This window comes from Mytilus californianus, unplaced genomic scaffold, assembly GCF_021869535.1.
Source record: "Mytilus californianus isolate M0D057914Y unplaced genomic scaffold, xbMytCali1.0.p SCAF_4, whole genome shotgun sequence".
In the NCBI taxonomy this organism is placed as follows: Eukaryota; Metazoa; Mollusca; class Bivalvia; order Mytilida; family Mytilidae; genus Mytilus; species Mytilus californianus.
Genome location: NW_026262690.1, coordinates 58,558,986 through 58,847,343, shown reverse-complemented (window position 1 = coordinate 58,847,343; position 288,358 = coordinate 58,558,986). Strand labels below are relative to the sequence as shown.

Below are 288,358 nucleotides of genomic sequence, written 5' to 3'. Positions count from 1 at the left end.
TTGTTTTGTGAAAAGAGCCGCTGACCTTTAATTCATGTTAAAAAAAGTATCAAGACTCACCTGAAGCAGTCTTTAGAAGCTGACACTACACACACAAAATGAACAGTAAGAGATATGTAAAACTTCATCATAAAATCAACTTTCATAAAATTCCAATGAGGAAATCTTTTCAATATTTTTCTACTTTTCATTAAATTGAACAGGAAATACATCATTGATATATACCGTGATCGAAATATCTATTAGGCAATCCATGTCAATATAAATGGGAATAAATATTCAACTATGTAAAGAAATGTTTATCGGTCCCAATTAGCAGAACATTCTCATGATCGTTAATTTCTTTATTTTATAAGGTATTTTAAGGTAATAAAAACGCACCTGTTCCGTATTATTTTTTAATAGAATAGAGTTGAATACAGAAATATATGGTTACACAAATTTCTTAGTTTTCTGTATTGTAAAATGGTATGTTTCATCCCTCACATTTCATGTTTGGTTCATTTGAAATGCAAGTACCATACAATCCATTTTGAGATTCCCCCACTAAATTAACAAATTATGCTCATTTCAACCCTTTGTTTTCGAATGCTATAGAGTGCAGAGAACTTGTGTTGTGTTTTCTAACTGAACAACTTTTCAATAACGAGGTTAAGTGTCTATATTACACACAAACAAGAAAATAATACAAACCAAACCAAAAACGAAGCACAACAAAAGATGCTTGCTTTGTTTAAACTTTATTCGAAATCAAACACGGCCCTTGATCTAAAATAATTACAGAAATGATATGAATTTTTTAAGTATTATAGAAATACAAGACATGTCATTCATAAGTAGAAAAAGTAAAGAATTACTTTCTCAAGAATGCAGAAGTTGTAATGTTAATCTTTGTGAGTCCAAACAACAACACAGAAAATCTTCGATCAATCGGAAAGATCGCATCGTTCCCAAATTGACTTTGATACTTGTTAGAGAATTCTTGATATCTGATGTAAGTAATGAGTATAGAGAGCATTTCATTTTCCTGGCATTATGTTTACCTTTAGTGTACCCAAGGCAGGTGAAGGAAGTCAACGTTGGAGGGCTGTGATTAAATGTATGGGTATTGTATTTTTTTTTATTTATCTAGCAATAACTGCAGTGTGTATATTAATACAAATATTTAAAAACATGGACATATTTTCTTTAGAATTATTCGAAAGGGCTTCCTAATTTTTATAAATTTGATGTAAATTGATGTTTACCATGCATACTATAAACAAGATCCTTTCGAAGATGGTGTGAATAAGTTGAGCAGACAATACTTTGTCATTGCATGATATGGTTTTAAAAGTAAAATCACAAAAATACTGAACTCCGAGGAAAATTCAAAAAGGATAGTCCTCAATCAAATGGCAAAATGAAAAGTTCAAACACATCAATCGAATGGATAACAACTGTCATAATCCTGACTTGGTACAGGCATTTTCTTAAGTAGAAAATGGTGGATTGAACCTGGTTTTATAGCTAGCTAAACTTCTCACTTGTATGACAGTCGCATCAAACTCCATTATATTGACAACGATGCGTGAACAAAACAAACAGACACAATAGGTAAAAATGTCAAAAATAGGGGCACAGCAGTCAGCATTGTGTTATCATCTTAATCACTATAAAAACAAACAAATGTAACGAAGAAGCACAAAAAGGCATACATCAAATTTAACATCCTCATTTTGCTTATATTATACGATTTTATTTATCTATGTCAAAATCCACTCATAAAGAATGGAAGGTTTTAAGTACTGGCGTAAAATCGCGCGTTTGAAATTCGCACAGGTAGACATAAAATAATTTTGTCGTTCAAAGTATGACGGGATACATAAATACAGAGTCACGTAAAATGGATATCACAAAAAGCAGACTTAACAGTAAAAGTAATATTAATAAATAAAAATAATTGTGTGGTTCAAAGTATGACGGGATACATAAGTACAGAGTCACGTCAAATTTATATCACAAAAAACAGACTCTACAGTTAAAGTAATATTAATAAATAAAATAATTTTGTTGTTCAAAGTATTACGGGATACATAAGCACAGAGTCACGCCATTACTTAATAATGTTTAGATATTACTCAGTATAGTATCGTCTTTACTTAATAATGTTTTGATATTGAATAGTATCATTGCGCAATGACTAGATATGGTTTTGATATTAACTTAATATGATTTTAAAATTATGTAATGTGGTTATGTCATTCAACAATGTGGTTTTACATTACTTGATGTGTTTTGGGTTACATTAAGTGTTGTTTCATTACATGATGTGGTTTTGTTATTTCGTAATGATGATTGGTCAATTCGTAAAATGGCTAGATATAACATTATTTGATCAAACTTTATCACTTTTAAATGTTGTATTGACGTTACTAGATGTGGTTTTAACATTAATATATATGGGTTTCACATTTTTGATAACGCTTTAACATTACATAATGCTGTTCCATAATTTGACTATTTTCACTACACAATGTGTTCGTTCCAGTGTTTGATGTGGTTTTGTCATTCTTTGAAGTATTAATCCTACTACTTGATGATGTTAAACAATCTGATCATTTTAGAACAGATTTCCATGCAGTTTGTGTTATTATGTGCAATTTTTTGTTATTATAAAACACCAATGTAACCACGCATCCCATATTGCCTGATAAGACCCTATTTGTTATTATAAAACAGCTATGCAACCATGCATCCCATATTGCCTGATAGGACCCCTGACATTTGGACCCCTGATGATGGCAGACCTGTCATAATATCTAGAGCTATTGACAATGAATTAAAATATTCATATATCAATATATACATGAATAATTTTCATATTTGATTGTATTAAAATAATGCATCTTAAGATGACCATCCCAAGCTTAAACTGCCGATAAACTAAAATCGTGTCGGGTCCTATCAGGCAATATGGGATGCGTGGTTGCATGGGTGTTTTATAATTACAAAGAGGGTCCTATCAGGCAATATGGGATGGTGGTTGGTTGCATGGGTGTTTTATAACAACAAAAAGGGTCCTATCAGGCAAAATGGGATGCGTGGTTGCATGGATGTTTTATAATAACAAAAAGGTTTCTATCAGGCAATATGAGATGCGTGGTTGCATGGGTGTTTTATAATAACAAAGAGGGTCCTATCAGGCAATATGGGATGCGTGGTTGCATGGGTGTTTTATAATAAGAAAAAGGGTCCTATCAGGCAATATGGAATGCGTGGTTGCATGGGTGTTTTATAATAACAAACAAAGACTGTGGCTATCTGTCTAGTTAGAGTTCAAGTTAAAGTTCAAGTTAAAGTTACATTTCGAGTAATGCTTCGAGTTTGCGTTCAAGTTTAAGCAAAAGTCAAGATTTGAAGGTACAGTTAGAGTTGCGTTTTGAGTTACAATTCAAGTTAATCTTTGATGTCGAGTCAAAGTTCGAATTAACTTCGATTTAGAATACGTATTCAATTGTTTAATCGCAGACCCTAGAAGAGAACAAAGGAGCCTGCGTAAAGTAAACAGATTAGCTTCATTAGGCGCGTGCAGCAATCCAGGTAAAATAGGATGCTGTTATGAAATGTTTGCATCTAGCTACGTACTCTTGAATCTGATGAACTGAATGAGATAATTGAAAAACAGTTATATCAAAAACTAAAGGAACAATCTTGAACTTCATACTACCTAACTAACACAATTATTTTGATCTGTTAATCGCAATGTACAATAAGCTGCAAAAATATATTAAAAGGACATGTACGATAAGCTGCAAACATTTCTTAACAGCATCCGATTTTACCTGGATGACTGCACGCGCCTCATGAAGCTAATTTGTTAAGCGAAATATTGCGTGAATATATAAAATATAACAACTATTTTTATAACACTCATTACCGTGATAAAGTTACATTCTGAGGCATTTTATATATAAATGTAAATTACAAAGTACTTATGCACAAATATATATAATTAAAATGTAAATAGTAGAATGGCGGCTTCATAGTTATAACATATTAAATATTGTCTATTTCTTCTTATCTAACGTTTTGAACGACACAAAGCCTCAGCCATTACCTAGATATAATTTTGAAACCATTATGTCAGTTTGTACCAAGTTTTATCAGATATGACCTTAAATTATTAAACCACCTTTTTGACCAAGTTGCAGAAAATTCTACTTTAGTTAGTTTTGAAGGTTACAAACTTATACACAAGTATTCCCCATAATCTAGGATTTGAAGCTACACGCTTTTGGTTAGATAAACATGCTTAAATTATTGATCCATTTTTTAAATGAATTATAAATCCAAAGATTAAAGCATTACTTGAACAAATTCGTTCTACTTCAAAGGCTAATATTTTCTACAGATATAACTGCGATGGTATTAAGGTTGCACCAACCTACGCAACTTTAGTAATTGGATTTCTTGAAAACCAAATGTATCAACTGGTAAAAATAAAATTTGATACATCATTTTCTATCTACCTTAAAGAAAACTGGAAGCGATTATTAGATGATTGCTCCATCATTTGGGACAAAAACTTAGAAGACCTGAATATATTTCATATTATTCTCAACAGCATTCATCCATCAATCTAATTTACTGTAGAACACAACGTATCTCTACTACCATTCTTTGACATACTTTTGAAAAAAAACAGACACAGAAAATGTTTTCAATACCTGGATTTTCGCTCCTGCCATCCAAACATACGAAACGCAATATTCTATTCTGTGTTACAAGACGCATCTGCACAATAGTATCAGATGAAGATTTTAAGAATTTGTAATTAGGAGAACTAAATATCCAGGACAACTACATTTAGTTTTTTTTTTTATAATTGATATTGGAATTAAAAGGGCAAAATATATACCCTTGACGGAACTCAGGGCCATCAAAAATCGAGAACAAGAAGATGGGATTGTACAATACGTAAACACTCATAAACGTTGTAATCCGGATATATTTAATGCTTTTATAGCAAATTTACCGGTACTATACAAAGATAAAACTTTAATGAATTATTTCCCCAGACCTCCCTTAAACGAGGAATAAATATATAAATGCATATGCCTGTACCAAGTCAGTAATATGGTAGTTGTTTTTCACCTATTCCGTTGATTGATTGCGTTTGATTTTGTCAGTTTTTATGGGCTTTCCCTTTTTGAATTTGCCTCGGAAAGTCAGTATTTTTGCTACACTTTTTAATAAAGAGTACAAGAAAATTTGACATAATATATTGTTAGTATACTATTCCCAGGAATCGGTAATTTAGATCCGTATATTATCGTCAATAACAGTAAGTTCGTATACGTAATTTGGCAAATCTCCGTTTCCGCACCATATTGGTAATTAGATGACACGATAATGTAATCATACGATTGTCGAATGACAAGTCCCGTCAATATATTATGTCCCAGATCTGTCTTAAATAACCAACACCCATCAAATTTTAATGAAAGTGCCTTCCGAACCCTGCCTAGGTACTTAAGATCGGGGTGAATTTAACCTGGGTACCTTTAAGAGCATTTTATGCAACATGGGTACCTTTCCTTCCATAAAACGTACCAAGCGTACCCAGGGAACGTTCTTATAGTACTCAGGACGACAGTGACCCGTTCAGCTTCATTAGACCATAGTTCGGTGACACTAAATATAAACATACATAGATTGTGTTATATTACTTATCAGTATACTTTACTTACGGAAAACATTTTGAAGGGTGAGACGGTTCAGTTTATCAGGTTACATAAAACCCCATGCTTTCAAGAGAGGTAATTATTGACACACATATTTTGTTATGATATCTTCTCGATCGTTAACCAACATGCAATAACATGTAGCCTAGATATAGATATATTTGTTGTAACCCACTTCAGAATTGAAAGAAAAAAATGCCTGTAACAGTACCTGTAATATGACAGTTGTTTTCCATTCGTTTGATGTGTTTGAGCTTTTGATTTTGACATTTGTTAAGGAACTTTCCGTGTTGAATTTTCCTTGGAGTTCGGTATTTTTGTTATTTTACTTCTCACCAATACATTAGTGTTCAAGTTGGTTAGAATTACTTGTTACTATACTATAAGATGTTTCTGTCAGTTGAGGTTATTCCGATGCGTTCCACAAAGTAAAATCATGTCCAATCATCGGGCTTTTAATTTTACAATAATGTATTAAAAGATCAAGATTTTCCCATTTTAAATGGAAATATACAAAAAGAAAGGGAAAACCAATTGAAAATGTCACAGTCATTTAAGCAAATAATGGATTGGATTTGGCTTCTGTGTATCACTTTATTTGTATATCTCTCCATATTCTTGAAAAATGTGTAGGTATTTTTTCGTATGTTTTTTCTATATATAGTTTAGTAAAAAGGCAACCATTAAATTTTAAGAGAATTTTAACTTGTGTCAAATGTGACGGAGATAATCCTCTGTGTTATTAGTTAAATATGTACAATGGCACAAGATGTGGCCTATGAAGAAATATATTTGTTGGTTCTAGTGTTACTTTGAAGAACAGAATAGTTGCACCAAATCGGAAATTCTAAATAGAATAAAAGAACAGAGTTCTAATGTACCCGCGTTGTACATATTTGATCTATCCAAGGTACAAGGGCAGTAGATTAAAAAAAAAGGTTTTGTTTTGGTTCTTTAAAACTTTTTATTAATATCTTAGAGAAATGAAGGCTTCAGAGCAAATGCAATGCAATTTTCCATACAATTAATGTTTCTAAGGGAATAACTCTTTCAAAAATAATTCATCGGCACTGATTTTTGAACTCGTCAAAGACATTGATGATATAAACCTATCATATAAATTTCATAAAAATCTGGCAAGAATTGTACACATTAGACGCTCACAAGGCAATTTTCCATATAATTAATATTTCCAAGGGGCATTACTCTTTTAAAATACGTTATCGGCAATGATTTTTCGAACTCGTCTAAGACATGGCTAATTTAAACCTATGATATAAGTTTCATAAAAATCTGGCAGGTATTGTACAAATGAGAGCGCTAACGATGCAATTTTCCATATAATTAATATTTCCAAGGGCATAATTCTTTCAAAAATAATTGATCGGCATTGATTTTCGAACTCAATTTGAGTTGCGCGGGGGACAATAAAACCACATCTAGTAATTTTATACAACAGTGAATATTGATGAAGTCTTATCAATTATAAATTAATATCTAGCCATACGAATTGACGAATCATCATTACAAAATATGAAAACCATATCAAGTCATTACGCAATCATGTCATGTAATATCAAAATATCGTTAGATTTAAAAATGACGATATCATGTTTGGGAATATCAAAACATCATATCGAGTAATGTCAAAACCATATTATGTAATGACAAAAAATCATCAATTAATAATAAAACCAAATCACGTGATGTCAGAACGCCACATGAGACAGCTGTGGCGTTCCATAATTTTCCTTTCTATTTTTCATAGAATATTGCTTTCCATGCATTATAAAATGTTCTACATGAACGCATTTTCATTGCAGATTAATTATTATAGAGAATTCTTAATAACTGCACTTTAGAATTGTACAAGTACCAGATGCAATTTGTATGGGAAAATAGCCAAAATTAAAGAAAGCAGGTGTACTGTTTTTTTGTCAATTGTGATAAAATAAGTGAATAAAATTATGAAAAAAAAAAAGATTTAGATCCAAACTTGAGTTTTTATTATTCCAAAGTGTTTATTACGGTCTTCTGTTCATAAATTGTATGTTCTATTAAGGGAAACAGATGATTATTGGTAGATAATTATATAAACATATATACATATTTAAATTATTATACAAGACCTTAGACCTTACAGTCAATCTTATGATGAAGTATGTATATAGGAGTAAAATTTACGAAGGGATGATTTCAACTTCACCATTTGGAACTCTTGGCTTAATAGCTTCCTTTTGAGCAGCAATCCTCTATGAAGGAAATCATGATAGGAAACACAAGCCCGGGAATATCGTATCAATTGGGAGATATATACTCCGTATGCAGGCGCTGCTGGAATGTTGCTACATAGAAATGGAAAGTTCACACTAGAGATAAGGGATACTACAGATACAGTTAAGTCTGCCTCATATCTTGACTTACATCTAGAAATTGACAATGAGGGTCGGTTGAAAACAAAACTTTACGACAAAAGAGATGATTTCAGCTTCCCAATTGTGAACTTTCCATTTCTATGTAGCAATGAGTATATATATCTCCCAATTGTTACAATATTCCCGGGATTGTATTTTCTATCATGATTTCCTTGATAGAGGATTGCTGCTCACAAGGAAGCTATTAAACCAAGAGTTCCAAATGATGAAGTTGAAATCATCCCTTCGTAACTTTTACGGACGCCATCACGAGTTGGTTGACCGTTATGGAATAACCGTTTCACAGATGATACCGGATATGTTCCTTATGTCGTAACTACAATAACCTTCCCTTTTCACGAATGTGACCTACCGAATTAGACTATTTACCGGATTTGTAATAAAATAAGCAACACGACGGGTGCCACATGTGGAGCAGGATCTGCCTACCCTTCATTAGCACCTGAAATCACCCCCAGTTTTTGGTGGGGTTCGTGTTGCTTAGTCTTTAGTTTTCTATGTTGTGTCATCTGTACTATTATTTGTTTGTTTGTCTTTTTATTTTTGGCCATGGCGTTGTCAGTTTGTTTTCGATCTATGAGTTTGACTGTCCCTCTGGTATCTTTCGTCCATCTTTTATAAAAATGTATAATCTTTAATCGCTAAATCAGTGACATGGCATGAGAACACGTTTTTTTTTTCGGTTTCAACTTTATATAACTAAATATTTGATAAATTTTCTTTGATTGGTACTAGCGACCTGAAGTAACGTCATGTTTTACTGAAAACAAACCTGCATGGAACATAACCATGTATCTTCTTTGCGTTTTCTGTAGATTTTGCTGATACACTGATTTTATAGAGTCTGTTTATACGCAGCCTATTGCCGTCTCGTTGGCTTTGTCATTGAATATGTCACTTCGTCATTCTTGATTGTCAAGTTTGGAGAGTTTATCATTTGCTGAGTTCCTATCTACTTTAGTGAATAGCGTAGTGTCTTACACGTATAAATGAATATCAATCTTGTCAATCAACAAGTTTATGAAGGCGATTTATTGATTGAGTGAATTGTTGACGATTGCTTAACCCGCGGGTGATTTATAGCTTGACGTACTGTAAAGACACATGTTTATTTTTGAAGACTGTGTGTTGATATGTATTTTGGTTGTTTTTGTCGTTCAGATGTGTGTCATTGACGTTTACTCCCTCAATCACTTTTATTCATATCGAATGGAATAAAAAAAGAGGTTTTATTAGACATGATGTTTTCATATGAAGGTGGTCAATCGTCTGGTAAATTTTTCTTATAGCACAGTAAAAGTGATATATGGGGCTTAATAATATGCTGAAATGTTGTTGCCTCCCACAAAAACTGAGCGTTTTATTTTTCATAATTTGGCCATTTCAGTTGACAGTCGTTGTTCTTATACAAATAAAATTCGGCGACTCATTTCACTAAACATTTTACGAGAAAATATACTCGTGAGTCCTGGACATTTCAGCATAAGGTACGATTAATCTTAGTCGTAAGTTAATTTGTGAAAAGAGCCGCTGACCTTTAATTTATATTAAAAAGTATCAAGACTTACCTGAAGCAGTCTTTAGAAGCTGACACTACACACACAAAATGAACAGTAAGAGATATGTAAAACTTCATCATAAAATCATCCTTCATAAAATTCCAATAAGGAAATCTTTTCAATATTTTTCTACTTTTCATTATATTGTTCAGGAAATACATCATTGATTTATACCGTGATCGAAATTTCTATATTAGGCAATCCATGTTAATATAAATGGGAATAAATATTCAACTATGTAAAGAAATGTTTATCGGTCCAAATTAGCAGAACAGTGTCATGGTCGTAAATTTCTTTATTTTATAAGTTATTTTAAGGTAATAAAAACGCACCTAATCCATATCATTTTTTTAATAGGATAGAGTTGAATACAAAAGTATTTTCTGTATTGTGAAATTGTATGTGTCATCCCTCACATTTCATGTTTGGTTCATTTGAAATGCAAATACCATACAACCCATTTTGAGATTCCCCCACTAAATTAACAAATTATGCTCATTTCAACCCTTTGTTGTCGTATGCTATAGAATGCAGAGAACTTGTGTTGTGTTTTCAAAGTGAACAACTTTTCAATAACGAGGTTTAGTTTCTCTATTACACACAAACAAGAAAAATAAAACAAACCAAACCAAACCAAAAACGAAGCACAACAAATGATGCTTGCTTTGTTTAAATTTTATTCGAAAGCAAACAAGGCCCTTGATTTAAATAATTACAGAAATGATATGAAATTTTAAATATTTTAGAAATACAAGACTTGTCATTCATAAATTGAAAGAGTAAAGAATTACTTTCTCAAGAATGCATGAGTTGTAATGTAAATCTTTGTGAGTCCAAACAATAACACAGAAAATCTTCGATTAATTGCAAAGATCGCATCGTTCCGAAATTGACTTTGATACTTATAAGGGAATTCTTGATATCTGATGTAAATAATGAGTATAGAGAGTATTTCATTTTCCTGGCATTATGTTGGCATTTTGTGTACCCAAGGCAGGTGAAGGAAGTCAACGTTGGAGCGCTGTGATTGGATGTATGGGTATAATATATTTCTTTATTTATTTAGGAATAACTGCAGTGTGAATATTAATATAAATTTTGAAAAACATGGAAATATTTTCTTTAGAATTATTCAAAAGGGCTTCCTTATGTTTATAAATTTGATGAAAATGACGGTTATCATCATGCATACTATAATTAAGCTCTTTTCGAAGATGGTCATGCCACCACTTGACTTCAATTTCTAAAACGGAATGAAACATAACTGTTTTGTGCTGGTTTTCATTATAAAAGTGGCAAATTTTGAAAATTTAAGTATTGTCGCTTATGGAGGAAAACATACTATCGCTTTCCCTATACATTATAAATCAAATTCGGCTGTATAACTAGATTTTTCTGTAAGAAGAAAGACAACTTTCATTTTCTTTCGTATCTATAATGCTAAATGAGGAGACTTGTTTTTGAGTATTGCTTCTCCGTCTTCCAGATAAAATCAATCAATATTGCTCTCTACCCTAAAGGTAGCATGCAAACTGAAGTTTGTTATCCTTCCTAATGATTATTCATTTTGAGTTAGTTGGGGAAAACAAAATCATTTCCGGATGTCCTTTCCATCATACATTCGGCTTCGGAGATTTTATTCGGAAGGTGCAATGAAATGAACAGGGAATGTTTTAATTATTGACATACATATATACAGTCAAACATGTATTAAGCAGTCACTCATGGGAAATAACAAAAGTGCCCGCTCCAGAGAGGTGACCTATAAAACGAGGTTTCAAATAATCATATCCCGATATCGACAGTGACCGGGATCGCGAAAAAGTGTTTTAGTGTTGTCAATCTGTAGAGTTATCGTCCTTGCGAGCAGTGAAATACTAAATGGCGGATCAGGTGTCGTCAGTTTGAAGGAAACATTCGAAATATCTTAATATTCGTGGAGAAATAAGTCAGTGATACGGTTTGCAGTGGAAACTGAAAGGAGTGAAACACAAGGAATTCCAGAATTCACCTCATATTTCGCGATATCGGTTGCAAACGGGTTTCAATTCTCATTTCGACTTCAATACTAAAGCACACATATTTTTCTTCATGATTATATTGGTAGTAAAAAACATTAAAACGATCGTTGTTAAAAGTTGAAATAGCGATTTCGTGCAAAAATGATTGACTTCTGACCTCCTTAGACATGAGTAGAAATGAGTTTAATTATATAGAGAAAACGTTTTGTAGGTTCTAATGTGACCGTTAGAGGCAGGTGGCCGCTGAAACGAGGTGACCTTAAAGGCAGGTTTGACTTAATATTTTCGCACGTCCTTTAGAAAAATAGGAGATAACAAGAAGCAAATAGCAACCCAATAGAACTATAAACAAAATTAGGTTCTACAGAAGGATAAGCCATTTCAGCTTCATTCTGAAACCAGTCCAGCTGAACATGTTAATAGTCCGATTCTAAGAGACCAAGTAGGAAAACAAGGATGGGTCCGGACAGAAAGCTATTGCAAGTAGAGAAAACTATCCACCAAATTCACTGCATGACTTCAGCAGATGATAATACGAATACGTAAAATTCCCGGATGAAAAAAGGCGTAATAATTCAATTCAGCCACGGACCCGTGTTCTAGAACATTATATTCCTATTCACTTCTTACGAATGATTTAGATTATAATGTCGCTTGTGTGTTTATCTCTATTAAAAAGTCATCGACATGAAAGTTTCTTAATTGTGAAAAAGCCAGAATATAAGCAACTCTAAGAAACACATAGGAGAATAACCAGCATTTAATTCATATAGGAAATAATTACCAACTTTTTCATTTTAATTTATTACAATGTTGATATTTCGATAGTTTCTTTATCTAGAATTCTGTCCTACAATTTTCTAAACTTTTTGTGATATATTATGTCATTATATAAAAGGAGGTGTAGTATTATGTCCAATGAGACAATTTTCTGCCTAACACCGATAAAGGACGATGATGTAAACAACTGGAAGGCCTTCAACAATTAGCAAATATAAAATAGGAAGATGTGATATAATTGACAATGAGACATCTTTCCACCAGAGTCCAAATGACATACAAGTTAACAACTATAGGTCACCGTACGGCCTTCAACAATGTGCAAAACCCATACCGCATAGTCAGCTATAAAAGGCCCCGAAATGAAAAATATAAAACAATTCAAACGAGAAAACTAACGGCCTGATTTATGTAAAAAAAAACAATGAACGAAATACAAATATGATATACAGCAACAAACGACAACCACTGAATTACAGGTCCCTGACTTGGGACAGGCGCATACAGAATGTGGCAGGGTTAAACATGTTAGCAGGCGCCCAACCCTCCCGCTAACCTGGGATAGCGATGATCAGTTGATAAGGGCTTAACTCATCAGATCACAAAAACACAGACAGGACCCATACTGTATAGAAAGCTTTGTTTGTTTATTCCACATTGGCTAGAGGTATAGGGGAGGGTTGAGATATCAATATAACATGTTTAACCCCGCCGCATTTTTGCGCCTATCCCAAGTCAGAAACTTCTAGCCTTTGTTAGTCTTAAATTTTGGTTCATTTGTATGTTTCGGAGTTAAGTGTGGCTTCCATTTTGCTGAACTAGTATATATTTTTGTTAAGGGGCCAGCTGAAGCCCGCCTCCCGGTGCGGGTTTTTATTTCGCTGCGTTGAAGACCCATTGGTGGTCTTATGATGTTTTCTCCTCTTTGGTCAGTTTGTTGTCTCTTTGACTCTTCCCCGTTTCCATTCTCTATTCTATAAAGGGCCCTGGCACGACAAAATGTGAAACAATTCTGAAGATGAAACCAACGGCATGACTTATGCTACAATAAGCAAAAAACAAATATGGCAGACAGCAATCAACGACAACTACTGAATCACAGGCACCTGACTTGATGACAGACACGTTAAGAATGTGGCAGGGTTAAACACGTTTATGATCGCTCAACCTTTATCCAAACATTGGACTGTGGTGTAACAGCACGACATAAGAATAAACTCTGAAAATCAGTTGGAAAGGGCTTGACTCGGTACCAAGCACAAAAAAAACCAACAAAAATAACAAGCAAACAGAAGGCTGGTATACTATGAAACGTTTAAGTTACTATCAAATAGTGGAGGTATAGTATAAAAATTTTACATGTTAAGACATATGTTTTAGTATACTGTACTCGTTCTAGTAGTTGGTTAAGGCACGTCTTTCGTTTTAGAAATAAAGTTCACCATTGATGTCCATACCTGAATTTTCAGTGCTGGACGTAATTTTAATTCGCTTAATGAGTATGAAATATAATTTTGTCGAAAGGTTTTTCATATTTGTTGTGGAGTTTACTCCTATCACTAGCATGTCTTGCATTTCGACATTAACTGGTAGAGTTATCTTCCTTTAATTGATTGAGGTTTTCGCAAATAGAATGGCAATACCTCAGGTTAATATGAAGTAATAATTCGCATTGCCGACAATGTTACCATCTCCCCCTCTCACTCACCTGCCCAAGCTTTTAGAAGAAATTTGTCTTTAAAATCAAAGAGGAACATACCTTTGGGTGTTGATCAGTACCAACAAAACTATATGGTGCCGCAGCTTTTTTTACTTTAAAATTTGGTTCTTAACAACTACCGTCTGTCTAACATCTAATTTTGGTATAAAAAATGGGAACTTTCACCTCTACAACAGATATGTCACGAATATTATTACTGATTCAATATAATTATTTCATGTAAACATAATGTTGCATAGATACATTATATACCTTTATTCCATCAAAGTCATTTCTTTAAATTATATTTACTTCTTAGCATTATGTTGGATATAAAAACTAGGTGGCGCACATAACTGTTTTATTTCCTGTTAACTTATACCGATTCAAATTCTGTTCGAATGATATAAGGTGTTTTTCTTTAGTGCGGATATATGAATGTAACAAAATAAAGTCAATCTTGATTAAGTGTATGTTATACTTTCTTAGAAATTACTAGAAAAGGGGAGTAACTTTTGTCTGAATAAGCAAAATTTACTTAGGTTTTTCCATTCATAAACTTTAAAACCATTTTGACAAGTTTATTCCGACTTTCAATCTATATTTCAATATATCATTAGATACATGCATGTCAGTTCTTACATTAAATACATATCAAAAATTTATTTCATATAGCACACTGCAAAAATTAAAAAAAATAAAACATATTGCTTAAAATAGCATTATTTCATCTTTTTTGAGCAGTTTTTATGTAAGAAAAGGTGTATTAAAGTTAAAAAAGACAACTTCATAATAATAAGAATCAAATGTGTACTGAGATAACCTTCATTCCACGACAGTGTTTGTTTACATCAGTCCTGACATTACATTACACGTACTGTACTTAAAGGTGATGCAGGTGTCGGAAGAAAAGTTAAGGCTAATAATAGATTGGATGGCTTATCTCTGAGTCAGTCTCTCAGTGATGACCATGTTTATATTTATATATCTTTTGTGTTTGACAATAAAACCACTATTCTAATTCATTTAGAAAGTCGAGATATATTATTCTTGAAACTGCATGTGTATATTGTTTTTGCTCTGCCGGTGACAAAATTTAAAAAAGGAAATAAATATTCCATCATTAAAGGACACAATCCATATAATAAAGACCAGAAGAGACCCGAGGAAACATTGACTGCAGAAGTTTGAGAAATAGAACCACGTCTCACTATAAACATACAAACTCAAAAAAATTTTGAACTGGCGGATAGAAAACTGTCCGCACAGATGATAGGTCTTCCTCGGACTATTCTCTTCGCAGATGGGAACACAAGAAAATCAGGAAAAATCCGTCCGGATTCCTTTTAAAACAACAAAGTAAAAATAAATTATTTCTTAAAATGTCTATTGATTTATAAATTAGCAAAATATGAATAAATGTCAATAACATATCCTTTCTTCATGTAAGTTAAGAGGTATGAATTTATGACTGTCTATTTAAACATTAAATTCTTTTTGAATACAAGTATTCACTTGAAATGACATGTATATATCAGGAGAAAAATACATTTGAAATATAAAATCAACATTAAATTTACACAAAATTAGGCAGAATTCAATTTTCAAGATAGTACAAGTAATAAAAGAGCACAATTTTATATATGATATAAGGGAGGTAATTCAAATTGAAATTGAAAATATTCTCACCTTGCATTTTGGCAATGCTGTTAAAGTACAACAGTGACCTTATCTCGTTTTCAGGGACACAAGAGAAAAGAGAACAAGTGCAACCTCGAAAAGAGAAAGCACGTCAAAGGTGTCAAACCGGTATGTCCATATCAACCAAAATGCAGTGATGTGGAATATAGCATTCAAGGAACATGCAAGTATATCCCCAGTGTGTATTGGATTTCTCCACTGGGACATGAAAAAGAAGAAATAAGAGGACTAGGCTGTAGAGAACAGATGAAATGTATACATTGTACGTATCATTCTAAATGTTTTTTTTTTTTCATTGTACGAAGAAATTGCTATCAACAAACCAGGCAGGAAACCAGTTAAAGTTAATGTTGGTCTTGCTGTTGGACTGAGCAAAACACTAATGGCATCAGCAGGTTACATCCGTCTCTACTTTAAGTACCGAGCTGCCATCACCATCAGCTCGATGTATCCAGGGTACGTGCAATAAAATACTCCCAGAAATAGAAGAAATAGATAAGAACGCTATGTAAATGAGGCGAGAAAGACTTATAGAAATGCAACAACAGAATGGGAAGTCAAGTCCAAACATTATTAATGCACAATCAGATGTAATGTACAACAACAATTTGTATTCTGGAGTGGAAAAACACCTTTTTAACCTGCCACTCAAATTATATAGAGCTTGGCAGAAAATGGTACTCAGCAGCATGACATAATTGGATTAGTTGTGCACAATAAACTTTGCTCAAAGTCTAAACACCTTAGACCACCAGATGAGCACCAATGTCAGGGTAAGGAATGTTTTGCCACGATTCCGTTTGAATTAAGTATCGGAGAGGAAAAAAATTAGCAAAAGAATTGCTACAAGAGCTGAATTCATCGAACGACATGGAAGTCGAGTACCTTACAGCTGATCCAAACAATGGTGCATAACAGGCAGCAAATGAATAACATGAAGAAGGCATTGCAAAAACTAAACCAACTTACCAACTTGATACCCGACTCATTTAAAAGAAACACCGTCTTTTCATAAAAAGAAATAGCAGGTTATCTGAGATTTTGAAAGGGCATATTGCTAAATTAAAGATTCAAAACAAACTTGCGATTGATCTCTCCGAAACGTGTCACGGTGAAATATGTAAAGCGTTTGTAAAATTTGGGAATGATATACATGTAGACTAGATAAGAAATAATTTAACATTTGCTGCAGATGCGATTGTTGATTGCTATCAGGACTCACACCTTAAATGTTCAAAGCACTCATTATTATGCAAAGGTTTAAGAAGAGACAACTGGATAAGAAATTTGGAATAAAACACACAAAAAAAATCATCGGAGATTCTGTGTAAATGTGTGAATTACAGAATGTGCCCGGCAAAGATAATGGAGAAAACTCAATTCCAACACGCAGAAAGTTGACGCCTTTAGTCGTGCTTTTAGAACATATATACCTAAAATTGTCACTTGTTCAAGGAACACCTCTGGCATGGCCCATTCTGCAGCACACTCTGTCAATGTAGGAAGCGCAATCTCCATATTTGCCCTATGTGACAAACTAGGCTGTACATTTGCTACAAACAGTAAAGTTCACCAAGCTGTAAAACAACTGCAAAAAAAAAACAAATATGTTTAAAAATTATAAGAAAATAATCGATTCCTGTGTTTCACGATCAGAAAGGCCGTCAATATTACTTGATTTGTACGAAAGACACCAAGGGAAAATCTCGTACCAAAAATGTATGCTTTTGCCGCCCGAAAAAGAGAAGGCGATATATGAAGACCACCCTTATTGTAAGCCAGCAAAAAGGAAGAAAACCAAATAAAACAGTAATAACCTTTCAAAAAATACTAAAGGTTTGATGTGATTTACAACAAATTTTACTGATTCTGACAGTGTATGCGTTCTTGATTGACATCATGTTTTTCAAATACGAGATGATGTACATTAATACACCATTTATTTCCGGATAAATGACTGCATTCCAATTGCTCAGGGCCCCTGTTTTTTTTAATTTCATCTTTTGTTTTCTTAAATTGAATCATGTGTGCAAATCTATGTATTCTCTCAACTTCTTTCAACAGATTTAACATAGTATATAAATAACCAGATGGCTTTTGTCAAAATTCTTCCATAGGGTTTGTATTTCAGATTCATCAACAACAAGGTTATTATAAAAAAGGATATTTAGAAAAAAGGAATTTTACTTCCAAATTTGGAAATTCACCTTAAGGTTAAAATGAAGTAATTATTCGCATTGCCGTCAATGTTATCATTTCCCCTGTAACTTATTTGCCAAACTTTTTAGGTGAAATTTATCTTTAATATATCAAATTCAAAGAGTATCATATCTTTGGTGCTGTTCAGTACCAAAAAACCATATGGTGTTGCAGCTTTTCTTACTTCAAATTTTGATTCTTAACAACTACCACTGTCTTACACCTTATTTTCATATCAATAATGGGGACTTGCACCTCTTAAACAGATATACCAAGAGAACTATTACTGATTCAATATAAAAGAGAGGCGAAGGATACAAAACAGACATTCAAACTCATAAGTCGAAAATAAACTGACAACGACATGGCTAAAAAAAAAAAGACAAACAGACAAACAACAGTACACAAAACACAACATAGAAATATAATTATTTGAATGTAATATAATTATTTAACTGCATACATAATGTTGCATAAATATATACCTTTCTTCCATCAAAGTTATTTCTTGAAATATCATACGTATTCATAAAAATTATATTCATTTCTTAGCTTTATGTTGGATGAAAAAACTAGGTGGCGCACATGATTGTATTTACCCCCCTTTTAACCATCAGTGTATAAAATTCCTTTTCAGTTTTTGAATTGTATTTTTGTTTTAATTATAGTTCTTCTTTTTAAGATGGATTATCAAGACCATGACGAGTACATGCAAAGAGACATTTGATGATGAATATACCCATACTGTATGAGCTTAATGAATAGTTTTGTTTGACGTCAGTATATAATAAATTTTGGAAGCTGGTTGTCCAGAATGGAGGAAAATTATTTCCTCCCTAGTTCCTAGCAGTAGATACATCATTTCTTGTACAAATAGTTTTAATAAACGATCATGCTTATTATTCATACTTTCATAACGAGTCCAATCCATATCTCCGCACACGATAATATGATGATTTGATTGGTATTTTCACATTATAACATGGATTATGTCAAGACATGTCTCCATAGTCATTTGGAGAGTCAGTTTCCATAGTTGGAAAATATGCTTTTATCAAACAAATATTCCAATTTGATGTAATCTGGAGGTTCTTTTATTTGATTTTCCATAGTTACGACCAAATAATGCATACACCTGCTTGACTTCTTGAAAGTTAGACCCATCTAATGGCTAATTGGAATCATGATATCTGGTGTAATTTTCAGTCAGGTAGTATATAAATAAACATATTTAAAAAAAAAAATCCTCTTTTTTTTTTCTTGTAACGGATATTAGAAGCTCCACAAAATGAATGTACTTCTCGATTCTTTACATTTCGATTTTTTTCTGTTAGGCTGCTGTCGCGAAAATGAGAAACTGCATTATATCTTCTGGCCAGGTTTCAGGTTGGATTGTGTCTATTTTTTTACTCTGGTGGTCTTTTCTTGATTTGAGATCACTTATGTTTGTATTATATTATCAGGCGTAGTGTGTTTCTTATTAGAGAATTTTAGGTTTCAAACGAAACTTACGTACGTTAACGCAAGTAACTAAGGCTAACAATAAAAAAAAAACATAATATAAATTGTAGTTGTCTCCCTTCGCCGGTTTCAGCATTTCAGTTGGATAGTTATAATAGTATTTTAATTCTAAAATTAGAGGGGGAGGGGGGTTTAAGATGAAAATATTTCTGGCCCTGATTTTGTCTTAAATGAAATTAATTTCCCCCCCAAAAAAATAATAACTTTCCAAACAAAATTTTCTTATATTAACATAATCTGGCCCCCGAAGCTTGCCAAAAAAAATGTCCGTTCCGCATCAAGATCTGAGTCCCCACCCCAGAAAAATTAAATAATCGGTGCCTAAATAACAAGCTTATGAGTTAAACATAACAATCATATCTATAGATTTGAATGAACCTTAGGCAGCAACCATTTAATTGTTTTTGGAGGGGGCTTAGATCAAATTTGAAATAAACAAGCAGGACCCCGAATTTATGGTGAAACAAATTTTGGATGAGCATTTTCATATTCAAAAGGCAGAATAAAAAAAAATGGCTGCAAAATGAGATGATTCGGAATAAAAAAAATCGTGTTGGCAAGCGAGGAAAAAAATAGGCTTAATCGAAATTTCACATAAAAAAAGTTAGAAATTAAACGAATTTATCCAATCAAAGGGTTGCTCCCTTATCAAAAACATGATCATTCTTTCAACTGAACGAAAGTAAATTGTGAACATGAATTAGAAAATAACACATTTATATAAAAAATAATTTACTACAAACGTCACTATTGATCTGACCTGTATTGAGATCAATCTATCGATACAAATGTCAACAATGCGGGGGTGGCAGTTTAAATTATTAAAAACATTTAAAGTGAACACAAAATTCACAGTAAAACTTATAATAAAAATTGATTAATTAAATGCACATATATTATACACTCTAGATTAAACATTTCATTTTAAATAATAAAATAGGGGGGAAAATCTACCACAAAACAACAACCCTCTTTCTGACAAGTCTAAAATACTTATTTCGTCTGCTAAAACAAAACAAAACAAAACAAACATATGAAATGGCTACTGACAAAGATAATGCTTTTGAAGACCAATCAAACAGACATTTTTTACTTCAATTCGGGGGAAATTCAGCAAATGAGAGTCAAAGTCAAACTGAATGCATGTACATACATGTATCACTAATGTCAAATTATTTGAGCCTGAATTACATATACCAAGTTTTCTCAAATTGCTTGTAAAACAAAGAAAAATAATTGTTTCATAAAAAAAAGGACACATACAACAATTTATTATCATGTTCACTGCATATTAAAATGGTATCCTGAAAAATTCCACAAAAAGTCACAATTTAATGTTTATGTTGTGAAAAATGGTGTAAATCATATATATTGGCTATATCTGTATATGTACATTGTTAATTCACATGATATAGACTGAAGAGGGCAAAATATCAAATGATTAATACATGTAAAACATGTTAAGATTCCATTTATAGTATTTACTGTTTCAGTGTAACTAAGTTAGGATTTGAACCTAAGACCTTCTCATAAAGAGATGCTCTGACCCCTGAGCTACCTAGTTGAATACACTGAAAGCATAATTTTTTTCAAGAATCATAAACATGATGTACCTTGTCATTTTAACTCCAAGTCATCAAAAGAATGATATATCAATGTACATGGACAAACAGAATGCAGCGAAGCAATTTTGTATAATATTTCAAAAATCCTGGTGATCTGGTTCTGTTATTTGAGTAGTCCATATAATTATGACGTCTTGGAAGGCTATTTTAAATTTTTGCTTTGAAGCCTTCCTGCGACGATGTAAGGCGTCAAAGAAAAAAAATATAATAGCCTTTCAAGACGTCAAACGTATTTACACTTTTGGTATTTAGCTATATTTTGCCTCCGAATGACCTTAGATCTACTCCGAATCACCTTTTGACGTCAGGCAACAATCACTTTTTAATTGTGACGTCAAATGTTTTGAATTATGATGTCAAAGTTTACGGGAACCTGTGTGATTTTACGTAATGGCGGACAAATTTGCACACAAGTGTAAATATTTGAGAAGAAAATATCTGACGGAAAATTTTGACATGTTTGAACCAAATATGTTTTCCTCAATGATAACATTTGGCAAAGCACTTATAGGAAATGGTACCCCATAACCTGAACCAGAATACCGTTCCAATGCAATTTGGTGGGGTAGTCGTTACAAAAATAACACCTACCTTCCTTGTCTTCTCACGTACAAATGAATGGCGGGTACAAGGTGCGAGATGTCGAGGTATTTACATACAAGAAGGACAATTTACCAACATCTGTCTTTCTCAAGTTAACTTCTCCTTTACGAATTACGACTACTTAAATATATATGTGTACTTTTAGTCTTGAAAACAAACAGCATTTTGATGCGTTTCTGGAATTTTTTTATGAACCGTATGCTGTTCAGCAGTCAGCGAGTAGAAATTTTCTTCTTCTGGTGATATGAAATACTACGATCTTTAAATATAATCTTTAATATTTCTTTTTTTTTTTTGTATCATCTTCAAATATTATACTCTCATATATGCATTATCATGTACACGAAACATTTTTCTTCCTCTAGTTAATGGGAATATTTTACCCTGCGTATTTTGGCCACAAGGTGTATCCGCGGTTTAATATTTTGATGACGTGTGTTGCCTAGTAATAACAGATACATGTTATTGAAAAATATCAGCCCCTCGACAGAATATGAAGCTAAATGGCTCGTTCGCTACGCTCACTCGACATTTAGCTTCATATTCTGGCTCGCGGGCTGATATTTTTCTATATCTACATATCCACATCCAGATAACATGTACTTAACATACATCAAGAAAAAAAATGTTTATTTGTAAAAATGAATTTTTAAGAATTATTTTTTGAAGATTTATAGAAGTCAAACGGACTATAGTAACCAGTGCACATGGAAACGGCCAAATTGGTCTTAAAAAGTCTTACAAATACTGAAAGTAAAATTGTCAAGATTTTAAAACCTTTTCAATCCATTTTTCAGATTGCAGTCCTCGCGGTCAAATAAGTCCTTTTCATTTTTTAAACCAGGCCGTGCAGGTGGGTGATATGAAAAGACTTAAACAGACTTAACTGATCTAAGATCTAAATTACTGCAAGGACTGTGATCTGAAAATTGGACTGAAAAGACTGAAAAATCTTAACAATTTTATTTTCAGTCATTTAAGACTCTTTCAGTTCAATTTGGCCGTTTCAGTCTGATAATTGGTTACTAGTGGGAAAATTTACGTCGTCAATACGAAAACATTTTGGTGTTCCAAGTTTAATTAAGAATAAATGAGTATAATAACTTAAACGTTTGGCTCATCATTATGTGACTTGAAACCCAATGATTATTAGATACATCGAGGAAACAGGATATACTGAACAATAATGATATATCATCTATAAAAAATAAAAAATCTAATGACACAGAAAAGAAAACGAACTAAAAAACCAACTAAAAATGTTACAGGTGAAGGTCTCGGTCATCACTTGTGGAATTCTGCACATCAACTTCAGTTGATCATATGGAAGTCAAATACCGTCGGTAACACTCAGAATTTTGCCTGCAGACCATGCAAGCTTACCATGTACTACAGATAAAAAGTAACAAATAACTTACTCAGTGGCTGTACGGGGGTTAGAACCCCCCTTTTTTTCGGAAAATTTGTAAAATTTACCGAAAAGTAGACAAAAAATGTTTTGATATGTCTGGATCCGCCCCTGTTATTAATCTACCACTTTAGTTTTAGAAATTTACCTGTGATAATATAAACGTCACAAAAATACGTCACTTTTTGTGGCGTTGATGCATTCGTGTGACGCGCAGTTTATACTTCGTTTGTGGTGTTCTGGTGTACTGTCGTAAATACATGGGAGGTGTCCGTTGTTATTCTGTGGTTTACATCTTGTAATGTACTATTATATTATTAATTTATGTATCTCTCTGTCCTGAGTGTACTTGCGTTTTATTTGTACTGTATTCCTGTCACGTAATGTTGTCATTTTAGCAGTATTTTTAACATTACCATATGAGCGGGAGGTTTGACTAGCCATAAAACCAGGTTCAATCCACCATTTTTTCTTAAAATGTCCTGTACCAAGTCAGGGAGATGGCAGTTGTTATCAAATAGTCCGTGTCTATGTATGTTGGCGTTTGTTTTTGTTGCACTTCAGTGTTTCTGTTGTTCCGTTGTTTTCCTCTTAGAGTTGATGTGTTTCCCTCGGTTTTAGTTTGTAACCCGGATTTGTTTTCGCTTAATCGATTTATGACTATTGAACAGCTGTATACTACTGTTGCCTTTATTTAGTCGTCCGGTTTTGCTATTTATTTAAGATTGTTGTAGTCTGGGCATTCCAGTCTGATAGCTTCTCGAATTTATACAATAGAAATTGAATTCTCCTTTAGAAAACGATAGAAAAGTATGTCGTATATATTCACAATTGGGTGCAAGTCTAAAAGTTATTTCAAATACTTTGAATTATGATTACTTGCTATTGATGTACTACTCTTGTTATGAAAACACTGTCAAATGTTTTATTTTGATTGAAAGAAATATGCTTTTGTCAGAAACTGCGATTAAAGGTACTTTCAGAGGTAATCTTTACTTTTGGAACTCCTTTGAGCATATACACGGATTTTCACCAAATTAAATATACTGCTTCTTTCAGCCTTGATTGTTGCATATGTCAAATTTGGCTCCAATTTTTATGGCAATGCAACCTGAAAAAAAATAAAGATGACCATTTTTTCGAAAACCCTACTCGACCTCGTTCACCTGTTATGGTAATGTATTGGTTTGATTGACACCTAAACTAGTACAACGACATTGCCATGTGACAATCAATTTCTATAGTTAATACGCGGAATGTGGTAAAAGGTGCAGGTCCAAAAATTTTAGAATCGAATCACGCTTCGTTGACATAAATGGTTAAAATATTATTATTCGGGTTACCCATTCCGCGTCATTTGATACCGAATGTCGCCTTGGAAAATGTTTTTGTCGACACGTCGACCTTTTCTCTTCCCGCGACAGCTTTCTTTTTTTTCAGAGTAATTATCTTTCCCCAGCGATGATTCGAATGGTAATAATAACACACTGCTACCTTCAATCCTTCTGCCTGTCCGTCGGTCCGTCCGTTCTTAACACCCTTGTTGACACTCTTGAATCCTTTAAGGGATTTTAAACATTGCAAATATATCACACCGCGAGATGTTCTGTTTTCACATGCCACAATGAGCTTTCCTAGGTAAAACTTTTCAAACTGTTTTTCTTGATAGATTATTTTTAATGCCACACACATGACACAGATCATTCATTTTAACAAAGAATAATTGAGTTCTCAATGAGACAAAAAAAATATTCATGTTTGATAATATGACAAATATTAACAAAATCCCTTAAGGGCAATCAAATTATCATCCAAAAACGATCTGATAATCAAATAATCGGGGTATTTTAATATGCCTAAATATTAGAAAAATATTACAATCTACAGGTATACATTTACCTAAATTACTGAACTTGTGTCATTAAACTTTTATCAACTTTATCCTTTTTAGAAGAAATACGTTAAAAAAACTCATATTCCCGTATACTCTTTGAACGCGGCACGCCATATTGACAAATTAGTTGAAAAGAAACTCTTTTTCTACGAAGATAGAAAAATTGTTAACTGTATATCATTTGAAATATACCTGTGTCCCCTGCGAACAAAGTTTGCCTTTTCGCCATGATGTTCAAAAATAAGTGAAAAACTCTCTCTATCATGGAATACGCTATTTTGAAAAAGATTTGAACTAAATGGAAAAAGGGAGACATACCCAATTATATAATAACCAAGTTTAGGCGTATTATGACCTCAAACTATACGATTTTTGTTTAATTTACAAGTTAATGGCCAATGAGAGATAACAATAAATTATTATTTGAAATGTTAAGGTAAATTACGTTATTTAAAAAGTACGTAAAAAACCTAAAATTCTCTATTGTGACAAAAACGGGATTGAGGATTAAGGTCGAGGCTATCTTTTTGTGGGGTTTCTGGTGTTATATAATACGTGTGTTTTTACGTGTGTAAGTATGGAGCTGAAAGAGGAAATAGAGTAAATTGCATCTGTGATACATACGATGAGAGAGGGTTGCAATATCTGGAGGATCTGTTTTGTAATGCCAGTTGAGTTAATCAAGCGACATTAATGCACATATTTTGTTCAGTTTGCTTTTCTAATATCAATTTCTAGTTTTGAATTACTTGGTTAACATTGGATGATGTTCTACTAGCATTTCCTGTATAAGCATACCATATGACCACTTCCGTTATCATTTGGTTTTACAGAATTTACATCGAAACTTTCGCCTTGGCTTCATATGTTTTCTTAAAAGTTTGAGGAACGTTTTCGTTGGTTAACATTATTTCCGAGCGCAAGAATTCTTGTTCTTTGAGCAGTCTTCATTTTATCCTGATCAAATTCAATGTTTTTATATGATTTCCTTTGATTTTTTTATGACTTAAAACTGGTAGTGATGTTCTATGCATTTTCAACTTTCACTGTACACATGTGTTGGCTGTATATGTATATAGGTTGACTGTTTTTCGGTGTTAGTAGATTTCATGCACTTTTAATTACAATGGACTATTCTAAATGGTTATCCGTAATTGTAATTAAGTTTGGAATCTTCTCATTTGGACAAGTTCCGATTTGAATATGGTCTGGTTGAACTCGTAGTATCTGTATTTGGAATAGGGTGTACGCCAGACGCGCGTTTCGTCAACAAAAGACTCATGCTCAAATCAAACAAGTTATAGACCAAATAAAGTACAAAGTTGAAGAGCATTGAGGTCCCAAAATTCAGAAAGGCTTTGTCAAATACAGCTTAGGTAATCTATTCCTGGGGTAATAATTTCCTTAGTTTTTCGAAAATTCAAAGTTTTATAATCAGTTAATTTATAATGATAACCATATCAATGATAATTTATGTAAACACAGAAGTGCTGACTATTTGGATTAGTGATTCCCTCGGGAGAAACCTCCACCAACAGTGGCATCGACCCAGTCGTTGTAAAAAAAAATCATCATTGATACCAGGATTAAAATTTGTACACCAGACGCGAAAATATTATAACTGTCTGAATCTTTATTATGAAACTAAGGAATTGTATTAAAGCTACAGAACACAAATCTTTAGCAATTAATCTAATAAAACTTCTTATAGTTATATTGGGAGTAAATCACAATAACAACAATACTACGTTAGAAATATCTGACAATGAATACCACAATGTACCAACAGACACACATTATCATAAATCTATAACTCATGCTCGTTTACACAAAACGTAGCCATTATCAGATTTTTTTTAACTTCAGTCAATGTATTGGCATACACAGTTTTGTAATTCCGTAACTGGGTGGAATTTACTTGATTTTTTGTTGTTTTATTGTTATCAGATTAAAAAATAGCTTACAAAACATTTGGACCACCACACCAGTTGTTCTAAATGGAAGACAACTGAAATATACTCCCAATTAGTTTTGAAATAGTCAAATCCATGGTGTACTGGAGCCAACTCTTGATATTCATCTCATTTTAGACAAAGGAAAAACATTAATTTTAAAAAATAAAACTGTCGCACGGACACGCAAAAAGAGAAAAATTTAATGAATTTCCCATCTGTTCACAATATTTTCCATTAACATTTAAGGTATGTTTGAGAAAGTAACCGTGTGTGTAAAATATTCAAGAATTTTTTTTAATATTCCTTGTAAATGCATGCCAACTTGAAAGATGAGGCAAAGCTTAACTTGGTGACATGTATTAATTCATTTTCATTGACTTTAAATATTACTTTTTCCATTTTATAATCAGTCCTTGTCACAACTGTATGTCCATACTCAAAGACATTGATAAAACAACTAGTGCTGAGAAAGCATTATAATCCTGAATTTGTCTGTCACTGGTAAAACGTAAAAAAATATATATATAATCCCTTTTTGTACCCTAGCGATAACTGTAAAGGAAAGGCTACAAATGTGGGTAAAACTGGGGAAAAAGTAATAAGCAGGAATATGTACCTTATAACTGTAAATCTGTCACCAAAATATAACTACCATATCGTCAGATACAAATGATTGCAATATGTCTACACTATTTGAAGACCAAGAACCCACTGGCAAAATATAAATTGAGGCGGACAACGTATTCCCAACCAGTAAACAAAGGAGTCTATGAATATCCAATCAATAGAAAGAGTCATACAACACACACCTTAAATTACTCACACATCATTTGAGCATAACACTTCATTCAAACTGTAGGGGATAGTTGTTTCATTGGCAATCATACCACATCTCCTTATTTTTTTTTATACATTAACATGACAGTTGTTTTCCATTCGTTTAATGTGTTTCAGCTTTTGATTTTGCCAATTGTTAAGGGACTTTCCGTTTTGAATTTCCCTTGGAGTTCGGTATTTTTGTTCTTTTACCTTATTTCACATATAAATAATATCGTCGTAGCATTGGTTTCCATATGGTCTTATGGGGCTTTTTTTCCAGCAAATATAACGGTACCTTTTGTTGCATGTATAACAATCAATATATTCAGTCTGTAAGACTTTCTCACAGTGTTTGATGTTATCCATGTTATGAGCCTGTGATTTATATGGAAAAAACACATACAGGAGTTATTGCATTTGTAATGTTTCTTATCTCCAAGTTTTTATTACTAAGTGTTGACTCACATGGCGGATGATGCATGCAAAGCAGCATGATTAAGTGAGAATCACATGGCAAATGATGCATGCATATATATATCAGGAGACACTTGCATTGTCGACGCACCCGGTTTTGCGTGGTATTTCCTCTGTTTTTGTTTTTACCTTAATTTGAATATTCTGAATGGATTTATGAGATTTGAACATTGGTAATCTTCTGCCTTTATTTTTCCATCTATATTTGTCTATGCTTCAATTTGGTTTTTGTTCAGTGTATGGTGTCCGAGAAAGATTCTCTTGGACTACTCAACTGTGACCGGACCAATTTCCGTACTGAAGTTTCAGCTTTCACAAAAAGTTGCTGGTCAACATTCTTTTTATCCACTGAATATAAATGTTTGAATTAATATTTTGCATTTGTTCTCAGAGTTGTCCAGGCTAGAAATAAATTCATCCCGTAGCTTTTTCAAATGTAAGCATTATTAACAGGATGATTCACCTCTTGGAATTTAATACTTCGGACATGTTGTAATTTATCCAGAACATATTTTTCTTACTATCATCGCCAGATATAGAAATATTGTAAAAAGGAGGTCTTTTAGATTCTTTTTCCATCATTTAGGTATTGACAACTTGCAAAAAATGGATATAAGTATAACTGGGCAACTCGATATCTACATCGTGTACGAGCCTGTATCTACAGGGTATCAACAGGAATTCTGGAATCATATAGAAAAGATCCAACTTGCTTATTGACATATTTTTTTCGGAATTGGTCTCCTCTTTTCTTTGAATAAAAAGGTGAAAGAAGAAATCAATGGTATGAATTATTTTAAGAGGATAATGGAAATATTTAATTTATCCTGTACTGACCCCTAAGTAAAATGGTGCATAAAACTAAACAGCGATTAATACTCACAGTATGACAAAACGTATTAATTGTCTTTCAATTTACTTGATTAACTGCTTCTAATAAAAGTTATAGATGCAACTCTTATTTTTATTATTTCTGTGGAATATGATCTGTAATACACACACAAAAATAATATAGATAGAATGACCTCGAAATTCCGCCATGCCATGTGATAGATCTTAGATAACAATTTTGAGGGAAATTGTCCATTCACTTGTCTTATAGTAGTTGTCATCCCTGCAAATATGTCAAATAGGAGTACAAAATTATCACTCTGTGTAATGAAGAACAGAAAGAAACATTTATAACTTTGGATATAAAAGTATTACAAAAATACCGAAATTCAAGGTAAATTCAAAAAGGGGAAGTCAATAAAAACTGACAAAATCAAACGTTATCAATTAACAGAACGAGTGAAAAACAACTGTCATATTCCGGAAATATTCCGCAGAAAACTGGTGGGTTAAACCTGGTTTTATAGCGAGCTAAACCTCCTACTTGTATGACAGTTGTTTATAGTTGAGTTATATTGACAAAATTGGGTGTGCAACCCACACAGACATTGTAGGTAAATGTGACAATAATTGGGATCCAGCAGCCAAAATTGAGTAAATTTACATCAAACCTGACTTAAACCTACAAACAAACATACAAATAAACCTAATAGAGACGCCAACAAAAAAGGTGTTACAGTTGATAAATTTGACAAAGACGCCAACATAACGTTTTTGTAGTTGATAGTATATTGACAGAAATACTATAACTGGGAGGTTAAAGAAACAAATGATACACAAGCACCACGAGTCAATGAAACAACCCAAACTGGTAAAATCTAACAAAGACGCCAACAAAAAAGGTGTTGCAGTTGAAAGTAAATTTGACAAGACGCCAACAAAAAAATGTTTGTAGTTGATAGTATATTGAAAAAAATATTATAACAGTGAGGTAAAAAAAAATGATGCACAAGCAGCATTTGTCAATGAAACAACCCAAACTGATGAAATTCTTGAAAATGATGACAACAATGTATATGAGGAAACAGATGAAAACATATATTTTATTCAGCAAAATGCATAAAGTGAAGAATGTCCTTTCTGTTTGTGTAATTAAACCATGCAATACTGACAGATGAAAGCAACAGACAATTGTGGTGGGAGACGGAGTGTCAGCAAAGACACATAATGAATCGCATTTTGAGAAAAGAAAATATAATTACTTTTGGACAATGATGTACCATCAAAATGTTTGGCGACATAATAGATACTAGAATAGAAAATTATAAGCCTTGGAGCGTCATCCAAAATTCAGAAAATTTATTTGGCATAAACGAGATATCATGCAAAACTTTGTATTGAAACTTGTGTGAAACTGGCACCTAAATCCTGATTAAATCCCAAATTCTGATTACATCCCATACATGGAATACCACCTATTGGAATAATAAGCAATATATCTTACAATTAATAATCCTTAAAGTTATAAAGAACGCCCATTAATATTATTTCCTAGGAATTGTTTGGACTTTTGCTAACTTAAAATATACCTTAAATATTGAAAATGAATCTGCATAGTCAAAATTTTGAATAGTTTTCTTTTAATTTTGTAATGGTTTTCCTTTAATTTTTCCCGTGTTGTATCCAATAATCCACAGGCAGATTTTTAAAATCAAGCTGACCATCTGCCAAAGACTAACAAGTGACGCTCGAATCAAAAAGTTAAAAAGCCCAAATAAAGTAAGAAAGCACCATATTGTTGGTTAATTCAAATAATGTTTTTTCTAATAGATAACATGTCATAGAAAGACATTTTTCTTTGGTGCATAGAACACCTATAATGTTTCATGAGGAAATAAATGCCAAATGCATATATTTAAGATCAGTCTTAAATATCTAGGCATTCCGTGCAAACTGAAAGTATATGAAACAATAATGTTTAAAGCAAAAATCCACATGATTACAAACATTTCTTTATTACGTCTTGTATTACTTTAAATTCAGTAAAAAAATATTTCTTAAGTTCATAAAAACATTTCAGGATTCAAGATTAACTTTGTCATGTGCATTGCCGATATAACTGTAATATTTGCCAGTGGATATATAAGAAAAACAGTCAATGCAATAGGTTAAACGGTTAAAAAAAATGTTTATGTAATCAATCGTACAACAAAATAATCCAACTGAGTTAACACAGTTAATATTTTGTAGATAAACAGAAGAGAAACGGCATGCAATGGATAGTATTCTTTTTCACCCGCTTGAAAATTATCTTTGACAGAAGTTCAGCCTGGATATGCAGCGGAAAATAAAAGTTTGGTTATAGAGTTGACAATGGAAACGGGGAATGTGTCAAAGAGACAACAACCCGACCAAAGAGCAGAAAACAGAGAACTGTTTTGATTATAATTCAAATAGAATCTTAGGTGTACTGTGAATCGTTGACTGTGGATATTATTGTTGAATTTTAGTGAATACAATACTTTAATTAAAGATTAAAATAATTCAAGAAATAATGTGTGGAATAAAACCGGCCGCATATGGTAAATGGTTTGCTCATTGTTGAAGGTTGTACGGTTACCTTTAGATGCTAATACCAACGTTGTTTGTACAATCGAGTTGTCTCATAGGCGATCATTCCGCAACTCCTTAAAACTAAATAATTCAAGAAATCTTAAGTGGAATAAAATCGGCCGCAGGGAAAAAACAGTAAACGAGGTCTGGCAAGACGATACAAACCGCCGGCATTTTTAATATTGGCAAGTAGGTGTTCTTCAGGTAACAGAAGTAACAAAAGTTCCTCTAACGATAAATTAGAGTGAACGAGGAGGACGACCCCACACTGACGCTAGGCCATAACTTGAATAACGCTTCCTCGGTACTCGGAGGATAAAATTCAAAACTGGTAACAGTGATTAACCGGCCGCTCTGGTAAACAAGAGAAAGCTGTTTATAAAAAACACAACTTCCCTGTGGTACCACAGGAGAATATTTTAACAAATGGTCTAACGTAGAATTATAGGGTCATGACCCCCCTGTCATCTTGCCAGATCCCGCCAAATGAGAAGGTCTATACACTCTCATCCCCAACGAAACGAGTTTACTACCCGTACTAAAATACAATTAACTCATCAATTAGGAAATACTCGACAGTCAGAACTTGCAAACAACTCCAAAGCTCCCTGAACATTATTTAAGAAAACATCATTACCTACATCTGACAAGTGCACTCCGTCATGCCTGAACAAATCTCTTTATTGAGCTTTTATATTTGGATGGCAAATTACAAGACCATGATTTAATTCTTCTTTGAATATATTACGAACAGCTGCATTATCTCGTTTACGAGTCGAATTGATAGCCACCTGATTTTCTGCCAAGTGCCAGTATCTACGAGGCAAAATTTCACCCCATACCAAGTAGAGATTTGGCAATAACACATGTAATGTCCAACCTTATCTGCTCAATAAGCTCTTTTCCTTTGATTAAACCCAAATCGTTAGAACCCAAATGTATGATCAAAATAGTGGAGGTGGATAACATCTAAGATTTTCTTCAACTGAAGGTAACAATTTTTTCCATTTCATCCCTCGCTGGCCATACCAATGAAAATTATAACCTTTTGACTGTAATCCGAGGTTTTGACCCCCTGGTCTTCTCTTAATGCTTCTATTTTACTAAGAGTAACCAATAGAAAGCTCATTTCATATAAAACCTCATTGTGGTGGTTACTTCAATCTATTTTACTAGGTACAACCAATACAAAGCTCATATCATATGAAACCTCATCGTGGTGATTACCGCAATCTATTTTACTAATTTTACCAATAGAAAGCTTTCATATCAAACGTCATTGTGGTGGTTACTTCAATCTATTTTACTTAGTATAACCAAAAAAATGCTCGTAATATATTAAACCTCATCCTGGTGGTTACCGCAATCTATTTTACTAAGAGTAACAATAGAAAGCTCATTTCATATAAAACCTCATTGTGGTGGTTACTTCAATCTATTTTACTAGGAAAAAACCCATAGAAAGCTCATATCATATAAAACCTCATCGTGGTGGTTACGGCAATCTATTTTACTAGGTACAACCAATACAAAGCTCATATCATATAAAACCTCATCGTGATGGTTACCGCAATCTATTTTACGAAGTGAAACCAATAGAAAGAAACCTCCTTTCATATCAAACCTCACTGTGGTGGTTACTTCAATCTATTTTACTAGGTACAACCAATGCAAAGATCATATCATATAAAACCTCACTCTTATGGTTACCGCAATCTATTTTACTAAGAGTAACCAATAGAAAGCTCATTTCATATAAAACCTCATTGTGGTGGTTACTTCAATCTATTTTACTAGGTACAACCAATACAAAGCTCATATCATATAAAACCTAATCGATCGTGGTGGTTACCGAAATCTATATTACTAAGTGTAACCAATAGAAAGCTCCTTTCATATAAAACCTCATTGTGGTGGTTACTTCTATATATTTTACTTAGTATAACCAAACGAAATGCTCGTATTATATTAAACCTCATCCTGGTGGTTGCCGCAATCTATTTTACTAAGTGTAACCAATAGAAAGCTCCTTTCATATAGATTCTCATTGTGGTGGTTACTTCAATCTATTTTACTTAGTATGATAAAAAAAAAGCTCGTATTATATTAAACCTCATCGTGGTGGTTACCGCAATCTATTTTACTAAGAGTAACTAATAGAAAGCTCATTTCATATAAAACCTCATTGTGGTGGTTACTTCAATCTATTTTACTAGGTACAACCAATACAAAGCTCATATCATATAAAACCTCATCGTGGTGGTTACCGCAATATACTTTACTTATTTTACCAATAGAAAGCTTTCATATAAAACCTCACTGTGGTGGTTACTTCAATCTATTTTACTTAGTATAACCAAAAATAATGCTCGTTTTATATTAAACCTCATCCTGGTGGTTACCGCAGTCTATTTTACTAAGAGTAACCAATAGAAAGCTCATTTCATTTAAAACTTCATTGTGGTAGTTACTTCAATCTATTTTACTAGGTACAAACAATACAAAGCTCATATCATATAAAACCTCATCGTGGTGGTTACCGCAATCTATTTTACTAAATGTAACCAATAGAAAGAAAGCTCCTTTAATATAAAACCTCATTGTGGTGGTTACCTCAATCTATTTTACTAGGTACAACCAATACAAAGCTCATATCATATGAAACCTCATTGTGGTGGTTACCGCAATCTATTTTACTAAGTGTAACCAATAAAAAATTCCTTTCATATAACATCTCATTGTGGTGGTTACTTCAATCTATTTTACTTAGTATAACCAAAAATAATGCTCGTTTTATATTAAACCTCATCCTAGTGGTTACCGCAGTCTATTTTACTAAGAGTAACATATAGAAAGCTCATTTCATTTAAAACCTCATTGTGGTGGTTACTTCAATCTATTTTACTAGGTACAACCAATACAAAGCTCATATCATATGAAACCTCATCGTGGTGATTACCGCAATCTATTTTACTAAGTGTAACCAATAAAAAGATTTCATATAAAACCTCATTGTGGTGGTTACTTCAATCTATTTTACTTAGTATAACCAAAAAAAATGCTCGTGTTATATTTAACCTCATCCTGGTGGTTACCGCAATCTATTTTACTAAGAGTAGCCAATAGAAAGCTCATTTCATATAAAACCTAATTGTGGTGGTTACTTCAATCTATTTTACTAGGTACAACCAATACAAATCTCATATCATATGAAACCTCATCGTGGTGATTACTGCAATCTATTTTACTAATTTTACCAATAAAAAGATTTCATATAAAACCTCATTGTGGTGGTTACTTCAATCTATTTTACTTAGTATAACCAAAAAAAATGCTCGTATTATATCAAACCTCATCCTCGTGGTTACCGCAATCTATTTTACTAAGAGTAACCAATAGAAAGCTCATTTCATATAAAACCTAATTGTGGTGGTTACTTCAATCTATTTTACTAGGTACAACCAATACGAAGCTCATATCATATGAAACCTCATCGTGGGGATTACTGCAATCTATTTTACTAATTTTACCAATAGAAAGCTTTCATATAAAACCTCATTGTGGTGGTTACTTCAATCTATTTTACTTAGTATAACCAAAAAAAATGCTCGTATTATATTAAACCTGATGATGGTGGTTACCGCAATCTATTTTACTAAGAGTAACAATAGAAAGCTCATTTCATATAAAACGTCATTATGGTGGTTACTTCAATCTATTTTACTTAGTATAACCAAAAAAATGCTCGTAATATATTAAACGTCATCCTGGTGGTTACCGCAATCTATTTTACTAAGAGTAACAATAGAAAGCTCATTTCATATAAAACCTCATTGTGGTGGTTACTTCAATCTATTTTACTAGGAAAAACACATAGAAAGCTCATATCATATAAAACCTCATCGATCGTGGTTACGGCAATCTATTTTACAAAGTGAAACCAATAGAAAGAAAGCTCCTTTCATATAAAACCTCACTGTAGTGGTTACTTCAATCTATTTTACTAGGTACAACCAAAGCAAAGATCATATCATATAAAACCTCATTCTGGTGGTTACCGCAATCTATTTTACTAAGAGTAACCAATAGAAAGCTCATTTCATATAAAACCTCATTGTGGTGGTTACTTCAATCTATTTTACTAGGTACAACCAATACAAAGCTCATATCATATGAAACCTCATCGTGGTGATTACCGCAATCTATTTTACTAAGTGTAACCAATAAAAAGATTTCATATAAAACCTCATTGTGGTGGTTACTTCAATCTATTTTACTTAGTATAACCAAAAAAAATGCTCGTATTATATTAAACCTCATCCTGGTGGTTACCGCAATCTATTTTACTAAGAGTAGCCAATAGAAAGCTCATTTCATATAAAACCTAATTGTGGTGGTTACTTCAATCTATTTTACTAGGTACAACCAATACGAAGCTCATATCATATGAAACCTCATCGTGGGGATTACTGCAATCTATTTTACTAATTTTACTAATAGAAAGTTTTCATATAAAACCTCATTGTGGTGGTTACTTCAATCTATTTTACTTAGTATAACCAAAAAAAATGCTCGTATTATATTAAACCTCATCCTGGTGGTTACCGCAATCTATTTTACTAAGAGTAACCAATAGAAAGCTCATTTCATAAAAAACCTCATTGTGGTGGTTACTTTAATCTATTTTACTTAGTATAACCAAAAAAAAATGTTCGTATTATATTAAACCTCATCGTGGTGGTTACCGCAATCTATTTTATTAAGAGTAACCAATAGAAAGCTCATTTCATATTAAACCTCATTGGGTGGTTACTTCAATCTATTTTACTAGGTACAACGAATACAAAGCTCATATCATATGAAACCTCATCGTGGTGGTTACCGCAATCTATTTTACTAATTTTACCAATAGAAAGCTTTCATTAAATCCTCATTGTGGTGGTTACTTCAATCTATTTTACTAAGAGTAACCAATAGAAAGCTAATTTCATATAAAACCTCATTGTGGTGGTTACTTGAATCTATTTTACTAGGTACAACCAATACAAAGCTCGTATCATATAAAACCTCATCCTGGTGGTTACCGCAATCTATTTTACTAAGTGTAACCAATAGAAAGAAAGCTCCTTTCATATAAAACCCCATTGTGGTGGTTACTTCAATCTATTTTACTTGGTATAACAAAAACAAAATGCTCGTATTATATTAAACCTCATCCTGGTTGTTACCGCAATCTATTTTACAAAGAGTAACCAATAGAAAGCTCATTTCATATATAACCTTAATGTGGTGGTTACTTCAATCTATTTTACTTAGTATAACTAAAAAAATAACTCGTATTATATTAAACCTCATCCTGGTGGTTACCGCAATCTATTTTACTAAGTGTAAATAATAGAAAGCTCCTTTCATATAGAACCTCATTGTGGTGGTTACTTCAATATATTTTACTTAGTATAACCAAAAAAAATGCTTGTATTATATTAAACCTCATCCTGGTGGTTACCGCAATCTATTTTACTAAGAGTAACCAATAGAAAGCTCATTTCATATAAAACCTCATTGTGGTGGTTACTTCAATCTATTTTACTTAGTATAGCCAAAAAAAAATGTTCGTATTATATTAAACCTCATCGTGGTGTTTACCGCAATCTATTTTATTAAGAGTAACCAATAGAAAGCTCATTTCATATAAAACCTCATTGGGTGGTTACTTCAATCTATTTTACTAGGTACAACGAATACAAAAGCTCATATCATATGAAACCTCATCGTGGTGGTTTCTGCAATCCATTTTACTAATTTTACCAAAAGAAAGCTTTCATTAAAACCTCATTGTGGTGGTTACTTCAATCTATTTTACTAAGAGTAACCAATAGAAAGCTCATCTCATATAAAACCTCATTGTGGTGGTTACTTGAATCTATTTTACTAGGTACAACCAATACAAAGCTTGTATCATATTAAACCTCATTGTGGTGGTTACTTCAATCTATTTTACTTAGTATAACAAAAACAAAATGCTCGTATTATATTAATCCTTATCCTGGTGGTCACCGCAATCTATTTTACTAAGAGTAACCAATAGAAAGCTCATTTCATATAAAACCTCATTGTGGTGGTTACTTCAATCTATTTTACTTAGTATAACCAAAAAAAATGCTCGTATTATATTAAACCTCATCCTGGTGGTTACCGCAATCTATTTTACTAAGAGTAAGCAATGGAAAGCTCATTTCATATAAAACCTCATTGTGATGGTTACTTCAATCTATTTTACTAGGTACAAAGAATACAAAGCTCATATCATATGAAACCTCATCGTGGTGGTTAACGCAATCTATTTTACTAATTTTACCAATAGAAAGCTTTCATATAAAACCTCATTGTTGTGGTTACTTCAATCTATTTTACTTAGTATGACCAAAAAAAAATGCTCGTATTATATTAAACCTCATCCTGGTGGTTACTGCAATCTATTTTACTAAGAGTAACCAATAGAAAGCTCATTTCATATAAAACCTCATTGTGGTGGATACTTCAATCTATTTTACTAGGTAAAACCCATACAAAGCTGATATCATATAAAACCTCATCGTGGTGGTTACCGCAATCTATTTTTGCTAGGTACAACCAATACAAAGCTCATATCATATAAAACCTCATCGTGGTGGTTACCGCAATCTATTCTACTAAGTGTAACCAATAGAAAGGTCCTTTCATATAAAACCTCATCGTGGTTTTTACCGCAATCTATTTTACTAAGTGTAACCAATAGAAAGAAAATGTATTTATAAAGGTTACTCGGGAACACGTGTATTTGTTTACTTTTAACACGTGTGTTTAAATCAAAACATGTTTATGTTTAATTTGATTGGACCATCAGTAAGTTATTACCGGTTTAAGTTATATCAATCATGATAACTTCATGCTAGAATTTTAGCGCTAAAATTATAATAAGATATCTAGAATTGTCATTCGAGGTTCGCCTATCCGACAGAAAGGTTCGTTTTTTCTTAAATCGCCACTTGGTAAAATGTCCGAATCTTCTCCACGTCTGGAATTGAATGAAGACATACTACTCGAAGGAGATAATAGTTTACCGCCACCTAATATTCATAAAGCAGCTGATAAGTCGTCTGATTTGGTAGATACTGTAGAGCTTTTTAAGACAATTTTAGACAGCAAGTTAGGTGAGTTGAAATCTGAACTCATACAAGAACAAGATTGCCTTAAGAGAAAAATTAAGGAGGACGTCACTCTAAAATTTAAGGGGGAAGGAAACAGAATTCAGTACACCTTTAACGAGGAATTATTAGACACTGTTAATAAACTTTCAAAATTCATCCCTAACTCCAATACTCAAGCCTATAGATTAGTTCTTGACATAACTGATAAGATCAAAAGCCGTAATAAGAAAATACGCATAGCTGATGCTTCCCCTGCTGGTTGGGGAACCGTTAGGGAATACGAATCCAATGCCGTGGCTTCAGATTCTGAAGATGAGAGAAAGATACGACAAGCTGAGACCAGAGCTATCCGTACCTCCAAGGAGAAGTCAAAATCTCGCCAGCAACCTTACCCAAAAAATCCGCCTCGTCAACAACCTGCGGAATCTTATGGTAACCCTGCTTACGCTCAGCATTATCAACGTAATCAGCAACAGCCCTTTCGTGGGAGCTTCGCAAGGCGTGAGCCTTGCTCAATCGACACGTGCCACTACTGCAAGCAACAAGGCCACTGGAGAAAAAACTGTCCTCTTCTCGCCAGTCTCAGGTCATCTAACAGCAACTCCACAACCTACCAGAAGTAGTAAAGTAGGGCCTGAACGTCACTCTCCAGTCATTGTGAATGATAAGTATTTAGACACTATTAATGACCAATTTTCTACATGTTTTGTTGATAACGATTATATAGAATCTTTTTTAGATCAAGTTCAATATTTGAAAATTGTCAGTCATATGATAAATTTAAAGGGGTGAAAGGTAGATTAGCTTGTCATGTAAAGTATTGGGAAAATATAGGTGCTTGTCCTTTTGTGCTTGATACAATAAAAAATGGTTATGTTATTCCATTTATAGACACACCTTTTAAAATGTACCACAGAAATAATAGATCAGCACGGCAGAATACTGAATTTGTCACAAAGTCAATTGAAGATTTAGTTCAAATAGGTTGCGTAATTAAAGTGCCTTTTCAACCATATGTGGTAAATCCATTGAGTGTTGCTACTCAAAAGTCCGGTAAGAAACGACTTATTTTAGATATGAGTCAATTGAATAAACACATAAAGCGCGAAAAAATAAAATTTGAGGATTGGAAGTTAGCTATACAATATTTTGACAAAGATATGTATCTGTTTAAGTTTGATTTAAAATCTGGTTATTTTCACTTAGACATATGCTCACAGCAACAGACTTTCTTAGGTTTTCAGTGGGAAGGTCAATTTTATTGCTATACTGTTTTAGCTTTCGGAATTACTACCGGTCCGTACATTTTTACTAAATGTTTGAGGCCACTAGTAAAATTTTGGCGTGGAAACGGTATAAAAGTTGTTTTGTATTTAGATGATGGATTTGGCATGAGTCCAGATGAAAATACATGTAATGAGCAATCGTCCTTCGTAAAAAGGTCTTTGATTGATGCTGGTTTCCTTATTAACGAGGAGAAGTCTGTTTTTAAACCTGTTACCGAGTTAGAATGGTTGGGAATAGTTTGGAACTCGAAAGAATACAAATTATCTATTACTCAACGTCGAGTTGACGATTTGATTTTCTCATTGAATGTAATTTTGGCTAAATTTCCCTATGTTACAGCTAGATCTTTAGCTCAGGTTGTAGGTAGAATTATTTCTATGACTCCCGTAATCGGAAATGTGGCTAGAATTATGTCAAAGTTCTGTTACATGGAAATTGAAAGTAGAATTGGGTGGGATATTCCCATTACAGGGTACAAACCCGTCGAGGTTTTATCAGAGTTAAAGTTCTGGTTAGAAAATGTCACCATGATTAACTATCGTAATTTATGTCATTACAGTAAATCTTCTGTTGTCATATACTCAGATGCTAGTAATATTGCCGCTGGTGCATACACCGTTGAATTAGAAAATAAGATTTTCCATAAGATGTGGACATGTAGTGAAACGGTACAAAGCTCCACATGGAGAGAGCTGAAAGCTATAGAGTTGGCCCTTTTTTCTTTTAAGAATAGTTTCACAGGAAAAACTATAAAGTGGTTTACTGACAATCAAAATTGTGTCAAAATTGTTAATTCGGGAAGTATGAAAGAAAATCTTCATGTTATAGCAAAATCTATTTTTTCATTTTGCATTCAAAAAGGAATATCAATTGACATTCAATGGATTCCCAGAAAAGAAAATGAAAAGGCTGATTATATCAGCAAAATGGTTGATTTCGAGGACTGGGGAGTCACACATATATTTTTCAATTTTTTAAATGATATGTGGGGTCCTTATTCGATTGACAGGTTTGCAAGTGTCGAAAATAGAAAAGTTATGAGATTTAACTCCTTATTTTGGCAACCTGATTCTGAAGCAGTTGATGCATTTTCTCAAGTTTGGACCAATGAAAATAATTGGCTAGTTCCACCAATTAATCTTGTGATACGATCGATTAAACACATTATAGCTTGTAAAGCTCGAGGCACGTTAGTTGTGCCTAAGTGGATTTCTGCTGCATTCTGGCCTTTGATATTCGATAAACATCTGATTTATCAAGATTACGTAAAAGATGTTATTGTGTTTAAAAATACTGATGGTATTTATAAGCAAGGTTCGAATAAGAATACGATATTCGGAATTGAACCGTTTGGTTCGCCAGTTTTGGCTGTTTTGCTAGATGCATCTTAGACATGGCCCTAATATATATAGATATATTTTAGCAGGCATGGTCTGTTTGTGACATGGCCCTAATATATATATAGATATATTGTAGCAGTCATGGTCTGTTTGTGACATGGCCCTAGTATATGTATATTGTAGCAGGCATGGGTGTTTATGTTGACATGGCCCTAGTATCGGTAATGATATTGTAGCAGGCTTGGTTTTTTATTTGACATGGCCCTAGTATCTATAATGATATTTTAGCAGGCATGGTAATTTGTTTTACAGTTTATGGCCCTAGTATCTATAAAGATATTGTAGCTGGCGTTGAAATATTTGAATATATATTATATTTTACTGTGTATAGAAATCTGAAATATGCTAATAATTCGTCCTCTGTATATGTATATAAAATGTTATTGCAATTTTACGTTTTTCAGATATTTTTTCAGTAGGACATTGGTCAGACTTTAATTCACAAGTTGCCTCTAATAATGATCTCAGCAGTTTGTTTCAACAGTTACCAGAATTCCTTCTTTCGTCCAAGGCTGCGAGTACTCAGAAGAAATATAGATATGCCTTCAATTCATGGTGTAAGTGGACTAGTCAATATTCTTTTTCACCATTGCCAGCATCTCATTTACATATTTCTTTATATTTAATTCATTTGTCTGAAACTGCAAAATCGGTTTCAAAATTAAATGATGCTTTTTACGCCATAAAATGGGCACATAAATTAGCTGGCGTTGCTGATCCCAGTGAAAATAATCTAGTTGCATCTGTTCTTGAAGGGGCTCATAGAAAAATAGGTCATTCAGTTGTCAAAAAAGAACCTATCACACCGCATATTTTGAAAAATATTGTATGTAAATATGCTAATAATACTTGTAATTTAAAAGATGTAAGAATAGCATGTATGTGTTTATTAGCCTATGCTGGCTTTTTAAGATTCTCCGAGTTAGCTAACTTGAGAAGGTCTGATATACAGTTTTCCCCTACTTACCTTACACTTCATTTAGTCAAGAGTAAAACTGATGTATATAGGGAAGGGAAAGATGTTGTCATTTCAAAAACAGGGAATATTACATGCCCGGTAGATGTACTTCAGCGTTATCTAAAGTTAGCTAACATTCCTGAAGAATCGAATGATTTTATTTTTAGATCTATTTGTTATTGTAAATCTTTGAATATATACAAACTTAGAAAGAGTAGTCATATTTCTTACACCAGAGCCAGAGAGTTATTGTTATCTGCACTTGACAGTTTAGGTCTTGATAAAAAACAGTTTGGCTTACATAGTTTGAGGTCAGGAGGAGCTACTGCCGCGGCAGAAGCTGGAATAGATGACCGGTTGTTTAAGAAACACGGGAGATGGAAAAGTGATAAAGCCAAAGATGGTTATGTTAAAGAGAGTATACTCAACAGATTGTCAGTATCTAAGAATTTAGGATTGTAAATTATATTGTTTGTCCCCCCTTTTTCTTTATGTCCCTTTCTTTATCAATCGAAGCTTTCTGTGCTGTCGGGGCGAGCTGATAACCAAAAACTGTGTTGAGTTTTTACTTTGTAAATGCTTTATGTTCGTTTGAAGTATTGAATAAGAACATAAATGTATTTATAAAGGTTACTCGGGAACACGTGTATTTGTTTACTTTTAACACGTGTGTTTAAATCAAAACATGTTTATGTTTAATTTGATTGGACCATCAGTAAGTTATTACCGGTTTAAGTTATATCAATCATGATAACTTCATGCTAGAATTTTAGCGCTAAAATTATAATAAGATATCTAGAATTGTCATTCGAGGTTCGCCTATCCGACAGAAAGGTTCGTTTTCCCACCCACCCACCCCTTTTATTAAGACTTCATAGGAATGTGAATCAGTATGTTATGTAGAAAATAGTTGATAAAATACATGTATGTAAATCGAAATGATTTTTTCTTCAACTTATAGAACATTTTTCTATTGTAGATTGTGTTTATATGTGATGGCAGCGGTCGATGACAGCAAATTGGACATTTGTTTATTGTTTATAATAAAAATAAGCTTTCTGTGCTGTCGGGGCGAGCTGATAACCAAAAACTGTGTTGAGTTTTTACTTTGTAAATGCTTTATGTTCGTTTGAAGTATTGAATAAGAACATAAGCTCCTTTCATATAAAACCTCATTGTGGTGGTTACTTCAATCTATTTTACTAGGTACAACAAATACGAAGCTCATATCATATAAAACTTCATCGTATTGGTTACCGTAATCTATTTTACTAAGTGTAACCAATAGAAAGATTCTTTCATATAAAACCTCATTGTGGTGGTTATATCAATCTATTTCACTTAGTATAACCAAAAATAATGCTCGTTTTATATTAAACCTCATCCTGGTGGTTACCGCAATCTATTTTACTAAGAGTAACCAATACAAAGCGTCTTTTATATAAAACCTCATGGTGGTGGTTACTTTAATCTATTTCACTGAGTATAACCAAAAATAAAATGCTCGTATTATATTAAACCCCATCCTGGTGGTTATCGCAATCTATTTTACTAAGAGTAACCAATAGAAAGCTCATTTCATATAAAACCTCATTGTGGTGGTTACTTCAATCTATTTTAATTAGAATAACCAAAAAAAAATGCTCGTATTATATTAAACCTCATTCTGATGGTTACCGCAATCAATTTTAATAAGAGTAACCAAAATAAAGCTCATTTCATATAAAACCTCATTGTGGTGGTTACTTCAATCTATTTTACTAGGTACAAACAATACAAAGCTCAAATCGTATAAAACCTCATCGTGGTTGTTACTGCAATCTATTTTACTAAGTGTAACCAATAGAAAGAAAGCTCCTTTCATATAAAACCTCATTGTGGTGGTTACTTCAATCTATTTTACTTAGTATTACAAAAACAAAATGCTCGTATTATATTAAACCTGATCCTGGTGGTCACCGCAATCTTTTTTACTAAGAGTAACCAATAGAAAGCTCATTTCATATAAAACCTCATTGTGGTGGTTACTTCAATCTATTTTACTTAGTATAACAAAAAAAAAATGCTCGTATTATATTAAACCTCATCCTGGTGGTCCCGCAATCTATATTACTAAGTGTAACCAATAGAAAGCTCCTTTCATATAGAATCTCATTGTGGTGGTTACTTCTATCTATTTTACCTAGTATAACTAAAAAAAAAATGCTCGTATTATATTAAACCTCATCCTGGTGGTTACCGCAATCTATTTTACTAAGAGTAAGCAATGGAAAGCTCATTTCATATAAAACCTCATTGTGATGGTTACTTCAATCTGTTTTACTAGGTACAACGAATACAAAGCTCATATCATATGAAACCTCATCGTGGTGGTTACCGCAATCTATTTTACTAATTTTACCAATAGAAAGCTTTCATATAAAACCTCATTGTGGTGGTTACTTCAATCTATTTTACTTAGTATAACCAAAAAAAATGCTAGTATCATATCAAACCTCATCCTGGTGGTTACCGCAATCTATTTTTCTAAGAGTAACCAATAGAAAGCTCATTTCATATAAAACCTCATTGTGGTGGTTACTTCAATCTATTTTACTAAGTAAAACCCATACAAAGCTGATATTATATAAAACCTCATCGTGGTGGTTACCACAATCTATTTTTGCTAGGTACAACCAATACAAAGCTCATATCATATAAAACCTCATCATGGTGGTTACCGCAATCTATTTTACTAAGTGTAACCAATAGAAAGGTCCTTTCATATCAAACCTCATTGTGGTGGTTACTTCAATCTATTTTACTAGGTACAACCAATACAAAGCTCATATCATATGAAACCTCATCGTGGTGATTACCGCAATCTATTTTACTAAGTGTAACCAATAAAAAGATTTCATATAAAACCTCATTGTGGTGGTTACTTCAATCTATTTTAATTAGTATAACCAAAAATAATGCTCGTTTTATATTAAACCTCATCCTAGTGGTTACCGCAGTCTATTTTACTAAGAGTAACATGTAGAAAGCTCATTTCATTTAAAACCTCATTGTGGTGGTTACTTCAATCTATTTTACTAGGTACAAACAACACAAAGCTCATATCATATAAAACCTCATCGATCGTGGTTGTTACCGCAATCTATTTTACTAAGTGTAACCAATAGTAAGTTCCTTTCATATAAAACCTCATTGTGGTGGTTACTTCAATCTATTTTACTTAGTATTACCAAAAATAATGCTCGTTTTATATTAAACCTCATCCTGGTGGTTACCGCAATCTATTTTACTAAGAGTAACCAATAGAAAGCTCATTTCATATAAAACCTCATTGTGGTGGTTACTTCAATCTATTTTACTAGGTACAACCAATACAAAGCTCATATCATATGAAACCTCATCGTGGTGATTACCGCAATCTATTTTACTAATTTTACCAATAAAAAGATTTCATATAAAACCTCATTGTGGTGGTTACTTCAATCTATTTTACTTAGTATAACCAAAAAAAATGCTCGTATTATATTAAACCTCATCCTGGTGGTTACCGCAATCTATTTTACTAAGAGTAACCAATAGAAAGCTCATTTCATATAAAACCTCATCGTGGTGGTTACTTCAATCTATTTTATTTGGTATAACAAAAACAAAATGCTCGTATTTTATTAAACCTCATCCTGGTTGTTACCGCAATCTATTTTACTAAGTGTAACCAATAGAAAGCTCCTTTCATATAGAACCTCATTGTGGTGGTTACTTCAATCTATTTTACTTAGTATAACCAAAAAAAAAATGCTTGTATTATATTAAACCTTATCCTGGTGGTTACCGCAATCTATTTTACTAAGAGTAACCAATAGAAAGCTCATTTCATATAAAACCTCATTGTGGTGGTTACCTCAATCTATTTTACTTAGTATAACTAAAACAAAAATGCTCGTATTATATTAAACCCCATCCTGGTGGTTATCGCAATTTATTTTACTAAGTGTAACCAATAGAAAGAAAGCTCCTTTCATATAAAACCTCATTGTGGTGTTTACTTCAATCTATTTTACTAAGAGTAACCAATAGAAAGCTCATTTTATATAAAACCTCATCGCGGTGATTACTGCAATCTATTTTACTACATGTAAGTGTAACCAATAGAAAGCTCCTTTCATATAAAACCTCATTGTGGTGGCTACTTCAATCTATTTTACTAGGTAAAACATCTACAAAGCTCATATCATATAAAACCTCATCGTGATGGTTACCGCAATCTATTTTACTAAGTGTAACCAATAGAAAGAAAGCTTCTTTCATATAAAACCTCATTGTGGTGGTTACTTCAATCTATTTTACTTAGTATAACAAAAACAAAATGCTCATATTATATTAAACCTCATCCTGGTGGTCCCGCAATCTATTTTACTAAGTGTAACCAATAGAAAGCTCCTTTCATATAGAACCTCATTGTGGTGGTTACTTCAATCTATTTTACTTAGTATAACTAAAAAAAAAAATGCTCGTATTATATTAAACCCCATCCTGGTGGTTATCGCAATTTATTTTACTAAGTGTAAACAATAGAAAGAAAGCTCCTTTCATATAAAACCTCATTGTGGTTGTTACCGCAATTTATTTTACTAAGTGTAACCAATAGAAAGAAAGCTCCTTTCATATAAAACCTCATTGTGGTGGTTACTTCAATCTATTTTACTTGGTAATACAAAAACAAAATGCTCGTATTATATTAAACCTAATCCTGGTTGTTACCGCAATCTATTTTACAAAGAGTAACCAATAGAAAGCTCCTTTGATATAGAACCTCATTGTGGTGGTTACTTCAATCTATTTTTCTTAGTATAACTAAAAAAAAAAAATGCTCGTATTATATTAAACCCCATCCTGGTGGTTATCGCAATTTATTTTACTAAGTGTAAACAATAGAAAGAAAGCTCCTTTCATATAAAACCTCATTGTGGTTGTTACCGCAATTTATTTTACTAAGTGTAACCAATAGAAAGAAAGCTCCTTTCATATATAACGTCATTGTGGTGGTTACTTCAATCTATTTTACTTAGTATAACCAAACAAAATGCTCGTATTATATTAAACCTCATCCTGGTGGTTACAGCAATCTATTTTACTAAGAGTAACCAATAGAAAGCTCATTTCATATAAAACCTCATTGTGGTGGTTACTTCAATCTATTTTACTAGGTACAACCAATACAAAGCTCATATCATATAAAACCTCATCGATCGTGGTGGTTACCGCAATCTATTTTACTAAGTGTAACCAATAGAAAGCTCCTTTTATATAAAACCTCATTGTGGTGGTTACTTGAATCTATTTTACTTAGTATAACCCAAAAAAATGCTCGTATTATATTAAACCCTATCCTGGTGGTTACCGCAATCTATTTTACTAAGAGTAACCAATAGAAAGCTCATTTCATATAAAATCTCATTGTGGTGGTTACTTCAATGTATTTTACTAGGTACAACCAATACAAAGCTCATATCATATGAAACCTCATCGTGGTGGTTACCGCAATCTATTTTATTAAGTGTAACCAATAGAAAGCTCCTTTCATATAAAACCTCATTGTGGTGGTTACTTCAATCTATTTTACTTAGTATAACCAAAAAAAAATTCTCATATTATATTAAACCTCATCCTGGTGGTTACCGCAATCTATTTTACTAAGAGTAACCCATAGAAAGCTCTTTCGTATAAAACCTCATTGTGGTGGTTACTTCAATCTTTTTTACTGGATAAAAACCATACAAAGCTCATATCCGCATATAAAACCTCATCGTGGTGGTTACCGCAATCTATTTTACTAGGTACAACCAATACAAAGCTCATATCATATAAAACCTCATCGTGGTGGTTACCGCAATCTATTTTACTAAATGTAACCAATAGAAAGAAAGCTCCTTTCATATAAAATCTCATTTTGGTGGTTATGTAACGGAAATCGGTCATAGTTCATTTATTTTGATGTGAAATACCAGTTGTCTTTTCCTATTTATTGTGTTTCTATATGTATATAAGTTTCTCCATAGTTGGAGCACCATCTGTTACTTAAAACACCCCTAAAGTTGGTATAGTCTTGATTTTCACCCCCTTAAGTATAATGGACTGATCCAGATGGTAGTATATAAACCAGCCCAAGACAGAGAAACTCTGTCAGTTTTATGTGGACCGTTGAAGTGATAACATCAGGGATTATTTTCCAACTGGTAAGTAGAGTGAATTAAGTGATTCCAAAGGATATATATGAATAGTGTTCGGATTTATATGTGGATATTGCAATAGTGATTGTGATATAAAGTGAAACTTATGTAATAAGTTATTTGTATACTTGCTGGTGTTGCAAGTTGATCATGTGGAAGTGTGGATACTTCATAGATTTGTATTAGTGAGAATACAAGGTGTATACTTGCTGGTGTTGCAAGTTGTACTATGTGTAATATTGTGGAAGTGTATTAGTGAAAGTGCACTGTGTTAAACCTTACCAGTTTGGATAATATTCATTGTGTGGGAACTCAAAGGGATAGTTAGTGCGTGAGTTCAGTTGTGTTTATATATATATTCCTTGTGCATTGAAGGATTTGTGCATGTGTAATTGTGTCATTGTGGTTAGTTGCAGACTAAACAAGGTGATACTACATATTGGTGGACGTTGTAAATAGAAGTTGTATATATGTGATTTTGTGTTCATACGTTTTGTGTGATACTTACTTGATGCATGCTGCAAAGTAATCTGTTGGTGACATTGTGTAATAAAGGGCCGTATGCATGTTGCATAGTAATCTGTTAGTGACATTGTGAATAAATCGGTCTGATACATGTTGCATAGTGATTGCATAGTGACATTGTGTATATATATTCTGTTATGATACATTGTGAATGAGGTACTTCACCTTGCATTTTGATTTATGTGCATTGTGCTGTGTATATATTTTGAGTTGTGAATCCATTTAAGGATGTTAATTGTTTTGAATAGGACAACTGGCTGTGGTGAAAAATTGAGTTGAACACTTGAAATCCTGATTTATTCAGATACGGATCCATTGATCGCCCGTTACACGTAACAGTTACTTCAATCTGTTTTACTTAGTATAACAAAAAAAAAATGCTTGTATTATATTAAACCTCATCCTGGTTGTAACCGCGATCTATTTTACTAGGAGTAACCAATAGAAAGCTCATTTCATATAAAACCTCATTGTGATGGTTACTTCAATCTATTTTACTAGGTACAACGAATTCAAAGCTCATATCATATGAAACCTCATCGTGGTGGTTACCGCAATCTATTTTACTAATTTTACCAATAGAAAGCTTTCATATAAAACCTCATTGTGGTGGTTACTTCAATCTATTTTACTTAGTATAACCATAAAAAAAATGCTCGTATTATATTAAACCTCATCCTGGTGGTTACCGCAATCTATTTTACTAAGAGTAACCAATAGAAAGCTCATTTCATATAAAACCTCATTGTGTTGGTTACTTGAATCTATTTTACTAGGTAAAGCACATACAAAGCTCATATCATATAAAACCTCATCGTGGTGGTTACCGTAATCTATTTTACTAAGTGTAACCAATAGAAAGCTCCTTTCATATAAAACCTCATTGTGGTGGTTACTTCAATCTATTTTACTTAGTATAATAAAAAATAATGCTCGTTTTATATTAAACCTCATCCTGATGGTTATCGCAATCTATTTTACTAAGAGTAACCAATAGAAAGCTCATTTCATATAAAACCTCATTGTGGTGGTTACTTCAATCTATTTTACTAGGTACAAACAATACAAAGTTCATATCATATAAAATCTCATCGATCGTGGTGGTTACCGCAATCTATTTTACTAAGAGTAACCAATAGAAAGCGTCTTTTATATTAAACCTCATTGTGGTGGTTACTTAAATCTATTTTTATATAATTTTACTTAGTATAACCATAAAAAAAATGCTCGTATTATATTAAACCTCATCCTGGTGGTTACCGCAATCTATTTTACTAAGAGTAACCAATAGAAAGCTCATTTCATATAAAACCTCATTGTGTTGGTTACTTGAATCTATTTTACTAGGTACAACCAATACAAAGCTCATATCATAAAAAAACCTCATCATAGTGGTTACCGCAATCTATTTTACTAAGTGTAACCAATAGAAAGCTCATTTCATATAAAACCTCATTGTGGTGGTTACTTCAATCTATTTTACTTAGTATAACCAAAAATAATGCTCGTTTTATATTAAACCTCATCCTGGTGGTTACCGCAATCTATTTTACTAAGAGTAACCAATAGAAAGCTCATTTCATATAAAACCTCATTGTGGTGGTTACTTCAATCTATTTTACTAGGTACAACCAATACAAAGCTCATATCATATAAAACCTCATCGATCGTGGTGGTTACCGCAATCTATTTTACTAAGTGTAACCAATAGAAAGAAAGTTCATTTCATATAAAATCTCATTTTGGTGGTTACTTCAATCAGTTATACTTAGTATAACAAAAACAAAATGCTCGTATTATATTAAACCTCATCCTGGTTGTAACCGCGATCTATTTTACTAAGAGTAACCAATAGAAAGCTCATTTCATATAAAACCTCATTGTGGTGGTTACTTCAATCTATTTTACTAGGTACAACCAATACAAAGCTCATATCATATAAAACCTCATCGTGGTGGTTACCGCAATCTATTTTACTAAGTGTAACCAATAGAAAGCTCCTTTCATATAGAACCTCATTGTGGTGGTTACTTCAATCTATTTTACTTAGTATAACTAAAAAAATGCTCGTATTATATTAAACCTCATCCTGGTGGTTACCGCAATCTATTTTACTAAGAGTAAGCAATAGAAAGCTCATTTCATATAAAACCTCATTGTGATGGTTACTTCAATCTATTTTACTAGGTACAACGAATTCAAAGCTCATATCATATGAAACCTCATCGTGGTGGTTACCGCAATCTATTTTACTAATTTTACCAATAGAAAGCTTTCATATAAAACCTCATTGTGGTGGTTACTTCAATCTATTTTACTTAGTATAACAAAAAAAAAATGCTCGTATTATATTAAACCTCATCCTGGTGGTTACCGCAATCTGTTTTACTAAGAGTAACCAATAGAAAGCTCATTTCATATAAAACCTCATTGTGTTGGTTACTTGAATCTATTTTACTAGGTAAAGCACATACAAAGCTCATATCATATAAAACCTCATCGTGGTGGTTACCGTAATCTATTTTACTAAGTGTAACCAATAGAAAGCTCCTTTCATATAAAACCTCATTGTGGTGGTTACTTCAATCTATTTTAATTAGTATAACCAAAAATAATGCTCGTTTTATATTAAACCTCATCCTGGTGGTTATCGCATTCTATTTTACTTAGAGTAACCAATAGAAAGCTCATTTCATATAAAACCTCATTGTGGTGGTTACTTCAATCTATTTTACTAGGTACAAACAATACAAAGTTCATATCATATAAAATCTCATCGATCGTGGTGGTTACCGCAATCTATTTTACTAAGAGTAACCAATAGAAAGCGTCTTTTATATTAAACCTCATTGTGGTGGTTACTTAAATCTATTTTACTTAGTATAACCAAAAAAAAAATGCTCGTATTATATTAAACCCCATCCTGGTGGTTATCGCAATCTATTTTACTAAGAGTAACCAATAGAAAGCTCATTTCATATAAAACTTCATTGTGGTGGCTACTTCAATCTATTTTACTAGGTAAAACCCATACAAAGCTCATATCATATAAAACCTCATCGTGGTGGTTACCGCAATCTATTTTACTAGGTACAACCAATACAAAGCTCATATCATATAAAACCTTATCATAGTGGTTACCGCAATTTATTTTACTAAGTGTAACCAATAGAAAGCTCATTTCATATAAAACCTCATTGTGGTGGTTACTTCAATCTATTTTACTTAGTATAACCAAAAATAATGCTCGTTGTATATTAAACCTCATCCTGGTGGTTACCGCAATCTATTTTATTAAGAGTAACCAATAGAAAGCTCATTTCATATAAAACCTCATTGTGCTGGTTACTTCAATCTATTTTACTAGGTACAACCAATACAAAGCTCATATCATATAAAATCTCATCGATCGTGGTGGTTACCGCAATCTATTTTACTAAGTGTAACCAATAGAAAGCTCCTTTTATATAAAACCTCATTGTGGTGGTTACTTGAATCTATTTTACTTAGTATAACCCCAAAAATTGCTCGTATTATATTAAACCCTATCCTGGTGGTTACCGCAATCTATTTTACTAAGAGTTACCAATAGAAAGCTTATTTCATATAAAATCTCATAGTGGTGGTTACTTCAATCTATTTTACTAAGTACAACCAATACAAAGCTCATATCATATGAAACCTCATCGTGGTGGTTACCGCAATCTATTTTATTAAGTGTAACCAATAGAAAGCTCCTTTCATATAAAACCTCATTGTGGTGGTTACTTCAATCTATTTTACTTAGTATAACCAAAAAAAATGCTCGTATTATATTAAAGCTCATCCTGGTGGTTACCGGAATCTATTTTACTAAGAGTAAGCAATAGAAAGCTCATTTCATATAAAACCTCATTAAGGTGGTTACTTGAATCTATTTTACTAGGTAAAACACATACAAAGCTCATATCATATAAAACGTCATCGTGGTGGTTACCGCAATCTATTTTACTAAGTGTAACCAATAGAAAGAAAGCTCCTTTCATATAAAACCTCATTGTGGTGGTTACTTCAATCTATTTTACTAGGTACAACCAATACAAAGCTCATATCATATAAAACCTCATCGATCGTGGTGGTTACCGCAATCTATTTTACTAAGTGTAACCAATAGAAAGCTCCTTTCATATGAAACCTCATTGTGGTGGTTAGTTCAATCTATTTTACTTAGTATAACCAAAAATAATGCTCGTTTTATATTAAACCTCATCCTGGTGGTTACCGCAATCTATTTTACTAAGAGTAACCAATAGAAAGCTCATTTCATATAAAACCTCATTGTGGTGGTTACTTCAATCTATTTTACTAGGTACAACCAATACAAAGCTCATATCATATAAAACCTCATCGATCGTGGTGGTTAACGCAATCTATTTTACTAAGTGTAACCAATAGAAAGCTCCTTTCATATAGAACCTCATTGTGGTGGTTACTTCAATCTATTTTACTTTGTATAACTAAAAAAATGATCGTATTATATTAAACCTCATCCTGGTGGTTACCGCAATCTATTTTACTAAGAGTAAGCAATAGAAAGCTCATTTCATTTAAAACCTCATTAAGGTGGTTACTTGAATCTATTTTACTAGGTAAAGCACATACAAAGCTCATATCATACAAAACCTCATCGTGGTGGTTACCGCAATCTTTTTTACTAAGTGTAACCAATAGAAAGAAAGCTCCTTTCATATCAAACCTCATTGTGGTGGTTACTTCAATCTATTTTACTAGGTACAACCAATACAAAGCTCATATCATATAAAACCTCATCGATCGTGGTGGTTACCGCAATCTATTTTACTAAGTGTAACCAATAGAAAGCTCCTTTCATATGAAACCTCATTGTGATGGTTAGTTCAATCTATTTTACTTAGTATAACCAAAAATAATGCTCGTTTTATATTAAACCTCATCCTGGTGGTTACCGGAATCTATTTTACTAGGTACAACCAATAGAAAGCTCATTTCATATAAAACCTCATCGATCGTGGTGGTTACCGCAATCTTTTTTACTAAGTGTAACCAATAGAAAGAAAGCTCCTTTTATATAAAAGGAGCTTTCTATTGGTTACACTTAGTAAAATAGATTGCGTTAACCACCACGATCGATGAGATTTTATATGATATGAGCTTTGTATTGGTTGTACCTAGTAAAATAGATTGAAGTAACCACCACAATGAGGTTTTATATGAAATGAGCTTTCTATTGGTTACTCTTAATGAAATAGATTGCGATAACCACCAGGATGAGGTTTAATATAAAACGAGCATTATTTTTGGTTATACTAAGTAAAATAGATTGAAGTAACCACCACAATGAGGTTTTATATGAAATGAGCTTTCTATTGGTTACACTTAGTAAAATAGATTGCGGTAACCACTATGATGAGGTTTTATATGATATGAGCTTTGTATTGGTTGTACCTAGTAAAATAGATTGCGGTAACCACCACGATGAGGTTTTATATGATATGAGCTTTGTATGGGTTTTACCTAGTAAAATAGATTGAAGTAGCCACCACAATGAAGTTTTATATGAACTGAGCTTTCTATTGGTTACTCTTAGTAAAATTGATTGCGGTAACCACCACGATGAGGTTTTATATGATATCAGCTTTGTATGGAATTTACCTAGTAAAATAGATTGAAGTAGCCACCACAATGAGGTTTTATATGAAATGAGCTTTCTATTGGTTACTCTTAGTAAAATAGATTGCGATAGCCACCAGGATGGGGTTTAATATAATACGAGCATTTTTTTTTTGGTTATACTAAGTAAAATAGATTTAAGTAACCACCACAATGAGGTTTAATATAAAAGACGCTTTCTATTTGTTACTCTTAGTAAAACAGATTGCGGTAACCACCACGATCGATGAGATTTTATATGATATAAGCTTTGTATTGTTTGTACCTAGTAAAATAGATTGAAGTAACCACCACAATGAGGTTTTATATGAAATGAGCTTTCTATTGGTTACTCTTAGTAAAATAGATTGCGATAACCACCAGGATGAGGTTTAATATAAAACGAGCATTATTTTTGGTTATACTAAGTAAAATAGATTGAAGTAACCACCACAATGAGGTTTTATATGAAAGGAGCTTTCTATTGGTTACACTTAGTAAAATAGATTACGGTAACCACCACGATGAGGTTTAATATGATATGAGCTTTGTATGTGCTTTACCTAGTAAAATAGATTCAAGTAACCAACACAATGAGGTTTTATATGAAATGAGCTTTCTATTGGTTACTCTTAGTAAAATAGATTGCGGTAACCACCACGATGGGGTTTTATATAATACAAGCATTTTATTACTAGGTACAAACAATACAAAGCTCATATCATATAAAATCTCATCGATCGTGGTGGTTACCGCAATCTATTTTACTAAGAATAACCAATAGAAAGCGTCTTTTATATTAAACCTCATTGTGGTGGTTACTTCAATCTATTTTACTAGGTACAACCAATACAAAGCTCATATCATATAAAACCTCATCGATCGTGGTGGTTACCGCAATCTATTTTACTAAGTGTAACCAATAGAAAGAAAGCTCCTTTCATATAAAATCTCATTTTGGTGGTTACTTCAATCAGTTTTACTTAGTATAACAAAAACAAAATGCTCGTATTATATTAAACCTCATCCTGGTTGTAACCGCGATCTATTTTACTAAGAGTAACCAATAGAAAGCTCATTTCATATAAAACCTCATTGTGGTGGTTACTTCAATCTATTTTACTAGGTACAACCAATACAAAGTTCATATCATATAAAACCTCATCGTAGTGGTTACCGCAATCTATTTTACTAAGTGTAACCAATAGAAAGCTCCTTTCATATAGAACCTCATTGTGGTGGTTACTTCAATCTATTTTACTTAGTATAACTAAAAAAAATGCTCGTATTATATTAAACCTCATCCTGGTGGTTACCGCAATCTATTTTACTAAGAGTAACCAATAGAAAGCTCATTTCATATAAAACCTCATTGTGGTGGTTACTTCAATCTATTTTACTAGGTACAAACAATACAAAGCTCATATCATATAAAATCTCATCGATCGTGGTGGTTATCGCAATCTATTTTACTAAGAGTAACCAATAGAAAGCGTCTTTTATATTAAACCTCATTGTGGTGGTTACTTAAATCTATTTTACTTAGTATAACCAAAAATAAAATGCTCGTATTATATTAAACCCCATCCTGGTGGTTATCGCAATCTATTTTACTAAGAGTAACCAATAGAAAGCTCATTTCATATAAAACTTCATTGTGGTGGCTACTTCAATCTATTTTACTTAGTATAACCAAAAAAAATGCTCGTATTATATTAAACCTCATCCTGGTGGTTACCGCAATGTATTTTACTAAGAGTAAGCAATAGAAACCTCATTTTATATAAAACCTCATTAAGGTGGTTACTTGAATCTATTTTACTAGGTAAAACACATACAAAGCTCATATCATATAAAAACCTCATCGTGGTGGTTACCGCAATCTATTTTACTAAGTGTAACCAATAGAAAGAAAGCTCCTTTCATATAAAACCTCATTGTGGTGGTTACTTCATCCTATTTTACTAGGTACAACCAATACAAAGCTCATATCATATAAAACCTCATCGATCGTGGTGGTTACCGCAATCTATTTTACTAAGTGTAACCAATAGAAAGCTCCTTTCATATGAAACCTCATTGTGGTGGTTAGTTCAATCTATTTTACTTAGTATAAACAAAAATAATGCTCGTTTTATATTAAACCTCATCCTGGTGGTTACCGCAATCTATTTTACTAAGAGTAACCAATAGAAAGCTCATTTCATATAAAACCTCATTGTGGTGGTTACTCCAATCTATTTTACTAGGTACAACCAATACAAAGCTCATATCATATAAAACCTCATCGATCGTGGTGGTTACCGCAATCTATTTTACTAAGTGTAACCAATAGAAAGCTCCTTTCATATAGAACCTCATTGTGGTGGTTACTTCAATCTATTTTACTTTGTATAACTAAAAAAAATGATCGTATTATATTAAACCTCATCCTGGTGGTTACCGCAATCTATTTTACTAAGAGTAAGCAATAGAAAGCTCATTTCATATAAAACCTCATTGTGGTGGTTACTTCAATCTATTTTACTAGGTACAACCAATACAAAGCTCATATCATATAAAACCTCATCGATCGTGGTGGTTACCGCAATCTATTTTACTAAGTGTAACCAATAGAAAGCTCCTTTTATAAAAAACCTCATTGTGGTGGTTACTTCAATCTATTTTACTTAGTATAACCAATAAAATGCTCGTATTATATTAAACCTCATCGTGGTGGTTACCGCAATCTATTTTACTAAGAGTAACCAATAGAAAGCTCATTTCATATAAAACCTCATTGTGTTGGTTACTTGAATCTATTTTACTAGGTAAAGCACATACAAAGCTCATATCATATTAAACCTCATCGTGGTGGTTACCGTAATCTATTTTACTAAGTGTAACCAATAGAAAGCTCCTTTCATATAAAACCTCATTGTGGTGGTTACTTCAATCTATTTTACTTAGTATAACCAAAAATAATGCTCGTTTTATATTAAACCTCATCCTGGTGGTTATCGCAATCTATTTTACTAAGAGTAACCAATAGAAAGCTCATTTCATATAAAACCTCATTGTGGTGGTTACTTCAATCTATTTTACTAGGTACAAACAATACAAAGCTCATATCATATAAAATCTCATCGATCGTGGTGGTTACCGCAATCTAATTTACTAAGATATTAAACCTCATTGTGGTGGTTACTTAAATCTATTTTACTTAGTATAAAAAAAAAAAAAAAAATGCTCGTATTATATTAAACCCCATCCTGGTGGTTATCGCAATCTATTTTACTAAGAGTAACCAATAGAAAGCTCATTTCATATAAAACCTCATTGTGGTGGCTACTTCAATCTATTTTACTAGGTAAAACCCATACAAAGCTGATATCATATAAAACCTCATCGTGGTGGTTACCGCAATCAATTTTACTAAGAGTAACCAATAGAAAGCTCATTTCATATAAAACTTCATTGTGGTGGCTACTTCAATCTATTTTACTAGGTAAAACCCATACAAAGCTCATATCATATAAAACCTCATCGTGGTGGTTACCGCAATCAATTTTACTAGGTACAACCAATACAAAGCTCATATCATATAAAACCTCATCGATCGTGGTGGTTACCGCAATCTATTTTACTAAGTGTAACCAATAGAAAGAAAGCTCCTTTCATATAAAATCTCATTTTGGTGGTTACTTCAATCAGTTTTACTTAGTATAACAAAAACAAAATGCTCGTATTATATTAAACCTCATCCTGGTTGTAACCGCGATCTATTTTACTAAGAGTAACCAATAGAAAGCTCATTTCATATAAAACCTCATTGTGGTGGTTACTTCAATCTATTTTACTAGGTACAACCAATACAAAGTTCATATCATATAAAACCTCATCGTAGTGGTTACCGCAATCTATTTTACTAAGTGTAACCAATAGAAAGCTCCTTTCATATAGAACCTCATTGTGGTGGTTACTTCAATCTATTTTACTTAGTATAACTAAAAAAAATGCTCGTATTATATTAAACCTCATCCTGGTGGTTACCGCAATCTATTTTACTAAGAGTAACCAATAGAAAGCTCATTTCATATAAAACCTCATTGTGGTGGTTACTTCAATCTATTTTACTAGGTACAAACAATACAAAGCTCATATCATATAAAATCTCATCGATCGTGGTGGTTATCGCAATCTATTTTACTAAGAGTAACCAATAGAAAGCGTCTTTTATATTAAACCTCATTGTGGTGGTTACTTAAATCTATTTTACTTAGTATAACCAAAAAAAAAATGCTCGTATTATATTAAACCCCATCCTGGTGGTTATCGCAATCTATTTTACTAAGAGTAACCAATAGAAAGCTCATTTCATATAAAACTTCATTGTGGTGGCTACTTCAATCTATTTTACTTAGTATAACCAAAAAAAATGCTCGTATTATATTAAACCTCATCCTGGTGGTTACCGCAATGTATTTTACTAAGAGTAAGCAATAGAAACCTCATTTTATATAAAACCTCATTAAGGTGGTTACTTGAATCTATTTTACTAGGTAAAACACATACAAAGCTCATATCATATAAAACCTCATCGTGGTGGTTACCGCAATCTATTTTACTAAGTGTAACCAATAGAAAGAAAGCTCCTTTCATATAAAACCTCATTGTGGTGGTTACTTCATCCTATTTTACTAGGTACAACCAGTACAAAGCTCATATCATATAAAACCTCATCGATCGTGGTGGTTACCGCAATCTATTTTACTAAGTGTAACCAATAGAAAGCTCCTTTCATATGAAACCTCATTGTGGTGGTTAGTTCAATCTATTTTACTTAGTATAAACAAAAATAATGCTCGTTTTATATTAAACCTCATCCTGGTGGTTACCGCAATCTATTTTACTAAGAGTAACCAATAGAAAGCTCATTTCATATAAAACCTCATTGTGGTGGTTTCTCCAATCTATTTTACTAGGTACAACCAATACAAAGCTCATATCATATAAAACCTCATCGATCGTGGTGGTTACCGCAATCTATTTTACTAAGTGTAACCAATAGAAAGCTCCTTTCATATAGAACCTCATTGTGGTGGTTACTTCAATCTATTTTACTTTGTATAACTAAAAAAAATGATCGTATTATATTAAACCTCATCCTGGTGGTTACCGCAATCTATTTTACTAAGAGTAAGCAATAGAAAGCTCATTTCATATAAAACCTCATTGTGGTGGTTACTTCAATCTATTTTACTAGGTACAACCAATACAAAGCTCATATCATATAAAACCTCATCGATCGTGGTGGTTACCGCAATCTATTTTACTAAGTGTAACCAATAGAAAGCTCCTTTTATAAAAAACCTCATTGTGGTGGTTACTTCAATCTATTTTACATAGTATAACCAATAAAATGCTCGTATTATATTAAACCTCATCGTGGTGGTTACCGCAATCTATTTTACTAAGAGTAACCAATAGAAAGCTCATTTCATATAAAACCTCATTGTGTTGGTTACTTGAATCTATTTTACTAGGTAAAGCACATACAAAGCTCATATCATATTAAACCTCATCGTGGTGGTTACCGTAATCTATTTTACTAAGTGTTACCAATAGAAAGCTCCTTTCATATAAAACCTCATTGTGGTGGTTACTTCAATCTATTTTACTTAGTATAACCAAAAATAATGCTCGTTTTATATTAAACCTCATCCTGGTGGTTATCGCAATCTATTTTACTAAGAGTAACCAATAGAAAGCTCATTTCATATAAAACCTCATTGTGGTGGTTACTTCAATCTATTTTACTAGGTACAAACAATACAAAGCTCATATCATATAAAATCTCATCGATCGTGGTGGTTACCGCAATCTATTTTACTAAGAGTAACCAATAGAAAGCGTCTTTTATATTAAACCTCATTGTGGTGGTTACTTAAATCTATTTTACTTAGTATAACCAAAAAAAAAATGCTCGTATTATATTAAACCCCATCCTGGTGGTTATCGCAATCTATTTTACTAAGAGTAACCAATAGAAAGCTCATTTCATATAAAACCTCATTGTGGTGGCTACTTCAATCTATTTTACTAGGTAAAACCCATACAAAGCTGATATCATATAAAACCTCATCGTGGTGGTTACCGCAATCAATTTTACTAAGAGTAACCAATAGAAAGCTCATTTCATATAAAATTTCATTGTGGTGGCTACTTCAATCTATTTTACTAGGTAAAACCCATACAAAGCTCATATCATATAAAACCTCATCGTGGTGGTTACCGCAATCTATTTTACTAGGTACAACCAATACAAAGCTCATATCATATAAAACCTCATCATAGTGGTTACCGCAAACTAATTTACTAAGTGTAACCAATAGAAAGCTCATTTCATATAAAACCTCATTGTGGTGGTTACTTCAATCTATTTTACTTAGTATAACCAAAAATAATGCTCGTTTTATATTAAACCTCATCCTGGTGGTTACCGCAATCTATTTTACTAAGAGTAACCAATAGAAAGCTCATTTCATATAAAACCTCATTGTGGTGGTTACTTCGATCTATTTTACTAGGTACAACCAATACAAAGCTCATATCATATAAAACCTCATCGAACGTGGTGGTTACCGCAATCTATTTTACTAAGTGTAACCAATAGAAAGCTCCTTTTATATAAAACTTCATTGTGGTGGTTACTTGAATCTATTTTACTTAGTATAACCCAAAAAAATGCTCGTATTATATTAAACCCTATCCTGGTGGTTACCGCAATCTATTTTACTAAGAGCAACCAATAGAAAACTCATTTCATATAAAATCTCATTGTGGATGTTACTTCAATCTATTTTACTAGATACAACCAATACAAAGCTCATATCAAATGAAACCTCATCGTGGTGGTTACCCCAATCTATTTTATTAAGTGTAACCAATAGAAAGCTCCTTTCATATAAAACCTCATTGTGGTGGTTACTTCAATCTATTTTACTTAGTATAACCAAAAAAAAAATGCTCGTATTATATTAAACCTCATCCTGGTGGTCACCGCAATCTATTTTACTAAGAGTAACCCATAGAAAGCTCTTTCGTATAAAACCTCATTGTGGTGGTTACTTCAATCTTTTTTACTGGATAAAAACCATACAAAGCTCATATCCGCATATAAAACCTCATCGTGGTGGTTACCGCAATCTATTTTACTAGGTACAACCAATACAAAGCTCATATCATATAAAACCTCATCGTGGTGGTTACCGCAATCTATTTTACTAAGTGTAACCAATAGAAAGAAAGCTCCTTTCATATAAAATCTCATTTTGGTGGTTACTTCAATCTGTTTTACTTAGTATAACAAAAACAAAATGCTTGTATTATATTAAACCTCATCCTGGTTGTAACCGCGATCAATTTTACTAAGAGTAACCAATAGAAAGCTCATTTCATATAAAACCTCATTGTGATGGTTACTTCAATCTATTTTACTAGGTACAACGAATTCAAAGCTCATATCATATGGAACCTCATCGTGGTGGTTACCGCAATCTATTTTACTAATTTTACCAATAGAAGGCTTTCATATAAAACCTCATTGTGGTGGTTACTTCAATCTATTTTACTTAGTATAACCAAAAAAAAAAATGCTCGTATTATATTAAACCTCATCCTGGTGGTTACCGCAATCTATTTTACTAAGAGTGACCAATAGAAAGCTCATTTCATATAAAACCTCATTGTGTTGGTTACTTAATCTATTTTACTGGGTAAAGCACATACAAAGCTCATATCATATAAAACCTCATCGTGGTGGTTACCGTAATCTATTTTACTAAGTGTAACCAATAGAAAGCTCCTTTCATATAAAACCTCATTGTGGTGGTTACTTCAATCTATTTTACTTAGTATAATAAAAAATAATGCTCGTTTTATATTAAACCTCATCCTGATGGTTATCGCAATCTATTTTACTAAGAGTAACCAATAGAAAGCTCATTTCATATAAAACCTCATTGTGGTGGTTACTTCAATCTATTTTACTAGGTACAAACAATACAAAGTTCATATCATATAAAATCTCATCGATCGTGGTGGTTACCGCAATCTATTTTACTAAGAGTAACCAATAGAAAGCGTCTTTTATATTAAACCTCATTGTGGTGGTTACTTAAATCTATTTTTATATAATTTTACTTAGTATAATTATAAAAAAAATGCTCGTATTATATTAAACCTCATCCTGGTGGTTACCGCAATCTATTTTACTAAGAGTAACCAATAAAAAGCTCATTTCATATAAAACCTCATTGTGTTGGTTACTTGAATCTATTTTACTAGGTACAACCAATACAAAGCTCAAATCATAAAAAAACCTCATCATAGTGGTTACCGCAATCTATTTTACTAAGTGTAACCAATAGAAAGCTCATTTCATATAAAACCTCATTGTGGTGGTTACTTCAATCTATTTTACTTAGTATAACCAAAAATAATGCTCGTTTTATATTAAACCTCATCCTGGTGGTTACCGCAATCTATTTTACTAAGAGTAACCAATAGAAAGCTCATTTCATATAAAACCTCATTGTGGTGGTTACTTCAATCTATTTTACTAGGTACAACCAATACAAAGCTCATATCATATAAAACCTCATCGATCGTGGTGGTTACTGCAATCTATTTTACTAAGTGTAACCAATAGAAAGAAAGCTCATTTCATATAAAATCTCATTTTGGTGGTTACTTCAATCAGTTATACTTAGTATAACAAAAACAAAATGCTCGTATTATATTAAACCTCATCCTGGTTGTAACCGCGATCTATTTTACTAAGAGTAACCAATAGAAAGCTCATTTCATATAAAACCTCATTGTGGTGGTTACTTCAATCTATTTTACTAGGTACAACCAATACAAAGCTCATATCATATAAAACCTCATCGTGGTGGTTACCGCAATCTATTTTACTAAGTGTAACCAATAGAAAGCTCCTTTCATATAGAACCTCATTGTGGTGGTTACTTCAATCTATTTTACTTAGTATAACTAAAAAAAATGCTCGTATTATATTAAACCTCATCCTGGTGGTTACCGCAATCTATTTTACTAAGAGTAAGCAATAGAAAGCTCATTTCATATAAAACCTCATTGTGATGGTTACTTCAATCTATTTTACTAGGTACAACGAATTCAAAGCTCATATCATATGAAACCTCATCGTGGTGGTTACCGCAATCTATTTTACTAATTTTACCAATAGAAAGCTTTCATATAAAACCTCATTGTGGTGGTTACTTCAATCTATTTTACTTAGTATAACAAAAAAAAAATGCTCGTATTATATTAAACCTCATCCTGGTGGTTACCGCAATCTGTTTTACTAAGAGTAACCAATAGAAAGCTCATTTCATATAAAACCTCATTGTGTTGGTTACTTGAATCTATTTTACTAGGTAAAGCACATACAAAGCTCATATCATATAAAACCTCATCGTGGTGGTTACCGTAATCTATTTTACTAAGTGTAACCAATAGAAAGCTCCTTTCATATAAAACCTCATTGTGGTGGTTACTTCAATCTATTTTAATTAGTATAACCAAAAATAATGCTCGTTTTATATTAAACCTCATCCTGGTGGTTATCGCATTCTATTTTACTAAGAGTAACCAATAGAAAGCTCATTTCATATAAAACCTCATTGTGGTGGTTACTTCAATCTATTTTACTAGGTACAAACAATACAAAGTTCATATCATATAAAATCTCATCGATCGTGGTGGTTACCGCAATCTATTTTACTAAGAGTAACCAATAGAAAGCGTCTTTTATATTAAACCTCATTGTGGTGGTTACTTAAATCTATTTTACTTAGTATAACCAAAAAAAAAATGCTCGTATTATATTAAACCCCATCCTGGTGGTTATCGCAATCTATTTTACTAAGAGTAACCAATAGAAAGCTCATTTCATATAAAACTTCATTGTGGTGGCTACTTCAATCTATTTTACTAGGTAAAACCCATACAAAGCTCATATCATATAAAACCTCATCGTGGTGGTTACCGCAATCTATTTTACTAGGTACAACCAATACAAAGCTCATATCATATAAAACCTTATCATAGTGGTTACCGCAATTTATTTTACTAAGTGTAACCAATAGAAAGCTCATTTCAAATAAAACCTCATTGTGGTGGTTACTTCAATCTATTTTACTTAGTATAACCAAAAATAATGCTCGTTGTATATTAAACCTCATCCTGGTGGTTACCGCAATCTATTTTATTAAGAGTAACCAATAGAAAGCTCATTCCATATAAAACCTCATTGTGCTGGTTACTTCAATCTATTTTACTAGGTACAACCAATACAAAGCTCATATCATATAAAATCTCATCGATCGTGGTGGTTACCGCAATCTATTTTACTAAGTGTAACCAATAGAAAGCTCCTTTTATATAAAACCTCATTGTGGTGGTTACTTGAATCTATTTTACTTAGTATAACCCCAAAAATTGCTCGTATTATATTAAACCCTATCCTGGTGGTTACCGCAATCTATTTTACTAAGAGTTACCAATAGAAAGCTTATTTCATATAAAACCTCATTGTGGTGGTTACCGCAATCTATTTTACTAGGTACAACCAATAGAAAGCTCATTTTATATAAAACCTCATTGTGGTGGTTACTTCAATCTATTTTACTAGGTACAACCAATACAAAGCTCATATCATATAAAACCTCATCGATCGTGGTGGTTACCGCAATCTATTTTACTAAGTGTAACCAATAGAAAGCTCCTTTTATATAAAACCTCATTGTGGTGGTTACTTCAATCTATTTTACTTAGTATAACCAATAAAATGCTCGTATTATATTAAACCCCATCGTGGTGGTTACCGCAATCTATTTTACTAAGAGTAACCAATAGAAAGCTCATTTCATATAAAACCTCACTGTGTTGGCTACTTGAATCTTTTTTACTAGGTAAAGCACATACAAAGCTCATATCATATTAAACCTCATCGTGGTGGTTATTGTAATCTATTTTACTAAGTGTAACCAATAGAAAGCTCCTTTCATATAAAACCTCATTGTGGTGGTTACTTCAATCTATTTTACTTAGTATAACCAAAAATAATGCTCGTTTTATATTAAACCTCATCCTGGTGGTTATCGCAATCTATTTTACTAAGAGTAACCAATAGAAAGCTCATTTCATATAAAACCTCATTGTGGTGGTTACTTCAAACTATTTTACTAGGTACAAACAATACAAAGCTCATATCATATAAAATCTCATCGATCGTGGTGGTTACCGCAATCTATTTTACTAAGAGTAACCAATAGAAAGCGTCTTTTATATTAAACCTCATTGTGGTGGTTACTTAAATCTATTTTACTTAGTATAACCAAAAAAAAAATGCTCGTATTATATTAAACCCCATCCTGGTGGTTATCGCAATCTATTTTACTAAGAGTAACCAATAGAAAGCTCATTTCATATAAAACCTCATTGTGGTGGCTACTTCAATCTATTTTACTAGGTAAAACCCAAACAAAGCTGATATCATATAAAACCTCATCGTGGTGGTTACCACAATCAATTTTACTAAGAGTAACCATTAGAAAGCTCATTTCATATAAAACTTCATTGTGGTGGCAACTTCAATCTATTTTACTAGGTAAAACCCATACAAAGCTCATATCATATAAAACCTCATCGTGGTGGTTACCGCAATCTATTTAACTAGGTACAACCAATACAAAGCTCATATCATATAAAACCTCATCATAGTGGTTACCGCAATCTATTTTACTAAGTGTAACCAATAGAAAGCTCATTTCATATAAAACCTCATTGTGGTGGTTACTTCAATCTATTTTACTTAGTATAACCAAAAATAATGCTCGTTTTATATTAAACCTCATCCTGGTGGTTACCGCAATCTATTTTACTAAGAGTAACCATAAGAAAGCTCATTTCATATAAAACCTCATTAAGGTGGTTACTTGAATCTATTTTACTCGGTAAAACACATACAAAGCTCATATCATATAAAACCTCATCGTGGTGGTTACCGCAATCTATTTTACTAAGTGTAACCAATAGAAAGAAAGCTCCTTTCATATAAAACCTCATTGTGGTGGTTACTTCAATCTATTTTACTAAGTACAACCAATACAAAGCTCATATCATATAAAACCTCATCGATCGTGGTGGTTACCGCAATCTATTTTACTAAATGTAACCAATAGAAAGCTCCTTTTATAAAAAACCTCATTGTGGTGGTTACTTCAATCTATTTTACTTAGTATAACCAATAAAATGCTCGTATTATATTAAACCTCATCGTGGTGGTTACCGCAATCTATTTTACTAAGAGTAACCAATAGAAAGCTCATTTCATATAAAACCTCATTGTGTTGGTTACTTGAATCTATTTTACTAGGTAAAGCACATACAAAGCTCATATCATATTAAACCTCATCGTGGTGGTTACCGTAATCTATTTTACTAAGTGTAACCAATAGAAAGCTCCTTTCATATAAAACCTCATTGTGGTGGTTACTTCAATCTATTTTACTTAGTATAACCAAAAATAATGCTCGTTTTATATTAAACCTCATCCTGGTGGTTATCGCAATCTATTTTACTAAGAGTAACCAATAGAAAGCTCATTTCATATAAAACCTCATTGTGGTGGTTACTTCAATCTATTTTACTAGGTACAAACAATACAAAGCTCATATCATATAAAATCTCATCGATCGTGGTGGTTACCGCAATCTAATTTACTAAGATATTAAACCTCATTGTGGTGGTTACTTAAATCTATTTTACATAGTATAAACAAACAAAAAATGCTCGTATTATATTAAACCCCATCCTGGTGGTTATCGCAATCTATTTTACTAAGAGTAACCAATAGAAAGCTCATTTCATATAAAACCTCATTGTGGTGGCTACTTCAATCTATTTTACTAGGTAAAACCCATACAAAGCTGATATCATATAAAACCTCATCGTGGTGGTTACCGCAATCAATTTTACTAAGAGTTACCAATAGAAAGCTCATTTCATATAAAACTTCATTGTGGTGACTACTTCAATCTATTTTACTAGGTAAAACCCATACAAAGCTCATATCATATAAAACCTCATCGTGGTGGTTACCGCAATCAATTTTACTAGGTACAACCAATACAAAGCTCATATCATATAAAACCTCATCATAGTGGTTACCGCAATCTATTTTACTAAGTGTAACCAATAGAAAGCTCATTTCATATAAACCTCATTGTGGTGGTTACTTCAATTTATTTTACTTAGTATAACCAAAAATAATGCTCGTTTTATATTAAACCTCATCCTGGTGGTTATCGCAATCTATTTTACTAAGAGTAACCAATAGAAAGCTCATTTCATATAAAACCTCATTGTGGTGGTTACTTCAATCTATTTTACTAGGTACAAACAATACAAAGCTCATATCATATAAAATCTCATCGATCGTGGTGGTTACCGCAATCTATTTTACTAAGAGTAACCAATAGAAAGCGTCTTTTATATTAAACCTCATTGTGGTGGTTACTTTAATCTATTTTACTTAGTATAACCAAAAAAAAAATGCTCGTATTATATTAAACCCCATCCTGGTGGTTATCGCAATCTATTTTACTAAGAGTAACCAATAGAAAGCTCATTTCATATAAAACCTCATTGTGGTGGCTACTTCAATCTATTTTACTAGGTAAAACCCATACAAAGCTGATATCATATAAAACCTCATCGTGGTGGTTACCGCAATCAATTTTACTAAGAGTAACCAATAGAAAGCTCATTTCATATAAAATTTCATTGTGGTGGCTACTTCAATCTATTTTACTAGGTAAAACCCATACAAAGCTCATATCATATAAAACCTCATCGTGGTGGTTACCGCAATCTATTTTACTAGGTACAACCAATACAAAGCTCATATCATATAAAACCTCATCATAGTGGTTACCGCAATCTAATTTACTAAGTGTAACTAATAGAAAGCTCATTTCATATAAAACCTCATTGTGGTGGTTACTTCGATCTATTTTACTAGGTACAACCAATACAAAGCTCATATCATATAAAACCTCATCGAACGTGGTGGTTACCGCAATCTATTTTACTAAGTGTAACCAATAGAAAGAAAGCTCCTTTCATATAAAATCTCATTTTGGTGGTTACTTCAATCTGTTTTACTTAGTATAACAAAAACAAAATGCTTGTATTATATTAAACCTCATCCTGGTTGTAACCGCGATCTATTTTACTAAGAGTAACCAATAGAAAGCTCATTTCATATAAAACCTCATTGTGATGGTTACTTCAATCTATTTTACTAGGTACAACGAATTCAAAGCTCATATCATATGAAACCTCATCGTGGTGGTTACCGCAATCTATTTTACTAATTTTACCAATAGAAGGCTTTCATATAAAACCTCATTGTGGTGGTTACTTCAATCTATTTTACTTAGTATAACCAAAAAAAAAAATGCTCGTATTATATTAAACCTCATCCTGGTGGTTACCGCAATCTATTTTACTAAGAGTAACCAATAGAAAGCTCATTTCATATAAAACCTCATTGTGTTGGTTACTTAATCTATTTTACTAGGTAAAGCACATACAAAGCTCATATCATATAAAACCTCATCGTGGTGGTTACCGTAATCTATTTTACTAAGTGTAACCAATAGAAAGCTCCTTTCATATAAAACCTCATTGTGGTGGTTACTTCAATCTATTTTACTTAGTATAATCAAAAATAATGCTCGTTTTATATTAAACCTTATCCTGGTGGTTATCGCAATCTATTTTACTAAGAGAAACCAATAGAAAGCTCATTTCATATAAAACCTCATTGTGGTGGTTACTTCAATCTATTTTACTAGGTACAAACAATACAAAGTTCATATCATATAAAATCTCATCGATCGTGGTGGTTACCGCAATCTATTTTAATAAGAGTAACCAATAGAAAGCGTCTTTTATATTAAACCTCATTGTGGTGGTTACTTAAATCTATTTTACTTAGTATAACAAAAAAAAAATGTTCGTATTATATTAAACCCCATCCTGGTGGTTATCGCAATCTATTTTCCTAAGAGTAACCAATAGAAAGCTCATTTCATATAAAACCTCATTGTGGTGGCTACTTCAATCTATTTTACTAGGTAAAACCCATTCAAAGCTGATATCATATAAAACCTCATCGTGGTGGTTACCGCAATCAATTTTACTAAGAGTAACCAATAGAAAGCTCATTTCATATAAAACTTCATTGTGGTAACAACTTCAATCTATTTTACTAGGTAAAACCCATACAAAGCTCATATCATATAAAACCTCATCGTGGTGGTTACCGCAATCTATTTTACTAGGTACAACCAATACAAAGCTCATATCATATAAAACCTCATCATAGTGGTTACCGCAATCTATTTTACTAAGTGTAACCAATAGAAAGCTCATTTCATATAAAACCTCATTGTGGTGGTTACTTCAATCTATTTTACTTAGTATAACCAAAAATAATGCTCGTTTTATATTAAACCTCATCCTGGTGGTTACCGCAATCTATTTTACTAAGAGTAACCAATAGAAAGCTCATTTCATATAAAACCTCATTAAGGTGGTTACTTGAATCTATTTTACTAGGTAAAACACATACAAAGCTCATATCATATAAAACTTCATCGTGGTGGTTACCGCAATCTATTTTACTAAGTGTAACCAATAGAAAGAAAGCTCCTTTCATATAAAACCTCATTGTGGTGGTTACTTCAATCTATTTTACTAGGTACAACCAATACAAAACTCATATCATATAAAACCTCATCGATCGTGGTGGTTACTGCAATCTATTTTACTAAGTGTAACCAATAGAAAGCTCCTTTCATATGAAACCTCATTGTGGTGGTTAGTTCAATCTATTTTACTTAGTATAACCAAAAATAATGCTCGTTTTATATTAAACCTCATCCTGGTGGTTACCGCAATCTATTTTACTAAGAGTAACCAATAGAAAGCTCATTTCATATAAAACCTCATTGTGGTGGTTACTTCAATCTATTTTACTAGGTACAACCAATACAAAGCTCATATCATATAAAACCTCATCGATCGTGGTGGTTACCGCAATCTATTTTACTAAGTGTAACCAATAGAAAGCTCCTTTCATATAGAACCTCATTGTGGTGGTTACTTCAATCTATTTTACTTTGTATAACTAAAAAAAATGATCGTATTATATTAAACCTCACCCTGGTGGTTACCGCAATCTATTTTACTAAGAGTAAGCAATAGAAAGCTCATTTCGTATAAAACCTCATTAAGGTGGTTACTTGAATCTCTTTTACTAGGTAAAACACATACAAAGCTCATATCATATAAAACCTCATCGTGGTGGTTACCGCAATCTTTTTTACTAAGTGTAACCAATAGAAAGAAAGCTCCTTTCATATAAAACCTCATTGTGGTGGTTACTTCAATCTATTTTACTAGGTACAACCAATACAAAGCTCATATCATATAAAACCTCATCGATCGTGGTGGTTACCGCAATCTATTTTACTAAGTGTAACCAATAGAAAGCTCCTTTCATATAAAACCTCATTGTGATGGTTAGTTCAATCTATTTTACTTAGTATAACCAAAAATAATGCTCGTTTTATATTAAACCTCATCCTGGTGGTTACCGCAATCTATTTTACTAGGTACAACCAATAGAAAGCTCATTTTATATAAAACCTCATTGTGGTGGTTACTTCAATCTATTTTACTAGGTACAACCAATACAAAGCTCATATCATATAAAACCTCATCGATCGTGGTGGTTACCGCAATCTATTTTACTAAGTGTAACCAATAGAAAGCTCCTTTTATATAAAACCTCATTGTGGTGGTTACTTCAATCTATTTTACTTAGTATAACCAATAAAATGCTCGTATTATATTAAACCCCATCGTGGTGGTTACCGCAATCTATTTTACTAAGAGTAACCAATAGAAAGCTCATTTCATATAAAATCTCACTGTGTTGGCTACTTGAATCTTTTTTACTAGGTAAAGCACATACAAAGCTCATATCATATTAAACCTCATCGTGGTGGTTATTGTAATCTATTTTACTAAGTGTAACCAATAGAAAGCTCCTTTCATATAAAACCTCATTGTGGTGGTTACTTCAATCTATTTTACTTAGTATAACCAAAAATAATGCTCGTTTTATATTAAACCTCATCCTGGTGGTTATCGCAATCTATTTTACTAAGAGTAACCAATAGAAAGCTCATTTCATATAAAACCTCATTGTGGTGGTGACTTCAAACTATTTTACTAGGTACAAACAATACAAAGCTCATATCATATAAAATCTCATCGATCGTGGTGGTTACCGCAATCTATTTTACTAAGAGTAACCAATAGAAAGCGTCTTTTATATTAAACCTCATTGTGGTGGTTACTTAAATCTATTTTACTTAGTATAACCAAAAAAAAAATGCTCGTATTATATTAAACCCCATCCTGGTGGTTATCGCAATCTATTTTACTAAGAGTAACCAATAGAAAGCTCATTTCATATAAAACCTCATTGTGGTGGCTACTTCAATCTATTTTACTAGGTAAAACCCAAACAAAGCTGATATCATATAAAACATCATCGTGGTGGTTACCACAATCAATTTTACTAAGAGTAACCATTAGAAAGCTCATTTCATATAAAACTTCATTGTGGTGGCAACTTCAATCTATTTTACTAGGTAAAACCCATACAAAGCTCATATCATATAAAACCTCATCGTGGTGGTTACCGCAATCTATTTAACTAGGTACAACCAATACAAAGCTCATATCATATAAAACCTCATCATAGTGGTTACCGCAATCTATTTTACTAAGTGTAACCAATAGAAAGCTCATTTCATATAAAACCTCATTGTGGTGGTTACTTCAATCTATTTTACTTAGTATAACCAAAAATAATGCTCGTTTTATATTAAACCTCATCCTGGTGGTTACCGCAATCTATTTTACTAAGAGTAACCAATAGAAAGCTCATTTCATATAAAACCTCATTAAGGTGGTTACTTGAATCTATTTTACTCGGTAAAACACATACAAAGCTCATATCATATAAAACCTCATCGTGGTGGTTACCGCAATCTATTTTACTAAGTGTAACCAATAGAAAGAAAGCTCCTTTCATATAAAACCTCATTGTGGTGGTTACTTCAATCTATTTTACTAGGTGCAACCAATACAAAGCTCATATCATATAAAACCTCATCGATCGTGGTGGTTACCGCAATCTATTTTACTAAGTGTAACCAATAGAAAGCTCCTTTCATATGAAACCTCATTGTGGTGGTTAGTTCAATCTATTTTACTTAGTATAACCAAAAATAATGCTCGTTTTATATTAAACCTCATCCTGGTGGTTACCGCAATCTATTTTACTAAGAGTAACCAATAGAAAGCTCATTTCATATAAAACCTCATTGTGGTGGTTACTTCAATCTATTTTACTAGGTACAACCAATACAAAGCTCATATCATATAAAACCTCATCGATCGTGGTGGTTACCGCAATCTATTTTACTAAGTGTAACCAATAGAAAGCTCCTTTCATATAGAACCTCATTGTGGTGGTTACTTCAATCTATTTTACTTTGTATAACTAAAAAAAATGATCGTATTATATTAAACCTCATCCTGGTGGTTACCGCAATCTATTTTACTAAGAGTAAGCAATAAAAAGCTCATTTCATATAAAACCTCATTAAGGTGGTTACTTGAATCTCTTTTACTAGGTAAAGCACATACAAAGCTCATATCATATAAAACCTCATCGTGGTGGTTACCGCAATCTTTTTTACTAAGTGTAACCAATAGAAAGAAAGCTCCTTTCATATAAAACCTCATTGTGATGGTTACTTCAATCTATTTTACTAGGTACAACCAATACAAAGCTCATATCATATAAAACCTCATCGATCGTGGTGGTTACCGCAATCTATTTTACTAAGTGTAACCAATAGAAAGCTCCTTTCATATAAAACCTCATTGTGATGGTTAGTTCAATCTATTTTACTAAGTATAACCAAAAGTAATGCTCGTTTTATATTAAACCTCATCCTGGTGGTTACCGCAATCTATTTTACTAGGTACAACCAATAGAAAGCTCATTTCATATAAAACCTCATTGTGGTGGTTACTTCAATCTATTTTACTAGGTACAACCAATACAAAGCTCATATCATATAAAACCTCATCGATCGTGGTGGTTACCGCAATCTATTTTACTAAGTGTAACCAATAGAAAGCTCCTTTTATATAAAACCTCATTGTGGTGGTTACTTCAATCTATTTTACTTAGTATAACCAATAAAATGCTCGTATTATATTAAACCCCATCGTGGTGGTTACCGCAATCTATTTTACTAAGAGTAACCAATAGAAAGCTCATTTCATATAAAACCTCATTGTGTTGGTTACTTGAATCTATTTTACTAGGTAAAGCACATACAAAGCTCATATCATATTAAACCTCATCGTGGTGGTTACCGTAATCTATTTTACTAAGTGTAACCAATAGAAAGCTCCTTTCATATAAAACCTCATTGTGGTGGTTACTTCAATCTATTTTACTTAGTATAACCAAAAATAATGCTCGTTTTATATTAAACCTCATCCTGGTGGTTATCGCAATCTATTTTACTAAGAGTAACCAATAGAAAGCTCATTTCATATAAAACCTCATTGTGGTGGTTACTTCAATCTATTTTACTAGGTACAAACAATACAAAGCTCATATCATATAAAATCTCATCGATCGTGGTGGTTACCGCAATCTATTTTACTAAGAGTAACCAATAGAAAGCGTCTTTTATATTAAACCTCATTGTGGTGGTTACTTGAATCTCATTTACTAGGTAAAGCACATACAAAGCTCATATCATATAAAACCTCATCGTGGTGGTTACCGCAATCTTTTTTACTAAGTGTAACCAATAGAAAGAAAGCTCCTTTCATATAAAACCTCATTGTGGTTGTTACTTCAATCTATTTTACTAGGTACAACCAATACAACGCTCATATCATATAAAACCTCATCGATCGTGGTGGTTACCGCAATCTATTTTACTAAGTGTAACCAATAGAAAGCTCCTTTCATATAAAACCTCATTGTGATGGTTAGTTCAATCTATTTTACTTAGTATAACCAAAAATAATGCTCGTTTTATATTAAACCTCATCCTGGTGGTTACCGCAATCTATTTTACTAGGTACAACCAATAGAAAGCTCATTTCATATAAAACCTCATTGTGGTGGCTACTTCAATCTATTTTACTAGGTACAACCAATACAAAGCTCATATCATATAAAACCTCATCGATCGTGGTGGTTACCGCAATCTATTTTACTTAGTATAACCAATAAAATGCTCGTATTATATTAAACCCCATCGTGGTGGTTACCGCAATCTATTTTACTAAGAGTAACCAATAGAAAGCTCATTTCATATAAAACCTCATTGTGTTGGTTACTTGAATCTATTTTACTAGGTAAAGCACATACAAAGCTCATATCATATTAAACCTCATCGTGGTGGTTACCGTAATCTATTTTACTAAGTGTAACCAATAGAAAGATCCTTTCATATAAAACCTCATTGTGGTGGTTACTTCAATCTATTTTACTTAGTATAACCAAAAATAATGCTCGTTTTATATTAAACCTCATCCTGGTGGTTGTCGCAATCTATTTTACTAAGAGTAACCAATAGAAAGCTCATTTCATATAAAACCTCATTGTGGTGGTTACTTCAATCTATTTTACTAGGTACAAACAATATAAAGCTCATATCATATAAAATCTCATCGATCGTGGTGGTTACCGCAATCTATTTTACTAAGAGTAACCAATAGAAAGCGTCTTTTATATTAAACCTCATTGTGGTGGTTACTTCAATCTATTTTACTTAGTATAACCAAAAAAAAAATGCTCGTATTATATTAAACCCCATCCTGGTGGTTATCGCAATTTATTTTACTAAGAGTAACCAATAGAAAGCTCATTTCATATAAAACCTCATTGTGGTGGCTACTTCAATCTATTTTACTAGGTAAAACCCATACAAAGCTGATATCATATAAAACCTCATCGTGGTGGTTACCGCAATCAATTTTACTAAGAGTAAGCAATAGAAAGCTCATTTCATATAAAACTTCATTGTGGTGGCTACTTCAATCTATTTTACTAGGTAAAACCCATAGAAAGGTCATATCATATAAAACCTCATCGTGGTGGTTACCGCAATCTATTTTACTAGGTACAACCAATACAAAGCTCATATCATATAAAACCTCATCATAGTGGTTACCGCAATCTATTTTACTAAGTGTAACCAATAGAAAGCTCATTTCATATAAAACCTCATTGTGGTGGTTACTTCAATCTATTTTACTTAGTATAACCAAAAATAATGCTCGTTTTATATTAAACCTCATCCTGGTGGTTATCGCAATCTATTTTACTAAGAGTAACCAATAGAAAGCTCATTTCATATAAAACCTCATTGTGGTGGTTACTTCAATCTATTTTACTAGGTACAAACAATACAAAGCTCATCTCATATAAAATCTCATCGATCGTGGTGGTTACCGCAATCTATTTTACTAAGAGTAACCAATAGAAAGCGTCTTTTATATTAAACGTCATTGTGGTGGTTACTTAAATCTATTTTACTTAGTATAACCAAAAAAAAAAATGCTCGTATTATATTAAACCCCATCCTGGTGGTTATCGCAATCTATTTTACTAAGAGTAACCAATAGAAAGCTCATTTCATATAAAACCTCATTGTGGTGGCTACTTCAATCTATTTTACTAGGTAAAACCCATACAAAGCTGATATCATATAAAACCTCATCGTGGTGGTTACCGCAATCAATTTTACTAAGAGTAACCAATAGAAAGCGTCTTTTATATTAAACCTCATTGTGGTGGTTACTTAAATCTATTTGCTTAGTATAACCAAAAAAAAAATGCTCGTATTATATTAAACCCCATCCTGGTGGTTATCGCAATCTATTTTACTAAGAGTAACCAATAGAAAGCTCATTTCATATAAAACCTCATTGTGGTGGCTACTTCAATCTATTTTACTAGGTAAAACCCATACAAAGCTCATATCATATAAAACCTCATCGTGGTGGTTACCGCAATCTATTTTTGCTAGGTACAACCAATACAAAGCTCATATCATATAAAACCTCATCGTGGTGGTTACCGCAATCTATTTTACTAAGTGTAACCAATAGAAAGGTCCTTTCATATCAAAGCTCATTGTGGTGGTTACTTCAATCTATTTTACTTAGTATAACTAAAAAAAATGCTCGTCTTATATTAAACCCCATCCTGGTGGTTATCGCAATCTATTTTACTAAGAGTAACCAATAGAAAGCTCATTTCATATAAAACTTCATTGTGGTGGCTACTTCAATCTATTTTACTAGGTAAAACCCATACAAAGCTCATATCATATAAAACCGCATCGTGGTGGTTACCGCAATCTATTTTACTAGGTACAACCAATACAAAGCTCATATCATATAAAACCTCATCATAGTGGTTACCGCAATCTATTTTACTAAGTGTAACCAATAGAAAGCTCATTTCATATAAAACCTCATTGTGGTGGTTACTTCAATCTATTTTACTTAGTATAACCAAAAATAATGCTCGTTTTATATTAAACCTCATCCTGGTGGTTACCGCAATCTATTTTATTAAGAGTAACCAATAGAAAGCTCATTTCATATAAAACCTCATTGTGGTGGTTACTTCAATCTATTTTACTAGGTACAACCAATACAAAGCTCATATCATATAAAATCTCATCGATCGTGGTGGTTACCGCAATCTATTTTACTAAGTGTAACCAATAGAAAGCTCATTTTATATAAAACCTCATTGTGGTGGTTACTTGAATCTATTTTACTTAGTATAACCCCAAAAAATGCTCGTATTATATTAAACCCTATCCTGGTGGTTACCGCAATCTATTTTACTAAGAGTAACCAATAGAAAGCTCATTTCATATAAAATCTCATAGTGGTGGTTACTTCAATCTATTTTACTAAGTACAACCAATACAAAGCTCATATCATATGAAACCTCATCGTGGTGGTTACCGCAATCTATTTTATCAAGAGTAACCCATAGAAAGCTCTTTCGTATAAAACCTCATTGTGGTGGTTACTTCAATCTATTTTACTGGATAAAAACCATACAAAGCTCATATCCGCATATAAAACCTCATCGTGGTGGTTACCGCAATCTATTTTACTAGGTACAACCAATACAAAGCTCATATCATATAAAACCTCATCGTGGTGGTTACCGCAATCTATTTTACTAAGTGTAACCAATAGAAAGAAAGCTCCTTTCATATAAAACCTCATTTTGGTGGTTACTTCAATCTGTTTTACTTAGTATAACAAAAACAAAATGCTCGTATTATATTAAACCGCATCCTGGTTGTAACCGCGATCTATTTTACTAAGAGTAACAAATAGAAAGCTCATTTCATATAAAACCTCATTGTGGTGGTTACTTCAATCTATTTTACTAGGTACAACCAATACAAAGCTCATATCATATAAAACCTCATCGTGGTAGTTACCGCAATCTATTTTACTAAGTGTAACCAATAGAAAGCTCCTTTCATATAGAACCTCATTGTGGTGGTTACTTCAATCTATTTTACTTAGTATAACTAAAAAAAATGCTCGTATTATATTAAACCTCATCCTGGTGGTTACCGTAATCAATTTTACTAAGAGTAAGCAATAGAAAGCTCATTTTATATAAAACCTCATTGTGATGGTTACTTCAATCTATTTTACTAGGTACAACGAATTCAAAGCTCATATCATATGAAACCTCATCGTGGTGGTTACCGCAATCTATTTTACTAATTTTACCAATAGAAAGCTTTCATATAAAACCTCATTGTGGTGGTTACTTCAATCTATTTTACTTAGCATAACAAAAAAAAATGCTCGTATTATATTAAACCTCATCCTGGTGGTTACCGCAATCTATTTTACTAAGAGTAACCAATAGAAAGCTCATTTCATATAAAACCTCATTGTGTTGGTTACTTGAATCTATTTTACTAGGTAAAGCACATACAAAGCTCATATCATATAAAACCTCATCGTGGTGGTTACCGTAATCTATTTTACTAAGTGTAACCAATAGAAAGCTCCTTTCATATAAAACCTCATTGTGGTGGTTACTTCAATCTATTTTACTTAGTATAACCAAAAATAATGCTCGTTTTATATTAAACCTCATCCTGGTGGTTATCGCAATCTATTTTACTAAGAGTAACCAATAGAAAGCTCATTTCATATAAAACCTCATTGTGGTGGTTACTTCAATCTATTTTACTAGGTACAAACAATACAAAGCTCATATCATATAAAATCTCATCGATCGTGGTGGTTACCGCAATCTATTTTACTAAGAGTAACCAATAGAAAGCGTCTTTTATATTAAACCTCATTGTGGTGGTTACTTAAATCTATTTGCTTAGTATAACCAAAAAAAAAAATGCTCGTATTATATTAAACCCCATCCTGGTGGTTATCGCAATCTATTTTACTAAGAGTAACCAATAGAAAGCTCATTTCATATAAAACCTCATTGTGGTGGCTACTTCAATCTATTTTACTAGGTAAAACCCATACAAAGCTCATATCATATAAAACCTCATCGTGGTGGTTACCGCAATCTATTTTTGCTAGGTACAACCAATACAAAGCTCATATCATATAAAACCTCATCATAGTGGTTACCGCAATCTATTTTACTAAGTGTAACCAATAGAAAGCTCATTTCATATAAAACCTCATTGTGGTGGTTACTTCAATCTATTTTACTTAGTATAACCAAAAATAATGCTCGTTTTATATTAAACCTCATCCTGGTGGTTACCGCAATCTATTTTATTAAGAGTAACCAATAGAAAGCTCATTTCATATAAAACTTCATTGTGGTGGCTACTTCAATCTATTTTACTAGGTAAAACCCATACAAAGCTCATATCATATAAAACCGCATCGTGGTGGTTACCGCAATCTATTTTACTAAGTGTAACCAATAGAAAGCTCATATCATATAAAACCTCATTGTGGTGGTTACTTCAATCTATTTTACTTAGTATAAATAAAAATAATGCTCGTTTTATATTAAACCTCATCCTGGTGGTTACCGCAATCTATTTTATTAAGAGTAACCAATAGAAAGCTCATTTCATATAAAACCTCATTGTTGTGGTTACTTCAATCTATTTTACTAGGTACAACCAATACAAAGCTCATATCATATAAAATCTCATCGATCGTGGTGGTTACCGCAATCTATTTTACTAAGTGTAACCAATAGAAAGCTCCTTTTATATAAAACCTCATTGTGGTGGTTACTTGAATCTATTTTACTTAGTATAACCCCAAAAAATGCTCGTATTATATTAAACCCTATCCTGGTGGTTACCGCAATCTATTTTACTAAGAGTAACCAATAGAAAGCTCATTTCATATAAAATCTCATAGTGGTGGTTACTTCAATCTATTTTACTAAGTACAACCAATACAAAGCTCATATCATATGAAACCTCATCGTGGTGGTTACCGCAATCTATTTTATCAAGAGTAACCCATAGAAAGCTCTTTCGTATAAAACCTCATTGTGGTGGTTACTTCAATCTATTTAACTGGATAAAAACCATACAAAGCTCATATCCGCATATAAAACCTCATCGTGGTGGTTACCGCAATCTATTTTACTAGGTACAACCAATACAAAGCTCATATCATATAAAACCTCATCGTGGTGGTTACCGCAATCTATTTTACTAAGTGTAACCAATAGAAAGAAAGCTCCTTTCATATAAAACCTCATTTTGGTGGTTACTTCAATCTGTTTTACTTAGTATAACAAAAACAAAATGCTCGTATTATATTAAACCGCATCCTGGTTGTAACCGCGATCTATTTTACTAAGAGTAACCAATAGAAAGCTCATTTCATATAAAACCTCATTGGGGTGGTTACTTCAATCTATTTTACTAGGTACAACCAATACAAAGCTCATATCATATAAAACCTCATCGTGGTAGTTACCGCAATCTATTTTACTAAGTGTAACCAATAGAAAGCTCCTTTCATATAGAACCTCATTGTGGTGGTTACTTCAATCTATTTTACTTAGTATAACCAAAAATAATGCTCGTTTTATATTAAACCTCATCCTGGTGGTTATCGCAATCTATTTTACTAAGAGTAACCAATAGAAAGCTCATTTCATATAAAACCTCATTGTGGTGGTTACTTCAATCTATTTTACTAGGTACAAACAATACAAAGCTCATATCATATAAAATCTCATCGATCGTGGTGGTTACCGCAATCTATTTTTGCTAGGTACAACCAATACAAAGCTCATATCATATAAAACCTCATCGTGGTGGTTACCGCAATCTATTTTACTAAGTGTAACCAATAGAAAGGTCCTTTCATATCAAAGCTCATTGTGGTGGTTACTTCAATCTATTTTACTTAGTATAACTAAAAAAAATGCTCGTATTATATTAAACCCCATCCTGGTGGTTATCGCAATCTATTTTACCAAGAGTAACCAATAGAAAGCTCATTTCATATAAAACTTCATTGTGGTGGCTACTTCAATCTATTTTACTAGGTAAAACCCATACAAAGCTCATATCATATGAAACCTCATCGTGGTGGTTACCGCAATCTATTTTATTAAGAGTAACCCATAGAAAGCTCTTTCGTATAAATCCTCATTGTGGTGGTTACTTCAATCTATTTTACTGGATAAAAACCATACAAAGCTCATATCCGCATATAAAACCTCATCGTGGTGGTTACCGCAATCTATTTTACTAGGTACAACCAATACAAAGCTCATATCATATAAAACCTCATCGTGGTGGTTACCGCAATCTATTTTACTAAGTGTAACCAATAGAAAGAAAGCTCATTTCATATAAAACCTCATTTTGGTGGTTACTTCAATCTGTTTTACTTAGTATAACAAAAACAAAATGCTCGTATTATATTAAACCGCATCCTGGTTGTAACCGCGATCTATTTTACTAAGAGTAACCAATAGAAAGCTCATTTCATATAAAACCTCATTGTGGTGGTTACTTCAATCTATTTTACTAGGTACAACCAATACAAAGCTCATATCATATAAAACCTCATCGATCGTGGTGGTTACCGCAATCTATTTTACTAAGTGTAACCAATAGAAAGCTCCTTTCATATAGAACCTCATTGTGGTGGTTACTTCAATCTATTTTACTAGGTACAACGAATTCAAAGCTCATATCATATGAAACCTCATCGTGGTGGTTACCGCAATCTATTTTACTAATTTTACCAATAGAAAGCTTTCATATAAAACCTCATTGTGGTGGTTACTTCAATCTATTTTACTTAGTATAACCAAAAAAAATGCTCGTATTATATTAAACCTCATCCTGGTGGTTACCGCAATCTATTTTACTAAGAGTAACCAATAGAAAGCTCATTTCATATAAAACCTCATTGTGGTGGCTACTTCAATCTATTTTACTAGGTAAAACCCATACAAAGCTCATATCATATAAAACCTCATCGTGGTGGTTACCGCAATCTATTTTTGCTAGGTACAACCAATACAAAGCTCATATCATATATAACCTCATCGTGGTGGTTACCGCAATCTATTTTACTAAGTGTAACCAATAGAAAGGTCCTTTCATATCAAAGCTCATTGTGGTGGTTACTTCAATCTATTTTACTTAGTATAACCAAAAAAAATGCTCGTATTATATTAAACCTCATCCTGGTGGTTACCGCAATCTATTTTACTAAGAGTAACCAATAGAAAGCTCATTTCATATAAAACCTCATTGTGGTAGTTACTTCAATCTACTTTACTAGGTACTACCAATACAAAGCTCATATCATATAAAACCTCATCGTGGTGGTTACCGCAATCTATTTTACTAAGTGTAACCAATAGAAAGCTCCTTTCATATAAAACCTTATTGTGGTGGTTACTTCAATTTATTTTACTTAGTATAACCAAAAAATGCCCTGCAATGGAAACAGAAGCCTCCATCTACCAGGAGACGAAATGCCGAGCGTTTCACCCAGCGGATGGACTCCAAAAAAGCCGTAGCTTCCGCTGCTACCTCTGTACCTACCACCACTACAAGCGTAGAAAACACCTACCAGACACAAGCCATGCAGGGATACAGTCATTGGTATACCACTTACACCAACAAAGTATCGTAGAGAACCAGAGGGAGTCAACATCAAGACGGACGTTGTCAATAGTCCGTACAACTCCCAGAAGGCATGCCATCGCCGTTACTTCTATATTCCATCCAAACCTAGAAGTAAGCGTTGTAGGATAGATTTCACAGAGGGATATGACATCGAAGCCCCCGACCTACTTCGCACACCATCTCATACTTCTCCTATATCCTTGCCAGATCCAAAGGCCATTCAAACTGCCTTTGTCCTACAATAACGACCAGACACTCCGTACCAACCGCAACCACCAGGTCGGAGCAAGATGAAAGGGAAAAGAACAGCAGATCCAACACTGCAAGAATAGGTTATTGTAGTCCGCAATATCTACCAAGATAGCCGGACGATAAAACCCAACACGAATGAATGGATTATACCCAATAGCCTTGAAAACTTGTCACAGTAATAAAAACATAATCAACAGAGTTGTTGTATACTCATCTAATGAAAATATTCGTCAAAGGCCATTGAACTTTTTTTACCGTACGCATTTTACATTATTTTAAAATTCATAAACATTTATGAATTACAATTCATTTATATCTTTATTATTATTCCTTATCAAATATATTTTTTTATTGGGGCCGGATCGACTTTAAATATGGGGCCGGATCGACTTGGGACGGAACGACTTGGGACGGATCGACTTGGGGCCGGATCGACATGAAAGCATATATCAGAATGTACAACAACTTTTCATCATGTCTGTTAATGTTATTATGTATCATGTGTATGGAATATAGGTCTTAACCATTTATTGTAAATGAGTTTGTGCCAATAAAATATTTGTATTTGACTTAATTATTTGAAATTACTTTCGCGAATAATATAGAGTGCCGATTTTATTTACCAAATGCCAAAATGAACTTCAATTAGTGAAGATTTGAACAGGTGCCGAATTGACCAAGTGTCGATTTTGCTTTTTCAATAGGTACCGAAATGACCAGAAACCGATTTCACTCGACCCAGTTTTCAGTCACGATATTATAGCGAGGAAACACCACACTTACTAAATGAGGTGGTCATATTTGTTGTCTAGAATGTAAATATAGCGCAGATATCATCAACTAGTGACGGTCTGCAGAAAGTTATACGTAACACCAAAACATCAATAATGCAATAAAACAAACAAGGGTGCGAAGGAATTTTGTGGCGAAACTAAACTAGAGGAATTTACGAAATTGCGCTTTAATATAAGTTAGAAGATAAGCTTCCGTCAACGCCTCTAGCAAGATGAGAAAGCGAAAGTTCATATGACTGTTTTTGAAGAAGAGATCCAGAATCATGCATTTAATGAGAATTCAGCTGATATATTATTTTGTAAGCATTGCCATTGGGGAAAACTTATCTAATCTAAGGGACTGGTCATTTTCTTTCATTTGGGGGATGGCCCGAGGAAACATTAGAATTTCTCTTAATTTTTTTAAGTCCCCACGGAAGTAGCGAAATAAATTCAAGACCCCCTTTCAAAGACATGAAAATTTCAACCCCCCACTTCAAACACTTTTCAAAATTTTAATATTTACAACAAAAAAATGCATGCATACAATTTGTTATAGCCTATAGTTATTGAACAAGCAAATCGCTTAATCGGTATGTCATTTAATCTGCACATTGGTGACCCTACTTGATCCAAAATTATGTAGTTTCATTTAACTCTTAAGTGAGGCCAGTTGGTAGGCCTTAATTCAGTATGGTTTAATTCATTTTTCATTAGTTGGGCGAGTTGGCAGACCTTTATTCAGTGGACATGGGATTAAACTCCTTTTCATAGGTGGGGCAAGTTGGTAGTCTTTAATGCAGTACGGTTTAATTCTCTTTTTCATAAGTGGGGCGAGTTGGCAGACCTTATTGAGTTATTCATCTGGATTTTACTATTTTTTATAAGTGGGGCGAGTTGGCAGGACTAAATTCAATGCAATTTTTCCCTTTTTGTCAAGCCTGGGACATTTATGTTGTGAAAGCGAGACATAGCGATCCTAAATTCCATTGTCGGTGGCGTCAACATTTGGTTCAGTCTGTGGTTAAAGTTTTTTTAGACATCAATAACTAGGTCAAATCTTCATGGAATTTCATGAAATTTGGACAGAAGCTTGTTTATGACAAAATTAAGTAATTAACTCGGGGAAACATCTACAATGATTTGGTCATTGACAGAATCCTCCATCTCTAATTTGAACATGATCAAATGCAACTTCCGGTCAGAAACAGAGAACATAAGAAAACGCAAAAAAAACAACTACTAAAGCATTTAAATGATTTTTATTATACGACCGCAAAAAAATTTTGCGGTCGTATATCGGTATGACGTCGGCGTCGTCGTCGTTCCGGTGTCGTCATCGTCCGAAGACACATTGGTTTTCGCACTCTAACTTTAGTTTAAGTGAATGGATCTCTATAAAATTTTACCATAAGGTTCAATACCACAAAAGGAAGGTTGGGATTGATTTTGGGGGTTATGGTACTAACAGTTATGGAATAAGGGGCCAAAAAGGGGCCAAAAATAAGCATTTTTGTTATTTCCATACATAACTTGTGTGTTAGTGTATGGATCTCTCTGACATTGTACCACAAGGTTCCATATCACAAAGGGAATGCTGGGATTGATTTTGGGGGTAATTGCCTCCAAATTTTAGGAATTAGGGGCCAAAAAAGGGGCAAAAAACAAGCATTTTTCTAGTTTCATGACAATAGCTTGTGTGTAAGTGTATGGATCTTTCTGAAATTGTACTACAAGGTTCCATATCACAAAGGGAGAGCTGGAATTGAGTTTGGGGGTAATTGCCCGAAACGTTTAGGAATAAGGGGCCAAAAATAAGCATTTTTCTAGTTTCCAGACAATAACTTGTGTTCAAGTGTATGGATCTCCCTGATATTGTACTGCAAGGTACCATACCACAAAGGGAAGGCTGGGATTGATTTTGGGGGTAATTGCCTCAAAATTTTAGGAATTAGGGGCCAAAAAAGGGGCAAAAAAACAAGCATTTTTCTAGTTTCAGGACAATAACTTGTGTGTAAGTGTATGGATCTTTATGAAATTGTACTACAAGGTTCCATATCACAAAGGGAAAGCTGGGTTTGAGTTTGGGGGTAATTGCCCTAATCGTTTAGGAATTTGGGGCCAAAAAGGGCCCAAAAAACAAGCATTTTTCTAGTTTCCAGACAATAATTTGTGTTCAAGTGTATGGATCTCTCTGAAATTGTACTGCAAGGTACCATACCACAAAGGGAAGGCTGGGATTGAGTTTGGGGGTGATGAATCATTAGGGGGTTCAAAAAATGGGGGGGGATTTTTTTTTTTCCCTTTTTTTTCTTTAAAATTTTCCATTTTAAATTGGTTATTTCTGATTTATATATAAAAGCAAATAATAATGAAATGGTTTGAATAGGTAAATTAAAAAATTTTAAGTTCTTAGACCTCATTCATTCTGTGTCAGAAACCTATGCTGTGTCAAATATTTAATCACAATCCAAATTCAGTGCTGTATCAAGCTTGATTCCTTGAATGTTGTGGCCATACTTGCCCCAACTGTTCAGGTTTCGACCTCTGCGGTCGTATCAAGCTGCGCCCAGCGGAGCATTTTATTTGCATATAACATTACAATTCAAATACAAAAAGGTACAAATATACGTGTTAAACAAATAACAATCATATTTATGCTATGAAAATATTTTCCTCCAGACCACTTGGTTTCTTCATGTTCTTGGTCGGAATTCAACCTGAAATGAAAAAGTCTAAAGAACTGTAGCCATACGCCCCTTTCCAGAAATCATTCCCAGGGTAAAAACCCGCTTACTATACACACCTAAGGACGGTACAGTATCCAGAGCAAAATTTGAAAATATTTTATTTTCATTTTTCCATATTTTACTGATCATGCTGATAAATGGACTTAGTTTTTTTTACAGTTAACATTCATATTCAGTCTGAGGTTAAAGTTTTTCAGTCATCAATTACTTTGTCAAACCTTCATGGAATTTTATGATATTTGGACAGAAGCTTGTTTATGACCGAAATAAATGTACAGTATCCAGAGCAAAATTTTGATATTTTTACTGATAAATGGACTTAGTTTTTGGAAAATGACGCTATCAGCGGCATGTTTCCGATACCATTGACCAGAACTTACGGAAGTCGATTATTGCCTCCGCCTACCGCACTCGGTTTCAAATTTACTAACTGGAGTCTGCTTGTATTACGCTACACACGAACAAAGTGTTGTAGTCGCAACGGAACCAGTTTACATACTTTATTTTATTTACCAAAAAGATATCTTGACCTGTCCATATGTTTTTTGTTATTAAATGGTATTTGGAGCTATCCCTTTGTTATATTTTTCATATTTATTCGAGCTTTCACTTTTATGCACATGTCTTACAATCGTAAACAATCGGTATGTATACATGATAAATAGATCCGTTTTGTTATGGTGTTGGACTTTTTACCCTCCAATGATCAGCAATCGCTAGACAAAATAGTTTTCCTAAATAATGTCAGCCTTTCATGCCATTTCAACTTTACAATCATTAAAAAAAGTGAAAATCGGAATCATTTTGATATCCATTGGATAGAAACTGGTCTTTATCCAGATTTACGAAGATTTTAAAAATCGGAAATTAGTAGTACGGTTATACCCACGCGGTGCGTATGAATCTTTGTTTACAAAACAGGATTTCGGAACGTCTCTAGTTTTTAGATCGTAAGTCACGATAAACTCAAACTGAAAGTAAACAGTTGTTTGTAAGACGCAGGTTTACTCACCATTAACAAGCTGAAACGTTCAGTATGGCATATATTTTAGGTTAAAGACGGTCCCATTCATTTAAAAAGCATTTTGAAAGTAGACGATGGGATTATTTCAGGTTGGGGGAACGAGTAAATTATCATAAAGTTCATTTCTTGACGACCTCATAATTTCATCATGTCGATGGTACAAATCGATTTTTTACTGTTTACTGTCGCTTCTCATGTTTTGTATTTAAACGGTCGTTTATTCTTAAACCCGAACCAGGCATATGCATTCTGTAATTGTGCAAATCTTCGTTTCTTTGGTCAATTGGCTTATGGATAGTTGTATCAATTTCAACTCTTACATTATTTTTTTTTTAAATATATTTGCATTACACATGCAATGGCAGTACCTTTCCAATTACTATTTATGTGTTGTGTCTAAATTAAAGTTGTAACACTTTATAGTGACTGGAAAGGGTAGAAAAATTCATTAGATGAGAAAATGCTGAAGATACTTCAAACGGCACCGAATCATTAGATGTTGCATCTTATAAAAAGAAACTTGAGATTTGGATAGTTCCACTTCAAGGTAAAAATGTTTATCTCTTGTGAAATGAAATAAAAAAAATATTGTAACACTGTAGTTAATTAATAAAGATACTATTACGTGTATTTCTGTATTGGCCTTATTATTGGTCCTCGGCCAGCAGTATTGGCCTTCCGATTGTTATACGACCGCAAAAAAAAATTTTATGGTCGTATATTGGTATGACGTTGGCGTCGTCGTCGTCGTTGTCTGGCGTCGTCCGAAGACACATTGGTTTTCGCACTCTAACTTTAGTTTAAGTGAATGTATCTCTATGAAATTTTACCACAAGGTTCAATACCACGAAAGGAAGGTTGGGATTGATTTTGGGGGTTATGGTACCAACAGTAAAGGAATTAGGGGCCAAAAAGGGGCCAAAAATAAGCATTTTTGTAACTTCCAGACATAACTTGTGTGTTAGTGTATGGATCTCTCTGACATTGTACCACAAGGTTCCATATCACAAAAGGAATGCTGGGATTGATTTTGGGGGTAATTGCCTCAAAATGTTAGGAATTAGGGGCCAAAAAAGGGGCAAAAAACAAGCATTTTTCTAGTTTCATGACAATAACTTGTGTGTAAGTGTATGGATCTTTCTGAAATTGTACTACAAGGTTCCATATCACAAAGGGAAAGGTGGAATTGAGTTTGGGGGTAATTGCCAAAACGTTTAGGAATTGGGGGTCAAAAAGGGGCCAAAAATAAGCATTTTTCTAGTTTCCAGACAATAACTTGTGTTCAAGTGTATGGATCTCTCTGAAATTGTACTGCAAGGTACCATACCACAAAGGGAAGGCTGGGCTTGATGATGGGGGTAATTGCCTCAATATTTTAGGAATTAGGGGCCAAAAAGGGGCAAAAAACAAGCATTTTTCTAGTTTCAGGACAATAACTTGTGTGTAAGTGTATGGATCTTTCTGAAATTGTACTTAAAGGTTCCATATCACAAAGGGAAAGCTGGGTTTGAGTTTGGGGGTAATTGCCTTAAACATTTAGGAATTTGGGGCCAAAAAGGGGCCAAAAAAACACATTTTTCTAGTTTCCAGACAATAACTTGTTTTCAAGTGTATGGATCTCTCTGAAATTGTACTGCAAGGTACCATACCTCAAAGGGAAGGCTGTGATTGAGTTTGGGGGTGATGAATCATAAGGGGGTTCAACAAATTTAGGGGGGGGATTTTTTTTTTATTACTTTTTTTTCTTTTTTTCCTTTTTTTTTCTTTTAAAATTTTCCATTTTAAGTTGGTTATTTCTGATTTATATTTAAAAGCAAATAATAATGATATGATAGGAGATACACACCAAAGAGGATGTGTAAATTATTATATAATAAGTATTGTGCAATAGCAAGAAATTTTCAATTGCACAGTATTGCACAATAGCAAGAAATCTTCAATTGCACAGTATTGCGCAATAGCAAGAAATCTTCAATTGCACAGTATTGCGCAATAGCAAGAAATATCCAATAGCACAATATTTCGCAATAGCAAGAAATTGTCAATTGTACAGTATTGCACAATAGCAAGAAATATTTAATTGCACAGTATTGTGCAAAAGAAGATACTTCGTATAAATTGCTTATTTCTTGACCAATTTCAATGGGGTTTTATTCTTGAATTCTTGGGGTTCTTTAATATGCTGAATCTAACCGTGTATTTCGTTTTTGGATTTTGGGCCCCGTTTTTAAATTGGTCCACATTGAGGTCCAAAGGGTCCAAAATTAAACTTTGTTTGATTTCTTCAAAAATTGAATAATTGGGGTTCTTTGATATGCCGAATCTAACCGTGTATTTAGATTCTTAATTTTTGTTTCCGTTTTCAAATTGGTCTACATGAAGGTCCAAAGGGTCCAAAATTAAACTTAGTTTGATTTTAACAAAAATTGAATTCTGAGGGTTCTTTGATATGCTGAATCTAAACATGTATTTAGATTTTTGATTATGGGCCCAGTTTTCAAGTTGGTCCAAATCAGGGTCCAAAAATTAAACTTTCTTTGATTTCAACAAAAATTGAATATATGGGGTTCTTTGATATGCTGAATCTAACCATGTATTTAGATTTTTGATTTTTGGGCCCCGTTATCAACTTTGTCCACATTGAGGTCAAAAGGGTCCAAAATTAAACTTTGTTTGATTTCATCAAAAATTGAATCCTTGGGGTTCTTTGATATGCTGAATCTAACCATGTATTTAGATTTTGGATATTGGACCATAATAGGTGAATGTCCAATTTAAAATTTTTAAGTTCTTAGACCACATTCATTCTGTGTCAGAAACCTATGCTGTGTCAAATATTTAATCACAATCCAAATGCAAAGCTGTATCAAGCTTGAATGTTGTGTCCATACTTGCCCCAACTGTTCAGGGTTCGACCTCTGCGTATCAAGCTGCGCCCTGCGGAGCATTTTATTTTTTTTGTTACCGTGTAGGGGTCTCATACTATGGCTCCATATTAAATTATAAGATCCATTCCTAAAGATCTAGATCATTGTTCTAATCTGACACAAATTTCAATAACTGGAATGCTACCCTAGTTGAATATATGGTGACCCACGAGAACAGCATTATCACTATTGAAATTGTGTTTAATACCATGATTGTTCAATGTCATTAACTTAAATGGAGACAGACATTTGACCTGAAAGACATGAAAGGTGGTGTGGGAGTGCAAAATCAAAAACTAACTGACTATGATATATGGTTAAGAATGAATATCAATTACATGGGTCAACATGGTCAAGGGCAGAGTTGTTATAAAATAACAATATGGCAGAGAAGTGGTTTCAAATTTCATATAAAGCGACCTGACTGACATGAAATAAAAAATCGAAGGAGTATCCCTATTTGTCTAATCTTCAAGGTGAAATAAAACTAGTAAAACAATATTATACTATTGTCTAAATATACAGAAATATAATTTGCTTCAAGTAACAGAAATAACTAGGTCACTAGTAACTTATTTAATGAGTATGTGGGGTATAAGAGCTTGCTAACAACAGGCTCTTCATAATCATTTGGTTTGAAAAGGATACTAGTAGTCTATATTCTTGATTTAGAAAAATGTAATTGCAAGAAAAAAATCACATTACTTAGAATACTTTAGATCATTCAGGTAGTCTTTATTTATATGTACAAAAGAACAGCCAGTAGTCATTGGATATTGTAGATCATTCAAATAGTCTTGACCTTTTTATTAGTACAAAAGAACAGCCAGTAGTCATTGGATATTATAGATCATTCCGGTAGTCTTGACCTATTTATTTATACAAAAAAAATGCCAGTAGTAATTGGATACTGTAGATCATTCAGGTAGTCTTGACCTATTCATTTGTACTGAAAAAACAGACACATATACGAATATCAATTATATGCTTACTAGACATGTTGCAATGTTAAACTTATTACGACATGTGAAAATCAAGACTTGCATAAAAAATATATCAATATTAGAGACAGTGGCGTCATTTTTCCTCAGAGCTTTCAGCTCTTTGATTTTTACAATTACCGAGTAGAAACAGTCTGGGGTTAAGGTTTGTTACACATCAAATACTTTGTCAAACCTTCATAGAATTTAATTAAACTTTTTTTATGATTAACATGATTAAGAGATAATGTCTGAAGCAAACTTTTGAAAATATATTTTCACTTTCTGTATTTTTCTGATAGATGGACTATGTTTTGATGTTACACTATTGTTTCAGATAAGGGTGAAGGTTTGGTACCATTAAAACGTTTAAACCCGCTGCAATTGTTTGCACCTGTCCTAAGTCAGGAATCTGATGTTCAGTAGTTGTCGTTTGTTGATGTGGTTCATAAGTGTTTCTCGTTTCTTGTTTTTTATATAGATTAGACCGTTGGTTTTACACTAGTAATTTTTGGGGCTCTTTATAGCTTGCTGTTCGGTGTGAGCCAAGGCTCCCTGTTGAAGACCGTACTTTGACCTATAATGGTTTACCTTTATAAATTTTGACTTGGATGGAGAGTTGTCTCATTGGCACTCATACCACATCTTCTTATATATCTAATAAGTTTTTACAGTTAACCCTAGTACTCCCAGCTATAAAAAGATTATCAGTTCACTGCAGCGCCATGATGCTAATTAGCCTCTGCATCTCACTGTGCTTAGTTGTTTTACAGAAATTTATCAGTGTCACACCATGTAATTGTTTTATCAATTTTCTATGATTTTTGAACATTTTAGAAAGTAACATTAAATGAGTTTGTTTTGCAGAATTGAATGCAGAATTTCACAGTGTAAAAAAAGTGACAGTGGATTATGAAATTATTTAGATATATATCATGTAGTTCAAATGAAAGTAAAAAAATTACGTTTTTATTTATTTGATTATTAAAAATATTTGTAAATCTGATTTAATTAGCAAAAAGAAGACAAATAATACATATTATTATTTCATGATGAATTGCTTCATGTCAACACGGTTGACATCGTCCAATAATTTAAACCATGAGTGTGAATTTTCCTTGTAATTCGTTATTTTACTTTTCAATATTGTTGTCCTTGCTCCGACTCAAAAAAGTCTAGTGTGCATACGTTTGGTTCTTCAACTAATTTCTTTATGAACTCTTAATTAATAATTATAAACGTAAGAAATCTTTTATCTCTGTATTTTCTCCAACATCAAAGTTTAACTTCTTTTCAGAATCAAAAGCGAGACCACGTATATCCAGGTTTCTACTTATCCTAAAACAGCGCTATTTTTTCGTCCTTTTCTAGATTATCCTCATCAAAACCTATAAGTTCGTCGTCCGAATCATCTTTTAGAAATATTTATCTTTCAAAATCACAATTTTCATGGTCTACTCCCATTAAAATGTGCCCCATACGCTACTTCTACAAATGCTTCTATTGTTTCATACTCGAATGTAAACAAACTACGGGGTCAATTTTGTCATCAAAATAATTTTAGAATGGAATGCGGGAAGCAACCAATGAAAACATCTTTCTACAGGGAAATCCTTCTTCTGACGTAATATCGACTTAAAATAAAAATATCTGTGTGATTTGATTGGCTAGAACTCAAAACCTTTATCTTATATAGAAAGTCAATATAGTGACGACCGGCACTGAATGAACCTACAGGAAGTTATCAATATATTGACGACTGGCAGTAGAGTAAAGTTATTGGGGCAATCACTATATCGACGAACAGCAGTACTAGGGTTAAAATTTACAGACAGTCTGGGATTAAAATTTTTTGACATTATAAGTTTGTTAACCTTCATGGATTGTTATGAAACTTGGACAGAAGCTAATCTTCCAAGACCAAGAAATAGCATCTAAAGAGAAAGTATTTTACTGATAAATGGACTCACTTTTAAAGTCAACATTACACTTCAACTCTGACAGCAGCAATCGTAGGCGAGATATAGGGTTCCATGGAACCCTTTCCAAATTTTTTTATAAGCAGGGCGAGTTGTCAGGAGTAAATTCAAATGGATTTTACCCTTTTTATACGACCGCAAAAATTTTTTTTGGATCGTATAATGGTATGATGTCGTCATCGTCGTCTGTGTCGTCGTCCGAAGACATATTGGTTTCTGGACAATAACTTTAGTTTAAGTAAATGGATCGCTATGAAATTTTTTAAGAAAGGTTCAATACCACAAAAGGAAGGTTGGGATTGATTTTGGGGATGATGGTCTCAACCATTTAGGAATTAGGGGCCCAAAACAAGCATTTTCTAGTTCCAGGATAATAACTTGTGTATAAGTATTTCGATTACTCTGAAATTGTACCACAATGTTTAATACCACAAGTAGAAGGTTGGGATACATTTTAGGGGTTATGGGGCCAACAGTTTAGGAATTAAGGGCCAAAAAGGGCCAAAAACAAGCATTTTTTCTAGTTTCCAGACAATAACTTGTGTGTAAGTGTATGGATCTCTCGGACATTGTACCACAAGGTTCCATATTACAAAGGGAAGGCTGGGATTGAGTTTGGGGTTAATTGCCCCAAACATGTTTGAATTAGGGGCCAAAAACAAGCATTTTTCTAGTTTCCAGACAATAACTTGTGTGTAAGTGTATAGATCTCTCTGAAATTGTACTACAAGGTTCCATTCTACAAAGGAAAGGCTGGGATTGAGTTTTGGGGTTATTGCTCCAAGGGGGGTTTCAAATAGTTGGGGGGGGGGGGGAATTTTTTAAGGGATTCATAATTTTTTTTCAAAATTTTTAAAATTTCGAATTTTTGAAAAGTTTCAAGAAGAAATCTTCAATTGCACAGTATTGCGCAATGGATTTATAAGATCTTTGACCACATTTATTTTGTGTCAGAAACCTATATTATGTCAAAAATTTGATAACAATCCAAATTCAGACAGTTTCAAGCTTGAATATTGTGTCCAAATTTGCCCCAACTGTTCAGGGTTTGACCTCTGCGGTCGTATCAGGCTGCGCTCAGCGAAGCATTTTATTCATAAGTGGGTTGATTTGGTAAACCAGAGTGGGGCGAGTAGGTAGAAAGTGGGGCGAGTATGTGAAAAATTGGGGCGACTTGTCATGGATTCAAAGGTTGGTAACTTTTAAATATTTAGCTTTTTGTCGAGCCTTCGACTTCTGTCGAAAAAGCGAGACATAGTGATCCTACAATCCGTCGGCTTCGTCGTCGTCGGCGGCGCCCACAAATATTCACTCTGTGGTTAAAGTTTTTGAAATTTTAATAACTTTCTTAAACTATCCTGGATTTCGACCAAACTTGGACAGAAGCTTGTTTTTATGATCATAAGATAATATTCAAAAGTAAATTTTGTAAAAAAAAAATCAATTTTTTCCGTATTTTACTTATAAATGGACTTAGTTTTTCTGCCAGGAAACATTACATTCACTCTGTGGTTAAAAATTTAAAATTTTAACAACTTTCTTAAACTATCCTGGATTTGTACCAAACTTGGACAGAAGCTTGTTTATGATTAAAAGCTAGTATCTAGAAGGAAATTTTGTTAAAATTTTGTTCCATTCTTTCCGTATTTTACTTATAAATGGACTTAGTTTTTCTTCCAGTTAACATTACATACAGTCTGCAGTTTAAGTTTTTATACGACCGCAAAAATTTTGCGGTCGTATATTGGTATGACGTAGGCGGTGTTGTCTTCATCGCTGTCGTCATCGTCGTCCGGCGTCGTCGTCGTCCGAAGACACATTAGTTTTCGCACTCTAACTTTAGTTTAAGTGAATGGATCTCAATGAAATTTTACCATAAGGTTCAATACAACAAAAGGAAGGTGGGGATTAATTTTGGGGGTTATGGTACCAACAGTTAAGGAATTAGGGGCCAAAAAGGGGCCAAACATAAGCATTTTTGTAACTTCCAGACATAACTTGTGTATAAGTGTATGGATCTCTCTGACATTTGTACCAGAAGGTTCCATATCACAAAGGGGATGCTGGGATTGATTTTGGGGGTAATTGCCTCCAAATTTTAGGAATTAGGGGCCAAAAAGGGGCAAAAAACAAGCATTTTTCTAGTTTCATGACAATAACTTGTGTGTAAGAGTATGGATCTTTCTGAAATTGTACTACAAGGTTCCATATCACAAAGGGAAAGCTGGGTTTGAGTTTGGGGGTAATTGCCCAAAACGTTTAGGAATATGGGGCCAAAAAGGGGCAAAAAATAAGCATTTTTCTAGTTTCCAGACAATAACTTGTGTTCAAGTGCATGGATCTCTCTGAAATTGTACTGCAAGGTTCCATATCACAAAGGGAATGCTTGGATTGATTTTGGGGGTAATTCCCTCATATTTTTAGGAATTAGGGGCCATAAAAGGGAAAAAAAAACAAGCATTTTTCTAGTTTCAGGACAATAACTTGTGTGTAAGTGTATGGATCTTTATGAAATTGTACTGCAAGGTTCCATATCACAAAGGGAAGGCTGGAATTGAGTTTGGGGGTAATTGCCCAAAACATTTAGGAATTGTGGGCCAAAAAGGGGCCAAAAATAAGCATTTTTCTAGTTTCCAGACAATAACTTGTGTTCAAGTGTATGGATCTCTCTGAAATTGTACTGCAAGGTACCATACCACAAAGAGATAGCTGGGATTGAGTTTGGGGGTGATGAATCATAAGGGGGTTCAAAAAATTTGGGGGGGGGGATTTTTCTTCCTTTTTTTTCTTTAGAATTTTCCATTTTAAATTGGTTATTTCTGATTTATATAAAAAAGCAAATAATAATGATATGGTTTGAATAGGTAAATTCAAAATTTTTAAGTTCTTAGACCACTTTCATTCTGTGTCAGAAACCTATGCTGTGTCAAATATTTAATTACAATTCAAATTCAGTGCTGTATCAAGCTTGAATGTTGTGTCCATATATATATACTTGCCCCAACTGTTCAGGGTTCGACCTCTGCGGTCGTATCAAGCTGTGCCCTAGCGGAGCATTTTATTCTAGTTTCCGGACAATAACTTGTGTGTAAGTGTTTGGATATTTCTGAAATTGTACTACAAGGTTCCATATCACAAAGGGAAAGCTGGAATTGAGTTTGGGGGTAATTGCCCAAAACGTTTAGGAATTGTGGGCCAAAAAGGGGCCAAAAATAGGCATTTTTCTAGATTCCAGACAATAACTTGTGTTCAAGTGTATGGATCTCTCTGAAATTGTACTGCAAGGTACCATACCACAAATGGAAGGCTGGGATTGATGATGGGGGTAATTGCCTCAATATTTTAGGAATTAGGGGCCAAAAAGGGGTAAAAAACTAGCATTTTTCTAGTTTCAGGACTATAACTTGTGTGCAAGTGTATGGATCTTTCTGAAATTCTACTGCAAGGTACCATACCACAAAGGGAAGGCTGGGATTGAGTTTGGGGGTGATTTAAAGGGGGTTCAAAAAATTTGGGTGGGGGATTTTTTTTTTTTCCTTTTTTTTCTTTTTTTCCTTTTTTTTTTCTTTTAAAATTTTCCATTTTATGTTGGTTATTTCTGATTTATATTTAAAAGCAAATAATAATGATATGGTAGGAGATACACACCAAACAGGATGTGTAAACTATTATATATAATAAGTATTGTGCAATAGCAAGAAATTTTCAATTGCACAGTAATGCACAATAGCAAGAAATCTTCAATAGACCAGTTTCACATAAGCGACTTATCAAAGCTGATCTCGAAATCCTATGCGCGTTTGAGTTTAAATCCCCCGATAATTAACGATATCATACGTGACAGGGGGCTACATCAAATTGACTCTGATATTTAGCAATACAATAATAAATCAACTAATAATACAAATCTCTCTCTCATGGTGTAATCTTGAGATTATTTAAGTTTAAGATATTAATAATCGTTTATTTGATTAACAAATTTAAAATAAAAAGATGTGGTATGATTGCAAACGAGACAACTATCCACCAGACCCAAATGACAGATGAGAAAGCAACTATATATCACCATACAGCCCTCGACAATGCAGTATATCAGTTTGATTTTTCTTGAAACGAGAAAAGTATTGATAAAAAGAAAATACATTTAATTTCAGTTCTGTTCCAGTATCAATTCGCAGTTTTTCTGAAATATTTTTTTGCATCTTCGGCTTGTGACATGCATGTAAAGGGGTTACGGCCTACATATAGGTTTAGTATCATAGACTTGAACTTTTAATTTTCTTTAAAAAAAACAGGTTACTATTATGGTGACTTTTACGTGAAATTTTATGGGTACAAGGACAAGTTACCGGCCTTACTAAATAATCGAAATTTCTACTAATAGTAGTATGGAAGTGTAAACCAAAATTGACAGAATTTGTCCTTATATCCTTTGTCAAAGATGTAGTATATATTGTGATATGTTAAAAATATGAAAAACACAATGATAGGTCACCGAGTTTTGTTTTTAAGCTACAGGCTGTAAAAATATGAAACATTTTGTATTGACTATACAGAGAAAAATTTTAAGGTATCATTATATGAATATTTGAAGGGAAAATGAATGATAGAACATCAAAATAAAATGTGGGAAGATATAGCTCTTATAAAATGCTTTCAGAATACCAACAGAAAAAAATGACATGTAGTAGACAGGGCCTCGGCTCTGTGTTGAAGACCGTACTGTGACCTATAATTGTTAACTTCTTATACATTGTGACTTGGATTGAGAGTTGTCTCATTGGCACTCATACCACATCCTCTTATTTGAATGTACATTTGTTTCAAATATTTCTGCGTCATTGATATTTTAAACGGCCATGATAATGAAGAGAGATATAAAAGCAGTTTTAAAATACGTATCAGAAATACAGGTTTATCTTTAATTTCAAACATCAGACTATAATACAATGCATTCAATACCATTTTAATTTCTAAGCTATGTTCATGATCTACTTCGTCTATGCAGAGGTTCAGTCCCAGCAACCAAAGTAATTTTCTACATATTTTCAACTTTATCATTTTTCATGCCATTAAAATTAATTGAATATTGTATAAGGGGATGACCATTTGATTTTTAGGGGGGGGGGGGGGGGGGGGGGTGTTAGAAAATTATTATTCTAGTAGGAGTTAAAAATAAATAAGTATGACCAGGCAGGATGGAAAAGAATAATCTGCAGGATGCAGGAAATAATTGTGTACAAAAGTTGAATAAATCAATCAAATAGTCGCGATTATCAGTAACTGTATGTATTGATAATATGTCAAATATTTAATTACAATCCAAATTCAGACCTGTATCAAGCTTAAATATTGTGTCCATTTTTGCCCCAACTGTTCAGGGTTGGACCTCTGCGGGCGTATCCAGCTGCGCTCAGCGAAGCAGTTTATTAGTCATGCTTGAAGATACTGACTTGATATTTTCTTTTTGTTTACACCATGACAAGTTATAGAACAAGTTAGCATTTTGTTCCAGTATAATAAATTTTTACCTGATAGGGGACTATGTATTGCCATGCAATACTCTCAGAATGCTTGTTTTAAGAAAATTTTGCAGCTTTTGGTTATTATCTTGAATATTATTATAGATAGAGATAAACTGTAAACAGCAATAATGTTCAGCAAAGTAAGATCTACAAATAAGTTGACAGGACCAAAATTGTCAATTGACCCCTTAAGGAGTTATTGCACTTTTTAACAATTTTCGTAAATTTTTGTAATCTTTTACAAAAATCTTCTCCTCTGAAACTACTGGGCCAAATAGAATTAATCTTGGCCACAATCATCATTAAGGTATTTAGTTTAAAAATGTGTCTGATGAACCCATCTGCCAACAAAGATGGACGACAAAGATGGACATAGAACATATGGGGTAAAATGCAAGTTTTGTCTATTCTGATAACAGTTATAAATAGAGGAAATCTGAAAAGGGTAAAATTGTTCAAAATGTTGAGCTCTACCAATTGTCCATATACGTCAAAACTGTCAGACGATTTCCTGTAGGAGTTATTGCTCTTAAATGACAAATTTTACAACTTTTTTTTCATTTTTGCCTATTATCATGATTATCTTGAAAACTATAATAGATACATGTAGAGAGAAACTTTAAATTGCAAAAATGATCAGAATGACAAGTTCTACAAATAAAACTTATGGTTGAAATCTTCAGTTGTCTCCTTATTAGAGTTATTGCCCTTTGATGACGATTTGTACAATTTTTTTTGCGTTTTTGTCTTATATCAAATTAAAACTTATAATAGATAGAAAAAATCTTAAATAAACAAAAATGATCAGCAAGACAAGATCTACAATTAAGACAAATGGGGGAAATTGTCCGACGACTCCTTATTAGAGTTATTGCCATTTAATGACGATTTTTACCATTTTTTTTGCATTTTGCCTTAAATGATTAAAATTATAATAGATAGATAGAAACTTAAATAATCAAAAATGAAAAGCAAGACAAGAGTGAAGACCTACTAACAAGTCAAATTTTGCTGATATAATTAGTAGACTGTGACTCTTTATAGGAGTTATTGCCCTTAAATTAGGAATTTTTTTTTTACCATCTCTTTTGTGTTTGGAGCAAAAGCTAAATAAGATAGAGAGAAACTAAACAGACTTCAATGATCAGCAATATAAGATAAAAAAAAAACAAAAATTTTTGTCATTAATTCTATTCTCGTCTACAATGTTGGAGAGTGTCCTTTGTTGAATATGCATATAGACCAAGGTGAGCGACTTAAGAGCCTCTAGTTTATGTTCAGCATGTTAGACTTTCTCCTAAATTGTTACATTGCTTAGTTTTGATTGCAGATCTTTGTTTCTTTTAAATTTATTTCCCTCAAGAATATGCTCATATGAAGATTAATTGAAAAGAGATGTGCATGCCTAAATTTATAATGCAAAGTAAACAGAACATTTTTTCAATATTTTACTTCCTCCCCCTCTCCCCCCAAATTTTGTCCTCTGTGCAACACATTGAGGGGCTATAGAAATACCAGGCGTCTCTCCATCCGTCTGTGCGTCCATCCGTCCTGTCTTGTTAGCGCTCTCACCTGTACAATTCTTGCCAAATTTTTATGAACTCATATTATAGGTTTATATCAGCAATGTCTTGGAGGAGTTGGAAAATCAGTGCCGATCATTTTTGTCGAGCCTCAGAAAGCTCGACATAGGGATAGTGATCCGGCTATGGCGGCGGCGGCTATGGCGGAGGCGTTAGCTCACTTCTTAAAAGCTTATATTTTAGAAGCTAGAAGACCTGGATGCTTCATACTTTGTATATAGATGCCTTATGTTACGAAGTTTCCGTCTGTCATATGTCCATTTTCCTTGACCTCATTTTCATGGTTCAGTGACTACTTGAAAAAAAAAAACAACATTTTTTGGGCTATTGGTACTTTACGGAACGGAACGGAACGGAATGGAATTTCATTTAAGGTATCCATAGGGGCATCTATCAAAATTTAGAAAAATCTTTAAAACAAAATTAACTTTACGGTTTTCAATATACAGATAACACAATTGAATACTAAATCTCATCTTCGCATGTAAAATGTGTTATTATGTATAACATCAGGAAATATCCTGTAGATGTACATTCATGTCCTGTAAATTATCATGAATTTGACGCATTGGCAGGTCAGAGAAAAAGTCTTACTCCTTTCATTCCGATTATGATATCTTAAAAGACAGACCTCAGGTCGTCTTTTCCGACGATGATTAGAAACATTGATTCTGGTATAAACATTTTTGTCAGCCTTCGACTTTAGTCGAAAAAGCGAGACATAGCTATCCAACATTCCGTCAGCGTCGTCGTCGTTGTCGTCGGCGGCGTCCACAAATATTCACTCTGTGGTTAAAGTTTTTGAAATTTTAATAACTTTCTTAAACTATCCTGGATTTCTACCAAACTTGGACAGAAGCTTGTTTATGATCATAAGATAGTATCCAGAAGTAAATTTTGTAAAAATAAAATTCCATTTTTTCCGTATTTTACTTATAAATGGACTTAGTTTTTCTGCCGGTAAATATTACATTCACTCTGTGGTTAAAGTTTTTAAAATTTTAATAACTTTCTTATACTATTTTGATTTTATTCCAAACTTGGACAGAAGCTTGTTTATGATCAAAAGCTAGTATCTAGAAGGAAATTTTGTAAAAAAATAAATCCATTTTTTCCGTATTTTACTTTAAATGGACTTAGATTTTCTGCCAGGAAACAACATATTCACTCGGTGGTTAAACATGTTAAAGTTTTTAAAATTTTAATAACTTTCTTATACTATTTTGGATTTGTACCAAACTTGGACAGAAGCTTGTTTATGATCAAATGCCAGTATCTAGAAGGAAATTTTGTTTTCTTCCACATACATTACATTCAGTCTGCAGTTAAAGTTTTTAAACATTTATTAGATTCATAAACTATCCTGGAATTTTACCAAACTTGGACAGAAGCTTCTTACAATCAAAAGATAGTATCAAGAGGAATATTTTTATTGATTTACTTCCTCATTTTTGTTGAGCCTGCGATTAACAGAAAAAGTAGGCGAGACACTGGGTTCCGTGGAACCCTTACGAATTTTTTAATTTATCATTCCGTTCCGTTCCGTCCGCAAAGCACCAATTGCTAAGAGGAATTGATATTTAACGGAATCGAACGGAACATCTATAATAGTATAATAAAAGCAGTATGTTTTATCAAATTTGGAATGATTTGCTCGAAAATTCCTTTATTAGTTTGTACATGTTGTGTATTATAATCTGTTAATACTGAATACTTGATTGATTGATTGTTGGTGTTTTAACGCCATTTTTAAGCGCCACTTTCGAGACATACAAATCAAAGCGTCTTAATTCATATGCGTAATACATGAATATAACATTGTATTGGTATTGTATTGAAGCAAAGAGACAACACTAGGCGATGTATTGTTGATCAAGGTGAATATGAATTAAACTTTTTAATTTATTATTCCGTTCTGTTCCGTTCCGTAAAGTACCAATTGCTATGAGGAATTGGTATTTAACGGAATCGAACGGAAACGAACATCTATAATACAATAATAGCAGTATGATGAAAAAAATTGTCAGACATCTCTTTTTTTGGCATGAGTGGTAAGGGTTTTGGATTCAGATTCAACTTTATCTACAATACATTGCTTAGTGTTGTCTATTTCTATGCAATCTTTGCTACAATACAATGTATTATTCATGTATCATGCATGTGAATTAAGACGCTTTGACTTGTATATACATCTCGAATGGGATTTGCAAGTCTATACCGTACTTTTCATATATTCAGTACCAACAGATTATACATAACATGCAGAAACTAATAGTAGAATTTTCTAGCAAATCATTCCAAATTTGATATAACAAATATTATAGAATAAACACCAAAACACTTACCACTCATGCCAAAAAAGAGGTGTCAGACAATATTTGTTTATCAAACTGCTGTTATCATATTATAGAAATCGGTTTCCGCTCGATTCCGTTAAATACCAATTCTTCAGAGCAATTGGTACTTTGCGGAACGGAACGGAACGGAATAACACATTTAAAAAGTTAAATTCAGAATCAACGTTTCTGATCATCGTCAGAAAGGACGACGGGAGATCTTGTCTTCTTAGATATCATAATGAATGGAAGGTGGAAGACTTTTTTCTCTGACCTGCCAATGCGTCAAATTCATGAATATTTATCAGAACATGAATGTACATCTACAGGATATTTCCCGATATTATACATTATAACACATTTTACATTGTGTTATCTGTATTTTAAAAACCGTAAACAGAGAAATTTAAAGTTTGTATTGTTTCAAAGATTTTTTTTATAGACACCCCGTATGGATACCTTAAATGAAATTCCGTTCCGTTCCGTTTCGTTCCGTTCCGTAAAGTACCAATAGCCATTTTTTGTAATGTTAATTTCTTTCTTATTATGAGTAATAGGATAACTATATTTAGTATATGCGTACCTTGCAAGGTCCTCATGCCCGTCAGACAATTTTCATTTGACCTCGACCTCATTTCATGGATCAGTGAACAAGGTTAAGTTTTCGTGTTCAAGTCCATATATCAGATACTATAAGCAATAAGTCTACTATATTTGGTATATGGAATGATTGTAAGGTGTACATGTCCAACTGGTAGGTGTCATCTGACCTTGACCTCATTTTCATGGTTCAGTGGTCAAAGTTAAGTTTTTGAGTTTTGGTCTTTTTTTCTAATACTATATGCAATAGGTCAACTATATTTGGTGTATGGAAATATTTTATGATGTACATGTCAGTCTCGCAGGTTTTATTTGACCTTGACCTCAGTTTCACGCTTCATTTCTCAGTGTTAAGTTTTTGTGTTTTTCTTCAACTATAAGCAATAGATCAACTATATTTGTTGTATGGAAGGATTGTTAGGTGTATATGTCTGTCTGGCAGGTATCATCTGACCTTGACCTCATTTTCATGGTTCATTGGTCAATGTTAAGTTTTCTTGGTTAAGACTGTTTCTTAGAAACTATAAGCAATAGGTCAACTATGTTTGGTTTATAGAATGATTGTAAGGTGTACCTGTATTTTTTGTTTGGTTTATCTGACCTTGACCTCATTTTCTTGGATCATGTTAAGTTAATGTGTTACTTGTAGTAAAGCTTTATATTTAGGACTATCAACATAAAATCAATGGTTAGTAAAGAAGGCGAGACATTTCAGCGTGTGCACTCTTGTTTTTAATGAAAGAGTTATGCCCCTTGGAAACATCAATTATATGGAAAATATCATCGTTAGCCCTCTTGTGTACAGTTCTTGCCAAATTTTTATGAAACTTATATCATAGGTTTATATCAGTAATGTCTTGGACAAGTTCGAAAATCAGTGCCGATCAATTATTAGGCAGTTAAGCTGCCTTATGCGAGCACCCTAGATTTGTGTTCTACCCAATAAATGCTGAAATTGGTGCCATTGTTATTATCTAGCTGGCTATTATATTATTTATAACTAATTGAACACTTTTTTCATACTTTCAATTCTGGAATATAAAAAATATGACCAGAAAAACCTTAAATGATCATCGAACCACCCAAAAGTTTTGAAGTTGCAGATAGGAAGTAGTGCTCAATAGATGATCCTTATGTAGTTTATTATCCCTGTGCTTTTGGCTAAGATGTCAAAGAACAATAGTATCAATTATTTCATTGCCGAAAATCTCTAATTACAAGTCGATTACATTTGCCAAATGGCAAAAAGCGCAGGAATATTGTATAACGGCTGTGACTAATATGACACGGAGTTGAAGTCTCAGTTGGCGGTAATTTTAACCTCGTCGACAAAACGTAAATCAAGGACGTTTTAAATTTGGTGGATTCTGATAATTCAAAGGTAATTATTATTAATCATTTTATTTGTTTTGAGATGATTGTCATTATTTAAATCATCTTAATTAAATGTATGCTCATTTGTATTCTTGTTAATATTATTCCGTTCATCTCGTAACTGACCTTCGATCAATTCATGCTTGTCAAATCAAGTTGTTGTTATTTATGAATTGAATAAAACTAGAGATCTGGTCGATGTCAAGGTCATTTCAAGATGGTTTCCTTTGTGTTTTTAGGTAAGTCTTTGGTGTTACAGACTGCTACATGTGCTTTCATTTAGCTAAAGGTGCTTCAAACAATATTTAGATTAATACTTTATCAATAATTTGCTAAAGGACAGCATTATTTAACTTCCATCGCATATTTTTGTAAAATATTAAGTACGAATTTGTGACGCGTCTCACACCGTAATTGTTTTTAATTTACAAGGACTTTTCAATATCCGTAATGAAAATAACAACTTTTTCGATGTTTCTTTTTATACGACCGCAAAAATTTTTTGTGGTCGTATATTGGTATGACGTACGCATCGTCGTCGTCATCTTGTCGTTGTCCGGCGTCCGAAGACACATTGGTTTTCGCACTATAATTTAGTTTAAGTGAATGGATCTCTATGAAATTTTACCATAAGGTTAAATACCACAAAAGGAAGGTTGGGATTGATTTTGGGGGTTATGGTACCAACAGTTAAGGAATAAGGGGCCAAAAAGGGGCCAAAAATAAGCATTTTCTAGTTTCCAGACAATAACTTGTGGAAAGGTGTATGGATCTCTCTGAAATTATACCACAACTTTCCATACCACAAAGAGATGGTTAGGATTTGCTTTGGGGGGTTATGGCTCAAACCGTTTAGGAATTAGGGTCAAAAAAGGGGGAAAAAAAAGGTTGTCCTGGTTAATGGACAAATACTTTAGTACAAAACATAATTAAAAGCAGTGTAAGGGAGATAAATCAAATACATCATTTGAATTACCTCCCTTACACTGCTTTTAAATTATGTATAAAGTAATGGTTAATGAACAATTCAGACAAATTAAAACAGTGTAAGGGAGGTAATCCAAATACAACGTTTTGATTACTTCCCTTACACTGCTTTCAAATTATGTTTAAAGAAATGCATATTTATAAAGGAAAACCAGTAAAAATATCTGCAAATGTTGCATCTTTTTTTTTTTTACAAAAAAATCCATATGAAAGAATTGACACCATATTTGAATTCAATTATAAAATAGATTAAGTAAGCACTAGGGTAAATTTAAATGGGTAATTATGGTTGCAAACTCCATTGGAAATTTGAATTGAGATTATGACCATATCTTGAGGGAAAGAATTTTTTTGGGGAAAAAGGGGGTGGGGGGTAAAAAGAAATTGTGGGGGTCAATTTTTTCTCATTTCAGATTTCAGAAATTAAAAAGAATTATTCTTCAAAAATCATTTTTTTTTCAAATTTCAAATATTGAAAAATTTCAAGAAGTAATCTTTAATTGCACAGTATGGCACATTAGATCTGTAAAATCTTTGACCACATTTATTTATTTGTTATGCCGAATCTGACGGTGTATTTAGATTTTTAATTTTGGGTCCAGTTTTCAAATTGGTCTACATTAAGGTCCAAAGGGTCCAAAATTAAACTTTGTTTGATTTCAACAAAAATTGAATATATGGAGTTCTTTGATATGCTGAATCTAACCATGTATTTAGATTTTTTATTTGTGGGCCCCGCTATCAAATTGGTTCATATTGAGGTCAAAAGGGTCCAAAATTAAACTTTGTTTGATTTCATCAAAAATTGAATTATTGGGGTTCTTTGATATGCCAAATCTAACTGTGTATTTAGATTTTTAATTTGGGGTCCCGTTTTTTAAATTGGTCTACATTAAGGTCCAAAGGGTCCAAAATTAAACTTTGTTTGATTTCATAAAAAATTGAATTCTTTGGATTCTTTGATATGCTGAATCTAACCATGTACTTAGATTTTGGATATTGGACCATAATAGGTAAATTAAAAATTTTTAAGTTCTTAAACCACATTCATTCTGTGTCAGAAACCTATGCTGTGTCAAATATTTAATCACAATCCAAATTCAGAGCTGTATCAAGCTTGAATGTTGTGTCCATACTTGCCCCAACTGTTCAGTGTTCGACCTCTGCGGTCATATCAAGCTGCACCCACCAGAGCATTTTATTTCATATTTAAACACTCGTAAAGTGTTCTAGAATCATTTCTATGCATTTTCTTCAGCAACTTGATGCTGGTAAACGACTTTTCCATGAAAATAATGCAAATTAATACGAAAAAAGGTAACGTTGTACTTTATAGTCTTTACGTTTTCAACAAGTTACAGTTTTTTTTTTCTTAATTCCTATAACAATTTTTTAAAGCACAAATATATGTTATTTTTATTATGATATTAGCAATGGAAGACATAGTCTGAGATTACTCTGACGTCAAATGGCTGTTTTGCCAGACAAACTTGGGTCGTGTCTGGCAAAACAGCCGTTGCACGTCTGAGTAATCTCGGACTATGGAAGACAGTGAAACCGTAATCAAGATATTTTAACTCACTTACAATTTCAAATAAAATTGAGAATGGAAATGGGGAAAGTGTCAAAGAGACAACAACTTGACCAAAGAGCAGACAACAGCCGAAGGCCACCAATTGGTCTTCAAATCCAATGCAGCGAGAAACTCCCACATCTGGAGGGGTGCTTCAGCTGGCCCCTAAATAAAAATGTATACTACATGTAGTTCAGTGATAATGGACGTCATACTTAACTCAGAAATATACACAAGAAACTAAGGCCAAAAAAAAGTATTCATCTGTTTAAGGTTACATACTATAAAAAAATAGGGTATGTAGGTGGGTATTTCCATTTTATTTTATTTTTTCATTTTATTTTTTGTGACATGATTTTGAGTCATGCCGTTTCGTCTTGTTGTGGTCTGAGTTGATGATGGGCTGAGTTTACCCGTATTTTTAATGATTGGATTATTTCCCTTGGTAATTGGTTGGGAAAAAATGGCGGCAAAGTGTTTATTTCATCACACAAGTTGCGAATTTCCTTAAAACAGCTGTCATATTCACGATTGTGAACATTGGGATGTATCAGGCTATTGATTTATATTATTTGCAACACTAACTTCGCTTTTGACACAAGTTCAGTTTATTTTTCACTTTACGACGGAAATAAAATGACTTAGGGTCAGCGCTCAAAAGTAAGGTTGGTCGGGTAACCGTACACAGACATATATTTTTTTTTTTGCCTAAAATTAAAAATCATACAAGACTAACAAAGGCCAGAGGCTCCTGACTTGGGACAGGCGCAAAAATGCGACGGGGTTAAACATGTTTTTTGAGATCTCAACCATCCCCCTATTACTCTAGCCAATGTAGAAAAAACAAACACACAATAATACGCAGAGTAAAACTCAGTTCAAAAGAAATCTGAGTCCAATGTCAGAATAGGTAACAAAAGAAACTAAACAAAATGACAATGATACATAAATTAACAAAGGACTACTACATGTAGCAGTTAACTGACATGCCAGCTCCAGACCTTAATTGAACGGATTGAAAGATTATGTCTTTATCATACTTTTGTTGGAAATTATGTTCAAACCTTTAATTCATTCAGACCTAGCTGCACAACCATAGCTCTTATTGTCCTATTATGGTTTAATTTTGGCAAATTGTGACTTTGAAGGAGAGTTATCTCATTGGCACTCGTTCCACATCTTCTTATTATATTTCTTTACAATTTGCATACACAGGTAGACATGTTATTCTGAACAAAAGCCTGGCAAGGCAAGGACATAACACCTTAGCAGTTGTCATTCAAAAAAGCTTTGAAAAATAACAGACAAGTATATATATGCTTGGAAAATTTGATTCTTAAAACCTATCGTGTCATTCGGTCTCTTGTGAAGAGTTGTCTCAATCATTGGCAATCACACCACATCTTTTTTTTTATAACAGAGAATATAAGCATGAGTTATCACAGCATCAATGAACATGGACAAAACTAATACATAAATATTTTAGACATGAAGCTTTTTTGCTACATTGTATTTGTCAATATAAGCAAATTATTTGTATTTGTTTTTATTTCAGCTTGATTCCAATCTTTGGGAATGGCTAATACTAGATCTTAGAAGAGGCAAGGCATACATGTACATGTACAATACATGATTCTCTGTAGCAACTGGATTGTATATTCACCACAATAATTCCATAACAGCAATGAAACTCTTAGACTACTATGATGTTATGAAGATATTTACATGTATATCTACATATATGATCAATTTTGAAGATTGTTTATGCCAGGGGTCATCATGTCGACTAGTCCCACAAGTTTTGGTTCAGCTTTCTGACAGGAATTATTATAAACTTGCCAGCAGTTACAACACATGAATATTATTTGTTATTAAGTGTGCCTATCGGTCTAGCAATTTTTAGAGACTGTTTAACGATACTTTCAGAACTATGATCATGATATGTGATCATATGTCAGAATCTGTGTAACTGTTACATTTTGTACTATAAAAGGAGATATATATTATTGTGCACTAAGAAGTATGCCTAGTTATCAGAAACTTTTTGCATGAAGTTATATATAAAGTCTTAAAGACAGTTGGAATTCATGATATTGATGCATTGTGCAGAAACATGAAATATTTAAGTTTGTATTCTTAACAATCCAAGAGTAAGGTTAAATTGTACCAAGGAGAATTACTTATTACCATAATTAAGCAGCAGTATTTTGATTGTGGATTCTTTTCAATTTTATTATTTACTGAATGCATATTTGTCACTTGTTTAATGCCTTGTTCACACGTACGTTTAATTTGAATTGAATGCAAACCGAGTTCACACAATCTTCTTTTTTAATTTCGAATTGAATTCAAATCTAATGCCAGTCCAATTCGCTATTCGCATTCACACATTCTTCTTTTTTTAATTCGAATCTAATTCAAATTGGCTAATTTGCATTATCCAATTTTCATTAGAAATACGTTTTTTGTTAATACAAATAAGTTAATTTGATTAATTTGATTAAACTTTGGTGTGGACACTTTCTAAATTGTAATTCAAATTAAACTATAATGAATTAATTGATAATTTGAATTAAAAGTTAACGTCATTTGGACAGAAAAGCGATTTTGACGCGTATTGCAATTCAAAGTAGAATTTACTTACGGACATTAAACATGTTAAATGTTTCGAATGCGTATTAAACTAATTCAAATCAATTAATTGCGAATTGAATTTGAATTATGTGTGAACGCAGCATTGATATATTTAAGAAATGAAGAATATAAAAATATTTAAAAAAAGATGGACAAAGTATTTGTATTTAATTTGTTGCAATTTTTGTCTTGCCTTGACAGAGTCAAAAAGAGTATACATATATATATATATATATATGTATATATATAAGTACGTCTGAACCAGTGACAACTCTACAACAGATTTATCCATCGGATCACCAGCAGTGATGGTGATACATGGCTGTGTACATTCTGTATATACAACTCGTCTAAACATCAGCCCAACAATGTTAGATCTGTAAATTTGCTTTCTCAAATTTTTTATTCTTCCCTCGCCGGGATTCGAACATGCTGTTTTGGTGTCATAAACAATGTATTAGAGTGTGATTTTGTGATAAGGTCTAGTTTATGGTAGGTCAATGATATGTGGTAAGCAGCTGTGTTAGCATAGGCACGTCTTATTACCATGGAGAATATTTTGCCCCACCCCCTTAGTCATGGTCTATTGACCTTGAAACTTTGCATAGTTTTACTTACATGTATAAGTTTGTGATTAGGTCAGTTTAGGGGGAACCACTAGCATGACTAGTGGTAGGTCAATGATATTTGGTGTGCAGTTGTATAAACTTTGTCATTTCTAATTTCCATTGAGATTATTTGGCCCTGCCCCCTCAATCATGCTCTTTTTACTTGGAAACTTATGTTACTTTGAAATTTCATTTACTAGCTTTTGATTAGGTTAGTATTAGGAAAACCAATAGTGATAGGTCAATGATAATTGGCATCCAGGTGTAGAAGCATTAATACGTCTCATTTCCATAGAGGATATTTGGTCCTTACCCCTCAGTCATATGCATGATCTATTGACTTTGAAACTTTACTTAGTTTACATGAATTAGTTTGCAATTATTATGATTATGTCAGTAAATTACCAGTAATCTTAAGTTAAAGCTATTTGGTATGCAAACGTATTGGTATTTAAAAGCTTCATTTCCATGGATATTATATAACCCCACCCCCTCATTATGGTTAATTGACTTAGAAATTGAATTTGTGTTAAGATTTGTTTAAAGGAAAAGACTTATGAAAAGTCAATGGTATTTGGTAAGCAGTTGTATAAGCATTGGCACATCTCATTTCCATGGAGATTGATCAGCTCTGTACCATCAGTCATGGTTCATTGTCTTTGAATATCACTTACATGTTAAGTATTTCTATTTTAATTGTAACCAGGGCCGTAAATTAACTGCACTGTAAGTGGAGGCAGTAAAGTATCAATCGACGAAAAAAAAATTTCACCGAACAGAGCGAGGCGAAAATATTTTGGACCAATTTTTATGCAGAAAATTATGTTTTTTCGGAAGTTTTCCCTGTACATGCTGTATGCAATGTACCTCGCCAGAACCCACAACTTTTTATACGACCGCAAAAATTGAAAATTTTTTGGTCGTATATTGGTATGACGTTGGCGTCGTCGTCGTCGTCGTCGTCGTCGTCGTCCGGCGTCGTCTGGCGTCGTCCGAAGACACATTGGTTTTCGCACTCTAACTTTAGTTTAAGTGAATGGATCTCCATGAAATTTTACCATAAGGTTCAATACCATGAAAGGAAGGTTGGGATTGATTTTGGGGGTTATGGTACCAACAGTTAAGGAATAAGGGGCCAAAAAGGGGCCAACAATAAGCATTTTTGTAACTTCCAGACAATAACTTGTGTGTAAGTGTATGGATCTCTCTGACATTGTACCACAAGGTTCCATATCACAAAGGGAAGGCTGTAATTGATTTTGGGGGTAATTGCCTCAAAATGTTAGGAATTAGGGGCCAAAAAAGGGGCAAAAAACAAGCATTTTTCTAGTTTCATGACAATAACTTGTGTGTAAGTATTTGGATATTTCTGAAATTGTACTACAAGGTTCCATATCACAAAGGGAAAGCTGGAATTGAGTTTGGGGGTAATTGCCCGAAACGTTTAGGAATTGGGGGCCAAAAAGGGGCCAAAAATAAGCATTTTTCTAGTTTCCAGACAATAACTTGTGTTCAAGTGTATGGATCTCTCTGAAATTGTACTGCAAGGTACCATACCACAAAGGGAAGGCTGAGATTGAGTTTGGGGGTGATGAATCATAAGGGGGTTCAAAAAATTTGGGGGGGGGGATTTTTTTTTTTTTTTTTTTTTTTCTTTTTTTTCTTTTTTTCCTTTTTTTTTTCTTTTAAAATTTTCCATTTTAAGTTGGTTATTTCTGATTTATATTTAAAAGCAAATAATAATGATATGGTAGGAGATACACACCAAACAGGATGTGTAAATTATTATATAATAAGTATTGTGCAATAGCAAGAAATTTTCAATTGCACAGTATTGCACAATAGCAAGAAATCTTCAATTGCACAGTATTGCGCAATAGCAAGAAATCTTCAATTGCACAGTATTGCGCAATAGCAAGAAATATCCAATAGCACAATATTGCGCAATAGCAAGAAATTGTCAATTGTACAGTATTGCACAATAGCAAGAAATAATCAATTGCACAGTATTGTGCAAAAGAAGATACTTCGTATAAATTGCTTATTTCTTGATCAATTTCAATGGGGATTTATTCTTGAATTCTTGGGGTTCTTTAATATGCTGAATCTAACCGTGTATTAAGTTTTTGGATTTTGGGCCCCGTTTTTAAATTGGTCCACATTGAGGTCCAAAGGGTCCAAAATTTAACTTTGTTTGATTTCATCAAAAATTGAATGATTGGGGTTCTTTGATATGCCGAATCTAACCGTGTATTTAGATTCTTAATTTTTGGTTCTGTTTTCAAATTGGTCTACATAAAGGTCCAAAGGGTCCAAAATTAAACTTTGTTTGATTTCAACAAAAATTGAATATATGGGGTTCTTTGATATGCTGAATCTAACCATGTATTTAGATTTTTGATTATGGGCCCAGTTTTCAAGTTGGTCCAAATCGGGGTCCAAAATTAAACTTTGTTTGATTTCAACAAAAATTGAATATATGGGGTTCTTTGATATGCTGAATCTAACCATGTATTTAGATTTTTGATTATGGGCCCAGTTTTCAAGTTGGTCCAAATCGGGGTCCAAAATTAAACTTTGTTTGATTTCAACAAAAATTGAATATATGGGGGTTCTTTGATATGCTGAAACTTACCATGTATTTAGATTTTTGATTGTTGGGCCCCGTTATCAACTTTGTCCACATTGAGATCAAAAGGGTCCAAAATTAAACTTTGTTTGATTTCATCAAAAATTGAATATATGGGGTTCTTTGATATGCTGAATCTAACCATGTATTTAGATTTTTGATTATGGGCCCAGTTTTCTAGTTGGTCCAAATCGGGGTCCAAAATTAAACTTTGTTTGATTTCAACAAAAATTGAATATATGGGGTTCTTTGATATGCTGAATCTAACCATGTATTTAGATTTTTGATTATGGGCCCAGTTTTCTAGTTGGTCCAAATCGGGGTCCAAAATTAAACTTTGTTTGATTTCAACAAAAATTGAATATATGGGGTTCTGTAATATGCTGAATCTAACCGTGTATTTAGTTTTTGGATTTTGGGCCCCCTTTTTAAATTGGTCCACATTGAAGTCCAAAGGGTCCAAAATTTAACTTTGTTTGATTTCATCAAAAATTGAATTATTGGGGTTCTTTGATATGCCGTTTCTAACCGTGTATTTAGATTCTTAATTTTTGGTTCCGTTTTCAAATTGGTCTACATAAAGGTCCAAAGGGTCCAAAATTAAACTAAGTTTGATTTTAACAAAAATTGAATTTTTAGGGTTCTTTGATATGCTGAATCTAAACATGTATTTAGATTTTTGATTATGGGCCCAGTTTTCAAGTTGGTCCAAATCGGGGTCCAAAATTAAACTTTATTTGATTTCAACAAAAATTGAATATATGGGGTTCTTTGATATGCTGAATCTAACCATGTATTTAGATTTTTGAATTCTTGGGGTTCTTTGATATGCTGAATCTAACCATGTATTTAGATTTTGGATATTGGACCATAATAGGTGAATGTCCAATTTAAAATTTTTAAGTTCTTAGACCACATTCATTCTGTGTCAGAAACCTATGCTGTGTCAAATATTTAATCACAATCCAAATTCAGAGCTGTATCAAGCTTGAATGTTGTGTCCATACTTGCCCCAACTGTTCAGGGTTCGACCTCTGCGGTCGTATAAAGCTGCGCCCTGCGGAGCATTTTATTAGATTTTTGTTACATTTCAATAAATAAGCGCCTGGAATATATTGAATACAGTTATTAACCAGAGTTAGATAAGGTGTGACGGTAAAGTTAGATTTTTTTACACTTTATCCTGCTTTATGACACTTCGAAAGCTATTTTTACTTAATTTTAGGGAAATAATTTGCAAACTTAAAATGAATGGCCCCCTGAAGTTGTTCATTTTTTGTGGTTTATCCTGCTTTTTAAGCTGTCCCAATCGAGGTTTTTCTACTTCGCTTTAGAGACACAATACATCTTCAAACCTTAAAATTAATTGCATACTTAATAAATCATAACTTTAATTATCAAATTTAAACTATTATAACGTAACTTTAATTGTTTGAACATTTTATTCGGTAAGGCTTTGTCAAATGCTGAGGCGAATTTTCTGTGCCCTGACGAATCCCATTTCTTTAGCACTCATATGCATTCAATTTTGCCAACATTGTCACTTCTATGTATGAGTAGCATAACCAGACCACACAATCTGCTTTCCGTCACGGTTGAACTGTTCCATGTTTTAAGGAGCCGTAGCGCAGAAACGTGACTATCTCTCAGAACTGCAAGACCCAACTGGTAAGGATAACAGTAGCAATAGTATTTGTTTCATATTTGGGTAGAACAGCGTGCGTTTGATTGCTTGATCTATTGTAAATTTTGACCCAATCTGCTTAATAGACGTAAAAGTTTTCCATCTTCTTGAACTTTTTAAGGCAAGTCATCAAGGTATGAGATATCATTTATAAACTCATTAGCAATAAAGCCTATAATGTTTTCCGCCAAGTTACAAAAATACCGTGGTAGCAAGTAAATTTCGTAAAGCACTGGCTTAATATCTTCCGGGAATCTTTCATTGAGATATTTAATGATGTGATCAATCAGAGGTATAAAAATGTTGATCCGGAAATGATGTTCCACAGTTTCTGCTGCTGCATTTGCCCTATGGCGTTGGCGTGCGGATGATCGTGGTTTGTTGATCGTAATGTCGTTCTTATTTTCGATTGTAGATGCTCTTTTGAAAAGTCCATCAAAAGCTTCTGCATTTTCCCGTATCTCGAGAAAAGATGTAGCTAGTGAACGTAGCTTGGACGTGGGCTTCCACCAGTTTTCAGATAGAAGTTTTATGGACAAGGGTCCTAGTTATCCTAGTAGGAACAGGGTTACGACTGCTACTACTAATATTTAAAAGTTAAGATGTTTCATTTTGTAAGATGTATAGCATCTTAGTTGCCGACGGTTTGGTTTTGAATTTCATCAAGAATGTCAAGCACCTTGTCATTGTGTTTCAACAGCCAAGTTAATGTATCAGTTCGTGATGTCCATCGAGTTTCTGCTAGTGTTTGCAGTAGTCGTTTTTTCTTGCTGAATGAACCTTCGTCTTGATCATACATGAAATCAAATTAAAATAATTTTAACCATTTTTTTTTTCAAATTTTTATTTTTTTTGTCAGCCCGCAATAGAAGGCAATTGCCTACATGCCTCCATGTAATTTACGGCCCTGGTAACATTTGCATTATCAAAATAACAATTAGGCAAAACATGTCTCTGTGTTAACAGCTTATTATAGATTAGACATGTACAGTTATTATAAAAGAAGATGTGGTATGATTGCCAATGAGACAACTATCCATCAAAATTCAAATGAAGTGGATGTAAGCAATTATAGGCAACTGTACAGCCTTCAAAAATATATGTTGCATCATTGCTAGGCCATTATAACAACATCAGCATTTATTGTAATACAATATACAAGAAAATTACACCACTTCAGATACAGTATAGCGGGTTATTATCACAGGTGTAAAATTTCCCGATTTAGGGGCAACAAAGTATACGAAAAAATTTTGGCGGTTTTCATTTTGGTGGATTCTTAAATCCCAATTAAATATTTTGGTGAATACTGAAATTGTTTCAGTTAAAAAGTTATAAAACTTGACAAAGTGTCTATTGTTATGGTTAATTGATTCTTTTTATACGCCCGTTTACGGGACGTATTATGGTATACCGTTGTCCGTCTGTCCGTCCGTCGTCAACATGTCGGATATTAACTCAAAAACGCTTTAACCAATTTGCATAAAACTTTGGTGAATTGTTTATATCTATTGACGTGAGCTCCCTTTCGTTTTTTATAAATTTTAGATTATACGTTTCCGAGTTATGGGGTTTTATTCATTAAAAAAAGGGGGATTTTCCAGTTTTCGGACAATAACTCAAGAATGCTTTCACCAACTTGCAAGAAATTGTGGTGAATTGTTTATATCTATTGACAAGAGCTCCCTTTCGATTTTTATATATTTTAGATTTTACGTTTCCGAGTTACAGGGTTTTATTCATAAAAAAAGGGGATTTTCCAGTTTTCGGACAAAAAATCAAACATGCTTTCAGCAGTTCTTATGAAACCTAGGTGAATTGTTTATATCTATTGATGTAAGCTCCGTTTAGAATTTTATAAATTTTACATTTTACATTTTACATTTCTGAGTTATGGGGTTTTATTCATTAAAAAAGGGGGGATTTTCCAGTTTTCTGACAATAACTCAAAAATGCTGTCAGCAATTCTCATGAAACTTTGGTGAATTATTTATATCTATTGATGTAAGCTCCCTTTACATTTTAATAAATTTCTAATATGACATTGAGAATGAATTGAACTTTAATTGTTTATAGTCTGTAAACTATACAGATTTACTAAGTATTGCGCAACAGCACAGTGTATTGCACAACAGCAAGAAATCTTTAATTGAATATAAATTCAATTCATATAACCAATTTCAAGTTTTTTTGACTACATTTATTCAGAAACCTATAATATGTCAAATATTTAATACAATCCAAATTCAGACCTGTATCAAGCTTGAATATTGTGTCCATTTTTGCCCCAACTGTTCAGGGTTGGACCTCTGCGGGCGTATCCAGCTGCGCTCAGCGAAGCAGTTTATTTTTACTGGAATGACCTCTTATTCATTAATTAAATTCTGATACAGTTAATCATTAAAATACCGCTAACTTAACTATTTTTTACAGGTATTCAAACTCTTGTAAATTTTACGATTGAATAGTTACGAAATTTACCAGACCTTTGATGTACTTACTAATTAGGTTACAAAATTATCATGAGTGTTTACAACTCTTATATAGTTTGACCCTTATTAATAAGGGTTATTACCTGATAAGAGTACCTTGCACTCTTATTCTAATTGACACTTATTGATAAGGGTATAGTCATTTTATAAAATACATTTATGTACAATGCCCTTTGGCATTTACAATGTATCTTGTTAAAAATAACATAATTCGTTATTGACCTGCCGACAGGAAAAAAATAGATGGTTTACAAAATCCTTTAGCCATGTTAACTTCGAAACTACCCAACGTATGCATAAATTTTAGCCGAATTTATTTTCACGATTTTCGTTTATCCGCCAAAATAAGCGAAAATAAACACCCGGAGAAAATAACCCGCTATACGGTAGTTTCAGGTATGATTTGATAATTGTGCATAGTGGCACCAGCTGATCCAACTAAAACCGCTCATATGGCATATTTAAACTCTAGTATATAGTGGAATTAAACCATACACCACTGTTGGACACCATTATTGAAATTATTATTCTGATAAGAAATTTAGAATATTCCTCCATGCAGCCCGCAACAATTAGCAAAACCTATACTGCATAGTCAGCTATAAACAGCCACGAAATGACAAATGTAAAACAATAAAACTAAAGCAGCCTGATTTATGTACAAATCAATTATGAAAAATAAATATGATATACAGCAACAATCAACAATCACCAAATTACTGGGTCCTTACTATGGACAGGTACATATAGAATGTGGCGGGTTAAACATGTTAGCTGGCACAAAACTCTCCCCTAACATGGGACAGTGTATGTGCATAATCGCGGACATTGAATCTTTAAAAAATAAATTGGAAATATCTTTTGAAAGTGGTAGGATTGGATAGCGGAAACATTACGGTACAAACATTATTTGATACTTGAGAAATAGCTGAGATAAATATTTTCACCAATTCTTCCACAATATTCAGCTTAAATTCTGTCAAGTTTGACTTTGGTTTTTTAATTAACTGCCTATAGCGCCCTTGGTGCTTTGATTTTTAAAAGAGTTATGCCCGTTGGAAACATTAATTATACATAAAATTGCATCGTTAGCGCTCTCATGTGTACAATTCTTGCCTGAATTTTATGAAACTTATATCATAGGTTTATATCAGCAATGCCTTTGACACTTTTGAAAATAAGTGCTGATCAAATATTTTTAACAAGTTATGCCCCTTGGAAATATTAATTATAACAGAAATCGCATTGCATTTGTTCTGAAGCATCATTTCTCTAAGATGTTTATAAAAAGTTTTATATTTGCCCTTGTACCTTGGATAGATAAAATATGTGCAACGCGTGGGACATATTGGAACTGTGTTCTGTTATTCAACTGTATTCGGCGATTAATTTTGAAGACATATCACATCTTAACCAAGTCTGATTGATCTGCAACTTATATATTTTTCCAGTTTAGGCATACTGAAATATGAACCTCATTAAATTCGATCCCAATATAGTTGCTAAAAAGGAATACATATATTTAAAAAGTCTTAATAAATTCAATTAAGAAATAAAATGCTCCGCAGGGCTCAGCTTGATACGACCGCAGAGGTCGAACCCTGAACAGTTGGGGCAAGTATGGACACAACTTTCAAGCTGATACAGCTTTGCATTTGGATTGTGATTAAATATTTGACACAGCATAGGTTTCTGACACAGAATGAATGTGGTCTAAGAACTTAAAATTTTCAATTAGACATTCACCTATTATGGTCCAATATCCAAAATCTAAATACATGGTTAGATTCAGCATATCAAAGAACCCCAAGAATTCAATTTTTGATGAAATCAAACAAAGTTTAATTTTGGACCCTTTTGACCTCAATGTGGACAAAGTTGATAACGGGGCCCAAAAATCAAAAATCTAAATACATGGTTAGATTCAGCATATCAAAGAACCCCTTATATTCAATTTTTGTTGAAATCAAACAAAGTTCAATTTTGGACCCCGATTTGGACCAACTTGAAAACTGGGCCCATAATAAAAAATCTAAATACATGTTTAGATTCAGCATATCAAAGAACCCTAAGAATTCAATTTTTGTTAAAATCAAACTAAGTTTAATTTTGGACCCTTTGGACCTTAATGTAGACCAATTTGAAAACGGAACCAAAAATTAAGAATGTAAATACACGGTTAGATTCGGCATATCAAAGAACCCCAATAATTCAATTTTTGATGAAATCAAACAAAGTTTAATTTTGGACCCTTTGGACCTCAATGTGGACCAATTTAAAAACGGGGCCCAAAATCCAAAAACTAAATACACGGTTAGATTCAGCATATTAAAGAACCCCAAGATTTCAAGAATAAAACCCCATTGAAATTGGTCAAGAAATAAGCAATTTATACGAAGTATCTTCTTTTGCACAATACTGTGCAATTAAATATTTCTTGCTATTGCGCAATACTGTACAATTGACAATTTCTTGCTATTGTGCAATATTGTGCTATTGGATATTTCTTGCTATTGAGCAATACTGTGCAATTGAAGATTTCTTGCTATTGCGCAATACTGTGCAATTGAAGATTTCTTGCTATTGTGCAATACTGTGCAATTGAAAATTTCTTGCTATTGCACAATACTTATTATATAATAATTTACACATCCTGTTTGGTGTGTATCTCCTATCATATCATTATTATTTGCTTTTAAATATAAATCAGAAATAACCAACTTAAAATGGAAAATTTTAAAAGAAAAAAAAAGGAAAAAAAGAAAAAAAAGGAAAAAAAAAAAAATACCCCCCCCCAAATTTTTTAAACCCCCTTATGATTCATCACCCCCAAACTCAATCCCAGCCTTCCCTTTGTGGTATGGTACCTTGCAGTACAATTTCAGAGAGATCCATACACTTGAACACAAGTTATTGTCTGGAAACTAGAAAAATGTGTTTTTTGGCCCCTTTTTGGCCCCAAATTCCTAAACCTTTAGGGCAATTACCCCCAAACTCAAACCCAGCTTTCCCTTTGTGATATGGAACCTTGTAGTACAATTTCAGAAAGATCCATACACTTACGCACAAGTTATTGTCCTGAAACTAGAAAAATGCTTGTTTTTTGCCCCTTTTTGGCCCCTAATTCCTAAAATATTGAGGCAATTACCCCCATCATCAATCCCAGCCTTCCCTTTGTGGTATGGTACCTTGCAGTACAATTTCAGAGAGATCCATACACTTGAACACAAGTTATTGTCTGGAAACTACAAAAATGCTTATTTTTGGCCCCTTTTTGGCCCCCAATTTCTAAACGTTTAGGCAATTACCCCCAAACTCAATCCCAGCATTCCTTTTGTGATATGGAACCTTGTGGTACAATGTCAGAGAGATCCATACACTAACACACAAGTTATGTCTGGAAGTTACAAAAATGCATATTTTTGGCCCCTAATTCCTTTACTGTTGGTACCATAATCCCCAAAATCAATCCCAACCTTCCTTTTGTGGTATTGAACCTTGTGGTAAAATTTTATAGAGATCCATTCACTTAAACTAAAGTTAGAGTGCGAAAACCAATGTGTCTTCGGACGACGCCGGACGACGCCAGACGACGACGACGACTACGACGCCAACGTCATACCAATATACGACCACAAAAATTTTTTTGCGGTCGTATAAAAACTAATCCACATCAGATTTCATTTATTTGGATAATCTAATTTTTAGGCAGAAATTATAAAAAAAAATTTTTGAAATGAATCCTATTAAGCTCCAGATGGTCCAAAATTAAACTTTGTTTGATTTCAACAAAAATTAAATTATTGGTGTTCCTTGATATGCTGAATCTAATTGTGCATTTAGATTTTTTTAATTTTGAGGCCTGTTTTCAAATAAGTCCACCTTAAGGTCCAAAGGGTCCACAATACAACTTTTTTTTATTTAAAAAAAATTGAATTCTTGGGGTTCTTTGATATGCTGAATCTAAGCGTGTATTTAGATTTTTGGAAAGTTTGCTATAGCTTGCTATAGCAATAAACTTTCCTATGACATCGTCCTCAAACGGGAAGTTGGACAGACTATCTTACTATAGGATATGTGTTCTACTCCTAGATAATGCAGTACTAGTGTTTGAATACTAATTATAGGAAGATGCTTTTGAAATTTTGAGTTACTTCTATTTTGATAAGCTTACAGCTTGAATAAAAATGGAATGAATGTTCACCGACAATTCAAATGAATCCAACTTCATTTTGAAAATAGGTATCACAAATCACTTCGCGGATCTGCCCTGCATGAAAGATAAAATCAATACACTTCAACACGAGGCAGCAGTTTCTACGTTTAATTCATTGAAAATTAAGAGGGCCTGATATTTATTTCGAGGTGTGTGTTGGTTTTTTTTTAACATTTATTCATGAAATTAAAGAATTCTTATTGTTAAGAATATCGTAATCTTTTCAATTTTTACTTTTGTAAATGGTATTAGGTGTGACTTTTATTAATTATGCATACTTTTAACTGTCAGCCATTTTGTATGTTTATGTTACCTCTATGTTTTCCTACGGGATTCCCCAGACATGCGTTTAATCCATATACGTGAACCTCCCGACGGGAGTACAATAATACTGGTGTCAGGGGTCTCCTCCCGTCATCTGATTGAAGAGAAAATAAATACCGTGTTTAAAATATTTCATGAATGAACATGAACTCAACAATATACAGAACTGAAGTCTGTCCAGGGATTTCAGATCACGATATTGTTTATGCTGAAGCAACAACAACACCAATCAAAGAAAATCAGACACCAAGAAAGGTATACCAATATAAAAAAGCAGACTTTGAGACCATGAAAGCAGAAGCAAATAATTTTGGAAACGACTTTATCAATAACCATCAAAATAGTACAGATATAAACAAAATGTGGGAGGAATTTAAAGATGAGATTCAAAAACTTACTGACAAGCACATACCACAGAGAACAATCACACATCAACATGGATACCCTTGGATAACCATAGAACTGCGTAGGATGATGAGGAAAAGGGACAGACTATACAACAACATTAAAAAAACAGCAGATAACGGGAAAATGAGAACAGCATATAAAAACCTGAAACATCTTGTACAAAAAGAAACACGAAAATGCTACTGGAACTATGTATCAAACATCGTTGCACCAGATGATAAACCAAATCCAAAGAAATTTTTCTCTTTTTTAAAATGCATGAGGAAAGAAACAGCTGGAGTCCCACCATTGAAACATGAAGGACAAACATCTAATGACACAGTTGACAAAGCAAACACATTAAACCACCAGTTCCAATCAGTGTTTACTGAAGACAACAAAACTGAAATGCCAAATATGGGGAAATAAAAAATTCAACACCATGAATGACATCAACAACACAATAAATGGAGTAGAAAAGCTGCTGAAAGAACTCAACCCTAACAAAGCAAGTGGGCCAGACCATCTCACCCTAAGAATACTAAAAGAACTCCATCATGAATTAGCTGCAACAGTCACTTTCCTGTTCAATAAATCTATGTTTCTAGGAAAAACACCAACAGACTGGAAACACGCATTTGTTTGTCCAATCTACAAGAAAGGGCCACGCCATGAACCAGCAAACTACAGGCCCGTCTCATTAACCTGTATCCTTTGCAAGCTAATGGAGCACATCGTAGTATCCAACGTCATGAAACATCTAGAAACTAATAAAATACTATCCGAATTCCAACACGGCTTTAGAAGTAAGAGATCGTGCGAGACACAACTCATAGGCCTGATACATGATCTAACATATACGATGGACTTAAAGACACAAACAGACATGATAGTCCTGGACTTTGCAAAGGCATTTGATAAAGTCAGCCATCCACGCCTGCTACACAAGCTCAGACACTATGGGATAAGAGGGAAAAATCACAAATGGATCACAGCATTTTTAGACAACAGAACACAGGCAGTTGTACTGGAAAATAAGTATTCAGACAAAGTGGGAGTAACATCTGGAGTACCCCAAGGCAGTGTACTTGGACCTGTCCTTTTCCTTATCTTCATCAATGACATCACTGATGATATACAGTCAACAATCCGTCTGTTTGCTGATGATTGCACCATCTACCGGCCAATTAGAACTACCAAAGATCAAGCCATCCTTCAAAAAGATCTGACTACACTGACGAAATGGGAACAGAAATGGAAAATGGAATTTAATGTCAGCAAATGCAACGTGATGCACCTAACAAGATCTAAAACCCCCATAAAAGAACCCTATTACATGCATGGGAAACAACTAGAAGCAGTCACAGACACGAAATACTTGGGAATTACCATCAAAGACGACCTTAGCTGGAACCTACACATAAACAACATTGTAGCCAGTGCAAACCAAGCACAAGGGATGCTCAGCAGAAACATCAAAAAAGCTCCACAACAAACAAAAACCAATGCTGTCAATGCACTTATAAGACCAAGAGTGGAATATAGCGCAGCCATATGGGATCCCTATACACAAGAAAATATTGACAAAATAGAGCGGGTACAAAGAAGAGCAGCTCGCTATATTTTCAATGACTACAGTAACGAATCGAGTGTCACAAGCATGATAAGCAAGCTTAAATGGATACCTCTCTACCAACGAAGAGTGAACATCAGATTATGCCTATTTTACAAAATTGTAAATGGACTAGTAGCAATTCCAACAGATACTTACCTATTTCCACTAAATAGAACATCAAGACACTACAATACCATGGCATACACCATCTTCAGCCCAAGACATGATTACTACAAATTCTCATTCTTTCCAAGAACAGTAATAGCCTAGAATAAATTACCGGAATCGACAGTGAAAGCTCCCACTATCGAAGCTTTCAAGACACTAGTTACCTAGATGATGGAATGTTTTTATCCTGCACCAACTGTACAGCATGCACCGTATTTTCTTTTTTGATCTTTGATCTTTTATTGTAAATAGACATTACCAACACCTACGTAACGCACAAGTATTGAGTACTCATTATTGAGTTTAACTACTATATCAAAGAAGAAGAAGATTTTCCGGCGCCATTTACGATATTTACAAATGTTTATTAAAGAGGTAAAAGCCCGAGTGTATCGAAAGTATCCTCATATCTCGGCCCATAACAATCTCGGCCTATGACATAATCAGCCTCACAAAATCGGACTATAATTACTATAGAACTCTATGGGATTTAATTTTTTATATTGGTATGACGTTGGCGTTGTCGTCATCGTCGTAATCCAAAGACACATTGGTTTTCGCACAATAAATTTAGTTTAAGTGAATGGATCTCTATGAAATTTTACTATAAAGTTCAATACATGTGTACCACAAAAGGAAGGTTGGGATCAATTTTGGGGGTTATGGTACCAACAGTTAAGGAATTAGGGGCCAAAAAGGGACCAAAAATAAGCATTTTTGTAATTTCAAGACAATAACTTGTGTGTTATTGTATGGATCTCTCTGACATTGTACCACAAGGTTCCATATCACAAAGGGAATGCTGGGATTGATTTTGGGGGTAATTGCCTCCAAATTTTAGGAATTAGGGGCCAAAAAAGGGGCAAAAAACAAGCATTTTTCTAGTTTCATGACAATAACTTGTGTGTAAGTTTATGGATCTTTCTGAAATTGTACTACAAGGTTCCATATCACAAAGGGAAGGCTGGAATTGAGTTTGGGGTAATTGCCCAAGTTTTCAGGGGTCGTAACAAGCTGCGCCCAGCGGAGCATTTTATTTTACTGTAACTTGAAAACAGTAAGTGATAGACACACACGGTCTTCAGTAATGATCACAGGACAATAAAACAAATCAAATAATATATAGGGTGAGTCTCTGGGGGTCACCCCCACCCCCTTCAATTTGAGAATGTGCTTTTATCTTGTAAACGGTCGAGATCCTCACCCCTAAACCATATATATTCTTGTATGGGACAATAAAACAAATCAAATGAAATATTTGGGGAGTCCTTGGGGTCACCCCCACCCCCTCCTGTTTGAAAACTTGTAAAAGGTCAAGATCCACACCCCTAAACCATAAATATTCTTGTATGGGACAATAAAACACATCAGATAAAATATAGTGGAACTCCATGGGGGTCACCCCCACCCCCTTCTTTTTGAAAACTTGTAAACAATCGAGATCCCCACCCTGAAACCATATATACTCTTATATGGGACAAAAAAACAAATCAAATGAAATAAAGGGAGAGTCCCCTGGGGATCCCCGCCCACTTTTTGAGAACTTGTAAACGGTCAAGATCCCCACCCCTAAACCATATATATTCCTGTTCGTCATTTCAAGGAGATTTGAATGACATACAGGGTCAATCCCATGGCTTCACTTAAGCTTATGCATATCACTTTACTAGACCAAACCAATTTGTACTGGACTTTGCCCAATGTCAGGCGACCATGGGAATGACGAATTATGGGAGCTTTGTTTGGGAGACTTCGTAACAGCATCCTGTTACAATTATTTCTTGTTAACAATGTGTCAACTCAACACAGAGGCAAAGATAATATCAAATGAATGGCTGAAAACCAAAAATCTCAAAATGTCATTGCCTCAATGCTGAATTTCACAGCAGCAACTAAAATATATTACCTGGTTATAAAATAAAGCACCTCTACGAATCTAGTGTGTATTAACTTTTTATTCCTGTCTACATATTGCCATTGTTGATTAAAGCCTCTCATATAAATTCTCTTTCATTACAGTTGTATTGATTTAAGATTGCTGTCTTATTTGAATTAAGAGATGTGGAAATTTTTGCGAATGAACCAGCTATTCAAAAGAGTTCAAAGGACGAAGATATATAAACAATTATAGGTCACCATACGGTCGTCAACAATGAGAAAAACTCATACCATATAGTAAGCTATCAAAGGCCCTGATATAAAAAAATGTGGAACAATTCAAACAAGAAAACTAACTGCTTAATTAGTAATGATACAATTTACTAAAAACAAATATGAAGGACCTAAATCAATAAAAAATACTAAAATTACAGGCCGTTTACATAGGATGGGCACAGAAAGAAATTAACAGAGCTTTCTGTATATTTGATTATTTTAAATATACAATTTAAGATTGCAATAGAAATTATAAAAATTTTACATGACAAACACGTGATTTTTGATAATTGCTGATTAGACAATGGTTTCGTAAAAAAAAGTGATTAAATACATAGTTGAAATAATACACATCTACAACCTATTTGATATAATACACATCTACCGTTGCAAACTTTCCACAGGTGCTATCCAGCACTTTGATTGATTTGGGGCATGGTCGACCCACATTAAGGTCCAAAGGGTCCAAAACTAAACATTGTTTGATTTAAAAAAAAAAAAGAATCGTTGGGGTTCTTTGATATGCTGAATGTAGTTGGGTATTAAGAATTTCGATTTTAGGTTCTGTTTTTGAAATGATCCATATTAAGGTCCAAAGGGGTCCAAAATTAAACTTTGTTTGGTTTCTTAAAAAAAAAAAATTATTGGTGTTCCTTGATATGCTGAATCTTATTGTGTATTTAGTTTTTTTAATTTTGAGGCCTGTCTTCAAATTGGTCCACATTAAGGTCAAAAGGGTCCAAAATACAACTTTTTTTGATTTAAAAAAAAAAATTGAATTCTTGGGGTTCTTTGATATGCTGAATCTAAGCATGTATTTAGATTTTTGATTTGGGGCATGGTCAGGCACAATTAAGGTCCAAAGGGTCTAAAATTAAACTTTGTTTGATTTAAAAAAAAAAGAATGTTTGGGGTTCTTTGATATGTTGAATCTTAGAGTGTATTTAGATTTTTGATTTTGGGCACAGCATTCAAGTTGGTCCAAATTGGGGTCCAAAATTGAACATTGTTTTATTTCATCAAAAATTAAATCATCAAAAATTAAATTGTTTGTGTTATTTTTTGATATGGTAAATCCAACAGTGTTTTAGATTTTTTGATTTTGTGCTTGGTTTTCAAAGTTGGTCCAAATTGGGGTCCAAAATTAAACTTTGTTTGATTAATTCAAAAACTAAATCATTGGTGTTCTTTAATGTGTGCAATGACAATCTAACAGTGTTTTAAATTTTTGATTTAGGGACCGTTTTTCAAACTGGACCCCATCAAGGTCCAAAGTATCCAAAATTAAACTTAGTTTGATTTTAACAAAAAATGAAACAATGTGGTTATTTGTTTGATATTCTGAATCCAACCATGTTTTTAGAATTTGAATATTGGACCATAATTGGTAAATGTCTCATTTTAAAATTATTTAAGAACTGATATCACATTCATTCTGTGTCAGAAACTATGCTATTATTACATATATATTTGCTCAGAATCTAATTTCAGAGATGTTATCGCACAATTAACAGAAATTTTAAGTTGAGTCATAGTTGATGATAGATATAACATCATATCTACTTTTAGAGAACTATTTTTGTGGTTTACATCACTGGTTCATGGAAAATAAATTGGTTCACAGACAATAACTTGAGTATAAGTGTATGGATGTGTAAGAAAATTTTAGCTCAAGGTTCCATACCACAAGAGGAGGGTTGGGATATTAAATTGAGTCATAGTTTAAAATAGATTTGCTGATTCAGATATATTAATTGTGGTGATAATTGTGTATGCATTGTGTTCTATTTAAAGATTTTTAACATGTTTGAATATTTTCTTATGGTTGGAAATTCCCTTGGAAATTAAAATAGACCTTTGTCCATCTGTTGAAGTGGAAGATAAGTAAAATTTTTAAATACAATTGTGCCATACATTATGTTATGTGAAATCTTAAGAAAAAGAAATGTTATTTTTAGATAATCTATTTTTAGTAAAGGATATATTTCATTACAATACATTGTGTAGATAAAGTTGTTGACATTGATAGATAAGTTGCAGATATTAGTTTGTGACAAATGAAAGAAAAAATATTTGGAACTAGTTATTAATTATATATATATATAAAGTTTGATTACACTAAGTGTTTTTACATAATTTTCACCTTTTATCAAGATAACACACCATCTGGTAACTGTCAATAACAAAATTATAATTGGAGTGAGATTTATTTGAAAATTTTGTGTTTCCTAAGTGTTGTTGATGATAAGCTCTGTAGGACTTGAAATTTAATGTTCATTATTAGATATTTTGAAGAAAATTACAGATAAGTTTTATAGATTTTTTAAAGTCATTGTATTAATGATAAATGATATTTTGGAAATTATTTTTTCTTTACTTTGGTAAATTGTTAGAAGAATTTTGTGGTAGGTTTGTTTGTAATTCAGTATAAACTAATTTTCTGAATACTATATGCATTTTTTTTAGTCCCCTAATGACAAAGTCGTAGGGGACTAGGTTTGCACTCTGTCCGTCTGTCTGTTCATCCGTCAGTCCGGAAAATCATTTTTCCACAATTTTTTTCTTCGTGCTTGAAGATATTGATTTGATATAAAGTGTATTGTTTTATCATGACAAGTTACAGATCAAGTTCGAATTTTGTTCTGGTCTGACGATTTTGTGCAGAGTTATGGTCCTTGAACTTCACTCAAATAATCAGTTTTTCAGCATTTTTTTTTGTCATGCTCGAAGATATTGATTTGATGATTGGTTAATACTTTTATCATGACAAGTTACAGATCAAGTTTAAATTTTGGTCCAGTCTAAGGATTTTGTGCAGAGTTATGGTCCTTGGACTTAGAAAATTCACTCAAATAATCAGTTTTCCTCACTTTTTTATACGCCCGTTTACAGACGTATTATGGTATACCCTTGACTGTCTGTCCGTCTGTCTGTCCGTCCGTCGTCAACATGTCGGACATTAAATCAAAAAAGCTTTAACCAATATGCATGAAACTTTGATGAATGGTTTATATATATCGACGTGAGCTCCCTTTCGTTTTTTATAAATTTCAGATTTACCGTTTCCGAGTTTTGGGGTTTTATTCATTAAAAAAGGGTGGATTTTCCAGTTTTCCGACAATAACTTAAGAATGCTTTCACCAACTTGCAAGGAATTTTGGTGAATTGTTTATATCTATTGACATGAGCTCCTTTTCGATTTTTATAAATTTTAGATTTTACGTTTCCGAGTTACAGGGTTTTATTCATAAAAAAAGGGTGATTTTCCAGTTTTCAGACAATAACTAAAAAATGCTTTCAGCAGTTCTCATGAAACTTTGGTGAATTGTTTAAATCTGTTGATGTAAGCTCCCTTTAGAATTTAATAAATTTTAGATTTTACATTTCTGAGTTGTAGGGTTTTATTCATTAAAAAAGGGGGGATTTTCCAGTTTTTGGACAAAACAATAACTAAAAAATGCTTTCAGCAGTTCTCATGAAACTTTGGTGAATTGTTTATATCTGTTGATGCAAGCTCCCTTTAGAGTTTTATAAATTTTAGATTTTACATTTCTGAGTTGTGGGGTTTTATTCATTAAAAAAAGGGGGGGGGGGGATTTTCCAGTTTTTGGACAATAACTCAAAAATGCTTTCAGTAGTTCTCATGAAACTTTGGTGAATTATTTATAGCTATTGATGTAATATCCCTATTGATTTTCATAAATTTCAAATATGACATTGAGAAGAAATTGAACTTTATTTGTTTATAGTCTGACAACAGATTTACTAAGTATTGCACAACAGCAAGAAATCTTTAATTGAATATAAATTCAATTCATATAACCAATTTCAAGTTTTTTGAATACATTTATTCAGAAACCTATAATATGTCAAATATTTAATTACAGTCCAAATTCAGACCTGTATCAAGCTTGAATATTGATTCCATTTTTGCCCCAACTGTTCAGTGTTGGACCTCTGCGGGCGTATCCAGCTGCTCTCAGCGAAGCAGTTTTTTTCGTCATGCTTGATGATATTGACTTGATATTTGTTATATAGTATACACCATAGCAAGTTATAGATCAAGTTAGCATTTTGTTCCAGTACAATGAATTTTTAACCTGTAGGGGACTACGAGGGTTGTCCGTAAAGTTTGAGGACAATCTCAATAAAATATCATTTACCCGTCCGAAATAAATAAAACAAGTATGTAACTAATTTCATGATTTACTGATTAAGTGTACAAAATTTTATTTCAGTACCTGCTTAAATAATCGTATTGTCATCAATTTGAAAATCATAAGAAACTCTCACCCGGAGCATCCGAACAAATATTTCCGACGTTCCGACGTTCAACGACGTAAACATTTTAAAAACTTTTCTCAACGTAGTCTCCTTTCAAAGCAACACAGTTTTTACATCTTTTCAACCAGTCATCAAATATTTTATCAAACTGTTCTGTTTTCATTTTTAAGATTATGTTCATTACGTCCCGTCTTAGTTCAGGTAAATCGTCGAACCTTTTTCCACGGAGAAAAGATTTGATATGCGGGAATACCGCAAAATCCATTGGTGCTAAGTCATGGCTATACGGAGGTTGTTTCAGACATTCGAATTCAAGTAAATCAATTTCTAGATGAGTTTTTAGAGAAGTGTGCCCGGTGCATTGTCTTTGTGTAATATCACTGATGTAGTAATGAAACCAGCTTTCATCGGTTGTAATTAGTCTGTCTAGAAATCGTATGCCACTACGAGAAAGTTTTTTAATAAACTGATTTGACAATTCCATTCATTTTGTTAAATGTTCTGCTGTAAGAAGTCGCTGTACCCATCTTGCACATACTCGATTCATATTTAAATCATTTGCTAAAATGTGGTGCGCTGTAGTCTTAGAAATGTCATATTTTGTCTGCAACTTCGCAAACTGTTAGTCGCCGGTCAACGTTGATAACGTTCAGAACTTCATATTTTATCGCATCTGATTTCCTGAAAGATGGCCTACCTTTCCGCTCTTCGTCTTCCAAATTGTCTCTACCGTCCCCAAACCTTTTGTGCCACTTGAATTCCAATGAACGACTAACTTTGCTATGTTTCTCAGACTGTTTTAAGAATTTGTGTGTTTCTGTTGGCGTCTTTCCGATGTCTACACAAAACTTTATAACCATCCGCTGCTCCACCTTTTCCGTAAATGTCCTTTTTTTCAGTGATGCCGATTCTGAATTCAATGCTTCAAATCGAGATTTCTCCGCTATTTCAAAATTTTGACCATTCAAATTAAGCAGGCGTAACGGCAAGACTATTGTCGACGTCACAATGTATGTTTCGTGTATTTTTTGGCGGATTTTGAAATTTAAAATAACAAAAATATGAAAACACCAGCCTGCAAGTAATGTGATATTTTCACCATGCTCCGGGTCCCTATTGATTATATTTATATGAAGTAAGTGTCATTATTTTGCATTTAAAATTGGACAACTATTGATATAACCGAACTAGGATATAGTTCAGAATTACAAATATGCAAAAAGAATTTACCTGAAATGCTATTTTTTCGCAGACTTCAGCTTGTCCACGAACTTTACGGACAACCCTTGTATGTATTGCCAGGCAATACTCACAGAATGCTTGTTTTTGATGAAGCAAACACCTTTAAAAACTAAGCTTATATTGTCTATTAATAAACAAGTATTTAGATTTTTATACGACCGCAAAAATATTTTGCAGTCGTATATTGGTATAACGTTGGCGTCGACGTCGTCGTCGTCCGAAGACAGATTGGTTTTTGCACACTAACTTTAGTTTAAGTGAATGGATCTCTATGAAATTTTACCATAAGGTTCAATACCACAAAAGGAAGGTTGGGATTGATTTTGGGGGTTATGGTACCAACAGTTAAGGAATTAGGGGCCAAAAAGGGGCCAAAAATAAGTATTTTTGTAACTTCCAGACATAACTTGTGTGTTATTGTATGGATCTCTCTGACATTATACCACAAGGTTCCATATCACAAAGGGAATGCTGGGATTGATTTTGGGGATAATTGCCTCAAAATTTTAAGAATTAGGGGCCAAGAAAGGGGCAAAAAACAAGCATTTTTCAAGTTTCATGATAATAACGTGTGTGTAAGTGTATGGATCTTTCTGAAAGTGTACTACAAGGTTCCATATCACAAAGGGAAAGCTGGAATTGAGTTTGGGGGTAATTGCACAAAACGTTTAGGAATAAGGGGCCAAAAAGGGGCCTAAAAACAAGCATTTTTCTAGAATCCAGACAATAACTTGTGTTCAAGTGTATGGATCTCTCTGAAATTGTACTGCAGGGTACCATACCACGAAGGGAAGGCTGGGATTGAGTTTGGGGGTGATGAATCATAAGGGGGTTCAAAAAATTTGGGGGAGGGATTTTTTTGTTGTTGAAATTTTCCATTTTAAATTGGTTATTTCTGATTTATATATAAAAGCAAATAATAATGATATGGTTTGAATAGGTAAATTAAAAATGTTTAAATTCTTAGACCACATTCATTCTGTGGCAGAAACCTATGCTGTGTCAAATATTTATTCACAATCCAAATTCAGTGCTGTATCAAGCTTGAATGTTGTGTCCATACTTGCCCCAACTGTTCAGGGTTCGACCTCTGCGCCCAGCGGAGCATTTTATATATATTTTTATGCCCCCGTCGTAGTGGAGGGGGCATTAAGTTTTACCCTTGTCCATCTGTACGTCCGTCCGTACCTCCCAAGATTGGTTTCTGTTCTCTAACTTTAGTTTGCCTCAACCAAATGTTATGAAACTTATTAGTCCCCTACCGACGAAGTCGAAGGGGACTTTAGGTTTGCACTCTTTCGGTCTGTCTGTCTGTCTGTCCGTCTGTCTGTCCATCTGTCAGTCAGGCAAATCAGTTTTCCAGACTTTTTTTCTTTGTGCTTGAAGATATTGATTTGATATTTGGATTATTGTTTTATCATGACAAGTTACAGGTCAAGTTCAATTTTCACGATTTTAGCTTTTCTCTTTGTTCAGTAAAAGCCCTTTCCCTAGAATTAAATTTTTGATGAAATACTTATTAATTACATTTAGTAGTTTTCTGTTCAAAGGGAAATAACTCATTTTTTTAAAAGGCAAAATGACATTTTGAATTTTTTTCCATTTCTTTGGTAAATTGTTTGAAGAATTTAGTGGTAAGTTTGTTTGTCATTCTTGAAGATATTGATTTGATAATTAGTATATAGTTTTATCATGACAAGTTACAGATCAAGTTGGAATTTTATTCCAGTCTGTTGATTTTGTGCAGAGTTATTGTCTTTGGACATAGAAAATTCACTTAAATAATCAGTTTTCAACAGTTTTTTTGGTCATGCATGAAGATTTTGACTTGATAGTTTTATGTAGTTTACACCATGACAAGTTATAGATCAAGTTAGAATTTTGTTCCATTACAATGAATTTTTAACCGGTAGGGGACTATGTATTGCCATGCAATACTCACAGAATGCTTGTTTATATATAGGGTTCTTTGAAATGCTGAATCTAAACCTGTATTTAAATTTTTGACTTTTGGGCCCAGTTTCCAAGTTGGTCCAAATCATGGTCCAAAATTAAACTTTGTTGGATTTCAACAAAAATTGAATTTATGGGGTTCTTTGAAATGCTAAATCTAACCATGTATTTAGATTTTGAATTTTTGGCTCAGTTATCAAATTTGTCCACATTGAGGTCCAAAGGGTCCTAAATTAAACTTTTGTTTGATTTCATCAAAAATTGAATTCTTGGGGTTCTTTGATATGCTGATTCTAACCATGTACTTAGATTTTAGATATTGGACCATAATAGGTAAAAGTCCAATTTCAAATTTTTCAGTTCTTTGACCACATTCATTTTGTGTCACAAACCTATGCTGTGTCAAATATTCAATCACAATCCAACTTCATTGCTGTTTTAAGCATAAATGTAGTGTCCATACCTGCCCCAACTGTTCAGGGTTTGACCTTTGCGGTCGTATCAAGCTGCGCCCAGCGGAGCATTTTATTTGATATTACTACCGGTATACTGTTTGTCATGAGACAAACAACCTAACTACATGTATATATAAAAAAGAAGATATGGTATTATTGCCAATGAGACAACTCTCCACAAGAGACCAAATGGCACAGAAATTAACAACGATATGTATGTTTGTTAAGTGAACCAGAGAAAGACTGTCTGTCATGTGGTTGAAGAAGAAAAGACTGAAGCGAAGTTTTAAGCTTAAGGCTGCAACCACTTTTTCTACGCCCGTTTACGGGACATATGGTATACTGTTGTCCGTTTGTCCGTCTGTTGGTCTGTTGTCACATGTCGGACAATAACTCAAAAATGCTTTGAGCAGTTTTCATGAAACATTGGTGAATTACTTAAATCTATTGACGTGAGCTCCCTTTCAATTTTTATGAATTTTAGATTATACGTTTCCGAGTTATTGGGTTTTATTCATTAAAAAAGGGGGATTTACCAGTTTTCGGACAATAAATAAAAAATGCCTTGAGCAGTTTTCATGAAACTTTGGTGAATTGTTTATATCTATTGACGTCAGCTCCCTTTAGATTTTTATAAATTTTAGGTTTTACGTTTCCAAGTTATGAGGTTTTATTCATTAAAAAAGGGGGATTTTCCAGTTTTCGGACAGTAACTCAAAAGTGCTTTGAGCAGTTTTCATTAAACTTTGGTGACTGTTTTATATCTATTAAAATAACCTCCCTTTAGTTTTTTTTATAAATTTCTGAGACGACATTGAGGAGTTATGGTACTTTATTCTTTGAAAAAGCGATGGGCGTATCATGTGCTCATGGCGCAGCTCTTTATTAATTAATTTGAAAACCAAAATTTAAAATTGTTTAATGCTCCAATTGTCAAGCTAAGTTTTCAGCATCAATTGATTGTTCCTCAATAACTTTATACTTACCAGGTCAACAATATTTGGAATGTGCATTTGTTGTAATGACTACTGCCGTACTGGCACATGTATATTGAACAACTGATATTTCATGTCTTTATATTGCAGGTACAACTTTTAACTGAACCATGTGTAAAAGGTTTCAATATAATATGTCCAGGACAACATCAAAGGATTTTCAGAAGTAAAGAGTTCTGTAAAACTATTGAAAACCCAGTTTATTTATGCTTATACAATACCTTCAGTTTACAGTATTCTGAAAACTGCACAAAAATGGAATATGCTAGTAGAAAAGGTATGTTGTTTATGAGAAGCTTTAAACCCTATAGATCTTGCCATTGACAGTCCAGCATTGTTTTACACCTTTTTGTTGGGTTAGGCATCTAGTGGCAGGGTTTCAGCTAGCATTTGAGACATTAAGTCATTAATATGGAAGACAAAAAATTACCTTTTTAGCTCACCTGGCCCAAAGGGCCAAGTGAGCTTTTCTCATCACTTGGCGTCCGTCGTCGTCCGTCGTCCGTTGTCCGTTAACTTTTACAAAAATCTTCTCCTCTGAAACTACTTTGCCAAATTTAACCAAACTTGGCCACAATCATTATTGGGGTATCTAGTTTAAAAAATATGTCCGGTGACCCGGCTAACCAACCAAGATGGTCGCCATGGCTAAAAATAGAACATAGGGGTAAAATGTAGATTTTGGCTTATATCTCTGAAACCAATGCATTTAGAGCAAATCTGACAAAGGTAAAATTGTTTATCAGGTCAAAATCTATCTGCCCTGAAATTTTCAGATGAATCGGACAACCCGTTGTTGGGTTACTGCCCCTGAATTGGTAATTTTAAGGAAATTTTTCCGTATTTAGTTATTATCTTGAATATTATTATAGATATAGATAAACTGTAAACAGCAATAATGTTCAGCAAAGTAAGATCTAAAAATTAGTCAAACTTGACCAAAATGGTCAGTTGACCCCATAAGGAGTTATTGCCCTTTATAGTCAAGTTGTAACCATTTTTCTTAAATTTTTGTAATCTTTTACAAAAATCTTCTCCTCTGAAACTACTAAGACAAATTTAACCAAACTTGTCCACAATCATCATTAGGATATCTAGTTTAAAAAATGTGTCCGATGACCCCGCCCGCGAACCAAGATGGCTGACATGGCTAAAAAATAGTACATAGGATAAAATGCAGTTTTTGGCTCATATCTCTGAATCCAAAGCATTTAGAGCAAATCTGACGGGATAAAATTGTTCATTAGGTCAAGATCTATCTGCCCTGAAATTTTCAGACCAATCAGGCAACACGTTGTTGGGTAGCTGCCCCTGAATTGGTAATTTTAAGAAAATTTTGCAGCTTTTGGTTATTATCTTGAATATTATTATAGATAGAGATAAACTGTAAACAGCTATAATGTACAGCAAAGTAAGATCTACAAATAAGTCAACATGACCAAAATTGTCAATAACATAAACGGTACCAATTTTTCTGCACCAGATGTGCATTTCGACAATCAATGTCTCTTCAGTGATGCTCGAGGCCAAAATATTTGAAAATCTAAAGCTTATTAAAAACATGAAGAGCAATAAACCAAAAAGGACAAAAAGTATAGCCAAAGCTGGGCAAGGAATCAGAGCTTTGCATGAAGGAGATACATTCCTAAATTTTAAATAATTTCCAAAATTTTGTAACAGCAAAAAATTGGTGGTTGGGGGTGGAGGGAAGGGGACAATTTTTTTGAAAAAAAGGGGGGGGGATAAAAAAAAATTTTGAAAAAGAAAAAGGGGGGGGGGGGTGTAAAAATTTATTTTTTTTTGGGGGGGGGGGGGAGGTCAATTCGCAACAGCAAAGTATATTGCACAAAAGCAAAAAATTGAATAAAAATTCAAATCATATAACCAATTCTAAGTTCTTTGACTACAGTTATTCTGTGTCAGAAACCTATGTGTCAAATATTTAATTACAATCCAAATTCAGACCTGTATCAAGTGCGAATATTGTGTCCATTTTTGCCCCAACTGTTCAGGGTTGGACCTCTGCAGTCGTTTCCAGCTGCGCTCGGCAAAACAATTTATTGGTTATTATCCTGAATATTATTATAGATAAAGATAAACTGTAAACAGAAAAAATGTTCAGCAAAGTTAGATCTACAAATAAGTTTTATATGACCAAAATTGTCAATTGACCCCTTAAGGAGTTATTGCCCTTTAAGGACAATTTTACACAATTTGTTTATCATGTTTGCTAACTTTAAAAAATCTTCTGTAACTACTGAACCAATTCCAACCAAACTTAAGCTGAATGATCCTTAGGGTATCTAGAATAAAGTTTGTGTTTTATTTTCTGTTTACTCAGAAAACATGGCCGCCATGGCTAAAAATAGAACATAGGGTAAAATGTAGTTTTTGACTTATCTATATTACTAAAGGAAGAGACCGATTTCATTGAGCCTCAACTCCTCTGAAACCATACAAAGTAGGAAATATTTGTGATATGACGTATAAATGTAGTGTTTTGTACTTCCTAAATTTGTCTTTGAAACAATTTTTTTTCCACGGAAAATGCCAATTTTTGAGAAAATATCCAAATTCGGAGACCGTTCTCGATCCGTGTCTTATACGCTTTCGCGCATGCTCAGTCGATTTTTTCCCATTGTGTTACTCATTTTGATCCCTTTCGGTAAAGTCAATGGATTTTACGTAGCTCATACGGTTATTGAGTTAAAAGGGTAAAAAACTACTGAAAACCACACTTTGCCACACTTTTCTTAGGTTATTTAATATTTTTATTTTCCAACCGAGATGAATGGGGTCTTTTGCATTATGTTCCTCATTTTCATCTCATTAAAGAAATAGAATTAAATGCATTAACCTTGTCCAAATCCTTATTGTGTCCACCTTATTACTATGTACTAATCTGTTTCAACACTTGCCCAACTGTACCGCGATTTTGCAGGCATCTTCTAGTATCTAAAAAACTAAAGCATTTAGAGCAAATCAGACAAAAGTTGAAGTATTCATTAGGTCAAAGTCTACCTGCCCTGAAATTATCAGCCAAATCGGGTATCTGATTTTTGTCGAGCCTGCGACTTTTGTCGCAAAAGCGAGACATAGCGATCCTACATTCGGTTGGCGTCGGCGGCGGCGGCGTCCAAAAATATTCACCCTTTGGTTAAAGTTTTTGAAATTTTAATAACTTTCTTAAACTGTCCTACATTTCAACCAAACTTGGACAGAAGATTGTTTATAATCATAAGATAGTATCCAGAAGAAAATTTTGTAAAAAAAAAATCCTGTTTATCCGTATTTTACTCATATATGGACTTAGTTTTACTGCCAGTTAACATAACATTCACTCTGTGGTAAAAGTTTTTCAAATTTTAATAACTTTCTTAAATTTTGGCACAAGGTTCCATACCACTAAAGGATGGTTTGGATTGCTTTTGGGGGCTATTGACTTGCGGTTTTGTAATTAAGGGCCAGAAAGAGGGCAAAAAAGTTATTTATCTGGTTTTAAGACAATAACGAGTATAAGAGATATTTATTTGGTCTATATTTTAGCAAAAGGTTCCAAACCTCAATAGGAAGGTTGGGATAAATTTTGGGGGTTATGGTCATAGCTGTTAAGGAATAAGGGGCCAAAAAAGGTCTAACAAAAACATTTTTTTGTCAGGTTCACAGACAATAAGTTGAGTATAAGTGTATTGATCTCTATTAAATTTTAGCACAAGGTTCCATACCACAATAGGAAGGTTGGGATTTATTTTGGGGGTTATTGTCGTAGCTGTTTAGGAATTAGGGGCCAAAAACAAGCATTTTTGATGTTTCAGGACAATAATTGGTGTATAAGAGCAGATTTCTATGAAATTTTACCACAAGGTTCCATACTTTAAAAGAAAAGTTATGAATGATTTATTGAGGGTCATGGCCCATATTGTTTAATAATAAGGGGTCGAAAAGGGGCAGAAAACAACCATTTTTCTGTTTTGCAGGCAATAACTTGAGTATAAGTGTATGGATCTCTATTCAACTTAAGCACAAGGTTCCATTCCACAATAGGAAGGTTGGGATTTATTTTGGGGGTAATTGTTGTAGCTGTTTATTAATTAAGGACCAAAAAGGGGTCAAAAAGAAGCATTTTTCATGTTTCAGGACGCTAGTTTGTGTGTTAAGAGTTTGGATTTCTATGAAATTTTACTACAAGGCTGCATACTTTAAAAGGAAAGTTGGAATTGATTGTAGGGGTCATGGTTCAAACCGTTCAATGATATGGGGCTGAAAAGGGGCCAAAAAATTAGGATTTTCTGATTTGTGGACAATAACTTGAGTATAAGTCTATATATTGCTATTTAATTGTGCCACAAGGTGTTTTACCATAAAATAAAGTTTGGGATTGATTTTAGGGGTTATGACCCTATTGGTTTAGTTAAAAGGAGCCAAAACCAATACTTTGTATAAATTTCTTATTGTTGTAGCAATTTCAATGGGGTTTAGTTCAAGAGTCTTGAATTCTTGGGAGTCTTTAATATGCTGAATCTAATTGGGTATTTAAAATTTGGATTTTAGGGTCTGTTTTTGAAAAGATTCATATTAAGGTCCAAAGGGTCCAAAATTAAATTTTGTTTGATTTCTTTAAAAATTAAATTATTTGTGTTCCTTGATATGCTGAATCTAATTGTGTATTTAATTAAGTCCCCAAAACGAAGTTTGGGAAGACTTATTGTTTTTGCTCAGTTCTTCTTATTATTATTATTCTTCTTCTTCTTCTTCTTCCGCCACTTTTAAATTTGAACTTGTCCGCACCCGTTCTCCAAAACTGCTTGTCAGATTAACTTAGGGTTTCACAATATGTTAGACTAACATGTCTAGTGGTGCAATCAGGGTTTTGTTTGTGCAAGGGGGTTTATAAAGGGGTACTTTGAGGGGCAAAAAGAAAAGAGGGTTTTACTATAGAACCCTATGGGATTTTATTTTTTAAAATTTTCAAATGATTATAAATTGAAAACCATTTGTGATACACACAATCTTTTTAATTGAAAATGTTCTAAATGATAAATCCCATTAAATGAAATACAAGGTTAGTCCCCAGGGGCCACCCCCACCCCCTGCCATTTAAGAAAGTTCTAATACCTTGTAAGTGGTCATGATCCCCACCCCTAAACCATGTATATTTTGGTTTGTTATGCTAAGATGGTTTGAATGATATACAGGGTTGGTCCCCAGGGGTCATCCCGACCCCCTGCCATTTGAGAAAGTTCAAATATCTTGTAAATGGTCGAGATCCCCACCCCTAAACCATAAATATTCTGGTTTGTCATGATAAAGCACATCAAATGAAATACAGGGTTAGTCCCCAGGGGTCACCCCCACCCCCTGCCATTTAAGAAAGTTCTAATATCTTGTAAGTGGTCAAGATCCCCACCCCTAAACCAAGGGTCTGGAAACAGTCATATTTGCCAGTCATGTCCTAAGATGAAACTATTTGTCCTAAACGAGTAATTGGGATTTAGGACAAATTTTATTTTTTCACAGAAGTAATTTCGGTCATTTCATTGATCAATGTTTGAAATCGGATTTCTTAATCGCCATTTTGCACTTGTGATCACGTTTTTGTTTATAATCCCTTTCCTGTAATAAAACTGCCACTACAGTAGTTTGATAATCCTGAGGGCCCTCCTACATGTAATATCTATATCAATGCCTCCGGGAAACATTGGTTAATGATCGCTAATCACTTTTTACCTGTGGTTTTAATTCACACCTGACAGTGATCACAAGCTCAGAATAATATCTTTAAAACATTAAAGTTCCCTGACAAGTGTATTCATTATTTATTTACTTTTCATCAAAGACAGTCATCAATTCTGATTTAAAAATTAAATCTAAATTTACCTAGAAAAAAGTATTTTTTCATGAGTAACACATGTGCTTTATTTACTATGTATTAATACGCATGCGTGAAATTGTCTTCAGCAAATTTAATATTTAATCGTAAAATACAAATTGATTTCATGCTAAATTAAACGAGTGCAACTATTATCTGTTACATTCAAGGTGATATAATAAAAAAATCCGGTGATTTCAAGTCAATTTGATCAACAAAACAAATCCCGGAAATAAATCCGGAATTATTCGTACTTTAAAATATCGCAAACTTCCGGTTTTAACTTTTGTCAAATCGAAAGAAACGTAAGCAATGTCTGAGAATTAACCATTTTGAGTCATTAAAATCATTTCAATTTTAGACTGTTGCCTTCCCTTAACTGTCCTTCATGGTAATGGTAAGACATTTACTTAGTAAATGCGATGAAACAGCAAAACAAGTTCGTCATGTTCGTTGATGCTATGAATATAGTCAAGTTGATATCGACAATTTGAAAAGGGGCACCAACTTTTCAAACATCTCAAAATGACCGAAATTGTCTGGAGAAATTTCCGGATCCTTGCCCTAAACCATATATATTCTGGTTTGTCATGTGAAGATGGTTTGAATGATATACAGGGTTAGTCCCCAGGGGTCATCCCGACCCCCTGCCATTTGAGAAAGTTCTAATATCTTGTAAATGGTTGAGATCCCCACCCCTAAACCATATATATTCCTATTTGTCATGTCTCCAACATTTGAATGACGTATACGGTCAGTCCCCAGGGGTTCCCCCCACCCCCAATGTTCTAATATCTTGTAAATGGTTGAGATCCCCACCCCTAAACCATATATATTCCTGTTCGTCATGTAATGAACATTTGAATGACGTATAGGGTCAGTCCCCAGGGGTTCCTCCCCACCCCCAATGTTCTATTATCTTGTAAATTGTCGAGATCCCCACCCCTAAACCATATATATTCTGGTTTGTCATGCCAAGATGATTTGAATGATATACAAGGTTAGTCCCCAGGCATCACTAATGCATATAACTTTACTGGACCAAACCAATTTTCACTGGACGTTGCCCAATGTCAGGCGACCCTGGGAATTACGAATTATGAGAGCTTCGTTTGGGAGACTTCGTAACAGCATCCTGTTACAATCATTTCTTGTTTTTTTTAATTTTGATGCCTGTCTTTAAATTGATCCACATTAAGGTCCAAAGGGTCCAAAATCACTTTTTTGCTCACCTGGTCCAAAGGGCCATTTGAGCTTTTCTCATCACTTGGCGTCCGTCATCCGTCGTCGTCGTCGTCGTCCGTCGTCGTCCGTCGTTGTTAACTTTTACAAAAATCTTCTCCTCTGAAACTACTGGGCCAAATTTGACCAAACTTGGCCACAATCATTATTGGGGTATCAAGTTTAAAAAATGTGTCCGGTGACCTGGCCAACCAACCAAGATGGCCGCCATGGCTAAAAATTGAACATAGGGGTAAAATGTAGATCCATATTAAGGTCCAAAGGCGTCCAAAATTAAACTTTGTTTGGTTTCTTAAAAAAAAAAAATTATTGGTGTTCCTTGATATGCTGAATCTTATTGTGTATTTAGTTTTTTTAATTTTGAGGCCTGTCTTCAAATTGGTCCACATTAAGGTCAAAAGGGTCCAAAATACAACTTTTTTTGATTTAAAAAAAAAATTGAATTCTTGGGGTTCTTTGATATGCTGAATCTAAGCGTGTATTTAGATTTTTGATTTGGGGCATGGTCAGCCAACATTAAGGTCTAAAGGGTCCAAAATTAAACTTTGTTTGATTTTAAAGAAAAAAAAGAATGGATGGGGTTCTTTGATATGATGAATGTAAGCGTGTATTTAGATATTTGATTTTGGGCACAGTATTCTAGATGGACTAAATTGGGGTCCAAAATTGAACATTGCTTGATTTCATCAAAAATTAAATTGTTTGTGTTATTTGATATGGTCAATCCAACAGTGTTTTAGATTTTTGATTTGTGCTTGGTTTTCAAAGTTGGTCCAAATTTGGGTCCAAAATTAAACTTTGTTTGATTTCTTCAAAATTTAAATCATTGGTGTTTCTTTAATGTGTGCAATCTAACAGTGTTGTAATTTTTTGATTTTTTGTCTGTTTTTCAAACCGGACCCCATAAAGGTTCAAAGTATCCAAAATAAAACTTAGTTTGATTTTAACAAAAAAATAAACAATGTGGTAATTTGATAAGCTGAATCCAACCATGTATTTGGAATTTGAATTTTGGACCATAAGTGGCAAATGTCTAATTTTAAAATTATTTAAGAACTTAAACCACATTCATTCTGTGTCAGACACTATCCTGTTATAACATATATTTGAAAAGGGCCGGTCATAGTTGAAAATAATTATAGCATCATATCTAATTTTAGAGAACTATTTTTGTGGCTTACATCACTGGTTCATGGAAAATAAGTAGGTTTGCAGACAATAACTTTAGTATAAGTGTATGGATGTGTAAGATATTTTAGCACAAAGATCCATACCACAATAGAAGGGTTTGGATATTAAATAGTTAATTAATTCTACATTTATAGATTTATTGCACAACTAATGGTGAGTCGTAGTTTAAAATAGATTTACTTTTTCAGATATATTAATTGTGGTGATAATTGCGTATCCATTGTGTTCTATTTGAAGATTGTTAACATGTTTGAATATTTTCTTATGGTTGAAAATTCCCTTGGAAATTGAAATAGACCTTTGTCCATCTGTTGAAGTGGAAGTTGTATATAAGTGAAGTTTTTAAATACAATTGTGCCATACATTATGTTATGTTAAATCTTAAGAAAAGAAATGTTATTTTTAGATAATCTATTTTTATTAAAGGATATATTTCATTACATTACACTGTGTAGATAAAGTTGTTGACATTGATAGATAAGTTGCAGATATTAGTTTGTGACAAATGAAGGAAAAATATTGGGAACTATTAATTATATATATAAAATTTGATTACACTAAGTGTTTTTAAATAATTTTTACCTATTTTCATGATGACAAACATGTGGTAATTATCAATCACACAATTATAATTGGAGTGACAGATTTATTTAAAAATTTTGTGTTTCTTAAGTGTTGTGATGATAAGCTCTGTAGGACATATACATATAGTTTGAAATTTACTGTTCATTATTGTCAAGCCTTCGACTTTAGTCGAAAAAGCGAGACATAGCGATCCTACATTCCGTCGGCGTCGGTGTCTGTGTCGTCGGCGGCGTCCACAAATATTCACTCTGTGGTTAAAGTTTTTGAAATTTTAATAACTTTCTTAAACTATCCTGGATTTCTACCAAACTTGGACAGAAGCTTGTTTATGATCATAAGATAGTATCCAGAAGTAAATTTTGTAAAAATAAAATTCCATTTTTTCCGTATTTTTCTTATTAATGGACTTAGTTTATCTGCCGGGAAATATTACATTCACTCTGTGGTTAAAGTTTTTAAAATTTTAATAACTTTCTTAAACTATCCTGGGTTTGTACCAAACTTGGACAGAAGCTTTTTTAGCTCACCTGGCCGAAGGGCCATGTGAGCTTTTCTCATCACTTGGCGTCCGTCGTCCGGCGTTGGCGTCGTCATCCGTCGTCGTTAGCTTTTTACAAAAATCTTCTCCTCTGAAACCACTGGGCCAAATTTAACCAAACTTGGCCACAATCATCATTAGGGTATCTTGTTTGAAAAATGTGTCCGATGACCCCGCCAACCAACCAAGATGGCTGCCATGGCTAAAAATAGAATATAGGGGTAAAATGTAGATTTTGGCTTATATCTCTGAAACCAAAGCATTTAGAGTAAATCTGACATGGGGGTAAAACTGATTATCAGGTCAAGATCTATCTGCCCTGAAATTTTCAGACAAATCTGACAACCTGTTGTTGGGTTGCTGCCCCTGAATTGGTAATTTTAAGGAAATTTTGCAGTTTTTATACGACCGCAAAAAAATTTTGTGGTCGTATATTGGTATGACGTTGGCGTCGTCGTCGTCGTCGTCGTCCGAAGACACATTGGTTTTCGCACTCTAACTTTAGTTTAAGTGAATGGATCTTTTTGAAATTTGACTATAAGATTAAATATCACAAAAGGAAGGTTGGGATTGATTTTGGGGGTTATGGTACCAATAGTTAAGGAATTAGGGGCCAAAAAGGGGCCAAAAATAAGCATTTTCTAGTTTCCAGACAATAACTGTGGAAAGGTGTATGGATCTCTCTGAAATTATACTTCAAGTTTCCATACCACAAAGGGATGGTTAGGATTTGCTTTGGGGGGTTATGGCTCAAACCGTTTAGGAATAAGGGGCAAAAAAGGGGGAAAAACAAGGTTGTCCAGGTTAATGGACAAATACTTAAGTACAAAACATAATTTAAAGCAGTGTAAGGGAGATAAATCAAATACATCATTGAAATTATCTCCCTTACACTGCTTTTAAATTATGTATAAAGTAATGGTTAATGAACAATAAAGATAATTTAAAACAGTGTAAGGGAGGTAATCCAAATACAACGTTTTGGTTACTTCCCTGACACTGCTTTTAAATTATGTTTAAAGAAATGCATATTTATAAAGGAAGACCAGTAAAAATATCTGCAAATGTTGCATCTTTTTTTTTACAAAAAAATCCATATGAAAGATTTGACACTATATTTTTAATTCTATTATAAAATAGATTAAGTTAGCACTATGGTAAATTTAAATGGGTAATTATGGTTGCCAACTCCATTGGAAAAATTTGAAATTGAGATTATGACCATATCTTGAGGGAAAGAATTTTTTGGGGGGAAAAAGGGGGGGGGGGGATAAAAAGAAATTGTGGGGGGTCAATTTTTTCTCATTTCAGATTTCAGAAATTAAAAAGAATTATTCTTCAAATATTATTTTTTTTTCAAATTTCAAATATTGAAAAATTTCAAGAAGTAATCTTTAATTGCACAGTATGGCGCATTAGATTTGTAAAATCTTTGATCACATTTATTTATTTGTTATGCCGAATCTAACAGTGTATTTAGATTTTTAATTTTGGGTCCAGTTTTCAAATTGGTCTACATTAAGGTCCAAAGGGTCCAAAATTAAACTTTGTTTGATTTCAACAAAAAATGAATAAATGGGGTTCTTTGATATGCTGAATTTAACCATGTATTTAGATTTTTTATTTGTGGACCGCGTTATCAAATTGGTTCATATTGAGGTCAAAAGGGTCCAAAATTAAACTTTGTTTGATTTCATCAAAAATTGAATTATTGGGGTTCTTTGATATTCCAAATCTAACAGTGTATTTAGATTTTTAATTTTGGGTCCTGTTTTTTAAATTGGTCTACATTAAGGTCCAAAGGGTCCAAAATTAAACTTTGTTTGATTTCATCTAAAATTGAATTATTGGGGTTCTTTGATATTCCAAATCTAACCGTGTATTTAGATTTTTAATTTTGGGTCCTGTTTTTTAAATTGGTCTACATTAAGGTCCAAAGGGTCCAAAATTAAACTTAGTTAGATTTTAACAAAAATTGAATTCTTGGGGTTCTTTGATATGCTGAATCTAAACATGTGTTTAGATTTTTGATTATGGGCCCAGTTTTCAAGTTGGTCCAAGATAGGGTCCAGTATATAAACTTTGTTTGATTTCAACAAAAATTGAATATATGGGGTTCTTTGATATGCTGAATCTAAGCATGTATTTAGATTTTTGATTATGGTCCCAGTTTTCAAGTTGGTCCAAATTGGGGTCCCAAATTAAACTTTGTTTGATTTCAACAAAAATTGAATATATGAGGTTCTTTGATATGCTGAATCTAACCATGTTTTTAGATTTTTTATTTGTGGGCCCCGCTATCAAATTGGTTCATATTGAGGTCAAAAGGGTCCAAAATTAAACTTTGTTTGATTTCATCAAAAATTGAATTATTGGGGTTCTTTGATATGCCAAATCTAACTGTGTTGTAAGATTTTTAATTTGGGTCCCGTTTTTTAAATTGGTCTTCATTGAGGTCCAAAGGGTCCAAAATTAAACTTTGTTTGATTTAAACAAAAATTGAATTCTTGGGGTTCTTTGATATGCTGAATCTAAACATGTATTTAGATTTTTGATTATGATCCCAGTTTTCAAGTTGGTCCAAATTGGGGTCCAAAATTAAACTTTGTTTGATTTCAACAAAAATTGAATATATGAGGTTCTTTGATATGCTGAATCTAACCATGTTTTTAGATTTTTTATTTGTGGGCCCCGCTATCAAATTGGTTCATATTGAGGTCAAAAGGGTCCAAAATTAAACTTTGTTTGATTTCATCAAAAATTGAATTATTGGGGTTCTTTGATATGCCAAATCTAACCGTGTTTTTAGATTTTTAATTTGGGTCCCGTTTTTTAAATTGGTCTTCATTGAGGTCCAAAGGGTCCAAAATTAAACTTTGTTTGATTTAAACAAAAATTGAATTCTTGGGGTTCTTTGATATGCTGAATCTAAACATGTATTTAGATTTTTTATTATGATCCCAGTTTTCAAGTTGGTCCAAATTGGGGTCCAAAATTAAACTTTGTTTGATTTCATCAAAAATTGAATTATTGGGGTTCTTTGATATTCCAAATCTAACCGTGTATTTAGATTCTTAATTTTTGGTTCCGTTTTCAAATTGGTCTACATTAAGGTCCAAAGGGTCCAAAATTAAACTTAGTTTGATTTTAACAAAAATTGAATTCTTAGGGTTCTTTGATATGCTGAATCTAAACATGTATTTATATTTTTGATTATGGGCCCAGTTTTCAAGTTTGTCCAAATCGGGGTCCAAAATTAAGCTTTGTTTGATTTCAACAAAAATTGAATATATGGGGTTCTTTGATATGCTGAATCTAACCATGTATTTTGATTTTGGACATTGGACCATAATAGGTAAATTAAAAAAATTCAAGTTCTTAGACCACATTCTTTCTGTGTCAGAAACCTATGCTGTGTCAAATATTTAATAACAATCCAAATTCAAAGCTGTATCAAGCTTGAATGTTGTGTCCATACTTGCCCCAACTGTTCAGGGTTCAACCTCTGCGGTCGTATCAAGCTGCGCCCCAGCGAAGCATTTTATTGGTTATTATCTTTAATATTATTATAGATAGAGATAAACTGTAAACAGCAATAATGTTCAGCAAAGTAAGATCTACAAATAAGTTGTCATGACCAAAATTGTCAGTCGACCCCTTTAGGAGTTATTGCCCTTAATAGTCAATTTTTAACAATTTTTCATAAATTTTTGTAATCTTTTACAAAAATCTTCTTCTCTGAAACTACTGAGACAAATTTAACCATACTTGGCCATAATCATTATTAGGGTATCTAGTTTAAAGAATTTGTCCGATGACCCCGCCTTCCAACCATCATGGCCAACTGGTTAAAAATAGAACATAGGGGTAAAATGCAGTTTTTGGTTTATATCTCTGAAACTAAAGCATTTAGAGCAAATCTGATAGGTGGCAAAAATGTTCATCAGATTTAGATTTATCTGCCCTGAAATTTTCAGACGAATCGGACAACCCGTTGTTGGGTTGCTGCCCCTGAGTTAGTAATTTTACAAAAATTTTGCAGTTTTTTGTTATTATCTTAGATATCATTATAATATCTAATATCTAATACTATTAATTATGATTTTAACCTTATTTTACATGATTTCCAAAGCATCAGTAAATACAGGTGAGCGACACAGGCTCTTGAGAGCCTCTAGTTTTGGTTATTATCTTGAATATTATTATAGATAGAGATAAACTGTAAACAGCAATAATGTTCAGCAAAGTAAGATCTACAAATAAGTCAACTTGACCAAAATGGTCAGTTGACCCCTTAAGGAGTAATTGCCCTTTATAGTAAATTTTTAACCATTTTTCGTAAATTTTTGTAATCTTTTACAAAAATCTTCTCCTCTGAAACTACTAAGACAAATTCAACCAAACTTGTCCACAATCATCATTAGGGTATCTAGTTTAAAAAATGTGTCCGATGACCCCGCCAGCGAAACAAGATGGCCGACATGGCTAAAAAATAGTACATAGGGTAAAATGCAGTTTTTGGCTCATATCTCTGAAACCAAAGCATTTAGAGCAAATTTGATGAGGATAAAATTGTTCATTAGGTCAAGATCTATCTGCCCTGAAATTTTCAGACCAATCAGGTAACCCGTTGTTGGGTTGCTGCCCCTGAATTGGTAATTTTAAGAAAATTTTGCAGCTTTTGGTTATTATCTTGAATATTATTATAGATAGAGATAAACTGTAAACAGCAATAATGTACATCAAAGTTAGATCTACAAATAAGGCAACATGACCAAAATTGTCAATTGACCCCTTATGGAGTTATTGCCCTTTATATTCAATTTTTATACGCCCGTTTACGGGACGTATTATGGTATACCGTTGTCCGTCTGTCCGTCCGTCCGTCTGTCCGTCCGTCTGTCCGTCGTCAACATGTCGGACATTAACTCAAGAATGCTTTAACCAATTTGCATAAAACTTTGGTGAATTGTTTATATCTATTGACGTGAGCTCCCTTTCGTTTTTTATAAAATTTAGATTTTACGTTTCCGAGTTATGGGGTTTTATTCATTAAAAAAAGGGGGATTTTCCAGTTTTCGGACAATAAGTCAAGAATGCTTTCACCAACTTGCAAGAAATTGTGGTGAATTGTTTATATCTATTAGCATGAGCTCTCTTTTGATTTTTATAAATTTTAGATTTTACGTTTCCGAGTTACAGGGTTTTATCCATAAAAAAAGGGGGGATTTTTCAGTTTTCGGACAAAAACTCAAAAATACTTTCATCAATTCTTATGAAACTTTGGTGAATTGTTTGTATGTATTGATGTAAACTCTCTTTAGAATTTTATAAATTTTACATTTAACATTTCTGAGTTATGGGGTTTTATTCATTAAAAAAAGGGTGATTTTCCAGTTTTCAGACAATAACTCAAAAATGCTGTCACCAATTCTTATGAAACTTTGGTGAATTGTTTATATCTATTGATGTAAGCTCCCTTTTTATTTTCATAAATTTCTAATATGGCATTGAGAATTAATTGAACTTTATTTGTTTATAGTCTTGACAACAGATTTACTAAGTGTTGCACAACAGCAAGAAATTTTTGATTGAATATAAATTCAATTCATATAACCAATTTAAGTTCTTTGAATACATTTATTCAGAAACCTATAATATGTCAAATATTTAATTACAATCCAAATTCAGACCTGAATCAAGCTTGAATATTGTGTCCATTTCTGCCCCAACTGTTCAGGGTCGGACCTCTGCGGGCGTATCTAGCTGCGCTCAGCGAAGCAGTTTATTTACAATTTTCATAAATTTTGTAAATTTTTGTAAATTTTTACAAAGTATTTTCCACTGTAACTACCGGGCCAAGTTCATTATAGATAGAGATAATAGTAAGGAGCAAGAATGTTCAGTAAAGTAAGATCTACAAACACATCACCATCACCAAAACACAATTTTGTCATGAATCCATCTGTGTCCTTTGTTTAATATGCACATAGACCAAGGTGAGCGACACAGGCTCTTTAGAGCCTCTAGTTTGGACTTAGGCGTGCTGTTTCTTGTGGCAGCGGGTAGCAACAATCTGTTGTAAGTTTGTGATTTGGTCAGTTTTAGGGGTACCACTAATTAATGGTAAGTCAATGATATTTGGTATGCAGTTGTATAAGCATTAGCATTAGCATATCTAATATGATAATATCTGCGGAGATTGTGTGGGCATCCTATAGTATGAAAAATGTGGCTGATAGTGAATCTTTGATTCCAATTTACTGAACAGTAGATCTTTCCTGAAGCTATATGTCCAAAATTCCAATTGTTTTGGACTTAAGGGCATACAGTAACAGGGGAGGTAATGACGTTGCTAACGTAATATGTCATTTTTCGCCAAGTCAGACTGTGAAATATCTGGAAAAGATGCATATTTCGACTGATTTTAATCATTAGCTTGAAAACGAGTACATTGACCCCTCCTTTTTAAAATGAAATTTGGTTTGATTTTGTATGACAATTCTTTGTACCAATTTTTATGAAAAAATCACCAATGAAAGTTTTTTAAATTAGACAAATATACAGCAAAAATGCTATTTTTTTCTAAAATCGTGACATTTTGATAAACATTAATTATTTCCAAAGAATTGTTACACAAATTTAGAGCATAATTGCATAAGGCAGATTTTCCAAATGTTTTTACAAAAATCCACTTGTGTTTATCTTTCTAAACACAAACGTTAAGTATGTCTGTCTAAAGGATAGAAATATCAAAGAACCCGAAATTTTGAGTAAATGTTTAAAATTTCGACACCATTTATCTCTAAAATTAGCACATGAAGGTATAAATTTTATTACATATATTTGAAATCAACAGGCGAAAAAAAGCTTGTATGCAAATTTTTGTAAAAAAAATCACCATGGGATCAAAACTGAATCGTATGCCGGATTGATGATTGGAAGACCCTCGTTTGCTCAACAAATGATTCTCATTTTATTTTGATTTTGAGGCAAACATGGTGGTTATTGGGGCAAGCATTTCTCATTTAAACTCTATGGGAAATAATGTTTTCATGTACTTCTCTGAAAGCATTATTTATGTATAGGTTTGAAATTTATGATCAAAGTTTATCAATAATTTAAATCAAAAGAACACTTATTCCCGAAAAACAATTATCAGGAACCATGACCATGCAAAATGGGTTCACTGCCAAATATACTAGTAAATTACTGGTAAGTCTGGAGGAAATCTACAATATACTTTATTTGGAGGTTTGGAAAGATGACACCTTTGTATTTTTTTAAGGATTGATAAAATGATTGAATTAAAGTTCTTTGTTAATTTTTTAGGAAGAAAAATTGTGTTAAGTCCTGCAATCAATGAAATTGATTGTAAAGATGATAGATTCCAGCCTATTCCATTTACAACTAACAGTTTTACTGACTGTTTATTTGGAAAGTCCAAATGCAATGAGGAAGGCCAAGTTCTGATAAGTGATGGGTCCACCATTATGGACAGAACCTGCAGATGTGATTATAGAAATGGATATGCTTATGTCACACAGCCAAAGGACAAATGTTTTTGTGTACCGTCACAGGAAGATTGTAGTTGTTTCTCGAAACATTGTAAAGAAAATGAAATGTTCTCAGCAGGTACTTATGTGTAAAGTAGAGACTGGATTTGAATTGTTTATTATCACATATTTTCTTGTGTCAATGTCATGACCTTGTTTTTATACGACCGCAAAATTTTTGCAGAAGTATAATGTTATGATGTCACCATCATCATAGTTGTCATCGTCGCCGATTTCCAAAGACATTTGGTTTCCAGTTAATAACTTGAGTATAATTGTATGGATCACTATGAAATTGAAACTCAAGGTTCCATACTACAAAAGGAAGGTTGGGATTGCTTTAGGGTGTTATTTTCCAATTTGTCTAGGAATTAGGGGCCAAAAAGAGGCGTCTGTCCGTCAGTCCGTCCGTCTGATCTTGTTAGCGTTCTCACGTGTACAATTCTTAATTGTCAGATTTTTATAAAACTTATATGATAGGTTTATATCAGCAATGACTTGGAAAAGTTCGAAAATCAGTTCTGCTCATTTATTTTTAAAAGAGTTATGCCCCTTTGAACATTAATGATACAGAAAATTGCATCGTTAGAGCTTTCATTTGTACAATTCTTGCCAGATTTTTATAAAAAATATATCATAGGTTTATATTAGCAATGTCTAGGACGAGATCGAAAATCAGTGGCAATCACTTATTTTTAAGTCTTCCAAACAAAGTTTGGGAAGGCTTATTGGTTTTGCTCAGTTCTTATTATTAAGTCGCCAAAACGGAGTTTTGGGGACTTTATGTTTTTGTCCCGTTTCTTATTATTATTATTATTATTACGGCACCCTCAACAGAGTTGGGGTGACATATTGTTATTCTACGTTTCTTTTTTTTCTTATTATTTTTATTAGCTCACCTGGCCCAAAGGGCCAAGTGAGCTTTTCTCAACACTTGGCGTCCGTCGTCCGTCGTCATCCGTCGTCGTTGTCGTCCGTCGTTGTTAACTTTTACAAAAATCTTCTCCTCTGAAACTACTTGGCCAAATTAAACCAAACTTGGCCACAATCATTATTGGGGTATCTAGTTTAAAAATTGTGTCCGGTGACCCCGCCAACCAACCAAGATGGCCACCATGGCTAAAAATAGAACATAGGGGTAAAATGTAGATTTTGGCTTATATCTCTGAAACCAAAGCATTTATAGCAAAATGACATGGGGTTAAATTGTTTATCAGTTCAAGATCTATCTGCCCTGAAATTTTCAGACCAATCAGGCAACACATTGTTGGGTTGCTGCCCCTGAATTGGTAATTTTAAGAAAATTTTGTCAAAATTGTCAATTGACCCCTTAAGGAGTTATTGCCCTTTATAATCAATTTTTTACAATTTATATAAATTTTGTAAATTTTTGTAAATTTTTACAAAATATTTTCCACTGTAACTACTGGGCCAAGTTCATTATAGATAGAGATAATAGTAAGGAGCAAGAATGTTCAGTAAAATAAGATCTACAAACACATCACCATCACCAAAACACAATTTTGTCATGATTCCATCTGTGTCCTTTGTTTAATATGCACATAGACCAAGGTGAGCGACACAGGCTCTTTAGAGCCTCTAGTTATTCTTCCACACATTTTGTCCACGCTGTTTCTCAGAATTGAGCGATACAATGTTAATGGAACTATACTATAATGAGGACCACCATGTGAAGTTGTGCATCTGACTCTGGAATTTTTTAATATGGCCGCCGTTTCCATGGAAACTGCAAAACAGTGAAAAATTTTCAAAATTCTAAATCTTTCATTATAAGACCTAGCTTATGGTTATGTTCCTTGGTATGCCTATATGTTGTGACAATATTCGGAAATTCCAAAATGGCCGCCATTATCATGGAAACAAGGCGAAAGTTTAACATTGATCCTTTGGGAAAACACATTGAAGCTGCATTTTCTGCAAGAATGTTAGATCAAACCTTCTAGAACTTAATGGATATGTAACATGACATATCCCAAAGTGGCACCTGTTTTTGAAATTTCGGAAATTGTACCCGTAACCATGGAAATAGCCAAAAATTTCAAAAATTTGAAAATGCTCCAAAATTGATAAAACTTTACAACAATGTTAATAGACATCTGTAGATGCGCTCTTTGACTTTGGAATTTTCAAAATGGCTGCCGCTCACCTGGCAAATGGGGAAGGGTGCCATCCGTTATTGCTAGCAATTACAAATCTAGTTAAGTCGCCAAAACTGAATTTTGGGGACTTTATGCTTTTGTCCCGTTTCTTATTATTATTAAGGTCTTTCCTTTTCCAAAAGGGAAAGACCTTACTGTATTTTTTCTGATTATTATTATTATTATTAAGGTCTTTCCTTTTCCAAAAGGGAAAGACCTTACTGTATTTCTTCTGTTTATTAAGGTCTTTCCTTTTTCAAAAGGGAAACCCCTTACTGTATTTCTTCTGTTTATTATTAGGTCTTTCCACTTTTCTGTGGAAAGACCTATTGTATTTGTTCTGATTATTATTATTAGGTCTTTCCACTTTTCTGTGGAAAGACCTATTGTTTTTGTTCTGATTATTATTATTATTTTCCAAGTCAGGAAAATGGCCATTGTTATATTATAAAATTGAGAATGGAAATGGGGAATGTGTCAAAGAGACAACAACCCGACCACAGAACAGACAACAGCAGAAGGCCACCAACAGGTCTTCAATGCAGCGAGAAATTCCCGCACCCGGAGGCGTCCTTCAGCTGGCCCCTAAACAAATATATATACTAGTTCAGTGATAATGAACGCCATACTAAACTCCAAATTGTACACAAGAAACTTTTAGTTTGTTTCTGTGTGTGTTGCATTTTAGTGTTGTGTTTCTGTTGTGTCGTCGTTCTCCTCTTATATTTGATGTGTTTCCCTCAATTTTAGTTTGTAACCTGGATTTGTTTTTTTCTCAATCGATTTATGAATTTCGAATAGCGGTATACTACTGTTGCCTTTATTTATTCAGGTTCAATAAGGTAACATGGATTGTATATATTTTTATGGGTTCTATTAACAACATTACTGTAAAAATTAGGATGTGATATTCCATTTGTAATAAGGCTTCTACAGGAACAGCCAAACCTCCAAACCAAATCATTGTATTATTTGTAAAAGAATTTAATACAGGTTTTAATTGATTTGTGATAGTAAAATCCCTGACTCATCATTCTTTATAATTTATGAGTTATACATGGATTAACGGTAAGTTTATTGAAGTCCAAAACATCACTACAGACTCAGGCATAGCACAGGAAACAGAAATTAATGATATGGAACAACAAATAGTCTTGTGTTGTAAATTTTTGTATCTATATATAAAGCTACTTGTGTGATACTGAAATATCCAAATCCAGATAAGGACAACTATTTCTGTTTATCATGTTTATATTAGATTCATTTCAGTAATTTTGTAGTAAATTTTAGTGCTTTTTTTATAGATTATCGCTGTGTTCTGATGAATAGTTCAAGATCAAATGTATGTGGAGAGATACTAGATGGGTAAGATAGTTTGTATTTTTAACCGGATTTTCTAAGTAAAAATCGGTTATTGATTTGGGGATGTACGGCGGGCAGGCGGGCAGACTTTTGGGCGGGCGGGCATCGGGTGGCTGCAACAGTGTCCGTTTATTTACATGAAAACAAATTAAAATTTTTTTTTTCAAATTTAGATATGTTGTTTCCTGTGACTAAATGAAGGTCAAGTTCAATTTTCACGATTTTATCTTTTCTCGTTGTTCAGTTATAGCCCTTTCGCAAGAATTCAATTTTTATACGCCCGTTTACGGGACGTATTATGGTATACCGTTGTCCGTCTGTCCGTCCGTCCGTCCGTCTGTCCGTCCGTCCGTCCGTCCGTCTGTCGTCAACATGTCGGACATTAACTCAAAAATGCTTTAACCAATTTGCATAAAACTTTGGTGAATTGTTTATATCTATTGACGTGAGCTCCCTTTCGTTTTTTATAAATTTTAGATTTTATGTTTCCGAGTTATGGGGTTTTATTCATTAAAAAAAGGGGGATTTTCCAATTTTCTGACAATAACTCAAGAATGCTTTCACCAACTTGCTAGAAATTGTGGTGAATTATTTATATCTATTGATATGAGCTCCCTTTAGAATTTTATAAATTTTACATTTTACATTTCTGAGTTATGGGGTTTTATTCATTAAAAAAGGGGGGATTTTCCAGTTTTCAGACAATAACTCAAGAATGCTTTCACCAACTTGCAAGAAATTGTGGTGAATTGTTTATATCTATTGACATGGGCTCCCTTTCGATTTTTATAAATTTTAGATTTTACGTTTCCGAGTTACAGGGTTTTATTAAAAAAAAAAGGGGGGTTTTCCAGTTTTCGGACAAATACTCAAAAATGCTTTCAGCAGTTCTTATGAAACTTTGGTAAATTGTTTATATCTATTGATGTAAGCTCCCTTTAGAATTTTATAAATTTTACATTTTACATTTCTGAGTTATGGGGTTTTATTCATTAAAAAAGGGGGATTTTCCAGTTTTTGGACAATAACTCAAAAATGCTGTCAGCAATTCTCATGAAACTTTGGTGAATTGTTTATATTTATTGATGTAAGCTCCTTTTGATTTTCATAATTTTCTAATATGACATTGAGAATTAATTGAACTTTATTTGTTTATAGTCTGACAACAGATTTACTAAGTATTGCGCAACAGCACAGTGTATTGCACAACAGCAAGAAATCTTTAATTGAATATAAATTCAATTCATATAACCAATTTCAAGTTCTTTGACTACATTTATTCAGAAACCTGTAATATGTCAAATATTTAATTACAATCCAAATTCAGACCTGTATCAAGTTTGAATAATGTGTCCATTTTTGCCCCAACTGTTCAGGGTTGGACCTCTGCGGGCGTATCCAGCTGCGCTCAGCAAAGCAGTTTATTGATGAATTAATCTATTTCTGTACAAAGGGAAATAACTCATTTTTTAAAAGATTTTTAAAAGACATTGTATTTATAATAAATGACATTTTGGATTTTTTTTCTTTTCTTTGATAAATTGTTTGAAGAATTTTGTGGTAGGTTTGTTTGTTATTCTGTATAAACTAATTTTCTGAATACTATATATATAATTTTTTTTATGAAGTGAACTCCTTTGATTAGATAATAATCTATTTTTATTAAAGGATATATTTCATTACATTACATTGTGTAGAAAAATTTGTTGACTTTGATAGATAAGCTGCAGATCTGTATTAGTTTGTGACAAATGAAAGAAAAAATATTTGGAACTATTGATTATATTTGATTATAATTTGAAAATAGATATACATTGTGTTACATCATATCTTATTTTAGAGTACTATGTTAAACCATATTTCTGTTCAAAGGGAAATAACTCAAACATATTCCATGAACCAGTAATGATAACATCAACATTTCTTTAAAACTATTCTTTTTAAGTCATGTGTGCTCTGAAGGTAGATGTCACAGTTGTTATGTGGTATTTTATTTTTGTTGTGTGTGTGTTAATGTTTGATTTTTACATGATCCTGTTTGGGGTTCAGATTTGCAAATATCATTTTCATTATTAATTAGATAATAATCTATTTTAAATATTCAATCACAATCCAAATTCAGAGCTGTTTTAAGCTTAAATGTTGTGTCCATACTTGCTCAACTGTTCAGGGTTCGACCTCTGCAGGAAAATCCGGTTTGCTCGACAGCCTCTTGTTTGACCTTGACCTCATTTTCATGGTTCATTGCTCAATGTTAAATTTTTATACGACCGCAAAAAAATTTTTGTGGTCGTATATTGGTATGACGTTGGCGTCGTCGTCGTCCTCGTCGTCGTCGTCGTTGTCGTCGTCCGGCGTCGTCGTCCGAAGACGCATTAGTTTTCGCACTCTAACTTTAGTTTAAGTGAATGGATCTCTATGAAATTTTACCATAAGGTTCAATACAACAAAAGGAAGGTGGGGATTGATTTTGGGGGTTATGGTACCAACAGTTAAGGAATTAGGGGCCAAAAAGGGGCCAAAAATAAGCATTTTCTAGTTTCCAGACAATAACTGTGGAACGGTGTATGGATCTCTCTGAAATTATACTACAAGTTTCCATACGACAAAGGGATGGTTAGGATTTGCTTTGAGGGGTTATGGCTCAAACCGTTTAAGAATTAGGGGCAAAAAAGGGGGAAAAACAAGGTTGTCCTGGTTAATGGACAAATACTTTAGTACAAAACATAATTTAAAGCAGTGTAAGGGAGATAAATCAAATACATCATTGAAATTATCTCCCTTACACTGCTTTTAAATTATGTATAAAGTAATGGTTAATGAACAATTAAGATAATTTAAATCAGTGTAAGGGAGGTAATCCAAATACAACGTTTTGGTTACTTCCCTGACACTGCTTTTAAATTATGTTTAAAGAAATGCATATTTATAAAGGAAGACCAGTAAAAATATCTGCAAATGTTGCATCTTTACAAAAAAATCCATATGAAAGATTTGACACTATATTTAAATTCTATTATAAAATAGATTAAGTTAGCACTATGGTAAATTTAAATGGGTAATTATGGTTTGGGGGAAAAAATGGGGGGGGGGGGGGGGGGTAAAAAGAAATTGTGGGGGGTCAATTTTTTCTCATTTCAGATTTCAGAAATTAAAAAGAATTATTCTTCAAATATTATTTTTTTTTCAAATTTCAAATATTGAAAAATTTCAAGAAGTAATCTTTAATTGCACAGTAGGGCGCATTAGATTTGTAAAATCTTTGACCACATTTATTTATTTGTTATGCCGAATCTAACGATGTATTTAGATTTTCAATTTTGGATCCAGTTTTCAAATTGGTCTACATTAAGGTCCAAAGGGTCCAAAATTAAAATTTGTTTGATTTTAACAAAAATTGAATATATGGGGTTCTTTGATATGCTGAATCTAAACATGTATTTAGATTTTTGATTTTTGGCCCAGTTTTCAAGTTGATCCAAATTGGGGTCCAAAATTAAACTTTGTTTGATTTCAACAAAAATTGAATATATGGGGTTCTTTGATATGCTGAATCTAACCATGTATTTAGATTTTTTATACGACCGCAAAAAATTTTTTGTGGTCGTATATTGGTATAACATTGGCGTCGTCGTCGTCGTCCGGCGTTGTCGTCCGAATACACATTAGTTTTCGCACTCTTACTTTAGTTTAAGTGAATGGATCTCAATGAAATTTTACCATAAGGTTCAATATCACAAAAGGAAGGTGGGGATTGATTTTGGGGGTTATGGTACCAACAGTTAAGGAATTAAGGCCAAAAAGGGGCCAAAAATAAGCATTTTTGTAACTTCCAGACATAACTTGTGTGTAAGTATATGGATCTCTCTGACATTGTACCACAAGGTTCCATATCACAAAGGGAATGCTGGGATTGATTTTGGGGGTAATTGCCTCCAAATTTTAGGAATTAGGGGCCAAAAAGGGGCAAAAAACAAGCATTTTTCTAGTTTCATGACAATAACTTGTGTGTAAGTGTATGGATCTCTCTGACATTGTATCACAAGGTTCCATATTACATAGGGAATACTGGGATTGATTTTTGGGGGTAATTTCCTCCAAATTTTGGGAATTAGGGGCCAAAAAGGGGCAAAAAACAAGCATTTTTCTAGTTTCAGGACAATAACTTGTTTGTAAGTGTATGGATCTTTATGAAATTGTACTGGAAGGTTCCATATCACAAAGGGAAAGCTGGGTTGGAGTTTGGGGGTAATTGCCCTAAGAGTTTAGGAATTAGGGGCCAAAAAGGGACAAAAAAACAAGCATTTTTCTAGTTTCCAGACAATAACTTGTGTTCAAGTGAATGGATCTCTCTAAAATTGTACTGCAAGATACCATACCACAAAGGGAAAGCTGGGATTGAGTGTGGGGGCGATGAATCATAAGGGGGTTCAAAAAATTTGGGGGGGGGGGGATTTTTTTTTCCTTTTTTTTCTTTAAAATTTTCCATTTTAAATTGGTTATTTCTGATTTATATATAAAAGCAAATAATAATGATATGGTTTGAATAGCATACATGTGAACCTCCTGACAGGAGTACAATAATCCTGTTTTCAGGAGTCTCCTCCCGACTTCCGGTTGAAGAGGAAAATTATAATCCCGTGTATGAAATTTTTCATGAATGAAAAATTTCTGCCCAACATATCATCTCAGGCATCTGGTGTAACTCACATTACCTGAAGTTATATTTTACCTGTAAATCAATTAACATGCATAATTATATGGCTTCACTTGTCAGCTTGGGTGTCAAACATACTGGTAATCAATGATTTTTTACCTCAGGCTAACTGCCGTTGTGTAACAAAAACTGTGTATTTATTGGGTTACTTCCCTTGATTTATCCTGTTTTAAGTTACTTTCCTTTTAATAATGAAAATTTTTAATAGAATATAAATAAAATATAAATTGAACAAATAATCATAAAAGGATGGTAAATAAATGATTTTAAATGTCTTAGGACAAATAAAAAAATAATAATTTGAAAATTATTTGAGGATTCTATACTTCCTTTCAAGGCTTAAATTGAAATCTATATAATAACTATGACCCTTGTTTTACAGTTAGAATGATTTTCTGAGTATGCAAACAAGAGCTATTTGCAGATAGTTAAACAAATGTTCTGGTTGCAATAAATGTTTTATAGAATATGAAGTAAAAAATTTAAAGAACATACTGAAAAAAAAAGATGTTAGATTGAACATGTAAAATATAAAGATGGAGAAACTTTATAAGTACAAGGGTACTATAAACATAATAAATTGGATGGAAAGTTGAAGAAAACACACTTTAAAAGACCATTTTTACAGCACACGGTTACATTTACGACAAAATTTATGTCGATTAAAAACCTCCTGATCTGAGTCCTAATCTCCTGACCAAAATTTCCCAATCTCCTGATCTGAGTTTCACAGTCCATCACATGTATGAATAGGTAAATTAAAAAATTATAAGTTCTTAGACCACTTTCATTCTGTGTCAGAAACCTATGCTGTGTCAAATATTTAATTACAATCCAAATTCAGTGCTGTATCAAGCTTGAATGTTGTGTCCATACTTGCCCCAACTGTTCAGGGTTTGACCTCTGCGGTCGTATCAAGCTGCGCCCCAGCGGAGCATTTAATTATTTGTGGACCCCGCTATCAAATTGGTTCATATTGAGGTCAAAAGGGTCCAAAATTAAACTTTGTTTTGATTTAATCAAAAATTGAATTATTGGGGTTCTTTGATATGCCAAATCTAACCGTGTATTTAGATTTTTAATTTTGGGTCATGTTTTTTAAATTGGTCTACATTAAGGTCCAAAGGGTCCAAAATTAAACTTAGTTTGATTTTAACAAAAATTGAATTCTTGGGGTTCTTTGATATGCTGAATCTAAACATGTGTTTAGATTTTTGATTATGGGCCCAGTTTTCAAGTTGGTCCAAGTTGGGGTCCAAAATTAAACTTTGTTTGATTTCAACAAAAAATGAATATATGGGGTTCTTTGATATGCTGAATCTAACCATGTTTTTAGATTTTAGATTTTTGGCCCAGTTTTCAAGTTGGTCCAAACTGGGGTCCAAAATTAAACTTTGTTTGATTTCAACAAAAATTGAATATAAGGGGTTCTTTGATATGCTGAATCTTACTTTGTATTTAGATTTTTTATTTGTGGGCCCGCTATCAAATTGGTTCATATTGAGGTCAAAAGGGTCCAAAATTAAACTTTGTTTGATTTCATCAAAAATTTAATTATTGGGGTTCTTTGATATGCCAAATCTAACCGTGTATTTAGATTTTTAATTTTGGGTCCCGTTTTTTAAATTGGTCTACATTAAGGTCCAAAGGGTCCAAAATTAAACTTAGTTTGATTTTAACAAAAATTGAATTTTTGGGGTTCTTTGATATGCTGAATCTAAACATGTGTTTAGATTTTTGATTATGAGCCCAGTTTTCAAGTTGGTCCAAGTTGGGGTCCAACAAAATTAAACTTTGTTTGATTTCAACAAAAATTGAATATATGGGGTTCTTTGATATGCTGAATCTAAACATGTATTTAGATTTTAGATTTTTGGCCAAGTTTTCAAGTTGGTCCAAATTGGGGTCCAAAATTAAACTTTGTTTGATTTCAACAAAAATTGAATATATGGGGTTCTTTGATATGCTGTATCTTACCTTGTATTTAGATTTTTTATTTGTGGGCCCGCTATCAAATTGGTTCATATTGAGGTCAAAAGGGTCCAAAATCAAACTTTGTTTGATTTCATCAAAAATTGAATTATTGGGGTTCTTTGATATGCCAAATCTAACCGTGTTTTTAGATTTTTAATTTTGGGTCCCGTTTTTTAACTTGGTCTACATTAAGGTCCAAAGGGTCCAAAATTAAACTTAGTTTGATTTTAACAAAAATTGAATTCTTGGGGTACTTTGATATGCTGAATCTAAACATGTGTTTAGATTTTTGATTATGGGACCAGTTTTCAAGTTTGTCCAAGTTGGGGTCCAAAATTAAACTTTGTTTGATTTCAACAAAAATTGAATATATGGGGTTCTTTGATATGCTGAATCTAACCATGTATTTTGATTTTAGACATTGGACCATAATAGGTAAATTAAAAAAATTGAAGTTCTTAGACCACATTCTTTCTGTGTCAGAAACCTATGCTGTGTCAAATATTTAATCACAATCCAAATTCAGAGCTGTATCAAGCTTGAATGTTGTGTCCATACTTGCCCCAACTGTTCAGGGTTCGACCTCTGCGGTCGTATCAAGCTGCGCCCAGCGAAGCATTTTATTGTGTTTTGGTCTGTTTATTATACGAACCCAAAAGTCGTATATTGGTATGATGTTGGCGTCGTCCGGCGTCGTCCGAAGACACATTGGTTTTCGCACTCTAAATTTAGTTTAAGTGAATGGATCTCCATGAAATTTTACCATAAGATTCAATACCACGAAAGGAAGGTTGGGATTGATTTTGGGGGTTATGGTACCAACAGTAAGGAATTAGGGGCCAAAAAGGGGCCAAAAATAAGCATTTTTGTAACTTCCAGACAATAACTTGTGTGTAAGTGTATGGATCTCTCTGACATTGTACCACAAGGTTCCATATCACAAAGGGAAGGCTGTAATTGATTTTGGGGGTAATTGCCTCAAAATTTTAGGAATTAGGGGCCAAAAAAGGGGCAAAAAACAAGCATTTTTCTAGTTTCATGACAATAACTTGTGTGTAAGTGTTTGGATATTTCTGAAATTGTACTACAAGGTTCCATATCACAAAGGGAAAGCTGGAATTGAGTTTGGGGGTAATTGCCCGAAACGTTTAGGAATTGGGGGTCAAAAAGGGGCCAAAAATAAGCATTTTTCTAGTTTCCAGACAATAACTTGTGTTCAAGAGTATGGATCTCTCTGAAATTGTACTGCAAGGTACCATACCACAAAGGGAAGGCTGGGATTGAGTTTGGGGGTGATGAATCATAAGGGGGTTCAAAAAATTTGGGGGGTGGATTTTTTTTTTTCTTTTTTTTTCTTTTTTTCCTTTTTTTTTCTTTTAAAATTTTCCATTTTAAGTTGGTTATTTCTGATTAATATTTAAAAGCAAATGATAATGATATGGTAGGAGATACACACCAAACAGGATGTGTAAATTATTATATAATAAGTATTGTACAATAGCAAGAAATCTTCAATTGCACAGTATTGCGCAATAGCAAGAAATCTTCAATTGCATAGTATTGCGCAATAGCAAGAAATATCCAATAGCACAATATTGCGCAATAGCAAGAAATTGTCAATTGTACAGTATTGCACAATAGCAAGAAATATTCAATTGCACAGTATTGTGCAAAAGAAGATACTTGGTATAAATTGCTTATTTCTTGATCAATTTCAATGGGGTTTTATTCTTGAATTCTTGGGGTTCTTAAATATGCTGAATCTAACCGTGTATTTAGTTTTTGGATTTTGGGCCCGTTTTTAAATTGGTCCACATTGAGGTCCAAAGGGTCCAAAATTTAACTTTGTTTGATTTCATCAAAAAATTGAATTATTGGGGTTCTTTGATATGCTGAATCTAAACATGTATTTAGATTTTTGATTATGGGCCCAGTTTTCAAGTTGGTCCAAATCGGGGTCCAAAATTAAACTTTGTTTGATTTCAACAAAAATTGAATATATGGGGTTCTTTGATATGCTGAATCTAACCATGTATTTAGATTTTTGATTTTTGGGCCCCGTTATCAACTTTGTCCACATTGAGGTCAAAAGGGTCCAAAATTAAACTTTGTTTGATTTCATCAAAAATTGAATTATTGGGGTTCTTTGATATGCTGAATCTAACCATGTATTTAGATTTTGGATATTGGACCATAATAGGTGAATGTCCAATTTAAAATTTTTAAGTTCTTAGACCACATTCATTCTGTGTCAGAAACCTATGCTGTGTCAAATATTTAATCACAATCCAAATTCAGAGCTGTATCAAGCTTGAATGTTGTGTCCATACTTGCCCCAACTGTTCAGGGTTCGACCTCTGCGGTCGTATCAAGCTGCGCCGTGCGGAGCATTTTATTGTGGTTTAATAAAATACCACATAACAACTATGACATCTACCTTCAAAACGCATGACTTTAAAAAAAAAGTTATAAAGAAACTTTTGACAACAACTGACTAAAATCAATAAAACAGATACACTCATTGATACACTTAAAATCAATAAAACAGATCTATCCATATACTTATTAATTACACCATTTCTGTTCAAATGGAAATAACTCAAAATACAATAAAATCATAATTCACTATTAAACACGTAACATTATCTCCCTTTGAATACAAATTTCCAAACATTTCTAGGTGGCACAAAAGTATTTACATTCCAGTATTTAGGTTGCTCATTTGTGTACCCTACTTAAGTCAATGTATCTGAACAGTGTGATTGGACAAAACATACAGTTTCTACTAAGCAGACTTTCCCAAACTGAGGAATGAATCGCGTGTAGAAAATTATAAAATAATTTTACATACAGGTGAAAAAGGATTTTTGAGAATTTTATATTCACTGCATGATAAAAAACATAAATACAAAAAGTGGCCTCAGGTTCAAAAAGATAGCAAAAAAAGTAAACGGTCATTCATTTCTAAATATTATATTGAAAGTACTTCAGATTGTGTATGTTCAATCTTGGGCAGTGTTAGAGAGTGGAGAACATTCTAAAAAGGCTATCATTATCCCTATGGGCCAGGAAATACTACCGTGCCACCTTAACTAGTATATATATGATGTACACTAAATTATTTTTTTTTACCTATTCAGTTTGTCATTTACAAATAAATATTTGATAAAAGGCAACTAGAAAAAGAACTAACTTAAATCCCCCCCCCTGGGAGTGAAAATTGAATATTCAGAAAATTTTGCCTAATCTGTGGGTAAAAGTGCCCAAATTTTCCCCAACAGTAGCACTTCAATGTAACTTGCAATACATTTTTAATTATAAATACTCGCTTTAACTTTTTGAAGTGTTTGACACATGCACAACCACTGGAATTTGAAACATGACATATTTTAGCTGCCTGTACATCCAATAACTTTCACCACCCTTGGCCGCCACCTAGGATCAAAAATGTTCAGTAGCCAAAAGTTGCCAATCATGATATTCAATCCCTAGACACAAACATTTTGGATCATGGATGGCGTCCAAAGTAAATTATGTAAAAAAATGTTGGAAATATTGAAAATTTTACCAAAAACTGACGTTTCCACACAAATAAGGCATACTTGAGGGACAATTTATGCGTCATTTTCAATGTGATGTGTCAAAAAGAAGTTACTTTGTATAAATAGTTACATCGCAACTATTTCTTTTTGAAATTTGTAGTAATTTGGCCTGATTTAAAAAAAAACATCAAATTCTGAGGGCCATTCGTGATCTTACTCCTATATTGATTTCTTGGTATACTTGAATATGCTGAATCTGTCCAAATATACGTCCAAAAATTAACTATATGACGTTCTTTAATGTACTTAATCTAACCTTGTATTTAAATTTTGGATTTTCACGGCCCTGTAATCAAATTGGACCACAGTGATGTCCAAAATTAATATGAAATTCCCCTTCACATAACAAAAAGAAATTGAAAATTTAATTTTTCTTCCTATAAAACTACACACAATTTTATATAATAGATTTTTTACAATTAACTAAATATACACATTTATACATATGGATTAGTACAATGTATTTACTATTAATTTATTGATGTAATAATTTTCACCTATTATCAAGATAACAAAACATGTGGTAATTATCAGTAACACAATTATTATTGGAGTGACAGATTTATTTGAAAATTTTGTGTTTCCTAAGTGTTGTTGATGATAAGCTCTGTAGGACAGTATAAATGTAGTTTGAAATTAACTGTTCATTATTAGATATTTTGAAGATAATTACAGATAAGTTTTATAGATTTTTTAAAGACATTGTATTAACGATCAATGATATTTTGGAAATATTTTATTCTTTTCTTTGGTAAATTGTTTGAAGAATTTTGTGGTAGTTTTGTTTGTTATTCTGTTAAAACCTATTTTCTGAATGCTATATAGATTTTTAACCGGATTTTCGAAGGAAATATCGGTTATTAAAATGGTGATATACGGCTGGCGGCTGGGTAGTTCTACAGGCGGCTGCCAAACAGTGTCAGCACAATAACATGAAAACGCAGTAACAAATTTTTTTCAAATTTAAATATGTTGTTTCCTGGGACTTAATGAAGGTCTCTATTAATTTTCAAGATTTTAGTATATCTCCTTTGTGAGTTATCGCCATTTTTAATATCCAAAGGAAGAATTTTTAAATATTTTACTGTTGTTATCATGTTATGATTTGTCTTATCTCAGAATAAAAATTGGAGTGACAGATTAATTTGAAAATTATCTATTTCCTAAGTGGTAATGATTATAAGCTATATCATTAGACATTTTGAAGATTATTACATTATTAATTATGTTAGAGTACTATGTTAAACAACCATAGTTCTGTTCAGTTAGATATTATAAATATTTTAGCATATGATAATGATTTATTTTCTTTATTAATTAGATCTTGGAAATATTTTAGCATATGATAATCATTGGAGTGACAGATTTATTTGAAAATTTTCTGTTTTCTGATAAGATCTGTAGGACTGTATATATAAAGTTTGAAACTTACTAGTATTACTGTATAAATGAAGTTTGGAATTTACTGTTCAGTATTAGACATTTTGTAGATAATTAAGTGTCTGTTAATCATATATATTCTTACCCCTACCCCCCTTCAATTTGATAATGTGCTTTTATCTTGTTAACGGTTGAGATCCCTACTCCTAAACCATATATATTCTTGTATGGGACAATAAAACAAATCAAATGAAATATTTGGGGAGTCCCAGGGTTCACCCCCACCCCCCTACTTTTTGAAAACTTGTAAACGGTCAAGATCCCAACCCTGAAACCATATATATTCTTGTGTGTGACAACAAAACAAATCAAATGAAATAAAAGGCGAGTCCCCTGGGGTCACCCCCACCCCCTCCTGTTTGATAACTTGTAAACGGTCGAGATCCCCACCCCTAAACCATATATATTCTTGTACGGGACAATAACACAAATCAAATGAAATATAGGGGAAGTCCATGGGGGTCACCCCCACCCCCATTCTATTTGATAACTTGTAAACAGTTGAGATCCCCACCCCTAAACCATATTTATTCTTGAATGGGACAATAAAACAAATCAAATGAAATTGATGGGAAGTCCCCTGGGGTCACCCCCACCCCCTTTTTTTTGAAAATTTGTAAACGGTCAAAATCTCCTTCCCGGAACCATATATATTCTTGTATGGGACAATAAAACAAATTTAATGAAATACAAGGCGAGTCCCCTGGGGTCACCCCCACCCCTCCTGTTTAAGAACTTGTAAACAGTCGAGATCCCCACCCCTAGACCATATATTTTCTTGTATGGGACAATAACACAAATCAAATGAAATATAGGGGAAGTCCATGGGGGTCACCCCACCCCCTTTCTTTTTGAAAACTTGTAAACGGTCAAGATCCACACCCTGAAACTATATATATTCTTGTATGAACAAGGAATTATTTGAATCTGGAATAATTTTGAATTCTGGAAAATTGATAAGAAATGTATGATGAAAACTAACCCAACTAAATAGGGTTAGCCATGCGTGCATGGCTAAGGGGGGTTAGTCAGTTCATACTGAAATATCAGTGAAAGTAAAATTAACCTTAGCCATGCACGCATGGCTAACCCTATTTAGTTGGGTTAGTTTTCATCATACATTTCTTATCAATTTTCCAGAATTCAAAATTATTCCAGATTCAAATAATTCCTTGTTTATGGGACAATAAAACAAATCAAATAAAAAATAATAGGGGAGTCCCCTGAGGTCACCCCCACCCCCTCCTGTTTGAGAACTTGTAAACGGTCCAGATCCCCTATGCTAAACCATATATATTCTTGTATGCAATAAAACAAAGCAAATGAAATATAGGGGAAGTCCATGGGGGTCACCCCCCTTCTTTTTGATAACTTGTAAACAATCTAGATCCCCACCCCTAAACCATATATATTTTTGAATGGGACAATAAAAAAAATCAAATGGAATTAAAGGGAAATCCCCTGGGGTAATCCCCACCCCCTTCTTTTTGAAAACTTGTAAACGGTCAAGATCCCCATGCGGAAACCATATATATTCTTGTATGGGACCATAAAACAAATCAAATGAAATATAAGGTGAGTCCCCTGGGGTCACCCCCACCCCCTCCTGTTTAAGAACTTGTAAACGGTCAAGATCCCTACCCCTAAACCATATATATTCTTGTACAGGACAAAAAAACAAATCATATGAAATAAAGGGAGAGTCCCCTGGGGATCACCCCCCTTTTGAGAACTTGTAAACGGTCGAGATCTCCACCCCTAAACCATATAAATTCCTGTTCGTAATTTCAAGAAGATTTGAATGACATACAGGGTCAATACATAGGCGTCACTAATGCATATCACATAAACCAATTTGTACTGGACATTGCCCAATGTCAAGCGACAATGGGAATGAGGAATTATTGGAGCTTTGTTTGGGAGACTTCGTAACAGCATTCTGTTACAATTATTTCTTGTTACTGATAAGTTTTATAGATTTTGAAATGACATTGTATTAATGATAAATAAAATTTTGGATTTTTTTCTTCTTTTCTTTGGTAAATTGTTTGTAGAATTTTGTGGCAAGTTTGTTTGTTATTCTGTAAAAACTAATTTTCTGAATGCTATATATATTTTTTATACGACCGCAAAAAAATTTTGTGGTTGTATATTCGTATGACGTTGGCGTCGTCGTCGTCGGCGTCGTCCGGCGTCGTCGTCGTCGTCGTCGTCGTCGTCGTCATTCGGTGTCGTCGTCCAAATACATATTGGTTTTCGCACTCTAACTTTAGTTTAAGTGAATGGATCTTTTTGAAATTTGACCATAAGGTTAAATACCACAAAAGGAAGGTTGGGATTGATTTTGGGGGTTATGGTACCAACAGTTAAGGAATTAGGGGCCAAAAAGGGGCCAAAAATGAGCATTTTCTAGTTTCCAGACAATAACTGTGGAACGGTGTATGGATCTCTCTGAAATTATACTACAAGTTTCCATACCACAAAGGAATGGTTAGGATTTGCTTTGGGGGGTTATGGCTCAAACCGTTTAGGAATTAGGGGCAAAAAAAGGGGAAAAACAAGGTTGTCCTGGTTAATGGACAAATACTTTAGTACAAAACATAATTTAAAGCAGTGTAAGGGAGATAAATCAAATACATCATTGAAATTATCTCCCTTACACTGCTTTTAAATTATGTATAAAGTAATGGTTAATGAACAATAAAGATAATCTAAAACAGTGTAAGGGAGGTAATCCAAATACAACGTTTTGGTTACTTCCCTTACACTGCTTTTAAATTATGTTTAAAGAAATGCATATTTATAAAGGAAGACCAGTAAAAATATCTGCAAATGTTTTCATCTTTTTTTTTTACCAAAAAATCCATATGAAAGATTTGACACTATATTTTTATTAATTCTATTATAAAATAGATTAAGTTAGCACTATGGTAAATTTAAATGGGTAATTATGGTTGCCAACTCCATTGGAAATTTGAATTGAGATTATGACCATATCTTGAGGGAACGAATTTTTTTGGGGGAAAAAAGGGGGGGGGGGGGGGATAAAAAGAAATTGTGGGGGGCCAATTTTTTCTCATTTCAGATTTCAGAAATTAAAAAGAATTATTCTTCAAATATTATTTTTTTTTCAAATTTCAAATATTGAAAAATTTCAAGAAGTAATCTTTAATTGCACTGTATGGCGCATTAGATTTGTAAAATCTTTGATCACATTTATTTATTTGTTATGCCGAATCTAACAGTGTATTTAGATTTTTAATTTTGGGTCCAGTTTTCAAATTGGTCTACATTAATGTCCAAAGGGTCCAAAATTAAACTTTGTTTGATTTTAGCAAAAATTGAATATATGAGGTTCTTTGATATGCTGAATCTAAACATGTATTTAGATTTTTGATTTTTTGGCCCAGTTTTCAAGTTGGTCCAAATTGGGGTCCAAAATTAAACTTTGTTTGATTTCAACAAAAATTGAATATATAGGGTTCTTTGATATGCTGAATCTAACCATGTATTTAATTTTTTTATTTGTGGACCCCGTTATCTAATTGGTTCATATTGAGGTCAAAAGGGTCCAAAATTAAACTTTGTTTGATTTCATCAAAAATTGAATTATTGGGGTTCTTTGATATTCCAAATCTAACTGTGTATTTAGGTTTTTAATTTTGGGTCCTGTTTTTTAAATTGGTCTACATTGAGGTCCAAAGGGTCCAAAATTAAACTTAGTTTGATTTTAACAAAAATTGAATTCTTGGGGTTCTTTGATTTGCTGAATCTAAACATGTGTTTAGATTTTTGATTATGGGCCTAGTTTTCAAGTTGGTCCAAGATAGGGTCCAGTATTTAAACTTTGTTTGATTTCAACAAAAATTGAATATATGGGGTTCTTTGATATGCTGAATCTAAATATGTATTTAGATTTTTGATTATGGGCCCAGTTTTCAAGTTGGTCCAAATTGGGGTCCAAAATTAAACTTTGTTTGATTTCAACAAAAATTGAATATATGAGGTTCTTTGATATGCTGAATCTAACCATGTATTTAGATTTTTTATTTGTAGGCCCCGCTATCAAATTGGTTCATATTGAGGTCAAAAGGGTCCAAAATTAAACTTTGTTTGATTTCATCGAAAATTGAATTATTGGGGTTCTTTGATATGCCAAATCTAACGGTGTTTTTATACGACCGCAAAAAATTTTTGTGGTCGTATATTGGTATGACGTTGGCGTCGTCGTCGTCGTCGTCGTCGTCGTCGTCCGGCGTCGTCGTCGTCGTCGTCCGGCGTCGTCGTCCGAATACATATTGGTTTTCGCACTCTAACTTTAGTTTAAGTGAATGGATCTTTTTGAAATTTGACCATAAGGTTAAATACCACAAAAGGAAGGTTGGGATTGATTTTGGGGGTTATGGTACCAACAGTTAAGGAATTAGGGGCCAAAAAGGGGCCAAAAATGAGCATTTTCTAGTTTCCAGACAATAACTGTGGAACGGTGTATGGATCTCTCTGAAATTATACTACAAGTTTCCATACCACAAAGGGATGGTTAGGATTTGCTTTGGGGGGTTATGGCTCAAACCGTTTAGGAATTAGGGGCAAAAAAGGGGGAAAAACAAGGTTGTCCAGGTTAATGGACAAATACTTTAGTACAAAACATAATTTAAAGCAGTGTAAGGGAGATAAATCAAATACATCATTGAAATTATCTCCCTTACACTGCTTTTAAATTATGTATAAAGTAATGGTTAATGAACAATAAAGATAATCTAAAACAGTGTAAGGGAGGTAATCCAAATACAACGTTTTGGTTACTTCCCTTACACTGCTTTTAAATTATGTTTAAAGAAATGCATATTTATAAAGGAAGACCAGTAAAAATATCTGCAAATGTTTTCATCTTTTTTTTTTACAAAAAAATCCATATGAAAGATTTGACACTATATTTTTATTAATTCTATTATAAAATAGATTAAGTTAGCACTATGGTAAATTTAAATGGGTAATTATGGTTGCCAACTCCATTGGAAATTTGAATTGAGATTATGACCATATCTTGAGGGAAAGAATTTTTTTGGGGGAAAAAGGGGGGGGGGGATAAAAAGAAATTGTGGGGGGGCCAATTTTTTCTCATTTCAGATTTCAGAAATTAAAAAGAATTATTCTTCAAATATTATTTTTTTTTCAAATTTCAAATATTGAAAAATTTCAAGAAGTAATCTTTAATTGCAGAGTATGGCGCATTAGATTTGTAAAATCTTTGATCACATTTATTTATTTGTTATGCCGAATCTAACAGTGGATTTAGATTTTTAATTTTGGGTCCAGTTTTCAAATTGGTCTACATTAATGTCCAAAGGGTCCAAAATTAAACTTTGTTTGATTTTAGCAAAAATTGAATATATGAGGTTCTTTGATATGCTGAATCTAAACATGTATTTAGATTTTTGATTTTTGGCCCAGTTTTCAAGTTGGTCCAAATTGGGGTCCAAAATTAAACTTTGTTTGATTTCAACAAAAATTGAATATATGGGGTTCTTTGATATGCTGAATCTAACCATGTATTTAGATTTTTTATTTGTGGACCCCGTTATCTAATGGTTCATATTGAGGTCAAAAGGGTCCAAAATTAAACTTTGTTTGATTTCATCTAAAATTGAATTATTGGGGTTCTTTGATATTCCAAATCTAACCGTGTATTTAGGTTTTTAATTTTGGGTCCTGTTTTTTAAATTGGTCTACATTGAGGTCCAAAGGGTCCAAAATTAAACTTAGTTTGATTTTGACAAAAATTGAATTCTTGGGGTTATTTGATTTCCTGAATCTAAACATGTGTTTAGATTTTTGATTATGGGCCCAGTTTTCAAGTTGGTCCAAGATAGGGTCCAGTATTTAAACTTTGTTTGATTTCAACAAAAATTGAATATATGGGGTTCTTTGATATGCTGAATCTAAACATGTATTTAGATTTTTGATTATGGGCCCAGTTTTCAAGTTGGTCCAAATTGGGGTCCAAAATTAAACTTTGTTTGATTTCAACAAAAATTGAATATATGAGGTTCTTTGATATGCTGAATCTAACCATGTATTTAGATTTTTTATTTGTAGGCCCCGCTATCAAATTGGTTCATATTGAGGTCAAAAGGGTCCAAAATTAAACTTTGTTTGATTTCATCGAAAATTGAATTATTGGGGTTCTTTGATATGCCAAATCTAACCGTGTTTTTAGATTTTTAATTTGGGTCCCGTTTTTTAAATTGGTCTTCATTGAGGTCCAAAGGGTCCAAAATTAAACTTAGTTTGATTTTAACAAAAATTGAATTCTTGGGGTTCTTTGATATGCTGAATCTAAACATGTGTTTAGATTTTTGATTATGGGCCCAGTTTTCAAGTTGGTCCAAGTTGGGGTCCAAAATTAAACTTTTTTTGATTTCAACAAAAATTGAATATATGGGGTTCTTTGATATGCTGAATCTAACCATGAATTTAGATTTTTTATTTGTGGGCCCCGCTATCAAATTGGTTCATATTGAGGTCAAAAGGGTCCAAAATTAAACTTTGTTTGATTTCATCAAAAATTGAATTATTGGGGTTCTTTGATATTCCAAATCTAACCGTGTATTTAGATTTTTAATTTTAAGTCCCGTTTTTTAAATTGGTCTACATTAAGGTCCAAAGGGTCCAAAATTAAACTAAGTTTCATTTTAGCAAAAATTGAATTCTTGGGGTTCTTTGATATGCTGAATCTAAACATGTGTTTAGATTTTTGATTATGGGCCCAGTTTTCAAGTTTGTCCAAGTTTGGGTCCAAAATTAAACTTTGTTTGATTTTAACAAAAATTGAATATATGGGGTTCTTTGATATGCTGAATCTAACCATGTATTTTGATTTTGGACATTGGACCATAATAGGTAAATTAAAAAAATTCAAGTTCTTAGACCACATTCTTTCTGTGTCAGAAACCTATGCTGTGTCAAATATTTAATAACAATCCAAATTCAGAGCTGTATCAAGCTTGAATGTTGTGTCCATACTTGCCCCAACTGTTCAGGGTTCGACCTCTGCGGTCGTATCAAGCTGCGCCCCAGCGAAGCATTTTATTAGATTTTTAATCGGGTCCCGTTTTTTAAATTGGTCTTCATTGAGGTCCAAAGGGTCCAAAATTAAACTTAGTTCGATTTTAACAAAAATTGAATTCTTGGGGTTCTTTGATATGCTGAATCTAAACATGTGTTTAGATTTTTGATTATGGGCCCAGTTTCCAAGTTGGTCCAAGTTGGGGTCCAAAATTAAACTTTTTTTGATTTCAACAAAAATTGAATATATGGGGTTCTTTGATATGCTGAATCTAACCATGAATTTAGAATTTTTATTTGTGGGCCCCGCTATCAAATTGGTTCATATTGAGGTCAAAAGGGTCCAAAATTAAACTTTGTTTGATTTCATCAAAAATTGAATTATTGGGGTTCTTTGATATTCCAAATCTAACCGTGTATTTAGATTTTTAATTTTAAGTCCCGTTTTTTAAATTGGTCTACATTAAGGTCCAAAGGGTCCAAAATTAAACTTAGTTTGATTTAAGCAAAAATTGAATTCTTGGGGTTCTTTGATATGCTGAATCTAAACATGTGTTTAGATTTTTGATTATGGGCCCAGTTTTCAAGTTTGTCCAAGTTGGGGTCCAAAATTAAACTTTGTTTGATTTTAACAAAAATTGAATATATGGGGTTCTTTGATATGCTGAATCTAACCATGTATTTTGATTTTGGACATTGGACCATAATAGGTAAATTAAAAAAATTCAAGTTCTTAGACCACATTCTTTCTGTGTCAGAAACCTATGCTGTGTCAAATATTTAATAACAATCCAAATTCAGACCTGTATCAAGCTTGAATGTTGTGTCCATACTTGCCCCAACTGTTCAGGGTTCGACCTCTGTGGTCGTATCAAGCTGCGCCCCAGCGAAGCATTTTATTTTTTGATGAAGTAAATTATAAACTCCTTTAAAAACTAAGCTTATATTGTCTATTAATAAACATATATTTAGATTTCTGATTTTGGGCCCAGTTTTCAAGTTGGTCCAAATTGGGGTCCAAAATTAAACTGTGTTTGATTTCAACATAAATTGAATATATATAGGGTTCTTTGAAATGCTTAATCTAAACCTGTGTTTCTTTTCATTATTAATAAGATAATACCACATTGAGGTCCAAAGGGTCCTAAATTACACTTTTGATTAATTTCATCAAAAATTGAATTCTTTGGTTCTTTGATTTGCTGATTCTAGCAATGTTTGAGTGTTAAATCATATCTAATTTTAGAGAACTTAGTCATCACTGGTTGTTGTTATTATATTATTGATTATAATTTGAAAAATTGCATCATATCTTATTTTAGAGAACTATTTATCCAGTTTGAGTTATTTCCCTTTGCATAGAAAATGTTATGGATAAAATTAACCTGTGTTTCATTTCAACATAAATTAAATATATATAGGGTTCTTTCAAATGCTGAATCTAAACCTGTATTTAAATATTAGATTTTTGGGCCCAGTTTTCAAGTTGGTCCAAATCAGGGTCCAAAATTAAACTTTGTTTGATTCAACAAAAAAATTATTTATGGGGTTCTTTGAAATGCTGAATCTAACCATGTATTGAGAGATTTTTGATTGTGGGCTCCTTTATCAAATTGGTCCACATTGAGGTCCAAAGGGTCTTAAATTAAACTTTTGTCTGATTTCATCAAAAATTGAATTCTTGGGGTTCTTTGATATGCTGATTCTAATATGTACTTAGATTTTTGATATTGGACCATAATAGGTATTTAAATGTCAAATTTCAAGTATTACAGTTCTTAAAACACATTCATTTTGTGTCACAAACCTTTGCTGTGTCAAATATTCAATCACAGTCCAAATTCAGAGCTGTTTTAAGCTTAAATGTAGTGTCCATACTTGCTCAACTGTTCAGGGTTCGACTTCTGCAGGAAAATCCAGTTTGCTGTCACTCTGACAGCCTCTTGTTACCTGGTCTTTTAAAAAATTCTCGCTTCAGGGTACATTCTCTTGCTTCGGAAAGAGCTACAGTAGCTACAAATAAGTTTTCAATTTCCACTACCAAAAAAAAAAAAAAACAGTGTTGTCTCCCTGGAAACATGTATATTTAATATAATTTTTAAATTTACTTTAATCATAAAACATGTTCAACCTGTTTTAATTGAAAGCTAGCTTACTAATTCTTACCATAAAATACAAAAAACATGATACTTTTTCACCAATTATGTAAATAAAAAGGGATTTCCCTCCATGGCTATTTTAAGTCGGGGGGGGGGGGGAATAACCCCTAGTTTTTTATACGAAACTGTTTATAGCACCCATTATTTTGAAAACTGTTATAAGTAGAGAAATTCTGATGGGGGCGAAAATGTTGACACTAAAAAATGTAATAAAAACTATGTTTACTGTCATTTTGACACCCTCTTGTTTTAAATTGAAGTCGGTTGCTAGGTAATAAAAAAGAATAGACATAGATATAAAGGAAGTTGAAATGGTAACTGAGCTTTTTATTTCAGGCCACCTACAACTGAAACAACGAACATCAATAACATCTTTGTGGACAATAAAGAATATCCAAGTAAGAAAATAAGTAATGAACTACATTTGCAAGCAATTAGTCTTTTACATTTCTATTCTGTAAATCTTAGATTTATTATACTCCCAACTCGAGGGGGAGGGGTATATGGTGATATACATAAATGTCTGTCCGTTCATCTGTTTGTCTGTTGCAAGTTTTCCCCCCAATATCAATGTTGATTAATTAAAAGTATGTTTTTTTTTTATAAATTCTAAAGCATTATCAAAGAACATAAAATACAGGTCAAGTTTCGATATTGATGGATTTGATATACTGTAAAAGTCATATGAAAAAAGTTTCTTGTAACTATAATGTTATGGAAATTATTGAACCAATGCATTTATATATACTAAACTTGGTCTTCTATGCATGATTTTATGTCCCCTGCGCAACGTGTTGCAGGGGACATAGAAATAATCAGCGTCCGTCTGTCCGCTTGTCCATCCGTCCGGTCTTGTTAGCGCTCTCAGATGTACAATTCTTGCCAGATTTTTATAAAACTTATATCATAGGTTTAAATCAGGGATGTCTCGGACGAGTTAAAAAATCAGTGCAGATGCACTATTTTTATATGGTTATATAGTTTTACTGTGACAACTTACAGATCAAGCTAGAATATTGTTCTGATCTGATGATTTTGTGCAGAGTTATGTTCCTTGGATTTAGAAAACTCGTCTTGCCCAGCATAATTATTAAGTCTCCCAAACGAAGTTTGGGAAGACTTATTGTTTTTGCTCAGTTCTTATTATTATTATTATTCTTCTTCCTCTTCCTCTTCCGCCGCTTTTAAATTTGAACTTGTCCGCACCCGTTCTCCAAAACCGCTTGTCAGATTAACTTAGGATTTCACAATATGTTAGACTAACATGTCTAGTGGTGCAATCAGGGTTTTGTTTGTGCAATGGGGTTTACAAAGGGGTATTTTGAGGGGCAAAAAGAAAAGAGGGTTTTACTATAGAACCCTATGGGATTTTATTTTTTAAAATTTTCAAATGATTATAAATTGAAAACCGTTTGTGATAGACACAATCTTTTTAATTGAAAATGTTCTAAATGATGAAACCCATTAAATGAAATACAGGGTTAGTCCCCAGGGGTCACCCCCACCCCTGCCATTTAAGAAAGTTCTAATACCTTGTAAGTGGTCAAGATCCCCACCCCTAAACCATATATATTCTGGTTTGTCATGCTAAGATGGTTTGAATGATATACAGGGTTAGTCCCCAGGGGTCATCCCGACCCCCTGCCATTTGAGAAAGTTATAATATCTTGTAATTGGTCAAGATCCCCACCCCTAAACTATATATATTCTGGTTTGTCATGATAAAGCACATGAAACGAAATACAGGGTTAGTCCACAGGGGTCACCCCCACCCCATGCCATTTAAGAAAGTTCTAATATCTTGTAAGTGGTCAAGATCCCAACCCCTAAACCATATATATTCTGGTTTGTCATGCTAAGATGGTTTGAATGATATACAGGGTTAGTCCCCAGGGGTCATCCCAACCCCCTGCCATTTGAGAAAGTTATAATATCTTGTAAATGGTAGAGATCCCCACCCCTAAACCATATATATTCTGGTTTGTCATGATTAAGCAAATCAAATGAAATACAGGGTTAGTCCCCAGGGGTCACCCCCACCCTATGCCATTTAAGAACGTTCTAATATCTTGTAAGTGGTCAAGATCCCCACCCCTAAACCATATATATTCTGGTTTGTCATGCTAAGATGGTTTGAATGATATACAGGGTTAGTCCCCAGGGGTCATCCCGACCCCCTGCCATTTGAGAAAGTTCTTATATCTTGTAAATGGTAGAGATCCCCACCCCTAAACCATATATATTCTGGTTTGTCATGACAAAGCACATGAAATGAAATACAGGGTTCGTCCCCAGGGGTCACCCCCACCCCATGCCATTTAAGAAAGTTCTAATATCTTGTAAGTGGTCAAGATCCCCACCCCTAAACCATATATATTCTGGTTTGTCATGCTAAGATGGTTTGAATGATATACAGGGTTAGTCTTCAGGGGTCATCCCAACCCCCTGCCATTTGAGAAAGTTCTAATATCTTGTAAATGGTCGAGATCCCCACCCCTAAACCATATATATTCTGGTTTGTCATGCCAAGATGATTTGAATGATATACAGGGTTAGTCCCCAGGCATCACTAATGCATATAACTTTACTGGACCAAACCAATTTTCACTGGACTTTGCCCAAAGGCGACCCTGGGAATTACGAATTATGGGAGCTTCGTTTGGGAGACTTCGTAACAGCATCCTGTTACAATCATTTCTTGTTAACTATCAACTTTAATCAATCTTTTGATTTAGAAGGTGCTGATCTCTTCCATTGAGATCTCTTAAATTGACTGAATGATGAATTCTTGATTAAGGAAATGAAATTACATTAAAAAACAATTAAGTTCAATATTGTCAACCTTCTAGCTATTCTTTTGCTCATTCTTTGTATGAAGACTATCAAAAGATACCCCCAAAAAAACAGAAACAATGGCCATCTTTTCCCTCAGAGCTCTCAAGCTCTTTGATTATCTCACCTGTGATGAAAGTGGAAGTATTCGAGACATAGGGATTACAATCTAGCGGCACTGCCGCAGCATAAACTATTTGTATATTTCAGAAGGTAGAAGACCTGGATGCTTCATTCCTTGTATGCAGATACATTATGTTATGAAGTTTCCGTATGTCAATTGTCCTGTCCTTTGTCCTTAATTTCCATGGTTCAGTGACTACTTGAAAAAAAAGTAAAGTTTTTTGTCATGTGAATTTCTCTTATTATGAGTAATAGGTATGTGCGTGCCTTGCAAGATCCTCATGCCTATCAGACTGTTTTCACTTGACCTTGACCTCATTTCATGGACCAGTGAACAAGGTTAAGTTTTTGTGGTCAAGTCCATATCTCAGATACTACAAGCAATAGGTCTACTATATTTGGTGTATGGAATGATTGTAAGGTGTACATGTCCAACTGGCAGGTATCATCTGACCTTGACCTCATTTTCATGGTTCAGTGGTTAATGTTAAGTTTTTGTGTTTTGGTCTGTTTTTCTAATACTGTATGCAATTGGTAAACTATATTCAAAATTGGCAAAGTATTACCCGGACAAGAAGACCTGGGTGGGAAAACCTGAATTTTCCCGGGCTGGGCAATATGATTTTTCAAGCTTATTTTTACACAAAATAGTAAAGACTTGTTGTAGTTTAATAGTATTATAGCTAAATATATACATTTCATATAGATAACCATATGCATTGAGAGTCATTCCTGAAGAACAAAATTCAATTTCTTCCTCCACTAATTCTATGTAGGCAGAATACATATAAACAAATCTGTGTTATAATCTGAAAAAATTACTTATAAGTTAGTGATGTACATAAACATATGCTAAAACTTAGTAAACATTTTTAGTAATGAACAAAAAATGTTTAAAAAAGTAATTTTCCTTACATATGATTGTTAATTCTTATTAGTTATATTTATTAAAAAAAATTGAATTCTTCGACTTGAAGTCAACACTTTGGCCAATCTAGACAGTTGCTAATTAGATAGATTTTTAGGAGGATTATTAAGAAAAGCTTTTCACATTTGTCTTATGTGTCTTTATGTACACTTGTCTTAGTGTTGCTGAACCATTAATATTTTCTCTGATTTATACACTTTATATTAAGACTCTCAAACAAGGGAACTTATAAATTAAATTACTATATCTTATTTTTATAAAAATCTTAAATGTATAGCATTTGTGAGCATTTGTTATTAATCCTCTTTAAAATTCAGGCCAGTATTTCATATTACCCAGTATTGCCCGGTATTTCCCTGGTAAAACCCAGTTAAACCAAGGTTTTCCCAGTATTTCCCACTGGGCTGGGCAATACTCATAAAACTTGGGTTTTTGCCAATCCTGACTATATTTGGTGTATGGAAATATTCTACGATGTACATGTCAGTCTGGCATGTTTTATTTGACCTTGACCTCATTTTTTACGGTTCATTGGTCAATGTTTAGTTTTGTGATTTGGTCTGTTATTCTTAAACTATAAGCAATAGGTCAACTATATTTGGTGTATGGAATGACTGTAAGGTGTACATGTCTGTCTGGCAGGTATCATCTGATCTTGACCTCATTTTCTTGGTTCATTGGTCAATGTTAAGTTTTCCTGGTTAAGTTTGTTTCTTAGATACTATATGCAATAGGTCAACTATTATATATATATTTTAAATATGAGCAAGGGATTATCCAATATGATTTTCCTTCTGTGTGATTGTATCCCTAAAAATATTTTTAAAGTTTCTGCTTCTCGGTACCACACTAGTAATAATAACAACAATAACTTGTACAATATTTAATATCCCCGTCAATTTAAACAGACATGTGTCGGAAAGCCATCCACATGTTGTCTTCACAATATATATATAAAAAAATTATCCGTAACCATTTATACATCGTTATAAAAGAATTAGAGAGTCATATATCACTCAACAGTATCTTTAACCTCACAAAAGGGCCAACAGTATACTATCTTTTGTGCAGGGGTGTAAACTGTCAAGACTTGAAGTTAGTCATTCCCGAATAGTTCACTCTCAAATATCAGATAAATCGTGAGCTTTAATCCAAGAGTTGAATTTCTTGTGTAACCATTTCACATAGTATTGCTTGTTGGGTCTTTTGCCTCTGGTTTTCAGGATATTTTCAACGTTCCACATATTGTCTTCCTGAACATCCACTTTCTGCACATCTGATTGGTAGAAGGTTCCTGATATTTCTTCGTCTTGAAAATCACTAAGTCTATAAATTGGAAGCCCACCACGTAATATTCTTTGATATATTTTAAATATCTCTCCGCTCCACCTCTCATCGTATTCCCTAGTAATTTGATTTCTTATGTATGTAATCCGAACATTATCACCAATTTTGAAACAAAAGGTTTTCGTACATTCTTTGTCTTATGTTGAACTCTTTTTGGCCAATACATTTTCCACCATAGGTTTGTCTCCTTAAATTGTGTGACTTTATCCGGCGCCATGCCAATCGTTCTATGGATGGTCTTCTTGTAACTGTTAACAAAATTCTGTAAGCTATCCACATAGTCATAAGACTGCTTACTTGTGATAAATCTCATGATTTTTTATTTAGTAAGTCCAATCTACCCAGAATCACATGAGTGAACAATTGATCACGTGACACAAATCAGAACGAGGTTGATCCTTTCATAAGCAAATTAGATTTTTATTTTGTGGGAAAATTTATTCGAATCATGTTTTTAATTCTGTGAAGTTTCAGGAAATTGAATTTAATTTGGGATATATGTGATTTTAGGAACTAGATATCTTGAAAATACGGTTCGAAATAACGTATTACAGATAATTTCTTTGTTATCGATTTCGGCAATAGCGAGGGCACGTGTTTTTACACGACTATGGCCGAGGAATTTACGATAGAACCTATCCAAGTGGAAGATTGTAACATATTTGAAAACCAAACAGTTATTGTGAATGATGTGGCGAAAAATAGTGCTACTTCTATGTTTTCTGGAAAAATTAAAAAAGGAGGGGCTACGAGTACCGCTACATCTAACCAGGCAAATAGGCCGGATTTACTTGGGATGTACCAGGAGCAGATGATTAATAACCAGAAGCTTATTTTAGAACAACAGAGAGCAATTAACGCTCTGACCCAATCTGTTTCAGAGATTAAAAACGCGTGTATTCAAAACAAATAACAAACACGCACCTTTAACAGCTTCCAGTACGCATGCGCGTAGCAGGTCACCAAATGTAAACACAGCTCATAGTTTTTATGACAGTGTATCGGAAGAAGGATCCGAAAGAGATTTAGAATCATCAAACGAAGATGAAGACGGTGAACCTGAGAGTAAACAAAGGAAAGTGGAAATTGCGCCGTCAAAGTTTGAGAAGATCAAAAGAGTAGAAAATGTCCTTTCCAAAAAGCCTAAATTAGGGCCTTCCGTACACGAAAAAATAGCGAAAATAGTAAACCAAGGATCCGAGTCTAAGGTAGACCATAGGAGCAAAGAGGTACAAGAGCTATTAGAAAAATACGTAAGACCTGAAAATTGTGATTATTTGAAAGTTCCTAAAGTCAATAAAGTACTATGGACTTCGAAAGAAACTGACAAACGTTTGAAGGACTCGGATAATAATTTTCAGAGAACGCAAGGATATTTAGTAAATGGGATGATTCCTCTGGTTTTGTTGATGGACAAAAGTTTGAAAAGTTCAACAGATGGATCTGAAGAAAATTTTGAATTGGCACTTGATTCTTTGAATATGTTACTGTATGCACACAGAGGTTTGTCTAGCCAGCGAAAAAGATTACTGACTCCAGCACTTGACAAGAAGCACTATGTTCTTTCCAATGAAGGGGAAAAGATTTCATCAAAATATCTGTTTGGTGAACAGGAGGACCTGGAAAAAAGAATGAAGGAAATTGGTGATAGTGTCAAACTTGGGAAAAAGATTGGATCTGTTAAAGGTTTTGGCAAAGATAAAGCTAGAGAGCCTGAGAAATCAAACAGGGACAATAATAAGAGCAATGGTTTTACAGTGGTTATAGTAGTGGCTTTAAAGTTCTTTTTTAGCCAAACGGGGCCCAGATGAACCGAGAGGGAAAGAAAAACAAGAAAGGCAAGGGGAATCTGGGCCACAAGAAACACTAGTTACACAAGATAATGTAAGTACTTTTATGGTTAATGAATTACATTGTCTTAAAAATATACCTGCCAATTTTGTAGCAGGAAAAATTTCAAACTGTTTACCAGTTTGGAAAAACATTACAAGTGACATAAACCTCTTGAGCATTGTGTCTCAAGGTTATCACTTAGAATTTGAGACTGAACCTTGAAAAAATGTTCACGTAAAGAAATAAAATTTAATGACACTGAGCAACTCATTATAAATGACCTGCTATCAAATTTGTTGAATAAAAGTGTCATTGAACTTACTAACCATCAGTTTGGTGAAGTTGTATCACACATATTTATAAGACCTAAACCTGATGGATCTCATAGACTTATCCTCAATTTAAGTAATTTAAATGAACATTTAGAATATCAACATTTTAAAATGGAAACTTTCAAGTCAGCTATAGAATTGGTAAAACAAAACTGCCTCTTTTCTAGACTGGACATTAAAGATGCCTTTTATAGTCTAAAAATAAGTCTTGAGGACAGGAAATATTAAAGATTTAAATGGAAAGAAAACTTTTTTCAGTTTACTGCTATGCCAAACGGGTTATCTTCAGCCCCTAGAGTGTTTACAAAACTATTAAAACCAGTTCTTTCCTCTTTGAGGAATGAAGGATATGTTAATTGTGCATATATATAGATGATATTTTACTCATCGGTGACTCACATGAAGAATGCAGTAACAATGTAAAAAACTCATTGCTGTTATTTGATAGCTTAGGATTTACTATACACGATGGGAAGTCAGTTGTTACACCAACTACTTAAATTGAGTTTTTATACGACTGCAAAAAATTTTTGCGGTCGTATTTAGGTATGACGTTGGCGTCGTTGTCGTCGTCTGGCGTCGTCCGAAGACACATTGGTTTTCGCACTCTAACTTTAGTTTAAGTGAATGGATCTCTATGAAATTTTACCATAAGGTTAAGTACCACAAAAGGAAGGTTGGGATTGATTTTGGGGGTTATGGTACCAACAGTTAAGGAATTAGGGGCCAAAAAGGGGCCAAAAATAAGCATTTTTGTAACTTCCAGACATAACTTGTGTGTAAGTGTATGGATCTCTCTGACATTGTACCACAAGGTTCCATATCACACAGGGAATGCTGGGATTGATTTTGGGGGTAATTGCCTCAAAATATTAGGCATTAGGGGCAAAAAAAGGGGCAAAAAACAAGCATTTTTCTAGTTTCATGACAATAACTTGTGTGTAAGTGTATGGATCTTTCTGAAATTGTACTACAAGGTTTCATATCACAAAGGGAAAGCTGGAATTGAGTTTGGGGGTAATTGCCCAAAATGTTTAGGAATAAGGGGCCAAAAAGGGGCCAAAGATAAGCATTTTTCTAGTTTCCAGACAATAACTTGTGTGTTAGTGTATGGATCTCTCTGAAATTGTACCACAAGGTTCCATATCACACAGGGAATGCTTGGATTGATTTTGGGGGTAATTGCCTCAAAATATTAGGAATTAGGGGCCAAAAAAGGGGCAAAAAACAACCATTTTTCTAGTTTTAGGACAATAACTTGTGTGTAAGTGTATGGATCTTTATGAAATTGTACTACAAGGTTCCATATCACAAAGGGAAAGCTGGGTTTGAGTTTGGGGGTAATTGCCCTAAACGTTTAGGAATTTGGGGCCAAAAAGTGGCCTTAAAACAAGCATTTTTCTAGTATCCAGACAATAACTTGTGAACATTCAAGTGTAAGGATCTCTCTGAAATTGTACTGCAGGTACCATACAGCAAAGGGAAGGCTGGGATTGAGTTTGGGGGTGATGAATCATAAGGGGGGTCAAAAAATTTGGGGGGGGGGATTTTTTTTTCTTTAAAATTTTCCATTTTAAATTGGTTATTTCTGATTTATATATAAAAGCAAATAATAATGATATGGTTTGAATAGGTAAATTAAAAATTTTCAAGTTCTTAGACCACATTCATTCTGTGTCAGAAACCTGTGCTGTGTCAAATATTTAATCACAATCCAAATTCAGTGCTGTATCAAGCTTGAATGTTGTGTCCATACTTGCCCCAACTGTTCAGGGTTCGACCTCTGCCGTCGTATCAAGCTGCGCCCAGTGGAGCATTTTATTAGGTTTTGAAATAGACTCAGTTAATATGACTGTTAGATTAACAACTAAGAAAGTGGCAAAGACTGTAAATTTATGTGTCGAAATGTTGAATAAAGAATTTATGACTGTGCGTGAGTTTGCTAAACTCATTGGGAAATTAATTGCATCTGAACATGGTGTTTTATATGCACCCTTGTTTTACAAAACTTTAGAAATACAAAAAGACTTTTAAGTTAAAAATTAATAAAGGAAATTTTGATAGAAAAATGAAGCCTTCAAAGGAATCTATAGACTGTGTTAATTGGTGGATTCTTAATTTACCATATACCGTAGAAAGGCTTGTATAGTCCGCGGTTTTATTCTCCAAAATTAGACCTTCCAGACGGGGTGCGGACTATAGAGTACAATAAGCAAGAAATAAGAGAAAAATTTCAATTTCGCGTTTGAGGTGGTTTGTTTACGTTCCGCCATCTTTGTTAATTATATTGTAGAGGGCGCTCTTATCATTTTTCAAACTAATAATTTTAACTCATCCATATTAATAAGTTATTTCTATTCAATATCAAATTAATACTGATAAATATAAAAACTAAACCTTTCATTACAAATTTCTCGTTTCTTTTCAATGCATTGGTTGAAACAAACTGGTATCTGCTTGATTGAAACGATACAAACATAGTGAAAAAGACAACCGTAAACCAGCTTAGAATTTGTAAACTACAAAACGTAATCAGTTATTGTTCGTTCCGTTTTGGTGTTTCATACTGACTAATATGGTTTGTATTAGCTTAAGACCCTTCAAACATTAATGTGATAGATATATTAAAGACTGTTTTACTTTCAAAGTCGTATTATAGTGATATCTGTTATGTACGGATTTCGACTCTCACCGGTTAATTTCTTCTTTTACACGTGCTTTTTAAACTTCCTGTTTAAACATACACAAGTTTCTAAATTGTTTTTTAAGTGAATTAAACTTATTTTAACAATCATGAAGCGTTCTAGAATCATTTACAAGCAGTTTCAGCTTCTGTTTGATGATGGAAAACAGGTTTTTCCAAGAAAATACCGCAAACGACCGCACAGGATTTGAAATTACCGGAGTTTCATTAGACCTTTTCTAACAGTTACAAAAAGTTTTTTTACCTAAAATTTCGTGGGGAGAAGGGGGTGCGGACTATGTACCAGTGCGAACTATACAAGCCTTTCTACGGTAGTTTCAAACCTATTGTATTCAATTCAAATTGAACTGGAGTGACTATTACGCATATATTTTTCCACCTTTCAGTGTATTGAGTGCAGTATTACAGAAAATTTGTCTCGAAAAAGCAACAGCAGTGGTGATAGCTCCGTTATTTTCAACACAACTTTGGTTTCCTGTGATGCTGAAATTAGTATGCAAACAACCCTACATTCTACCAAAAGTTCAAAATATCTTAAAAAATCCGAAAACAAGTCAAAATCATCAGTTAAAAAATATGAGATTGGGAGTTTTCATGGTCTCAGGGAAAAACTGTGTGAAAGATGCTTATCAAAAGACGCTGCCAATATCATCATTGGATCATGGAGAGAAAGTACACAAAAACAATATGGGTCATATATCCAAAAGTGGATGCTTTTTTGTAACGAAGAAAAGATTAATCAATTTAATCCATCTATAAACAATGTTCTACAGTTTCTTTTCAATTTATTTGAGAATGGATTGGGTTACAGTGCTTAAAATACTGCTAAATCTGCTGTGTCAAGTTTTGTGTATTTGATAACTAATGTTCAAATTGGAAAACATGTCCAAGTGAAGCAGTTTATGAAGGGACTTTTTAATAAAAGACCTTCTTTTCCAAAATATAATGTCACTTGGAACATTGATATCGTTTTAAAGTTCTTAAAAACTTTGAAGCCAGTGAAAAATATTTCATTAAAGAAGTTAACTTTCAAATTGGTAATGTTGTTGGCTTTGACAACAGGACAAAGGGTACAAAGTTTATTTCTTATTGACATTCGAAACCTAGAATTAGGAGAAACATATGTAAAAATTAGATATGGAGATTTGCTCAAACAAACAAGACCAGGATATCAGATATCAGAATTGTTTATTGAGGCATATAAACCAGATTATAGAATATGTGTTGTGTATACCTTAAATGAATATTTAGAAAGAACAGCAGCACTTAGAAATGATGTTACACAATTATTTGTAAGTCATCAAAAACCACACAAAGCTGTCAAAAAGTGTACTATAGATAGCTGGATTAAAAAAGTTCTTGCTTTAGCAGGCATCGATATGACTATTTTCTCGCCTCATAGCACAAGAGGAGCTTGTACTTCTTATGTGAGTGGCAAAATACCTAAAGATACTATTCTGAGAACAGCAGGATGGAGAAAAGATAGTGTTTTTAGAAAACATTACAAAAGACCCACTACTAATGACAGTGCATTTAGTAATGAAGTCTTAAATTCAACTGGAAAATAAATATTGTAAATATCATGTGTATATAAAGATATATAATTTACAAAATACTATTGTAATAGATGCAGTTGTACATATATCACAAAACAGTGGAACTTCTAAAATTTGCTATGCTTCTACACTATGTGATTTGGAGTTCAATTTGTTATGACTGAATTATGATAAGTGCAGAAAACTGAACTCTAAAGACTCATGTGATTCTGGGTAGATTGGACTTACTAAATTAACAAATTAAACAAAACTTACCTAAGTTGTAGTTTGATGTTAATTTGGTAAGGTCCAATCTCCCAGGATAACATGCCCGCCCGTGATTGTGTTTATGCCCGCCCAGTAGATGTAAATTTCAGTTTCCTGACTTTTCCTCTGAAGTCTGATTTGTGTCACGTGATCAATTGTTCACTCATGTTATTCTGGGAGATTGGACCTTACCAAATTAACATCAAACTACAACTTAGGTAAGTTTTGTTTAATTTGTTAATTAAATAGTCTTAATCACTCTTTCAACGTAATAAGCTTTGATTTCCGTATTTTGTGCAAAAAGATGTTGAATATTTCTCTGTTTCAGGAGAGATTCTACCCATCTAGACCTGAATTCATGTCCTTTATCTGTTCTATTCTTTTTGGCGATCTTTCATCTGATAAAACATGTTTCAAAGCATTTGCCACGGATTCACCTTTCTTATCCTTTAGAGGCCTTAGTCATACATATCTAGAGAATATATCAATCACCACCAATATGAAATTAAATCCACTGTTAAATTTCGAAAATTTAGACATGTCTATTAAATCGACATCCCATTGGTCGTCTATTTCAATAACTATGACTCTGTTCCGCTTAAATGACCCTTTGAAGGGTCTTTGCATGCTATATGGCTCCTGTCGTTGTAGCCAATTTCTTATCCTATATTTATTTACAACAAATTTTTCATCTGTTAGAACAAATCTGTAAAGTTTATCAAAAGAGGTAGGCTAATGCAAGGACATCTGATAGAACGTATAGATTGTGGTACTGTTTGATATGCTGTATGTTAAACAGTTGCCATACTTGTTGTGCATGTGCATATTCCAGAGTGGTTATACCTTCTCCCGATAGTGAACTGTTAAACGCTTCAATGGGTGGCAATTGACATTCTAAAAGCTTTGACTCGGAATCAAAATACTTGTATGGATATACTTGTTTTCGCAGAAGCAGGTGTATTTTTTCTTCTCCGAAGAAGCTTGTCAAGTATTGAAATTTGCTGGAACCTTCTTTTGCAAGGTTCTCCACAAGTTTTTGTAATGACGAACATGAACTGGAGCAAGTCTATAAAATCCATACATCCCAATGAAAAAGATATATACTTTTCCATATTATTAGCAATACAATTAAGTTGCTTCCCTTTAACTTTTCCAATAGCTTGTATGATTAAATTACTATCATATCCTCTAAGGTTATGAAATACAACTGGAATTCAACCTGTAAACTTGTAGTTGATATTACATTCGTTACGAGCCGCCCCTCTTAATTTTCCTGTCACGTGACAATGATCCCGTACTCTGTTTGCTGCTAGTTCTTTTTATACGACCGCAAAAAATTTGCGGTCGTATATTGGTATGACGTTGGCGTCGTCGTAGTCGTCGTCTGAAGACACATTGGTTTTCGCACTCTTACTTTAGTTTAAGTGAATGGACCATAAGGTTAAATACCACAAAAGGAAGGTTGGGATTGATTTTAGGGGTTATGGTACCAACAGTTAAGGAATTAGGGGCCAAAAATAAGCATTTTCTAGTTTCCAGACAATAACTGTGGAACGGTGTATGGATCTCTCTGAAATTATACTACAAGTTTCCATACCACAAAGGGATGGTTAGGATTTGCTTAAATGGGGGTTATGGCTCAAACTGTTTAGGAATTAGGGGCAAAAAAGGGGGATAACAAGGTTGTCCTGGTTAATGGACAAATACTTTAGTACAAAACATAATTTAAAGCAGTGTAAGGGAGATAAATAAAATACATCATTGAAATTACCTCCCTTACACTGCTTTTAAATTATGTATAAAGTAATGGTTAATGAACAATTAAGATAATTTAAAACAGTGAAATTATGTTTAAAGAAATGCATATTTATAAAGGAAGACCAGTAAAAATATCTGCAAATGTTGCATCTTTTTTTTTTACAAAAAAATCCATATGAAAGATTTGACACTATTTTTTAAATTCTATTATAAAATAGATTAAGTTAGCACTATGGTAAATTTAAATGGGTAATTATTGTTGCCAACTCCATTGGAAATTTGAATTGAGATTATGACCATATCTTGAGGGAAAGAATTTTTTGGGGGAAAAAAGGAGGGGGGGGGGGGGGGGGGGGGGTAAAAAGAAATTGTGGGGGGTCAATTTTTTCTCATTTCAGATTTCAGAAATTAAAAAGAATTATTCTTCAAATATTATTTTTTTTTTTAAATTTCAAATATTGAAAAATTTCAAGAAGTAATCTTTAATTGTACAGTATGGCGCATTAGATTTGTAAAATCTTTGACCACATTTATTTATTTGTTATGCCGAATCTAACCGTGTATTTAGATTTTTAATTTTGGGTCCAGTTTTCAAATTGGTCTACATTAAGGTCCAAAGGGTCCAAAATTAAACTTTGTTTGATTTTAACAAAAATTGAATATGGGGTTCTTTGATATGCTGAATCTAAACATGTATTTAGATTTTTGATTTTTGGCCCAGTTTTCAAATTGGTCCAAATTGGGGTCCAAAATTAAACTTTGTTTGATTTCAACAAAAATTGAATATATGGGGTTCTTTGATATGCTGAATCTAACCATGTATTTAGATTTTGGACATTGGACCATAATCGGTAAATTAAAAAAATTCAAGTTCTTAGACCACATTCTTTCTGTGTCAGAAACCTATGCTGTGTCAAATATTTAATCACAATCCAAATTCAGACCTGTATCAAGCTTGAATGTTGTGTCCATACTTGCCCCAACTGTTCAGGGTTCGACCTCTGCGGTCGTATCAAGCTGCGCCCAGCGAAGCATTTTATTTACATATGTGGCAAAGGATTGCCATCTTAAAGGATTGCCAATCAGTCCCGGTCATGATCATTGGTTCGCAATGCTTAAATTTCTGCTCGATATATTCCTGTTCCTTCACCATACACTCCACAAATGTATTAGCAGCATCAGCACGGCGATAAACTACTGGTTCATTAGATGTTTTAGGTGTTAGACCTATCACTTTGTACGCAAAGCCACGTGATACATGTTTTTTAGTCTTTTTCGTCTTTTGATCAACCTCGTTTTTATCCAGGATTGGCTCTTGGAGACATTCAAAATCTGCATAGATAATATATAATACCTTAAGCTGTCAGCGTATGTCTTTGTAATGTAACCACTTCGTTTCCTCAGTGGGGAGCTCAATTTTCTGGGGTTCGGGGGTTTGGCAGTTTGATAAATGATTGTTCAAGAGTCTTTCTTTTGTAAATCCGTGTAGACAATAGGGGCAGTAAAAATGCTTATGTTCAACAGAGTTTTGATCGCCCAATAATCAATTTAGATTTTTAATCCAGCAGAAATGTGACTTCTTCTTGTCCTATATCATTAGTAGATTTACATGTTGTTCATATCGATGTTTCGAAATATGTATAGGGAATACGTCGCCTTTGTTGAATCAAAACACGTTAATAGATATTTCGTTCTGTTTTTCGAACTTTGGAATGTCGGCTAATTTCACAGGAAATAGGATGTTCTCAAAGGTCAAGATTTTTGCGTGTTCCTTGTATTTCCACACTCGCTCTCCGTCACGTTTTTCCTGGGTGAATTGCAGCCAGAATCGACCACATAAAACATTTGTTGTCCTTGTTTTTTACATTGACTATTGCATGTTTAGATTTGAGTTTGATCGGAGGTGGAATATAACTTGAGCCTTTTAATGGTCTGTAACGTGCCATGTGTATGGTAAGATCTTCCATTTTATCATTTTGATCAGAGCAATCAAAAATTCTAACGGAACAACAAAAATTTTATAGAAATTTATACTCAAGCAAAAAATTAGATTGTGATGATTCATCATTTTTTAATCATAACATTAAGCTTACAGAAGAACAAAGAGATTTTTGTGAGGGAAATTTAACTTTTAAAGAGTGTGCTGATTCGTTAAAATTTATGACAAATGGTAAAAGTCCAGGTTCTGATGGGTACACAGTAGACTTTTATAAATTTTTTTGGAAAGATATTGGTCCTTTCATCTTTCGGTCTCTTCATTTTGGATACGAGGTTGGAAAATTTTCTGATTTTCAGTATCAAAGTGTAATTACATGCATTCCTAAGGAGGGGAAAGACAGACAGTATATAAGTAACTGGCGTCCTATTAGTCTTTTGAATACTGATATGAAAATAGCTTCTGCTGTTATAGCTAATAGACTTAAACCAGTTTTACCATTTGTCATAAGTGATACACAAAAAGGTTTCATCAAAGATAGATTTATGGGTGAGAACACACGCCTTTTATATGATTTAATGCACTATCTTGAAGAAAATAATAAGACGGGTCTTTTATTACTTGTTGATTTTGAAAAGGCCTTTGATTCCTTAGAATGGTTATTTTTAAAAAATTCTTTAAAAAGTTTTAATTTTGGGCCTTCAGTTTGTAAATGGTTTGAAACTTTATACTCAGGGGCATCAAGTTGTGTTATAAATAATGGACATACTTCTAAGTTTTTTCAATTGGAAAGAGGCTGCAGACAAGGAGATCCTCTTTCACCCTATTTATTTATAATTGGTGTTGAATTACTATCTTTAAAATTAAAAGATAATCCTGAAATAAGGGGAATAACTGTAAATGATAATGAATCACTTTTAAGCCAGTATGCAGATGACACATTCCTTATGTTAGATGGAAGGGAAATATCGTTGAGGGAAACACTTTCATGTTTTGAATCTTTTTATAAAATTTCAGGTTTAAAAATAAATGCTTCAAAGACAAAAGCACTATGGGTTGGAAACAAAAAGTATTCAGATATGATTCTTTGTCCTGACTTAAAACTTCATTGGTCACATTCAAATTTTAAACTTTTGGGGATTGAATTTTCTTTAGATTTAAACTGTATCACAGAAATTAATTTTGCCAAGAAGATTAAAGAAGTCTCTGCAATCCTGAAGAGCTGGCAACATCGTAAACTAACATTATTGGGGAAAATTACAGTAGTTAAATCACTTGCTCTTTCGAAATTGGTACACTTAATGACTGCATTGCCAAACCTATCACAATCCAGGTTAACAGAGCTCACTTCATTATTTTATAATTTTATATGGAGTGGAAAACCAGACAGAATTAAGCGTAACACACTTATTGGTGATATTTCACAAGGTGGACTTAATATGGTACATCTTCATTCCTTTAATATCTATTTAAAAATAAGTTGGATAAAAAGACTGATGTCAAACCCAGTTGGTGGCTGGCAGCAGTTGTTACTTGCAGACCTTATACAGTATGGGGGTGAAAGGGTTTTACATCTACAGAAAGAAAAGCTGATTGAGATTTCTAAAAAATGTAAAAATCCTTTCTGGAAGGATGTTTTACTATGCTTTTCTATCGCAAAACCTAATACTGAGAATTCTGTCAGTGACATTTTATCATTAGATATTTTGAACTTTTCTTCTTTGGATGATTTCCCATATTATATTCAATGGAAACAAGGAGGTGTGCAGTCAGTAAGTGACCTAATTAATAAAGAAAATACGAATTTTTATAAATTTGAGCAATTTCAAGAAAGAGTAAAAATCAACAATTTTATCAAATATCATGGTCTGATTTCAAGGATCCCTCAGACTATGAAAAAATACCTTAAAGAGAACTGTTTAAAGCAAGATTTGGATAAGCCTGATAATGGTGATATTTTTTTAAAGAGAATTATAGGTAATGTGAAAGCCAAATTTGTATATAAAAATTTAGTAAATAAAGTTATTGAACTACCAACAGTCAAGTTTTCGAAATGGGAAGAACTGCTGATTATTGATACAACAGAATGGTCAGAATATTTCAGGATAACCAAAAAATCATGTAGAGATGTTTATTTAAGAACTTTTCAATACAAATTTTTGCATAGAATCATAGCAACTAATACCTTTTTATACAAAATTAAATTAAAAGACACCAAGATGTGTACTTTTTGTAAACTTGGTGAAGAAACTATTGAACACCTTTTTTTTGAATGCCCAATAACTTTTCAATTGTGGCAGTCTTTTTCAAATGCAGTAAAACTTTTTTTTGTAAACTTTGTTCTTAACAAAGAGAATGTGTTTCTTGGTTGCAAACATGAAAGTTTATTACTGAATCTGTTAGTCATAATTACAAAAAACTATATATACAAATGTAAATTAAATGAAACAAAACCAAATATGGTTGGGTTAAAGAATAGAATAAAGAAATACCAATTTCTTGAATATTATATTGCAAAGAAAAATAATAGAGTCCAAGTGTGTGAAAAATTTTGGTCTCCTTTACATGTAATATTTAATTAATTATTGTTTCATATAAGTGAGAGAATAAAATATCTACATATCATGAGCAAATATTTAGCCTTGAGTTTTTTTTTGTTTTTTGTTTTTCTTTAAAATATTTTGTTTTTAAAATGTTAGTCAAGATACATCATGTACATATTGTAGCAAAACAAATGAGTGAAGAGTATTTGTATTGTATGAGAGAAAGTCAGAGAGCGAGAGAATATAATCAAATAAAATTTATATGTAACCTTAAATACTACATGTATAATTATAAAAATCAACTTGTCAGTGATATATATTGTATACTGAATTATTTTTTATATGTAACCCCTTGATACCCTTGTCAGGTGGTAGTGTAGGGGTACATGTATATTAAATCCTGACTATTGAAAAACAAATAAAAAAAAAAAAAACCATTTTATCCACCGTCCAATTACTCCCTTGTCGTTGATATTCAATGAAAGACGTGTACATCTTTTTGATAGATTCCTTCAATCCTGCATCTATATCCTCCAATTTTAAACTTGTCTGGCATTTTCCCCGGAAATGCGGCTCTGCTGTTTCTACGTCATCTCCTTTTCATCTGATGGATAGATACCACTTCAATCCACCTCTTTCTTTGATTTTACGCTTGATAACATCTTTAATATCATCATACCGGCTTTTCAGGAATGTCATCGGATCGAATTTATTCAATCCTCTTGCTTCGATTGTATATGTTTCAACGGTTCCATTTAACGCTTTGAGTTGCATGGATTCGTCTTTTCAGGTGTTGGGGTACTAGTATGGTACCACCAACACCATTTTGGGTTAGTTGTTTACCATGGTTTTGCTTATGCCGTTGGAAGTTGTCTTTTCTTGAAAATACCACATTACAGGTGGCACAGTGCCATTTTGTTCCAGTATGAGTCGATCTCTTATGGCGCATTAAACTCTTCTTTATGGGAAAAGATTTTCTGCATACATCACATTTGATTGCAGATTTTACCATCTTTGTTTTTTCGACACTGGTTCCATTTTCTGTCCTCGCTCCACAACAAACTGAAAAAGTAATTATCTCAATATTCTTTTATTATCTTAGTATTAGATAATTCATTCAGTTGATAAAGACAACCAGTTATTATACATATATCAACGGAGTCTATCGCCACTGGTACTCGCGTCAGGTCGGAAAAAACGACTCCTCAGTCTACCGACCTTATGGGTTCCCAGTCTTGAAACTGATATGCATAACGAACTGATTGATATTCAAGAATGTTTGTCGGAAACAGAGCTGCTCGCGCATTTAAGCAAGACTGCAAAGGTTTTGGTTGGAGAGGTCTTCTTTACTATATCAGGACATGCCACATGACACTTCCTCTCCATTGTAAGCTAAATGGCACTGCCCTTAGTCAGTACACCTTACCAGTGCAGGAGACTACTTCAAACTTTCGAGCTTGAAATATAGCTCCCCCCACTTTTTAAAAAAAAATTTTTTTTTTACACGACCGCAAAAAAATATTTTGGATCGTATAATGGTATGATGTCGTCGTCCAAAGACACATTGGTTTCCGAATGGATCTCTATGAAATTTTTGAAGAAGGTTCAATACCACAAAAGGAAAGTTGTGATTGATTTTGGGGATGATGGTCCCAACCGTTTAGGAATTAGGGGCCCAAAAGGGACCCAAAACAAACATTTTTCTAGTTTCAGGATAATAACTTGTGTATTAGTATTTCGATTGCTCTGAAATTATACAGCAATGTTTAATACCACAAGTAGAAGGTTGGGATTCATATTAGGGATTATAGGGCAAACAGTTTAGGAATTAAGAGCCTAAAAGAGGCCAAAAACAACAATTTTTGTAGTTTCCGGACAATAACTTGTGTGTAAGTGTATGGATCTCTCTGATATTGTACCATAAGGTTCCATATCACAAAGGGAAGACTGCGATTGAGTTTGGGGGTAATTGCCTCAAACATGTAGGAATTAGGGGCCAAAAAAGGGCCAAAAACATGCATTATTCTAGTTTCCAAACAATAACTTGTGTTAGATGTGTATGGATCTCTCTGAAATTGTACTACATGTACAAGGTTCCATACTACAAAGGAAAGAATTGGATTGAGTCTTGGGGTAATTGCTCCAAGGGGGGATTCCAAAAGTCGCGGGAGGGGGGGGTTCCAATTTTTTTAAGGAATTCATATTTTTTTTTTAAATTTTAAAATTTCAAATTTTGTAAAAGTTTCAAGAAGTAATCTTCAATTGCACAGTATTGCGCAATAGATTTGTAAGATCTTTTACTACATTTATTTTGTGTCAGAAACCTATATTATGTCAAAAATTTGATCACAATCAAAATTCAGACAGTATCAAGCTTGAAATTATATCCAAATTTGCCCCAACTGTTCAGGGTTCGACCTCTGCGGCCGTATCAGGCTGCGCTCAGCGAAGCATTTTATTTTTATTATTCTTGAAAATATGCATATGTTAATTCCATTGTTTGATAATCATAATTTGTCGTAAATTAAATAAATAATTTAGTAATAGAATAAAAAAAAAACAAAAAACAAAAAACAAAAGAGTTACCATCCATTAAGAGAATTATAATTGTAATAATACAAGCCTTAACTAAACCTTTATAGTTGATTATTAGGTGCACCATACCTTTAAATCGATGTAAACTCTGACTTCGCTTCACCTTTTTATGTCGTCGATAAGACTGATTAAACTCCTTAATTTTTGTCGCTTATATAGGAGGTTGTGCATAAAATGTGGAAATTCCCTATTTCACGTAATCTGATTGGTTTATTTCGAATCCGGCAATTTTGTTCGGTCGATAATCAGTTCAGTTTGATTTACCTGTTTTAGCTATTAGACGTTATTTTCTTTGCTCCTGATGTAGTGTACAATATCTACAAATAAAACCACTTTTTAACAAATAAAACAAGTTTATTCTAATGGACATGGATGTCAGATTTTAGACAGTTTAAAAAAAAAATCTAGGCATTGAAATTATCACAAATTGATAGGAATTATTTGATTTGTTTACATTAATGTTCATTCGCCCGTGTACATAAAGCCATCAGGTTAATGAAAACGAAAGAATGTGTTGAATAACATAAAATATCTTGTTTATCAGTTATGAATTTTATAGTGAAGGAATTTCAGTTTAAAAGTGAATATTATCAAGGAAATAATAAAATATTTTTTCAAATTATATTTCGTATTGAATGGATAATAGTTTGATATTAAACAATAGACAATGTTCACATTCTATAACAGTAGGTATTATCAAACACGTTTACATTAGATACTTGTCAAAATTTTATATTATAGGGTTAAACTTAGCAAAAAGTCACCAGAACCTGTAGTTCCCCATCTACTGGCAGATCTCCAATTGGCAAGAAAAGATTCCAGTGTAGTGTCCTTTTTCTTCCTTCTTTGTTCTCTTTTTGTACCATGTACACTGGAATTCCACAATTAGGATGACTAATAATCCGATACAGGTCATCTTCCCACCGGTCTGCAAACTCGTGCTTTCAATCAAAAGCTAGTGTCTTGACCAAGACTATCTCCAGGTTTAAGCACAGCTCCTTTGACTTTCTGGTTGTAATGTGACTTCTGGTGTTTCTGGGCTGCAAAGATGTTGCTGTGTCGTAGGCTTTGCATAGTCTATCTTGCAATTCCTCTGCATACTTTGTTTGTTGTTTTAACTGGTTCAACATCATCTCCAATACCAAAGGCGATGTCTATAGGTGGCTTTGGCTGTCTTCCGAACATCAGGAAGTATGGTGAGAATCCAGTTGACGTCTGACGTGTACAGTTGTAAGCATGGACTAGACCAGCAATATGTGACTTCCAATCTTTCTTCTGAACGTTTTCTAAGGTACCAAGCATGCCAAGTAGTGTCCTGTTGAAAGGTTAAGTGATGCCATTACCCATTGGATGATAAGGTGTTGTTCTTGACTTCGTCATACCAGTGATGTTGCATAATTTCTTGATTATTTTAGAACCAAAGTTGGCACCTTGATCGGAATGGATTCTTTCTGGTAGACCATAATGGACGACTAATTTGTTGAAGAATACGTCTGCAGTTGTTTTTGCTGCCTGGTTTCTTGAAGGTATTGCCAAGGCGTATCATGTGAAGTGGTCTGTTATCACTAGTATATTCTCAAATCCACCTTTTGACCTTTCAAGTGTGAGATAGTCCATGCACACTAACCCAAGGGGTTGTGTCGTCTCGATGTTGATGAGTGGCGCTCTGTGACTTGCAGGTTGCTTTCGGCTAATGCATATGTCGCAGTTCGAGATCCAGTTGTCAACATCTTGATTCATGCCAAACCAAACAAAACGGTCTCTAACCAATGAAACTATCTCTGCCTTGGTGTCCCATCTCATCATGTAATGCTGTGAGTACCTTGGCAATGCAGACTTCAGGTAATACCAGTTGTTTATGTTGTTCCCCATTGTCGTGGATGAAACAGTAAAGTACGCCATCGACCATTTTCAACTTGTCGTAGTTGTTGAAAAACCAAGTAATCCATGGTGTTCGCTCTATTTGCTCTTTTCGTGGCTATCGATGTTCATCAACCCAGTATATCCAATCTTTGATGTAGGTATCTTTCTTTTGTTCCATCTTGATGTTAACTAAATGCTGTGATGGTAAATATGGATCATCTGTAGCGTTAGTGTTGTCATCGATACCGTCTGAACGTAGGGTTGTGTGTGATGTAACTGACAAATGGCTTTCACATAATCGGTACTAATGTTGGAGGTGTTGGTACGACCAAGTAGTTCTGGAAGTCTGGAAAGGGCATCTGCATCAGCGTTGTTTGCCCCAGGTCGATGGAAGTCTTAAAGTTGTAAGATGACAAACTTGCTATCCAACGATGTCCAGTGGCATCAAGCTTTGCTGTTGTTAAAACATAGGTAAATGGGTTGTTGTCTGGAACCACTGTAAATGTGTTGCCATAAAGGTAATCATGGAACTTTTCTGTAACTGACCATTTCAGAGCAAGGAATTCTAACTTATGGACAGTTCTTCTCAGTCTTGCTAAGTTCTCTGCTGGCATAGGCAATGACTCTTTTCTTTCCTTCTTGTTATTGCTCCAAGACCAAGCATAGATGCATCTGTATGTAGTTCAAAAGGTTCCTTGTAGCATGGATAACCAAGAACAGGTGGAATCGCTAGTTGACTTTTGAGCTTCTGGAAGGCATCTTCTTGTGGCTTGTCCCAAACCCATGATGTTACTATTGGCTTCTTAGGTTTTCGCTTACTGGACTTCTTTGGTGCAGGCATCAAGTCTGTGAGCAATCTTGCTATCTTGGGGAAGTCTATGTCAAACTTGTTGTAATAGCCAACGAAACCAAGGAAGCGACAAACTTCTGGCATTGTGGGTCGAGGTCAGTTGGTAAATTTCTTTAATTTGTCTGGATCAGGTGAAATACCATCTTTTGAGACTCTGTGGCTGATGGACTTGACTTTGTCTTTGAAGAAGGCACATTTCTTGGGCGAAAGATTTAAGTTGTGTGCTCTAAGTCATTGTAGTACCATCTGTAGCCTTTCAAGATGTTCCTCATACGTCTCGGAAAAGATGATCAAGTCGTCAAGGTATATAAAGCATATATCTAGGTGAAAATATCCAGGTATTTGCGACATGAGGCATTGATAGGTTGCTGGACTGGTTAAGAGGCCAAACAGAAGTCTGTTGAACTCGTAGAAACCAAGTGGGCCGACTGTAAACACTGTTCTAGCCTTGTGTGTCTCTTCAACCTCTACTTGGTGATAACCACTCTTCATGTCCATGACTGTATAATAGTTATTTCCTCCCAAGGCGTCCAGGATTTCTTCGCTTCTAGGAAGAGCATACGAGTCTTTACTCATTCATATTTGTACTTTATATAAACTATTCAATACAAAACTATTGATTTATATAAATGGAAACACTTTTCCGTCTTTTGTTCAGCAAACCTCCATTTATAAAATATAGACTATTCGTGACAATAATCAAATAGTAATGCATGCAAATTAACAAACTAATTCTACCGTGACAAATAAACCGTAGATTATAAAATCATATACCCGTAGCTTGATAAAAATCTCTCATGTACATCTTTCGTACTGGTGTTATATGCATGCGATCTGAGGAGAACGAGACAAGAAAATAGAAACTTTACTAGATGTTACTTACGTGAAAAATATAAATAATGTTAATAAAGAAGTGAACTTACAGCAGTCAATAACTATGTCGTGTCCAAAGTAATAAGGTATACAGGTAACTATCTAATATATGGTCAATATAAACGGGACATAAATCTAAACGTCTGTCATAGTTCTTAGACAACATTCATTCTGTGTCAAAAACCTATGCTATGTCAAATATTTAATCACAATCCAAATTCAGAACTGTATTGCACAATTGATAGAAATTGTTAGTAGATTCATACTTAAAAATAGATATAGCATTTTAGATATTATGTATAAATATAGTTTTAAATTTACTTTTCATTATTGGATGTTTTGAAAATAATTAAAAGTAAGTTTTATAGATTTCTTGGAGACATTGTATTAATGAAGAATGATATTTTGGAAATTGTTTTTTTCATTTTTTTGTAAATTTTTTGAAGAACTTCATGGTAGGTTTATTTGATATTCTGTATAGATTAATTTTCAGAATGCTATAAACAGTTCATTCAACCTATGCCAACATTTTGAAATTTAGGTATAAGATTGTATTAAAAAAGGTTGGCATAGGTTGAATAAAATAGGTTTATTCATGGTTCTCCAACATTTGAAAAATCCAACTCACATTTATCCAACAAGTGTTAAACAATAGATGGGCTTGGTGTTTATATAGCAATTAAAATTGTTGTTTTTAGGAAGTTATATAATTAGACCTGTATACAATGTATTATATAATTTTCATATTATACTGTTTAACAAAAAATGTAAAATAATAAATAAATTCAAAAAAATTCAAAAATAGATATTTTATAAAATTCTTCTAGTACTGTTCAACTTCCAATTATAATCTAAAATAAAAATATTAATGACAGCTTACATATGTAAAAAAGCATGGGTTTTTGTTTAACAATTATTTTTTTCCGGCAAGCATATTTAATAGTTATAGCTATTAAATATATTTGCAGAAGAAGAAAAAACAATTTTAGAGTAAAAATAAAGTTTAACTTATTTACGGTAGACAATATCAGTATCGTTCCGCATCTTTAGCCGGACTCTGTCTTCTAATTTTATGAGGTAGGTCACCCATTTCAGCTTGGTGAAGATTTCAAATGAGCAGATCTCATTGAGCCGGTACATTTACGTAATGCCTGAGTTTGACTGTAACATTTTAAACATCTTTTAGTTATAAAAGAAGCTGAACTATATACACATTTCATAATCATACTCAATTTTTAAAGGCAGTGCTTTAATGCCTTTCTAGTTGCCGGGTTAATCCTTCCTTCCGCGATATCCAACTTATCTACGTGGGGGGTCATTAGACTCCAAGTAGATCCGGAAATGTTGAATTCTCTCCTCTTCTTATTGCGATATAAAATTTTTTTTGTTTCATTTCATTTACATTGGGAAATAGAGAAACGATCATTGTGTTTTGTTAGTTTTAAAAACTTTTGATATATTAGTATTTTGCATTATAAGCAGTCAACCGATTGACAAACTAGAATTATTGAATTCCGTGTGGAAAGAGCTCAGGTTAATTTCGAGTGTTATCTGCAATCTAGATGTTTATAAATCATTTCAGTCGTTGATATAATAATTAAAGGTCGACTGAACATGAATTATATTATACAATTTAAAGCGCATTTCTGTTTATGCACGTGAACCCGTCTAACGTTATTTTCGCAGTTATATAAAGTAGCAAATTATCGTTCGTGAATAGGTGGCGCCGTGGTAGCGGATCCTGTTCATCTACTTCCGGTTTCTGCACTGTGCAACTATTTCAGTTATATTTTTAATTAACGATGCCAAGTACTTGTTGTTGTGTACCTGGATGTCATTTAAGAGGAGGACATGCATTTCCAAATGACTTAAAAAGAAGGAAAAGTTGGATCAACGCCATGGCCCATACGCAGATTGGACGAGAACACGATGATATCGTGGAGTCCATCTCAATCAGCTGTTGTTTGCAAGGCACGTTTTACTGAAAAAGACTACGTGCAGGAAACTATTCATGGTAAAACTCTATTTTCTTTGTGAAATATATAGTTATATATGTAATCGCCATGCGAATAAACCAAAGTCTGTTTACAACCGCAATTATCGTTTTAGAATAAAAGGGGGTGGGTAATTCAAGACGTCATAATTTTTTGGAATACGATTCAATGTGATCTGTTTGAGATTTTTTGGTGATTGCTACAATTATAATGATTTCTTACAAGAGGTATATCATACTGAGAATTATTTTAGCAGTAATTACAAAAAATGAATTATGCTAATGACAGTTACTAATGTAGTAATGACAGGAATGCATAAGCTATGCCTCATAGACTTTCTTGAAAAATATCAATGACAATGTTAACAGGAACAAAACAATGACATGCTCTTATCTATATTATAGTTATTTAGGTACAAACAATGTACGTTTGTTGCATAAGTCTCTCATTGTTTGTCCTTTGGATTTACATAACAAACATTGAATCAGGCAAACATAGTTTTATCCAGATTGTAATGAATAAATCTAGTTAATATTTCGCCAGGTAGTACAAAGTATACATTGCTAATGGAAGTTCATTTAATTATAAAAAAACTAATGTTTTATAACCTTTTTCAGGGCGCAAACCCACCATACAGAGACTTAAGTCTACTGCAATTCCCAGCCTATTTTCCTGGACCAAGCAAGAGACTGAATCGTCCGCAAAAAGAAAAATCAGGGCAGTTTCCTGTGAAAACAAAAGAACTAAACTTGATGAATATTGTAGTAGAAATCTAGAGGAAAGTTTTGATTGTAAAGTTGGTTTTCCTGAAGAAGTCATTCATACTGCAGAAAGGATTTATGACTGTCCACCACCAACTGCCGAGCTAATGTTGAGCTTCACAGATGGAATTACGCAAACACCATCAATGCCTATGTTTTCAGCAGAGAATTTTGAAATGAAGACACGTGACACAGCCATGCATTTTTATACCGGTTTAGAGTTGTATACTAAATTTTTATTTGTTTTGACCACACTTGGTCCAGCAGCACATTGTTTGCGATACATATATTTTCAAATTGATAGGGTGTCAGTTGAAAATCAGTTTTTTTATGACTTTGATGAAATTGAGGCATCATACAACCAACTTTGAACTGTCTAGATTCTAGATTGAATCTAGTGTTAAGAATATTGTGTATACATGGATTGTTTTTATGTCTAAACAGTGGTGTGAGGCTAACACTTGGCCATCTAGTGGTTTAGTCAAGTATTTTTCACCATCCAACTTCAAATTAAAGTTTCCTACGACTTGGATTATTATTGACAGCACAGAATATCCCGTGATAAAACCTAAAGCTCCTAGAGCTCAGGCAACCTTTTCATCAAATAAAAACAGAAACACTGAAAATTCTTGAATGTTCGACACCTGGTGGTTTAGTCAACTATGTCTCTATGTCACATAGAGTGAATTATTGGACTTGGCAAAACATACAAAATTCTAATAAATCCTATGAATGCAACGGAAACAAAACTTTCATGTGAAATAACATTTAGTTGTGTTATGTTGTGTAATTTTAGAACTTGTATTGTGCCAAAGGATGCATAAATAAAAGTGACGCAATGCATTTTGTTCTGATATATATATATTTACAATTACATGCACATGTAAATTGTAATGCATATAAAAATAAGGAGATGTGGTATGATATTCAGTGAGATTATCAAACTAAAGTGCATAAGAAATGGGTTTAAGCAGTTACAGGTGTTACTGTCACCGTACAATCTCCAACAATGAGAAAAACTCGTACCCTGTAAAAAATTTCAGAGATCTTACAACTAAGTTTTGTTGTCTCACCTTGACTTTGGTGAATTTTTTATATCTGTTGATGTAAATATAAAAAAGAAGATGTGGTATGATTGCCAATGAGACAACTCTCCACACATGCACAAGAGACCAAATGACACAGAAATTAACAGCTATAGGTCACAGTACGGCCTTCAACAATGAGCAAAGCCCATACCGCACAGTCAGCTATAAAAGGCCCAGAAATGACAATGTAAAACAATTCAAACAGGAAAACTAACGGCCTATTTTATGTAAAAAAATGAACAAATATAACAAATATGCAACACATAAACAAACGACAACCACTGAATTACACTTTTATAGGCTCCTGACTTGGGACAGGCACATACATGTACATACAGAATGTGGCGGGCTTAAACATGTTAGCGGGATCCCAACCCTCCCCCTAACCTGGGACAGTGCCAGGTGTAACAGTACAATATAAGAAAGAACTATAAAAATCAGTTGAAAGAGGCTAAACTCATCAGATGGATAAATACAAATACAAGTGGACGTGGTCGGGTAGTTGTACATCCAAACAACAAAAAGACACTAAGTACAAATCTGAGAGTACTCGCAGTTACTGACAGCTAGTTCAAAGCCACTAACAACTGATAAAAAAATCTTGCATCTAAGACTAAATTATCAATCCGTAAGCTCCCTTTAGAATTTTATAAATTTTAGATTTTACATTTCTGAGTTATGGGGTTTTATTCATTAAAAAAGGGGGGATTTTCCAGTTTTTGGACAACAACTCAAAAATGCTTTAAGCAGTTCACATGAAACTTTGGTGAATTATTTATAGCTATTGATGTGATCTCCCTATTGATTTTCATAAATTTCAAATATGACATTGAGAAGAAATTGAACTTTATTTGTTTATAGTCTGGCAACAGATTTATTAAGTATTGCACAACAGCACAGTGTATTGCACAACAGCAAGAAATCTTTAATTGAATATAAATTCAATTCATATAACCGATTTCAAGTTCATTGACTACATTTATTCAGAAACTATAATATGTCAAATATTTAATTACAATCCAAATTCAGACCTGTATCAAGCTTGAATATTGTGTCCATTTTTGCCCCAGCTGTTCAGTGTAGTACCTCTGCGGGTGTATCCAGCTGCGCTCAGCGAATCAGTTTATTTCTTAATTAAGAACTCCTTTTTATACGACCGCAAAAAAATTTTTGTGGTCGTATATTGGTATGACGTTGGCGTCGCCGTCGTCCAGCGTTGTTCGTCCGAAGACACATTAGTTTTCGCACTCTAACTTTAGTTTAAGTGAATGGATCTCAATGAAATTTTAAAATAAGGTTCAATACCACAAAAGGAAAGTGGGGATTGATTTTGGGGGTTATGGTACCAACAGTTAAGGAATTAGGGGCCAAAAATAAGCATTTTTGTAACTTCCAGACATAACTTGTGTGTAAGTGTATGGATCTCTCTGACATTGTACCACAAGGTTCCATATCACAAAGGGAATGCTGAGATTGATTTTTGGGGGTAATTGCCTCTTAATTTTAGGAATTAGGGGCCAAAAAGGGGCAAAAAACAAGCATTTTTCTAGTTTCATGACAATAACTTGTGTGCAAGTCTATGGATCTCTCTGACATTGTATCACAAGGTTCCATATCACAAAGGGAATGCTGGGATTGAATTTTGGGGTAATTGCCTCCAAATTTTAGGAATTAGGGGCCAAAAAGGGGCAAAAAACAAGCATTTTTCTAGTTTCATGGCAATAACTTGTGTGTAAGTGTATGGATCTTTATGAAATTGTACAACAAGGTTCCATATCACAAAGGGAAAGCTGGAATTGATTTTTGGGGTAATTGCCCAAAAAGTTTAGGAATAAGGGGCCAAAAATAAGCATTTTTCTAGTTTCCAGACAATAACTTGTGTTCAAGTGTATGGATCTCTCTGAAATTGTAGTGCAAGGTACCATACCACAAAGGGAATGCTGGGCTTGATTTTGGGGGTAATTGCCTCCAAATTTTAGGAATAAGGGGCCAAAAAGGGGCATAAAACAAGCATTTTTCTAGTTTCATGACAATAACTTGTGTGTAAGTCTATGGATCTCTCTGACATTGTATCACATGGTTCCATATCACAAAGGGAATGCTGGGATTGATTTTGGGGGTAATTGCCTCCAAATTTTAGGAATTAGGGGCCAAAAAGGGGCAAAAAACAAGCATTTTTCTAGTTTCATGGCAATAACTTGTGTGTAAGTGTATGGATCTTTATGAAATTGTACTACAAGGTTCCATATCACAAAGGGAAAGCTGGGTTTGAGTTTGGGGGTAATTGCCCTAAACGTTTAGGAATTTGGGACCAAAAAGGGGCCAAAAAACAAGCATTTTTCTAGTTTCCAGACAATAACATGTGTTCAAGTGTATGGATCTCTCTGAAATTGTACTGCAAGGTACCATACCACAAAGGGAAGGCTGGGATTGAGTTTTGGGGTGATGAATCATAAGGGGGTTCAAAAAATTTGGGGGGGGGGATTCTTTTTCCTTTTTTTTCTTTAAAATTTTCCATTTTAAATTGGTTATTTCTGATTTATATATAATGATATGGTTTGAATAGGTAAATTAAATTTTTTTAAGTATCTTAGACCATTTTCATTCTGTGTCAGAAACCTATGCTATGTCAAATATTTAATTACAATCCAAATTCAGTGCTGAATCAAGCTTGAATGTTGTGTTCATACTTGCCCCAACTGTTCAGGGTTTGACCTCTGCGGTCGTATCAAGCTGCGCCCCAGCGGAGCATTTTATTTCATTCATAAATTACTTTATGCTTGGAAATATAATTTTGCTTGGAGTTGAAAGAGTTGACATGTTGCAATGTACATTTACTCTACATAGTTCTATGGTACCAAATCAAAAGTTTATATAAAGAAAGAAGTCAAAGGTTTCCCATCATAGTTTAGTTACATACATTTTTTTTGTACCTGAGGTCGTTGAATATAGATCATTATATAAATAAGGAGATGTGTTATGATTGCCAATGAAAAAACTAAGGATTTTATTATCCAAGGAATAGATTACCTTAGCCGTATTTGGCACAACTTTTTGGAATTTTGGGTCCTCAATGCTCTTCAACTTTGTACTTGTTTAGCTTTGTTACTATTTTGATCTGAACGTCACTGATGAGTCTTATGTAGACGAAACACACGTCTGGCGTATTAAATTATAATCCTGGTACCTTTGATAACTAATTTGACTATAAACATAGATAAAAAAGGTACAAACTGGACATAATGCACTAGTTCATAAACAAGTGAGAACAATCGCCTTCATATAGTGCTCAGAATATGACATTCATAAAACTTATTCAATATCATTAGAGAACTCTAAATCTTAAATACTGAAAGCCACCTCTGATAAGTACACTGTACTATGCAAGATAATGATATAACTGGACTTAAAATACACACAACCTGTAATTAACTGCCTTTACAGCGCTTTCGTGCTTTGATTTATCCAATCAAAGATAAAAAAAAATGTATATGGTTGATTACACCCCATCTTGTTCCTGTAAATAATGTCATACAATTTATAACTTGCATGGACTTAGTTTGTAAATTTTTAATATGCTTATGCAACGTTCAGTTGCTGTCAAAAATTAATCCTAAACAGATGCGGATCAAGGATTTTGATAAGGGGGGTGGGGAGCGTAATTCCACCCAACGAGCATTTGTCAACATTACACAGAGAAGCTTCTTTTTCCATAACACTCAAAAAAGTTTTCTCATATACTATATTAAAGCAATAGGCACACAATAGTTGGTGTATGGTATGATTGTAAAGTGTACATATAAAAACAAAGGATATGGGGTATCCATCCATGACACTTAATCAGTACATGCACAGCAAAACGACACACAAAAAGCAAAGTCACAGTGAGGCCTTCAACACGGAGAAAAAAAACTCACCTCACTGCAGTTTTAAGACTGCCCCTAGCACCAGTTTGAGGGACATGTTTTTTTGCGGCAAAGGACATTTGAGCGATAAAAAAAGGACGTTTGAGTGCCAAAGTATAGGACATTTGAGCGCCGAAATTTTAGGACATTGAGCGAAAATAGAAATAAGCATAGGACATTTGAGCAAAAATAAATAAGAATGATGAAGGAGAACCTTTTCCGTTTGCGAGATATAATCTGTTACCCCTGCTCACCACGTGCACGGGGAGGATGAAGTAGGATTACAATCAGGATAAAATGTGGAGTTTATAAAGCACAAAGTTTAAAGCATCTTTTAAGTGTAAAAAAAAAAACACAAAGCGCTGTCATAAAGCTTAAAACTCGGCAATGGCATTATTAACAATTCAGTTCGGGCTTGAAATTTATATCATAGGCTTCTGACATAAAAAAAAATCCCTCCCTATTTCCTGCTGGCGGTACCGGGAATGCAAGTCCAGGAGATTCTGGTCTATTGTTTGTATGTTTTGATTTCTCTTTTTAGTGTTTTGTACCACTCTATATCATAAACTGTCACAAAACAGGGCACTTTTTTCCTTTATTAGTCTCGGGGTCAAAATATTATCAATTTTAACATGTACTAGTATTAAGTGACATTTCACTTTATAAATATAAGAAATTTAGAAGAAAGAAAATTTGCATAGCCAATGAATTATAGTAGAATTGATTGGTAAGTAGAGATCAACTCAGGACTACACTACCATTATTAACCAGAACCGGTCGAAATACTTGGGAATAAAATCAAATAAAACATATTCATTTTCTTTTTTTTTCATTTTAGTCCCCTACCAACGAAGTCTAAAGGGACTTTAGGTTTGCACTCTGTCCGTCTGTCCATCTGTCTGTCTGTCCATCCGTCAGTCCGGCAACTCAGTTTTCCACACTTTTTTTCTTCGTTCTTCAAGATATTGATTTGATATTTGGTATATAGTTTTATCATGACAAGTTAGAGATCAAGTTCAAATTTTATTCCGGTCTGATGATTTAGTCCAGAGTTATGGTCCATAAAAAAACTCCATAACTAATGTTAGAGTACTATGTTAAAAAATATATCTGTACAAAGGGAGATAACTCATTTTTTAAAAGACATTCTTTGGTAAATTGTTTGAGGAATTTTGTGGCAGGTTTATATGTTATTTTGTATAAACTAATTTTCTGAATGCTACATGTATATATATATATATATGTTTTTATGCCCCCGCCATAGCGGAGGGCCTTTAAGTTTTACCCTTGTCCGTTAATACGTACGTACGTATGTCCCAAAATTGGTTTTTATCTAACTTGAGTTTGCCTCAACCAACTGTTATGAAACTTATACACAATGCTAATTACCACAAAACACAGATTAAGTTTGAATTTTGGTGGCATCACTTTAACCGTTCTAGAGTTATGCCCTTTATAAATGGAAAAATTGCAAATTTTTTATTTTCTTCTAAATATCAATTTATTTTTAAAATTGGAGTTATCTTCCTTTGTCCATGATTATAGTTGAATCAACTACAATCAATGCTTTATACAATGCAATGTTTGATTTTTACTTCCACTGATAAAACACAGATCAAGTTGAATTTGGGTAGTGTCACTTTAACCATTATTGAGTTATGCCCCTTTATAAATGGAAAGATTGCAAAATTTTTAGTTTCCATTCTGTAACTTAAGTTTGCCCCAACCAAACATTATGAAACCTATACACAATATTCATTACCACAAAACTAAGATCATGCAAGTACAAATTTTTTGTTTCCGTTTTCGAACTTTAGTTTGCCTATGAAACTTATACACAATGCTTATTACTACATAATACAGATTAAATATAAAATTTGGTGAGAACACTTTTACCATTCTTGAGTTATGTCCCTTTATAAACATAAAAATTACTGAATTTTTAGTTTCCATTCTCTAATTTTAGTTTGTCTCAACCAAATGTTATAAAACTTATACACAACTGTTCTAGAGTTATGCGTGTTTACAAATAGAAAAATTGCTGAATTTTTAGTTTCTGTTCTCTACTTAAGTTAGCCTCAACCAAATGTTATGAGACTTACACACAATGCTTATTACCACAAAACTCAGATCAAGTTCAAATTTGGGTAGCGTCACTTTTACCGTTCTTCAGTTATGTCCCTTTATAACTATATGCTATGCCAGCGGGGGCATCATCTGTGTCCACATGTGGACACTATCCACATTTATTTATTATTGCGAACCAAATGAAAGTCTTCCACAGAGTCGTCTGCTCTTGACCAGGGTATTTAAACTTTTGTCTATTCTCTTGTCCTATTGAATAAATACAATAGCTATTGAGGGGGCCTCGGTGGCCGAGTGGTCTAAGTAGTTACTACTGTAATCACTAGCCAGTCAACACTGAGGTTGTGAGTTCGAACCCCGCTCGTGCGGGTGCACTCGACTCCAATCTTAATTGACTAGGATTGTCAGTTTTCCTATCGAAGGTCGGTGGTTTTCTCCGGGCACTCTGGCTTCCTCCACCAATAAAAACTGGCCGCCACGAAATAGCCCAAAAGCGGTGCTTAAAAGTGGTGTTAAAACACCAAAAATTAAAAACTAATAGCTATTTTTCTCTATGTAGTTTTTTCACTGGGACCTTTAAATTTCTTCTAGGAGAAATCTATCACTCATTGATTGATTTACCTGACCAAAAAATTATCTTCTTTTTTGGGGGAAATAGTTGTATAAACTTGCATAAACTGCATGCAATATTGTATTTAATCAATATCAATAATATATTTTCAATCTGTTCAATAGAAACACTGATTTAATTATAAAAAGTTTATTTCTGAAAAATTTTTTAGTATTGTTCCAATGAATTTGCATGTTTTTGTTGTTGTTCAGTTATAGAATACATTCATCAAGACCTTGATTTAAACACAATAATTTTCAAGTTTTTATTTGTCAAACACACAAAAAAAAAGCAAATTTTAATATGGAAAATATAAAAAATTTGTTCAGAAATCAACTTTTAATTTTTCAAATCAGTCATGTCAGTGTTTATATTGAAACTATTAAAAATGAATTATTGATATTGAATAAATACAACACCACATGCAGTTTTTTTGAGTCCTTATTTAGTATTTGTACATGTATTTTCATTTTTGACAGTTCAATTTTTTGTTCAGGTAAATTAATCAGTGAGTGATAGATTTCTCTTGGAAGAAATTTAAAGGTCCCATCAAATAAACTACACAGAGAACAATAGCTATTGTATTTATTAGATGGAACAAAAGAACTTACAAAAGTTTAAATCGACAGGTAACTTGCAGGTGAATCTGTGGAAAAGTATCATTGAGTTCGAAATAAGTGAAATCCTTAAATTAGATAATAATCTATTTTTATTAAGGTATATATTTCATTACATTACATTGTGTAGATAAAAGTTGTTGACATTTTATAGATAAGTTACAAATCTTTATTAGTTTGTGAAAAATGAAAGAAAATTTGATTGTAATTTGAAAATAGATATACATTGTATTACACCATATCTAATTTTAGAGAACTATTAATCATATCTAATGTTAGAGTGTTATAGGTTTTCCTCACTTTTTTTCATCATGCTTGAAGATATTGATTGACAATTGGTATATAGTTTTATCATGACAAGTTACAGATCAAGTTCAAATTTTTGTTTCGGTCTGATAATTTTGTGCAGAGTTATGGTCCTTGGACTTAAAGTTCACTCCTATATTCAGTTTTCCACACTGTTTTTAGTCATGCTTGAAGATATTGACTTGATATTTTCTTTTTGTTTACACCATGACAAGTTATAGAACAAGTTAGCATTTTGTTCCAGTATAACGAATTTTTACCTGGTAGGGGACTATATATTGCTTTGCAATACTCTCAGAATGCTTGTTAAAAATATTTTCTCAATTCATATACAAGTATCACAGAATGTTTCGCTCAAACGTCCTATTTGAAAATACAGGTAAGGTTAATATTCTGGCGCTCAAATGTCCTATGATGTCGGCACTCAAATGACCCTATGTACATTTCTTATTTTTGCTCAAATGTCCTATGCCAGTCTGTCTGGCAGGTTTCATATGACCTCATTTAAAATGTTACTTTTTGTGCTTAATTTAAAGATTTTAATTTTTGTATAATACTATAAATGCATCAGTAATTTAAAGCATTTTCTTGTACATAATTTCAAGATTGTGTAGTGTATTTGTCCATCAGTACTAATATTGTTGATAATTTTATACCATTGAAAACTAGTCTTGTTGTTATATTTGTGCTCTTTGATGAAATATTTTTTTTCCAGTTTTGACTTTTTTTCAACTATCAATCCGTCAGATTATTCAAAAGTTTATTTGAGCTAGATTCACTGTTACACCATTAACAGGTAATTTTCATTAATCCCTACTGCGAAATACTGACATGTCAATTAAATACAATTTCGCAATGTTCACTATTACATCATACCACAGACATTTATAAACATATATGTATATGTATGTCTTTGATCATACTGTAAGAAAAGTGGGGTTTTTAAAAAAAATAAATATTTCTGTGTACTTTAATATTGAGATTTGGAACATTTATGTTCAGTCTGTGGTTGAATTTTTTTATAACATCAATAACTTTGTCAAACCTACATGGAATTTTATGAAATATGGACAGAAGCTTGTTTATGACCAAAAGACAGTATCCAGAGCAAATTTTTGAAAATATTAATTTTCATTTTTCCGTATTTTACTGATAAATGGACTTAGTTTTTTCACAGTTAACACTCAGGCTCAGTCTGAGGTTAAAGTTTTCAGTCATTAATAACGTTGTCAAACCTTCATGGATATTTATGAAATGTGGACAGAAGCTTGTTTATGACCAAAATACAGAGTCCAGAACAAAATTTTGAAAATAATCATTTCATTTTTCTGTATTTTACTGATAAATGGACTTTCTGGGGTTAAAGTTTGTTACACATCAATTACTTTGTCAAACCTTCAAAGAGTTTTATAAAACTTTGGCAGAAGCTTTTTAATGATTAAGAGATAATTTCTAAAGCAAACCTTTTTGAAAATATTTTTTTTCATTTTTAGTATTTTTTTGATTGATGGACTTCATTTTTTACAGTTAACATTTACAGGCTGTCTGGGATTTTTTTTTTTTTTCACATGATAAATTTGAAAACCTTCATGGATTGTTATGAAACTTGGACAGAAGCTAATCTTCAAGACCAAGAAAATGCATCTGAAGTAAAAGTTTATTTTTTTTTTTAAATTCTAAAATTGAGAATGGAAATGGGGAATATATCAAAGAGACAACAACCCTACCAAAGAGGAGACAACAGCCGAAGGCCACCAATGGGTCTTCAACGCAGCGAGAAAATCCCGCACCCGGAGGTGGTCCTCAGCAGGCCCCTAAATAAAAATGTGCACTAGTTCAGTGAAAATGGACATCACACTAAACTCCAAAACATATAAATGAACTAAAATTAAAAAAACATACAAGACTAACAAAGGCCAGAGGCTCCTGACTTGGGACAGGCGCAAAAATGCAGCGGGGTTAAACATGTTTTGTGCGACCTCAACCCTCCCCTATACCTCTAGCCAATGTAGAATAAAGAAACACAGCAATACCCACAGTAAAACTCAGTTCAAAAGAAGTCTCAGTCCGACGTCAGAATAGGTAACAAAAGAAACTAAGCAAAATGACAATGATACATAAATGAACAAAGGACTACTAGCAGTTACTGACATGCCAGCTCCAGACCTCAATTAAATTGATTGAAAGATTACGTCTTCATCATATGAAAATCAAGTACAATCCCTCCCGTAAGGGGTTTAGTATCATACCATCATAAAATATATAAGAAGAACATAACCCGTATCTGTATTTTACTGATAAATGGACTCTTTTTTTAAGTCAACATTACTACTGACAGCAGTAATCACAGGCGAGACGCAGGGTTCTGTTATGATTTTTGTCGAGCCTGCGACTTCTGTCACAGAAAGCTCGACTTAGGGATAGTAATCCGGTAACAGCGGCGGCGTTAACTAACTTCTCAAAAGCTTAATATTTCAAATGTAGAAGACTTTAATTTTTGGGGGTAATCTTACCTTGTATTACTATTTTGGATATTTGGCCCCATTTTTAAATTGGTCTACATTGAGGTCAAAAGGGTCCAAAATTAAACTTTGTTTGATTTCATCAAAAACTGAATTATTGCGGCTGTATGATATGCTGAATCTTATTGTGCATTTAGATTTTTTATTTTTGGGCCCTGTTTTCAAATTAGTCCATACTAAGGTTTGAAGGATCTAAAATTAAACTTTGTTTAATTTCAACTAAAATTAAATTATTGGTGTTTTTTTATATGCTAAATCTAACCATGTTGTTCATTTGTTGTTAGATTTTAGATATCAGACCATTCTTGGTAAATGAAATGTCCCATTTCAATTTTTTAAGATCTTTGACCACATTTGTTTTGTGTCAGAAACCTATATTATGTCAAAAATTTGATCACAATCCAAATTCATACAGTATCAAGCTTGAATATTGTGTCCAAACTTGCCCCAACTGTTCAGGGTTAGACCTCTGCGGACGTAACTGGCTGCGCTCAGAGAAGCATTTTATTTATACATTTAATGCTAAATAATATTGATGGAAATTTTTTTTCTAATAGCATAAAAGTGGGCAAGATTATTGTTTTCAACCCAGGTAAGGTACGGCCATAATTTTTTTTTAAGGCAAAAATCAGGGCCAGATTATTTTCTCAAAAATATCTCAGACCCCCCAGAAAATCAAATGGTCCATACCTTAGACTTTTAATCTATCTAGAGATTACTGACTGGGGATCATTATTCAGCAATGTTATAATGGGCTGGGGCGTGTGGGGTTAAACATGTTTTCTTAGGTGAATATTATAGCTGTGGAACTTTTTTTCATCAAGTGAGTGTAATAGAATATTACCTTCTGTTGGGTGGAATTGTGAAATAGGAGTCAATACATCCTTACTCCATCCTTTGTTGCTTTGAAGGCTTCATGCTTGTCATCCTCAGCCTTAGCAATGTGTTACTGTAATTTGAATTTCAAAATGACTGAGTGACGTTTTTCGACGTACTGGTCAACTCCACGGTAGCGAATCACATGACTTTGACATAATCAATACTATATTACACGTAAATACGAGCGAATAATATCTTTATAAGTAACGAATTGTTGCATAAAATATACGGGAAACGGCAAAGTTAACGAAATCTAGTCTGATTAATCATTTTACAGTCTTAATTAAAAAAAAAATAATGTGCAAGTAAAGGGGGGCATACGCTCTCTACGCCCCCTCTGGATCAGCCACTGGACTCATAATATACTTGTAATAAGATTTCGTTGCCAGATGCGGATCCAGGATTTTGAAAAAAGGCCTTTAAGGGGGCGGGGATATAGGCAACGTTAGAAATGGATAAAAAAATAGCAGCATTAATAAGATGTAGGGTCATATATATAAGTGTTCATTGCATATGTATTTTACATATGTATATTTAGGACGAGAAGATGAATATGAACCAGACTTTGTATTATACCACAGGAAGACATGTCATCCTACCCCGACACATGATTTTGACTCCGGACCGACCAGTCTTTGCTCTAACTCCTAAATATTGTTTGCTTGGTAGAGATGCAGCCAATCTTCGATTTGAAACGGAAGAGGATCGAGCCCAAGACTTCCTGTACTCGAGCAGTGGTGAAGCTTTCATTGACGCAATGAGGCAACCGCCTCACCAAATTTTCGACCATTAAAAAAGAGAGATACAGAGAATTATAAATCGTGTACATCATAGTATAAAGTATATTGAATGACGATGGTTCAAAACGTTGACTACTTTATTCTTTACTCACTCATTCCTCATTATTAATGTCTTGAAAACTTTCTTTCATATAATGAACAAGGTAGATGCAAAGATTTTTTTAAGTAACAGACAGTTTGAAAGTATACCTCGCAAAAAACTGATTAAAAAAAGAGGTCATAACTGTGAAACTGATATGATGCTTGATTTTTGTTTTACAACCAACTTGTTACTTTTGGTGGACAAAGTTTTCAATAGACACTTGGCATTCTTACATTTTATGTAGTACTCTTCTACCTTGGTTGATATAAACTCGACTTCATAGATCATCTAGTTATTATCATCCATGCATTTTGACAAAAGCTAAACGTATAAAGTTAGACATAGTGGATCTTAAACTTAATATCCCCAAATCTGTACAAAAGCATTTAAGATGAGGTCATACATATAATTTTGTCAATTATTTTTGTTTAGATCCGAACCTGTCTGTAACTGAAAACTGAGAATTAAACCTTTAACCAGCAGTTTCATTGAAATATATTGATTTAATCACTACAAAAGTCCAAAAGTCTGAAAAGACCAATTTTTGTCTTGATTTGCATGAACAATTACTCAACATTCTCCAAATGTATGACTTATGTCTTAATTTTTCTTGACAAATTCTCATTTATATTAAATTTGTATGAAATTTACTCGACAAATTCTTGGCATTTTAAATATGTTCTTAAAATTTCTTGACAAATTCTTGACATTTGAATACTGTCTTGAAATTTCTCGACAGATTCTCAACATTCTTATTTTTTCTCAGCATGGCTTGACATATTCTGAACATTTTGAATTGTGTCTTAAATTTACTTGACAATTCTGAGTTTTACAAATCATGACCAATATACATGATATAACTTTATCTTTATTTCTCTTTATTTAATATACTGTTGTTTCAGTTACACTTGTTACAACAAAAACAAAAGTTGGGCATGTAAAATAATTGAAAATTTGGGTATATAAATAATTTTATAAATACAAATATGGCTATGAAATTTATTGTATTAACAATACAAATGTGGGTATGTTGATAAAAACCAATTCAAATGTGGGTTTGTAAATAATTACAAATGTTGATTCCTTAATCTTATAAATAATTGCTCAATGATTAAAACCAATCATACTGTAGACATATTTCATTCTACATGCATAATATTCAATGTTAATAGGGTAAATAAACAATTATTGTACCAAAATGTGGTTTTTATAAATAGCAAAGTATTATTGTATCCTAATTCTTCCAAAAGACTATACAAATCCTTGATATAACAGAAGAAAATTTGTGTAATGTCATCTGTTGCAATATATATTACATGTATTAAGTATTACACATGGACAGGATGTTCCCCATACAATTAAGGTATTCCAAATAAGTTATACACACCCCAAGGTACATGCCACTGTCATATGGAAAATTACTGCTTTACCTGTAATCAGCCATGCAACTTATCAGTTGATAGACCATGCCACTACAATTTTTAAAGGCAGTGCTTTAATGCCTTTCTAGTTGCCGTGTTAATATTTCTTTCCGCGATATCCAACTTATCTACGTGGGGGGTTATTAGGCTCCAAGTAGATCCGGAAAATGTTGATTCTCTCCTCTTCTTATTGTGGTATCAAATGTTTTTTGTCTCATTTCATTTACATTGGGAAATAGAGAAACGATCATTGTGTTTTGTTAGTTTTAAAAACTTTTGATATATTTGTATTTTACATTATAAGCAGTCAACCGATTGACAAACTAGAATTATTTGAATTCCGTGTGGAAAGAGGTCGGGTTAATTTCGAGTGTTATCTGCAATCTAGATGTTTATAAATCATTTCAGTCGTTGATATAATAATTAAAGGTCGACTGAACATGAATTATATTATACAATTTAAAGCGCATTTCTGTTTATGCACGCGAACCCGTCTAACGTTATTGTTATTTCGCAGTTATATAAAGTAGCGAATTATCGTTCCTGAATAGGTGGCGCCGTGGTAGCCGATCCTGTACTTCAACTTCCGGTTTCTGCACTGTGCAACTATTACAGTTGCATTTTTAATTAACGATGCCAAGTACTTGTTGTTGTGTACCTGGATGTCATTTAAGAGGAGGACATGCATTTCCAAATGACTTAAAAAGAAGGAAAAGTTGGATCAACGCCATGGCCCATATGCAGATTGGACGAGAACACGATGAAATCGTGGAGTCCATCTCAATCAGCTGTTGTTTGCAAGGCACATTTTACTGAAAAAGACTACGTGCAGGAAACTACTCATGGTAAAACTCTATTTTCTTTTTAAAATATATAGTTATATATGTAATCGCCATGCGAATTAAACCAAAGTCTGTTTACAACCGCAATTATCGTTTTAGAATAAAAGGGGGTGGTTAATTCAAGACGTCATAATTTTTTGGATTACGATTCAATGTGATCTGTTTGAGATTTTTTGGTGCTTGCTACAATTATAATGATTTCTTACAAGAGGTATATCATACTGAGAATTATTTTAGCAGTAATTATGCTAATGTAGTAATGACAGGAATGCATAAGCTATGCCTCATAGACTTTCTTGAAAAATATCAATGACAATGTTAACAGGAACAAAACAATGACATGCTCTCATCTATATTATAGTTATTTAGGTACAAACAATGTATGTTTGTTGCATACGTCTCTCAGAATTATAGTTATCTCGTACCATTGTAAACTCGTACCAATGTCAACACGTACCACTAAAAAAAACTCGTACCAATGCAAACTCGTACCACGGTAAATTCATACCATTGTAAACTCGTACCAACTTATTTAAATGCATTCAAATGGTGTTTAATGATGAATATATACTTTAATTTTACTCAATACCTCTTAAATCTGTAAAATGTATATAATTGAAATTACAATGACCAATTTGTAGCTAATTTTCCTTGTCTAATTGGATAGAGAAAACCGTGGCAGATTGGCTTTGTTGTCTCCCTTGAATAGACTCTTTTTTAAACTTTTACTGACAACTATTTGATTTAATTTTTAACCATTCCAAATCAGTAACATTGAATAGATTTGGGTATTTTTCTATTGTTTCTAAAAGGAATTTTATTTAATGAAAGAATTTATTTATTGTGTTTTAAAGGTTTAAAATTGTTTATGACCAACAGTTAGAAAGTATGAAATTTATTTTTATACAATGTTCAACACTTTGTAGCAGAATATGACCTTTTTTATGAGGTTGACTGTCCCTCTGGTATCTTTCGCCCCTTTCGACAACTCATGTCAGCTTGTGTTTTGATAATCAGGAATTTCATTTAATAATAAACATTATACATTTAATTCCAAGCTGTTAAATTATATAACAACAATCAAAATTTAATAATATGATTAAACAAGTTGATTAGTTTATAATCAACCAATAATCACACAATCAAAGGAATTTAATATATTAATTAGCATGGTGATTAAGAAATTACATTCGTATTTTTGTCTTAAGTTTTCATTAAAATCTGGTATAAAATTCAAAGATATTTCAATTTTTTGTATAAAGCTTAAAAAAAATAATCATAAAACATTCGTATTTTTGTCTAAGTTTTCATTAAAATCTAGTATAAAATTCAAGTAATTCTTGAAAATTTTTTTTTATTAAGTTTACCAAAAAAAAATCATAAAACATTTGTATTTTTGAATATATTTTTAATGGTACGAGTTTGCAGTGATACGAGTTCTGATTGGTACAACTTCCCAGTGGTACAAGTTTACGTTGGTACAAGTTAACTTTTTTGGTACGAGTTTACGTGGTACGAGTTTACAATGGTACGAGTTAACTTGCTTCCATACAAAGTATGCATTGCTAATGGAAGTTCATTTAATTATCAAAAAACTAATGTTTTATAACCTTTTTCAGGGCACAAACCCACCATACAGAGACTTAAGTCTACTGCCAATCCCAGCCTATTTTCCTGGACCAAGCAAGAGACTGAATCGTCCGCAAAAAGAAAAATCAGGGCAGTTTCCTGTGAAAACAAAAGAACTAAACTTGATGAATATTGTAGTAGAAATCTAGAGGAAAGTTTTGATTGTAAAGTTGGTTTTCCTGAAGAAGTAATTCATACTGCAGACAGGATTTATGACTGTCCACCGCCAACTGCCGAGCTAATGTTGAGCTTCACAGATGGAATTACGCAAACACCATCAATGCCTATATTTTCAGCAGAGAATTTTGAAATGAAGACACATGACACAGCCATGCATTTTTATACCAGTTTAGAGTTGTATACTAAATTTTTATTTGTTTTGACCACACTTGGTCCAACAGCACATTGTTTGAGATACATATATATTCAAATTGATAGGGTGTCATTTGAAAATCAGTTTTTTTATGACTTTGATGAAATTGATGCATTATACAACCAACTTTGAACTGTCTAGATTCTAGATTGAAACTAGTGTTAAGAATATTGTGTAAAAATGGATTGTTTTTATGTCTAAACAGTGGCGTGAGGCTAACACTTGGCCATTTAGTGGTTTAGTCAGGTATTTTTCGCCATCCAACTTCAAATTAAAGTTTCCTACAACTTGGATTATTATTGACAGCACAGAATATCCCGTGATAAAACCTAAAGCTCCTAGAGCTCAGGCAACCTTTTCATCATATAAAAACAGAAACACTGAAAATACTTGTATGTTCGACACCTGGTGGTTTAGTCAACTATGTCTCTAATGCATATGTTGGTTGTACCAGTGACTGTGAAATAGTTAAAAGATGTAGAATAGTTCAATTATGTGATCCAGGTGACAGTGTGATGGCAGACAAAGGTTTAAATGTGCAAGATTTGTTTGCTCACTTTTTTCAAAAAAAGAAACAGAATTAGTTCCAAAACTCTTATACGGGATAGAAAAGTCTCCAATTAACACGTGCACATAGAGCTAATTATTGGACTTGGCAAAACATACAAAATTCTAATAAATCCTATGAATGGAACTGAAACAAAACTTTCATCTGAAATAACATTTAGTTGTTTTATGTTGTGTAATTTTAGAACTTGTATTGTGCCAAAGGATGCATAAATAAAAGTGACGCAATGAAGTTTGTTCTGATATATATATATAAATATTATTTACAATTACATGCACATGTCAATTGTAATGCATATAAAAATAAGGAGATGTGGTATGATATTCAGTGAGTTTATCGAACCAAAGTGCATAAGAAATGGGTTAAGCAGTTACAGGTGTTTCTGTCACCATACAATCTCCAACAATTAGAAAAACTTGTACCGTGTAAAAAATTTCAGAGATCTTACAACTAAGTTTTGTTGTCTCACCTTGACTTTGGTGAATTGTTTATATCTGTTGATGTAAATATAAAAAAGAAGATGTGGTATGATTGCCAATGAGACAACTCTCCACAAGAGACCAAATGACACAGAAATTAACAGCTATAGGTCACAGTACGGCCTTCAACAATGAGCAAAGCACATACCGCACAGTGAGCTATAAAAGGCCCCGAAATGACAATGTAAAACAATTCAAACAAGAAAACTAATGGCCTAATTTATGTACAAAAAATGAACGAATAACAAATATGCAACACATAAACAAACAACAACCACTGAATTACAGGCTCCTGACTTGGGACAGGCACATACATGTACATGCAGAATGTGGCGGGGTTAAACATGTTCACGGATTCCCAACCCACCCCCTAACCTGGGACAGTGGTGTAACAGTACAATATAAGAGCGAACTATTAAAATCAGTTGAAAGAGGCTTAACTCATCAGATGGATAAATACAAATACAAGTGGACGTGGCCGGGTAGTTGTACATCCAAACAACAAAAAGACACTAAGTACAGATCTGAGAGTACTCGCATTTACTGACAGCTAGTTCAAAGCCACAAACAACTGATAAAAAAATCTTGCATCTAAGACTAAATTATCAATCCGTAAGCTCCCTTTAGAATTTTATAAATTTTAGATTTTACATTTCTGAGTTATGGCCCGAGAACACAGTTATTTCATAGTGCATTTCTTTTAGACAATAAAGTCAAATTAAAAAAATCGCACCTGCTCTATCTCAAAAAGATTTTTACAGTGTAGTGTACTACTATTGGGACAAATAATATCAAAATTATAGAAAAGTCTACCAGCTCTAACTCAAAATATTGACAATTCTATGTTAAGGGGGTCTAAAATTCAGTTTGACAGCTTCAGACATACTAATTTTTGACCTTTTTAAACTGGACCTAATCACTACTTAACATAAAGATTCAGCACCCAAATTTTTTTAACATGTAATTTCATCCCCTTACTTAATATTTCATGCATTAAATATAAAGAAATAAATTTGGAAAGTGTATGAAAAAAATTTGCAAGTTATATACTGTCCACACTAGGGACTATATTTGTAGACAACGAAAATCGAAGGACGATAACTGTGTCCTCGGACCTTATGGGGTTTTATTCATTAAAAAAGGGGGGATTTTCCAATTTTTGGACAACAACTCAAAAATGCTTTAAGCAGTTCGCATGAAACTTCGGTGAATTATTTATAGCTATTGATGTAATCTCCCTATTGATTCTCATAAATTTATAATATGACATTGAGAAGAAATTGAACTTTATTTGTTTATAGTCTGGCAACAGATTTATTAAGTATTGCGCAACAGCACAGTGTATTGCACAACAGCAAGAAATCTTTAATTGAATATAAATTCAATTCATATAACTGATTTCTAGTTCTTTGACTACATTTATTCAGAAACTATAATATGTCAAATATTTAATTACAATCCAAATTCAGACCGGTATCAAGCTTGAATATTGTGTCCATTTTTGCCCCAACTGTTCAGGGTTGGACCTCTGTGGGTGTATCCAGCTGCGCTCAGCGAATCAGTTTATTACTTAATTAAGAACTCCTTTTTGTCGAGCCTGCAACTTTTGTCGCAGAAAGCTCGACATAGGGATAGTGATCCAGCGGCGGCGTTAGCTAACTTCTTAAAAGCTTTATATTTTAGAAGGTCGAAGGTCTGGATGCTTCATACTTTGTATATGGATGCCTCATGTTACGAAGTTTCCGTCAGTCACATGTCCAATGTCCTTGACCTCATTTTCATGGTTCAGTGACTACTTGAAAAAAATTGATTTTTTGTAATGTTTAATTCTCTCTTATTATAAGTAATAGGATAACTATATTTGGTATGTGCATACCTTGCAAGGTCCTCATGCCCGTCAGACAGTTTTCACTTGACCTCGACCTCATTTCATGGATCAGTGAACAAGGTTAAGTTGTGGTGGTCAAGTCCATATCTCAGATACTATAAGCAATAGGTCTAGTATATTCGGTGTATGGAAGGACTGTAAGGTGTACATGTCCAACTGGCAGGTGTCATCTGATCTTGACCTCATTTTCATGGTTCAGTGGTTTTAGTCAAGTTTTTGTGTTTTGGTCTGTTTACTTATACTGTATGCAATAGGTCTACTATATTTGGTGTATGGAATGATTGTAAGGTGTACATGTCTAGCTGGCAGGTGTCATCTGACCTTGACCTCATTTTCACTGTTCAGTGGTCAAAGTTAAGTTTTTGAGTTTTGGTCTTTTTTTCTAATACTATATGCAATAGTTCAACTATATTTGGTGTATGGAAATATTTTATGATCTATATGTCAGTCACGCAGGTTTTTTTTTACCTTGACCTCATTTTCAAGGTTCATTGCTCAGTTTTAAGTTTTTGTGGTTTGGTCTATTTTTCTTAAACTATAAGCAATAGGTCAACTATATTTGTTGTATGGAAGAATTGTTAGCTGTACATGCCTGCCTAGCATGGTTCATCTGACCTTGACCTCATTTTCTTGGTTCATTGGTCAATGTTTAGTTTACTTGGTTAATGTTAAGTTTATGTGACAGTTGTAATAAAGTTTTATATTTAGGACTATCAACATAATATCAATGATTAGTAAAGAAGGCGAGACATTTCAGCGTGTGCACTCTTGTTTCATTCATAAATTACTTTATACTTGGAAATATAATTTTGCTTGGAGTTATAGTTTCTAAAAAAAGTATTGTCTTTGAAAGAGTTGACATGTTGCAATGTACATTTATTCTACATAGTTCTATGGTACCAAATCAAAAGTTTATATTAAAGAAAGAAGTCAAAAGTTTCCCATCATAGTTTAGTTACATACATTTTTTTTGTACCTGAGGTCGTTGAATATAGATCATTATATAAATAAGGAGATGTGTTATGATTGCCAATGAAACAACTATCATCCATACATTGTACTTACCAGTAACAAACCACATTTGCAAAGTTGAATAAAATACAGTTGATAACATTTACTTATTACTAAAAAGAAAATGCCAAACTATTTTAAACAGTATTTGACTATAAACATAGATAAAAAAGGTACAAACTGGACATAATGCACTAGTTCATAAACAAGTGAGAACAATCGCCTTCATATAGTGCTCAGAATATGACATTCATAAAACTTGTTCAATATCATTAGAGAACTCTAAATCTTAAATACTGAAAGCCACCTCTGATAAGTACAATGTACTATGCAAGATAATGATATAACTGGACTAAAAATACACACAACCTGTAATTAACTGCCTTTACAGCGCTTTCGCGCTTTGATTAAAAGTTTGTTGATAGATGAAAATGAAAATCATCATTTTAATTAAAAAATTTTGAATTAAAATGGATTTTCTTCATCAAAAATTATGAAGTGAAATAATTTAACATAAAAACAAATTTGATAATTTCCCAAAGATTATAAAAAAACTATTATCTACTCCAGGAATAATAGAAAATGTATTTATAAAGGGTCCCATCAATGATTTCTCTAAAAATCATTGGTCTTGTGAAATGGATCTCAAACAGACACACATAATTAAGATCTAAACATTTTTTATTTCTTGAGAAAAAAATCAGGAGGGAAGTATAACAAATATTTAGTTTTGATAAAAAATTATGAAATTCAACACTTAATTTTGAATAAAAAATGTTTTTGGTTGTTCTAAAAAAAAAGAATAAGTTTTTGAGTCAAGATTGGAACAAATTCGTTGTCCCAAACAAAAGTCCCCCCCTTTTTTAGCCACACACACACACAAGATGAATGGTGGGGTTCAAAAGAGACACATGGTCACAGTTTAAAACTGCCTCAAGTCACCCATTTTAGTAAAGCAAATTTGACTGGCAGTTTTTTTTAGGGTCTCTAAAAACACCGCAAAGGACCTCCTTTGTGCACAAAGGAGCACAAAGGACCACAAAGGAGTTTGATATGAGCACAAAGGACCTGAAATTCATTTCAAAACATAAAAATATTATAATTCATGAAGAAAAATGTAAAAAATAAAATCAATTTCAATAAAAATTGCGATTTTAATAATGTACGATTTTTAGTTATCACCGGTATCGGTTTGGAACCGACTTTATATCCGGGTTAAGTGATAGTTCGTGTATGTGAATTTTTAAATAGTTTAAATATATTAACATAAATGATAAAAATGTCAATTATTATTCTTGATATTTTATCGTTGTAATTTTTCAAGGGTAAAGCATTACCAAAACTTAGAAAATTATATAGGATAGCAATGTGTTGTTGTTGTTTTTTGTTGTCTCATATATCATCACTTTGTTTTCTTACATATGATAATATTTTTAAGTGAAGTATAAGAATACTTGCATTATAACAAAAAAGTCAAAACTTTATATTTCCAATTATGATTTATTAAGATAAAACAACCATGATAAATAAATACATATGATTTAACAATAACATTTAAAATTTTGGTTTTGTCCTCACTGCAGCTGTCCTTGTCCTTGGACGTTGACCAGGCTTCTTGGCGAGACGTTTAACCTTTGGTATCGCAAAACCATTTGCCGCTCTTAACATATTGTCACTTAACTTTTTGTCACTGGCAAGCTTTCTGTAAAGCACTTCTTTTCAATTTGGGAAAGACTGTGCCATTTGGAATGTTGTATTCTGTGTTTCTTGAAATTTCCAAAAAGTTCATAATTACCGTTGCCAATTATACTGCGTCTTAAATCTGTGTGGTGAAGTTGTATCACATTGTAAATTTTATCTAAAAGTTCTGGTAATTGATGAGGTTTCCAGTTCAGTGCTACCGTAAACCGGTGGTTCATGGACTCACAGTTATTGTTTGTCCAGAGTCTGTTAGAGTCATATTTGCGATAGGGTTGATTAACATAATTGAACAAGCGGTTTTTAAGTCTTATCATATAATAATTGGCAAAACACGGAAAGCTGTTACAAAGTTCATTGGACTTGGTGTCGAAATCTATGGTGTCATCAGCTGTTGCTATGCCATTGTCGTTAAAAATGTCGGACAATCTTATATATATACTTTGTTTTATCAAATTTTATTCTGCACAAAAACAAAGTATTTACCGAAATTTCTTACTTGACGAATAATATATTTCTATGACGAAAGGGAACAGTATGGCAGTAATTCTAAAGATAGGAAATGGGGTTGAATATTTTTCAATCCGTTTTTCAGAAATATCAATATATACTTTGTTTTATCAAATTTTATTCTGCACAAAAACAAAGTATTTACCGAAATTTTCTTACTTGACGAATCTTAATCAGAACAAAAATGTATACACAGCACAATGAAGAAAAGTCTGTAGAGCTGTCATTTGGTTATTTGTGTCGTTGGGTTGCTTGTTACTGACATATATACATCTTCTCAATTCATTTATTTGCATTTTGTCAGCCTGATTAATGGATAATCAAAATTTGAAATAATAATTGGATATTGAAATGAAATTAATTATTTTAACAAATAGTTTCTGAAATTTACTTTCTGCTTTGTATGTGTTCATACATAAATGGTTATATATATAATTGAAAAAATCATATATCATTTCGAAAATTTTAACATTTGCAATATCAACATTTAGACTTTTTGCAATAGCAAGTAGATATTTTGCATATGGTTAACTATTAAAAATAATTATACGAAAAGAAATAAATACCGTATAAAGAATCATCTTAATTATTTTAACAAATAGTTTCTGAAATTTACTTTCTGCTATGTATGTGTTCATACATAAATGGTTATATATATAATTGAAAAAATCATATATCATTTCGAAAATTTTAACATTCGCAATATCAAAATTTAGACTTTTTGCAATAACAAGTAGATATTTTGCATATGGTTAACTATTAAAATAATTATACGTAAAGAAATAAATACCGTATAAAGATTCATCTACGCTAAGTAGCTTGTTAATTAGATTTATCATATATTGAGATAATTGATAAAAAAAAAATAAGAAGGAGTTCAGTTTCCTTAAAGCAATGCTGATGAAAATAAAATGTTTAATTTAAAATTTATAAATTGCTTTGAAATTAAACATAATTTTAAACAAACTTGAAAAAAGTATACCTGTTGAAGTCTAGATAGACTTCCAGCTTTGATAAGTGTTTGGTATTACTATAAATTTTCACTTCGTACTATGAACATCAAAATTATTTATTTTGTAAAAATATTTCCTTTCTCTATCATGTCTATTGGAACTGTACACGTATACCTAACAACAAAATTATTTTTGACAGCCAAGGTTCCTCAAGATGATGTTCAACAACCTATAGGGAGGCCGAGCTAAGTTTGCTGTTAATATAAAACTCAAGTTGAGCAAAATGTCATTTATTCAAAATTGATCATTAATTGAGAATGACATATTAACAATATCAATAGTAGCAAATAAATGACAATGACATTAAAAAGCAAAGTGGGGTTTAGAAAATGCCCCAACCAGTATATCATACATTACAGTAACAAATTGTAAAATACTACTACAAATACAATAAAAATAATCTTGTGAAACATCACATATCTAGTATCTCAAGATGATAAAATAATAACAGTAAAAATTAATGATTAAAACTGTCATTAAAATTGGGTGGAAGATGGGTGGGTTTTTGCAAAAAGGTGCAAAATATTTTCCAAGTTTCAAATAAAAGATGTTTCTTCTTTCAGAGAAATTAGCTGAATGACTGCATGTCCAAGTTCATGCAATAATCTGATCTTAATTGTCCCTCCCAATAACTGGCTAATCCACTTCCTTATTTGACCATAGCATACATTGGCCTCAGGCAGGAGATAAAGTTTCTACACTCATGATGTACAATACAGCCCTAGACCCCAGATGGCTAATCCCCAGATAAAATTACTACACAGTAGATATTACTTAATCCTCAATGATTATCTGAACTTGCAGACAAAAATGTTTTTATTTTCCAATAAATTTATTTTTGACAGCCAAGGTTCCTCAAGATGATGTTCAACAACCTATAGGGAGGCCGAGCTAAGTTTGCTGTTAATATAAAACTCAAGTTGAGCAAAATGTCATTTATTCAAAATTGATCATTAATTGAGAATGACATATTAACAATATCAATAGTAGCAAATAAATGACAATGACATTAAAAAGCAAATGTGGGGTTTAGAAAATGCCACAAATCCCCAAAGGGGATCCCCACCTGAGGACTCCCTGTCCAGAACTAGGGAAGACAGTATATAAAGCTAAGGAAAATAAGCCATTACTGACCACTTAAATGCAGAGCAAGCCATGTTGAACTCTACTGTCCATATAGACGAAAATACATGTGTCAATAAAAACAAATTGTTAATAATAGTCATGTAAAAATGTTCACTAAAATTTCTAGAATATAGAAAAAACGAACAAAATATATTTATTTCACCAAACACCATGTATTGGACATGTTGAATGAAAAACAAATGTAGAGCAAGCCATGTTGACCTCTACCCAAATATACTAAAATGTACAATAGACTGCAGAGCAAACCATGTTGACCTCTACTAGTAAGTCCAGCATGTTCGACAAAATAAAAACAAATGAGTATATCAGTTACAGATTCAAAAATTGAGGTGGAATGTACACAGGGGAAGGATTTAGCCGTGGAGCTATCCGATGAACTTTTTGAAAAGAAAAACGAGACAACAGGTCACAAATTACATTAGTCTTTCCAGGAATATGCTTAGCTCGAAAATGAAAATTGTATTTCAAAGCAGCTAGTACCAATCTCCGGACCAATTTCATAATATTCTTTTCTTTTGAAGATGTTTATTTATAATTGCAGCAACCGCTGCATTATCGGTTAAAAACAAAATTTTATGGTTGGCTAAAAATGAACCCCAAATATCAAAAGTTCTTTTATTGTAATGGGTAAATTTCTTATCTCCTGTGGCCATTCACCTGCAAACCATTTACTGCCAAAAACAGCAGCAAATCCACCATGTGTCCCAGCAGCATCTGAATAAAGTTTCAAAACATCTGAGGAAACCCATTTGTTATATAAAAAACATGATTTGCCATTAAAATCTTTAATAAATAAATCCCATAATTTAAGATCTAGTCTTGCTTCAGAATTTAACTTTATTCTATAATGTGGAGATGTATGACCTATAGTCAAATCAAATAATCTGCGTAAGAAAGCTCTACCTGGAACAATGACCCCACAGGCAAAATTCAAAAGACCCAATAATGACTCTCTTAAAGTTACACTACGTTTACATTTGTATTTATTGAGTAATAGTGAAATTTTTTGAATTTTTCATCAGGTAAACGAGCAACCATCTGTACGGAATCAATTTCAATCCCATATATAACAAGACAGGTTGTTGGGAGTTGTTTTTTCCATTTTTATGGGAACCCCCACTTTCTCAGCAAGGCTCATAAAAGTGTGCAATGCTGTCAAACAATTATTAGTACCAAACTTTCCTACAAAGAAAAATTCATCAAGTAAGTGAGATACCCCATGAATGTGAAATTTCTCATTTAAAATCCATTGAAGTGCCGTTGAAAAAGCTTCAAATAACTGACAGGACGAGGATGCCCCCATTGGTAGAGATGCATCATAATAATATTTACTATCCCACTGAAATCCTAATAAATGATGATCCTTTTCTGAAATAGGAATTAAGCGAAATGCGTCTTTAATGTCACTTTTAGCCATTAGACACCGTGAACCATACAACTGGACTAATTCTATAACTGTCTCAATATTTTGGTATTGCACTGCTGGAAATTCTGGAGAAATACCAGAATTAACTGAATTTCCTTGAGGGTAGGACATATCATGAATTAATCTAAATGAATTCGGCTCTTTCTTTGGAACTAACCCTAAAGGGGAACAAACAAACTTAGGGAAAGGTGCATTTTTAAAGGGACCTTTAATAAGCCCCAACTTTAATTCTTTTTCAATTCTTGATTGTACTACAACTGGATTTTCTCTGGCGCTATTATGATTTCGAGGAAAATTTAATTCAGATCTTGAAAAAGAAGAATTTATTGAAAACCCATGTGTAAAACCATGTATCAATTTCTCTTTCAACTGTTGATTGTAACCCGATAAATATTTATTCAATTCATGAACTTTTACCGGAGAAGGAAGGTTTGGCAGAGGTTGCTCGTTTAACTTGGCCCTCTGTACAAGTGAGGGTACAATGTTTATTGCTGCAATGGACACACTGGTGTTTAAGTTTACAGTTTTTTGAGGTACATTCCCCTGACTTACAGAAGGCCCAACAATAGCCGATGGGGAACTGAAATTGTTGTTGGACCCTTCTTGGAAATGTATTTTTAGAGGTGTTCATAAAGGAGCTCCTATCCTGAGACGTGACACTGTTAGACTGTTCTGTTAGAGATACAGACCTCCATAACTCGTCATTTATGGTATCCCATCTCAAATGTAGAATTTTTCTAACCCTTCTAAATTTCTCATCATATGTTTTAGCTGCTTGAAACCCCAAAGATTTACATAAACCACGAATAGTATAACCATACTTTATCAAGGCAAAAGCAGAATTCAAAGACTTTCCTAAATAAATGGACATAAATATGTCAAAAGCATTCATCCACTGATGAATTGATTGGAGCTCCCTTTTGTTTTTATACGACCGCAAAAAAATTTTGTGGTCGTATATTGGTATGACGTTGGCGTCGTCGTCGTTGTCGTCCGGCGTCGTCGTCGTCGACGTCGTCGTCGTCGTCCGGCGTCGTCGTCCGAATACACATTGGTTTTCGCACTCTAACTTTAGTTTAAGTGAATGGATCTTTTTGAAATTTTACCATAAGGTTAAATACCACAAAAGGAAGGTTGGGATTGATTTTGGGGGTTATGGTACCAACAGTTAAGGAATTAGGGGCCAAAAAGGGGCCAAAAATAAGCATTTTCTAGTTTCCAGACAATAACTGTGGAACGGTGTATGGATCTCTCTGAAATTATACTACAAGTTTCCATACCACAAAGGGATGGTTAGGATTTGCTTTGGGGGGTTATGGCTCAAACCGTTTAGGAATTAGGGGCAAAAAAGGGGGAAAAACAAGGTTGTCCTGGTTAATGGACAAATACTTTAGTACAAAACATAATTTAAAGCAGTGTAAGGGAGATAAATCAAATACATCATTGAAATTATCTCCCTTACACTGCTTTTAAATTATGTATAAAGTAATGGTTAATGAACAATAAAGATAATTTAAAACAGTGTAAGGGAGGTAATCCAAATACAACGTTTTGGTTACTTCCCTTACACTGCTTTTAAATTATGTTTAAAGAAATGCATATTTATAAAGGAAGACCAGTAAAAATATCTGCAAATGTTGCATCTTTTTTTTTACAAAAAAATCCATATGAAAGATTTGACACTATATTTTTAATTCTATTATAAAATAGATTAAGTTAGCACTATGGTAAATTTAAATGGGTAATTATGGTTGCCAACTCCATTGGAAATTTGAATTGAGATTTTGACCATATCTTGAGGGAAAGATATTTTTGGGGGAAAAAAGGGGGGGGGGATAAAAAGAAATTGTGGGGGGTCAATTTTTTCTCATTTCAGATTTCAGAAATTAAAAAGAATTATTCTTCAAATATTATTTTTTTTTCAAATTTCAAATATTGAAAAATTTCAAGAAGTAATCTTTAATTGCACAGTATGGCGCATTAGATTTGTAAAATCTTTGATCACATTTATTTATTTGTTATGCCGAATCTAACAGTGTATTTAGATTTTTAATTTTGGGTCCAGTTTTCAAATTGGTCTACATTAAGGTCCAAAGGGTCCAAAATTAAACTTTGTTTGATTTTAGCAAAAATTGAATATATGAGGTTCTTTGATATGCTGAATCTAAACATGTATTTAGATTTTTGATTTTTGGCCCAGTTTTCAAGTTGGTCCAAATTGGGGTCCAAAATTAAACTTTGTTTGATTTCAACAAAAATTGAATATATGGGGTTCTTTGATATGCTGAATCTAACCATGTATTTAGATTTTAATTTGTGGACCCCGTTATCAAATTGGTTCATATTGAGGTCAAAAGGATCCAAAATTAAACTTTGTTTGATTTCATCTAAAATTGAATTATTAGGGTTCTTTGATATTCCAAATCTAACCGTGTATTTAGATTTTTAATTTTGGGTCCTGTTTTTTAAATTGGTCTACATTAAGGTCCAAAGGGTCCAAAATTAAACTTTAGTTTGATTTTAACAAAAATTGAATTCTTGGGGTTCTTTGATATGCTGAATCTAAACATGTGTTTAGATTTTTGATTATGGGCCCAGTTTTCAAGTTGTTCCAAGATAGGGTCCAGTATTTAAACTTTGTTTGATTTCAACAAAAATTGAATATATGGGGTTCTTTGATATGCTGAATCTAAACATGTATTTAGATTTTTGATTATGGGCCCAGTTTTCAAGTTGGTCCAAATTGGGGTCCAAAATTAAACTTTGTTTGATTTCATCAAAAATTGAATTATTGGGGTTCTTAGATATGCCAAATCTAACCAAGTTTTTAGATTTTAATTTGGGTCCCGTTTTTTTTAAATTGGTTTTCATTGAGGTCCAAAGGGTCCAAAATTAAACTTAGTTTGATTTTAACAAAAATTGAATTCTTGGGGTTCTTTGATATGCTGAATCTAAACATGTGTTTAGATTTTTGATTATGGGCCCAGTTTTCAAGTTGGTCCAAGTTGGGGTCCAAAATTAAACTTTTTTTGATTTCAACAAAAATTGAATATATGGGGTTCTTTGATATGCTGAATCTAACCATGAATTTAGATTTTTAAATTTGTGGGCCCCGCTATCAAATTGGTTCATATTGAGGTCAAAAGGGTCCAAAATTAAACTTTGTTTGATTTCATCAAAAATTGAATTATTGGGGTTCTTTGATATTCCAAATCTAACCGTGTATTTAGATTTTTAATTTTAAGTCCCGTTTTTTAAATTGGTCTACATTAAGGTCCAAAGGGTCCAAAATTAAACATAGTTTGATTTTAGCAAAAATTGAATTCTTGGGGTTCTTTGATATGCTGAATCTAAACATGTGTTTAGATTTTTGATTATGGGCCAAGTTTTCAAGTTTGTCCAAGTTGGGGTCCAAAATTAAACTTTGTTTGATTTTAACAAAAATTGAATATATGGGGTTCTTTGATATGCTGAATCTAACCATGTATTTTGATTTTGGACATTGGACCATAATAGGTAAATTAAAAAAATTCAAGTTCTTAGACCACATTCTTTCTGTGTCAGAAACCTATGCTGTGTCAAATATTTAATAACAATCCAAATTCAGAGCTGTATCAAGCTTGAATGTTGTGTCCATACTTGCCCCAACTGTTCAGGGTTCGACCTCTGCGGTCGTATCAAGCTGCGCCCCAGCGAAGCATTTTATTCTTATTTGAAATAGTGATGTTAAAATTTTCAAACAAAGTTGAGGAATCTTCCTCAATATTAGATGGCAGCAAAAAGGCAAAGTTCACATAATTGTCTGCTTAAACATCATCTTTTAGCTTACAACTAACATGAAAATCTATTGGTATAGAATGTTTTAACATATGACATGCATAGGGAGTGTCTATATTAGCTGAGCTTGAGTGGAACTGCTCACCAGGTATTACATCCGGATCCGATGATAAGGGTGGCTGAAATAATGCTAATGATGAGTCATGGTCATCACTGTTGTCATGTTGTATAGTTGCCAACGGTGGTATACTTGTAATAAATGGAATCTGCATAGACTGTGCTGAGCTTGCATGACCAGTTTGTGATGAAGGATTCAGTATGGCTGAAATCTCACTGGTCAGCATCACGTTATTGTCCTTTACTAGTTGAATGCCGGAACTGTGCAACTTTGCAAATAATGCTTCAGCAATGTCATTAGCAGATGGACTGGTATGAAGATTATTGTTGGAAGAACTCATAATAATATTGTCCGGCAAATCAGCTCGTTGCGGTTGTGTCCTAGTACTCCTTCGTTTCTTTGCCCTGGGTCTATTTTAATGGCGGCAAAGCAGTAGTTTCCATCTCAAAAACATCCCCAATTGTCGCCTCAGTCAAATTTCCGGGAGCAGCTTTCCTTTTTAGCTCACCTGGCCCAAAGGGCCAAGTGAGCTTTTCTCATCACTTGGCGTCCGTCGTCCATCGACCTGCGTCCGTCGTCCGTCGTCCGTAAACTTTTACAAAAATCTTCTCCTCTGAAACTACTGGGCCAAATTTGACCAAACTTGGCCATAATCATCATTGGGGTATCTAGTTTAAAAAATGTGTCCGGTGACCCAGCCAACCAACCAAGATGGCCGCCATGGCTAAAAATAGAACATAGGGGTAAAATGTAGATTTTGGCTTATATCTCTGAAACCAAAGTATTTAGAGCAAATCTGACATGGGGTAAAATTGTTTATCAGGTCAAGATCTATCTGCCCTGAAATTTTCAGATGAATCTGACAACCTGTTGTTGGGTTGCTGCCCCTGAATTGGTAATTTTAAGGAAATTTTGTCGTTTTTTGTTATTATCTTGAATATTATTATAGATAAAGATAAACTGTAAACAGCAATAATGTTCAGCAAAGTAAGATCTACAAATAAGTCGACTTGACCAAAATGGTCAGTTGACCCCTTAAGGAGTAATTGCCCTTTATAGTCAATTTTTAACCATTTTTCGTAGATTTTTGTAATCTTTTACAAAAATCTTCTCCTCTGAAACTACTAAGACAAATTTAACCAAACTTGTCCACAATCATCATTAGGGTATCTTGTTTAAAAAATGTGTCCTATGACCCCGCCCGCGAACCAAGATGGCCGACATGGCTAAAAAATAGTACATAGGGTAAAATGCAGTTTTTGGCTCATATCACTGAAACCAAAGCATTTAGAGAAAATCTGACAGGATAAAAATGTTCATTAGGTCAAGATCTATCTGCCCTCAAATTTTCAGACCAATCAGGCTACACGTTGTTGGGTTGCTGCCCCTGAATTGGTAATTTTAAGAAAATTTTGCAGCTTTTGGTTATTATCTTGAATATTATTATAGATAGAGATAAACTGTAAACAGCAATTATGTACAGCAAAGTAAGACCTACAAATAAGTCAACACGACTAAAATTGGCAATTGACCCCTTAAGGAGTTATTGCCCTTTATAGTCAATGTTTTACAATTTTCATAAATTTTGTAAATTTTTGTAAATTTTTACAAAATATTTTCCACTGTAACTACTGGGCCAAGTTCATTATAGATAGAGATAATTGTAAGCAGCAAGAATGTTCAGTAAAGTAAGATCTACAAACACATCACCATCACCAAAACACAATTTTGTCATGAATCCATCTGTGTCCTTTGTTTAATATGCACAAAGACCAAGGTGAGCGACACAGGCTCTTAAGAGTCTCTAGTTGTTCTTTGCTTTGGCATTCTGACTGAAATAATTAAGAATTGAAAAAAAACATATGTGTATACTATTTTAATTGTTAGTACAATAATTTCTTAATATGGCCAAATGAGGAAATTATGATCCAAAAATGTTTAGGCATATTTGTAAGCCTATACATGTGTAAATAAATACATAGGTTCAACCAATATTGAATTTAAAATTTATATATACTGATATAATAACTCCAGAACTACAAATATTATATGTATAGAAAACATGTAAAATTAAATTTTACAACCAATTTACCCTATTGTGACACAACCATATAGGGTAATAAACCATTTAGTATGTTCCTCTGCTTGAACCAAAGTCAATACACATGTATGTACATGGAAAATGATTAAATAGTTAATCCACATGTAAAACATAACATGTAACTGAACCATGCAATAATATAAGACATTAGTAATGTCAACCATTCTTGTGTCACAACCATAATAAACCAAAGCAAGACAGAGGAAACATATGTTAAATAATATAAATTAAGTAGTAATGGAGTACCATATTTTCAGTAAATAACCATAATATTTTGTCAAGTTACCATATGACAAGAGCCTCCATATCAAATTTTTGTTTATTAGATAATTGCATCAATATCAAACAAAAGTGATAAAATAACTATTTAATTTCGAGCTGGACTACCTACAGCTGCACGAATACTCTTGGCATATTTGACCATACCTATAGCGTTTAAATGCACCTTGTCATTTGATAACAGTGCCCGAGTGTTTTTCCAAAAACCCCTGTGCTGCCAGTAGCTAATATCACAACGTTGATATACATTTTTTCGTAGCTCTTTGTTTATCTCTATAACTTTGTTATTATAATTGTCTTTCAAACCCCCGGAGTATCTTGGGAGCAACTGACCTATAATCACGTGACGAACATTATAGCATTTGATTATGTAATCGGCAAAAACTATTATATCTCTTGCTAATCTAGCGGGATTTGATTCAGCGGATAAATCATTGCCGCCAATTTGAAGAAAAACACAATGAGGCTTATAATCATCAATAATTTTGATAAATTCTTGCCTTTGAACGCATTTTGGGCCCGGACGAATCGTACTTCCACCCAAACCGAAATATTCTACTTGAATGTCTGTACCATCAAACCCCAAATTAAACCATCCCTGATAGCCATTTTTAAACACAAATGATTCCAATCTATGAATAAAAGAGTGACCAAAAATTAATGCACGTCTGACCATGGTTCAAAGGCAAAAATTGAAATTATAAATAAAATAATTTAAGGTTCGCTTTTACCTGAAATATAGCTGTACTTTCAACAAAGATGGACCTTCCTCAGATCTTTGGAATTTAACAAGTAGTTGGAAATCAGCTCTGGCAAAGTCTTTAAATGCAGTCAGCTCTCTGAATCTCACACACAAATCTGCATACAATAAGTAACCTCCTTTTTCGAAAAAACAACTACAACCTCACAATTTCAGCTTCAGCTATACACAGCGATTTTTGCAAAAAGTTACAAAATATTTTCCAAGTTTCAAATAAAAGATGTTTCTTCTTTCAGAGAAATTAGCTGAATGACTGCATGTCCAAGTTCATGCAATAATCTGATCTTAATTGTCCCTCCCAATAACTGGCTAATCCACTTCCTTATTTGACCATAGCATACATTGGCCTCAGGCAGGAGATAAAGTTTCTACACTCATGATGTACAATACAGCCCTAGACCCCAGATGGCTAATCCCCAGATAAAATTACTACACAGTAGATATTACTTAATCCTCAATGATTATCTGAACTTGCTGACAAAAATGTTTTTATTTTCCAATAAATTTATTTTCATTTACCTGTGTTTAAAGTTATTGCAAATGGCTGATATTTTTGTTCGAGCATATTGTTTTTCTTTAATTGTTTAACATTTCATACCGATATAACATGTTACTTTTATTATTCTTCCCTTAGTTTATTTATTTTGTATTTACATTGTATCATAGGTCAAATTTATTTGTTCAGTGTATGTTCAATGGTGTTAATATGTCCTTTGATTGAGTTAAGCTATTTCAGTTGATATTTTATAGTGTGTCTTTCTATGTTGTGATGTTACACTATTGTTTCAGAAAAAGGGTGAAGGTTTGGTACCATTAAAATGTTTAAACCCGCTGCATTTGTTTGCACCTGTCCTAAGTCAGGAATCTGATGTTCAGTAGTTGTCGTTTGTTGATGTGGTTCATAAGTGTTTCTCGTTTCTCATTTTTTTATATAGATTAGACTGTTGGTTTTCCCGTTTGAATGGTTTTACACTAGTAATTTTTGGGGCCCTTTATAGCTTACTGTTCTGTGTGAGCCAACGCTCCGTGTTGAAGACCGTACTGTGACCTATAATGGTTTACTTTTATAAATTTTGACTTGGATGGAGAGTTGTCTCATTGGCACTCATACCACATCTTCTTATATCTATTGACACGTAGTTGTATTGAGAGTGATTCATGTTGAATTTGTATAGCTTTGAATGTTTCAGTGAAGAACTCTCTTATTTTATATTATTTTATCTGATAAAATTTTGAGTAAAATGGTTTATATTTCTCATCTTTTTAACTTCAATAGAAGACGTCCTTGATCGACGCTTGTAAGATCTATATTTAGAAAACTTGTATATTTTGCATATGTCTGAAGTTTTTTTTGTTTTTTTTAATATATTAATACATATAATTGTTTTTTCAACAATGTTATTGTTTTTAAAGACGGTCTTTGAACGGTGATAATTAACTGTAAAGAATATTAAACGCTTTGTTCATCCCAAGCGCAATCAAGTGCTCATTATACAAAACTTATTAATTGTGAAATTGAAATCTTTACAAACAGTGTTAGCTTAATTTTTTCTCTCCGGTTTAATGTCCAGTCTTTATTTATATGTTCATGTTTTCTCAATACTTTTCAATATATAATTATAGGTATACTAACATCTTATCGAAAATGGCCGTAATCTTATGCATATCCGTACCGGTTACGGAACACAGTTTCGTAAATCTTCAACTTTATACCGATTTAACTCGAGTATTTTAATAAAAATTAATATTTTTTTCGTGAGAAATGCCTTTCCCCCCATTTAATAAACAATTTCAGGTCCTTTGTGCACTTATCATACTCCTTTGTGGTCCTTTGTGCTCCTTTGTGCTCAAAGGAGGTCCTTTGCGGTGTTTCTAGAGACCGGCAAAAATCTCAAATGCTGTTTGTCAGTAGCTTCGACATATATTCCAAGTGAAAACAATTTAATTAAACATTTAATAAAAAATAAATCAAAATTAAACTACATGGGGGGTCATTCAGGGTTTTCCACATAGGTGCACCCAAAGGGTATCTTACTATACAAATCCTTGATTCTTTTAAGTTTAGTTTAGCAATAATAAAAATGAGTATATAACAGCAAAAGAAAGTGTTTAAACAGTGCAGGATGTGTCTATACACAATTCAAGCGAAATTTATACTGTTGAGATAGTGTCAAGACATCTTTAAGACCGCCAAGAATGTGTCGAGATATATTCAGACAGCTTTAAGAGTGTCAAGAATGTGTCAAGACATATTCAGACATTATTAAGAATGTCAAGAATATGTCAAGACATATTCAGACATTATTAAGAATGTCAAGAATATGTCAAGACTGATCTAGACAAATTTAAAACAGGCAAGAATTGGTCGAGACTAATCAAGACTCTTATCAGATGATACAGAAAGTGTTGAGAAATTTTTAGACAATTTTAATACTGTCAAGACGTTTGTCAAGAAAAATCAAGAACCTTATTAGACAAATTCATAATATGTTAAGAATTTTGAAAAATAATTCAGACAAAGAAAGAATGCTGAGTAAAAATTCATGCAAATTCAGACAAAAATTGGTCTTTTCAGACTTTTTAACTTTTGTAGTGAATGCGCACTAGAAATATTATTTCATGATAAAATTCCTCAAATCTGGACTTTTCATAGACAGGATCTTTTTGCCAGTGTGTGGCCTATCAAGAGTCTGATCACCTACACCTATTTTGCGATTCATATTTTCAATTAACCGTCCACTCCCTATTGGCATTGATGTCTTTGAACCAAGGTGAGGCTTTGACACCCAAGATTCAAATCATTTAACGTCCAGTGGCAAATATATAATGCATAATTAACGTCTAGAGAGCATGGCATTCTCTCTACAAGAGGCATCGGATTTAACATCCCCACTCTGACCGGAAGGGACTACGTACTTGTACATCCTGCACAACCAAACGAACTCCCCACTTTGGCAATGGTTTTACTGCCCATCAGAACAAGAATAGTGACCATATTTCTATTCCCCCGATCACCTTTGAGGGGTTACTGTCGAGGCGAGCGCACGACCAAAGAGACAGTTATGACAATCAAATATTCCGTACATGTCAGTTTTTCATAGTATTTGTATAAGTTAAACGCCAAACATTTAAGGAAAAAAACAATTTAAGAGCAATGACGTTAAATTACACACAAGTTTGTATGGGCTCTTCCTAGAATCCATGCATCATTATAACTAAAGACAAGATATAAAAAAAAATCAACTGATTTAGTAAAGTGTAATCATATTTTGTCTTGAAGATGCGTCCTCATAAATTCCATTTGATAAGATTCTACCAAAAGGTGGCAAGGTACTATCAGAAAGATGCATCAGTGATCTGAATCTTTACCTTTGACAAAAGTATCTTGAAATAAATTATAGAAGTATGCTAAAAAAAGAATAAGAAGCAAGTCGGGTACACCTTTTAAATTCCGGCGTGTTTGAAAATCTTGTTTTAATTTTATAACTTTTAAATCAAAAATGAGAATATCATCTCTCTTCAGATTCCATTATTTTTATTTTTTCAAACTTAATTTTGATTTAGTAGCTTTAAGAATTTATCGGTTGAGGGATAAATATATGGGTCAAGTGAAATGACGAAGTAATGATCAGTGCATTGGATTACTGGTAACTGTAATTAGTTATTCCCTTCAAAGGTTGTGGTCAATTAAATCATCCCAAAATTAATAACAAAATATGTAAAGAATTAAAATAGTAGTTTGTGCTAATTTTTAAATAGCATCTATTCTAATAAAGTGTGTGAATTCAACGAGTCAAAATTCATGCAGTCTATGCTCCCCTCCGTCATATTTCAATACAATAGGCCGAGATACGGTAAGATAGGTTTGTTATGTCGAGTAATGTCATTTTATTGGAAATCTCTATTATGAGTAATAGGATAACTATATTTGGTATGTGCATACCTTGCAAGGTCCTCATGCCTGTCAGACAGTTTTCACTTGACCTCGACCTCATTTCATGGATCAGTGAACAAGGTTAAGTTTTCATGGTCAAGTCCATATCTCAGATACTATAAGCAATAGGTCTACTATATTTGGTGTATGTAATGATTGTAAGGTGTACAAGTCCAACTGGCAGGTGTCATCTGACCTTGACAACATTATCATGGTTCAGTGGTAAAAGTTAAGTTTTTGTGTTTTGGTCTGTTTTGTATGGAATAGGTCAACTATATTTGGTGTATGGAAATATTTTACGATTTACATGTCAGTCTGGCAGGTTTTATTTGACCTTGATCTCATTTTCATGGTTCATTGCTCAATGTTAAGTTTTTGTCGAGCCTGCGACAAAAGTCGCAGAAAGCTCGACATAGGGATAGTGATCCGGCGGCGGCGGCGTTAGCTAACTTCTTAAAAGCTTTATATTTTAGAAGGTGGAAGACCTGGATGCTTCATACTTTGTATATAGATACCTCATGTTACGAAGTTTCCGTCAGTCACATGTCCAATGTCCTTGACCTCATTTTCATGGTTCAGCGACAACTTGAAAAAAAAGTTCAGATTTTTTGGAATGTTAAATTTTCTCTTATTATAAGTAATAGGATAACTATATTTGGTATGTGCGTACCTTGCAAGGTCCTCATGCCCGTCAGATAGTTTTCACTTGACCTCGACCTCATTTCATGGATCAGTGAACAAGGTTAAGTTTTCGTGGTCAAGTCCATATCTGAGATACTATAAGCAATAGGTCTACTATATTTGGTGTATGTAATGAAAGTAAGGGGTAAATGTCCAACTGGCAGGTGTCATCTGACCTTGACCTCATTTTCATGGTTCAGTGGTCATAGTTTAGTTTTTGTGTTTTGGTCTGTTTTTCTTATACTGTATGCAATAGGTCAACTGTATTTGGTGTATGGAAATATTGTACGATGTTCATGTCAGTCTGGCAAGTTTTATTTGACCTTGACCTCATTTTCACGGTTCATTGCTCAATGTTAAGTTTTTGTGTTTTGGTTTGTTTTTCTAATACTGTATGCAGTAGGTCAACTGTATTTGGTGTATGGAAATATTTTACAATGTACATGTCAGTCTGGCATGTTTTATTTGACCTCGACCTCATTTTCAAGGTTCATTGCTAAATGTTAAGTTTTTGTGTTTTGGTCTGTTTTCCTAATACTGTATGCAGTAGGTCAACTATATTTGGTGTATGGAAATATTTAATGATGTACATGTCAGTCTGGCAGGTTTTATTTGACCTTGACCTCATTTACATGGTTCATTGCTTATGTTACGTTTTTGTGTTTTGGTCTGTTTTTCTTACACTTTTAGCAATAGGTCAACTATATTTGGTGTATGGAATGATTGTAAGGTGTACATGTCTAGCTGGCAGGTGTCATTTGACCTTGACCTCATTTTCATGGTTCAGTGGTCAAAGTTAAGATTTTGAGTTTTGGTCTTTTTTTCTAATACTATATGCAATAGGTCAACTATATTTGGTGTATGGAAATATTTTATGATCTTTATGTCAGTCACGCAGTTTTTATTTGACCTTGACCTCATTTTCACAGTTCATTGCTCAGTGTTAAGTTTTTGTGTGTTGGTCTGTTTTTCTTAAACTATAAGCAATAGGTCAACTATATTTGTTGTATGGAAGAATTGTTAGCTGTACATGCCTACCTGGCATGGTTCATCTGACCTTGACCTCATTTCCATGGTTCATTGGTCAATGTTTATTTTTCTTGGTTAATGTTAAGTTTATGTGACAGTTGTAAGAAAGCTTTATATTTAGGACTATCAACATAATATCAATGATTAGTAAAGAAGGCGAGACATTTCAGCGTGTCCACTCTTGTTGTGTTTTGGTCGGTTTTTATAATACTGTATGCAACTTTATTTGGTGTATGGAAATATTTTACATTGTACATGTCAGTCTGGCAGGTTTTGTTTGACCTTGACCTCATTTTTATGGTTAATTGCTTAATGTTAAGTCTTTGGGTTTTGGTCTGTTTTTCTAATACTGTATGCATTAGGTCAAATTTATTTGGTGTATGGAAATATTTTACTACATCATGTCAGTCTGGCAGGTTTTATTTGACCTTGACCTCATTTTCATGGTTTATTGGTCAATGTTAAGTTTTTGTGTTTTGGTCTGTTTTTCTTAAACTTTAAGCAATAGGTCAACTATATTTGGTGTATGGAATGATTGTAAGGCGTATATATCTGTCTGGCAGGTATCATCTGACCTTCACCTCATTTTCATGGTTCATTGGTCAATGTTCAGTTTTCCTGGTTAATTTTGTTTCTTAGATACTATAAGCAATAGGTCAACTATATTTGATGCATGGATTGATTTTAAATTGTACATGTCTGTCTGGCAGGGTTCATCTGACCTTGACCTCATTTTCATGGTTCATTGGTCAATATAGAATTTCCATGGTTTGGTCTGTTTCTTTAATACTATAAGCAATAGGTCATCTATTTTCCGTGTATGGAATGATTGTATTAAAGGTGTACATGTATTTCAGGCTTGGTTTATCTGACCTTGACCTCATTTTCTTGGATCATAAATGTAAATGTGAAACTTGTAGTAAAACATTATATTTAGGACTATCAACATAAAATCAATGGTCAATATAGTAGGCGAGACATTTCAGTGTGTGCACTCTTGTTTAAGTATGCCGCTACCCATATGTGCTTAGCAAATTGTAATTCTCTGTATGTTGGGTTTTGCACTGGATCACTTCATTGACAAAAAAATATGAGTATGCTATTCTTTTTTAAATATTTGTAAGATTCAACAGGTAATACTGTTTCTAATAAGTTGATTCATACTAAATTAAAGAGCTCTGTCACAACTAGTTAAAGTCAATTTGTATAAATATAAATATAATTACCAAAAAATAATCAGCAACTTTTCAAAACATAATTTAAATTTAGATATAGAACATGAATAGATTTAAATCACTTTTTATCTTGGAGACTGAGCAACATGTCATAAGTGAACAAATCTTATATATATTTGTCCAAATAAATATTTACAAATAAAATGTTGTTTTTTTACTTAATTTTTGTAATTTTTGTAACTTTTTTACTCATGTTCCTTCCCAAAGGGCCAAGTGAGCTTTTCTCATCACTTGGTGTCTGTCGTCCGTCATCGTCTGTTAACTTTTTCAAAAATCTTCTCCTGAAAACTACTTTGCCAAATTTAACCAAACTTGGCCACAATCATCATTGGGGTATCTAGTTTTAAAAAATGTGTCCGACGACCCCGACTGCCAGTTAAGATGGCCAACATGACTAAAATAGAACATAGGGGTAAAGGCAAGTTTTGTCTATTATTTTGAAAACCGTTATTAATAGAGAAAATCTGACAGGGCAGAAATGTTCAGAATGTTGAGCTCAAGCAATTGTCCGTATACGTCAAAACTGTCAGACGACTTATAGGAGTTATTGCCCTTAAATGACAAATGTTACCATTTATTTTCATTTTTTGCCTATTATCTTGAAAACTATAATAGATAGAGAGAAACTTTAAATTGCAAAAATGATCAGCAAGACAAGTTCTACAAATAAGTCTAATAGTTGAAATTGCAGTCGACTCCTTATTAGAGTTATTGCCTTTTGAAGACGATTTTTACCAATTTTCTGCGTTTTTGCCTTATATCTTATAAATTATAATTGATATATAAAACTTAAAAAAGAAGAAATGATCAGCAAGACAAGATCTACTAACAAGTCAAATTTTGCCGATATAGTTAGTAGACTGTCACTCTTTAGAGGAGTGATTGCCCTTAAATGAGGATTTTTTTTTTACCTTCTTTTGTGATTTGAGCAAAACTAAAGAAGATAGAGAGAAACTAAACAGACTAAATGATCAGCAATACAAGATCAACAAAACAGAGATTTTTCATGAATTCTCTCATCTACAATGTTGGAGAGTGTCCTTTGTTGAATATGCATATAGACCAAGGTGAGCGACACATGCTCTTTAGAGCCTCTAGTTTTTTTCTTTCTTTAATTTCATATTTACAAAATTTTGCAAGTATCTTACAATACAGAAGTGTATTTTTGTCTAATATTTTCAAATGTCATATTTAATACAACATATTTTTGCAAATATTTAACATGTTTCTAATTCTATAAAAGGAGTAATTTTAACGCTTTAAAAAGGGACTGTATTTTACCTGTTATCAATTATCGATTGTTATAACAACACCCATTGTATTTTGTTTGTAGCCATAGGTTGAATATATATTTTCAAATGTTGGCATAGGTTGATATATATCTTTTTTTTTATGGGGCAAACCCCTTTAGAAACTTACCTTATTTTGTCCATAAATAAATAAATAAATTTAATTCTTGGTGTATTTGGATAAGCTGAATCTAACCTTGTAATTAGATTTTTCATATTGGACCATAATATGTAAAAGTCCTTTTACAAATTTTTCAGTTCTTTGACCACATTCAGTATGTGTCAAAAACCTATGCTGTGTCAAATATTTAATCACAATCCAAATTCAGAGCTGTATCAAGCTTAAATGTAGTGTCCATACATGCTCCAACTGTTCAGGGTTCCACCTCTGCGGTCATATGAAGCTGCGCCCTGCTCATTTTATTAGTTCCACAATTTTAGGTGGCTTAGGGATATTGACCCCTATGATTAATAGGTAAATGCATTTCTTTGATTTTCTAAACAAACTATGTTTTCAAACCGTTATTATTGAGATAATGTAGAAAACTCAATAGACTCATAATGAAATACTGAGTCTCCGTTTAAGATTTAATTGGCGAACTTATATGCTAAAAAAACACTTTGGAGGTAAACTTAAAGTCATAGTTGAAGTTTATTGTACTATTGTTAAATCGCCAAATAAAGAAAATAATAAAAGAATATACAATGTTTTTATTGTTTTAGTATGGCAGCCATATTTGTCCTGTCTTAATTTTATACGCCCGTTTACATGACGTTTTATGGTATACCGTTTTCTGTCCGTCAGTCCCTCTGTCCGTCTGTCCGTAGGTCCGTCATCAACATGTCGGACAATAACTCAAAATCATTTGAACCAATTTGCATGAAACTTTGGTGAATAGTTTATATCTATTGACGTTAGCTCCCTTTCAATGTATATAAATTTTAGATTTTACGTTTCTGAGTTATGGGATTTTATTCATAAAAAAGGGGGATTTTCTAGTTTTTAGACAATAACTCACAAATGCTTTGAGCAGTTTTCATGAATCTTTGGTGACTGGTTTATATTTATTAAAATAAGCTCCCTTTAGTTTTTTTTTATACATTTCTGATATGACATTGAGAAGTTAAGGAACTTTTTTCGTTGAAAAAGCGACGGGTGTATCATGCGCTCACGGTGCAGCTCTTTATTATTCGTATTCAGATTTGTGTCGAAGTCATACACTTATTGTAAATCTCTAATAAGGGCAAAGTCAAAATAAATGGTTCCCTGCATATAAAGCAATATTTATCAATCATACTGATCATTTGATTGAATAAAGTAATTTCAAATGATGTGGCTTGATGTGTAGAATATTCCTGCAAAATATCTTTGGGAAATCTCAAGTATTAAAAAAATGATGTTAAAAAAAGATGCCAAAATTGTCAGGAGTGCAACACTTTTTTGTGACATTTTGAAAAAATACTTTTTTTTAAAGACACAGTAAATTGTTGCATGGAGGTATGTGCCTTAAATTCTAATTTGCTTTACAACTATTATGTCTTAGTGATGATTTTAGCTTAGAGTGAAGCTTTTCCATTAAACCATTTTGATACAGATGTGTTTTGAAAAAAAGTAGTGCCCTGTCAGGAGTGCAACACATAAATTAGTGCTAATGAGGAATAGAATGATTTTTTGATAAATGAATCACACCTAAACATAAACAAAAGTCAATCCTGTAAAACAAATTTGTCCTTTCTAGAATGAATACTTCATTTACCTGATTATTGGTATAAATAATGTGCGAGAGTCAAGTAAATAAGGCCTCCCTATGAGTGTCAGGAGTGCAACTTTGAAGTTTAAAGACTCACACTTAATAAATACAAAAGCCAACATATTGTTCTGTTTTATTTTTCAAAAGATACTATACTAGATACAAGATTGCACCCAAAGAGTAGCCTGATAAACAAGGAATTTATCTTTTTGATCCATTTCTTTGATGTCAGGAGTGCAACAGTTTTAAAATGTTATTTTCTTGGACTTATATTTTAAGATAATATCAGCTCCTTATGACTTATTTGCATCTAAACATGTTTTCTAACTATTTAGGCTACATGTATGAGTTATAATAAATTCCTAAAGGTGAATTTCAAAGCAGGACTTTGATCCAAGAATTATTTTTTGTCACAAGCAAAAATATCTGAATGATGAATTTTCATATTATTTTCAAGTTATGGAAGCTTATTGTCTTAAACTTTGTCTTTTGATAAGAAATAACCATATTTCAATTTAAAAGTTTTATAATGGTTTCATGTAATACTAATTAAATTATTATAATTGTTATAACAAACAATTAATTTTGTAGCACTCCTGACATGAATTTACCATAACAAGCAGTTTTGCACATTTTGAGTTCAATTTTTATGATCCAACCTTTGAATGAATGAAAGATGGGAAAGATGGTTGTGAAACTGAACTTTAGAAGAAAATCAGACAGGCTACGTGCATACAAACACACCATCAAAGTCAACAACAACTTCAACTTTGAGAAGTAGAAAATTGAGAAAAACACTGAAAGAAGATCCAAATCTGAAGGACAAACTAGACAAATATAAACAAAGAAAGTACAAAGAAAACAAAATAATGTAAAACTAAATTCAAAAGACATAGACCAGAATTAAAAACACATATGAGAAAATGAAAACAAAACAGAGAAAGTGGCAACAGAAAAGAAGAAGAAAATTGACACAAGCTAAAAAAAGTTGCAAACCAGCAGAAAATTGTCCAGTCAAGTAGCAGAAGTACAGATGCAGTTACAATACCTAGAAAAATCAGAAAGAGAAGTAAAAGAATAAGACATTATCTTCCTGACCATCCCAAACCGTGGGCTAAAATAATTAAGCACATCATATCCATGCACAGCTACACCAAGGTGGTTGTCAGAGTTAATGCGAACTGATTGCAGCTGTGTGCAAGAAATTGATGTGTCTTGAACATGTTGAAGTATAAACAAAGTTGAGGAACCCCTCAAAGATCTGAAAACTGTTGAAAAGAAAATGGCATTTTCAAATAGTCCCTTAGTTCTAAACTTTTCAGGTAGCCTTCTTTTCCTTTTGAAAAAGCCAGTTTCTTTTCAACAGTGTCAAGATCTATAAGGGTCTCTCAACTCTCCACTTAGGCACCCATCAATTTCTTGCACACTTCCATCAGTACTGATTATTTCTTACAACTACTGCCTTGGTGTAGCTGTGGATATAATGTATTCAATTGTTTTAGGCCAAGGTTTGGGTTGAAGAAGGAAGAATTTTCCTTATACTTTGTCTTCTCTTTCTGATTTTTCTAGAAAGTGTATCTGCACCAGTACTTTTGCTTCTCGACTGGACATTTTTCTGTTGGTTTGCAACTTTTTTGGCTTGTGTCAATTTTCTTCTTCTCTTCTGTTGCCAATCTCTGTTTTGTTTTTTTCATTTTCTCCATCTGTGTTTTTGTCTTCAGGTCTAAGTCTTTGTAATTTAATTTTACATTGTTTTGTTTTCTTTGCTTATATTTGTCTAGTGTGTCCTTTAGGTGGATCTTCTTTCAGAGTTTTTCTCAATTTTCTGCTCATCAAAGTTGAAGTTGTTGTTGACTTTGATGGTGTGTTTGTATGCACTTAGCCTGTCTGATTTTCTTCTAAATAAAATTGAGAATGGAAATGGGGAATGTGTCAAAGAGACAACAACCCGACCATAGAACAGACAACAGCAGAAGGTCACCAACAGGTCTTCAATGCAGCGAGAAATTCCCGCACCCGGAGGCGTCCTCAGGGCTCGACAATAACGCTTGTCCGATTGTCCGGTACCAGAGGGAAAAAGGGTCGGACAAGTAAAAACTATATCAAGCTTGTCCGACGGGACAAGTAAAATTATTCTGCAGAAAATAAATTTAATCCAACTTTGATGAACAAAGTAATTATAAACAAAAAACAAGAAAAGATGATGAAAACAAGACATGTTTACTTGCAATCGATAATTTAAAACTGGTTCTTTGTCAGGTACTTTTTAACAGGTAAAATGCCTACTATTCTCGGAAACCAGTCTTACTGATCCGAATCAGCGATGCGCTTTGGAGATAAGGTAACTTTACAAGACAGTTCGTCACAAGCTCAGAAACGATTCGGCTCCAAGTTTAACATGTTTAATAGACAGTTTGGCACCATAGGAGACATATTTAATAGACATGATTAATAGACAGTTTGGCAACGCAGGAGACATTTCGGGACCAAGACAAATCAGTACCTCGTTTTCCTACCTTATTCTGTTTTTTTTATAATAAATAACATACCGGTAATTTTTTTAACAAAAATATTTTTTAGATAAAAATGAAAAATTATTTACGATTAAATTCACAAAATCATATTTGATCATATGTAGAAAAAAAAAAACAATACTTGCAATACGGTGACCTATAGTTGTTAATTTCTGTGTCATTTGGTCTCTTGCAGAGAGTTGTCTCATTGGCAATCATACCTCATCTTTTTTTATTGATTGCATTTGAATAAACTTTTTTCAACTTTAAAAAACCAGGATACAAATCCAATGAGTGTACATTGACAGCCCTATCAGACGGTGCCTCATGTGCAGAATCTGATGAGACTTTGGCATTGACGAACTACATGTAGAACCTAAGTTCTGTGACATGACTAGATTCAGTTGTATTCGACTCATATTTTTGAATAGTATTTCAAAAGATATAAATAAATTCTGTTCTATTGTTTTAATTCATTTTGTTCCTTGAATCAACTTAAAATGCAAAAAAGGTTATTATTAAGATTTTTTTGGACAAGTTACAATTTCATTCGGACAAGTAAGTTTTGGTATGTACTTGTCCTACTGGACAAGTTGAAAAAAAAGTTATTGTAGAGGCCTGGTCCTTCAGCTGGCCCCTAAACAAATATATATACTAGTTCAGTGATAATGAACGCCATATAGTTCAGTTTCACAACCATCTTTCACATCTTTCATTCATTCAAAGGTTGGATCATAAAAATTGAACTCAAAATGTGCAAAACTGCTTGTTATGGAAAATTCATGTCAGGAGTTCAACACAATTAATTGTTTGTTATAACAATTATAATAATTTGATTAGTATTACATGCATGACATGAAACCATTATAAAACTTTTAAATTGAAATATGGTTATTTTCTTATCAAAAGACACAGTTTATGACAATTAGTTTCCTAAATTCAAAAATTATATAAAAATTCATCATTCAGATATAATTGCTTGTGACAAACAATAATTTTTGGATCAAAGTCCTGCTTTGAAATTCACCTTTAGGAATTTATTATAACTCATACATGTAGCCTAAATAGTAAGAAAACATATTTGAAGGCAAATAAGTCATAAGGAGCTGATATTATCTTAAAATATAAGTCCAAGAAAATAACATTTTAAAACTGTTGCACTCCTGACATCAAAGAAATGGTGCAAAAAGATAAATTCCTTGTCTATCAGGCTACTCTTTGGGTGCAATCTTGTATCTAGTATAGTATCTTTTGAAAAATAAAACAGAACAATATGTTGGCTTTTGTATTTATTAAGTGTGAGTCTTTAAACTTCAAAGTTGCACTCCTGACATTTATAGGGAAGCCTTTTTTACTTGACTATCTCATATTATTTATATCAATAATCAGGTTAATAAAGTATTTATTCTGGAAAGGACATATCTTTTTTACAGATTGACTTTTGTTTATGTTTAAGTGTGATTCATATATTCAAAAATCATTCTATTCCTCAGTTGTACTAATTTTTGTGTCACACTCCTGACAGGGCACTACTTTTTTTCAAACACATCTGTATCAAAATGGTTTAATGGAAAAGCTTCATTCTGAGCTTAAATCATCACTAAGACATAATAGTTGTAAAACAAATAAGAATTTAAGGCACATATCTTCAGACAACAATTTGCTGTGTCTTTAAAAAAAAGTATTTTTTCAAAATGTCACAAAAAAGTGTTGCACTCCTGACAATTTTGGCATCTTTTTTTACCGTCATTTTTTTAATACTTGAGATTTCCCAAAGATATTTTATAGTAATATTCTACACATCAAGCCACAAAATTCAGCCCATTCTAAAACAGCAAAGACTGCCATTTAAAAAAAAATAGTAGCGTAATGTGATGAGACTTGAACTTCTTTATACAATAAGTAATAGATATGAAAAAGTTCAAAAATATTGTTTAAATGAAATTAAAACGTTAAATCTGAAAGGTATATACACTTCATCTAGAAATCATGGGCTATTTTGATGATGTATAACTGTTTTGATATGATATATAATGAGTGTCAGGAGTGCAACAGAATAGGAGAAATAAAGTTCCTTATATAGGTAATAATTTAAAAAAGAATCATAGTTCAGAAAAACTTTGAAGATTGCAGATCTCTTTATAAGTTGTCAAACAACAATTCTGCTAAATATTTAATAGAATTTAGTTCATAGTTTGGTAACTTAACCTCATTTTAATAATAATGTGTCAGAGAAATCAATTTAAATATGATCTGAAGTGCATAAGATGCATAAGTTAAAATAGAAATAACATTGAAATGACAGATTTAGGTCTTTATAAATCAGCAATGATTACAAATTTTTAAAAATCATGAGTATTTTGTTCTAACTTCTGTATTTTTTGTTTGGTGTATAATATGTCAGGAGTGCAACAAAAACAGAGGAAATTGGATGTATTTTCTTTTTGATATATCTTCTTTATTGAAAGATTTATCAATCAGTTTTTTTTCCTCGGTGAATTTGAAAAAGGGTTCATTTTGATATGGAGAAGTTTTTTTATCAACTAATTGATGATTTATGTTTTAATCAAAACTTTTTCAATCAATTTTAAATGAATTGATACCAAAAAAAGCCAAAAACATAAATACTTGATATTGTTTGTCTGAAATCATATTCCAAAAATGTATACTTGATTTAAATTTTGTTTATTGGTTTATGTCAATAAAGTTTCAGAACTTTTTTATTTCTTTATACTTTTTTATATCCTTTTGGATTTATTAACTTAAATGTATATGTATCAAGATACAACAAAAGAAAATGCACTGAAACAATGTTGAAATTTGGTCAAAAATTTAAAATTTGGACCATTTATTTTGACTTTGCCCATAACAGCATCTGTACCTCCAAGCAGGTTTCAAAAAGCAATATCATGAACAGTGCAGAAACACAAATAATCTATTTATATCTTATTCATTTTCATTTTACTTTCAGGGTCATTTTCACCTTCAGCCTTAACTGGTATTCTAATTTTATTGTTTATTACCATTGGTAAGTTACTCAACTTTTAAAGTCTGTCACATTTTTTTAGCTCACCTTCCCCATAGGGCCATGTGAGCTATTGCCATCACTTGGGATCCATCCACGTCGTTATAACCTTGATCAAAGATCTTCTCTGAAGCCACTGAGCCAATTTCAAACAAAATTGGGGTGAATGATCCTTATGGTATCTAGTATAAAGTTCGTGTTTTTTATTCTGGTCAGCCAACAAACATTAACATGGCAGAAAGTTCAACATAGGGGTAAAATGCAGTTTTTGGCTTATATCTAAAAAAAAAAACAGTTTGAGCAAAACTAAATGGGGGAAAATTGATAACCAAGTCATGATCTATAAGTGAGGAAAATTCCAGACTAATCAGACGACCCAATTTGGAGTTATTGCCCCTGAAATTGTAATAATCATGAAATTTCTCAGTTTTTGATTGTTTTTGATTGTTATCTTGAAAACAATTATAGAGAAATTTTAAACTGCAAAAATGTTCAGCAAAGTAAGATCTACCATTAAGTTTTAGAATGGAATTCTTCAATTGATCCCTTATAGGAGTTATTGCCCTTGAAAGAATATTTTTATTAAATGTTTAAGTTTTTTTACAGAAACTATGATAGATAGACAGAAATTTCAAACAGCAAACATGTTCAGCAAAGTAAGAGCTACAAATAAGTCAATGTAACCAAAATTGTCAACTGATCTCTTATAGGAGTTATTCCAATTGAAAGATAATTGTTTACCATTGTTTTTAGTTTTATCATAGAAAATATGATATATAGATAGACAGAAATTTCAAACAGCAAAAATTTTAAGCAAAGTAAGACCTACAAATAAGTCAACATGACCGAAATTGTCAATTGATCCCTTATAGGAGATATTGCCCTTGAAAGATAATTTTTTCTAAATTTTTAGTTTTTTTGCAGAAACTATGATAGATAGAGAGAAACTTCAAACAGCAAAAATGTTCAGCAAAGTAAGACCTTCAAGTAAGTCAACTTGACTAAAATTGTCAGTTGATTCCTTATAGGAGTTGATGCCCTTGAAAGAGGATTTTAACCATTTTTATTTTTTTTTATAGAAACTATGATAAATAGAGAGAATCTTTTAAAAACATGTTTAAACACACATTTGGAACATTAAACATCAAAATAATCATTGATGCAAGATCTATACAAAAAATTCCAGGTGAACTACTCAGGCTCTTAGGAGCCTGTTGTTTAAATGAGCTGATTTCTTTCCTGAATAGCATATTATGTCAGCTATTCTAATAACAATCACCTCCAAAATGCTATACCCTTTCAAGCTTTGAATTACTTTCGTTGTCAATTTCAACCTCTCCGTGTTTAAATGTTGTACATGAAGTATGGAAGATCAGCTACAGATGGTCAAAGTTTGCTTTGATTGTAACAAAAAATATAAATGCCAGAGTCAATGTTTTGATTCTAATTGGCCAACCGTAAAAATCTCTCTATTTTTGTTTCTTCACAAGACTCCCAAATTTTTTTTTTTAAATCTTGGGTTTTTCAACAGATTTATTTGATGAATACACACACACCAAACCAGCCCTTGTTGTCGTCTGGTCAAACTTTTTAAAACATCTCCTTTGAAACTGCTGGACATTTCAAGCAATCATTGACTGAATGTATTTTATTAGGGTATCTTGTATATAGTCTGTTTTTATTTCCTGCCAATCAATTGACATTGTTATCCTTGGCTAAATAAGAACATAAGGATGAAATGAAAGTAATTTATTAATATCTTGAAAAAACATATTAGATATATATAGAAAATATATAGGACAAAATGATTCCTTCTACCTTCGTTACATTATTATAAATAATCAGAGAGTACTTAATACAGTTATTGCATTTAACAATTATTTTTATACCCCCGCCGTAGCGGCGGGGGCATTAAGTTTTACCCTAGTCCGTCTGTACGTACGTACGTCCCAAAATTGGTTTCCGTTCTCTAACTTGGTTTGCCTCAGCCAAGTGTTATGAAACTTATACACAATGCTTATTACCACAAAACACAGATCAACTTTGAATTTTGGTGGCGTCACTTTAACCGTTCTAGAGTTATGCCCCTTTATAAATGGAAAAATTGCAAAAATTTTATTTTCCGTTCTCTAACTTAAGTTTGCCTCAACCAAATGTTATGAAACTTATACACAATGCTTATTACCACAAAACACAGATCAACTGTGAATTTTGGTGGCGTCACCTTAACCGTTCTAGAGTAATGCCCCTTTATAAATGGAAAAATTGCAAAATTTTTATTTTCTTCTAAATATCAAGTAATTTTTTAAATTGGAGTTATCTTCCTTTGTCCATGATTATAGTTGAATCAACTACAATCAATGCTTTATACAATGCAATGTTTAATTTTGACTTCCACTTATAAAACACAGGTCAAGTTGAATTTGGGTAGTGTCACTTTAACCATTATTGAGTTATGCCCCTTTATAAATCGAAAGATTGCAAAATTTTTAGTTTCCATTCTGTAACTAAAGTTTGCCCCAACCAAACATTATGAAACCTATACACAATATTCATTACCACAAAACTAAGATCAAGTACAAATTTTTTGTTTCCGTTTTCTAACTTTAGTTTGCCTCAACCAAATGTTATGAAACTTATACACAATGCTTATTACTACATAATACAAATTAAGTACGAAATTTGGTGGCGACACTTTTACCATTCTTGAGTTATGTCCCTTTATAAACATAAAAATTGTTGAATTTTTCGTTTCTGTTCTCTTACTTTAGTTTGTCTCAACCAAATGTTATAAAACTTATACACAACCGTTCTAGAGTTATGCGTGTTTACAAATAGAATAAAATGCTTCGCTGGGGCGCAGCTTGATACGACCGCAGAGGTCGAACCCTGAACAGTTGGGGCAAGTATGGACACAACATTCAAGCTTGATACAGCTCTGAATTTGGATTGTTATTAAATATTTGACACAGCATAGGTTTCTGACACAGAAAGAATGTGGTCTAAGAACTTGAATTTTTTTAATTTACCTATTATGGTCCAATGTCCAAAATCAAAATACATGGTTAGATTCAGCATATCAAAGAACCCCATATATTCAATTTTTGTTAAAATCAAACAAAGTTTAATTTTGGACCCCAACTTGGACAAACTTGAAAACTGGGCCCATAATCAAAAATCTAAACACATGTTTAGATTCAGCATATCAAAGAACCCCAAGAATTCAATTTTTGATAAAATCAAACTAAGTTTAATTTTGGACCCTTTGGACCTTAATGTAGACCAATTTAAAAAACGGGACTTAAAATTAAAAATCTAAATACACGGTTAGATTTGGAATATCAAAGAACCCCAATAATTCAATTTTTGATGAAATCAAACAAAGTTTAATTTTGGACCCTTTTGACCTCAATATGAACCAATTTGATAGCGGGGCCTACAAATAAAAAATCTAAATTCATGGTTAGATTCAGCATATCAAAGAACCCCATATATTCAATTTTTGTTGAAATCAAAAAAAGTTTAATTTTGGACCCCAACTTGGACCAACTTGAAAACTGGGCCCATAATCAAAAATCTAAATACATGTTTAGATTCAGCATATCAAAGAACCCCAAGAAATCAATTTTTGTTAAAATCAAACTAAGTTTAATTTTGGACCCTTTGGACCTCAATGAAGACCAATTTAAAAAACGGGACCCAGATTAAAAATCTAAAAACACGGTTAGATTTGGCATATCAAAGAACCCCAATAATTCAATTTTCGATGAAATCAAACAAAGTTTAATTTTGGACCCTTTTGACCTCAATATGAACCAATTTGATAGCGGGGCCTACAAATAAAAAATCTAAATACATGGTTAGATTCAGCATATCAAAGAACCTCATATATTCAATTTTTGTTGAAATCAAACAAAGTTTAATTTTGGACCCCAATTTGGACCAACTTGAAAACTGGGCCCATAATCAAAAATCTAAATACATGTTTAGATTCAGCATATCAAAGAACCCCATATATTCAATTTTTGTTGAAATCAAACAAAGTTTAAATACTGGACCCTATCTTGGACCAACTTGAAAACTGGGCCCATAATCAAAAATCTAAACACATGTTTAGATTCAGCAAATCAAAGAACCCCAAGAATTCAATTTTAGATGAAATCAAACAAAGTTTAATTTTGGACCCTTTTGACCTCAATATGAACCAATTAGATAACGGGGTCCACAAATAAAAAATCTAAATACATGGTTAGATTCAGCATATCAAAGAACCCCATATATTCAAATTTTGTTGAAATCAAACAAAGTTTAATTTTGGACCCCAATTTGGACCAACTTGAAAACTGGGCCAAAAATCAAAAATCTAAATACATGTTTAGATTCAGCATATCAAAGAACCTCATATATTCAATTTTTGCTAAAATAAAACAAAGTTTAATTTTGGACCCTTTGGACATTAATGTAGACCAATTTGAAAACTGGACCCAAAATTAAAAATCTAAATACACTGTTAGATTGGGCATAACAAATAAATAAATGTGATCAAAGATTTTACAAATCTAATGCGCCATACTGTGCAATTAAAGATTACTTCTTGAAATTTTTCAATATTTGAAATTTGAAAAAAAAATAATATTTGAAGAATAATTCTTTTTAATTTCTGAAATCTGAAATGAGAAAAAATTGGCCCCCCACAATTTCTTTTTATCCCCCCCCCCTTTTTCCCCCAAAAAAATTCTTTCCCTCAAGATATGGTCATAATCTCAATTCAAATTTCCAATGGAGTTGGCAACCATAATTACCCATTTAAATTTACCATAGTGCTAACTTAATCTATTTTATAATAGAATTAATAAAAATATAGTGTCAAATCTTTCATATGGATTTTTTTGTAAAAAAAAAAGATGAAAACATTTGCAGATATTTTTACTGGTCTTCCTTTATAAATATGCATTTCTTTAAACATAATTTAAAAGCAGTGTAAGGGAAGTAACCAAAACATTGTATTTGGATTACCTCCCTTACACTGTTTTAGATTATCTTTATTGTTCATTAACCATTACTTTATACATAATTTAAAAGCAGTGTAAGGGAGATAATTTCAATGATGTATTTGATTTATCTCCCTTACACTGCTTTAAATTATGTTTTGTACTAAAGTATTTGTCCATTAACCAGGACAACCTTGTTTTTCCCCCTTTTTTGCCCCTAATTCCTAAACGGTTTGAGCCATAACCCCCCAAAGCAAATCCTAACCATCCCTTTGTGGTATGGAAACTTGTAGTATAATTTCAGAGAGATCCATACACCGTTCCACAGTTATTGTCTGGAAACTAGAAAATGCTCATTTTTGGCCCCTTTTTGGCCCCTAATTCCTTAACTGTTGGTACCATAACCCCCAAAATCAATCCCAACCTTCCTTTTGTGGTATTTAACCTTATGGTCAAATTTCAAAAAGATCCATTCACTTAAACTAAAGTTAGAGTGCGAAAACCAATATGTATTCGGACGACGACGCCGGACGACGACGACGACGCCGGACGACGATGACGACGACGACGACGCCAACGTCATACCAATATACGACCACAAAATTTTTTTGCGGTCGTATAAAAATTGCTGAATTTTTAGTTTCTGTTCTCTACTTAAGTTAGCTTCAACCAAATGTTATGAGACTTACACACAATGCTTATTACCACAAAACTCTGATCAAGTTCAAATTTGGGTAGCGTCACTTTTACCGTTCTTCAGTTATGTCCCTTTATAACTAAATGATATGCAGCGGGGGCATCATCTGTGTCCACATGTGGACACTATCCACATTTATTTTTATCAATTTTCCTGTTTTCCCTTCTACTTTGAAAATGGTAATAGTCAAATTGAAAATGTTTACAATAAAAATGATGATCTACAATAATGCCAATATTACTGAAACCATCAGACAAGTTTTTTCTATTAGTTATTGCTCTTAAATGACAATTTTTCACTAACTTAATAATTTCATTAAATAATCATTTATGTCTTACCTTGAACTGTCTTGTTTTTTTCAGTTTTAATTATGATGTTTAGGTATTTACTACCAAAAGGTGAGTACAACAAAACTTCAGCAATGGATTTAAGAAAATATAGATACATGGAGATTAAATATCTTATCATTTTTATAACAAAAACTTTAAAACATAGTTCAAAAGTGTTTGTGTTTGACCAACTACCAATGTAACCTTGTCTTATACAGTAAAAAGATGTTGGGTAAATGTCATTTGGACAGCAGTCCAGTAATACAATCAAGCCAAAAAATTGTAGGTAAAGTTATACATTTTGACTTAAGTTCTGTAATCAATATGCATGAAATAGGTGGCAATGAAAGTTGAAAAAAAATTAATCAATCTTATTCAAATTGCCCCAGTGGACATCCGTTCAAATTAAGAATAATTTTACATTGAGTAAGAACACTTGAACATTTTCACTTACATGTTATGCTTGTGAAAAGTTAATTGTTTTTAGTATGAATAAATGATATGGGATGAATATTTGTTATACTCTGTTAAACAAGTTTATAACTACCGTATGTAGCCGTGTATAGTATGGAGTTGTGTATAATACGCACCCCCTTTTCATCCCCCCCCCCCCCTTAAAAAAAAAACTTGAAAAAAAACCAAAAAAAACTAGAAAACTAGAAAGAAAAAAAGAGAAAGAAAAGGTTAACAAAGTAAATATAAATTTTTTTTTTTTTTTTTTTAAAGTCTAGTTCACTGTAAAAAGCCTTTAAAAAGGAACAATTGAATCATGTATTTAATCTTCATTTAAGTGTTTTGAAAGATAAAAAAAATATTTAAGATTGATTGTTCAATCAAATTGTTTAACTAAATGATTTTAAAATCATTAACAATAGAATGGTAGAGCTTTTATCATGTATTTAACGTTTATTAATTTTATAAAAGTAAAGTTATTAATTAAAGATCCCTTTTGAAATCAATGTTTGTCTAATCTTTTCCAAGCTGATGCACTGTTCAAATATAACAAAAGAAGTAATTGGCCATGTCAGCTATTACCAGCACTTGGCCTCAGTTGTATTCCTCTGTCATTGTTCACCTGTTTTAAAGACTTCTTTAAAACCATTAGAACAATTTTCAACAAACTTAACATCAATAATTCTTAGGGTTTTTAAGGTTATTGCCTAATTGCTATTGTGAGTCACGGCCATATTTATGACCTGGATCAAGAGGTCACCGTGCCAAACTAGTCAAAGTAACTAATTGTTGGTGTTTTTTTATGAGCCCAATCCTATTGTGTTTTAGATTTTTTTGTACGACCGCAAAATGTTTTGCGTTCGTATTATATATATATATATTATGGCGATGTCTATGTCTGCGTCTGAGACATTTTGGTTCGCAGACAATAACTTGAGTATTAGTGTATGGATCTCTATGGAATTTTAGCACAAGGTTCCTTACCACAAATGGATGGTTGGGATTGTTTTTGGGGGGTTGTGTCGTAGCTGTTTAGTAATTAGGGGCAAAAAAGGGGTAAAAAACAAGCATTTTTCATGTTTCAGGACAATGATTTGTGTGTAAGAGTTTGGATCTCTATGAAACTTAACCACAAGGTTCCATACTTCAAAAGGAAAGTTGGGATTGATTTTGGGGGTCATGGCCCAAACCGTTTAATAATTAGGGGCCAAAAAACTAGAATTTTCTGGTTTCTGGACACTAACTTGAGTATAAGTCTATGGATTGCGATTTAATTGTGCCATAAAGTGTTATACCATAAAATAAAGTTTGGGATTGATTTAACGGGTTATGACCCTAACGGTTTAGTTAAAAAGGGCCAAAAAGCAATACTTTTGTAATACTTTGTATAAATTGCTTATTTCTTTAGCAATTTCAATAGGGTTTAATTTAAAGTCTTGAATTCTTGGGGTTCTTTAACATGGTGAATCTAACCGAGTATTTAGAATTTGGATTTTGGGTCCTGTTTTTGAATTGTTCCATATTAAGGTTCAAAGGGTCCAAAATTAAACTTTGTTTGATTGAAAAAAAAAATTGAATCCTTGGGGTTCTATGATATGCTGAATCTTAGCGTGTATTTATATTTTTATACGACCGCAAAAAAATTTTGCGATCATATATTGGTATGACGTTGGCGTCGTCGTCGTCGTCCAAAGACACATTGGTTTTCGCACTCTAACTTTAGTTTAAGTGAATGGATCTCTATGAAATTTTACCACAAGGTTCAATACCACAAAAGGAAGGTTGGGATTGATTTTGGGGGTTATAGTACCAACAATTAAGGAATTAGGGGCCAAAAAGGGGCCAAAAATAAGCATTTTTGTAACTTCCAGACATAACTTGTGTGTTAGTGTATGGATCTCTCTGACATTGTACCACAAGGTTCTATATCACAAAGGGAATGCTGGGATTGATTTTGGGGGTAATTGCCTCAAAATTTTCGGAATTAGGGGCCAAAAGGGCAAAAAAACAAGCATTTTTCTAGTTTCATGACAATAACTTGTGTGTAAGTGTGTGGATCTTTCTGAAATTGTACTACAAGGTTCCATATTACAAAGGGAAAGCTGGAATTGAGTTTTGGGGTAATTGCCCAAAACGTTTAGGGAAAAGGGGCCAAAAATAAGCATTTTTTAGTTTCTAGACAATAACTTGTGTTCAAGTGCATGGATCTCTCTGAAATTGTACTGCAAGGTACCATACCACTAAGGGAAAGCTGGGATTGATTTTGGGGGTAATTGCCTCAAAATTTTAGGAATTAGGGGCCAAAAAGGGGCAAAAAACAAGCATTTTTCTAGTTTCAGGACAATAACTTGTGTGTAAGTGTATGGATCTTTCTGAAATTGTACTACAAGGTTCCATATCACAAAGGGAAAGCTGGGTTTGAGTTTGGGGGTAGTTGCCCTAAACGTTTAGGAATTTGGGGCCAAAAAGGGGCCAAAAACAAGCATTTTTCTAGTTTCCAGACAATAACTTGTTTTCAAGTGTATGGATCTCTCTGAAATTGTACTGCAAGGTACCATACCACAAAGGGAAGGCTGTTATTGAGTTTTGGGGTGATGAATCATAAGGGGGTTCACAAAATTTGGGGGGGGGATTTTTTTTTCCTTTTTAGCTCACCTGGCCCAAAGGGCCAAGTGAGCTTTTCTCATCACTTAGCGTCAGTTGTCGTCGTCATCGTCTGTCGTCGTCCGTCGTCGTTAACTTTTACAAAAATCTTCTCCTCTGAAACTACTGGGCCAAATTTGACCAAACTTGGCCACAATCATCATTGGGGTATCTAGTTTAAAAAATGTGTCCGGTGAACCGGCCAACCAACCAAGATGGCCGCCATGGCTAAAAATAGAACATAGGGGTAAAATGTAGATTTTGGCTTATATCTCTGAAACCAAAGCATTTAGAGCAAATCTGACACAGGGGTAAAATTGTTTATTAGGTCAAGATCTATCTGGCTTTAAATTTTCAGATGAATCGGACAACCCGTTGTTGGGTTGCTGCCCCTGAATTGGTAATTTTAAGGAAATTTTGCCGTTTTTATACGACCGCAAAAATTTTTTGCGGTCGTATATTGGTATGACGTTGGCGTCATCGTCGTCCCGTCATCGTCCGACGTCGTCGTCCGAAGACACATTGGTTAACGCACTCTAACTTTAGTTTAAGTAAATGGATCTCTTTGAAATTTTACCATAAGGTTCAATACCACAAAAGGAAGGTGGGGATTGATTTTGGGGGTTATGGTACCAACAGTTTTGGAATTAGGGGTCAAAAAGGGGCCAACAATAAGCATTTTCTAGTTTCCAGACAATAACTGTGGAACGGTGTATTGATCTCTCTGAAATTATACTACAAGTTTCCATACCACAAAGGGATGGTTAGGATTTGCTTTGGGGGGTTATGGCTCAAACAGTTTAGGAATTAGGGGCAAAAAAGGGGGAAAAACAAGGTTGTCCTGGTTAATGGACAAATACTTTAGTACATTTTGTACAAAACATAATTTAAAGCAGTGTAAGGGAGATAAATCAAATACATCATTGAAATTATCTCCCTTACACTGCTTTTAAATTATGCATAAAGTAATGGTTAATGAACAATTAAGATAATTTAAAACAGTGTAAGGGAGGTAATCCAAATACAACGTTTTGGTTACTTCCCTTACACTGCTTTTAAATTATGTTTAAAGAAATGCATATTTATAAAGGAAGACCAGTAAAAATATCTGCAAATGTTGCGAATTTTTTTTTTTAATATAAAAAAATCCATATGAAAGATTTGACACTATATTTTAAATTCTATTATAAAATAGATTAAGTTAGCGCTATGGTAAATTTAAATGGGTAATTATGGTTGCAAACTCCATTGGAAATTTGAATTGAGATTATGACCATATCTTGAGGGAAAGAATTTTTTTGGGGAAAAAATGGGGGGAGGGGGGGGGGGGGGTAAAAAGAAAGTGTGGGGGGTCTTTTTTTTTCTCATTTCAGATTTCAGAAATTAAAAAGAATTATTCTTCAAATATTATTTTTTTTTCAAATTTCAAATATTGAAAAATTTCAAGAAGTAATCTTTAATTGCACAGTATGGCGCATTAGAATTGTAAAATCTTTGACCACATTTATTTATTTGTTATGCCGAATCTAACCGTGTATTTAGATTTTAAATTTTGGGTCCAGTTTTCAAATTGGTCATTAAGGTCCAAATGGTCCACAATTAAACTTTGTTTGATTTTCACAAAAGTTGAATATATGGGGTTCTTTGATATGCTGAATCTAAACATATATTTAGATTTTTGATTTTTGGCCCAGTTTTCAAGTTGGTCCAAATTGGGGTCCAAAATTAAACTTTGTATGATTTCAACAAAAATTGAATATATGGGGTTCTTTGATATGCTGAATCTAACCATGTATTTAGATTTTTTATTTGTGGGCCCGCTATCAAATTGGTTCATATTGAGGTCAAAAGGGTCCAAAATTAAACTTTGTTTGCTATCATCAAAAATTGAATTATTGGGGTTCTTTGATATGCCAAATCTAACCGTGTTTTTAGATTTTTAATTTTGGGTCCAGTTTTTTAAATTGGTCTACATTAAGGTCCAAAGGGTCCAAAATTAAACTTTCTTTGATTTTAACAAAAATTGAATTCTTGGGGTTCTTTGATATGCTGAATCTAAACATGTGTTTAGATTTTTATACGACCGCAAAAAAATTTTGAGGTCGTATATTGGTATGACGTTGGCGTTGTCGTCGTCGTCGTCGTCGTCGTCCGGCGTCGTCGTCCGAATACACAATGGTTTTCGCACTCTAACTTTAGTTTAAGTGAATGGATCTCTATGAAATTTTACCATAAGGTTCAATACCACAATAGGAAGGTGGGGATTGATTTTGGGGGTTATGGTACCAACAGTTAAGGAATTAGGGGCCAAAAAGGGGCCGAAAATAAGCATTTTTGTAACTTCAAGACATAACTTGTGTGTTAGCATATGGATCTCTTTGACATTGTACCACAAGATTCCATATCACAAAGGGTCAATGCTGGGATTGATTTTGGGGTTAATTGCCTCAAAATTTTAGGAATAAGGGGCCAAAAGGGGGCAAAAAACAAGCATTTTTCTAGTTTCATGACAATAACTTGTGTGTAAGTGTATGGATCTTTCTGAAATTTTACTACAAGGTTCCATTTTACAAAGGGAAAGCTGGAATTGAGTGTTGTGGTAATTGCCCAAAACGTTTAGTAATAAGGGGCCTAAAAAGGGGTTTAATATAAGCATTTTTTAGTTTCTAGACAATAACTTGTGTTCAAGTGTATGGATCTCTCTAAAATTGTATTACAAGGTACCATACCACAAAGGCAAGGCTGTTATTGAGCTTGGTTTGGGGAGAAAGGGGGGTGGGGGTGATGAATCATAAGGGGGGTGGGGGTCAAAAAAGGGGTAATTTTTTTTTTTCCTTTTTTTTTTGTTTAAAATTTACATTTTAAGTTAGTTATTTTTTATCACGAAGAGAAAGTAGGAATTGAGTTTTGGGGTTAATTGCTCAAACATTTATGAATAAGGGGCCAAATATTGGTCGAAAATAAGGATTTTTTTAGTTTGCAACAAAAACTTGTGTTCAAGTGTATGGATCTCTGTGAAATTGTATTGCAATGTACCATACAACAAAATGAAGGTTGTGATTGAGGTGGGGGATGATGAATCAAAAGGGGGTTGAAAAAATGTGTGGGGGTAGGATTTTTTTTTTTCCTTTTTTTTTCTTTAAAATTTTCCATTTAAAGATGGTTGTTTCAGATTTATATATGAAAGAAAATAATAATGATACGGTTATATATCATGAGGAACTGAAATTTAAAATTATGTATATTGGAAATTTAGGTTACATTGGAAAGTAATAATTGGCATTTGGGGGGGGGGGGGGGGCGGGGGGGCGGGGGGGGGGGGAGAAGGTGGTGGTGGTTATGGCTCTAATGTTTAAGGAATAAGGGGAAAAAAGGTTAAAAAACAAGGGTTTCCATTTTAATAGACAAATAATTGAGTAAAGAACATTATTTAAAAGCAGTGTAAGGTTGGTAATTCAAACTCATTTAAATATCTCATCTACACTGCTTTTAAATTATGTAAATTGGAAATTTGCCAATAACTTTATTGTTAATAAATGCATTGGAAATTTGCCAACAATTTTAGTGTAATAAACTTCATTGGAAATTTGCCAATATAAATTTTTGCTGATGAAGGTTTTTTGTTTACCTTTAGCCTTGACTATGAAGTCATTTTCTATTTTTATAGCCTTATGATGTAGTTGAATTATTTAATACTTTTATGATGTGTTTAAATGGGGTTTTATCATGTTTATGGTTGCAAATTTATTGTTTTAGTATAATAAACTCCATTTAAAATTTGCCAATAAAAAAAATTTTTGTTTATTTTTAGCTATGATTATGATGTCATTTTCTATTTTACTTTTATGGTTGCAAAGAAATTTTTATTTTTAGATATTACTGTTAAATGATGCTGATTAAGGTTTTTGCTATGTTTAGCCATGACTATGATGTCATTTTCTATTTTAATATCTGTTATGATGTATTTAAATGGGTTTTTATGGTTACAAAGGAATTTTATTTTTAGATATTACTATAAAATGTTGCTGATGCTGATTAAGGATTTTGTTTATTTTTAGCCATGACTATGATGTCATTTTCTATTTTAATACCTTTATGATGTAATTTCCATTTTTAGATATTACTGTTAAATGATGCTGATTAAGGGTTTTTTGCTATGTTTAGCCATGACTATGATGTCATTTTCTATTTTAATATCTTTATGATGTATTTAAATGGGCTTTTATGGTTACAAAGGAATTTTATTTTTAGATATTACTTTAAATGTTGCTGATTAAGGATTTTTGTTTATTTTTAGCCATGACTATGATGTCACTTTCTATTTTAATACCTTTATGATTTTTTTAAATGGGCTCCCATGTATTTAGATTTTTGATTATTTATACATGTTACCAAATTGGTCCACATTGAACAAAAACGGTCCAAATTTCAACTTTATTACATTACATCAAACATTGAATTCTACATATTCTTTGATATATTGAAATTAACAAACAATTTAGTTTATGGATATTCCACCATAATAGGTAGATTAAATTTTTTCCAGTTCTTACACCACATTCATCCTGTGTCAGAAACCTATGCTGTGTCAAATATTTAATGACAATCCAAAGTCATAGCTGTATCAAGCTTGAATTTTGTGTCCATACTTGCCCCAACTGTTCAGGGTTCGACCTCTGCGGTCGTATCAAGCTGCGCCCCAGCGAAGCATTTTATTGATTATGGGCCCAGTTTTCAAGTTGGTCCAAGTTGGGGTCCAAAATTAAACTTTTTTTGATTTCAACAAAAATTGAATATATGGGGTTCTTTGATATGCTGAATCTAACCATGTATTTAGATTTTTTGTTTGTGGGCCCCTCTATCAAATTGGTTCATATTGAGGTCAAAAGGGTCCAAAATTAATTTTTGTTTGATTTCATCAAAAATTGAATTATTGGGGTTCTTTGATATGCCAAATCTAACCATGTATTTAGATTTTTAATTTTGGGTCCTGTTTTTATACGCCCGTTTACGGGACGTATTATGGTATACCTCTGTCCGTCTGTCCGTCTATCCGTCCGTCCGTCTGTCCGTCCGTCGTCAACATGTCGGACATTTACTCAAAAACGCTTTAACCAATTTGCATAAAACTTTGGTGAATTGTTTATATCTATTGATGTGAGCTCCCTTTCGTTTTTTATAAATTTTAGATTTTACGTTTCCGAGTTATGGGGTTTTATTCATTAAAAAAAGGGGGATTTTCCAGTTTTCGGACAATAACTCAAGAATGCTTTCACCAACTTGCAAGAAATTGTGGTGAATTGTTTATATCTATTGACATGAGCTCCCTTTTGATTTTTATAAATTTTAGATTTTACGTTTCCCAGTTACAGGGTTTTATTCATAAAAAAAAGGGGGATTCTAGTTTTCAGACAAAAACTCGAAAATGCTTTCAACAGTTCTTATGAAACTTTGGTGAATTGTTTATATCTATTGATGTAAGCTCCCTTGAGAATTTTTAAAATTTTACATCTTAGATTTCTGAGTTATGGGGTTTTATTCATTAAAAAAGGGGGGATTTTCCAGTTTTCGGACAATAACTCAAAAATGCTGTCAGCAATTCTCATGAAACTTTGGTGAATTGTTTATATCTATTGATGTAAGCTCCCTTTACATTTTCATAAATTTCTAATATGATATTGAGAATTAATTGAACTTTATTTGTTTATAGTCTGACAACAGATTTACTAAGTATTGCGCAACAGCACAGTGTATTGCACAACAGCAAGAAATCTTTAATTTTTGACTACATTTATTCAGAAACCTATAATATGTCAAATATTTAATTACAATCCAAATTCAGACCTGTATCAAGCTTGAATATTGTGTCCATTTTTGCCCCAACTGTTCAGGGTTGGACCTCTGCGGGCGTATCCAGCTGCGCTCAGCGAAGCAGTTTATTTAAATTGGTCTACCTTTAGGTCCAAAGGGTCCAAAATTAAACTTAGTTTGATTTTAACAAAAATTGAATTCTTGGGGTTCTTTGATATGCTGAATCTAAACATGTGTTTAGATTTTTTATTATGGGCCCAGTTTTCAAGTTTGTCCAAGTTGGGGTCCAAAATTAAACTTTGTTTGATTTCAACTAAAATTGAATATATGGGGTTCTTTGATATGCTGAATCTAAACATGTATTTAGATTTTAGATTTTTGGCCCAGTTTTCAATTTGCCAAATTGGGGTCCAAAATTAAACTTTGTTTGATTTCAACAAAAATTGAATTATTGGGGTTCTTTGATATGCCAAATCTAACAGTGTTTTTAGATTTTTAATTTTGGGTCCCGTTTTTTAAATTGGTCTACATTAAGGTCCAAAGGGTCCAAAATTAAACTTAGTTTGATTTTAACAAAAATTGAATTCTTGGGGTTCTTTGATATGCTGAATCTAAACATGTGTTTAGATTTTTGATTATGGGCCCAGTTTTCAAGTTTGTCCAAGTTGGGGTCCAAAATTAAACTTTGTTTGATTTCAACTAAAATTGAATATATGGGGTTCTTTGATATGCTGAATCTAATTATGTATTTAGATTTTAGATTTTTGGCCCAGTTTTCAAGTTGGTCCAAATTGGGGTCCAAAATTAAACTTTGTTTGATTTCAACAAAAATTGAATTATTGGGGTTCTTTGATATGCCAAATCTAACAGTGTTTTTAGATTTTTAATTTGGGGTCCCGTTTTTTAAATTGGTCTACATTAAGGTCCAAAGGGTCCAAAATTAAACTTAGTTTGATTTTAACAAAAATTGAATTCTTGGGGTTCTTTGATATGCTGAATCTAAACATGTGTTTAGATTTTTGATTATGGGCCCAGTTTTCAAGTTTGTCCAAGTTGGGGTCCAAAATTAAACTTTTTTTGATTTCAACAAAAATTGAATATATGGGGTTCTTTGATATGCTGAATCTAACCATGTATTTAGATTTTTTATTTGTGGGCCCCGCTATCAAATTGGTTTTATATTGAGGTCAAAAGGGTCCAAAATTAATTTTTGTTTGATTTCATCAAAAATTGAATTATTGGGGTTCTTTGATATTCAAAATCTAACCGTGTATTTAGATTTTTAATTTTGGGTCCTGTTTTTTAAATTGGTCTACATTAAGGTCCAAAGGGTCCAAAATTAAACTTAGTTTGATTTTAACAAAAATTGAATTCTTGGGGTTCTTTGATATGCTGAATCTAAACATGTGTTTAGATTTTTGATTATTGGCCCAGTTTTCAAGTTTGTCCGAGTTGGGGTCCAAAATTAAACTTTGTTTGATTTCAACAAAAATTGAATATATGGGGTTCTTTGATATGCTGAATCTAACCATGTATTTTGATTTTGGACATTGGACCATAATAGGTAAATTAAAAAAAATCAAGTTCTTAGACCACATTCTTTCTGTGTCAGAAACCTATGCTGTGTCAAATATTTAATCACAATCCAAATTCAGAGCTGTATCAAGCTTGAATGTTGTGTCCATACTTGCCCCAACTGTTCAGGGTTCGACCTCTGCGGTCGTATGAAGCTGCGCCCAGCGAAGCATTTTATTGGTTATTATCTTGAATATTATTATAGATAGAGATAAACTGTAAACAGCAATAATGTTCAGCAAAGTAAGATCTACAAATAAGTCAACTTGACCAAAATGGTCAGTTGACCCCTTAAGGAGTTATTGCCCTTTATAGTCAATTTTTAACCATTTTTCGTAAATTTTTGTAATCCTTTACAAAAATCTTCTCCTCTGAAACTACTAAGACAAATTTAACCAAACTTGTCCACAATCATCATTAGGGTATCTAGTTTAAAAAAATGTGTCCAATGACCCCGCCCGCGAACCAAGATGGCCGACATGGCTAAAAAATAGTACATAGGGTAAAATGCAGTTTTTGGCTCATATCTCTGAAACCAAAGCATTTAGAGCAAATCTGATGAGGATAAAATTGTTCATTAGGTCAAGATCTATCTGCCCTGAAATTTTCAGACCAATCAGGCAACACATTGTTGGGTGGCTGCCCCTGAATTGGTAATTTTAAGAAAATTTTGCAGCTTTTGGTTATTATCTTGAATATTATTATAGATAGAGATAAACTGTAAACAGCAATAATGTACAGCAAAGTTAGATCTACAAATAAGTCAACATGACCAAAATTGTCAATTGACCCCTTAAGGAGTTATTGCCCTTTATAGTCAATTTTTATACGACCGCAAACAAATTTTTGTGGTCGTATATTGGTATGACGTTGGCGTCGTTGTCGTCGTCGTCCGAAGACACATTAGTTTTCGCACTCTAACTTTAGTTTAAGTGAATGGATCTCAATGAAATTTTACCATAAGGTTCAATACCACAAAAGGAAGGTGGGGATTGATTTTGGGGGTTGTGGTACCAAAAGTTAAGGAATAAGGGGCCAAAAAGGGGCCAAAAATAAGCATTTTTGTAACTTCCAGACATTACTTGTGTGTAAGTGTATGGATCTCTCTAACATTGTACCACAAGGTTCCATATCACAAAGGGAATGCTGGGATTGATTTTGGGGGTAAATGCCTCCAAATTTTAGGAATTAAGGGCCAAAAAGGGGCAAAAAACAAGCATTTTTCTAGTTTCAAGACCATAACTTGTGTGTAAGTGTATGGATCTCTTTGACATTGTATCACAAGGTTCCATATTACAAAGGGAATGCTGGGATTGATTTTGGGGGTAATTGCCTCCAAATTGTAGAAATTAGGGGCCAAAAAGGGGCAAAAAACAAGTATTTTTCTAGTTTCATGACAATAACTTGTGTGTAAGTGTATGGATCTTTATGAAATTGTACTACAAGGTTCCATATCACAAAGGGAAAGCTGGAATTGAGTTTGGGGGTAATTGCCCGAAAAGTTTAGGAATAAGGGGCCAAAAATAAGCATTTTTCTAGTTTCGACACAATAACTTGTGTTCAAGTTTATGGATCTCTCTGAAATTGTACTGCAAGGTACCATACCACAAAGAGAATGCTGGGATTGATTTTGGGGGTAATTCCCTCAAAATTTTAGGAATAAGGGGCCATAAAAGGGAAAAAAACAAGCATTTTTCTAGTTTCAGGACAATAACTTGTGTGTAAGTGTATGGATCTTTATGAAATTGTACTGCAAGGTTCCATATCACAAAGGGAAAGCTGGGTTTGAGTTTGGGGGTAATTGCCCTAAACGTTTAGGAATTTGGGGGCAAAAAAACAAGCATTTTTCTAGTTTCCAGACAATAACTTGTGTTCAAGTGTATGGATCTCTCTGAAATTGTACTGCAAGGTACCATACCACAAAGGGAAGGCTGGGATTGAGTTTTGGGGTGATGAATCATAAGGGGGTTGAAAAAACTTGGGGGGGGGATATTTTTTTTTTCCTTTTTTTTCTTTTTTTCCTTTTTTTTTCTTTTGAAATTTTCCATTTTAAGTTGGTTATTTCTGATTTATATTTAAAAGCAAATAAAAATGATATGGTAGGAGATACACACCAAACAGGATGTGTAAATTATTATATAATAAGTATTGTGCAATAGCAAGAAATTTTCAATTGCACAGTATTGCACAATAGCAAGAAATCTTCAATTGCACAGTATTGCGCAATAGCAAGAAATCTTCAATTGCACAGTATTGCGCAATAGCAAGAAATATCCAATAGCACAATATTGTGCAATAGCAAGAAATATTCAATTGCACAGTATTGTGCAAAAGAAGATACTTCGTATAAATTGCTTATTTCTTGACCAATTTCAATGGGGTTTTATTCTTGAATTCTTGGGGTTCTTTAATATGCTGAATCTAACCGTGTATTAAATTTTTGGATTTAGGGCCCTGCTTTTAAATTGGTCCACATTGAGGTCCAAAGGGTCCAAAATTAAACTTTGTTTGATTTCATCAAAAATTGAATTATTGGGGTTCTTTGATATGCCGAATCTAACTGTGTATTTAGATTCTTAATTTTTGGTTCCGTTTTCAAATTGGTCTACATTAAGGTCCAAAGGGTCCAAAATTAAACTAAGTTTGATTTTAACAAAAATTGAATTCTTAGGGTTCTTTGATATGCTGAATCTAAACATGTATTTAGATTTTTGATTATGGGCCCAGTTTTCAAGTTGGTCCAAATCAGGGTCCAAAATTAAACTTTGTTTGATTTCAACAAAAATTGAATATATGGGGTTCTTTGATATGCTGAATCTAACCATGTATTTAGATTTTTGATTTTTGGGCCCCTTTATCAACTTTCTCCACATTGAGGTCAAAAGGGTCCAAAATTAAACTTTGTTTGATTTCATCAAAAATTGAATTCTTGGGGTTCTTTGATATGCTGAATCTAACCATGTATTTAGATTTTGGATATTGGACCATAATAGGTGAATGTCCAATTTAAAATTTTTAAGTTCTTAGACCACATTCATTCTGTGTCAGAAACCTATACTGTGTCAAATATTTAATCACAATCCAAATTCAGAGCTGTATCAAGCTTGAATGTTGTGTCCATACTTGCCCAAACTGTTCAGGGTTCGACCTCTGCGGTTGTATCAAGCTGCGCCCTGCGGAGCATTTTATTTACAATTTTCATAAATTTTGTAAATTTTTGTAAATTTTTACAAAATATTTTCCACTGTAACTACCGGGCCAAGTTCATTACAGATAGAGATAATAGTAAGGAGCAAGAATGTTCAGTAAAGTAAGATCTACAAACACATCAACATCACCAAAACACAATTTTGTCATGAATCCATCTGTGTCCTTTGTTTAATATGCACATAGACCAAGGTGAGCGACACAGGCTCTTCAGAGCCTCTAGTTTTAAGTTCTTAGACCACATTCATTCTGTGTCAGAAACCTATGCTGTGTCAAATATTTAATCACAATCCAAATTCAGAGCTGTATCAAGCTTGAATGTTGTGTCCATACTTGCCCCAACTGTTCAGGGTTCGACCTCTGCGGTCGTATGAAGCTGCGCCCCAGCGGAGCATTTTATTGATTTTGGACACATTATTCAAGTCGGTCCAATATGGGGTCCAAATTTAAACTTTGTTTGATTTCATCAAAAATTAAATTACTGGTGTTTTTTTATGTGCCCAATCCTATTGTGTTTTAGATTTTTATACGACCGCAAAATGTTTTGTGTTCATATTATGTTATGGCGATGTCTGTGTGTGCGTTTGAAACATTTTGGTTCGCAGTCAATAACTTGAGTATAAGTGTGTGGATCGTTATGAAATTTTAGCACAAGGTTCCTTACCACTAATGTGTGGTTGGGACTGTTTTTGGGGGATATTGTCATAGCTGTTTTGTAATTAGGGGCTAAAAAAGGTCAGTTTTACTGGTTCATAGAAAATAAATTGGTTGGCAGACAATAACTTAAGTATAAGTGTATGGATCTGTATGAAATTTTAGCACAGGTTCCATAACACAATAGGAGGGTTTGAATTGATTTTTGGGGTTATTGTCGTAGCTATTTTCTAATTAGGGGCCAGAAAGGGGTCAAGAACAATTATTTGTCTGGTTTTAAGACAATAAATTGAGTATAAGTGTATGGATCCCTATTAGATTTTAGCACAAGGTTCCATACCATAATAGGAGGGTTTGGATATATTTTTGGGGGTAATTATAGTAGCTGTTTAGGAATAAGGGACCAAATATGGGGTTAAAAAAAGCAATTATTTTTCTGGTTCACAGACAATAACTTGAGTATAAGTGCATGGATCTCTATTAAATTTTAGCACAAGGTTCCTTACCACAATAGGAAGGTTGGGATATATTTTGGGGGTTATTGTCGTAGCTGTTTAGTTATTGGGGGCCAAAAAGGGGGTAAAAAACAAGCATTTTTCATGTTTCAGGACAATAATTTATGTATAAGAGTATAGATTTCTATGAAATATAATAAAGTTTGGGATTGATTTTAGGGGTTATGACCCTAACGGTTTAGTTAAAAAAGGGCCAAAAAATATACTTTTGTAATACTTTGTATACATTGCTTATTTCTTTAGCAATTTCATTGGGGTTTAATTCTAAGTCTTGAATTCTTGTGGTTCTTTAACATGCTGAATCTAACTGGGTATATAGAATTTGGATTTTGGGTCTTGTTTTTGAATTGATCCATATTAGGGTCCAAAGGGTCCAAAATTAAACTTTGTTTGATTTTCTTCAAAAATTAAATTATTGGTGTTGTTTGATATGCTGAATCTAATTGTGTATTTAGATTTTTAAATTTTTGGACCTGTCTTCAAACTGGTCCACATTAAGGTCCAAAGGGTTCAAAATTAAATTTTGTTTGATTTAAAAAAAAAAAAATTCTCTGGGTTCTTTGATATGCTGAATCTAAGCATGTTGTTAGATTTTTATACGACCGCAAAAAAATTTTTGTGGTCGTATATTGGTATGACGTTGGCGTCGTCGTCGTCCGGTGTCGACGTCGTCGTCGTCGTCGTCTGGCGTCGTCCGGCGTCGTCCGAAGACACATTGGTTTTTCGCACTCTAACTTTAGTTTAAGTGAATGGATCTCTATGAAATTTTACCACAAGGTTCAATACCACAAAAGGAAGGTTGGGATTGTTTTTGGGGGTTATGGTACCAACAGTAAAGGAATTAGGGGCCAAAAAGGGGCCAAAAATAAGCATTTTTGTAACTTCCAGACATAACTTGTGTGTTAGTGTATGGATCTCTCTGACATTGTACCACAAGGTTCCATATCACAAAAGGAATGCTGGGATTGATTTTGGGGGTAATTGCCTCAAAATTTTAGGAATTAGGGGCCAAAAAAGGGGCAAAAAACAAGCATTTTTCTAGTTTCATAACAATAACTTGTGTGTAAGTGTATGGATCTTTCTGAAATTGTACTACAAGGTTCCATATCACAAAGGGAAAGCTGGAATTGAGTTTGGGGGTAATTGCCGAAACATTTAGGAATTGGGGGCCAAAAAGGGGCCAAAAATAAGCATTTTTCTAGTTTCCAGACAATAACTTGTGTTCAAGTGTATGGATCTCTCTGAAATTGTACTGCGAGGTACCATACCACAAAGGGAAGGCTGGGATTGATGATGGGGGTAATTGCCTCAATATTTTAGGAATTAGGGGCCAAAAAGGGGCAAAAAACAAGCATTTTTCTAGTTTCAGGACAATAACTTGTGTGTAAGTGTATGGATCTTTCTGAAATTGTACTACAAGGTTCCATATCACAAAGGGAAAGCTGGGTTTGAGTTTGGGGGTAATTGCCCTAAACGTTTAGGAATTTGGGGCCAAAAAGGGGCCAAAAAACACATTTTTCTAGTTTCCAGACAATAACTTGTGTTCAAGTGTATGGATCTCTCTGAAATTGTACTGCAAGGTACCATTCCACAAAGGGAAGGCTGGGATAGAGTTTGGGGGTGATGAATCATAAGGGGGTTCAAAATATTTGTGGGGGGGGGGATTTTTTTTTTTTTCATTTTTTTTTTTTCTTTGAAAATTTTCCATTTTAAGTTGGTTATTTCTGATTTATATTTAAAAGCAAATAATAATGATATGGTAGGAGATACACACCAAACAGGATGTGTAAATTATTATATAATAAGAATTGTGCAATAGCAAGAAATTTTCAATTGCGCAGTATTGCACAATAGCAAGAAATCTTCAATTGCACAGTATTGCGCAATAGCAAGAAATCTTCAATTGCACAGTATTGCGCAATAGCAAGAAATATCCAATAGCACAATATTGCGCAATAGCAAGAAATTGTCAATTGTACAGTATTGCGCAATAGCAAGAAATATTTAATTGCACAGTATTGTGCAAAAGAAGATACTTCGTATAAATTGCTTATTTCTTGACCAATTTCAATGGGGTTTTATTCTTGAATTCTTGGGTTTCTTTAATATGCTGAATCTAACCGTGTATTTAGTTTTTGGATTTTGGGCCCCGTTTTTTTAATTGGTCCAAATTGAGGTCCAAAGGGTCGAAAATTAGACTTTGTTTGATTTCATCAAAAATTGAATTATTGGGGTTCTTTGATATGCCGAATCTAACCATGTATTTAGATTCTTAATTTTTGGTTCCGTTTTCAAATTGGTCTACATTAAGGTCCAAAGGGTCCAAAATTAAACTTAGTTTGATTTTAACAAAAATTGAATTCTAAGGGTTCTTTGATATGCTGAATCTAAACATGTATTTAGATTTTTGATTATGGGCCCAGTTTTCAAGTTGGTCCAAATCGGGGTCCAAAATTAAACTTTGTTTGATTTCAACAAAAATTGAATATATGGGGTTCTTTGATATGCTGAATCTAACCATGTATTTAGATTTTTGATTTTTGGGCCGCTTTTTCAACTTTGTCCACATTGAGGTCAAAAGGGTCCAAAATTAAACTTTGTTTGATTTCATCAAAAATTGAATTCTTGGGGTTCTTTGATATGCTGAATCTAACCATGTATTTAGATTTTGGATATTGGACCATAATAGGTGAATGTCCAATTTAAAATTTTTAAGTTCTTAGACCACATTCATTCTGTGTCAGAAACCTATGCTGTGTCAAATATTTAATCACAATCCAAATGCAAAGCTGTATCAAGCTTGAATGTTGTGTCCATACTTGCCCCAACTGTTCAGGGTTCGACCTCTGCGGTCGTATCAAGCTGCGCCCTGTGGAGCATTTTATTGATTTTGGGCACAGTATTCAAGTTGGTCCAAATTTGGGTCCAAAATTGAACTTTGTTTGATTTCATCAAAAATTAAATAGTTGATGTTATTTGATATGGTCATTCCAATAGTGTTTTAGATTTTTGTGTTTGTGCTTGGTTTTCAAAGTTGGTCAAAATTAAAATTTGTTTGATTTCTTCAAAATTGAATTATTGGTGTTCTTTAATGTGTGCAATCTAACAGTGTCTTACATTTTTGATTTTGGGCCCGTTTTTTAAACTGGTCCCCATTAAGGTCCAAAGTATCGAAAATAAAACTTAGTTTGATTTTAAATAAAAATTGAATTCTCGTGGTTATTTGATATGCTGAATCTAAACATATAACTAGATTTTTATTTTTAGGCACAGTTTTCAAGTTGGTTGAAATTGGGGTTCAAAATTAAAATTTGTTTGATTTTAACAAAAAAAAATATATGGGGTTCTTTGATATGCTGAATTTAAGTGTGTATTTAGACTTTGGATTTTGGGTCCTGTTATCAAATTGATTCACATTGAGGTCCAAAAGGTCCAAAATTAAACTTTGTTGGATTTCTTCAAAAATTAAATTATTGGTGTTCTTTGATATGCTGAATCTATTTGTGTATTTAGATTTTATAATTTTTGGGCCTGTCTTCAAATTGGTCCACATAAAGGTCCAAAGGGTTGAAAATTAAATTTTGTTTGATTTAAAAAAAAAATGAATTTTTGGGTTTCTCTTATATGCTGATTTTAATGTGTGTATTTAGATTTTAGATTTTGGGCACATTATTCAAGATGATGTAAATTGGGGTCCAAAATTAAAAAAATAAAAAGGAATTATTGGCACTCTTTGATATGCCCAATCTAACAGTGTATTTAGATTTTAGTTTTTTGGGGTAAGTTTTCAAGTTGGTTCAAATTAGAGTCCAAAATTAAATTTTGTTTGATTTAAAAAAAAAATGAATTCTTGGGGTTCTTTGATATGCTGATTTTAATGTGTGTATTTAGATTTTAGATTTTGGGCACATTATTCAAGATGATGTAAATTGGGGTCCAAAATTAACAAATAAAAAGGAATTATTGGCACTCTTTGATATGCCCAATCTAACAGTGTATTTAGATTTTAGTTTTTTGGGGTAAGTTTTCAAGTTGGTTCAAATTAGAGTCCAAAATTAAATTTTGTTTGATTTAAAAAAAAAATGAATTCTTGGGGTTCTTTGATATGCTGATTTTAATGTGTGTATTTAGATTTTAGATTTTGGGCACATTATTCAAGATGATGTAAATTGGGGTCCAAAATTAACAAATAAAAAGGAATTATTGGCACTCTTTGATATGCCCAATCTAACAGTGTATTTAGATTTTAGTTTTTTGGGGTCAGTTTTCAAGTTGGTTCAAATTAGAGTCCAAAATTAAATTTTGTTTGATTTCAACAAAAATTGAATATATGGTGTTCTTTGATATGCTGATTCCAACTATATATTTAGATTTTGGATATTGGACCATATTTGGTAAATTTCCAATTTCATATTATATAAGAATTTAGATCACATTCATTCTGTGTCAGAAACTATGCTATATCAAATATTTAATCAGAACTGTATTATACAATTGATAGAAATTATAAGTAGTAATTGTTAAAAATAGATATAGCATCATATAGTTTGAAATTTACTGTTCATTATTAGATTATAAAATGGTTAAGTAGAGCTGTAAATATGTCATCTCATGCTGATAAAGGGACATATATTATTATTTAACAAACAGATGTTTAAAACAAAAAACTGAGTTTGTTAATATGGAGGGAAATTATGTCCAGTCTTGATATTACCATTCCAGGACAGGAACAATGAATTTAATTGAAATTTTGTTTATTTTTTACATTTTTAATGGCAATGCTTTAATGCCTTTATGGGTGCCGGGTTAATTTTTCCTTCCGCCATGTCCTACATGTCTACGTGGGGGGTCAATAGGCCATAATAAAAATCCGGAAATGTTGAATTCTTTCCTCTTCTTTTTATTGTGATATAAAATGTTTTTCGTTTCATTTCATTTACATTGGGAAATAAAGAAACGATCAGTGTGTTTTGTTAATTTAAAAAACTTTTGATAGATTTGTATTTTGCATTATAAGCAGTCAACCAATTGACAAACTAGAATTATTTGAATTCCGTGTGGAAAGAGGTCAGGTTAATTTCGATTGTAATCTGCAATCTAAAGATGTTTTTATATCATTTCAGTCGTTGATATAACAAAGAAAGCACTATGGTCCAAGGACACAGTTATCGTCCTTTGGTTTTCGTTGTCTACGAATATAGTCCCTAGTGTGAACAGTGTATAACTTGCATTTTTTTGATACACTTTCCCAATTTATTTCTTGATATTTTATGCATGAAATATTAAGTAAGGGGATGAAATTACATGTTAAAAAAAAATTGGGTGCTGAATCTTTATGTTAAGTAGTGATTTGGTCCAGTTAAAAGAGGTCAAAAATTAGAATGTCTGAAGCTGTCAAACTGAATTTTAGCCCCCCTTAACACAGAATTGTCAATATTTTGAGTTAGAGCTGGTAGAAGTTTCTATAATTTTGATATTATTTGTATCAATAGTAGTACACTACATTGTAAAAATCTTTTTGAGATAGAGCAGGTGCGATTTTTTTAATTTGAATTTATTGTCTAAAAGAAATGCACTACGAAATAACTGTGTTCTCGGGCCTAAGAGATGAATTCCGTAAATGTAGATTCTGTACTTTGGCAACTTTCCTGAATGGTTTGCTGGTTTCGATTTGTCAAACTCAATAAAAGTAAAGGATTTACATCTTTGTTTGACAGAAATTCTGTTAAAATGTCCCATTTTGGCATTATACGGCTAAAATAAGCATTTTAAAGCAGTTTCCATTTTATGCCTAAGAGCCATGCTGACTTTCTATCTGACAGCTTTTTATGTTCCTGATATTTGTGTTTCTATGCTTAAATCAAATTTAATTAACCATTTGTGAACTCTGAATCTACAGAAAAGTAGATTATCACAGAAAAAATGTGCAGAATATTTATATTTATGTCCCTGGTTAAACGGCCTGTTTGATGTATGTGAAATGTGAAGAGCTTTGTACATAAATCTGTAGTCCATCACAAATATTTCACTAAATCTGTAAAAAAAAACACTTTACAATGATCAGTACACCCTATTCATTTCATATGCTACCATAATTTTCTTCTTTAGGATAGTAAGTGGTTGAAATATATGCCAAATGAGACTAAAACTACATGCAAGTTTTCCATTGAAAAGTGAAAAACTGGTCATCAGACCATACTGTCTGCAAAAAAAAGTTGAATTCAAGAGTCCTTTTGCAATTAGACTTCTTGTATCATGACATCTTAGCATAGAAATGAGCAAAAAGTAACAAATTTCCAGTTCTTATAGCCTCTGTGTGCATTTTTATATGTAAATATGGGCTACGGCCTAAATCGACTCTAAATAATTCTCAGTCTTACATGGCCTAAGACCATTTTATACTCATGTAGTATGCTTTTTGTAACTTTTCTTTACATTTAAAGTACATTTAATATATATTGAAGAATAATGTATGGTTAAAAAACTTCAAAAACTTCAAATTGGTTGAAAAAAATGCATGTTTATGTAAGGCTTCCCTTAATTCGAAAATCTCTATTTTCAGGTACAGGCTCATATAAATTTGACTTTTGAATAACTGTAATAAATCTGATAAATCAAATGAGTGTTCCGTTGCTTTTAATACTTATTATATTAAATTCAAGAGTATTTAAAAAGCAAATTTTTGCAATATTTAAATTTTTTAGGCCAAAATCTTGACAGTTGAAAATATTTGATTAAAACGTCAAAAATAAACATCCAAATATTTATATTAAAATGGCCCTAGTTTCTATAATATATATCCTATGGCCATGAAACTTGGCCAACTATCTTATAATTGCCTACGCTTAGGTCATGCAAACTTTTATTAAAATTGGTCAAGTCTTTCTATCCTATTAGGTCCAAGGAAAAAGAAATTGTGGGGGGTCAATTTTTTCTAATTTCAGATTTCAGAAATTAAAAAGAAAAATTCTTCAATATTATTTTTTGCAAAAAAAAGCGTGTGTGTGTGTGGGGTGGTTAATAGGCAACAGCATAGTGTATTGCACAAAAGCAAAAAAAAGGGTGGTAAATTTTTAATTTTTTTTGGTGGGGGGAGGGGGGATCAATTCGCAACGGCAAAGTGTATTGCACAAAAGCAAAAAATTGAATATAAATTCAAATCATATAACCAATTCATAGTTCTTGGACTACAGTTATTCTGTGTCAGAAACCTTTTATGTGTCAAATATTTAATTACAATCCAAATTCAGACCTATATCAAGCGCGAATATTGCGTCCATTTTTGCCCCAACTGTTCAGGGTTGGACCTCTGCGGTCGTATCCAGCTGTGCTCGGCGAAGCAATTTATTTCAGTATCGCTTTAGTTTGGCATCTTTTAGCTAGTTATTGTTTGAAAAGAGTGTATAACTTTCATCAAATACGAAAATAAAGCTTAAAATAGGCGCTTTCATTTTATGTTGATTTTAAATGTGTAAACAAATGGGCGAAGGTGGCAAATTTAGTCAGAACTGGAGATCGCTCCTAAATAACGCTGTCCATCTTTCATACCGCGTGTAAATTTCGGAATCCTCGCTGAGTTTAAACATTCGTAAAGTAGGTGTTTATGTACAAATGTTGAATAAAAAACATATGAAATTAATCTGCAATTGAAGATTTCTTGCTATTGTGCAATACTGTGCTATTGAAAATTTCTTGCTATTGCACAATACTTATTATATAATAATTTACATATCCTGTTTGGTGTGTATCTCCTATTATATCATTATTATTTGCTTTTAAATATAAATCAGAAATAACCAACTTAGAATGGAAAATTTTAAAAGAAAAAAAAAAGGAAAAAAAGAAAAGAAAAAAAATCCCCCCCCTAAATTTTTGAACCCCCTTATGATTCATCACCCCCAAACTCAATCCCAGCCTTCCCTTTGTGGTATGGTACCTTGCAGTACAATTTCAGAGAAATCCATACACTTGAACACAAGTTATTGTCTGGAAACTAGAAAAATGCTTATTTTTGGCCCCTTTTTGGCCCCCAATTCCTAAACGTTTCGGGCAATTACCCCCAAACTCAATTCCAGCTTTCCCTTTGTGATATTGAACCTTGTAGTACAATTTCAGAAATATCCAAACACTTACACACAAGTTATTGTCATGAAACTAGAAAAATGCTTGTTTTTTGCCCCTTTTTTGGCCCCTTATTCCTAAAATTTTGAGGCAATTACCCCCAAAATCAATCCCAGCCTTCCCTTTGTGATATGGAACCTTGTGGTACAATGTCAGAGAGATCCATACACTTACACACAAGTTATTGTCTGGAAGTTACAAAAATGCTTATTTTTGGCCCCTTTTTGGCCCCTAATTCCTTAACTGTTGGTACCATAACCCCCAAAATCAATCCCAACCTTCCTTTCGTGGTATTGAACCTTATGGTAAAATTTCATGGAGATCCATTCACATAAACTAAAGTTAGAGTGCGAAAACCAATGTGTCTTCGGACGACGCCGGACGACGCCAGACGACGACGACGACGCCAACGTCATACCAATATACGACCAAAAAATTTTTAATTTTTGCGGTCGTATAAAAAGGGGGGGATTTTCCAGTTTTCAGACAATAACTCAAAAATGCTTTCAGCAATTCTTTTGAAACTTTGGATCATTGTTTATATCTATTGATGTAAGCTCCCTTTAGAATTTTATAAATTTTATTTGTTTATAGTCTGACAACAGATTTACTAAGTATTGTGCAACAGCATAGTGTATTGCACAACAGCAAGAAATCTTTAATTGAATATAAATTCAATTCATATAACCAATTTCAAGTTCTTTGACTACATTTATTCAGAAATCTATAATATGTCAAATATTTAATTACAATCCAAATTCAGACCTGTATCAAGCTTGAATATTGTGTCCATTTTTGCCCCAACTGTTCAGGGTTGGACCTCTGCGGGCGTATCCAGCTGCGCTCAGCGAAGCAGTTTATTTAAATAGATGTACAAAACCTATCATTTGAGACCGGGAGTAACCTTCAATAAACCAGAGGTAGCTTAATATCTCCCTTATTACAGGCAAAAGTATATAGAAACCATATATTTTTGGAATCAGTGGGAATAAAGCTATCATATGAGACCGGAATTGACATTTTTTTCAACCGGAAGTTGACAATTATCTCCCTTATTTAAGGCAAAAATATATAGAAACCATATATTGAATCAGTATGAAGAAACCTATGCTTGAACGCCAATAGTAACTTTGAAATCGGAAGTAGCTTCTCATCAATCATTTAGAAAATTAATGTGGAAATCCCTTCAATTGTTCTCTGTTGGTTTTTAATTATTATTATTTAAAAAAAAAAAATTTTAATTTTTCTTACTATAAAAACTACACACAATTTGTATTACAAATTTACATTTGTAATTACCTACTCACAGCCAGTCAACATTCATTTAATGAGATTTGTCAAATTTGTAATTTTATCAGTAAAATTGACATTACACAGGTTGGTTCAGATATCTTAATAGCTACAGTGATAAATTCTGCATCCTTTGTGATAAAACTGGTCATAGATGGCATTGTTTTTGTGCAAAACATGAAATATAATTGCAGGTGTATATATAATACACATAATATACATAAAAGAATTTCATTACTTTTTGTTAGGGATGGATGAAAAAAAAATCAACAGAAAGTAAACATTTCAACCAGTTTTAACAAATAAGAACATTTTAAAAGTAAGATAGATTTATACAATTGAACATATATATGTTTCACATCTGTATGACAATTGGCATTTTCAAAGTTCATCTTTTCAGTTATTTTGCACTTACATGTTTCACACAATCAAGTTACATAACTAAAGAACAAAAAAGGGGGATTTAAAAATTAAAATAAAATTTTCATTTATATTTTACAAATGAATAAAAAATCAGGATCACATTTTATTCTTTTAAAACATTTCACTAAGGCTCTAGCAGACCCCCCATTTATTCATGCACAATTACCACCTATTATCAAGAAAACAAAACGTGGTATTCATCAAATAACACACTTATAATTGGAGTGACAAATTTATTTGAAAATTTTGTGTTTTCTAAGTGGTCTGGCTAATAAGCTGATTTTAAATCCATCATCATTTCGATGTGTTTTCTTGGGGATAACTGTAGGACTGTATTGATGGGAAATGATAATTCGGAAATTGTTTTTTTTCATTTTTTTTTTTTTTAATTTTTGAAGAACTTTGCGATAGGTTTGTTTGTTATTCTGTATAAATAACTTTTCAGAATGCTATATATATATATATATATCCATTTATTTGGCAATCGCCAATGGCAGTCAGCAGGGTTTGAGAACATCAGTTGTTCGACCTGCTAGTCAAATGCGTTTTGTTAAAATATACTTTTTCACTCATTTGGTCTTTTGGAAAATGTTGTTTGTGCTGTATTTAGACCCCTCTACCAAGAAATTTGTTTTGCATGCACACGTATAAAAATTGCGGTTTTTATCCAACACAATCATAGGTTTGAACGTTGTTTTCAATTTAGACTTGTTTATATTTTTTCGTTTGGGCTTGTATTATATTTGCCTTCGGGTTTATATGATTCGTTCATCCTATTTTGACTCTTTCAAAATTCAAGAGTCTATCCTAAATTGAGGTAAATTATATGGCCTTCCAAATACCGTTTCGTTTCCTAACATCACTGAAGAGACATTAACTGTCGAAATCCGGATATGTTGTACAAATTTTTGCACCTCATGTTTGCAGTATACCATCTTTTCCGCAAGTTTATTGTTTTCTGTTTGGTAATAATTTAATAATAAGATCTGTTTTGTTACATCTTGTGATCCGTTTATTTGGCAATCGGCAATGGCAGTCAGCAGGGTTTAAGAACATCAGTTGTTCGACCTGCTAGTCAAATGCGTTTAGTTAAAATATACTTTTTCACTCATTTTGTCTTTTGGGAAATGTTGTTTGTGCTGTATTTAGACCCCTCTACCAAGAAATTTGTTTTGCATGCACACGTATAAAAATTGCGGTTTTTGTCGAGCCTGCGACTTTTGTCGCAGAAAGCTCGACATAGGGATAGTGGTCCGGCGGCGGCGGCGTTAGCTAACTTCTTAAAAGCTTTATATTTTAGAAGGTGGAAGGTCTGGATGCTTCATACTTTGTATATGGATGCCTCATGTTACGAAGTTTCCGTCAGTCACATGTCCAATGTCCTTGACCTCATTTTCATGGTTCAGTGACTACTTGAAAAAAAAGTTAAGATTTTTTGTAATGTTAGATTCTCTCTTATTATAAGTAATAGGATAACTATATTTGGTATGTGCGTACCTTGCAAGGTCCTCATGCCCGTCAGACAGTTTTCACTTGACCTCGACCTCATTTCATGGATCAGTGAACAAGGTTAAGTTTTGATGGTCAAGTCCATATCTCAGATACTATAAGCAATAGGTCTAGTATATTCGGTGTATGGAAGGACTGTAAGGTGTACATGTCCAACTGGTAGGTGTCATCTGACCTTGACCTCATTTTCATGGTTCAGTGGTTATAGTTAAGTTTTTGTGTTTTGGTCTGTTTTTCTTATACTGTATGCCATAGGTCTACTATATTTGGTGTATGGAATGATTGTAAGGTGAACATGTCTAGCGGGCAGGTGTCATCTGACCTTGACCTCATTTTCATGGTTCAGTGGTCAAAGTTAAGTTTTTGAGTTTTGGTATTTTTTCTAATACTATATGCAATAGTTCAACTATATTTGGTATGTGCGTACCTTGCAAGGTCCTCATGCTCGTCAGACAGTTTTCACTTGACCTCGACCTCATTTCATGGATCAATGAACAAGGTTAAGTTTTGGTGGTCAAATCCATATCTCAGATACTATAAGCAATAGGTCTAGTATATTCCGTGTATGGAAGGACTGTAAGGTGTACATGTCCAACTGGCAGGTGTCATCTGACCTTGACCTCATTTTCATGGTTCAGTGGTTATAGTTAAGTTTTTGTGTTTTGGTCTGTTTTTCTTATACTGTATGCCATAGGTCTACTATATTTGGTGTATGGAATGATTGTAAGGTGTACATGTCTAGCACGCAGGTGTCATCTGACCTTGACCTCATTTTCATGGTTCAGTGGTCAAAGTTAAGTTTTTTGAGTTTTGGTCTTTTTTTCTAATATATATGCAATAGTTCAACTATATTTGGTGTATGGAAATATTTTATGATCTATTTGGCAGTCACACAGGTTTTATTTGACCTTGACCTCATTTTCCAGGTTCATTGCTCAGTGTTAAGTTTTTGTGTTTTGGTCTGTTTTTCTTAAACTATAAGCAATAGGTCAACTATATTTGTTGTATGGAAGAATTGTTAGCTGTACATGCCTGCCTAGCATGGTTCATCTGACCTTGACCTCATTTTCATGGTTTATTGGTCAATGTTTAGTTTACTTGGTTAATGTTAAGTTTATGTGACAGTTGTAATAAAGCTTTATATTTAGGACTATCAACATAATATCAATGATTAGTAAAGAAGGCGAGACATTTCAGCGTGTGCACTCTTGTTATCCAATGCAATCATTTGTTTGTACAAGTCTAAATTGAAAACAACAACTTCAAACCTATGATTGCGTTGGATAAAAACCGCAATTTTTATGCATGTGCATGCAAAACAAATTTCTTGGTAGAGGGGTCCAAATATAGCACAAACAACATTTTCCAAAAAAATGAAAAAGTATATTTTATCAAAACGCATTTGACTAGCAGGTCGGACAACTGATGTTCTTAAACCCTGCTGACTGCCATGGCGATTGCCAAAAAAACGGATCACCAGATGTAACAAAATGGATCTTAATTATTAGTTTAATACCAAACAGAAACAATAAACTTGCGGAAAAGATGGTATACCGCAAACATGAAGTGCGTTAAATTGGTACACCATATCCGGATTTCGACAATTAATGTCTCTTCAGTGATGTTAGGAATTGAAATGGTATTTGGAAGGCCATATAATTTACCTCAATTTAGGATTGACTTTTGAATTTTGAAGAGTTGAAATAGGATGAAAGGATTATATAAACCCGAATGCAAATATAATACAAGCCCAAACAAAAAAATATAAACAAGTCTAAATTGAAAACAACGTTTAATCCTCTGATTGCATTGGATAAAAACCGCAATTTTTATACGTATGCATGCAAAACAAATATATATTTTTATAGGTGGAGCGAACCCCATTGTAAACTTAGCTCATATTGTCCATTAATAAATAAATTGTTTAAATTCTTGGTTACTTTGATATGCTGAACCTGTCCAAATTAGGGTCCAACAATTGAATATATGGGGTTCTTTGATATTCAGAGCTGTATCAAGCTTGAATGTAGTGTCCATACTTGCCCTAACTGTTCAGGGTTCGACTTTTCCGGTCGTACCAAGCTACGCTTCACGTAGTATTTTATTGATTATGGGCACGGTTTTCAAACTGGTCCACATTAAGGTCCAAGTATATAAAATTAAACTTATTTTGATTTTA

At 33.1% G+C, this 288,358-nt stretch overlaps 3 protein-coding genes and 1 long non-coding RNA gene across 4 annotated transcripts; all 4 read left to right on the top strand.

The window, feature by feature from the left end:
• The first annotated feature begins 84,729 nt into the window (after nt 1–84,729).
• LOC127736989 (uncharacterized) lies at nt 84,730–260,709 on the top strand. Its single transcript, XM_052247545.1, has 8 exons — nt 84,730–84,877; nt 136,126–136,312; nt 152,793–153,095; nt 156,480–156,540; nt 177,834–177,895; nt 253,908–253,964; nt 260,012–260,047; nt 260,705–260,709. The coding sequence occupies exons 1-8, from the start codon at nt 84,842–84,844 to the stop codon at nt 260,707–260,709; spliced, it is 747 nt and encodes a 248-aa protein (XP_052103505.1). The 5' UTR covers nt 84,730–84,841.
• Nucleotides 89,017–115,142, top strand: LOC127698520 (uncharacterized). Its single transcript, XR_007980852.1, has 3 exons — nt 89,017–89,167; nt 94,489–94,798; nt 112,663–115,142. It is a non-coding gene; the product is annotated as an uncharacterized LOC127698520 (long non-coding RNA).
• Nucleotides 203,240–205,499, top strand: LOC127698505 (uncharacterized). Its single transcript, XM_052202015.1, has 2 exons — nt 203,240–203,830; nt 204,428–205,499. Exons 1-2 carry the CDS (start codon nt 203,746–203,748, stop codon nt 204,940–204,942), a joined length of 600 nt encoding a protein of 199 aa, XP_052057975.1. The 5' UTR covers nt 203,240–203,745; the 3' UTR covers nt 204,943–205,499.
• On the top strand, nt 218,946–222,529 carry LOC127698507 (uncharacterized). Its single transcript, XM_052202017.1, has 2 exons — nt 218,946–219,731; nt 221,348–222,529. The coding sequence occupies exons 1-2, from the start codon at nt 219,647–219,649 to the stop codon at nt 221,860–221,862; spliced, it is 600 nt and encodes a 199-aa protein (XP_052057977.1). The 5' UTR covers nt 218,946–219,646; the 3' UTR covers nt 221,863–222,529.
• Nucleotides 260,710–288,358: the final 27,649 nt, after the last annotated feature.

Bases quoted from the DNA above. Each gene is read 5' to 3' on its own strand.
- LOC127736989 (XM_052247545.1), top strand. From the start codon at position 84,842: ATGCATTTAATGAGAATTCAGCTGATATATTATTTT. The intron at 84,878-136,125 runs GTAAGCATTGCC...TTTATATTGCAG, and splicing joins TTCAGCTGATATATTATTTT to GTACAACTTTTAACTGAACC. The intron at 153,096-156,479 runs GTACTTATGTGT...CTTTTTTTATAG, and splicing joins AAATGAAATGTTCTCAGCAG to ATTATCGCTGTGTTCTGATG.
- LOC127698505 (XM_052202015.1), top strand. From the start codon at position 203,746: ATGATATCGTGGAGTCCATCTCAATCAGCTGTTGTTTGCAAGGCACGT. The intron at 203,831-204,427 runs GTAAAACTCTAT...AACCTTTTTCAG, and splicing joins CGTGCAGGAAACTATTCATG to GGCGCAAACCCACCATACAG.
- LOC127698507 (XM_052202017.1), top strand. From the start codon at position 219,647: ATGAAATCGTGGAGTCCATCTCAATCAGCTGTTGTTTGCAAGGCACAT. The intron at 219,732-221,347 runs GTAAAACTCTAT...AACCTTTTTCAG, and splicing joins CGTGCAGGAAACTACTCATG to GGCACAAACCCACCATACAG.